The sequence below is a fragment of the Leopardus geoffroyi genome, chromosome B3, assembly GCF_018350155.1.
Source record: "Leopardus geoffroyi isolate Oge1 chromosome B3, O.geoffroyi_Oge1_pat1.0, whole genome shotgun sequence".
Lineage (NCBI taxonomy): Eukaryota > Metazoa > Chordata > Mammalia > Carnivora > Felidae > Leopardus > Leopardus geoffroyi.
This window is the reverse complement of record NC_059337.1, coordinates 36,166,356-36,454,053: the sequence shown is the minus strand read 5'-3', so window position 1 is coordinate 36,454,053 and position 287,698 is coordinate 36,166,356. Positions and strand designations below refer to the sequence as shown.

The window sequence follows — 287,698 nt, the reverse complement described above, 5'->3', positions numbered from 1 at the left end:
TTTCATTTCTCTTAGTCTTTATGCCGTTGTGATACATTTTACTTTTACATGTTATAAACCCTCAGTATACTGTTATTATTTTTATTTAAACAATTTAAAGAGATTTAAATAATAAAATATCTTACATATTTCCCCTTGAAATAATCATTTCTGCTTCATTCCTTTAGGTAGATCCATATTTGTGTCTGGATTTTCCTTTTGGCTAAAGAATTTCCTTTAACATTTAAAAAATGTAGGTCTGCTTGTGATGAATTCTTTCTACTTTTGAGTGTCTGAAAAAATCTTTATTTTGCATTCATTTTTGAAGATAATTTTGCTGGGTGTAGAATTCTGTATTGACATAATTTTCTTTCAGTGCTTTAAAGATGTTCCAATGTTTTCTCATTGGCATTGTTTCTGTGAATATGATGTTGTCCTTACCTCATTGTTCTATACATGACATGTCTGTTTTTCCTCTGGCTGCTTTTAAGATTTTCTCTTTAACATTGGTTTTGGGCAGTTTGATGATGTACCTTTGTGCAATTTTCTTAAAATTTTTTCTTTTTTTTTTTTTTGTGGTTGGATTTTGTTGAGGTTGTTTTTAAAGCTCTTTTTGGTCTTTACACTACTATTATCATGAATTTTACCTTTATATGTGTTATAAAAACCTAGCTAGGCTTATAATTTTCTTTAAGTTTGGAAGATTTCAGGCATTATTTCTGTAAAACTTTATATAAATTTTTAAAAATTTATTTATTTTGGGAGAGAGTGAGTGGGCGTGCGTGAGTGGGGGAGTAGGCAGAGAGAGAGGGGGAGAGAGAGAGAGAGAGAGAGAGAGAGAGAGAGAGAGAATGAATCCCAAGCAGGCTCTGCAACGTCAGCACCAGAGCCTGATGTGGGGCTTTAGTCCATGAACTGTGAGATCATGACCTGAGCCAAAGTCAGATCTCAATGGATTGAGCCACCCAGGTACCCCTATTTCTGTAAAATGTAAAAATATACTTTCTTCCTTTTGGGGGACTCCAGTTACCTATAGGTTCAGCTACTTATAGTTCACTTTTTTTTTTTAATTCTTTTTTCTCTCTTTTTTCCTTTTAGGTAGCTTCTCTTGCTGTGCCTTCAAGTTCACTAATCTTTTCTTCTGCATTGTCTACTCCGTGCTAATGCTAATTTCCTCTAATGTATTTCATCTTAGTCATTGTAGTTTTCATCTATAAAATTTCTGGTAAAAGGGGCACCTGGGTGGCTCAGTTGATGGAGCATCCAACTTTGCTTCAGGTCATAGTCTCGTGGTTTGTGAGTTCCAGCCCCACATCAGGCTCACTGCTGTCACACTGTCAGCACAGAGCCCGCTTCAGATCCTCTGTCCCCTTCTCTGTACCCTCCCCAGCTTGCGCTGTCCCCAAAATAAATATTGAAAAAATTTTCCATTAAAAAAAATATCTTCCATGTCCTTACTTAACTTTTTCACATGTGGAGTATGGTTATAATGACTATTTTAATGTCCTTCTATGCTAATTCTAATATTTGTGTTCTGAGTCTTTTAAGAAGTAATTGTGATAAAATTTGCATAACATAAAACTTAACCATATTTAAATGTACAAATAAGTGAAATTTAATACATTAACAATGTTGTGCAACGATTACCACTGTTTCCAGAACATTTATCACCTCAAAAGGGAGCTTTGTACCCATTAAATCATTCCCCATTTCTTCCTATTCCCTTAGCAACCATTAATCTATTTTCTTGTCTCCATGAATTTGCCAGTTCTGGATATTGCATGTAATGGGATCATGCAATATGTGCCCTTTTGTATCTTGATTCTTTTGCTTAGTGTATTGTTTTCAGGGTTTATTCATGTCATAGCATGTCTCACCCCTTCATTTCTTTTTATGGCTGAATAATACTTGTATGGATATAACACATTTTATCCATTCATTCATTGATGGGCATTTGAGTTGTCTCTACTTTTGGCTATAGTGAATACTGCTATTGCGAACTTTTGTGTAAAGTTTTTTGTTTAAATACCTGTTTTCAATTTTTGGATGTATATATGTATGAATGAAATTACTGTGTAATGTGGAAATTATATGATTAACTTTTTTTTGTAAGATTTTATTTTTAAGTAATCTCTCTACCCCACGTGGGTCTCAAACTCAGAATCCCGAGATCAAGAGCTGTCCACTTCACTGACTGAACCAGACAAGTGCCCCGTGATTGACTTCTTGAGGGATTGCTATATTGTTTTCCACAGTCACTATATAACATTTTACATTCCTACCAGCAATGTATGAAGACTCTACTTTCTCTACATCTTTGCTGTTTTTTCTTTTGTTTTTTTAAATTCTAGCACTTCGTCAATCCTAGTGGGTAGGAAGTGGCATTTCACTTTGGTTTAGATTTGCATTTTCCTAATGACTAGTGATGCAGAGCATCTTTTCATGTGCTTAATTATCATTTGTGTATCTTCTTTGGAGAAATATCTAGTCAAGTCTTTTGGCCAGTTTTTATTTTTATCTTTTTTATTTATTAAAAAAAATTTTTTTTAAAGTTTATTTATTTTTGACAGAGACAGAGTGTGAGCATGAGCTGGGGAGGGGCAGAGGGAGAGGGAGACACAGAATCCGAAGCAGGCTCCAGGCTCCTAGCTGTCAGCACAGAGCCCGATGCGGGGCTCGAACTCACAGACTGCGAGATCATGACCTGGGCCAAAGTTGGATGCCTAACCGACTGAGCCACCCAGGCGCCCCCCCCCCCCCAAAAAATTTTTTTTAACATTTATTCATTTTTGAGAGACAGAGACAGAGCATGAGCAGGGAAGGAGCAGAGAGAGAGGGACATACAGAATTCGAATCAGGGTCCAGGCTCTGAGCTGTCAGCACAGAGCCCGACGCGGGGCTCAAACTCACGAACGGCAAGATCATAACCTGAGCCGAAGTTGGACTCTCAACTGGCTGAGCCACCCAGGTGCCCCATCTTTTGGCCAGTTTTTAATTGGGTTTGTCTTTTTGTAGTTACAACATTTTTTTGTATACTCTGGATACTAGATTCTTGTCAGACATATGATTTGCAAATATTTTCTCCCATTGTGTAGGATTTCTTTTCACTTTACTGATAATAATTTTTTTTAACTTATCTTTAGAGAGAGAGAGAGAGAGCAGGGGAGGGGCAGAGAGTGAGAGAGAGAGAGAGAGAGAGGGAGGGAGAGAAAGAATCCCAAGCAGGCTCTGCACTGTCAGTGCAAGCCCTATGTGGGGCTCAATCTCATGAACCATGAGGCTATGACCTGAGCTGAAATCAAGAGCCAGAGGTTTAAATGACTCTTGATGATATTTCTTGATGCACAGGGGCACCTGGGTGGCTCAGTCAGTTACGTGCCTGGCTCTTGACTTCGACTTGGGTTATGATCTTGCAGTTCATGGGTTCGAGCCCCATATCAGGCTCTGTGCTGACAGTGCAGAGTCTGCTTAAGATTCTCTCTCTCTCTGCCCCTTCCCCACTGGTGTGCATGCTCTCTCTCTCCAAATAAATAAATAAACTTAAAAAAAATTTTTTTGATACACAAAATTTTTAATTTTGGTAGAGTTCAGTTGATCTGTTTTTTTTGTTTTGTTTTGTTTTGTTTTGTTTTTTGTGGCTCATGCTTTTGGTGTCATATCTAAGAAACCATTCCAAATCTGAGATTATGAAGATATAACTGCATATTTTCTTGGAGTTTTATGGTTTTAGCTCTTATGTTTAAGTCTTTTCTCCATTTTTAGTTAACTTTTATATGTAGTATAATACTATATAGTATTTATATATAGAATATAGTATAATTATATATTGTAGTATATTTGTACATAGAGGGTCCAAATTCTTCTTTTTATGTGGATATCCTGTTATACCAGCACCATTTGTTGAAAAGACGTTTCTTTTCCTATTGATGGTTTTGGCATCCTTGCCACCAAAATCAGTTTATCATAGCGTGAATGGGTTTATTTCTGGACTCTCAATTCTGTTATATTGATCTGTAGCTGTGTCTTTATGCCAGTACTTGATGATTACTGTAGCTTTTTGTAGTTCATTTTGAACTAGGGAAGTGTGAGTTCTCCAACTTAATTTTGCCTTTTTTAAGATTAGTTTGGTTCTTTTCAAGATTAGTTTGGTTCTTGCAATTCTGTATGAATTTTAGGATCACCTTTCTCATTTCTGCAAAAACAACTATGGAGATTTTGATAGTGATTGTACTGAGTCTGTAGATCACTTTGAGGATTGTTGCCATCTTAATTAACAATTTTAAGTCTTCCTACTTATGTACATATGACGTCTTTGCATTTATTTAGGTCTTCTTTATTTTCTTGCAGTAGTCTTTTGTCCCTTACAGTGTACATTACATGCCTTGTACTTCCTTGGTCAAATTTAATCCTAAGTGGTTTTTTTGTTTGTTTGTTTTGTTTTGTTTTGTTTTTAATTTATTTTGAGAGAAAGAGAGCATGTGTGAGTGCAAGTGGGAGGGGCAGAAAAAGAGAGAGAATCCTAAGCAGGCTCTGCACTATCTGCTGATGAGGGGCTCGAACTCATGAACTGTGAAATCATGACCTGAGCCAAAACCAAGAGTTGGATGCTTAACTGACTGAGTCACCCAGATGCCCCTATTCCTAAGTGTTTTATTCTTTTTGATGGTATTGTAAGTGAAATTATTTTCTTAATCTTCTGTTCATATTGTTCATTGCTAATGTATAGATACACAACTGATTTTTGTTTGTTGATATACTCTGTACCTTACTGAATTTGTTTATTAGCTGTAATAATTTTTCTTGTAGAGTCTTTAAGATTTTCTATGTATAAGATCATGTCATCTGCATATAGGGATAGTTTTACTTCTTTCTTTCCAGTTTGGATGCCTTCATATATTTTGCCTTGCCTAATTGCTCTGGCTAGAACTTCTCGTACAATGTTTGGTAGGGAGAAAGCTTTTTTTGTTTCTAGTTTGCTGAGTTTTTGTTTTTTTTTTAATTGTCAGAAGGTGTTAAATTTTGTCATGCCTTTTTCCATTAATTGAGATGATCATGTTTTCTTTTATTATATTAATAAGGTATGTTATATTGATTTATTTTCATATGTTATCTACCTTTGCAAGCCTGGAATAAATACTACCTGCTCAAAGTCTTTTTAATATGCTGCTGATTAAGTTTACTAGTACTTTGTTGAATACTCTTGCATCTCTGTTTAAAAGGGATATTCATCTGTTGTTTTCTTACGGTATCTTTGTCTGGCTTTGTTATCAAGACAATTTTTGTGTCTTAAAATAAGTTAGTAAGTGTTCCTTCAAATTTTTTGCAGGAGTTTGAGAAGGATTGGTGTTAATTCTTTGTTGGGAGGTTTTCGATTACTGATATAGTCTCCCATTAACAGATCTGTTAAGATTTTAATTTATTTTTGAGTCAATTTGGTAGATCATGTCTTTCTAGGAATTTGCTCGTTTCATCTAGGCTATCAAATTTGTTGGCATTTCAATTGTTCATAGTATTTTATGATCCTTTTAATTTTTTTAAGGTCAGTAGTTCTAAGAGACAACTAAAATTTTAGGTGTTTGAGTCTTCTCTCTTATTTTCTTAATCTAGCTAGAAGTTTGTCATTTTGTTTATCTTTTCAAGTACCAACTTTTGGTTTCGTTGGTTCTCTTCATTGTCTTTCTGTTCTCTATTCAATTTACCTCCAGGACTCTAATCTATTATTTTCTTTCTTTTACTAGTTTGCTCTTCTTTTTCTAGTTCCTAAAGATGTAAAGTTAGATTATTGATTTGAAAACTGGTTTTGTTTTTTTTTTTTTTACTATAGGTATTTACGATAAATGTAAATTAGTTGTTGAGTCTGTTTAATAAGAGTTTGTCTTTTAATTTCCACATATCTGTAAGTTTTCCTTCTGTTATTGAGTTCTAGTATTATGCTACTGTGTTCTGAGAATATACTTTGTATGATATCAGTCTTTTAAGTTTATTGAGACCTATTTTTGTATTTAGCCTAACATATGGGTTATCCTGAACATGTTCTGTGTGGACTTCAGGAGAATATTCCAGAATGCATTGTTTTGCTGTTGAGTGGAATGTTCTTTATATATCTGTTAGGTCTAGTTGGCTTATAGTGTTGCTTAAGTCTTCAATTTCCTTATCTGTCTGGTTTTTCTGTTGAAAGTGAGATATTGAAGTATCCAGCTATTATTATAGAATGTTTTTTTTCTGTCAGTTCCATTAGTTTTTGCTTTATATATTTTGAGGATCTTTTGTTAGGTCCATATGTTTATATTTGATATATTTTCATGCTGATTTACCTTTTGTTGGTGTATAATGTCCTTCTTTATCTCTTATAACTATTTTTTACTTAGTCTGTTTTGTCTGATATAAATATAGCCACTTTAGCTCTCTTTTGGTTGGTTAGTTTGCATAGAATGTCTTTTTTCATTTTTTTTACGTTCAACCTGTTTGTGTCTTTGGATACAAAATGAGTCTCTTGTAGATAACATATAATTCAATCATCTTTTAAAATCTATTCTACCAATTTCTGCTTTATAATAGAAGAATTAAACTATTTACATTTAAAGTAACTATTCAAAGGTCTTCTTTTTAATAAAAATATATCCCTTTGTTCCTCAGTTCCTCCATTACTGCCTTCTTTTGTGTTTATTTTTTCTAGTGTATTGTTTTGATTCTCTCTCATTTCCTTTTCCTTCTTACTCTTTTAGAGAAGGATTCTGGGAAGCAATGGTGAAGGGAGAGTCAAGTGGTGGTTAGAGCAAGAATCATCTTAACCAGTTGAGCTAGTGAAGAACATCCCAAATAGAATATCATGGAGGCATAGAAGATATGCAGTGTTGGAGAAAGCAGAAATTGCAGTGCAGTTTTGGAATTTAAGTGTATCCCTGTTTGACATTGTTAGAAATTCAGCTGAGTAAATCTGAAGATCTAATTGGCTTTGTTAAGCAATTTATGAATTGGGCAACGTCTTATCTAGCAAGTAGAGGGGATCCCTGAGGGTCTGTACAAAATGGAAGTTTTTTTGTAGGAAGGAAGGTAGGGCAAGAAAGTTACTAGCAAAAGAAAAGAAAGGATCTGTCATCCTCCCTTAGGTGGGAGGACAAGGGGTATTATTAGGTGGATTTCCTCCTCTTTCATTGGGGGAGTGAGAGTGCCCATTGACAGATGACCTCACTGGTGCTTATCAAAAACTTCCTGATTGATAGGTTAAGACTTCTGTTTCTGTGGGAGTTTGAAACTGGTTAGGTTAGGTATTAAAACCCTGGTTTGGTTACTTGCCTTGGCCCAAGTAATGCCATTTCGGGCCTATCGTTTTCTTTTTAACACTGTCTTTTTTAGACTTATTTCTTTTAGTAGCACTTAGAATTAATAAGCATTCTCTGTATTTGGCATCCAGAATTTTTTTTGTAAAAATGAATGTCAGCCCTAAGACCAACATTAGTAGGACACTGGTTAATATTTCCCAAGACTGATCCTGAACCATTAACAAAAATGATTTTTGTTGTAGCCTCCCAGTCACCTCCTCAATTTAGTTGTAGTTGTGGGGAAACTGTGCAGAATAATGACACCTCCCCACCTTGCAAACTCTGCCTCCCTCTAAGTCTTTCCGGAATATCCAAGTCAGGAAAAAATATTAATTATAAAAAATAAGCAAAGACTTCCATTTCCTTCCCATTATTCTATATATGTTTCCATTTTATATTAATGTGTCTAAATTACCTGCTAATGGAGTAAGTGTTTTTAAAATCTTTTCGAAAATCCAAGAGCTCAGTTTGGTTCGCACACAAATTTTATAATTCATCAGCTAGATGTATTATCTCAATGTCTGTTTCTGTCTGTTTCGCTCTGGCTTCTTTCAGCTTTGAGTATCAGAAGATCCATTTCAAACAGCCTTACACAATAAGGCAGTTTATTAGCTTTTAACATAACTGGAAGACTAGAGGACAGTAGTGTTCAGGACAGTGTTGGTCAGTACCTTCATGAAGACACCAAGAATTCAGATTCTTTGCATTGTTCTACTGTAGGCTCTGTAGTACTGGCTTTATGCCAAGGCAGGATTTTCTTTGTAGTTATATGATGGTTGCCAGAAAAGAACCATATGTTCTTCTACAAGGAAGAAAAGTCTGGCTTGTGTAGGGGCTGCTTTTAGGCAACAAGCTTGAGTGATGGAAACCTGAGTAATAGAAAAGGGCCCACTCTCATCACTGAGCTGAATACAAACAGGCAGTGCACATAGGCTCATGAAGTTACCCACCTCAAAATAACCATAGACCTAACTGACCAATTACAACCAGGCACAGTTCCTCACATTACCAAAAAATGGAAAATTCTGTCTGTCCCTGTATCCTTTGCTCTATAAATGTGGCCCGTCACTACTGCCTTGTCTTGGTCTCTTTTGCTCTCTGCCCTACCTGCCCTTGCAGTGTAATCTTGTATCTATTTTATTCTGCCTTGGGTGAATGAATTCTTCATCTGTGCTGCAGGCCTCCACCAGATCAGAGCACCCCACATTTGATGCCCTCTCCATCCGATTGGATACCCCACAGCTTCCTCTGAACAGAAAGGACAAACTTAACCAGAAGCTACAGAAAACCTTTTTTTATGTCTCATTGGCATGATTCCTCCTCATTTCTGATTCAATTTCTAGCAGCGAGGATAGGGATAAGCCCACCCTTGAGCTGAAGTCGGTTTTCCTGGTTGCTGCCACTTAGAAGTTGCAGAATGGAGATTGGAATAGTCAGTGTCTGCTTTGGTTGTGTCCTAGTGCTCTGAGGTTTCTTATCCATTCTTTTTCTGTTACACTTTCATAATGAGCCAAAATATGCTTAGTCATATTTTATTGATTTAATTGCCCACGTTCAGAGTTTTCTATCATATAAAACAACATAGCAATTATTAAGCATTCCTTTCTTTAAAAAGAGAATGTTGAAATAGTGAAAAGATTAGAGATAGTTGGCAATTTTGAATCTGTATCTCCTTGTAACCAATAACTTTTAACCTCTTTCACCTCCAGATAATTGACTTAGCTGCCATTTACATAGAGACTTTAGTGATTTGATTTGTATCTCCTTTCTTTCTCTCTTCAAAAATTGCCTGGAGCATTGTGATAAAGTAGAAAGTGAGTTGGGTTATGATTAGGGTTCTAATTAATTCTAGCTTCACTGCTTTCCACTTATATGTGATCATGGGCAAATCATTTCAGCTCGCAGACCTTCACCTGTCTTCTCTGTAAGCTGAAGTATCTTTTCACCAAGTTCTTATGGGAGTCAGAATGATGTGAAAGAAATGTGGGAAGTATGGAGTAACACAATTTTAAATTGTCTTAATTTTTACACTAATTAAAGAGTGGGTACATTTAAAGGGAGGAAACCTAAATAACACAGGAGATTCTGGTCCTGAAAAGTGAACAATTGATCTTAGATTTGGAGTATACAAGATCTGTCAGTAGAAGATAAGGATGTGTAGCTGTTTTGAAATTAAGATGTTCAACGAGTAAAAGATGTTTTATCAGAAAACAGCTATTTGAATGCTTGATTCGAGTAAGTATCCTAGTAGCAACTTTTCAGGTATTCTCTACAATTTTTTTCATTCAAATTTTGCCCTGGTTTTTTGGGTAAGGCTGTTTTTAAAGGTAGCAGGTGTAGAGTAAAGGTAAACGGTAGTGCCTTATGTGGCTTGCAGGGTATGATGGATACATTTATTTATTTATTTTGGTTATTGACTTTTCTCATATTCACTTTCTTTTTCTTTCTTGGAACATTATTCTTTTGAAGAAACCTAGGATTTCATACAGAAATGTGGGTGGAGTTTGATTGTTATTGCTAAAGGAGATGTTTAATTTCATTGCTGAGAACTCTGATAAGCAAAAGTTCATATTTGGAGTTAAAATTTTTTTTTTCAACGTTTATTTATTTTTGGGACAGAGAGAGACAGAGCATGAACGGGGGAGGGGCAGAGAGAGAGGGAGACACAGAATCGGAAACAGGCTCCAGGCTCTGAGCCATCAGCCCAGAGCCCGACGCGGGGCTCGAACTCCCGGACCGCGAGATCGTGACCTGGCTGAAGTCGGACGCTTAACCGACTGCGCCACCCAGGCGCCCCACATCAATTCATTTTTAATGGTTAAACCAACTTAGCTTTTCTCGTAAAAACACCACTTGGTCCTGATGCATTATACTTTTCATGTTTAGTTGGGTTTGATTTACGGAAATGTTAAGAATTCTTATGTCCATATTCATGAGAGATTTGGTCTATAGTTTTCTTAGGATGTCTTTGTCTGGTTTTGGTATCAGGATACTGCTGGCCTTGTAGAATGAACTGAGAAGTATTCTCTGCTCTTCAATTTTTTTGGATGTTTTTTAGCTTTGGTATTATTTGTTCCTTATATTCTTGGTAGAATTCACCAATGAAGCCAGTGGGCCTGGAGTTCTGTTTATGGAAAGATTTTAAACTACGGTTTCAGTTTGTTTAAAACTGATTCAGGATTTACTTATTTTTTCTTAAGTGAGCTTTGGTAGCTTGTCTTTTAAGGAATTTGTCTGTTTCATCTGAATTGTTAAATTTATTGACCTAGAATTGTTCATAACATTCCCTTATTCTCCTTTTAATGTCTATAAATTCTTTCTCATTTCTGATACTGGTGTTTTGCCTTTTTTCCTTTTTTTCCCTTGATTAGTCTGGCTAGAGATTTATCAATTTTACTTAGAGAGTCAGCTTTTGCTTTAATGGACTTAAGATTTTTTTTTTTTTTTTTTAAATAGGCTGTGTTTTAGAGCAATTTTAAGTTCCCAGCAAAGTTGAGTGGAAAGTACAGATTTCTCTATATACCCCTTGCTTCCCACACATGCAAAACCTCCCACTACCAACATTCCTCACAGGAGTGGTTTATTTCTTACAGTCAGTGAATCTATACATTGACACATCATTATCAACCAAAGTCCATAGTTTACATTAGGATTCACTCTTGGTGTTGTATGTTCTGTGGGTCTGGATAAATGTTTAATGATGTGTATTCACCATTATAGCATTATATAGAGTAGTTTCACTGCCCTAACAATTGTATGCTCCTCCTGTTCGTTCCCCCCCCTGCCCCCCCCCCCCACTCCTGGCAATCATTGATCTTTACTGACTGTACAGTTTTGTTTTTTCCAGAATGTCCTACAGTATATAGCCTTTTCACATTGGCTCCTTCACTTAGTAATATGCATTTTACGTTTCCTCCGTGTCTTTTCCTGGCTTCATTGCTCTTTTTTTTTAATCCCTGAATAATACTCCATTGATGTTCCACAGTTTATCCATTCAGCTATTAAAGGAAGTCTTGGTTGCTTTCAAGTCTTAACAATTGTAAGTAAGGTTTATATAAATATTCATGTCCAGGTTTTTGTGTAGAGATATGTTTTCAACTCATTTGGGTCAATACCAGGGAACATGATTGCTGAATTGTGTAAGAATATGTTTTGTTTTATAAGAAACTGCCAAACTGTCTTCTAGAGTGTCTTTACCATTTTGCATTTTACTAATCTGGAAAAACTAGCTTTTTTGGTCTTTATTGATTTTTTTTATCACCCCCACCCCGCACCATCCACCATCCCCATTTTCTGTTTTGTTTTCCCTATTTTCACTCCCCCACCCCGATCTTACTTTTTTTCGTTTTTAACAGAAAAGGAGAGAACACTTTATTTACTGTTTATGTTTAATTTGCCCTTCTCTTCCTAATTTCTTAAGGTGGAAGCTTAGGTCATTGATTTCAAACCTTTTTTCTTTTTTAAGATATAGAATAGCATTTAGTTTCCAGATGTTTGGGGATTTTAAAGATGTTCTGATTTTAATTTCTAATTTAATTCCACTGTGATAATAGAATGTATTTTGTATAATTTAAAATCCTTAAAATTTATTGAGAAGGTTTTATGGCTCAGAATGTAGTCTGTCTTGGGTAATGGTTCAGTGTGTTACTTGAAAAGAGTGTATATTCTGTCAGTGGTGGTTGAATGTTCTATAAATTCAGTTAGATTAAGTTGGTTGATAGTATTGTTCAAGTCTGCTCTGTCCTTACTCATTTTCTATCTGCTTGTTCTATCAGATATTGAGACAGGAATGTTGAAACCATTGATATCAATTATGGATTTGTCCTTTGTTGCAATTCTGTCAGTTTTTGCTTTATGTATTTTGAAGCTGTTTAGTTAGATTCTTCTATCTTCTTGATTAAATTGATTTCCTTTATCATTATGAAATGATCTTCTTTATCTTTGGTAATAGTCTTAGCTGTGAAATATAATTTTTCTCATATGAAGATAGATACTTCAACTCTATTAGTGGTAGCCTGGTATATTTTTATAATCCTTTAATTTTAACCTTTATGTTTTTATATTGAAAGTGGGGTTCTCTTTAGATGGCATTTTATACATGACAGTCTCTTCCTTTCAGTCAGATGTTTAGACCATTTACATATAATATTATTGGACTTATGTTTGCCATCTTGCTGTTTGTTTCCTATTTGTCCCATCTCTTCTTTGTTTTTTTAAATCTTCTTTGGAATTGAGTACATTTTAGTGTTCCATTTTCTCTCCACTACTGCCTACACTACTACTGTAACTCTTCTTTTTATCTTTTTCATTGGTTGCTGTATGGTTATAATAAACATCTTTAACTTATCACAGTCTTCCTACAAATAATAATCTATCACTTCATGTATAATGTGTGACTTTAAGCATAGTCATTTTTTCCCTTATCCCATCATTTCCCCAAATATTATCATACGTTTTATTTCTAGATATTTTACAACCTCCATAAGATTATTATTCTTTTAAAGAATCTTTAAATCTTTAATATTTCTTAAGAAAGAAAAATATTTTATATTTATTCACATATTTACCCACTTTAGTACTCTTCATTCATGTGAGATTTATGATTTATGCTTTGTTTATGGTCATTTTTTCTTCTGCAGAAATTCTTTCTCACCATTATTTTTTAATGTTTATTTATTTGTTTTATTTTATTTTTTAAAAAATGTTTTTATTTATTTTTGAAGGAGAGAGAGACCGAGCGTGAGCAGGGGAGGAGCAGAGAGAGAGAGGGAGACATAGAATTTGAAGCAGGCTCCAGGCTCCGAGCTGTCAGCCCAGAGCCCGACGCAGGGCTTGAACTCACAAACTGGGAGATCATGACCGGAGCCGAAGTCGGACGCTTAGCCGACTGAGCCACCCAGGCGCCCCTATTTATTTGTTTTAAATGCTACTTTTTTTTTAATGTTATTTATTTTTGAGAGCAAGAGAGACAGAGCATGAGTAGGGGGAGGGGCAGAGAGAGAGGGAGACACAGAATCCGAAGCAGGCTCCAGGCTCTGAGCTGTCAGCACAGAGCCCGACGCGGGGCTCGAACTCACCGACCGCGAGATCATGACCTGAGCTGAAGTCAGCCGTTTACCCGACTGAGCCACCCAGGCGCCCCTGATGTTTATTTTTGAGAGAGGGGGACAGAGAATCCAAAGCGGGCTCTATGCTGACAGCAGAGCACCTGATGTGCAGCTCGAAGTCACAAATGGTGAGATCATGATCTGAGCTGAAGTTGCATGCTCAACTGACTGAGCCACCCAAGCACCCATTTTTTTCCTCCGCATTTTTTTTTTTTTTTTTTTTTTTTATTGTGCGAGTCTGCTGGTGACAAATTCTCTCAGCTTTAATTTGTCTAAAAAAAGTACTTTATCAACATTTCGGAAAGATTTTTTTCTGGCTGCTGAATTTTAGTGTGTTGAGAGTCTCCAGGACTGCCTTCCGGTTTGGTGTTTTCTTTAGGAGAACTTTCAGGACTGGGCATGTAGTTTACTCATGATTTATTACAGTGAAAGGATGCAAAGCCAAATTAGCAAAGGGAAAAGGTGCATGACTAAAGTCTGGAGAAAACAAAACACAAGCTTCCAAGAGTCTTCTCCCAGTGGAGTCACACAGGAAATGTTTTTCTCTTAATGGTGAATTGTGACAGCACATGAGAAATGTTGTCTAACAGAGAAACCCATTAGGGACTCAGTGTCCAAGGTTTTTATTGAGAGTTTGGTCACATAAGCATCCTCTGCCTAGCATGCACCAAAATACCAGACTCCCAGAAGGAAAGCAGGCGTTTAGCATAGATCATATTGTTTGCACGAACACTGTAGGCACAGTGAACCACCTGTATTAGCTAGTGAATGTTTTCTAAGGATAACAGTCTTGAGCTTGCTGAGTTAACTCTTCTGTGTACTAGGTTGCCTTGTTTTTATCTTTTTGTTCTTTAAAGATTTTATTTTGTTGTCTTCTGGCTTGCATACCTTCTGAGTATTGTGGTGATTCTTCTCTTTGTTCCATTGTATGTAGTGTGCCTTTTATTTTCTAGCTGCTTTTAAGACTTTTTGTCACTGTTTTTAGTAATTGGCTTATGATGTGCTTTATGTGTATGTGTGAATGTGTGTTTGTGTTTATCCTATATGGGATTCCTTGGACTTCTTGGAACTGTGAGTTTGAGGTATTCAACAAACTGCAAATTTCTCAGCCATTATCTTTTCCAACATTGCTACACCTCTTTTGTTTTCAGGCTTCAGGTTAAACATATGATAGACTTGCTGATCTGTTCTTGGGGGGGGGCGGGGTGCATATCTTCATTCCCTCTTTACTTTTTTGAGCAGTTTTATTCTCTGGTCTTCAGGTTTAAATACTAATCTTTTCTTTTGCAATGGCTAATCTACTATAAATCCCTCCCAATGACATTTTTCAGACATTGTATTTTTCATCTCCAATAGTTACATTTGATTAATTTTTATAGATTTCCTTATCTCCTCATTATATTCAGATTTTCTATTATGTTGTTGAGCAAGTATATTATAGTTGCTCTAAGATCTTCATCTCCTAATTTGATCGTCTCTTTCATTTCTGATTCTGTTAATACTGACAATGGTTTTCTAGTTCATGGGTCACATTTTATTGCTTATTTATAAACCTAATTTTAATGCTGTATGTTATATAATAGGTTTTGATTGTGTGATCATCATTGTTTTGTGTTGCTTCCTGGATTTTGTTGTATTACATTAAAGAATGTTGGAATTTTTATGGTAAACTGCTAAGTTACTTGCAGGTAAGTTTGGTCTTTTCATGGCTTGTTTATAAACAGTTTCGGGGCAAACCCAGACTTGCCTTTACTGTAGGACTATTTTAACCTGACTTCTAAGGCATGGCCCTTCTAGGGTCATTGTTGACTTCTGTGTTCCACAAGATTTCTCCACTTTGCAGAGGGGGAACTTTAACTTTGTGAGTTCTGGCAATTTTTTATCTAACAGCTTCCTAGTAATTTTCTTTCCCTAGGTTGATTCTGTTTTTGCCTGACCTCTTGGGATTTCACGTTCTACATGTACAAATTGTATTCAGCCAAAGACACACTAGGTTCCCTATGCGGTTTCTTGGATCTCTTTCTTTGTGTAGATCTCTCCTTTCAGCTAGTTGGTACTGCCACACAAAATTCTAGCCGCCTTGGCCTCTTCAAACTTTGATCTGTGTCTTTTAAACTCAGCAGTAGTGCTGGATTCTTTTGGGGTTACCCTCCTCTGTACCATTGCCTGGAAATTACCTCCAAGCAGAAAGCTAGAGGTTTCTCTCATTTATTGCCCTTTTAGAGCAGTAGTCTGGGATCACAGTCTTGTGTTGCCTTGTTCAGTGCTTGAAAACAGTTGTTTTCCATATTTTGTCTAGGTTCTAGTTGTTTAGGCAGAAGAATAATCCCTGTCCTTCATGTTCAAATTGGAAATCTCTCTGTAAACACTGAACTTTTCCATTTACACTATAAACTTTTCCTTTTTCTAAGGCAATTGCATTTCAGAATATGTGCAAAATGTCAAGCCTCTCCTTTTCTTATTCTGTTCAGAAGATAGTCATGATAAATGTGATCAGGATTTCAGACTTTAAATTCTGCTGGGGTGTTTGTTAAAGCCGCAGAATATTCCACTGTGCCTTGAATGAATGAATGAGTGAATATCTCACAGTAGATACATGCGTATATATCTCACAGTATAAAGGGGCACCTTTAATACAAAATTTAAGGAGGCACTCACTCTCGGGTACCAGTACTGCACTTCCCATTGCCTCCTTAAATATTGTGCTCTAGGTACCTAGCTTGTCTTAGTCTATTTCAGGCTTTGCAAGGGATAATCCAGACCAAAGATCGTTTTCATTACTTAGGGTGTAGGTCCCAAATCACTATTAACTATATTACATATTTCTTTTAGAGTAGTTTTAACTTTTTTTTTTTTTTTTTTTAACCTACATAGTTAAATTATTTTAACTTCTCACCAGCCATTACTTTCTTGAAGGAACTGGAAATAAAGTCTGATGTGACATGTCAGTCCCTAGGTATTGGCTGAAATGGAAGAAAGGAGAGTATCTGTGGTAGCAAATATTCTTTCATAGAACCAAACCGTGTGTGGTTAATTCTTACCTATTTTTAGGTTAGTCTGTCCTGGTCGTAGAAAGGAGTGGCTCTCCCTACCTAGGCCAGGTTCTGTTAATTCCTGTGTGCTACTGCCCACTGAGCTTGCAGGCATATTTGTAGTTTGAGAGGCCCGAGTATGCCTGACTTGGCTTCAGAAATGAATCTAGATTTCTACTAGGAGAACTTTTTTTTTTTTTAATGTTTATTTATTTATTTTGAGAGAGAGCATGAACAGAGGAGTGGTACAGAGAGGGAAGGAGGGAGGGAGGGAGGGAGGGAGGAAGGAAGAGAGAGAGAGAGAGAGAGAGAGAGAGAGAGATAGAGAGAGAGAGAGAGAGAGAGAGAGAGAATATCCCAAGCAGTCTCCGTGCTTTCAGTGCAGAGCCTGATGCAAGGCTCGATTTCAAATACAGTGAGATCATGACCTGAGCCGAAATCAAGAGTCCGATGCCCAGCCGACTGAGCTACCAGGTGTTCCCTAGAAGAACTTTTAATATGGGTCAGAGACACACAGTTAGGTTCTGGTGATGGGAAGAACAAAGCTTTTAATCTCACACGGAATGTACTCTTTTTTGAGTTCTACTCTTGACCCACTTTTGAATTGCTTTAGGGTACAGCTGGAATGATAAAGGAATTCCTCTCTCTCCTCATCTTAAATATTAGAGGAAACCAGGAAGAAGTCCAGATGAAATGAGTCATGGAACCACTTGTTGATCTAAACCTGAGTTAAGCTGTAGGGGAGAAGGGCAAAAAGAATTCATTCTTCTTATTTTCATTCCAGATTTCCAGGGTTATTCAGATAGGGACCTACTATGAGTTCTAGCCGTAATAAGTGATTTTTACCTGGAATGGCCCCTGTTAAACATCTACCTCTGGCTGAGTGGTATTAAGTATCTGTTTGATAGTTGAACTGTTCGAAAACCTTGATCTTGTGTGCAGAGAATATTAATCTCATCTTACTACTGCTTTGGAGACTGAGTTTTCTTTACTTGATTTTTATTGGTTCTTGGGCTTTTTCTCCTTTTTTTTCCCTGTAGGAATGTTTGCGCATTTGTGTCATCTGCAAAGCATTTTACAATAGGTTGGAATGTGAAAATACCCAATCCTGAAGGAAGATGCTTTTACAGTCAAGTTTTGTAGACTTAGGCAGTGGTACCTTTCTTTAATCACTGGGTGAGGTAATATGTTGTGATAGAAAACAGTAGACTTGGATTTGAAAGAACTTGGTTACAGTCCAGGTTGAACCACTTAAATAGCTTTGTGCCCCTGAGCAAGTCAGTTAATCTCATTAAAACTCAAAATTTTCCATCTGTAAGGTATGTTTAAGTATGTGGGAGGTAGGGGAGAGTGAGCTAATAATCTGCTTGCTTATTGTATGTATCAGTATGAAGATCATCATAGAGGTGTGAAGGCATTTTGGAAAATATGTAAAACATTATACAAATACAAGTATAATAATATATTATTTTAGCTCAGTCAAGTCCTGTTCTTATCTTTGAGAATCTGTAAGTCTAGTTTCATCTAAATTATTTGTTTGTTTATTTATTTATTTTACCACAGATAGTTTAGAAAAAGGAAAATATAGGTTGGAGTACAGATGGAAAACATGTGGTATTATATTAGGCAAAGATTATAAATTACTTATGAAAAAATTTATAAAACCTTAAAGTAGTTTTTGTTGGTACTAGTAAAATTTGAAAAAAATTTTTTTTTTCAACGTTTATTTATTTTTGGGACAGAGAGACAGAGCATGAACGGGGGAGGGGCAGAGAGAGAGGGAGACACAGAAACGGAAACAGGCTCCAGGCTCCGAGCCATCAGCCCAGAGCCCGACGCGGGGCTCGAACTCACGGACCGTGAGATCGTGACCTGGCTGAAGTTGGACGCCTAACCGACTGCGCCACCCAGGCGCCCCTAAAATTTGAAATTTTTACCTAACGTCTCCTCTAATCCTACACTTTGCAAATTCGGAACATTTATGTTCTGTGAAATATTGTGGGAAATATTTTCCATTTTGATTATCTATGGAAAATTAGTTCTATTAAAAAATTTTTTTTAATGTTTATTTATTTTTGAGAGAGAGAGAGACAGAGAGACAGAGCATGAGTGAAGGAGGGGCAGAGAGAGACACACACACAGAATCCGAAGCAGGCTCCAGGCCCTGGGCTGTCAGCACAGAGCCCCACAGGGGGCTCGAACTCACAGACCGCGAGATCATGACCTGAGCTGAAGTCGGATGCTCAACTGATTGAGCCACCCAGGCGCCCCTGGAAAATTAGTTTTAAAAATCAATCTGGGTTCTCCTTGTTGTTGAAGATCATTCTGCACTTCTCTTCCCCACATAATTAGTATGCATCCAGGGGAATGCAAACTAATGGGAGCCCAATATGAATATAATTAGAGAGTTAAAACTGCCAGAACTTACATCACAATGATTGAAATATGAATGTAATATTTTGGTACCTTTGAAATTATTGAGATTATTTCCCTATATTAGAATGGATCTGTGAGAGAATCCCCTTGGTTGGTTCAGTCATTCATCAAACAAAAATATTAATACAGTGCCTACTATTGTCAGGCACTGTTCTAAACAGTGTACAACATTACAGAAATTCCTGTTCTTGTGGAGCTTACATTCTAGTGAAGGGAGACAGAAGATAACAGATGAAATACATAGGATGGCAGATAGCAATAAGTACTATGGAGAACAATAAAGGGTGGAAAGGGGAGGGGGAATGTTGGGAGGCATGGGGATTGGAAAGGATCACCACTGGTAGGCAAGTGGATGGCTTGAGGCAGAAATAAATCATTTAGAAGACTATTGCAATAATTTGTGTGTGCTTGGTAGCAGTGGAGATGGTGAAAAATGGTTTGTTTGTTTGTTTATTTAATTTATGATTCTATTTTAAAAGAGAAGCCAACAGTTTTTGGATAAGAACTCAGCTGATGGATAAGAACTAAAAGGGAGAGAGAAAGCAGGGCTAACAGTAGATGTTTGGCCTGAGCTAGTAAAAGCTTATAGCTATCATTTACTAAGGTGGAAGACTGTGGAAGAGGAGCAAGTTTGTGGGTTGGATGATGGTGAGGTTAATTAGGAGTTTGGTTTACTTTTTATTTTTCATTTTTTTAATTTTTATACATATTTTTTATGTTTATTCATTTTTTAAAGATAGAGACAGAGCACAAGCAGGGGAGTGGCGGAGAGAAAGGGGGACACAGAATCTGAAGCAGGCTCCAGGTTCTGAGCTGTCAGCACCAGAGCCCAGCGCGGGGCTCGAACTCACGAACCGTGAGATCATGACCTGAGCTGAAGTTGGACGCTCAACCGACTGAGCCACCCAGGCGCCCCTATTTTTTATTTTTTTATGTTTGTTTATTTTTGAGAGAGAGAGACAGAGACAGAGAGAGTGTGAGTGGGAGAGGGGCAGAGAGAGAGGGAGACACAGAATCCGAAGCAGGCTCCAGGCTCCAAGCTGTCAGCACAGAGCCCGATGTGGGGCTTGGAGATCATGACCCGAGCCAAAATTGGACACAACCTACTGAGCCACCCAGGCACCCCAGGAGTTGGTTTTGAACATACTAAGAAAGGCATATTAAATGTCCAATTAAAAATGTTGAGTAGAAAGTTTAGATGTATTAGAGGACAATTATGGAGAAAGAATAATTCTTTATCAGTAAATAATTGGGGGAGTCATCAGTTTATAGGTAGTATTTAAAGTCTTCAGACTGGAGGAGACCACTTAGGGAGTGAATGTAGGTAGAAGTACTATACTATTCTGTACTCAATTCCAGAGTGTGGGTTTTTTCCCCACACCAAGCAATTCTTGGGTGTCAGCTGGATATCCTACAAGTCAATTCTGTCTGGAGATAGCATCAGATTCCACAGGTTAAAGGCTCAGTCCTCCTTTCAGATGCCAATTCCAAGTCCAGGTTGCTAACCTGTGATTCTGACCCACCAGCTACAAATCAGATGTTCCCAGTGACCCCTCCCCAGTTCTTGAGTTTGGTTAATTTATGCTAGAGTGACTAACAGAACTTAAACACTTTACTTACAGACTACCGGTTTATTATAAAAGGATATAACTCAGGAACAGCTGGATGGAAGGAAATGCATAAGGCAAGGTATGAAGAAAGGGTACAGAGCTTCTGTGCCCTCGAGGAGCACCCCACTCTTTGCAGATGTTCATGTGTTCACCAACCTGGAAGCTCTCTTAAAACCCTTCCTATTGTATGTTTTATGCAGGCTTCATTACATAGGCACAATTGATTAAATCATTGGCTGTTAGTGATTGACTCAGCCTCCAGCCCCTTGCCCTTCTTGTTTTCCCAGATGTCAGGCGGGTGGGACTGCAGTTCCAACCCTCAGATTCCGTGGTTGGTTCTCCTGGTAACCAACTCCCTTCTTTAGTTGCTTTATAAAAGTCATCTCATTAACACAACAAAAGATATCTTTATTGTTCTTGTCTCTTAGAAAATTCCAAAATTCCAGGAGTTTTAGGAGCTTTGTGCCAGAAATGGAGCCTATACTTCTTATTATAAGTTACATAAAAGAGGTCCAAGGACAAGTCTAGAACATTATGTATTCAGAAGGTAGAGAATAGAGAAATGAGGAACTAGCAAAAGATAATGTGAAAGATGAAAACCAGGACAGTGGGGTGCCCTGGGAGCCATGTTTCTTATGGGAGGAGTTATTGTTTGTATCAGCTGTTGGCCACACATAAGAGGAAGACTGAGACTTAATCATTGTATTAGCAGTGCGGGAGTCATTATAGACTTTATTAAGGGCAAGTTCGACAAATAGGTGGAGAAAGAAGCTTGGTTGACAGGGATTCAAAAGGAGATGAGAGGGTGAGTATTGGCAACACTTTTGAATTTTATCATAAAGGGGGAGCTATGTACACATGGCATGTAGAGTTAAGGGAGCGGGTTTATTTTTGTTTTTAAATATGGGACGGGAATGATCCAGTAGAGAGGGAATATTTGACAATGCAGTAGAGAGAAGAGGCCATTGCTGGAGCAGTTTCCTTGTATAGGTGGAAGGGAATGGGGATCTAGTATACGGATGGAAGGATTGGCCCTGGCCAAGTCCTGTCTTGGAGCATGGATCATTTATTCATAATTAGTGATATTCCATAATGGTGTTCTGTAATCTAGTGGAGGTTGAGAGTTTACTAGTATAAATTTAGCATACAATACTAGAGACCTGTTTGAGTCTTATGCTACCTATAAATGCTTGCACATTTTTGAAGTTGGAGGACTAATAATCATCTCTTCCCTCTATGTTCCAGATTTAACAGATTACATGTAGTTTCTCAAACTGACCATTATATTTCATGCTTACAACTCACATTCCTGTTTTAAAGAACTTCATTGCCTGTGCCCTTCCAAAAACAAACCCTTTCTTATGTCCTTACTGTACCCTGCACATTTTTACTTCTGTCAGAGTGTTTAAAACACTTTATCACGCTTACTTACGTGTCCCTTATCCATTACTAGGTTGTTGATACCTTGGTCCTACTCATTATTCAACCCTTGGTTCCTTCAGTACAGTGTTTGTGTTCGTTGCTCTGTGCCTGTATTTTCTGTCTATTGCTGCATAATAAATTGCCTCAAAACTTAGCAGCTCACAACCACATTTACTATCTCACTGTGGGTCAAGAATATAGGAATGGCTTAGGTGGGTCTCTTAGAAGGCTACAATTGGTGTTTTGACTGGGCCTGCAGTCTCATCTAAAAGTTTACTTCCTAGCTCACTCACGTGGTTATTGGCAGGATTCATTTTCTCCTTAGGCTGTTGGTCAGAGGCCTCCCTTGGTCCCTCGTCACATGGATCTTACTGTTGAGTATCCCTAAGAGCAGGAAAGGAAGAGGGCAAGAAAGAGTGCCAGCAGAAGAGAATACTAGCAAGAAGGACATCATTTTTAACCTAATCACAGAAGTTACAGCCCATCATTTTTGCCATATTCTGTTCTTTCGAAGGAAGTCGCTAGGCCCAGACCACACTCAGAGGAACAGGTAATTATACAATTGTGTGAGTACCACGAGTGCAGGGATCGTTGGAGGTCCGTTTTAGAAGTCTGCCACCCAGTCCCCAAACCCTGGTTCTATGAAGTGCTTAACTTGTTGAGTGGATCAGTCTTTTCTCAAGCAGCCTCATCACTGGTGGCGTACATTTGTAAGAGGTCTGGCTGAAGGCGGGGACTCTGCTTGAGACTGTCCAGCAACAGCCACTCCTCAGCAGTTCTCCCAACCCATGTTTCCGGCCAGTGTCCTTGATGCTTTCCTTCTTTGAAATGAGCTAACATCAGTGAAAAGCTAAGATCCTGTTACACCTCTGTGACCTAAACAAAACCAGGAATGCTGTTTAGGAAAACCAGAATACGTGTATATAACTTAATGGGAATTCAAGAAGTAGTCTAATAACAAGTGGTGTTTTGAGGTAATTCAAGCTTCCCAGTCATTCCCAGTCCATATACTACGTTATGACCTGGATAGACATAATGGTGTATCAAAATCTGAGCAATTGAAGAGCTAAATTTGATCCCTACTCTAAAGTAATCTTTATTTACAAAAATAAGCTCTTAACAGGCTGGGAAAAGTATCAGATCATGGATTGGATTTGTTGGGGGGTGGGAGAGTTTAAAATTGAGGCAGTTTATTAATCTTTAGGAGAGACCTAAGGAATCTCATCATAGACTCATAACATGTTTGATATTAGCAATAAGTTACCCAGTCTTCCCTTTTTATAGATGAGGAAATGGCTACCCAGTCATTGATGTGCCCAAGCTTGCTCATAGCAAGGCCCACTGCCAGATCTCAGGCCTCTGATTCCGTTCAGTGTACCGTATCATGCCACGCTGCTAATCATCATACTGGAACCACTTAGGGATCTTTTAGAATACTTATGCCTGCCCCATCCCTAGATGTTCTGAGTTAATTGGTATGGGGTATAACTTGAGCATTGGGATTTTTAAAAGCTCCAAGTTTGGGAACCTGTTCCATAAGGAATTAGTGTGCTTAAGGACTTGGAACCAGAATGAAATCAATAGTACAGACTTCCGTCCATTCTGATTCCTTAATCATATATTTGGCTGGGTTTTATCTGGGCAGTAAGAAAAATCTTTACATTGAGAAATAGCCAAGAGTTCTGCTGAACAAAGGCTTTCTTAATAAAGCTGTCTTTTCACTCACTAGTGTGTGTGCTATAAATGCGATAGCCTATAACAAAATTCTTCCTGATCGTGAAATAGGAGAATGGTTCTTTGACACTGATCAGGCAAGGAGAAAGTCTTTTGCCATCTGTGTTGTGGCACGCTCTGCTGTTGTTTTAACTAGATAAAATTCTAATTACTGTTAAACAGATTGTTTATGAGGTTGGTTTTTTTTTTAATATTTTAGAGCAAGTGTATAAATATAAAGAGGCAAAGAAATGGTTCCAGATTTAAAAACAAAAGGCTTTTCCTTCGAAGGTAAGTCAGTCAGGATTTGACATACTGGTTGTTTAATAACACAGTTCGGTATATGTCCTTGGTACTGCATGTTGCAAGGAATGTGAAATTTGCAGTTTTATTATAACCATTCAGTGGGGGCAGTCATGTACTCTGGTAGGATGCTGACTGAACATTGTAACTAGAAAATAGAATTTGTGATTGGTGAACCACACATTTTGTTTCAAGGTATCCCTTCCTTCAAACAAGGTATTTCCCTTATCGTGACAAGTATGAGCAGCATGAATAAAAGTTAATAGGAGATTGTGATCAGATTGAAGCATTTAAAGATTTTAGATCTCTTACTGGAGTAGTGTCAGGGTGATGGCAAGAGGACTGGGTGCTAGAGTAGAGGTTAAAGGGGGGGGGTGTATTTTTTTATAGCTTAAAATTTTTTTATTTTAGAGAGCATGAGTGGGGAAAAGGGGCGGGGGGGGGAGAGAGAGAGAGAGAGAGAGAGAGAGAATGAATATGAATATGAATCTTAAGCAGGCTCCACACTCAGCACAGAGCCCAAAGTGGGGCTTGATCCCATGACCCTGGGATCATGACTTGAGCTGAAATCAAGAGTCAGACTCTCAGGGCACCTGGGTGGCTCAGTTGGTTGAATGTTCGACTTTGGCTCAGGTCCTGAGCTCATGTTTCGTGGGTTCAAGCTCCACGTCGGGATTTGTGATGACAGCTCAGAGCCTGGAGCTGGAGGTAGGATTCTTTTCCTTGCAGTTGTTGGGCTGACATCCCAATTGTCTTGCTGGCTGTCGGATGAGGACCCTTCTCAGCCCCTGAAGATCATCCTCATTTCTTGGCTTGTGGCATTCTTACCTCTCTTCTCAAAGCCAGCAACAATGGTCACCTCTGTTTCACACTTCCGGTATTTCCTCTTTCCTCTTCTGTCTCACCTCTCTGATGCCACCTTTTGTCTTTCTCTTCCGCTTTTAAGGACTCTTGTGATTGATTCGATTGGACCCACTTGGATAATTTAGGACAGTCTCCCCATCTTAGTATCCATAATCTTAATTATAACTGAAAGCCTTTTTTGCCATGTAAGGGAAGCTAGGCTGGGGATAGGAGAGAAAGGAGCAAGGACATCTTTGAAGGGCCATTCTGTCTGTCAAAAGGGGCTGGGTCACTAGAGTCCAGGAAACCACATGTCAGTATTGACATAACTGTTGAAAGTCTTCATTTGTCCAACAAATAATTTTTGATTTCTTACACTGTGCCAGGCATTGCAGTAGGCACTGGGGCTATTGTGGAGAAAAGACCAGACACATTCCCTGCCCTGCCTATATGTGTACAGCAGTTTACTTATAAAAAACAAGCAAAACAGATACAGCAGTGCTTTATAAAGGATTCTTCATGTATTTCGTGTTTATGTAAGTTCTTTGAAAGCAGGTCTTAATGTCCGTTGTTGTGGTCCTTTCCTCATGCCACACTAGAATAGGGTTTAACCGATACCATTCACAACAGCTTACTTCGGTTTTCCTTTGCATTGGTAGGAACCTGACTTCTCTCTCTTTTCTGATACTTTCTACTCCAGAAGCAGTGAGGAATTTTGAGTTCATCAATCCAGACTCAGATGACAATTTAAGATTTAATCAGATACCTGCTGAAGAATTTTTTAAAAGGCCTTAAGAATTATCATGTACTCCATCTTTTCTGAGTTAAAACTTCAAAGTGCTAAAGATAGCTTTATAAATGCTGTCATCATCTAAATTGGCACTTTTGCTTTTTCCCCCCCTGGTTTCAACAGCCAGAAATACTTACCCAATTAAAAAAAAAAAAATCAACTGTTGTTTTTTTAAAAAATTTTTTAATGTTTATTTTTGAGACAGAGTATGAGTGGGGGAGGGACAAAGAGAGGGAGATACAGAATCTGAAGCAGGCTCTAGGCTCTGAGCTGTCAGCACAGAGCCCAACATGGGGCTTGAACCACGAACTGTGAGACCATAACCTGAGCTGAAGTTGGACACTCAGCAGACTGAGCCACCCAGGCGCCCCTCAGCTGTTGTTTTAAGCCCTATATTCATCAATAGATAGTGAATTGCCAACCTAGAAGCACATTAAAATAAATTTGTCAATATGGCTTTTCTGGGGATGGATAGTTTTTTTTTTTAATTTTTTTTTTTTTAACGTTTATTTATTTTTGAGATAGAGAGAGACAGAGCATGAACGGGGGAGGGTCAGAGAGAGGGAGACGCAGAATCCAAAACAGGCTCCAGGCTCTGAACTGTCAGCACAGAGCCCGACGCGGGGCTTGAACTCACGGACCGCGAGATCGTGACCTGAACCGAAGTCGGCTGCTTAACCGACTGAGCCACCGAGGCGCCCCGATGGATAGCTTTTTAAAATAATGAAAGAAAAATAAATAAATGAGTAAAAATAAATTAAAATCATGAGAGAGATTGTGTACTACTCCTAGAGCTCTGTCTTCTTCATATACAACTCCCTGTTGTGCTCCCACTATGTGCCAAGTGTCAGTCTAAGTTTTGTGAAAAACCATGGGATTCTTACCAATTGTTCAAAGACTTTTAAAGCCAATTCTTAATTTTTTCAGTGATGGTCAAGGTTATTCTGTGCTATATAATATCCCAAAGCAGCAATGAGGAACTCTAGTAATGATGGATTGGAGTAAGCGTAGGTATGTAAGATTTATAGATCATATACCGGCATTAATTTTAAACTTGATCATCACAGAACTTGTTATCAGAACTGTTGGCAAGTGGTTAAATATATTTGTTACACAGGTTTGGACTACAAAGTGTAAATGTCATATGGGGTCTTAGGGCATCTTCTTCATGTCAGTACACAGCTTTCCAACTAAAATTCCTTCATGATTCTTTGGTAATTTAACATTACTTATGGATGATTTCTTATCCATATGACTCTTCATGTCTCCAAACAAGTAGCCTAAGTATATTTATACAAAATTTCATTTCTGATAAAAGAAAGTTTGGAACAGTGGCTAGAAAATTCATTTCATTTGCTTAAGTTGAGATGGCTATTGTCCTGTTAAGCTTGAGCGATATTAATGTGGGTCTAGGTAGGTGATAGCTACTTTTATTTTATAGACGTGGTTTAATGCACTGTAACCTTTTATTTTTTTAATTTTTATTTTTTATTAAAAAAATTTTTTTTTACATTTATTTATTTTTGAGAAACATAGTGAGACAAAGCGTGAACAGGGGAGAGGCAGAGAGAGAAGGAGACACAGAATCCGAAGCAGGCTCCAGGGTCTGATCTGTCCGCATAGAGTTTAACACGGGGCTTGAACTCACAAACCCTGAGATCATGACCTGAGCCGAAGTCGGCCGCTTAACGCACTGAGCCACCCAGGTGCCCCAATGCACTGTAATGTTTAAAGTATTAATAGATAATGTTGATTTCTGTGAGCCTTTTTTTTTTTTTTTTTTTGATGCTTCAGTGTCTTGGAAACTGTGGTATCCTATTGGCTTTAGTTCATATGCAAAAACTTATTAAATGGAAATTTGAAGAGGGCTGGAAGTATAAACTACAATAATGAAAATGACTGAGGTTCTGTTGATTTTTCTAAGAAGAGGGGGAAAAACCCTTCATGGTTTTGGACATTAACATATAGGAATGACTTAAATACTTGCAATGCCACAGAGATGAAATTTACTGACTTACTGAAAGCTTTTGACAGGTATATTTGCATCTTTAGAAGTCAGACCTGAATTACTGAAGCAGCCTTTGTTTAGTAAATTGAACATTTACTGAGAAGATTACATGGAGGACTAAGCAGACTGATTTGCAGTAGGCACTGTGTCAATGGGTGTTAAAACTAAACTGGCCTCAGTGAACTATTACAGTGACTGCACACAAATGGCTTCAGTTTGAAAGGATATGGTTCCAGATGTAAGTCATATATTTTTCCAAATGTGTTTCTGGGGAAAATAAACCTAAGTTCTTGAAGCAGGCCATTTCACTTCTAATTGAATGTAATATTAGGGAAACAAAAAGCCTTAAGGCAAACACTGTTCCTCACAGAAGTTTTTTGTTTTCCACTTGAAATTAGTGCAGTTGGAGATTGGCTTTTTAAAAAAAATCTCTGGTTCTTTGAAAATAAAGTATAAAGTGAAATTTATACTTTAAGATTTTATATTTTTAAAATTTTATACTTTAAGATTGTTGCTAAATTTACTAGCACAACTGAGAGCAATTGTATCCTTTAAAACAAGTAGTCAGTGAGTTTTATTTAAATAAAATAGTTGCCAAAATATGATTTTTAAAAATAACACCTGAGATAAACCTAGGAATCAAATAGATTAAATAATAATAAAGGTGTTTTCCAGAAAGGTGTACCTTTTTACTTAGATTTTTAAATTTAAACCAATTGTTGGAGTGGATGCATTTGAATGTTTTGTGCTATGTGTGTGGATGGTATAATGGAAGCTTACAGTAGTACTATATTAGTTGAGGTAAAACTCTTGCAGAAGAGTAGAATTCTGAAATATTATGTCACTTGATTTATATCTTTCACCTTCTTCTTATTCAAATAAAACAATTAATTTTCCCTGATAATAAATGCGGGAACAAATGATTATGTTTTACTCTCTCATTTTTAGAATGTTCTCAATACATTGGAAGTAGAATTAATCCCATTTTTCCCCTCCCTGGAATTCTCTGGCTATAAATCAATATTCTTTTTTTAAATTAATTAATTAACTAAATAGTTGTTTTTAGTTTTGTTTTTTTTAGAGAGAGAGAGAGAGAGAGAGACCATGAGCAGGGGAAAGAAACAGAGGGGGAAAGAGAGGCAAAGAGAGAGAGAGAGAGAGGATCGAGAGAGAGAGAGAGAGAGAGAGGATCTCAAACAGGCTCCACATACAGCGAGGAGCCTGTTGAAGGGCTCCATCTCATGACCTGAACTGAAATCAAGAGTCAGTTGCTCAACTGACTGAGGCACCCAGGGGCCCCATAAATCAGTATTCTCTTTAAAAAATTAATGAATGTTCTTTTATGATGCCATTAAGTGCACGTCAGGATTTACTCTTCAATTAGGTGAGATTGTGATTGTTGGTAGATTAGACTCCTTTGCAGGTGATGCACTGACTAGAGGAATTGTCTTCTAGGCTATTGATCCCCCAGTGATTCTACATGTTAGGACTGAGCTGAGAAATGTGTCATTTGTTCTATGTTAAAATAGCCAGAATTAATAAGAGGATTTTTACAGATAGTAAAACCCAAACTAAACATCCTAGAAAAATCTTGATGACTTAAAGATGATTTGTTTAAGTATCAGAAATTAATTTTTAAAGTGAGCATGCAGTAAAATTTACTTTGTGAACAGATGATGAATTTTATCGTGTATAAGTTAGTGTAACTGTCATCGCAGTCCGTATCCAGACAGTTCTATTAGTTCATAAACTCCCTCATGCTCTCCCTTTGTGCTTGTACCCTCCCGACTCCACCCATAACCTCTAGCAACCACTTTGTCATTTTAGTTTTGTCTTTTCAAAAATGACACTAAATGGGATCATAGAGTATTTAGCTATTTGACACTGTTACACATGCATTTACTCAGCATAGTGCCTTAAGATTTCACGTGAACTAAGTTGTTTTGTATAACATTATTTCATTCACTTTTATTGCTGAGTAGTAGTTAATTGTATGGATGTACCACTATCCCTTAATTCATTGAAGGACTTTGAATTGTTCGAGTTTGTAGCTATTTTGAATAGAGATGTTATAAACATTTGTGTACAGGCTTTTATGAATGTGAGTGTTCATTTCTCTTGGGTAAATACATAGCGGTGGGATTGTTGGTAATTGTATAATTTAACTTCGTAAGAAATTGCCAGTTTCTAAATTGGTTGCACCACTTTGTATTCCCATCAGCCATGTGTGATAGTTCTAGTTGTTCTGTTTGCTGGCACTTGGTACGGTCATTCTTTTTTGTTTGTTTAGTTTTAATTCATAATCATAAACTTGACACTGCAGTCCACCTAAACTTGGAGGGGAGTAAGGAAAAATATGGAACCTATAGAACGGCAGCAAGAGCACAGAGATTACAGGGTATTTCAAACAGGTGGGGGTGAAGGGGTCCTCTCCTGAGCTACAGAAGGAATGTCTGGTAGTTAAGATAAAACACAAGTGAGATTTATTAGATTCGTCCACAGTCAGCAGTGGTGATCTTCTCGCTGGTCTTGCCATTCCTGGACTCCAAGCCCTCTATGGCTTCCATGATATTCATGCCCTCCTTCACCTTGCCAATCACCACGTGCTTGCCATCCAACCACCCGGACTTGGCGGTGCAGATGAAAAACTGGGAACCGTTCGTTGGGTCCAGCGTTCACCATGGACAGGATGCCAGGATCTGTGTGCTTCAAGATGAAATTCTCATCATCACATTTCTCCCCATAGATGGACTTGTCGCCAGTGCCACTATGGCATGTGAAGTCATCACCCTGGCACGTAAATCCTGTGAAAGCAGAAACCTTTATAACCACATCCTTTCTCCCCAGTGCTCAGAGCACAGAAGTTTTCTCCTATCTTTAGAACTTTGCAAACAACTCAAAGGAAACACAGCTGGAGGGCTCACCATCCACAATGATAATTGAAGAACGAAGAACGTGGTGGGGTTGACCATGACTGAGCGGATGACCAGCTCTGGGGCTGCGGTGTCTGCAAGTGGTCATTCTTTTTAATTACAGCCATTCTAATGGATTTGGAACGATATCTGATAATGGTTTTAAATTGCATTTTCCTAATAGTTAATGAGGTCAAACATTTTGTTGTGTTTTTTTTTGCCATACATGTATTCTCTTTGGGTCTGTCCACGTCTTTTGTCCATTCTTTAAAATAATAGAAACTTTGTTTTGGGATAATTTTAGATTTATAGAAAAGTTGCAAAGATAATACAGAGAATCCCCGTATACCTGTCACCCACCTTCCTGTAATGATAACGTCTTACAAAACCAAAATGAAGAAGCCAATTTTGGTACCTTATGTTACCCAAATTCCAGATTCTAAACTCAGATTTCCCAGTAGTCTCCTTTTTCTGTTGCAAGGATTCCACATTGCATTTGTTGTGCCTCCTTAGTCTCCTATGCCTAGTCTCTGGCAGTTTCTCAGTCTTTCCTTGCTTTTAATGACCTTCATAGTTTTGAGTACTAATACTAGTGAGGTATTTTGGAGAATGTCCCTCAATTTGGGTTTATCTGATGTTTCCTTATGATTACACCAAGGCTAATGGTTTTAGGGAAGAATATCAAAGGTATGATAGCAAAGTGCCCTCCCTTCTCATCACATCATATCAGGGAGTATATGATAATATCACTTGGTTAAGGTAGTATTTGCTAGGTTTCTACACTGTAAAGTTATTTTTTGTCTTTCCATCATCTGTTCTTTGGAAGTGAATCACTAATTCTAGCCTGCACTCAAGGGGATGCTTTTTATCGATGAGGGTCTGTCTACATATATTATTAGGAATTCATCCATAAGGAAGTTTGTCCCTTTCATTCATTCAGTCATTCATTCAGTCATTTACATCCTTATGTACACTTATTTTATACATTGGCTTACAGTCCAAGCTGTGTTATTTATTTTGTTGCTAAAATTATTTCATCGTTGACTCCTGTGTCCCTTTGACGTATTTTGAGTACTTCCTTGATTTCTGGCACTATCAGATGCTCCAGACTCATCTTGTATTGTCTCCACCCTACTCCTAGAATCAGGCATTTCTCTGAGCTCTGGTGTAGAGCTGGTATTGGAGAATGGTGTTTAGAGACCAGTGTCGGGGTGCTTTTATTGGGGTGTCACTCTAGGCCTTTTCAGAGGACAGAGGTAGGAATTAAACACTGTATGCTAATTGATGCGTCTGTACACATCTTTAATTGTTTCTGTATTTATCCATTTGTATTATATATTAAGCAGCATATATGTTAAGTTCATACCAACGTCTGTGACTCTCATTCAGTACCATAGGGTTCATTCTAGCTTTCTCCTTTGAGCTTATCTGTAACTTCTCTGAGAACGAGAAACCTGGCCTATTTACTTACTTGTTCCACCCCAGTATACATGTAAAAAGCAAATTCAGAATTAACCAGTACTCTCATGAGAAATAAACTTACCAACTAGACTACAGTGTTTATGTATAGTCCCTTTTGTATTTAGCCTTAAAGTTTCCACTTAAGACGTGGTTTTCCAGAGTTACTTAATTCAGCTCATTTTCCTCCTAAGCTCTTCAGTGGGGTTTTGCCATTCATTTGCAGTACCATCAGATTCATTTGTCACAGACTGCATTCTATCTTAAGATTTCCCTAATATCGTAGTGGATTTTTAAAAATTCGCATACATTAAAGTTCACTTTTTGCAATGTACAGTTCTGCGGGTTTGGGCAAAGGCACAGGGTCATTATCTGCTTATCCCAGTACCATACGGTTTCATCACTCTGAATATTCTTCTGTTAAAAGGTTCTGGACCTAGTTGCAACTTGTGTATGTGTGGGTGTGGAGGGCAGAGGAGTTCCCCACACCAACAAGCAGTTCTCAGACACCAGGCTGGGTGACTTACAATTCAACTAAATTCTGACACCATCTACCCAGAGGTAGCATCAGATTCCACAGGTTGAGGGCTCAGTCCCATCTGACTGACTGCCACCCCACACCTCAGTTCACACACACACCAGTTGCAAGTCTAGGTTGACACCAGTGATTCTGAGCCTCCAGCTGTAGATCAGAGGTTCCAATGACCCCCTCCTTTGGGTTTGATTAATTTGCTAGAGCAGCTCACAGAACCCAAAGAAACATTTTACTTACTAGATTATTGGTTTATTAAAAAAGAATATACCTCTGGAACAGCCAGATGGAAGAGATGCCTAGAGCGAGATATGGGAAAAGGGTGCCAAGCCTCTATGCCCTTTAGGAGCATACCACTCTCTCCAAACGCTCTTGTACTTACCAACCTAGAAGTTCTCTGAAACCCTTCCTGGTTTTTCTTTTTTCTTCTTCTTCTTTTTTTTTTTTTTTTTTTTTAATGGAGGCTTCATTACATAGGCATGATTGATTTAGTCATTGGCCATTAGCAGTCGATTCACCTCCAGTCCCTATCCCTTCCCTGGAGGTCAGGCCGCAGGTGGGGAGTGGAACTGAAATTTCCAACCCCCTAATCACGGTGTTGGTTCTTCCAGAAATCAGCCTCCATCCTTACTTAGTTATTTTATGGAAGTCACCTCATTAACATAAACCCAGTTGTGATGGAAAAAGGGGCCTGTTATGAATAACAAAGGACCAAATATAACAAAGGATGTTCCTGTTGCTCTTATTGCTCAGGAAGTTTTGGAACAGTGAGCCAGGAACCATGAAGGCAAAATATATGTGAGAAATATACTTTGGTCATCTGAATGACCAAGTGTATGTATTTGTTATAAATCACAAAATTGCACTAAAGTTCTGACACCATTCTGCCTGGAGATAGTAGCAGATTCCACAGGTGAAGGGTTCAGTCCCATAGGGCTGCCCAACCCACGACTCACTTCACATACCTGCTTTGTAAATCAGCCATTCCCACATCCCCCCTTCCCTGACAACCACTAATCTCTTTTATTTTCATATTGTTTTGCCCTTTCCAGTGTGTCACACACATGCAGTCATATACTATGTAACTTTTTGGATCTGACTTCTTTCACTGAGCAAAGTGCGTTTAAGTTTTCTCCATGTCACATGAATCAGATGGTTCACTCCTTTTTATTCCTGCAGCGTATTCTGTTGTAGGCATTTACCACAGTTGTTTTATCCATTCATCTCGTTGAAACAACTTTCTAGGCCCAAGATAGAGCTGCTCCTGCTCTAGGTGCCACATCCGCAAACCTGTGTCCCTATGAAAGCTCCGCTTGACCAGAAACACGGTATCTCTAGTCAACCAGTCCCTGGTGTTTACCAGGCCACCTCTGGGCCTTCTCCTCCCAAATGAGGTTGACTGTGTGGCTCTCGCCAGTCAGATATTTTCTGTTTCTCTCTTCCTTGTTCTTTATTCTTTATTCTATAAAAGCTTCCTGCCTTCTGCCCCATTTTCAGTTGTTGGAAGGGCGACTGTCTACCTCATAAAGTGTTAAATAAAATTTGTTTGTATCACCTAAATTATTTCCTTTAATCATTTTCTTTTTAAACAGCCCATTGAAGGACATCTTGGTTCCTTCAGTTTTGGGTGATTTTGAGTAAAGCTTCCATTAAACAATTGTATACAGATTTTTGTGTGAATATGCTTTCAGTTGGCCTGAGTAAATATCTAGGAGTTTGATTGCTGGGTTGTGTAAGTGTAAATTTAACTTTATAAGAAACCACCAAACTGTTTTTCAAAGTGGTTTTGCCATTTTTCATTCCCACCAGCAGCGCATGTGAGTTCCTGTTGATCTCCATTTTTGGCAGCATTTTGTGTTACCGTGTTTTTTTATTTTAACCATTCTGATCAGTATGCTTTTTGTTCATATTTAAATTGGATTGTTTTCTTTCTTTCTTTTTCTTTCTTTCTTTCTTTCTTTCTTTCTTTCTTTCTTTAAAATTGGAGTGTTTTCTTACTGCTGAGTTTTGAGAGTTCTTTATTATTCTGGGTACAAATTCTTTGTTGCATATTTAATTTACAAACATTATCTCCCTGTGTATAGCTTGTCTTTATATTATGGTAAAAAAAAATTTCCAGAGCAAGATTTTTTAATTTTGATAAAATCCAATGTATCCCATCTTGTTTAATGGGTTGTATTTTGTTGTCATGTCTAACAACTCTTTACCTAGCCCTAGGTCACAAAAATTTTGTCCTATTTTGGGGAGGGGGGTAGGTAAAAAGTTTTATAGTATTATATTTTACATTTAGGTTTATGATCCATTTCAGTTAATTTTTATATGATATAAGAGGTTTAGGTAAAAATTCATTCTTTTTTTTTTTTTTTTTTTTTTTTGCATTTGGACACTCAGTTGTTCCAGCACAGTTTGTCAAAAAACTATCCTTTTCTTATTGTATTATCTTTGCACCTTTATCAAAAATCAGGTGGTTGTGTTTGTGTGGAGCTATTTGTGGACACTGTGCTGATCCATTGGATTGTATAGTTCCTCCAACTTTTTTTCTTTTTTTTAAATTTGTTTTTTGATAGTTTTGGCTATTTTAGATTTTTTGCCTTTCCATATTAGTTTGAAAATCAGCTTGTCTACAACAACAAAAAATCCTGGGATTTTTATTGGAATTGAATTAAACATGTAGACCAGTTTGGGAGAGATTTGACATCTTTACTGTTTTGAGTCTTCCAGTCTGTGAACTTGGTATATCCTTCTACTTACTTGCATCATCGTTGATGTGTTTCATCAGCATGTTGTAGTTTTTAGCATACAGATCCTGTACATGTTTTATCAGATTTATACCTAAGTATTTTGTTTCTATGGAACTATTTTAAATAACATTATTTTAAAACTTTGGGGGTTCTGAATTGTTCACTGTTTAGTATGTATAAATATAATTGATGTTTACCTTGTATATTTTGACCTTGATAACCTCATTTATTAGTTCCAAGAGGGTTTTGTTTGTTTGTTTGTATTCCTTCGAATTTTCTAAGTAGACAATAATGTTTTTTGCAAATAGGGACAGTTTTATTTCTTATTTGCTAGTCTTATCAGTCTAGAGTTAATCTGTTTTTCAAATATTTGGTAGATTTCATTAGCGAATACATCCGGGCCTGGAGAATTTCTTCTTTTGCAAGTTTTTAACTACAAATTCAATTTATCTAATAGTTACAGCCTGTGCAGCTTATCCATATTAATGTATGTGAATGTTAGTAGTTTATGGTTTCAGGGAGTTGTGTGCATAGAGACTTGCTCACAGTATTTCCTTGTTATTCTTTAAATGTTTGTACAGTCTATTGTGAAATTTCCCCATTTGTACTGGTACTGAGAATTTATGTCTTCTCCCTTTTTGTCTTATCATTCTTGCTTGTCTTGATCTTTCACAGAGCTAATTTAGGTTTTATTGGTTTTTTAAATATTAATTTCAATTTCATTGATTCCTGCTCTTTATTATCTCCTTCCTTCTACTTGTTAGTTTGCTCTTCTTTTTCCAGTCTCTTAAGCTGAAAGCGTAGATTATTAATTTTAGATTTTCTTTTTTCTAATGTATTTTAATGTCAAAACTTATCCTCTAAGGATTGCTTTAGCTGCATTCCACAAATTTTGATATAGTGTCTTATTTTTGTTGATTTCAAAATATTTTCTATTTTGCCTCTGATCCATGGATTTCTTACAAGTGTGTTTGCAATTTCCTCCTCTTGGGAGAATATCTTGTTATCTTTCTGTTACTGATAATTTAGTTTAATTTTATGGCAGATAACATCCTTTGTATGATTTTAATTTTTTTTAAGTTTGTAGAGGTTTGCTTTGTGATCCAGTGCATTACTTTTCTGTTGCTGCTTTAACAAATTACCACAAACAGTGGCTTAAACAGGACAAATTTACTGTCTCACAGTGCTGAAGCCAGTTTCACTGGGCTAAATTCCAGGTGTCAGCAAGACTTTTGTTTCTTTCTGAAAGCTCTGTGGGATAATTTGTTTCCTTGTTCTTTCCACCTTCTAAAGGTGCTCACTTTCCTTGGCTCGTCGCTCCTTTGGTGAGTGGCTCACTACTTATGACATTGTATTTAAAGAATGCTTCTTTCTACTATTCTTTTTTGATTTTCCCTTAATTGATGTGTTTGGATCTTTTACATTTAATGTAATTATTGATATGTTTGAGTTTACATTTACCATTTTCTTTTTTTTTTTTTTTTAATGTTTTTATTTATTTTTGAGACAGAGACAGAGCATGAGCAGGGGAGGGGCAGAGAGAGAGAGGGAGACACAGAATCCAAAGCAGCCTCCAGGCTCTGAGCTGTCAGCACAGAGCCTGATGGGGGCTCGAACTTGCAGACTGTGAGATCATGACCTGGGCTGAAGTTGGACGCTTAACCGACTGAGCCACCCAGGCGCCTCATACATTTACTATTTTCTTATTCTGTCTTTCCATTTGTTACCCCTGTTTTTATTTCTCAATTTTCCCTTTCCTGCCTTCTTTTAGTGTTTGGTGTGTGCGTGCGTGTGTGTGTGTTGGTGTGTGTGTTTTGGTTAGGTATTCTATGATAATTTATTGATTGTTTTTAATTATATCTTTTTACGGTTTGTTTTTTAGTGATTGCTCTGGAAGTTACAATGTGCTTAACTTTTCAGTCTACTTAGCATCAAGATTTTGCTAGAAACTGTACCATCATACAGTCAGTCCCTTTACTGTGCCCTCCACTTTATGCTGTAGTTGTGTTATATATTGTATGACATACATTGAAAGCTCCACCACAGAAGGTTATACTTCGTGCTTTCAACTATCAAACATATTTAAAGAACTCAAGAGGATAAGAATAGTCCATTATATTTAATTCGATATTTAACAGTTACATTGCTCTTCCTTACCAATGTTTCAGTTTCCTTATGGCGTTATTTACCATCTGTTGGAAGAATTTCCTTTAGCAATTCTTTTACAGCACTCCTGCTGTCAAAACATTCTCTAAGTTTTCCTTCATCTAAGAATGTCTTTATTTGACTTTCATCTCTGAAGGATATTTTTGCTGGTTATGGAATTCTGGGTGGACAGTTCTTTTCTTTCAGCACTTTAAAAATGTTCTACTTCCTTCTGGTCTGCATGATTTCTGAAAATAGATTCACAGTCATTTGAACACTTTCCCCCTCTAAGTAATGTTAAATTTTTCTGGCTGCTTTCAAGACTTTTTGTCTAAAGTTTTCTAAATGTGGCTATTCATGGATTTCTTTATATTTATTCTCTTTGGGGAGTTGGCTGGGCTGCTTGAAACTCTAAGTTTTTGTCTTTCAACAAATTGAACAAATACTGAAATCCTCCCATATTAGGATTTTTTAAAAGTTTATTTATTTTTGAGAGAGAGTGTGTGTGTAGGTGGAGGGTGGGGGGGCAGAGAGAGGGAGAAAGATAATCCCAAGCAGGCTTCGCACTGTCAGCACAGAGCCCAACACAGGGCTTGATCTCATGAACTGTGGTACCATGACCTGAGCCGAAATCAAGAGTCAGACCATTAACCGACCAAGCCACTCAGGTGCCCTTTGTTGGGATTCTGGTGTCATTAATGTGGGATCTGAGGCACTCTTCCTGTTTTGTTTTGTTTTTAATCTTTTTCTCTGTTCACAGAGGATAAATTCTGTTCCTCTGTATTTATTCATTGACTTCATCTTTTGTTATCTCTTTTCTGTTGAGTTCATCTAGTGAGCTTTTAATTTTGGTTGTTGATACTTTTTCACTTCTGAGATTTGAGTTTGGTTCTCTTTTTATATCTTCTGTTTCTTTTTTGAGACTTTCTATCTATCCGTTTGTTTCAAGAATGTTTGCTTTTACTTGGTGAAGCATTCTATGATGGATTGCTCTAATATCTTTAATATCTTCCTCAATTCTAGCAACTGTATTTCCTTGGTGTAGGCATCTTTTCCCATGCAAGTTGAGATTTTCCTGGTTGTTCATTTGCCAAGTAATTTTGGATTATATCCTGGAGAGTTTGACTAGTATGTTATGAGACTTTGGGTCTTGTTCAGTTCCTGTGCAGAATGTTGATGTATTTGTTTTAGTAGGCAAATAGCCCAGTTTGGTTAAGGATGCGAGTTCCTGTGAGTTGTGACTACAACATTAGTTGGATTTTCAGAGCCTTTGCCATGCTCTATGGATCTGTCCCACATGTGCACCACACATGGGCCATGCTGGAACTTGGGTAGTGGTCTATATCATAGTTAAGTCTCAAAGTCTGTGCTTGTCTGGGTCAGATACACACATGTGCTGCTTGAGATGACCCTGGGAGTCCATAAACAACTTTGAAGCTTTGCTTTCCGAAGCTGCTCCTTCTTTGGGATCTCCCAGTAATTTCTGATTCCTCAGGGCTCCCCTTTTCTCTGACCAGAAAGGTAGAGCTTTATTTTTTCTTCTCTAATGTGCAGTCCCTACAACTGTGCCCATATCCAGCGCCAAGTGGCAGAATAACAGAGAGAAAGCAACAGGGATTCACCACATCCTCTTTGGACCACAGCTCCTCTAATCAGAGGGAGGTTTTCCCTTCCTCAGAGTTTTAGGGTCCTAATGGGCCTCCATTGCCAAAGCTGCTGCAGGAGGCTGAGCTTGAGGGAATGGGGGAGGGATTTCCACACTTTCCTTTTAGTTGGAAGATCCCTTTCCCTCTCCTAGAGCCAGCACTAATGCCCACTTCTAGTTTTGGGGTGGTATTAGGTTCAGGCTAGAGGATACCTGAACTGGAGGTTTACATACTGGAAAATGATGTTTCAGTGGTACTTCAAGTTCTGGTCTTCTGACCCAATCTTTGTGCTCCTGTTTACTTTTCAGAGTTCTAAAGTAGCTGTTCCAAGGGGCGCCTAGGTGGTTTAGTTGGTTAAGTGTCCAACTTTGGCTCAGGTCATGATCTCACGGTTGTGGGTTTGAGCCCCGCGTCGGACTCTGTGCCGACAGCTCAGAGCCTGGAGCCTGCTCCAGATTCTGTGTCTCCCTTTCTCCCTACCCCTCCCCTGCTCACACTCTCTCTCTCAAAAAAAAATAATAATAATAATAATTATAATAAAACAAAGTAGCTATTCATGTATTCTATCCAGGTCTTGTAGCTACCTTTACTCAGAGAGACAGGTTGGAGTATGATTAACCCATTTTATCTGGAACTAGAACCTGACTCAAAAGCTTTAAATTTTATTTATCTAGGAATTTGACCAAAAAACTGAAGTTTTGATTAAATATATTTTGAGTTTGAAACCAGACCTGTAATAATAGAGTTTAAATTCTTTCATTTGATTAATGTAAGATTGCTTAGTTAAAATTAATCATATCCCCACTATACATTTTGAAACTTATATTTTAATGTGTGCTCTCTATTAGCACATTTTTTCAGTTTATCTGAGATTCTGACCTCACAGTATTTTAATGATTTCTTTATCATATAAATAACTGATGTCTCACTTCTAGATTTAAGAGGACATAATAACTTTCAGAAACAAGGGAACATGTGATCATTTGTTTACTGAGGGTATTATATATTGATAATCAGATCTGTTTGCCTGGTTGCAGGAATCAGCAAACTATGGCCCACAGGCCACTCACCTATTTTAAATAAAATTTTATTGGAACATAGTCACATCCATTCCTTATGTATTGTCTGTGGCTGTCTTAGCACTACAGTGGCAGAGTTCTCTAGTTCCAACAGTGTCTGTAGAGCCTGCAAGCCTAAAATCTAGCCCTTTAAGAAAAGTTTGTTGACCTTTGGCTTAGAAAACTGAATCGAGAGTATCTTAACCGTGCTGTGTAATTATATGCGAAGTGACAGACAACTGTATGAAAACTAATTAGAGATTATTTTTTAGAAAGAGGTGTTAATTTTCTGAAGTTATTGATTTTAAAAATAAGACAATGCTGTGAGCAGTTAAATGCCAAGTTCTTATTTCCAGTAGAAGTCTTAATTTTGCTTAGATTTAAAAAAAATTAAAGTTTATGTGATAAAGGTCAAGCTACTTCCTGCTCTAAAGAAAAAAAAATAAAAGGCACACAAATGTTTTTAATTCTGTTTTCTTTCCTAGTAAATTTAAACAGAACATTTTGGAAGTAATCATTATGTGTTTTAATATCTGTCCTAGTAACAGAAGTATTTTAGAGTACATAAATTTTTTAATGAAATAAAACTGATTCTAATATAAAACTGTGTTTTAGTGGTTAAAGTTGGAATTAGTTTCTCTGAAATTTGTATTGAATCACTTATACTTGTTTGTGATTCCTGAAATTGTGAGTATTTTAAAAATGGAAGATAGAAGGAAAAATTAAAATATGAGCCTACATAGTTAATAAAATGTTTTATAGGCTGCTCAGGAATCTCTTGGCGAAAGAAAGACATATTTTTTTTTAATGTAAATAAACATTATTATTAATAACATATAATATTATTTTTGAGAGAAAATGTGTGAGCAGGGGAGAGAGGTGTGGGGACAGAGGATCCAAAGCAGGCTCTGTGCTGACAGCCTGATGTGGGGCTTGAACTCATGAACCGTGAGATCATGACCTGAGCCTAAGTCGGACACTTAACCAACTGAGCCACCCAGGTACCACAGAAAAACATATTTCTTAAACGTGGACATATAAATTTGAATTTCCAAGCAATATCAAACAAAGGGATTTTCCTTTTTTGGAAACCAAAATCTGAAAAATAAATTCTTTTTTGCTACTTTCTAGGTAATGTTAACAAAATAAGTTTCTAAAGTCTTTATATCATAAGAACTATTTGATTTGAAAAAATAGTCTCTTTTATAACATGCATAAAGCTGAGATACATTTGACTTTTTTTTTTTAAGAAGATATCTTTTTTTTTTTTAACGTTTATTTATTTTTGAGACAGAGAGAGACAGAGCATGAACGGGGGAGGGTCAGAGAGAGAGGGAGACACAGAATCGGAAGCAGGCTCCAGGCTCTGAGCCATCAGCCCAGAGCCTGACGTGGGGCTCGAACTCACAGACCGCGAGATCGTGACCTGAGCTGAAGTCGGACGCTTAACCGACTGTGCCACCCAGGCGCCCTGATACATTTGACTTTCTGATAGACTTGTGTGAGGTGTCTTTGCTTATGTTCTTATAAAATGAATTTAAAACTTTTAAAATTAACTTTTAAAGGAGGAATCTGGAATTTTATCTGAAAGAGTGTATTTTGCATTATTTTATATCATTTTATACTTCAATCAGTATAGACTTAGAGTACTTACACATTTGAATTATGAAGGATGGATAACATTAAGCTACAGAAGAATTGATGGGACTCTTGGTAGCTTGAATATGTGAATGAGGCCATCTTAGTATTATGCGTGTTTAGCTGTGGTCTAAACTGAATTGGTTTGGGGAAGTACCTATCTGATTCATAGATTGAGACTTATGGATAAGAATTCCCTTTTAAATGATGGATGATATAAGAAGGTACTGCTAAAGCTTTTTGCCTCTATCAAAATCATATCTTAAGATGTCTTTTTTTTTTTTTAACTTCTCTGATTTATGTTTTGTCATAGTCCTTCCATACAGACTTAGATTAGTTAGATTTTTCTAGGTCAACATAAAATATTTCATTTTAAAAATCAAATACTGAGCCACTGTTAATTTGACAGTATCACTGCAATTAGATGCATGAGTTGAAGACACAGAATTTCTTCTTTAAATGGAATATGCGGCTTGTTTTTTAGAGTATATGTGTCTGGAGAAGAAAGCTTGGGTGGACAAGTTAGGAATTTTTTTCTGAATGTCAATATCAATCCATTTGGGCTGCTGTAACAAAATAACATAAACTGGGTAGCTAATAAACTATAGAAATTTATTTCTTACAGTTCTGGAGGCCGGGAAATTCAAGATCTGTGCCAGCAGATTTAGTTTCTAGTAAGGACTTGCTTTCTGATCAGTAGACATCTGTCTTTTCCCTCTGTTCTCATGTAGTGGAAGGGGCGCGGGAGCTTTCTGGAACCACTTTTATAAAGGCACTAATCTCACTCATGAGGGCTCTGCCCACATGACCTAATCACCTCCCAAAGGTCCCTCCAACCAAGTACCATCACATTGAGGGTTAGGGTTTCAACGTGAATTTCCAGGGGACAGAAACGTTCAGATTTTCAGTTTTGTAGACTCTGATAATGTCATTGTATAGCCTTTAGGGCAGTAAAGACAGTAATTTGGAAATAAACCTTTAAGGTTTATCCTTATAGGAGATAATGCAAAAATTGTTACTTTATTTGATCATTATGGGATTTTCTTCAACTTGTTATTTTATAATAATTTTAGGTGTAGAAATAAGTCTAAAGATAGTATATAGTTTTTGTATATTTTTCATGGGATGTGGTCTCACCAGTCGTGAGCTGAAATCGAGTCCAACGCTTAACTGAGCCACCAGGTGCCCCTGATTTGTTTTTAAGTAGGTGTGGAGCCCATTGTGGGGCTTGAACTCACAACTGTGAGATCAAGACCTGAGCTGAGATCAAGTGGTGAATGCTTAACTGAGGCACACAGTTGCCCCTCCTTTGATGGTTTGATGGTGATTTTCTATTCCACTTCTTTCTCTTACATTTATTAATTTTATTTCTTCTGTAAGAAAGAGTTGTCCTTCCCCACATTAACTTATTTTATTTGATCATTTGTTTATATCTATACACATTCTTGGATTTTTATTTTTTTCTCTGGATTAGAAACAGTACTAGTGTTGATTTCTTTTGTTGCTCACATTGTTTCAGTTTTGGCCCCTGGGAGCCCTTTGAAGTTTGCATCTTTGTCCTTTCAAAGCATCTTTTTTTTTCCCCCCAGCAATTTCTTACTCTGTGGCTCTACACGATGCTCTAGGCTCATCTTCTATTTTTCCTGCCCCAGGCCTGAAATCACTCACATCTCCAAGGAGCCCAGGTCCATCTGTTTGGAGAATAGTCTTTACAAACCAACATCTGGGTGCTAGGTGTGCTCATTGCTACTGAGGCATTAACTGCTTCTAGGCCTTTCAGACCTAGAAAATGTGTGCATGTATACTAACCCACACATACACACACACACACCTATGTTTATTTCTGTATGTACTATCTGTATATATATAAAACATTATTTGATACTGATACTTCCAACTCCAACCTAGCACCATAAGGATTATTCTCGCATTTCCTTTTGCTTATTTGTAACTTATTTTGCCCACAGTGAGAAACCTCTCATTATCTGCAGTTTAATTATGTATTTGCTATCCATGTATGTAGTAGTTTCAGAATTGCTCAGTCATATACTTCTGAGAGAAACACATTTACTAAATAGAATACAGTCTTTGTGTACAGTTCTTTTTATCTTTATTCTCGCAGAGTCTAGCCAAAATGCTCCAAAGCTCGCTAAGTCAGGTCTTTTCTCCCATATCCCCTTCAGTCTGCTATGTCATTCATTTGTAATACAGTTAGATCCAGTTTTTCACAGTTTGTTTCCATCGTCAGTTTCCCCGACACTCTGGTTTGTTTGTTTTTTTTAATTTATATTCAATAAAATTCACTCCTTGTGTTGTACACAAGTTCTATGGAAATGCATAGAGTCATGTATCTACCAGTAAGAGTTCCATCATCCACAATATGTCTTCTGTTGCCCTTTCATAGTCAACCCTTTTACCCAGCCCCATTCCCAAACCTAGCAAGCACTTACGTGTTTTCCATGCCTTTAGTTAGTTAGCTTTTTCCAGAATTTCATATAAATGGGATCAAAGAATATGTAGCCTCTTAGGACTGGCTTCTTTCACTTAACAAAATGCATTTAATATTCATCTATCTGTTACACAAATCACTAGTTTGTTCCTTTTTATTGCTTAGTAGCATTCCATTGTATTACCAGAGTTGTTTATCCATTTACCTGTTGAGGGACGTCTGCGTTGTTTCCACTTTTGGGGGATTGCAAATAAAGCTACGTTTACATGAAGGTGGTTTTTGTTTTTGTTTTTGTTTTCACTTGGGTAAATACCTAGGAGTGGGATCACAAACTTTATTGTAAGTACATATTCAACTTTCTAAGAAACTGCCAGACTTTTTTCCAAGTGGCTATACAATTTTGCATTCCCGCCACCAGAGTATGAGAGTTTCTCCTGCTCTGTATGTATCCTTATCAGCACATTGGTATTGTCAGTCCATTTTTGTCTTGTATCTGTTCTAATATCTGTGTGATGGTTTTAATTTGCGTTTCCCAAATGTCCAGTAATGTTAATATGCCATCCATGTTTGTAAATGGGTAGCTGGTCCCTTTTATTTCTCTTGATTTTCTCCTTTTATGATCAACCCGGTGGATAGTCTTTTCCAATATAGTTTTGATTTAACTGGTTGCTATTATCTTTGACGATTTGGCTATATTTTATAATAAGTGCACATTTCCATTATGAGTTTTGGCTTTCTGTACTAACTACAGTGGAACAAATGTGTTTATGTAGCTGAGTATTTGAATGATAATTTTATTGTTGTTTAAAGCTAGATTGTTTTATAAGAATCTACTCATAGGGGCGCCTGGGTGGCGCAGTCGGTTAAGCGTCCGACTTCAGCCAGGTCACGATCTCGCAGTCCGTGAGTTCGAGCCCCGCGTCAGGCTCTGGGCTGATGGCTCAGAGCCTGGAGCCTGTTTCCGATTCTGTCTCCCTCTCTCTCTGACCCTCCCCCGTTCATGCTCTGTCTCTCTCTGTCCCAAAAATAAATAAACGTTGAAAAAAAAAATTAAAAAAAAAAAAAAAAGAATCTACTCATAGATTACGTCTGTAACTACATAGACACGCAAGGTAAGGTAAAACATAATAAATTCTCTGCCAATGCTAAAGGTTGGCTTTGGATTGACAAATGTCACTGTAGAAAAAGAAATCTTAGGGTCTTTGGTGAGATCTTTTCCCCTTTGACTATCAAATGAACAAACAAACCTGATACTTTCTTGGGATGTCTGTCAAGATATGCAGCCTTTGTTATATTCTTATAAACTCATTAGTTAATATTAGGTGAAAGAGATTAGAAGTGAATGTTTTTAAATTTGCCCCAATTTACATAAACATTTAAATTGACAGCTTAAAAATAACATGTTGCTTCCTTGAGCTGAATTAATAAAAATGTGTGGAATACTCATCACCTACGTTCTTGCATTTCAAAGACTACTGCTGAAAAAAGCTGTAATTCAGTAACTAAGTTCTTAGTTTAAATTTAGCTTCTATCAGAATGAAGTAAAAACATATATAGTTTTATTGAGTGATTTTTACCCTATTGAAGCTTTGTATTTACTGTTTCTGTTTTGCAAAGGCCTGTATTTGATCTGTTAGACTATATGCAGGGATGCCAGATTATTTAAATAGATTTTTCTGTTTGTTTGCTGTATAAAGTCCTTTTAAGAACTTAGTATACTTCATAAAATGTATGCTTAAGTTGGGAAAATAATTATGTAAGCCTTAAAGGATAATATTGCTGTCAATCACTTGGTTAATTATGATGATTCTGTTGATATGGATTTTTAGTTAACAAAATGAATTATCCCCAGTTTCAGCAGAAAAAGCCAACTTAAGCAGTATTTTATTTACATATTCAGATTATGAAAATAATGTTATTATTAGAACTTATTACAAATGGAAAGATGCCTTTCTTGTCTGCTTTAGAATGAGGCTTTTCTTTTCTTTTTTTTTTTTAAGTTTATTTTGAGAGAGAAATAGAGCATGAGCAGGGGAGAGGCAGAGAGAGAGAGAGGGAGAAAGATTATCCCAAGCTGACAGCATGGAGCCCAGTGTGCGGCTCGATGCCACCAACTGCGAGATCATGACCTGGGCCAAAATAAAGAGTTGGATGCTCAACTCACTGAACCACCCAGGCACCACCAGAATGAGCCTGTCTCTTTAAATATCCTGTTTGATAGTGTGATTACATTACTGATGATTCTAGTAGCTGAACCTGGGTTGTTGTTGTTAGTATGATCATGGCAGTTTGAATTTAAACCAGCAAGTCTTTTAAAATTAATTTATTTTGATGGGGCGCCTGGGTGGCGCAGTCGGTTAAGCGTCCGACTTCAGCCAGGTCACGATCTCGTGGTCCATGAGTTCGAGCCCCGTGTCAGGCTCTGGGCTGATGGCTCAGAGCCTGGAGCCTGTTTCTGATTCTGTGTCTCCCTCTCTCTCTGCCCCTCTCCCGTTCATGCTCTGTCTCTCTCTGTCCCAAAAATAAATAAACGTTGAAAAAAAAAATTAAAAAAAATAAATAAATAAAATTAATTTATTTTGAGACAGCAGAGGAAGAGCAAACAGAGAGGGAGAGAGAGAGTCCCAAACAGGCTCCATGCAAAGCATGGAGCCTGATGCTCAACCCACTGAGCCACTCAGGTGCCCCTAAACTAGCAAAGTTTAAATTGGAAATTTTAACCTTTCTATAGTGGCTGCTCTGGTCACTGTATATTACTTATATTGACCTACCTTTTCAGACTTTCTTTGTAAATAAGTTCTAGATAAGAAAAAGCAGCCTTGTGTGTGTGGGGGGTGTGCTAAATATATTTATGCTATAAATATATTTTATTTCCTTCTTTCCATTTTCCTTGGAACAACAGGGGAAAAAAGAGGAAGGGGGGGGGTTGTTTTCTAATGTTTTGATGGTAGCTTCTTCCGTATTTACAGATTAGGAAGGTGAACTTTGTGACTTCGGTTGATTTTGCTTTAGATTCCAAGAAGTGGCAGCCACAAGCAGTTGTGCATGTGTGACAGTTGACAGTATCAGCTTTATCTTCCAGTATCGAAATCATGATTTCAAGTGCCTGGGTGACTCGGTTGGTTAAACCTCTGACTTTGGCTCAGTTCATGATCTTGAGATTCGTGGGTTCAAGCTTGGGATTCTTTCTCTCCCCCTCTCTCTTCCCCTTCCACTCGGTCTCTCTCTTTCAAGGTAAATAAACTTAAAAAAAAAAAAAAGAAAGAAAGAAAAGAAAGAAATCACCATTTCTGAATTTGGGGAATTGAGGAAGTATGGAGTTTCACTTTTAAAAAACAAATTGTTAATGTTTATTTTTGAGAGAGAGAGGCAGAACACAAGCAGGGGAAGAGCAGAGAGAGAGACACACAGAATCTAAAGCAGGCTCCAGCCTCCAAGCTGTCAGGACAGAGCCCGACATACTTGAACTCACAGACCATGAGATCATGACCTGAGCCAAAGTCAGACGCTTAACCAACTGAGCCACCCAGGCGGTCCCCTTCTTTTTATTTTTATTTTTTTAATGTTTATTTATTTATTTATTTTGAGAGAGAGAGAGAGAGAGAGAGAGAGAGAGAGAGAGAGAGCGCACAAACAGGGGAGGGGCAGAGAGAGAATCCCAAGCAGGGTATGTGCTTGTGGGCACAGAACTCATGAACTGTGAGACATGACCTGAAGCTGAAATCAAGTCGGGAGCTTAACCAACTAAGCCACCCAGGCGCCTCCATAGTTTAACTTCTGAGCAGCTGTTCTTTGCTTGACTCCAAATCAGGTGCTGTAATTTCCACGTTATTTAACTTAGTCCTCACAATAGCCTACATGGTATGTATAATTACCCACATTTTAACAAATAAAATGTATCTAAGGTAACAGCTAATAGTGGCAGAGTCGGATTTTGAACCTTTTGTTTTTTGAGCTAAAAGCCTATGCTTACCCATTATACTGCCTCTCCTAAAATGAAGAAAATAATGGAAATTACTAGAAAATCTCTAAACATTAAACCTCTGGGAGAGAAACTAATAATTAGGTAAGACTGAGATTACCTCAACCTTGGTAGTGTTTTCTTCAACCTTAAGGGACCTCGCTTTTGGAAGACTTATTTTATACAGGTTATATGAGGGAACTGCCAGCATAATACATGTTAATTAATAATAACACATGTTAATACATAATACATGTTAATGCATAAAACATGTTAATGCTAATGACGATTGAGTCTCCAATTTATGTCTCAAAAAGGATTCTAGTGATGTTAGTGATAATTAGCTTTCTTGATAAAAATCGTGTGTGAATCAGAAATAATACGTGTATGAATTGCTTAGTAGTAAAAAATAATTATTTCAAAACTTCACACTTCTAGTAACTAGTAACTTTTTAGTAGTCTGATTAAGTCTAGTTTAATCTTTATCTGAATGGTATTTTACCCCATAGTGATGTTATACTGTCAAAATTAACGACTATATGTAGAATTGGTGTCAGTTGTAAGAGTTTTTCCTTAACATTTTCATTGTATTAGTGATCTTATTGTACATTTAGTGTAAATCCATCTATACGCCAGTCATTAGTTATTTAGTATTTCTAGCATATTAAAATTCTCAAATCAATAAATATAGAAAATACTTCAAATATGATAAAATTGTATGGGAAATTGTTTCAGTATATATAAGCAGTCAAACTACAGACCTTTTGTTAGAAGTGCTGTTAGTTGACATCTGGTAAGAATTCATTATTCTTTTGTTAATATTTTAGGGAAAAGTATAATATTAAGTAGGATGATGTAAAAACATTACTTGTTTATTTACTTATTATTTACTTATTTGTTTTGGTGTTACACGAAGATCTATACAGGCAGTAGGTTGGAAAGGAAAGTACACCATTAGGAATCAGCACAGTTGAATTGTAATGTTGGTACAGCCAATACTAATCGTGTGACTTTGGACAGAGCATTAAACTCCTCTAGATCTTAAATTCTTTTGTCTGTAAAGTAATTAGACTGTGGGTTCTTTTTAAACATTTTTTCTCTTAATTTTTTTTTAATGTTTATTTAGTTTTGAGAGAGAGAGCGAGAGCACGAGAGAGCCTGGGAGGGGCAGAGAAGGAGGGAGACTCTGAATCTGAAGCAGGCTTCAGGCTCCGAGCTATCAGCACAGAGCCTGACGCGTGGTTTGAACTCATGAACCTTGAGATCATGACCTGAGCTGAAGTTGGATGCTTAACCAACTGAGCCACCCAGGGGCCCCTAGACTGTGGTTTCTAAGATTAATTCCACGTCTGTGATTCTTAGGCCAGAAATTATGTCTGTACTAAAACTAATGTAAATGGTATAGTTGGTCTACTTTTCTTTTCTGGTTCTAACCAATAAATAGGGATTTTTGTTTTGTTTTTTTGTTTTCAGAATGAGCAGCCCAGCACAACTGTGCTGGTGAATTTAAGTGCTGAGAGTACTCTATATACCTATAGTAATACAGTACATGTAAAAAAAAATATGCTTCTTGCCATTAGGAATAAAAGACTATAACATTAGCCAAATATTTTTAACCTTTTTTTTTTTCTTTTTTGCAGGAGGGAAATAGGGAAGGGTTAGATTATTTGGACCTCTCTATGCTTAGCATAATGTGGAGTAAGCCCTTAGTACTGGGAATGCCTGCAGTACACTAGGCACCTTTGTATCAGCTCTCATGGAATTCCCTGTCATCTTAGTCAAGATGTATGTTCTTTACCACAGAGTTCAGCATCTGATTATGTATGGTCTAATTCTCTAAATAATTTGTTAAAATGATTATAAGGTTTTGGGGCACCTGGATGGCTCAGTCGGTTGAGCATCCGACTTCAGCTCAGGTCATGATCTCACAGCTCAGGAGTCCGAACCCTGTGTCAGGCTCTGTGCTGACAGCTCGGAGCCTGGAGCCTCCTTCAGATTCTGTGTCTCCCTCTGTCTTTATCCCTAACCCACTCGCATTCTGTCTCTGTCTCTCTCAAAAATAAATAAACATTAAAAAAAAAATTTTAAATTTGATTATAAGGTTTTTAATAGCAGTTGTAATGCCTCTTGTCTTTATGTCCAAGTGCCTAGTAGGTGTTCAATAAACACTGTTGGTTGGATCGTCATGTATAAGGAATAGTAATGTTTTGGGGAATGATAAAGGTTTTGAAACTTTGGTAGACATTAGGTTGAAAGTATATGAACAACTTGCTGTGAGGTTTAAAATTTTGAACTTTGACTTTTTTAATTAAAAATTCTTTTTCTCACTTTTTTTTTTTTAAGATGGTGGATTGTGGTGGATTTATTAACATTTATTGAGTACTTTCTGTGTGCCTGGCATTGATCTAAAACCCTTTACATGCATTAACTCATTAATCCCAATCTATGAAGTAGTTTTTTTTTTTTTTAATGTTTATCTATTTTGAGAGAACATGCGAGAGTGGGGGAAGGGGCAGAGAGAGAGGAGAGAGAGAGAATACAAGCAGGCTCCATATTGTCAGTGCAGAGCCCTATGCAGGACTTGATCTCCCAATTTCACGAATCATGAGATCATGACGTAAACCGAAATCGAGAGTTGGTTGCTTAACCAACAGAGCCACCCAGGTAGGTGCCCCTGAAGTAGTTACTCTTTAAACCCATATGGTATGTGAGGAAACTGATATGTAAACAAGTTAAATCACCTTCTTAAATACAGAGTTAATAAGTGACAGGGTAAGATTCAAACCCATAAGGAGCAATTGGAAGCATACATCCTTAATTACTATGCTATACAGCTTCCCAGTGTTATATATGTGAAGTTTCAGAATTTTGTTGGACTTCGGGCTTTAAATTCATCAGACCTCACACACACCCATTTCAATTCTTTGTTATTATAGTGATTAGACAATCTTGTGGTTGTGACCGCTAAACTCCTTATCTTTAGGTGAGTTGGATAAAAATTAGCTCTTTGACACAAATAACACTTTCGTTCCAAACTATTAACACTTTAGAACTATTTCATGAGTAATAAACTTGATTTTGGCAAAGTTCCAAACACTGCTATTGTTGGAACTGTCAAGCTAGATAGAATTTTGGATACTGTACTAAGATAGACATTGAAAATAGAATATTTTTCTAAAGATCTCATAAGCCTCCTAGTCTGTATAAGCCCTGTCTGTCCCACAGATAGATGTACAATGCAGAAGATAGGAAAATCCAAGGCAATAATATAGCCAATCAGTCCCTTTAAATGTAGCGTTTTTTCCTTGTCTATAGTGTTTATTGCATAGCAGTATAGAAATAATGGGGTCTTTGGAGTAAGGCTAAATTGCCAAGCAGGAAAGTTTATACTACGAAGAATCCCAACTCCTTAATGAAAATCCAAACATGGCTGCATAGAAACTTTATAAGGACTTCATGTTCATGTATATTCCTAATCTGTAAATCAGGACTTTAAATATAGATTTCCTGTCTTCAGCCAGAGTAAGCATGCCAACTAATGAGTATATTCTTGAATGCATGTCAATAGGAAAAAAAAAAAGGCACACACACACACCTCACATATAAAATTATTGCTTACTTAAATCAATGGTGATTGATTGTTTAAATGTAATTTGAGTTAGGAGACCATGTGTGAGCAAGAAATAAATTTGTTTTGCTAAAGTCATTAAAAGTATCAAGAATATTTGTGACTTCCCCCAGGCCTTGATTATCCTGACTAGCCTAATTTGTATGTTCTACAGTAAGGGTATCCAATTAATCATTAGGGGCCCCCTATTTATATATAAGCATACTTTGGAGAGAAAATATCAGTATTAGTGAAGTGTTAGTGAAGCCCTATAACAACATAACTCACTAGTCTTAAATATTAATTGCTCGTTATAGAGCTGATACTAGAGTAGGTATTGCAGAGGAAACTTCTAAAAACACAGCCAATAGAATGAACTGTTAGATAGCTTAATCAGGGCAGCCAGCAACTTATTTTTTCTAAGACACTAAAAAAAACGGGATAACTTTTTCTTTCTTTTTTTTTTTTTTTTGAGCAAAGACTTAGGACCAAGCAAAGTCTTGTAAGAAGCAATCTATGAAGAATGTTGAATGCAGACAATAAAAGTTAGAGCCAAAATTAATAAAGTAGAAAACGAAAGTGCAAAAGGGAAAATCAACACAATCACTACTTTTAATAAAAACAGTAACTCCCCCCCCCAGAGTATTGATGAAGGAAAAAAATAAAAGCATAAACAACTACTACTACTACTACTACTACTTCTTCTTCTTCTTCTTCTTCTTCTTCTTCTTCTTCTTCTTCTTCTTCTTCTTCTTTTTAAAGAGAGACAGAGGGAGAGTGTGTGTACCCATCAGAGGAGGGATCAGAGGGTGAGAGGGAAAATCTTAAGCAGGCTCCATTCTTAGGGTGGAGACTGTTGCAGGGCGTTGCAGGGCTTGAGCCCATGACCTTGGGATCATGACCTGAGCCAAAATCAAGAGTCAGATGCTCAACTGACTGAGCCACCCAGGCACCCCTAAACTTCTAGTTTCAGGAATGAAAAAGGGACATTTTAGCAGATACTTCACATGTTAAAAAAAAGAAGAAGATTTTTAAAATAACTTTATGCCAATGGATTTGAAAATTTAGGTGAAATGGACAAATTCCTAGGAAAACAGCACTTATTAAAACTTTCAAAAAATTAGAAATCTGAATAGTTTCATATTAATTAATGAAATTGAGTCTATAATTTGGAATGTTTCCGCACATAAATTTCTAGGCTCAGATGGCTTCACAAATGAATTCTTCCAAGAATTTTCAGTAGAACTAACATCAGTATTACTAAAACTCCTTCAGAGAATAAAAAGAAAATATTTCCCAACCTGTTCTGAGGATTGTATAACCTTAGTATCAACACCTGATAAGGACATTATAAAAAATTTCAAGTCTATTTTTCTTGTAAATATAGGTGAACGAATTCCAATATATTAGTAAATCAAGTCTAAGTAGATAGATAGGTAGGTACAGAAGTAGATGTCATGACCAAGTTGAATTTAATACAGGAGCACAAATTTGATCTAACATTCGGAACTCAGTGAATATAACCAAATTAACAAAAAAGAGAGAGAATTACATCATCTCAATAGGTTTTATCAAGTGGAAGCATTTGATAAAATTTATCTGTTCATGATTTTATTAAATGCTTATAGTAAACCATCAGTAGAATGTTAATTCCTTAGTCTGATAGAGAGTTCTACCCGTGCCACCCCCAAAATCTATAGCAAGCATCACATAGTGGTAAAATGTTGAAAACATTTATCTCAAGATCAGGAATAAAACAGGGGTGACTGCTATAACCATTTGTGTCCACCATTATATTGGAGATCCTAGACCTAAGCTGTCTAATACCTTATTTCGCAATTGAAATTTCAATTAAAATTATAGGTCATCAATCAAACTGGCCGCATACCACATCTAGGCACATGTGGCCAGTGGCCACCAAACACAACAAATATAGAACATTCGCATTACCACAGAAAGTTCTGTTGGACAGTGCTGGCCTACTCAGTGCACTAAGGGAGGAAGCAGAAAACTACAGTTATTTACAGATGACATGATTGTTACAAAGAAAATTCAAGAGTCTACAAACTAATAGAATTAAAAAGTGAAATTTTTGCAGGGTTGACCAGATACATAATTGACATAATAAAAATCAGTTTTAGGCCTGAATACCAGCTATAAGCCCAAAATGAAACCCTGTCAATGTATCAAAAACACCAAATATCCAAACATCTAACAAAAGACCTCTACACTTCTCCCCAGGTAGATTCAATGCAGTCTCTAACAGAATCCCAGATTTGTTTCTTAGTTTAGTTTTTTTTGAAATGGAGAAGCTGATTCTTAAATTATGGAAATGCAAAGAGCCAAGAATAGCCAAAATCATACTGAAGAATAACAAAACTGGAGGATTTATATTACAAGATACCAAGACGTTATAAGGTGACTATAATAACGACAATGTGGTTCCGCCACAAGAAAAGAGCCCAACAGATATATGCATGTATAGTCATTTGATTTATATTAAAGATAACATTGCAGTGCAGAAGGAAAGGATATTCTTTTTAATAAATTGTAGTGGGTTTATTAGACATACACGTGGAGAAAACAAGATGAATCTTGACCTTGACTTCAAACCACACAAAAAAAATAAATATAGATGAGTTAATACATATGAAAAGTAAAACAATAAAGCTTCTAGAAGAAAACATCTTTAAAAAATTTTAATTGAAATGTAATTGATAAATATTAGCTTCATGTCTATAACATAGTGATTCAACATCTATATACATTAAGAAGTGTTCACCATGGGGGTGCCTGAGTGGCTCAGTTGGTTAAAAATGTCCTACTTTGGCTCAGGTCATGATCTCATGGTTCGTGGGTTCGAGCCCCACGTCAGGCTCTATGCTGACAGCTCAGAGTCTGAAGCCTGCTTCGGATTCTGTGTCTCCCTCTCTGTGTGCTCCTCCCCACTCACACTCTGTCTCCCCCTTTCTTTCTCTCAAAAATAAACAAACATTTAAAAAAAATGTTCACCATGGTAAGTGTAGTTACCATCTGTCACCATACAAAATTACTACAAATTATTGACTATATTTCCCATGCCTTACTTTACATTCTTGTGGCTGATTTATTTAAAACAATTTTTTTAATCGTTCATTTATTATTGAGAGACAGAGCATGAGCACGAGCATGGGAGGGGCAGAAGGAGGGGGAGACACAGAATCCCAAGCAGGCTCCAGGCTCTGAGCTCTTAGCGCAGAGTCCGGCGCGGGGCTCAGACTCACAAACTGCAAGATCATGACCTGAGCTGAAGTCGGACGCTAAACTGACTGAGCCACCCAGGTGTCCCTTGACTGATTTCTTTTATAATTGGAAGTTGGTACCTCTTAATCCCCTTCACCTATTTTGCCCACCCCCTACCTTTGTCCCCTCTGGCAACCACCCATTTTTCTCTATGTATGAGTCTGTTTTTGTTTTGTTGTTTTTGTTCATTTTTTTTTTTAGATTATACATATGAATGAAATCATATTTGTCTTTCTTTGACACGTTTCACTTAGTATGATACCTTCTAGGTCCATCCATGTTGTCACAGTGACAAGATTTAATTCTTTCTTTATGGCTGAATAATACTCCATTTTATTCGTATACCACATCTTTTTTATTCATGTTATCAGTGGACACTTACGTTGCTTCCTTTTCTTGGCTATTACAGATAATGCTGCAGTGAACATAGGACTGCATGTATTTTTTTTTTTTGAATTTTTTTTTTTGAATTTTGGGTGGGAAATACCCAGAAGTGGAATTGCTGGATCATACAGTATTTCGACGTTAAAATTTTTGAGAAACCTCCATACTAGTTTCCGTGCTGACTGTACCAGTTCACATTTCCATCAACAGGGCATGAGGGCCTCTTTTTTCTACATCCTCACCAACACTTGTTATTCTTGTTTTTGTTTGTGTTTATTTTGTTTTTTGATTTTTTTAACTAGCCATTCAGACACCTGTGAGGTAATATTTTATTGCTGTTTTGATTTGCATTTCCCTGGTGATTAGTGATGTTGAGCATTTTTTCATATGTCTGCTGGCCATGTGTGTCTTCTTTGGATATTTCGGTTCAGGTCCTCTGCCTGGTTTTTAATCCGATTGTTTGCTTTTTTCATACGAATTCTATAATTTATATATTTTGGATTTAACCCCTTATTAGAATATCCTTTGCAAATATCTTCTTCCATTTAGTAGGTTGCCTTTACAATTTGTTGATGCTTTCCATCACTGTGCAAAAGCTTTTTAGTCGGTGCTAGCCCCAGTTTATTTTTGCTTTTGTTGCCCTAGCTTGAAGAACAGATCCAAAAAAATATGAATAAGACTGATGTTCAAGAGTTTACTGTCAGTGTTTTCTTTTAGGAGTTGTATGATTTCAGGTCTTACATTCAGGTATTTAATCCATTTGAGTTGATTTCTGTATGTGGTATAAGAAAGTGGTCCAGTTTCATTCTTTTGCTTGTACCTGTCCAGTTTTCCCAATACCATTTATTGAAAAGACTGTGTTTTCCCCATTGTATAGTCTTGCCTCCTTTGTTAAAGATTAATTGACTGAATAAGCATGGGTTTGTTTCCGGGCTCTCTGTTCTGTCCCATTGATCTATGTCTCTCTTTTTGTGTCAGTACTGTACTGTTTTGATTACTGTAGTTTTTGTAGTGTAGTTTGAAATGTGGGTGTGATACCTCCAGCTTTTTTCTTTCTCAAGATTGCTTTGTTATTTGGGTTTGTTTGTTTGTTTTTATGATTCCATAACAATATTTAGTATTATTTGTTCTAGTTCGGTGAAAAATTCTATTGGAATTTGGATAGGGATTGCACTGAATTTGTAGATTGCTTTGGGTGGTATGGACATTTTAATGATACCAATTTTTCCAATCCGTGAGCATGGTTTATCTTTCCACTTGTTTGCATCATTTAAAAATTTTTTTTAAATGTTTATTTATTTTTGAGAGAGAGAGAGAGCATGAGCAGGGAAGGGGCAGAGAGAAAGAGATACAGACACAGAATCTGAAGCAGGCTCCAGGCTCCAAGCTGTCAGCACAGAGCCTGACACAGGGCTCGAACTCACAAACTGCAAGATCATGACCTGAACCAAAGTTGGATGCTTAACCTACTGAGCCACCCAGATGCCCCTGTTTGCGTCATTTTTAATTTCTTTCATCAGTGTCTGGTAGTTTTCAGAGTATAGGCCTTCTTCCTCCTTCCTCCTTGGTTAAATTTATTGCTAGGTATTGTATTCTTTTTGATGCAAGTGTAAATAGGATTATTCTGGCAATTTGTTATTAATGTCTAGAAACACACATTTCTATATATTAATTTTGTATCCTGCAACTTTTCTGAATTTACATATTAGTTCTCATGTTTTTTTTTTTTTTTTTTTTTTTTTTTTGGTGGAGTCTTTAGGGTTTTCTATATACAGTATCATGTCATCTGCAGGTAGTGACAGTTTTACTTATTTACCAATTTGGATGCCTTTTATTTCTTTTTCTTGTCTGATTGCTGTGATTAGGAATTCCATTGTTATGTTGAATAAAAGTAGCAAGAGTGGGCATTCTTGTCGTGGTTTTGATCTTAAAGGAAAAACTTTCAGTTTTTTACCATTGTGTATGATGTTAGCTGTAGGTTTGTCATATATAGCCTTTATTATGTTGAGGTATTTTTGAGAACTTTTATACCTACTTTATTGAGAATTTTTTATCATGAATGGGTGTTGAATTATGTCAAATGGGCTTTTCACATCTATTGAGATGATGATATGGTTTTTATCCTTTGTTTTGTTAACATGGTGTACCACACTGATTGATTTATAGGTACTGACCCATCTTGCATCTCTGGAATAAATCCCACTTGATGGTGGTGAATGATCTTTTTAGTGTATTGTTGAATTCAGTATGCTAATATATTTATGAGGATTTTTACATCTGTGTTTATCAGGAATATTGGCCTATAATTTTTTTTTTTTTTTAATTTTGGTAGTGTCTGGTTTTGGTGCCAGGGTAATGCTGGCCTCATAGAATGAATTTGGTAGCATTTCTTCCTCTTCCATTTTTTTTAGAATAGTTTGGAAAGGAGAGGCATTTACTCTTAAGTGTTTGGTAGAATTCACCTGTGAAGCCATCTGGTCCTAGACTTTTGTTTGTTTCAATTTCATAGCCAGTAATCTGCTCAGATTTTCTGTTTCTTCCCGATTCCGTCTGGGAAGATTATATGTTTATCGTTATGTAATGCCTTTATTTGGCTCTTGTTACAATGTTTGTTTGCAAGTCTGTTTTGTCTCATGTAAGTATTACTCCCCCAGCTTTTTCTTTTTTTTCTTTCCTTTCCTTTTCTTTCCTTTCCTTTCCTTTCCTTTCGCATGGAATATACATTAAAATTAAGAAATTCTGTTCACTGGGGCACCTGGGTGGCTCAGTTGGTTAACTGTCCCACTTTTGATTTCAGCTCATATCTTGATCTCAGGGTCATGAGTTCAAGTCCCACATTGGGCTCTATGCTGGGTGTGACGCCTACTTAAAGAAAAGAAAAGAAAAAAGAAAAGAAAAGAAAAGAAAAGAAAAGAAAAGAAATTCTGTCACTAAACTACAGTTAAGATTGAAAAGGCAGACCACAGAGTGAGAAAAAGATATTTGCATTTGGAACAAAAGGTATTTGCAGAATACTCAGCCAGAATATATTAAAAACTCCTATACAGCAATAGGAAGACAGACAACCCAATAGGAAAATGGGCAAAACACTTAAATGGTCAATTCGCAGCAGAAGGTCTTCAGAAAGCATACAGACATATTAAAAGATCCTCAATCTCATTATTCATTTGCAGTGTATAAATTAAACCCATGATGTGATATCGCTGTCTATCCTACAGAATGGCTAGAATTCAAGGACTGATGCTATCAAACGTTGATGAGGATGTATTGTATTTGCAACTCATTTTCCACAGCTGGTAGGAATATAAATTGCTTTAACCACTCTGGTTAATACTTTTTTAAATTTTTTTCTCACTAAAGCTGAACTTAATCATGCTTATACCACATGACCTTACAATTTCACTCTTAGGTATATATCCAACAGAAATGCTAACATATGTTCTCCAAAACACATGTGTAAGAGTGTTCATAGAGCAATACCCATTCAGTCAAAAACTGGAATCCATCCAAATGTTCAAAGCCAGCAAACTGGATAACTAAATACTGGTATTATTTGTACAATGGAATACCATACAGCAGTGAGGATAAATGAACTATTGTAGTACACAGCCACATGGATAAGCCTCAGGAACATAATGTTCAGGAGAAAAAGCCAGTCACAAAAGAGTACACATTGTGATTCCACTTAGTTCAAAAATAGGCAAAACTGATTTATTGTGTTAGAAGTCAGGAGAATTATTTCTTTGGGGGAAAGATGTGACAGGGAAATAACAGGGAATCTTCTGTGTATCTGGTTAAGAAAGTTCTATTCCGATAGTTTGCTCTAAGCATTTTAAATAAAATGCTGACTAAATTTTATCAAATGCTTTTATATGATAAAAGCTATTGACATGGTATGGGTTTCCTCTCTTTTTCTTTTAATTTGAATTCTGAATGTTAAACCAGACTTGTGTTCTTGTACTATATTTCTTGATCTGGGTATTGGTTTCAGAGGCACATTAACTTCATGAAAATTAAGCTATTCATTACTATATTATACTGTGATAAAAAGTGTATTTAAAATTTTTAATAAAAAAATGAAAATGATACTTGGAGAGTTAGCCAAAAATGTACATGTTCAGTTTATAAGATGAGATAAAGAAAACTTTGCATTTCCATGGAAGATTCTTTCTCAGTCATGCTTGATTTTGAATGTATTTTGTAGGAGCACCTGGGTGGCTCAGTGGGTTAAGTGTCGGACTTCAGCTCAGGTCATGATCTCACGGTTCATGGGTTCAAGCCCCATGTTGGACTCTGTGCTGACAGCTCGGAGCCTAGAATCTGCTTTGGATTCTTTGTCTCCCTCTCTCTCTGCCCCTCCCCTCTTCTTCTCCTCTCTCCCTCTTTCTCTCTCTGTCTCTCTCAAAAATGGATAAACATTTACAAAAATAGAATGTACTGGGGTGCCTGGGTGGCTCAGTTGGTTAAGCATCTGACTTCAGCTTAGGTCATGATCTCACGGTCTGTGAGTTCAAGCCCTGCGCCGGGCTCTGTGCTGACAGCTCAGAGCCTGGAGCCTGCTTCGGATTCTGTGTCTCCCTCTCTCTCTGCCTGTCCCCTGCTCTTGTTCTGTCTCTGTCTCAAAAATAATTAAAACATTAAAAAAAAATTAAAAAAAAAGAATGTACTTTGTAGAATAATAACATTTTATGAGATAGTTTAGTAATTAACACATGCCTCCATGAAGTCAGGTATAAATACAAGTGAGGCTTTTTATGTTGGAGCAAAGCAATGGCATAATTATCAAATAGAACGTATTAATGGTAAGAATTGACTTCTCAACTTCACTTCTTTCTTAGTTGTGGTTTTTCACATACTGGCTAAAAGTCAATCCAGGATAATGATCTCTGAGAGATGGGGAAATGAATGCGGGTGAGTCCACCGTGTTTCTAAGCCACAGTGCCGACAGAGGGAACCTAAACAACCCAGGAGCCTCACAGGATTGAGTTTGGGGTTCAGAGATGACAAGCTAAAAATTTAAGGCAAAATATTGGAAAGGAAAGCAGTATAGAAATGGAGAACTCCAGGGACCTGGAGAGTGCCTCTTCAAGTCTTTGGCTATCAATCTGTGTATACATGTGAAGTAACCACTCAACACTAGGAAAAGAACCACTGGAAGGAGTAGGAGGAAAAGCCCTCAGAGATCACAGAGAGTAAGTTGGCCACATTAGCCAGAGTGGAACGACCTCCTAATAGGCACTGGATAAAGTCTCAAGGACACTGCTCTAGACCAAAAGCTACAGTAGTAGCCCTTCCTTATCTGCGGTTTTACTTCTGTGGTTTCAGTTACCTATGGTCAACTGTGGTCCAAAAGCAGGTGGTTCTGCTTCTGAGGTATCCTCAGAAGGTTGGCAGTAGCCTAATGCTACATCACAGTGCCTGTGTCAGTCACCTCACTTTATCTCATCACATAGGCATTTTATTGTCTAACATCATCACAAGAAGTGTGAGTATAGTGCGATATTTTGAGAGAGGCCACATTCACATAACTTTTATTATAGTATATCGTCATAATTGTCCTATTTTTAGTCGTTGTTAATTTCTTACTGAGCCTAATTTATAGATTAAACTTTAGCAGAAGTATATGTGTTTAGGAAAAAAACACACATAGGTTTCGGGACTAAGCTCCACTTCAAACATCCCCTGGGTGTCTTAGAAAACATCTCCCACAGATGAGGGGGAACTGTTGTACTCTGGTCCCACCTAACAAAGTTTAAAAAGTCAACCTTGAAACTATCAAACTGTTTCCAGGCCATTGAACTACACCCAGAACAAAGCTCAACAACACAGGAATTCAGAAAAATCCAATACCGTATGATCCAGCGATCTCACTTCTGGGTATTTACCTAAAGTAGTTGAAATCAGGATCTTGAAGAGAGATTTGCACTTCTGTGTTCATTGAAGTATTATTCACAGATGCCAAGAGGTGGAAGCAACCCAAGTGTCTCAATAGATGAGAATGGTGATATGTATGTACAGTAGAATATTATTTGGCCTTTAAGGAGGAATTCTGTCAGGCAGCAACATAAATGAACCTTGAGGACAAATGCTGCATGATTCCTCTTACATGAGGTATCTAAAAGTAGTCAAACTCAGAAAAACAGGAAGTAGAGTAGTGATTGCCAGGGGCTGGAGCTAGGGGAAAATGGGTAGCTGCTATTTAATGGGTATAATGTTTCAGTGATGGAAGTTGAAAAAGTTCTAGAAATCTTGTGTACAACATTGTGCTTATGTTGTGCTATACACTTAAAATTTTGTCGTAGACAAAAAAGTAAATTGCACAAATTCATTTGTCAACTCATATTTTCTATAAATACCATTTTCTGCTTTAAAAAACATGCAGTAGTGAAGATAAAGCATGAAAGGTAAAAATATCCATAACAGATCTGAAAAAATTTCATTACCCAACAATTCTTAATGTCTTGCATCCTATAAAAAATTACCGGCCATGCAAAGAAGCAGAAAATGTGACCCAAAACCAGAAGAAGAATCAACCAATAGGAAGAGAGAAAGATGTCACATATGATCAAATTAGCAGACAAGGACATTAAAGCAGTGATTATAACTATACTCCGTATGTTCAAGAGAGTAAAGGAAAACAAACATGTCAATGAGAGAAGTGGGAGTTGTTTTTCAAAAGAGAGACCCAAATAGAACTTTCAGAGATGAAAAATAAAATTTCTGAAGTGGAAAATACAGCAGATGAGATTAACAGACATTGCAGGAGAAAAAGATTAGTTAAAACCTGAAGACATAGCAACTATCTAAAATGAAATACCAACAGAAAAAAATAGTTGGAAAAAACCTATCAGTGAGCTATGGAACAACATTAAGCTATTTAACACAAGTATAACAAGTTTTAGAAGGAGATCGGGAGACAAAAAAATATTTCAAAAAATAGAAGGCAAATATTTACCAAGTTTGATGAAAACTGTAAACCCACAGATTATAGAAGTTCACAAATTTCCAAGCAGAAGAACCAGGCACAAAAATTAAATTGTTGAAACCAGTGACAAAAATCTTGAAAGAAACCTTAAAAGCAGCCAGAGGAAAATATACCACTTTAAATCACAGATGAACAATAACATAAAAATCACTACAGACTTGTCAGAAGCTATGCATGCCAGAAATGACATCCGTAAAGTACCAGAAGAAGAAAAACAAAAACTCAACCTGGAACTCTATACCTGGCAAAAAGGATGTTTCCAAATTGAAGGCAAAATATAAACAAAGCTGAGAGAATTTGTTACCAGCAGGCTTATGCTATAAGATATGTTAAAAGAGTAGTTCTTCAGGCAGAAAGAAAATAATCTCAGATGGAAATTTGTATCCACAAAAGGAAATGAAGAGTATAAGAAATGGTAAATATGTGTGTGGATATAAAATTCTTTTTCCCCTCATATATTCTTAAAGACAATTGTTTAGAACAAGAATAACAACACATTATGGTGTTTATAAGTAGAAGTTAAAAGCAAAAAAAAGGAGGTAGAGCTAAAAATGGTAGAGCTAAAATGGAATCATAAAAAACACCAAAAGATGGAAAGAAAGAAAGAAAAAGAGAACAGAGATAAGACAGATATAGTAAAACAGAGTTAAATCCATCCATATTGGTGATCACATTAAATGGTCTATATGCTCCACTACCTGATTAAATGTTGTAAAATAAGACTCAATTACATACTGTCTATAAGAAAGCCACTTTGAATATAAAGATACCGGTTAAAAGTAAACAGATAGAAAAGATAACACCATGTAAACAGTAATCACAAGAAAGCTGGAGTTCCTATATTGATACTGGATAATGTAGATTTCAGAACAAAAAATAGGAAAATTATTTCATGACGTAAAAGGGGTCAGTTTGTCAAAAGGCTATAACAGTCCTAGATCTGTAGGCATCTAATGACAGGAGTTTCAAATAGATGGAGGAAAAGCAGTACAACTAAAAGGAGAAGTAGGCAAACGCACATAGTCGCAAACTTCAGCATTCTCTCAGTAATACATGTTTGACCTATAGTCTACCGTGGGAGGCATGATTTATTGCTGTTTTTTCATTTTAATGTTTTCTTTGATTTGAGACTTTCTGTCTTGTTAACCAAAAGATTATGCCTACCAAACCTGATTATCAGAGTAGTATTAAGGTGCCGATTCTGTGTAAGTATCCACAACCAGGGATCAGTAAAAATAATTATTGAGACTTACGAATTGCTAGATGTATTAGGTTTCTATTTCTGTTGTAACAAATTACCATGTAGTGGCTTTAAATAACACAAATTTATTAATTATCTTATAGTTCTGGAAGTGAGAAGTCCAAAGTGGATTTCACTGGACTAAAATCAAGGTATCGGCAGAATTGCATTCCTCTTGAGGCTTTAGGAATTGCCTGTTGCTTGCATTTCTAGCTTCTAGAGAGTGTCTATGTTCTGTGGCTCAGGACTCCCTTCTAAAGTAAAAAAGCCTGGGGCGCCTGGGTGGCGCAGTCGGTTAAGCGTCCGACTTCAGCCAGGTCACGATCTCGCGGTCCGTGAGTTCGAGCCCCGCGTCAGGCTCTGGGCTGATGGCTCAGAGCCTGGAGCCTGTTTCCGATTCTGTGTCTCCCTCTCTCTCTGCCCCTCCCCCGTTCATGCTCTGTCTCTCTCTGTCCCAAAAATAAAAATAAACGTTGAAAAAAAAAATTTTAAGTAAAAAAGCCTGTATTTCAGATGGAATACTTGATATATAGATAATTCAAACAAGACGGCGAAAATAAATATTTGAAAAAGCGAATAAATGGTCAAGAATTCAAATCCACTTTGCAGTTCTGACAAAAATCAGTTTTTCTCCTAGTGCTCTCTTTGGGTGTGGATAAGTGGACAGAGAGAGACAGATTTTATTATACTTTAGATTTTTGAAGACAAAAATATCTAAATTTTACCAAATTTTTCCAAGGAGACAGGTTTTGTTTTTGCTTCTACCATTTATTTTCCAGTCATTCCTAAAAAATCAGGTGAATTGGTGGAGTATTCGTTGAACTCTTGAAACTCACAGCAAATGCCCCCATTTCATATTTATGTTATTAGTGTTCTCTGTTATTTAGCTCTTGAAAGACCTTTTCAATATCTTTATGTATGCCTTACAAGTTTTTCTTATTTAGGGTATATAGGTGTTTCTGCCTTTCATACAAACCTTTGAATGGAATAAAACAGACTGTTGACAGAGTGATCATAGTTCCCTTTTATCTGCATAAAAATAATATTCTAATTATTTGAGCTAGAGGACAACTTCCTATATGTATCTAGTATGTTGATATGTCAAACCAATAGTATCAATCTGATAGGAGAGTATGGTTGAACAGTCATTAATGCTTTTCTAACAGTCAGTAGCTGATCCAGGTGTAATATTATATTCTGAATAATCAGTGATATTTCAGAGCACCTGGATGGCTCAGTCAAGCATCCGACTTCGGCTCAGGTCATGATCTCACTGTCCGTGATTTTGAGCCCTGCATCGGGCTCTGTGCTGACAGCTCAGAGCCTGGAGCCTGCTTCAGATTCTGTCTCCATCTGTCTGTGCCCCTCCCCTGCTGGTTCGTTCCTTCGTTCCTTCATTCCCCCTCCCTCTCCCTCTCTCTCTCCCCTTCCCCCAAATAAATAAACATTAAAAAAAGAAAGAAAATGCTAAAAATAATCAATGATATTTCTAGGCAGTAGCATCTTAGATGAGATACATAATATTGTGCTATATTACAAAATGTTTTTCCAGGTAAAGATCTTGATTTATCACTTGGTACATTGGGATTGGTGTGAGTGCATGGTGTGTGTGTGTGTGTGTGTGTGTGTGTGTGTGTGTGTGTGTGTGTAAACTCATGTGCCCATTTTCCTTCCTTCCTCTTAGGTTTATTTGTTGTGAAAGTAGAAATTGCTCAATTGTACTTTTATCTTATTCTGCCAGTTGTCTTAAAGATTTCAAAATACTTTTTTTTTTTTTAATTAACGTGTTGATTTTTTAATGTGTATTTCATTATTGCAGAGCTTAGGATCCTTTACACTTCCCAAACTGGCTACTTCTCCTTAGGTGGATATTTAGGATGAGATAGCAAAGTAGAATTTGAGGTGGGAATTACATTCATAGGAATTTATCCAAATGTATTTCAGGAATAATTAGGCTATTATGTGGAAAGAAAACTCCTAGGCACTTTGGCAGGGAGAAAAATCTGTTCACACATGATTTCTCCCCTCAAGGACTTAATTTTCTTTTTCTTTCTTTTTTCTTTCTTTCCCTTTCTTTCTTTCTTTCTTTCTTTCTTTCTTTCTTAGAACTTTATTTTCTGATATAAACGCAACAGCAAAGGTATATAAGAAATTCATCCTTGGAGAGTTACAAACTTTAGTCCAAAATCATAAGTTCAGAGTGTTTCTGTTTTGGTGGAGGATATGCTGCAGTAGACATTAAGGAATGAGGCAGAGGATATACAAATGAGAAATAATTTTCTTTTAATGTAAAGAAATAACATTTGATATTATTAAAGATTGTAGGATATCCATATTGGGGCATTTTAGGGTAATTTCTCATTTTCCTGGAAAGACTGCAGGAAGATATACTGGTTTAGAATTTTATGAATTCTCTTAAGGAGTTCTTTATAGAAAAGTATGTTCAGGTTGGACATGTTTATCTTTAGGGTGCTCCATAACCTCAGAGAGTTTAGGTCTAAAGTATATGGAAAACATGTAAAAGACTCCATATGACCCCCAGAAGTCTTGAAGCCCCCAAATTCCTATAACCCCCTTTGCTCCGTTGTGGAGCACTAGTCAACTTTGTGACTAAAGTGGAGAATGAGAAATAAAAGTTTCAATGACCTTGTTTGTTTTTAGCTTACAAACAAAGTCCCCTTGTTTCGTTTCTGCATTCAGACCATATCAATTTATACCAAGAAACTGCCAGAAGAATTTAATTTTCAGTCAAGAAATAGTTGCCAATAACAAATGTGAACACCTTCTCCCTTTCGTACCGTAGGCAGTAAATAGTAAGGGGGTAGAAAACATTGGTATTATGTCTTCAGATTCAGTATATAATATTAAGCTTTTAAAATTCACTCTGTTTCTGGGGCATCTGGGTGGCGCTCAGTCTGTTAAGCGTCCGATTGATTCCAGCTCGGCTCATGATCTCACACTTCATAGGTTTGAGCCCTGCATCAGGCTCTGTGATGTCAGCGTGGAGCCTGCTTGGGAGTCATTCTTTCTCTCTCGCTCGCTCTCTCTCTCTGTTCCTACCCTGCTCTTTCTCTCTCAAAATATACATGCCTACATAAATTCACTCTGCTTCCCAGAGATGGAGTTTAGCACTAACAAAGAATGATCTCTATCCTTATTACAAATGTGCATCATAGGACATGACAGGAAGAGATTCATATTGGGTTGTTGGAAGGCCATCTCTGCTTTATGGTTGGCTGAAGAGCAAAGGGAAAATTTGTGTATTATCTTCATTTCTTATTCTTGAATCAGTATTTGCCACACTTGGAAACCTAAAGCTCATGAGACGTTGGATAATACTTTAAATTCTGTTCGGAAGGAATGATTTTTTTTTTTAATTTTAACGTTTATTTATTTTTGAGATAGAGGGAGACAGAGCATGAACAGGGGAGGGGCAGAGAGAGAGGGAGACACAGAATCTGAAACAGGCTCCAGGCTCTGAGCGGTCAGCACAGAGCCCGACGTGGGGCTCGAACCCACGGACCGCGAGATCATGACCTGAGCCGAAGTCGGATGCTTAACCGACTGAGCCACCCAGGCGCCCCTGAAGGAATAATTTTTTAGAAACATGAAGCAGCGTGTGCTTCAGTATACAATAGGCTTTGTTGCCAGAAGAAAAAATATATGTATGTATGTGTATATGAAATATACATAATAAACATATATATGTATATGGAGAAAAGGATTTTGATTTGGGGAAAAAATCCTAGATGTAATTTTCTTTGTTAAATATTTGTAATTCAGGTTTACCATCATAAATGATCCTAGTGCCAGGATCTGAGACTTTACATAACTGTCAGTGAAAAGTTAGCTTCAACCCTTAGAAAATGTATAGAAATATATTTTTGTGCATTAAGAAATACTATTTTAGATAAGTTTCATTTCTACTCCAACCACCTTATTTATTTAGGTAAATGGATTTCTTTGTGATAATTTACATTCATCTCAGTTTTAAAAACCACCAGAAAGTATCCATACCCTTTGCTCAGCATGCAGTAAGGTCTTAAGTAGGAGTTAAATGAAAGTTCCTACAGTGCTGAAGTTAATTCAATTTGGTAACCTTCCTGTTTGCTCAGAAAATTGTACATTTGGGAAACCTTAGCTTAAATCTTACTTAATTCACATTTGTTGCTGATAAAATGTATTTTCCTTACTAATATATCATTCTGTTTGTTTCTTGATTGCTGTTCTTACCAACTTTCATGAGATAATAAAAATTATAGAAACTTAGAGAACGGTGTTCTTTTCAGGGGGAGAGACATATAATTCTCTCTTTTTTCATAATGCTTATTTGGGAAAATGGTGACTTACCATATAATAGATGTTTAACAAATAGATGCTGATTAAATGAACTGATACAGATAGATGAAACTTACTCTTTATTGACTTCAAAAAGAGGTATCGCTTCATCCATTGACATTTTCCTTTCTTTGCCTGCTACGCGGTGGGAACCAAATTAAGTGTTCATTTAGTCTTACAACTGCTTTAGAAAGTAGAAGGTATTATCTCAGCTTTACAGATGAGAGAATTGCGATTACCTGGTCCAAGATTGTCCAGATTACCACTATAGAAATCTAGGAGTATTGGGCTCAAAAGCTTGTTTGCCCCCACCCCCCAAATACAGTCTCTCCTTTTGTTTATGGCCTATTTTGTAAGTTACTTCTGTATATTCATAGCATTTATTACTCAAAAAAAATGATAGAAATGTATTAATTCTTCTTTAAAAAAATATTTTTTTAAATGTTTATTTGGGGGAGAGAGAGACGGCATGAGCAGGGGAGAGGCAGAGAGAGACAGAATCCCAAGAAGATAGTGCAGAGTCTGACATGGGGCTCAATCTCATGAACTGTGAGATATGACCTGAGCTAAAATTAAGAGTCAGATGCTTAACTGCCACCCAGACACCCTTTGAAATGCATTTATTCTTGACTAATTTTATAAATTACAAGTTTTAAAAGTCAGATTTATTGAGATATAATTTACATGCAGTAAAATGCACTCCTTTTAAGTTTTTTTTTTTTTTTTTTTAATGTTTATTTTTGTGACAGAACAAGAGTGGGGGAAGGGCAGAGAAAGAGAAGGAGACACAGAATCTGAAGCAGGCTCCAGGCTCCAAGCTGTCAGCACAGAGCCTGGTGTGGAGCTCGAACCCACGAACTGTGAGATCGTGACCTGAACTGAAGCCAGACACTTAACCGACGGAGCCACCCAGGCACCCCCAAAATGCAGTCCTTTTAAAATGTACAGTTAGATAAGTTTTGACAGATGTATACAGTCATGTAACCTGTACCAGAACAATAAAAATCTAGAACATTTCCATTAACCCTCAAAGTTCCTAGTGCCTCTTAATCCCTTGCCACCACTACTTATCTAATTTTTATCCCTGTAATTTTGCTTTTTTCCAGAATGTCATGTAAATGGGATCATATATTTAGTAACCTTTTGTGTCTGCCTTCTTTCACTTAGTAAAATGCTTTTAAAGATTCACCCATGGGGCACCTGGATGACTCCGTTGGTTAAGCGTCCAACTCTGCGTTTTGGTTCAGGTCATGATCTCATGGTTTGTAAGTTCCCTGCATCAGGCTCTGTGCTGACAGCACGGAGCCTGCTTGGGATTCTCTCTCCTCCTCCTCCTCCTCCTCCTCCTCCTCCTCCTCCTCCTCCTCCTCTTCCTCCTCCTCTTCCTCCTCTTCCTCCTTCTCCTCTTCCTCTTCCTCCTCTTCCTCCTCCTCCTCCTCCTCCCCTCACTCTGCCCCTCCCCTGCTCTCACTTTCTCTGTCTCTCTCTTTCAAAATAAATAAATAAACTTAAAAAAAAAGATTCATCCATGTCGTTGCAGATATCAGGTATTAGTTTATTACTGAGTTGTATTCCATTATATGGGTGAACCACAGTTTCTTTATGTAGTCACCTGAGCTGATGGACATTTGGGTTTTCAGTTTTAGAATATTATGAATAAATGCTGTAAACATTCATGTTAGTAACCTGTTTAGTTTTAAAATTTCTGTGTTACTATGACATCATCTTGAGTGACATGGCTTTCTCTTGATACTACTTCATAGGTTATTTAGTCATGGATAACATAAAATATGAGATACCTCATTGGAGGGCTCTGAGCCCTCTGTTAGAAATCAGGGGATGAAGAAAGTTGTTGACTGTTTTCCAAATTTGAAGGGTACGCTGATATTTGGGACATACTCTTTTTAATGTAGTATGCCGTAGTAGTATGAAGATAAAGGATATGAAATGAAATATAATGAAAATGTAGTAAAATGGCAAATTGATTACTAGTCCTTTAACCTGGTTTGTTTCCAGCTGTGTATGTCTTACTATACTTTGGACAGATTGTGACTGAACAAATTAGTAATTACTCTGCAAGAAGGAAGATGGAACTAAGGTTTCCACATCGTTTAGATGTATATGTTAGCTCATGTAGACACCCGAGGAGGTACCTATGAGGTAGATTAGTACCAGTCCTATTGCACTGATGAGGAAACTGCGAATCACAGAAATGAGGTAACTGACAGCGGGAGCAGGGCCAGTAAGGTGGGTGAGTCAACAATTGACTCCCTATCAGTTTCCTTATCTGGAAAATGAAGATAATACCCACTTTTGTAGTTGTGAGAATTAAATGTGAGCATATTAATAAGGACTCAGACTTGCCAGTCTCTTCCTCTCCTTCCCCCTTTTGTAAAAATTTTTTTAAATGTGTGGGGTTTTTTTGTTTTTGAGAGACAAGAGACAGAGACAGAGAATGAGTTGGGGAGGGACAGAAAGAGAGAAGGAGACACAGAATCTGAAGCAGGCTCCAGGTTCAAGCTGTCAGCACAGAGCCTAACGCAGGGCTTAAACCCACCAACCGTGGGATCATGATCTGAGCCAAAGTCAGACGCCTAACCAGCTGAGCCATCCAGGCGCCCCTCTCCTTCCCTTCTTATAAAGGTCCCACTTTTCCTGTCTCCTGCCCTGCACTTCTGTTAACTGTTTATTCAGAGAAATCTAAAATACGGGTGCTAAACTTACAATGTCTTTTTAATTGCAAAAGATTATATAATATCAGAAGGCCAGTATATTGGATGTTTCTTTTTATTGTAAACATTAGAAAAACACAAACTCGGCTAGCAAATAGAATTCACAGTACAGCCCAACAGCCTGGCAGATTGTTCTCACATGATCCTTTTAGCACATTCCCTTAATCATTTTTTTCCCAAAGTGATACATTCTGCATTACTTGTGAAGTAACTCAACACTGCATTCTAAGGGCACTGGGCAGCTGGCTCAGTTGAGCATCTGACTCTTGATCTCAGCCCAGGTCATGATCTCAAGATCTGGGGATTGAGGCTCCATGCTGAACATGGAGCCTGCTTAGGATTCTCTCTCTCCCTCTTCCCCTCTCCCCTGTTCGTTCATTCCCTCTCTGTCTCTGTCTGTCTCTCTCAAATTATACACACACACACACACACACACACACACACACACACACACTTGTGTATATATACTTGTATATATGTATGTATGTATATATATATAAATCATCTGGGGCCAATGTCCACATATGATTTCTTCCACATACTTTCTGCATGGCCAAAGACTCTATCTTTATACCTTTATACCTTTAAAATTGCTATAAGCAAGCAACTTGATGAACTTTTCCCCTTCTGTCATTTCTGTTTTGCAGGAGTGCGTCAACTTGATAAAAAGTTATTAGCAGCTGTTCTGTAGAACTTCTTAGGATAGTTCCACCAATCTGTACTGTAAAATCCCCGTATGCATGAACCATGCAGAGTAAACACATCATTAGGTTTTCTTTCTCTTGCTTTCCTAATGAGGGGAGAAATGTTACACAGCTGGAGAAGCCTAGGACTCCTTTCTGAACTGATTTATTTACATAACATATGCTGAGTTTGACACATTGCTCAGAAGAAGCAGATTTTTTAGTTAAATATTATACAGCACTTCAAAGAACATTTTAGCTACACTATAGCTGTTCAACTTTTCTGGATACAAAAGCTGCTGCTCTTTGCTCCTTAAAAAACACTGCTGCCCTAGTTCTTTATATTATTGCTTTCAATGTCAGGGAGAATTAAGCTGAATACATTTAGAACCTCTTTTCGGAAACAATTTTTAATTTCAAAAGTTGCTGCATAGTGTCAGTAGTTTAAGATGTCTGCACAAACTAAGGGCAAATCATTCTACTCTTCATCTAGTTGGTGAGAAAGTAAATAGTGATTTGGAAGCAGATAATAGGCTATTGTGGTATGATAAGAAGAACCTAACACCCTGAAGCCAGATAAATCTAGGTTTAAATCCCACTGTGTGCTTGCTGATAATTTGTCTTCTGTAGAGTTTCTTCAGCTATATGATGGTGATAACAAGAACTCCTGCTTAGGGTTTGATTTCAGTAACTGAAATATGTGTAGCACCTGGCATATAGTAAAACTGGTCTTTAAATGTTTCCTTTCCCTGTAGCCTTTCCCCCTACGCCCTCAAAAATCAGCAAACTTCCTTTATCATTCACATGTAATTTGGTGTTTGTTTGTTTTAAGCCTAAGTATGTCCCATGAAGGTTTGAGGATAGATGAGGTGGCATGACTGACCTACCCATCAGTGATTGCTAGTTAGTGATAATTTTTAGCACAAGCTATAGACTGTGGGAAGACTAGGTTGCCATGTAGGTTACACAAGCCAATAGATTAAATTGAAAATGTATGCAACCATGAACACTGTGACTAGATCAGTGTGACTGAATTAGGCACTTTCTGATTTAATATTAGTGGAGTACTTCCCATAAGTGGGTAAGACGTTCTACTGAGAGATACGCTCTTTTGCCCTTCTTTTGCCTTTCTCTCTTCTTTCTGGGCCACAACACAGCCATGATGCCCAATAAGACTTAAGATTTCTACTTTGTTATACTCTAACTTTTTTTTTTTTTTTAATTTTTTTTTTTAACGTTTATTTATTTCTGAGGGACAGAGAGAGAGAGAACGAGAGCAGGGGAGGGGCACAGAGAGAGAGGGAGACACAGAATCGGAAGCAGGCTCCAGGCTCTGAGCTGTCATGACACGAGGCTCAAACCCATGGACTGCGAGATCATGACCTGAGCCGAAGTCGGATGCTTAACCAACTGAGCCACCCAGGTGCCCCTGTACTCTAACATCTTATATTAATGCTAGTTACACTTCTTATATTCTGCCACCTTGGGGTTTTTACGACATTATTCTCAGAGCCTCAAACTAACGTGGACTGATAAAACTGTTACTAAGCCCCGTTCCTATCTCTAGAGAAAGGTTTTGCTTGGACAAGTTATCCCAGTACATCATAATAATTATTAGCAGAGATGAGGTATTGTAATGCATTTGTGAGCTGTTGCTAGATTTGTGGGGGCAATGGGGATCCTGTTTTCATGGGTTTAATTATTCTAATGTGGAGAGCAGATAGCTTTATTGGATGATATATACATAAATATTCATAATTCTGACTCATTTCTATTCTGATATTAATATGTCATATAATTATACTGTTAGATTTGAAGAAAATTCAAAATTATGGTAGTTTCATTCAAAAATACTAATAAACTTTTAGAATAACTTTTCCTAAAATTGTATTTTACCGATGTAAATTATTGATTGAAGATCAAAATTCAGCTCTGTCTAGAATAAGACCCATTGATGGCCGAGTTCAATTCACAATGGGGTAACCTGTTATAAATTAGAATATCTTCTGGGGAAGGATAGTATTCAGCTTCTGGAATATAATGTATAACTGCTCAAAGATACCTTATGACCTGTCAGAGCACAGGGTTGGGAGTCAGACAAACAAACTTGAGTTCACATTTCAAGTGAACCATCAAATAATCATGTAACTTAGGGTAAATTATTTAACATTACAAGGCCTGTTTGTTTCATCATCCGTAAAATAAGAAAGAACACAATGTTTAACCATGTTTAAGTTCTCATCTCTCTTGGCTTTGTTCCTGTTCTCTTTAGTGAATCTCTTGTGGGCTATGATATCCTAGTCCCTTCATCTGTAAAATGTGAATCATGTAATATAGGCAGGCATACCTCATTTTGCATTTCGCTTCATTGCGCTTCGCATATATTGCAGTTTTGGTTTTTTGTTGTTTTGTTTTTCACAAACTGTAGGTTTGTGGTAACCCTGCATCGAGCAAGTCTGTGGGTCTCAGCAGCATTCGCTCACTTCTTGTCTCTGTGTCACATTTTGGTAACTCTTGCAATATTTTAAATGTTATCTACTTAATTATGGTGATCTTTGATCTTAATATTATAATTGTTTTGGGGCTCCATGAACCCTGCCCATATAAGACAGCAACCTTAATAAATGTTGCATGTGTTCTGACTGCTCCATGGACTGGCCATTCTTTTTTCCTCTCCTTGCCTCCCTATTCCCTAAGACACAACAATATCAAAATTAGGTCAATTAAAAACTTGCAATGGCCTCCAAGTGTTCAAGGGAAAGTTAAGAGTCACACATCTCTCATTTAAATCAAAAGCTAGAAATGATTAAGCCCAGTAAGGAAGACACACTGAAGGCAAAGAGAGGCTAAAAGCTAGGCCTCTTGCGCCAAAGAGTTAGCCACATTGTGAATGCAAAGGAAAAGCTCTTAAAGGAAATTAACAGTGCTACTCCAGTGAACACAAGAGTGATAAGAAAGCGAAATAGCCTTATTGCTGATACGGAGAAAGTTTTAGTGGTCTGAAACAAAGATCACACCAGGCACAACATTTCCTTAAGCCAAAGCCTAATCCAGAGGAAGGCCCTAACCGTTCAATTCTACGTAGGCTGAGAAGTGAGGAGGCTGCAAAAGAAAAGTTGGAGCAAGCGAGTAGAGGTTGGTTCATGAGGTATAAGGAAAGGTCTCCATAACATAAAAGTGCAAGGTGAAGCAGCAGGTGCTGATACGGAAGCTGCAGCAAGTTAATCCAGAATATCAGCTAAGATAATTAAGGAAGTTGGCTATCGTAAACAATAGGTTTTCAGCGTAGATAAAACAGCCTCATATTGGAAGAAGATGCCATCTGAGACTTTCATAGCTGGAGAGAAGTCAGTGTCTGGCTTCAAAGCTTCAAAGGACAGGCTGGCTGACTGGTTAGAGGCTGACGCAGCTCATGACCTGAAGTTGAAGCCCGTGGTCATTTACCATTATGAAGGTCCTAGGGCCCTTAACAGTTATGCTAAATCTACTCTGCCTGTGGTCTATATAGAAGAGTAAAGCCTGGATGACAACACATCTATTTACAACACGATTTACTGAATTTTGTATTCAAGCCCACTGTTTAGACCTGCTGTTTGGAACAAAAAGATGCCTTTCAAAATATAACTTCATTGACGGTTGCACCTGGTCACCCGGGAGCTCTGATGGAAGTATACAATGAGATTAATGTTGTTTCATGCCTGAGAACACAACAACTATTCTACCGCCCATGGGTCAAGGGGTAATTTCAACTTGTAAGTCTTATTATTTTAAGAAATACATTTTAAAAGGCTATAGCTGCTGTAGTGATTCCTCTGATGGATCTGGACAAAGTAAATTGAAAGCCTTCTGGAAAGAATTTAGCATTCTGAATGCCATTAAGAGCATTCATGATTCTTGGGAAAAGGTCAAAATACCAACATTAACAGGAGTTTGGAAGAAGTGGATTCTAACCCTCATGGAGGACTTTGAAGGGTTCGAGGCTTGCGTGGAGGAAGTAACTAACTGCAGGTGTGGTAGAAATAGCAAGAGAACTGGAATTAGAAGTGGAGTCTGAAGATGGGGCTGAATGGCTGCAGTCTCAGGATAGAACTTAGCAACGGATGAGGAGTTGCTTCTTATGGATGAGCAAAGAAGGCGGTTTCTTGAGATGGAATCTACTTCTGGTGAAGACGGTTGAAATAACAACAAAGGATTTAGAATATGACATAAAGTAAGTTAATAAAGCAGTGTGGCAGGGTTTAAGGGAATTGACTCCCAATTTTGAAAGAAGTTCTACTGTGGGGAAAATGCTATCACACAACATCACATGCTACAGAAAAATCATTCGTGAAAGGAAGAGTCCATCAATGCGGCAGACTTCACTGTTGTCTTATTTTAAGAAATTGCCACAGCCACCCTGCCCTTCAGCACCCACCACCCTGATCAGCCATCAACATCGAGGCCAGACCCTCCACCGGTACAAAGATTATGACTGAAAGCTTATATGATTAGCACTTTTTAGCATTATTTTTTAATTAAGGTATGTGCATTGTTTTTTTAGACAATACTGTTGCACACTTAATATATTGACTGCGTTATAGTCTATTTAGCATATTAGTCTATTAAACCGTGTACTCTATTAAACTTATATGCACTAGGAAATAAAAAACTTATTTGACTTGCTGTATTTTGATACTTGCTTTATTGCAGTATTCTAGAACCTAACCCACAATATCTCCAAGGTATGCCTGTGTACTGCATACCCCCTACTCAATTTCTTGGGGATATTTGCCTAGAGGTATAATCTTACTTGAAGCATCGTGAGCCAGTTGTATCAGAGATTATTTTAACTTTGATATTTAAAAAAAGTTTTTTTTTTTATGTTTTTATTTATTTTTGAGACAGAGAGAGACAGAGCATGAGCAGGGGAGGGGCAGAGAGAGAGGGAGACACAGAATCGGAAGCAGGCTCCAGGCTCCAAGCTGTCAGCACAGAGCCCGACGCGGGGCTCAAACTCACACACCGCGAGATCATGACCTGAGCCGAAGTCGGATGCTCAACCGACTGAGCCACCCAGGCGCCCTTAACTTTGATATTTTTAAAAAATAGGATGGCAAAGTTACCTTCTCACTTTGTTCTTTATAGTGAGAATACTGTTTTACATTACTGGAAGAGTCCTGACCACGAAAAGTATTAGGCATTTCTCTTTTGTGTTAGAGCTGTCACAGAGTACTTAACCATTTGACTGTGTAATTTAAGTCTTGGTCTATCAAGCAGTAAACAGATGGAACATTTCTAACAGGAGTAATTAAGTTGTAAATCTATTTTAAAGAGTTGGCGAGTATACAGCATCACAGTCCATATTCTGTTGTCTCAGTTACATTCATTTTTATTTGGATTATGATTTCAGAATACCCAAATATGGGAAAGAAAACAAAGTTGTCTATCATTTTTTAAAATTGCATACTTAACAATATTTGTTCATTCAGCAAATCTCTATTGAATGCCTAGTGTGAAGCAGACATATTTCTAGGTACTGGGGATCCAGCAGTGACCAAGAGAAGCAAAACCCAGCCCTCATGGAACTTAGATTCCGGAGATGGATAATAAGCTTAATATGTATGATATCAAGTATGATAAATGCTATTAAGAAGAGTAAAGCTGAGTAAAGACCTAGAGAATGTTGGGGTAAGAAGTGCTGTTTTAGATAAGGTGGTCAGGGGAGCCCTCTCTGATACATTAACACTTAAGCAGTGACCTGAAGAAGTAAGGGAGCAAGCCAAATGATATCTGGGGAAACGGTGCCAGGCAGAGGGCGTGGCGAGTTCAGGTACTTGATCTGGGAGTATGCTTAGTTGTCAGTATTCTATTCATTCCACCTTAAAGCTTTCCTTAACACCTTAAAACATTAAGGGAGAATTACAGGCCTCCTCTGTGTAAGATCCTGTGTAACTTTTTTCGGTTGGTATCTCAGCATTATCGTTTTTGTGCACATATCTCCCAGTAATCTGGCTTTTAGGGACAGAAGTAGTGCCTCACCTGCTACATAGTAGGTGCTGAATAGATGCTGATTGAACAAGTCAGTTAGTTTATATATTGCACAACTACTTTTCTTCCTATTTACTTGGTACCAGAGAAATACAAATTGTTAGATATGTGAGTAAATAAGAGAAAATAATGATCAGGGAAGCCTTGGTCTGCATTATTCAGAGGAAGAAAATTTCTTTCAATGAAATCTACAAATTTATTTAAATGTTCTTATCTGAAATATGACCTTCATATTTTAAAAAACTCATGGTGATATCCATGATTTAATGTTTACTGAATGACTTGGTTACTTGAAATATTCAGTTAGAAAAATGAATTTAATTTCAGTAAAGTATCACACAAGAGTTCTTAGAACTGCAAATTGTTTTAGAAGAGAACAATTTGCTTTCCCAAAGGAAAACTAAGTCATATTTTGTGTTCCCTAATTTTTAACCATTTCTGCAGAGAAATTATTCCCGTTTCTTTATGATGCTTACTGAATGTTATTTTCTGTTTTAGATCTCCAAAGGTACTAAAACCAATTTTTATTGGATAATGTTTCTAATGAAATAAATCTTTAGGACCTGCAGTAGATGAGGTTTCAAGGTTTTGGAATATATTGATTTGTTTAAAACTTTTTTTTTCTTTTTTTAACTTGAAAGGTTAATCTGGTTTATAGATGTGGCAAAAGCTTTAAAGTAAGTAGGAAGCTTATCAACAGTCAGCAGAAAACCCTGGTTTGGGCTGTTACAAGTACCGTTGTTATTGCACTAGCAAAATGTCAGTGCAGTATACTTTCTGAAATTTTGAAGTTTCTGCTTAGTTTTCTATAATCTGAGCAACACTATAATAAAATCATCATGTTCACCTTTAGGTAAATCTATTTAGTAGTTAATAAATAGTGCATGTCGGTACTCAGGGTTTTCTTGTTTTCCATCTTCCTTCTTTTTCCCATATTTCCCCTCTCGCCTGAAGAGACGTCCGTGCCTATTTCGAAAACTATATTTATAGACATTTTTAAAGTTAAATTTTAGATTTACTTTAATATTTTAACAAAAGTGGCTTTGACCTTAATTTTCTATTTTAATGCTTTAAAAAAAACCAGTAAATATATTCATGGGAAATGAGAAAATAAAGACCTATGTATGCATTGTTTACTAAAGTGAGATCATTCTGTGTGTGCTGTTTGTAACCTCCTTTTTCCAATTTACAATCTCTGTATGTTCTTCTGTCTTCATGTCTTATCAAGTCCACAGTCTGATTTCCCAGGGAGGGACTATGTCTCACATCTGGTTGTCATATCCCAAAAAATTTGACCTAGTCCCCTTTTTCTTTTCATACCACTGGCTTATTAAAGGGACAGGGCCAGCTCTCCTGCAGGACGTCTTGCCTTCTAGATTTGTCTGGTTGCATCTGCATTTAATTTGATCCTCTGTCTCTTGTATATCCTATTAGTTACAAGTCAAATTGTAAAGCCTAGAGATCGTGTTAAACATTTTTAGCTGGGATATATAATAGGTTACTTACTTTTTCTTTTAACTTATCAAAAGCCACAGTATCTGGATGAGTCAGCATTAATGAGACTGCATTTGAGTACTGAATTAGGGTAATGAATCTGATCCCCTCATTGTAGAGTCTCAACTTTTTCCTGTTGCTACTAGAAAATAATGTATTTGGTGTTACCTTGAGTAATATGAATCACTAGGTTCCTGTCAAACATATACCTGAATATAATACTTGTCTAAATTAGTAAATTCTGTGAGGGATCACAATGTTAATTTTCTGATGTTTTAAAAAATTTTCTTCTACATCATTAGCCACCCTTTTTCTGTAACAGAATTCTTTATTATCTGGGGCTATTGACTTCTTCTCTTACAAGGCCAGATAGATAAATAAATTCTTTCATTTAGTTACCAGTTTTCACCAGCCCAGTCAGAAGATGACATTAGTGTTTTTTTCTGGCTTTCTCCTTTTTGAGTATCATTGTAGGCTCAGATTTTTCTGGTTTCAGTGTGTTTCAGTTATGATCAGTCATAATTCTCACAACTTTGACTAATGGGGAAAGGGAACTTTCAGGGTGATTCTTGTCTTGTATTTTTTGCTACGATACTATTCTTTTTCTTTAACAGAAATGTTCAAACAAACGAAAGTATAGAGAATAATGTAGTGAACCTTCAACATATCTTTCAGTTTCAACATTATCGGTGTTTCTAATCTCATTTTATCTTTCTCCTACTGCTTTTTTTTTGATGCCCTGGATTATGAACCCATTGATACTTTTAAGTTTTCTTTATTTTCTGGCATGACAAGGACCTATACCTGGAATCATCCATTTCTCTAAGAAGCCCTCACTGCTTTTGTTAAAGAATGGGATCAGATAACAAAATCTGTGCATAAAGATTATTGAAAGTTTTTTATTTTTATTTTTTCCATATTTTCCCATGATGCATCTCATTATAATGGTAGCTTACTTCCATAGGCGGGTTTACTCTCATTTGAGTCGTGAAGGAAGGGGCACTTCTCAAAGATGGGATAAAATCTGTATATTTCTATTTTAATTGGTCTAAATGTTAGGTAGAGCTGACAGGTGATTGAAATGTTGACACATAAAGTGTTTTTAACAAAGGACTTCTTTTTAAAAATAAACGCCATTTAGTGTGTTGGTTTGCTGGTACTATAATACAAGGAACTCGTTTGTAAATATATGACTTCTAAAGGTTCGTTTGTACCACGCTTTGGTTTTTTAGCATTCAGTACATTTTCTAATAGTAATAATGTGGATGATAAAGTGTTATTGGATTCTGGCTCTTAAATCTGTGTATGATTTCCAAGATGGACCAAAACCCTGTCTTTGCCTACTTTCCCTCTTGATGCCCTACTGAAATAAAATGTATAGAAATAAGAAATGAAGAAACCAATAACAATAAATAGGAAGGCTACCAAAGAGTGGTAATTGAACAGATTTCTGGGTCTCTGCTCGAGTACTAGAAGGCTCTCATTTCTCCTTACCGCTCTCCTCCCTGCACTTAGACTATTGATAGCAGGCACAAACCCCAGGCAAAACATCAAACAGATTTTGTTTAGAGAAATTGGGAAAAGCTAAGGCTTTTAAAGTACAAATTACATCTCCAGAACAAAAGGGCAAAAAGGCCATCTTTATTCTGGTATTTAGCAGGTCTGCTGGTCCCCACCCATGCATCCTAAAGGAACACTGCCAGTCAGCCTGTACCTACCCCACACAGAGCCCTCCTCAGGAGAGCAGTCCGACCAGAAATCAAACCATCTTCACAATGATAGAGGAAATCTGTGTTGGCTAAAATGAATCATTCAGATGTAAATGCGAATGAGTAACCAAAGATCCCCAGGCATGTGAGGAAAACTGGTGGCATGAAAGACTAAAATAACCAGAAAAATTGCTACTGGAGAAAATAGAGCTAATCAGAGAGAACTTAACAAGAAAGGAACTCTAATATACTCAGGGCTGTAGGAAGAGAACTTCACGCATTAAACAAAAATAAGAGAACACACGTTTTCAGATGGAAAGGGCACAACAAGTGCTGAAATAGTGAGTCAAATGTCATAATGCAATACATTCTTGGGAAGCTGCAGAATTCTAAAGATAAAAGATCCAGAGGAAACTCATGTACAAAGTGACTAGTATCAAACTGAAATCAAACCTCTCCTCAGTAATTCTTTAAAAAAAATTTTCTTTTAAGTTTATTTCTTTATTTTGAGAGAGAGTGAGCAAGGGCGGGGCAGACAGAGAGGGAGAGAGAGAATCCCACGCAGGCTCCGCGCTCCCAGTGCAGAGTCCGACACAGGGCCCAATCTCCCAAACTGCGAAATCGTGAGCCTGAGCCTAAACCATGAGTTGGACACCCAGCCAACTGGGCCACTCAGGCGCCCCTCTCATCAGTAGTTCTTAATGCTTTAACGTTTTATTTATTTTTGAGACAGAGAGAGACAGAGCATGAACGGGGGAGGATCAGAGAGAGAGGGAGACACAGAATCTGAAACAGGCCCCAGGCTCTGAGCTGTCAGCACAGAGCCCGACGCGGGGCTCGAACTCACAGACTGTGAGATCATGACCCGAGGTGAAGTCGGACGCTCAACCGACTGAGCCACCCAGGCGCCCCATCTTAATGCTTTAAGACAATGAAACATTGCCTACAACTTTTCAAAAGAAAATAATGTGTAACCAGGGATTCTATATCTTGCCAAACTATAAATCAAGGGAGAGAGCAGACTGAAGTTGATTTTAGACACATAAGAACTCAAAGGCACCTTCTTTTGGAATTAAATGAGTGAGGGTGCCTGGCTGGCACAGTTGGTAGAGCATGTGACTCTTGATCTTGGGGTCATGAATTCAAGCTGAAGATAGATAGATAGATAGATAGAGAATTACACATTCACCATCAGCTTTCTTTTTTTAAAAATTTATTTATTTTTGAGAAAGACAGCATAAACTGGGGAGGAACAGAGAGAGCGGGGGGACAGAGGATCTGAAGCAGGCTCCGTGCTGACAGCAGAGAGCCAGATGCAGAGGTTCAGACCCACAAACCTTTAAGATCATGACCTGAATCAAAGTCAGATGCTTAACTCACTGAGCCACCCAGGTGCCCCTCACCGTGTTGTGTAATTTCTCATTAAACATTTTCATTTTGGGGTTTTTTAAAAAAAATCTCATTGTGGGGCACCTGGGTGGCTCAGTCGGGTTAAGAATCCAACTTCAGCTCAGGTCATGATCTCACGGTTCATGGGTTCAAACCCCACATCAGCCTCTGTGCTGACAGCTCAGAGCCTGAAGCCTGCTGATTCTGTGTCCCCCTCTCTCTTTGCCCCACCCCTGCTTGTGCTCCGTCTCTCTCTGTCTTTCAAAAATGAATAAACATTAAAAAATAATAATAACATAAAAAATCTCATCGCTCCCAAAAGGGCTTGTGGAAAGAAAAAAAGGGGGTGAATAATTTCCAACAGTAAAATAAGTAGTTGTGGATTTACACCATAAAATGAATTCTAGAGCTACTGTAGCAAACACTAAGGAGACTAATCCCATAATTTCCCATAGTTCCCAGTGACCTCAGCAACAGGTAATTCGGGACTACTTAATTGCAGTCACACCTGGCTAGTATATGGCCAGCAGGGGCAACAGCATCAGATTCCTTTCCCGTTGTGACTAGAGTGACGTGATCTGGCTTACATTTAAAAGCATCATTCTGGGGCACCTGGGCGGCTCAGCCAGTTAAGCATCCGACTTTTGACTTCGGCTCAGGTCATGATCTCGTGGTTTGTGACTTCAAGCCCTGCATCGGGCTCTGCACTGACAGTGCGGAGCCTGCTTGGGATTCTCTCTGTCTCTGTCCCTCCCCTACTCACTTTATCTCTGTATCTCTCAAAATAAATAAACTGAAAAAAAAAAAAGCATTATTCTAATGGCTATGTTGAGAATAGACTTGGGGTAGAATAGTAGAGCAAGGATAGAAATAAGAAGAGACCAGTTTGGACATCACTGTAGTATTCTAAGTGAAAGACGGCAGTGGCTCTGATGTGGTGGTAATGGTGGAGTTGGTGAAAAGAGGTCAGATTCTGGGTATAATTTGAAGGGAGAGCCAACAGCATTTCCTGACTGATTGGATATGGGGTGAGCAAGAAAGGGGTAGAGGTTTCTGGCCTGAGCAATAGGAAAAGAGAAACAGATGGGGGGGAAAGACGAGGAGTTAAGTTTGGGGTGTTTCAAAAGTTCATTTGGTCTCCAAGTACAGATGTCAGCTACTTGGATTGGTACTGAGATGTATGTGCCTGCAGTTCTGGAGAAAGTTCTGGCTTAGAGAGGAAATTGTGAAAGTAGTTAGCATATAAAGTGTATTTAAAGCCATGGGATTGGGTGAGATCGCCGAGGAGTGAATAGAGGTCAAGAAGAGGTATTAGGCCTGAGACACTAAGGCACGCTAACACTTACGGTTCAGGGAGATGAGAAAGAATGGTCAGAGATGACTGAGGAGGAGCAGCCAGTGGTGTACAAGGAAATCCATGAGAGGATGGTGCCCCGGAAGCCATGAGAAGACAGTGTTTCCAGTAGGAAACAGTCAGTGACTATTCATGCTGCCGAGAGAGCAAGTAGGAGGGGCACCGAAAATTCACTGTTGGGTTTGGCAGCATGGATATCCGTGTTTACCTTTACAAAAGCCACTGTGTTTTTTCCGACAGCTACTAACTTGTTCAGACAAAAGTAATGTATTAAGTTATTTGGGCCCAAGGACTTAATAAATGGAACTGTCAGGTATTTCTTTTGGCCTAGGGACTTTGAAACAATTAGTAAGATACCAAGAGAGCCACAGACAGAAAGTTTGAGAATCTCTACTTTAGAGGATCATGCTAAGTATTTTAAGAGGGGGAAGCTCCTCTTGCCTTTTCTTTGTCTCTGCTGAGAAGTTTGAGTTAGTCATTTTAAATCTGATCAGATTACTGCAGTGAATAAAATTGCACTAATGTGGTTCAATATAAAAAAAATAAGGAAAACCTTATCCTATGAAATGTCTGCAGTACAGTTTTGCATGAATTTTTCTTCTTGCCTCCATAGGTATGGTCTGAAATATGCGTTGCTTGGCAGCTCGGGTCAACTATAAGACTTTGATTATCATCTGCACACTCTTCACTTTGGTCACGGTACTTTTGTGGAATAAATGTTCCAGCGATAAAGCGATCCAGTTTCCACGGCACTTGAGTAGTGGCTTCAGAGTGGATGGATTAGAAAAAAGAGCAGCAGCATCTGAGAGTAACAACTATGTGAACCACATGGCCAAGCAGTCTGAGGAGGCATTCCCTCAGGAACAGCAGAAAGCACCCCCTGTTGTTGGGAGCTTCAACAGCAATGGGGGAAGCAAGGTGTTAGGGCTCAAATACGAAGAAATTGACTGTCTCATAAATGATGAACACACAATTAAAGGGAGAAGAGAGGGGAATGAAGTCTTTCTTCCATTCACTTGGGTAGAGAAATATTTTGACGTATATGGAAAGGTGGTTCAGTATGATGGCTACGATCGGTTTGAATTCTCTCATAGCTATTCCAAAGTCTATGCACAGAGAGCCCCTTATCACCCTGATGGCGTGTTTATGTCCTTTGAAGGCTACAATGTGGAAGTCCGAGACAGAGTCAAGTGCATAAGTGGGGTTGAAGGTTGGTATCTGTCTGCTCCACTGCCTTTTTCTATCTTGATTGTGTTGAGGAATAAAAAATTGTAGGTGTTAATTATATAGCAAATACATACATAGCTTACTGTCAGGAGACCATTCATCACTCTGACTTAGCAAGGAGGACCGGGTTAAGTCTAAACCTGAGGCATCATTCTAGATGATGTGATATGGGGGCTGCAAGATGATACCTGATCAAATAGGATTATTCCACGAACCCGCCTCAGAATCTAAAATTATCACCTCTAAAGTAAAGGCACAGCATCTCCAAAAATTTTTCATTAAAATATGCAGTTAGTGCCCTATGAGAGGAGACCAATAGACCTATGTACCAATGCAGTGTTGCTACCAGATTAGCCAGGTATCATCTCTGGATGGAGGTTTAAAGTCCGCAGAACAAGACACCATTTTCTCAGAACTTTTATGCTACACTCCTATAGTCTATGGCATATTGTCTTTAAAACCTGAAGCAGTAGGAGCTCGTTATGAGTGTCATTAGTACATTTTGGAATTCGTATTTCAAACCTAAGATGGATCTGAAAGCCAAATTGAATTTGACTTTAAAATACATCATTTAACCCGAGGAAAGAACTTAGTGTGTTTTCAGATTGCTTTGCTTAGTTTTCTTTTCTTTTCTTTTCTTCATTCTATTAAAAAGTGATTTTAATACAATATTTGAAGTTTTTTATAATATCTTTACCTAATGTTCAGAAGAGGGAAGGGCCAAATTCACTTATATTCATACCACTTCAAGATAACTATTACCATTTTGTATATTCTCTGGAGGTCTTTGTACCTAGGTCTATGTTTTAACATAGTTGTAATGATACTTAACCATACAGTGTCCAGGGTGGTAATGTTTTCTTAGAGATTTCAGAGATACCCATCGTCAAACCTTTTCATGTAAATTATGTAAAATGTATAAAATTAATAGATGTTTGGATGCTAAAGAAAAAGTAAAAAGCACCCATAACCGCTGTTAATATTTTGATGTGTTTTCCCGATCTTTTTGTTGTTTTTTTAAATAAATTGAGATCATACTGTGTAGTCAATTTTATATTCTCCTTTTTTCATCTAAAATATGTTGATTATTCCCCCTTGTTATTAAATAGTTACCGAATATTTTAACAACTACTGTTCATAGTAAGAATATGCCATGATATGTGTAATGTATTCAGCCTTTCTCCTTAGTTGGCCACTTAGGTCATTTCCAGTTTTTTTTGCTTTTACACATAATGGTATAGATATTTATAGTTAATCATTTGCTGTTTTAATTATATTCTAAGAGTAGTTTCCTAGGAAATAAACTGTCATTCAAATAATAGAAGTTGATCTATTTAGTTACACTGCTTTCCAAAAAAAGTTGAACTACTCATGTTTCCAGTAGCAGAGTGTGAGTGCACACTTGTCACCCAGCTCTTGACATCGTGGAACATCGTTTTTTGTTTTTATTGTTTTTCTGTAAGGAACATTGTCTTTTTGTTTGTTTAATTTCTTAATGTTTATTTATTTGTGAGAGAGAGGGAGAGAGAGAGACAGAGTGTGAGTGGGGGAGGGGCAGAGAGAGAGAGAGAGACAGAATCTGAAGCAGGCTCTAGGCTCTGAGCCGTCAGCACAGAGCCCAGTGTGGGGCTCAAACTCACGAACCGTGAGATCATGACCCGAGCCAAAGTCAGATGCTTAACTGACTGAGCCACCCAGGGGCCTCAAGGAACATTGGTTTTTCTTTTTTTAATCTGTTGTTTACAAAGGATCTCATGATTTGCTTTCTATAACAATTAGTGAGGTCAGATATCTTTTTCATATGCTTTCAATCATTATAAAATGATCCTCATGTTGTTTCCCTCTTTCTCTAATGTAATTAAGTGGGCTTTTAAAATATTTATGTGAACTTTTATATATATAGTAAGGTTAATAATACTTTGTTACACTTATTAAAGATATTTTCTTCAATTTGGTTATCTTTCATTTTACTTTGATTTGTTAGTTTTGGAAGTTTTTAGTTTCATTTACTAAACTTACAGACTTTTTTTCTTTACTTTTATAGTTAGAAAGTCATTGCCACATTGTGGTCAGCTGTTCATCTGTATTTTCTCTTAATAGTTTTATTAGGGTTTTGGTTTTTTACATTAAGCTTTTTAGGCCAGCTTAATTGATTTATATTTTGGTAAATGGTACAAAGTCAGGGTATAATTTCAGACTCTTCCCCTCACATGTATTGAATAATCTCTTGTCCCCACCAATTCATGATGCAGTCTTTATATTAAAAGCATATCTGTAGCCTAGGTTTCTTGGCCCTTATAGTTCCTAATTCCTTAAACTGTTTTGAAACTACATCACACATACAGTTTTGTAGGTTCTTGGTTTCTGCTATGTCCATCTGATGTTGATCAAATTATTTTAGAACTACAGAAAGGAGTTTATTTCTAAACACGTAGACCATGATGCAGCAATACAATATTCTGTGCAATGTGGCATTATTGTATTCCCCATGTAGAATTACTAAAATAAACACTAATAAGCATTGCAAAGTTTTGCTTAGAACTTTACAAGAGATCATCCATTAATGAATTATGTCAGAAATCTCTAGTTAGATATACAACTTTAACTCATTTAAAAAACACGCCTCATTCTCAAGAGTCACATTTTTTTTTTCAACGTTTATTTATTTTTGGGACAGAGAGAGACAGAGCGTGAACGGGGGAGGGGCAGAGAGAGAGGGGGACACAGAATCGGAAACAGGCTCCAGGCTCTGAGCCATCAGCCCAGAGCCTGACGCGGGGCTCGAACTCATGGACCGCGAGATCGTGACCTGGCTGAAGTCGGACGCTTAACCGACTGCGCCACCCAGGCGCCCCAAGAGTCACATTTTGACATGCCGGATATGAAGAAGAATTGCAAACTGCGTTTATACTTGAAGTTGCCTGGTCATACCTGGCCCCTTAAGCAAATACTTTAACCATCAGCTGGTATAGTTAGACCACATCTTAACATTGGAGAGAGAGAGGAGTAGGTTACTAACTTGAATGTGAAGTACAAACATGTAAGAAAATTTCAGAGTTAATATTTTAGGATAAACCTGTGGTAACATTATCTACATGTATTTAAATTGTGCAAAATACGAATGTATGAAACGGGGTTTTGAAAACAGGACGTGTGTAGCTCTGTAAAACATCAGTTCTTAAAGGGTTTTCTACCACACTGCATTGCTGTCTGTCAAATACTGAACAAGAGTGAATAAGCCTCAATTTTGTTTTTCATGTCTGATTGCCTCATTACTAGTTTTTAATCATTATGAAAGTAGCGTAATACGAAAGCTTTAAAGCTGCCGATAACCCTATAACGTGCCCCAGAGGTAAAGCAGTGGAGAGCGTTGTTCAGAATACGCTTGGAAATGTCCAGATGTGGTTATTTATTTAGTTTCTCTATTTTGTAGGTGTACCTTTGTCTACACAATGGGGACCTCAAGGCTATTTCTACCCAATCCAGATTGCACAATATGGGTTGAGTCATTACAGCAAGAATCTAACTGAGAAACCCCCTCACGTAGAGGTATATGAAACAGCAGAAGACAGAGACAGAAACAGCAAGCCAAATGACTGGACTGTGCCAAAGGGCTGCTTTATGGCTAGTGTGGCTGATAAGTCTAGATTCACCAATGTTAAGCAGTTCATTACTCCAGGTAAGTGATGATTATTATATGTGTCTGCTAATTTTATGTTGATTTATGGTACCTGATAACTCCTTTAAAATTGCTTTTATGGTTTTAAAAAGCACATTAGCAGACCCTTTATATTGTATCTATATAAAGAAACATGGTGTCACCCAAGTGAAATCCCTAGAAAAAGAACAGCTAAAAATTCAAGGTTATTAAAAAAAAAAAAAAAAAAAAAAAAAAACTGCGTGGAAAACCAAGCCATAGATTGAATATTAAGATCCGGGTTACTACATGGTATGTGTCTCCTTCCAGGGATCTATGTCCCATAGGAATGACCCTCATTGGTTTATTTTAGTATTTCAGTGCGGCATTTATTCTTTAACTTTTAAACTGTTTTGCATTAAGGTAGAAATTTTTCTTTATAGAGAGCCGTCCTTTCCTTTGTCTGGTTTTTACCAGCATGGTTTTTTTTTGTTTTTTGTTTTTTGTTTTTTTCAAAATATTGTAGCATTAGCAACCAGGCCTGCTTCTCGTATTGAGTTTTGTTAAGGTACTAGATTGTCTCAAACTTCATATAAAACCATTTCATTAATAAAATCATTTATAAAATCAAATTAACTTTATGCAACATTTCCCCTTTTAGTAAGACAGTCTCATTAATTAGGATGTAATGTATTTTTCTCCTCTAATCAATATCCATGAGAATTAATGAGTCGATTACTTAAAAAGACAATGAAATAATTTCAGTTAGCACCTCAGGCTTAATTCTCTATGGGGGAAATGTTGTCAAGAACAGAACTGATTCCCCCCTCCCACCAACCTTGCAGTCGGTAAATAAAACAAGAGAAAAGGTTATAAGACCTCTTCTGTATTCTCTCCTTGTCCTTTATTGATGACTGTGTAATTCACAGACCTTGAAAGCCACAATACAAATCTACTCATTCTAGATGACCTTAAGTAATGGATTTATGAGTGCTTAATGCAGTGCAAATAATGAATGACCTTTAGTTTTTATTGTGACTAGAACTTCTTTTCTCTTATGGTATTCTGTGATATTCCAGTACACAGAGCATCTCTGCTTATTGTAAAACCACAGGCTTGACTGGTGAGAAAGTACATGGAGATGTTCAAGAGTATTTAGCTTGTGATACCAAAGAGGTTATTGTAGCAGGAAATGATTAGACTAAGCAAAAGGACATTTGTTTTTGTATGTACCCAAGGAACTTACTTTTGCACTAATTAATAATGTTGTCTGGGTTAGGGTGAGAAACAGCTCTCATCTTGATCTCAAATGTTGAGAAGTTGTCTCGAGTGGTCTTTTGAACTCTATTCTATTTACAGCAGTAGATTTCATTGCTCACTTTGGATGCCCTGGGTGATACAAAAGATAAGTCTGCTCATACTATGTGAGGGACCCTCACGTCAACTCTTCATTCTGCAGCCTGTAGCTAGAGATAGAACTGCTTCCTAAGGTGGTTTTCAGTATATGGGGGGAGAGAACTCTGGGACGGTCACTCTGTCAGTGGCACACAAGCTACTCACAGTTGGAACTCCTTGTTGGTGGAGTGTGCTAACTGGGAATGGGGCCCTTGTTTTGCTATCTTGGGCATGCGTGGAGGTGTATTTGATCTAGGTTATGAGGGCAAGTGAGTTGGGTTACATGGAAGTTGTTGCTCAGCGCGGGAGAAGGAAATCAAAGCAGCGAGACTGTTGTATTTGAAGCGCAGGATGGGGAGATGAGGCTTTTCAGAGGGTATAGACCTCCTGGGGGATAAATTCAGAGAATCCCTGTTGAGAAGAATTTGGAACTTGTGTATAGAAACATTGGCCTCAATGAGGTGAGTCTCAGAGGACCAGGGGCTGAATGCTGTTGGCCTTTTAGTTTTTCTTTTGGGGCCTCTAATTTTTTTCCTTGAAAGGAAATAAAATCCTCTAGAAGAAAGAACCAGAACATGGGTCTACATCATATTTTATTGTTTTGTTTGTTGAATAATGTTTGAGTTCCTCTTCCTAATTTTAAAATTGAATGAACTGAAACTTTATACCTGTCATACTCCATTAAACTAAATTAGCTTTCCCTTTCCTGATGTACTTTCTTCACTTCATTTGCATGACCTCACTTTCTCCCCTCTCTCTGTGCAGCCATTCTTTCTCAGACTTCTTGTGAGCTTCTCCTGTTCTGCCTGGCCCTTATCTCTCACTGTTCCTCAAGGTTCTGAGTAGGGAGGGCCTCTTCTCACTGAGCTTAGTAAGTCTGTGGATTAAAATGAATGAATGATGATGGTTTGTGTTGTATGTGAAAACATTGGACTGTTCTTAAGTGTTTATCATCCTTTTTTGGCCTAAAGGACACATACACCAAGAATAAACACTTATAGTAACTCCTAGGCTTAACTGCTCAGAGAGAGGACGAGTGTGGATTTCAAAAAATGGGAAACCCAGAACTTTCTACTAATAGATTGAAAGTAGGCATCTCTAGATACAGAATACCTTCAGTAGAGCTCAGACCTCGCCTGCTGTATTTCCAGAGTGGTTGCCGCAACCACACTCACATCCCTTTTGCTACCATTTGGATCCTTCCGAGTGGTGTTGACAGGTTATGTAACCACTCTGTATATCTATAAATTGGGAATTAAAAGACTTGGAAGATTGTTGTAAAGACTACCATTTTTTGTTTGATTGATTTGTGTTGGGAATTGGGACTTCTCTTCTTCTGTGTGGCTCAGTAGCTCCCTCTGGTGGTGATAGCGTTTTAGGAAAATAGTCTTTTTTTTTTTTTAAAGTTGATGTCCCATGACATCAACTAATCTGTTACAGTGAAACATCAGGTAATTTTGGCCATATCATTTCATTAGATTTGTATTGATAAAGTGAAAGAAGGGAATTCTGGGAGGAAAATAGATAATTCCTCAGCTTCCTCCCATTTTGGACTTTTTAAATTTTAAAAATTTTTATCTATTATTTTTGAGAAAGAGAGTGCAAGTGGGGGAGGGGCAGAGAGAGAAGGAGACACAATCAGAAACAGGCTCCAGGCTCTGAGCCGTCAGCACAGAATCCAACGCAGGGTTTGAACCCACAAATTATGAGATCATGACCCAAGCCAAAGTCAGTCACTTAACCAACTGAGCCACCCAGGAGCCCCCCATTTGGACTTCTAAAGATGGATCACTGTTATTCAGTTTCATGAGAATGAATTGGTCATACTTAATAATATTGTCTTATTAATGAGGCATTACCCTAAGAATGAAAAAATAAGCACTCAAGACAGTCTTCTCTGCTGAATATAATTTAAACTTGAGTGATTTGTCAGTCAATTCAGAATCCTGCAGTGTTTTGGGAATGTTGTATTGAGCATCAGATTCCATTTTACCATAGATGTAGGAAAACAACTAGTAAAGAGAGAGATTGCATGTTGACATTTTTCCAGATAAAATGGATCTTTATTAGAAATATGCTTCTGAAATCCCTTTTTAAAAAGTCACTCAAGACTCTTAAGAGACAAAACAGATGAACATAAAGGAAGGGAAACAAAAATAATATAAAAACTGGGAGGGGGACAAAACAGAAGAGACTCATAAATATGGAGAACAAACTGAGGGTTACTGGAGGGGTTGTGGGAGGGGGGATGGGCTAAATGGGTAAGGGCACTAAGGAATCTACTCCTGAAATCATTGTTGCACTATATGCTAACTAATTTGGATGTAAATTTTAAAAAATAAAAAATAAAGTTAAAAAAAAAGTCACTCAAAGCATCATTTGACATGTAAGTCTATCAAGATGTTCTCATTCCTTATACAATTTCCAAATGAAATAATTAAGAGCCCTGGACCAATTATGTCCACACTGGTAGAGTCCAGTGTTGGGAGAGTTTAACAGCCAGCTCCACATGCTAGGGCTCTCCAGGCTAATTACACTTGTATACACCATCATCAATCCACACTTCATCTTTGCCCCTGGTGATATACAGAAGATTTCTTCAAAGGACTCCTCAAAGCAGATCTGATTCTGTAGCTATTTTGAGAGAAATAACTCTTCCAGCGATTATGCTCATGAGGATGCCATTCCCAATACCATTTCTTTTTCATAGTCTTTGATCTTGGGTCCAGGAATCCTGGTTTCTGGTCCCTACTCTACCACAAATTGGCATTTGGCTCTGAGCAAACCTTTTAACCTTGCAAAGCCTCCATATCTTTGTTTCTGAAATGGAAGTAGTAATTCCTGCTCTACCGGCCTCAGATTATTATAAAGATCCTGTGAGATAACACATGGGAATGTAAATTCATATATAAAATATGCAGTACGTGTATTTTTGCTAGTGGTGGTGGTCGTGTTGCTGCTGCTCTTTAATATGCTCTGTTTCTTTCCTTGGTAGATCTAGACCAGCCATATTCAGAAAGGCAACTTTTTGGGAGTCAGCTGTCATTGTACTGTAGATATGCAAGAGAAATCTCTTATTTGATGATTTGCCAGATAAAACAGCTGTTACTGTTTTATCAGCCTCTGAAGGCCAGTGGCTTCAGAGTAATAATAATCATAATCACTATCAACTTTTACTTTGTTCCAAGCCACTATCTTTTTTTTTTTAAATCCTCACAATTACCTTGCAAAGTATTATTTAACATGCGAAGAAACTGAGGTTCAAAGAGTTATATCGTCTTGAACATCTCAAAGCTAGTAGGTGGTAGAGTAACAGTTCAAACAAGGTTTTGTGGGGTTTTAATTCTATGCTTCCCCCCTCGACCTCCCCCAGTTTCCCTCCCTTTTTGTGGGCTACATGAACCCATTGCTTAATTTTCAGAAATTTTATTCACAACTCCAGCAGATATCTGGAAGCAAACCTATCGTTTTCAGCATCAGTTAGCAGCAGTTAAGAGTGTATATTGTAAAGGGAAGCCTGACTGGTTCAGTTGGCAGAGTGTGCAGCTCTTGATCTCTGGGTCGTGACTTTGAGCCCCATATTGGGCATAGAGATTACTTAAAAATAAACTTTAAAAAAAAAAAATGTGTATTGTGAAGCCAAACTAGGCAACCTGAGTTTCACATTTTGTACATCAGGCAAGTTACTTAACTTCCCTGTGTCTCAGTTTGTCAACCATAAAGTAAGAGTAATAATAGCACTATTCTTGTTACAAGGATTAAGTGAGTTAAGACTAGTAAAGCACTGGGGCGCCTGGGTGGCTCAGTTGGTTAAGTGTCCAACTTGGGCTCAGGTCATGAACTCACGGTCTGTGGGTTCAAGCCCCACGTGGGGCTCTGTGCTGACAGCTCGGAGCCTGGAGCCTGCTTCCGATTCTGTGTCTCCCTCTCTCTCTGCCCCTCCCCTGCTTGTGCTCTGTCTCTCTCTCTCAAAAATAAAATAAAAACATTAAAAAAAAAAAAAGCGACTAGTAAAGCACTTAGAACATAGTAAATACTTACTAAATGTTAATTAGATAAAAAAATTTCAATTCATGTGCAGCCATTCTTCTAACGTCTCACAATATTATGTGCTAAGCCTATTTTGGCTATTTTTTTCTCTTTGTAGAATGGGTATATTAGGGCAGCCATTGATTATCGATCAGCCAGCATTCGATCTAGAAAAGGCAGTTTGATCAACACCACCTTAATCATTTGCTCTTAGCTCACTAACATAAACTAGACAGGCCTGAAACTCATGAGCCATCATGGATGGGCTCATCAATTGTATCATTTGTTTTTGGTTACTTCAGTAAAATGATGATGATGATGATGATGATGATGATGATGATGATGATGATGATATGGTTAACCAAAATATCGAAATGCTAATTTTGTATGGTTAGTGGTGATCAAGGATGAATTGCGATTTATTTTTAATACAAAGAGCTTTTATTCTAACCAGTCTTTGTTGGTATATTTTCCCCCTACAGAAACCAGTGAAGGTGTATCCTTGCAACTGGGGAACACAAAAGATTTTATTATTTCATTTGATCTCAAGTTCTTGACAAATGGAAGTGTGTCCGTGGTTCTAGAGACCACAGAAAAGAATCAGCTCTTCACTGTACATTATGTCTCAAATACCCAGCTAATTGCTTTTAAAGAAAGAGACATATACTATGGCATTGGGCCTAGAACTTCATGGAGCACGGTCACAAGGGACCTGGTCACTGACCTCAGGAAAGGAGTGGGTCTTTCCAACACAAAAGCTGTCAAGCCAACCAAAATCATGCCCAAAAAGGTGGTTAGGTTGATTGCAAAAGGGAAAGGATTCCTTGACAACATTACCATCTCTACCACAGCCCACATGGCTGCATTCTTCGCTGCCAGCGATTGGCTGGTAAGGAACCAGGATGAGAAAGGTGGCTGGCCAATTATGGTGACCCGTAAGTTAGGGGAGGGGTTCAAGTCTTTAGAGCCAGGGTGGTACTCGGCCATGGCCCAAGGGCAAGCCATTTCTACCTTAGTCAGGGCCTATCTATTAACAAAAGACCATTTATTCCTCAGTTCAGCTTTAAGGGCAACAGCCCCTTACAAGTTTCTGTCAGAACAGCATGGAGTTAGGGCTGTGTTTATGAATAAACACGATTGGTATGAAGAATATCCCACCACACCTAGCTCTTTCGTTTTAAATGGCTTTATGTATTCTTTAATTGGGCTGTATGACTTAAAAGAAACTGCAGGGGAAAAACTCGGGAAAGAAGCGAGGTCCTTGTATGAGCGTGGTATGGAATCCCTTAAAGCCATGCTCCCCTTGTATGACACCGGGTCAGGAACCATCTATGACCTCCGCCACTTCATGCTTGGCATTGCCCCCAACCTGGCCCGCTGGGACTACCACACCACCCACATCAATCAGCTGCAGCTACTCAGCACCATCGATGAGTCCCCAATCTTCAAAGAGTTTGTCAAGAGGTGGAAAAGCTACCTTAAAGGCAGCAGGGCAAAGCACAACTAGAGCTCAGAACCAAAATCGTCTTTCAGCCTCTGTCATACACAACTATGGGCTCTACGTCAGCAGAGCATAGGCACGTTTTAAAAGGTGGTATACTAGGTTTTTGTGGATTACATCAAAGTGATAAATGAAACCAGTCGTCGGAGATCATTGCATTCTGTGGGTTGGGTGTTTTGAAACCTCGGTGGCCCTTGGAGCAGAAAAGTGTTAGTCGATGGCTGAACAAAGATGTTTGTTTAACTTTGCCTTGCTTATCACCTTCTGCGGTTCCACAGATAGTCCCATCCCTCTGGGTTTGGGAAAGACACTGGTAAGTGGCTGTTAGTGGCCAGCTGTCTAGTGCTTACCTGAAAACTTAGTATGGGCCTCTCTTAAAATGTGACTATTTATGTTTATGTTGGAAGCAAACTTTAAAAAATTATGTGCTGTAATACAGTAAGTGTGTACTCGCAGCCTGAATAGTGGACTGTGTGCAACTTTTTAAAATGATGTTTCTTTTCTATAGATTAATTTCTGGGCAAATTTCGTGTTGCGTTTGTTGAATTTGTTATATATGGAGAATATTTTGAATGTATGGTTTTCTTGAAACATGTAAATTAAAAACACAACCAGTGTTCAGGCTTCACAGTTATATAATGTAAGCACAACTAAAATGAAACTTGTTGACTGCACAAGAAATCACAAAAATGTTATTCTGTTTTATGAAACTCGATCTACAATCAGTAAAGATTTGATAATCAGTCTATCCCTCCCCACTCCCCTGTGATAGTTTCTTTTTGTCACTGTCTAGAATTCTGTATTTCATTTCAGACTACACTTGAGAGTTTTATCTGTTTTGGGGGGACATTTTGGAAATTTTCTTTAAGGAGCCAGTCCCCTCCCGCTGCCCTTTCAGGGTTTTTTTCCCCTCTGTAAAGAAACGTACTCTGTCAGATATCATACACAAGAACCATAGCAGGTTTTTTCCCTTCTTTTAGGTCATTCTTGGTTGTCAACTTTCCAGACCATTGACTCTGCACATCAGTGTTTTTCTTTTGCAATTTTAATTTTAAATTATTTCAGCTATTGGGTAGATGCTACCACATTCGCTGTACGTGTGTAACCAGACCTTTCTTTTGGTTTTATATCCCACCATACCTCACATAAATAGGTTCACAGCCCTCACACCCTGGGCAGTGTCTGCTAGAGGGCTTCCGGCATTGTCAATATCAAGCGAGGTTGATTTTGCTGTTTTTGTTTTAGTGTGTGACGAACACCAAATCACTACTGTAACTTACACAGATTGAAATGCGAGACCCCACACTTTCAGGAGACTGAGTCTGACAAACACACTGCAATTTGTCTGTGACCTGTATTAAATGCACATCAAGAGCCACGAGGGCACTTGCCCACATACTGCATCTTAAATTGAACTCAGCCTACCAACACAACTTAGAAGTCAGAAAATATATACATGTGTATGAGTATAATATAAAGGCAAAGTATATATATTAGTGGCAAAGGGAGCAGGAGCCGAGAAAACAATATAGATCTACAGTGAGGACGATATTACGGAAAAGTAAGCTTCAACTTCCAAGTTATGTGGCCACAACTCTATTTTGCCCACAACAGAAGAGCTGCGGGTTATTCAGTTTCCCCCTAGCATTTGACTTTTGCAGTTCTACATCAGATGTCTCAACAAAAATACCTGGACTCCTCTTTTTTTTTTTTTTTTTTTTTATTTCAGTGCTCAAAAAATAAACTTTCTCCAATCTGGAAACCCTTTTTACTTCATCTTCTCTGTTATTATCTAGAGCGGTCCAGACTTCTGCCTTGTGTTTGCATACTGGTACTTCAGACTAAAGGAATCAGCAAAAACAGCATGGTATGCTTCCGCGACAGATACCAGTGCCTTAACGATGTGGCTGTCCTTTTCCACTGAAAAAGGAAAGACATTTTGATCTAGAAATGGCATTGCTGTTTCATTGCTGTTGGTTTCACACTGCCTTCCACGTTGCAACAGCAACTTGATTTTTCTCGTGATCCCAGAATTTTCTAAGAGGATGAGTTGAACCTGCGACAGCCCCGCCAGCATATACCGGTGGTTCTCAAACTTCAGGGTGCCTCAGCATCACCTGGGAGCTTCCTGAAATTCAGATGCCGGTTACTCACTAAATCTGCCCGTGAAGCACGAGAATCTGCATTTTTGACAAGCATTCGGATAATTCTTATGCAGGTGATCTGCGGGGCAGACGTGGAGGAACACTGCCCAAGACCATCGATTGCGTTTTTGTTCCGAAACACCTACAGAGTTTTCTAGGGTTTTAAACCATGTGAAATGTTTACTTGTTCTCAGCTTAGAAGAATGGGGAAGGTATTTTAGTTTTGTTTTTGCTTCTTTTGATTTGTCTTTGTTTCAAGATAATGGGTCTTTGTTTTTTGCATTCATCTTGAGTTAGCTCTGATGTTAAATTAAATCTATTGCCACTTCAGTTGTAAAACCAGCCAAAAGTTTCCAGATAAAGGTCAAGTTTGGCCCTTTAGGATTATTGTACATAAAGGCTTCATCCAAAAACCACCCAGTGTCTGTGAGCAAATACAGAAGTGACACACAAGCACAACTTTCCAGATGTGGCAGAGGCCTTTTCTTTGTCGGTGTGCAAACTTTCACTGAAAGCTGCTATTTTCATCCTTGTTGTAATTGTTTTTCTTGTTTCTCCTCCATTGTCCATGTGGGTTAGATGCCATGTGTTAAATATGCAATAAAGTGTTTACAGGACGCCCTTCTGAAGGGCGGTCCTTTGTAAAGCTGTACAGACTTGGCAATTTAAGCACAATGTGCACATGTTAGTTTTCTATACAGCAAAACTGGATTTTTTGCAGATGGAAAGGTATTTTGTTTCTATACAAAGTAAATGGATTGTTTGTGCTTAATGTAAAGCTGCTTTATAAAATTGTAAAATAAAGTTTTTATCTTAAAAGGAATATCTCTGGAGATTTCTTCCTTCTCTAATCTAAGATTCTTTGAGCCCAGCAAGTGGATTTCTGAGGATTTTCTGTTCAACCGGTGACAACTAGGCAGTAAATATTCATCAAAGGTGTATCGGGCCCTTTAAGACAAAGTGGGGAAGGGCCTGTCCCGTGGGTCTTACCCCTGGGAGGTTCATTGTACAGGGGGACACAGTGTCCACAGAACAGTTTCAGAAAAGTAAACTGCCAGACTCTGTGGTTGGTCAGGAAAGGTGTTGTGGAGGAGACAGTGCCTCCCTGGGGGCTTCAGTTCCCGGTGCCGAGTCGAAGAAGAGGAAAGGGCAACGAGCAAAAAATCAGGGCGCCCTTTGCCATGCTGATTCAGGCTGGTAACCAATTTCGTCTGACTTAGATTTATTTGAAAGTTTGTCCTTCCTGTATTTTCTGTCCTTGCCTCTTCTCCAGAACAATCAGCATTATTGAATCTCCGCCCCTCCCTTCTTCTCAGTAATGATATACCCTCCCAAATACATGTAAAACCAGAGACCAGTCCGGGTTTATGTTGTGTTTCCCTGCACATTATCTTTTGGGTTAGACACATTGCACACCGTTTGTGTGACGGAGTACCGGTGGATCCCCAAGCAACTTTTCTAGCTGATGGGTGCACAGGCTACTACTCAACATCCTTGGCATCTCTTTTTTCTCTCTCTCATCCTCAGTTGGGAGACAGCCACGGGTTGCAAGCAGTTCTTGGTCTGGATGAGGGCTCAGGCTGCTCTTGCTTTGATTTGCTATTTAGAGCCAAACTGTTAACCCATCGGCCATTCTGCTTTAGCACACTAAACCTCTTCTGTTCGCCTCCCCCATTGCCCTTGAGCGGGAACAGACCCTCCAAGCCCCAGAGGACTTATTCCACAGTCTGAGGAGCTCGTGTGACCTGAGAATGCCTCCTTCTCCACGGGACCCTGCCAGCCACTGTGCCACGTGACCCTGCTGCCTCGAGCCAGGACTGTGAGACCAGGGGTGAGTCCCTCAAGCTGGGCCCATGAATGTCTGCCCCAGGAATCCGAAATTGGGATGGATTAGAAAACCGAAGTAGATAAATCGTGAAACGCAGAGATGAGAACAGAATCTTGTCAGTGCTTCGGGCCCTGGATGCAGTGCGTTTCTGGGGCCCGCTGCGTTCCTCCAGTTCCGTGAGATACCACTGTCTCCTCAGGATGCATTCCTAATGTGTGCTTGCTTAGGTTGGCCAGATTTGACCTCTGTTACCTAGAATAACAAGCCCTAGTTAATAACATAGTGTCTGCATTACAGAGAAATGTATAATGTAAATTCTACATTACATACATTTCCCCCCAGTCCGGACCACTGTGTTTGCTAGATTTGCCATAACAAAATACCACAGACTTAGTGGCTTAGGCAACAGAAATTTCTTTTCTCACAACTCTGGAGGCTAAAAGTTCAAAATTAAGGTGTCGATAGGTTTGGTTTCTTCTGAGGCCTCTTTCCTTGGCTTGTAGATGGCTGCCTTGCTGTGTCCCTACCTGGTCACCCCCCTGTGTGTTGTCTGTGTCCTATTCTTATAAGGACACCAGTTGTAGTGAATTAGGGCCCCATTCATATGACCTCTTTACCTTAATTACCTTTTTTAAAGGTCTTACCTCCAAACGCAGTCACAATCTGAAGTCCTAGGCGTTCAGCGTGGATTTAGTGGGGAGAGGGGGACAAAATCAGCTCATAAAAACCACTCGTCACTCTTTAATTTTAATGTTTATTTGAGAGAGAGAGAGAGAGAGAGAGAGTGCAAGCAGAGGAGGGGCAGAGAGAGAGAGGCAGACACAGAATCTGAAGCAGGATCCAAGCTCCCAGCTGTCAATAGCCTGATGCGGGGCTCACACCCACGACCGTGAGATCATGATCTGAGTTGACGTCAGACGCTTAACTGACTGAGCCACCCAGGCTCCCCTTACTACTTTTTACTCTTCAGTGCAGAGGAACTGAACTAGCCAGGGGTGCCATTTAGTTAGTTGATAACCAGCTGAAAACCCAAAACTCTGAGATCTTTGGGGAACAGTAGGTGGGCAGACATCTACACTTGAGACTCCAGAGACAGGGCTCGTGGGCTTGGCCACTGTTAGCATAAGGAACTTGCTCTACCCCATGGACCTCAACTATTTGGTAATACAGTCTAATAAGACTAATCAATCTTGAAGTTTTTTATAAACTAGTAAACTGTCACCACTAAACTTAAGCAGTGGCATTTAAAAAAATGTACGGACCAGGGACGCCTGGGTGGCTCAGTCGGTTAAGCATCTGACTTCAGCTCAGGTCATGATCTCACGGTTCATGAGTTCGAGCCCCGTATCAGGCTCTGTGCTGACAGCTCAGAGCCTGGAGCCTGCTTCGGATTCTGTGTCTCCCTCTCTCTCTGCGCCTCCCCCATTTGCGTCTGTCTCTCTCTCAAATATAAATAAACATTAAAAAAATTAAAATATATATATATAGATATATAGATAGATAGATAGATACACAGACCCCAACATTAGCTACTAGATTTTTATTCTTCCTACCCAGTGCCATTCCTGTTAGCCTCTCTGAATACAGAACTTGGAGGGATCAAAAATAGATAAATAGATCCAGAGTGTATCAAAATTGCAAGTCGTAAGATTTGTTTAGTGACAATTTTTTTTACTCTCAAGTCTGCATTATTGTAACTTACAAATAGTTAGCAATATTGGGATAAAATATTGCTTTTCATTATACCAACCCATTAAAGATGTCAAATTGAAAATGGATGTGAATTTAAATGTTGTATTGGTGATGAATTTGAACGCTGCTCACTTTCTGGTGAAAAGAGCTACATTTGCCATCTGGTAAGCATGATGGGTAGCGTGTGTGTGCGCGCGCGCGTGCTGCATTTCCTGAATGTTAAGTAGCAGCAACACTGTGTAATTTTGCTAATCTTTTTCCAGGAGTAGAAGGATTTCTTGAAATGACAGAGCTGCAAAGCAAAGCAGAGAGGCGCAGAGGCAAAGAGAACAGCCAAAGGGGGAGAAAAAACACCTGTGAAGGATCAGAAAGCGAGCAGCCTGAGGGCAAACACACAGTTTAGATAGGATATTAGGGGGCAACCCCAAGCCCACCCCCTGGAAGAGCTCGTACCTTCCTGGGGTTCTACTCTGTTCTCATCTGCACCCCGTGAAAGCACTGAGACGAGAAGGGCCGCCCCACTCCAGTTTAGAAAATCTAGTAAAGAGCGTTCCTCTCTTTGGGGACTAGAGGAAGGAAAGAAATCCCTGGGGCGCGGTGGGGGTGGGGGTGTCTTGGCAAACACGCATGATTTTAATTTAACGCCTGTTAACTTCATCTTTCCTTTTTAACACCAGTGAAATGAAATCTCTGTAATTCAGTTGAATATAGGGTGGGAGGCCCCAAACTGATTCTCCGGTCCTGTCAATGGTATGGCAAGTTAATCAGGAGGAGAGTGTATCTTCTCAACTCCGGCAGGCAAGAGAGAGATACTATCTCCATCTGGAAACACCCACCAAAAGATACTACCTGGGCAATTGCTTGTGTGCTTGAATAAATCTGAGTTCTTACTGTCCGGGTACAACAAACTATGGTTCTGATTGGTCTTTCTTGACCATCTTTGCTTAGGGATAGGGAACAAACACTGTTGCAGGTGTTTCCCAAACTCACAGCCATGAGTGAAAGCCTGGCTCATCCCTGGCAGGAGATGAGAAAATGGAACACTGTATAACTTGGTCAAGGTCACACAGTGCCTTTCCCTGAAACGCTTGTTGACCACCTTCCCGCCAAGCCTGTGCTCCCTGCCAGAAGACAGGATGACAAGATCCCATTCCGGCCCTGAGTCACACCCTGGAATGCTCTTCGCTCTGGAAGGCCTTGGGTAGCCCTCCTTTTCCAGAATCAAAGACCAAGCGATAGTGGCAACACTAACAGCTAAAGTGGCCAAGTGTCCGCAGTCAGGCTTTTGCAGAAGGACCCCGTATACGTTCTTTAGAATTCTTTTGACTATCTTGGGAAGTGGTATCATGCGAGCTGTACGGTGGAGAAAACAAACGTGAAGCAAAGCCACTTGCCAGAGGTCATTCGGTTCTCTGACACACCAAGGTCCGGAAGCCAGGTTCCATGTTCGGAAGCGCCGTCCTCGAGGTCCTCAGGCCATCACCATCTCCACTCACTCCCGACTGCACCCCACACAGTGTGCTCGACCCGAGCTGCAGGCCTCCCGGGGACGAGAGAGCCCCAGCGCTCCCCCACAGGTGAGAGAATTAGCCCATTTCATCCGCAGACTCTGTCAGCTCTGCTGAAATTGATATGTGCTCCACGATGGTTAGAAGAGTCCAGAAACAGGAGGTTCTCTCGCCATCAAGTCTCCTTGGTATGTGCCCCCCTTTCCTCGGCATCCCCAGACTGTCTGTTTACATTAGATGTGGGGTGACCCGGCATGACGGTCCCCTCTGTGGCCTCTCTGCAACACCTTCCTGCCGTTGACTGTTTTCCCTAATGGGCTTGCAAAAGCTGTATCTGTTACAGAGTAGGATGTAATCGAGAGTGTGTGTGTGTGCACGCGCAGCTGCACGGAAGACATCTGGAAGGAGTCACAGCGAAGCTCCCAGGCACCCCGCCAGCTGCAGGGATGCGATGACGAGGAAGAAGTCCCTGCCCCTCACACGTCTGCCAAGTAACAGATTCAGCAGGTACATATTTTTTACTCTTTGCCGTGAAAACGAATCAAAACATGTTTAAAATACGACAAATTCCAAATCAGGGTTTGAATTAATGAGATTCTAAAGGACCTGCCTACATTCACACCTTTTAGAGTCCTTTCATTGTTTGAGTCGAGCCTCAGAGTGGTCCTGGGGGACCAGCCGAGTGGGGTCTCCTTCCAGCGCGGGAGCAGGGGCTCGGTGTGTGGTGGTGTCCTGGGGTCCGTGTGCTGACACCAGAGCTGGACTGAAGCCCCCACTTCGTCTCCTCATCGTGTGTTGTGCCCACAGCCTGGGTGGGAGTCTAGAAGGGGGCTCCCAGGGTCGGCACGGCCTGGCGTGAGCCAGGGTGGGGCCTTGCCTTGTCTCCTTTGGCCCTGGGCTTGGCATGAGGATGGGGGGCCCTTCTCTGTTGGTTTCTGTTTCTCTTTGGTTATCAGTCCCCTGTCTCATCACATGCAAGCTCTTACCAGATAGAATAAAGTGACCCAGAGAACCACCCAAAGGTCTGCCTACCTGTTGCCTGGCCACCTTGTTTAAAGCTGGGTTTTCATTTAAAATTTTTTAAAATGCTTATTTATTTTTGAGAGAGAGAGAGAGCATGAGCAGCAGAGGGGCAGAGAGAGAGGGAGACACAGAATCCGAAGCAGGCTCCAGGCCCCGAGCTGTCAGCACAGAGCCCGATGCAGGGATTGAACCCACGAACCGTGAGATCATGACCTAAGCTGAAGTCGGACGCTTAACCAACTGAGCCATCCAGGTGCCCCAAGCTGGGTTTTTATTTAAAGCAAATTAAATTTTAAAGGGGAAAAAAATTCTCTCTCTCTCAAGGTGCCAATTTCTTAATTGCAGTCCTCACACTGGCCCACTGCTCTCTGGGCCTCTCCCACACTTCAGTGACTCCGCCGGCTGTGTGGACCCAGGGTCGCAGGGGCAGGCGGGGAAGTGGGCAGTGGAGTAAGGGGGTCATTGCAGGAGCCTGGGTGGGATGGGGGGTGGCCAGGACTGAGGTGGTTGGATTGTGAGATGTGGTTGAACTAAGAATTGACAGGCAGTGTGGCGGGTAGGGGGTAATGGGACAGGATTGGGTGGGGGTGAGGGGCAGCTCCTAGGTGTGGGTGACAGAAGGGTCATTGGCTGAGATGAGAGGTCTAAATGTGCTCACAGGGGTCTTCTGCAGACCAGGTCCCCTCCCAGGCCAAAGAACAGTGCCTTTTCCAGGGGTGTGTGAGGGTATGAGGAGATAAAAGGATTGTGTGTGTGTGTGTGTGTGTGTGTGTGTGTGTGTGTGTGACTATGAGGCCAATTTATTCACCAGTGGGATTTCACTCCTGCCTCACTGTAATCCTGTGTCCACATAGCCAGCAGAGACATTGTCTTAGAACAAAAATCAGGTGCTCGAAACTCTCCAATGGCTTCCCATTGCTCCAAACCAGAATCCGGATTCCTCCGCAGCCTTGGGAGGTTCACCAGGAGCTGCCCCTGCCCCTGCACCCACCTCACGCCCAGTCCTAGCCTCTCCCCTGTCACTGCGCTCCACGCAGAGGCTTCTTGGACCGCCTGATCCAGCCTCAGGCATTGGCACTGTCATTCTTCCTGCCAGAACTGTTTCCCAGTTTTTCAGGGGCCGGCTTCTCATTCAGTCACCAGCTCCAATCTCAGATCCTTCCTGAAGCCTTCTCTGAGCACCCAGCGAAGCTAGCCTCCCGGACGCCCCTGTCACAGCCCCCCACTTTATATGTGCGTAGCCATTCTCACCAGCAGGAATGGACTTGCTCGCATGTTGGTTCACCTGTGCCCCGTCCCCCTGCCCCCCACTGGGATGCAGCCTCCTTGACAGCAGGAGCTTAACTCTGGTCAGTCACTACCTTATTCCTAGCACCTAGCACAGAGCCCAGCCCTGTGAGCTCAATAAATGGTGCGTGGGTGGTTGAATGAATGAATGAATGAATGAATAAATGCAAGCTTCAAAGAATTCAGGGGGGTTGGGAATTAGCTTTCTCCTTACAACACTCTGACAGAGTTCCTTATGACCTCTGGCATCATCGTAGCTCCTGGGTGATGACCTAGGAGCTTGCTGGAAATGAAGAATCTTAGGCTCCATGCAAACCTACTGAATCAGAGTCAGGGTTTTACCATTTCACCAATACCCCCAGGCAATCGGTGTGCATATTAAAGTGTAAGAAGCGCCCCCTAGTTCACTGATGGGGAGTCATACACAACACTGCTGCCTGGGCCCTCCCCTGGGGCTTCTGATCTGCTCTGCTCTTGGCTGTGGCCGAGTACCCAGCCCGTTAGACTGTGCAGCCAAGGTGGAGAACTAGCTGGTGAGAGAACGAGCTCTTGCCTGCTGGCAAGCAAAGCGCAGGGCTCAAGGAATGGTAAGGCTTGGAGACGGTGGGAGGAAGAAAGGGAAATGTGATTGCCTCCCATTTAGGTCCAGCCATCAGCAGGGTGCTTGTTATTTTCGAGCACCCTTCTCCTGGTTCCTAAGGTGCTCGGGGCCCTGTTTTATTCCTCTTCATGTTGCTCTCTGCAGGGAGACTGGGGATCAGACTAGGGACTAAACCCTGGTCAGACAGTGACCTCCCTAAGCCTTCTCATTTTCCCCATCCCCTAAAACAGACCAGGTCTCCAGAGCTCTCGGCAGGAAGTTCTCTGGTGGGTGCTCAGCAGGGAAGGTGGGCCAGGGTCAGAGTGAGCCCCAGACCTGTGTGTGTGTGTGCTTGTGCATGTGAGCACACACACACATACACACTGCCAGCCTGCCCACCCCCGTGGGAAATCCAGAGCTCCTCTCAGGCCTGGTGGGCCCAGCAGATCCTTTGGGCAAAAGCTGGAGGGAAATACAGTTAACAGAAAACCGAGAGAAATGAGGAAAAGCACACTCAGCTGCTGTCTTTTCAATGGAAATGCGTCTCACCCATGCTGGAACCACCAAGAAAAATTGCCCTAGCTGTCCTAGGGTGTCAATTCCGATTCTCAGTTGAAGAAAAGAGATTTGAATCTGAGGACAGAACCCCTACCCCTTCCCCCAGGCCCCACCCCTACAGACCCCTTCCCAGAGTTATCCTGTCCCCTTGCCTCGTCCCAACGAGCTATCGCCGAAATCAGAGACTCAGCCCTTGGGCTGAACTATGCTGCCAGTTAAAATATTAGTAAGCTGTTTTCATTGTCTCCTCCTTGGTGTGAATGGAGTGAGCAGATCCTTTGTTTGGAGTGGTTTGCTGGGAGGTAACACAGCCAGTGGGCCCTGGGACCAGGGGTGGAGGAGGGTGAGAGAGGCCTCCTGTGGGCCACACCACCCTCGAGCAGGGTCCTCCCTGGCTGGTTGCCACCTGCCACAACTCCTGTCTCCCTTTCTGGCTCTGTGTCCTCCAAAGCAGCCTCTTCCTGGGTGGAAGAAATCACCGACGGGAGGCTTTCGCTCTGGCTCACAAAGTTGTTCACTTTGCACCCCCTCCTCAGATCAGCGCACCCAGCCCTCTGGTGACAGCCACAGCATCTGCCTGTGCTATAGCAGACCCCACAGTGCATTAGTATTTTAAATTACTAACTGAATTAAAATGGCCTGCAAGGGAAAGGTGAATAGAACTCAGCCCTGGCTCTGTCTCTCCTTTCTCCAGGGACCTGCAGAGACCCCTGCCCCACCTTGCCAAACTTCTTTCTGAGGAGATGGGGGAGCCTTTGGAGAAACCTATGAAAGCCAAGGACTCTTTCACCAGAAAATATAGTGCCCAGAAAAGTATAGATGCATTCAGGGTCTCATCGTCCCTGCCTACAATTGTTGAGCCTCCAGATGCCCTGAATTTCAACCAAAGATCTGGAGAGGGTCCATGAACCCCAGGTGAAAAATCACTTTATTGCTTATGTTTTAAAATATAAACTCACAAGCCTTGAGAAACCTGGCAGGTAAAACGACTGCAAATGAATAGTTGGGTCAGTGGGTGGTAAGGAATGGTGGGGACTGTGGCTAAAATGAAGCATTTAAAATCATTTCAAAAATCAGGGGCGCCTGCTGTGGCTCAGTCAGTTGAGTGTCCGACTCTTGATGGCAGGGTCGTGTGATGGAGCCCCGAGTCAGGCTCTGTGCTGAGCATAGAACCTGCTTACGATTCTCTCTCTCTTCCTCTGCCCTTCTCCCCATCTTGTGCTCCCTTTCTCTCTCTCTAAAATAAAAATTTAAATAATGAAAAGTAAAATCATTTCAAAAATTAAATTATTACCAGGTCTTAGGATTGTCGAGGTATTTACATCTGCCCCCCCGTCTCCAACCGATAACGAGATCTACGTATTCCGTAACCCAATCATTCCTACTCGTGCATATGCCAGTTCCCCTCCATCTTCCTTGATGAGAATTCTCTCACTGCTTTTCTTTTGGGTTGCTCCCAGTTCTTCCAGGGGGCTGCTCGCTCGAGGCCCAAGTGGAACAGCACCTTCGCCATGAAGCGTCCTTGACAGCCAGACCCACGTGCCTCCGCCCTTTAGTTCCTGTGGGTGTTCTGGAGGAGCCCATGAGGAGCTACACTGTGCTCCCTGAGCCCTCTGACTCAGTTGTCAACCGGGGACAATCTGGCAATGTCTGGAAACATTTTGAAGGCCATGATTTGGAGATGGGATACAGGGATGTTGCTGAACATAGGACACAAACAAAAATTACCTGGCTCGGCTGTTAATAGTGCCAAGGTTGAGAAACCCTGTCCTGAGCTGACCCTGAATGAGCTTATTGAGGGCAGCTCTGTGTTCTGGTTAATGCTTTGCCCACAGGGCCTGTGACCTAGGGTCTGGCATGCAGGAGGTACCCCATGCCTGGAGGGTGGGCCTAACAAGAAAGAGTCAACCTGGGCCCCAGTAGTGCACAGCCGGGTCAGGAGGCCACCTCAAGCACGGCTAGCCTCCTCCATGCAGACAACTCAACTAAGGCCCGACCGCCAGGATGTGAGTTCGCTGAGACAGGCTTCATGAGTTCGGGGGGTGGGAGTGGGGGGAACATTAGAATTGTCTGTTCAGTTGGGCTGTTTAGGTTAGAAGAACAGAAATGCAGCCAGGCCTTGAGGTGGAACATTCATTCACTGCGAAGAGACGTGAATGGAAACCCAGGGTGTGGCAAAAGCGGACCGGCCGGGAAGGCGAGGCTGGGAGCCTCTGGGAGACTCTGGTGCCTTCCATTAAGAAGATTCAGAGAAAGCCCGGTCTCTTCTCTTCGTCCCGCCCCGCCCCAGGTTCATCCACACTCTCCTGCTTGACCTGGGCTCCTACCAGGCCAACTTATCCATCAGCCACAGTGCCTCGGGGACTTTTTAGTGAAAATATTTTAATTTCTTTTAAAATCAAAAGAAAGGGGCGCCTGGGTGGCTTAGTCGGTTGGGCGTCTGACTTCGGCTCAGGTCGTGATCTCGAGGTCCGTGAGTTTGAGCCCCGCGTCGGGCTTTGTGCTGACAGCTCAGAGCCTGGAGCCTGTTTCAGATTCTGTGTCTCCCTCTCTCTCTCTGACCCTCCCCTGTTCATGCTCTGTCTCTCTCTGTCTCAAAAATAAATAAATGTTAAAAAAATAAAAAAATAAATAAAATCAAAAGAAAAAAAGAATATAATAATAATGAATACAAAATAATGAATCTAGTCTAGATTATGCCCTTTCCTCTATGCCAATGCAGTCTATATAGTTTTTAATGTATTTTTACAAAGAGAGGGGCCTGCCCACTGAGGCACTGCCCATCACACTTCCTGGTCTCTCCACGCTGTGACCTCACAGGCGCAACTTTCCCCACAGGCCAGCTCTCCTTTGCTTCTTAAGGAAAATTCCAGAAAATCCATGGGAGACATTCTGAATTCAAACATGTAACTAGGAAGGCTGCTGACTTTGACGAATTTTCCTTGGGAAAGGGTTTTCCGGAATAGACCCCAAGAAGTCAATTTAATTCCTTGATCAATTTTCCTTAAAGCTCCATTAAGCTATTTCCAGTTTTTTCACTTTTTTCATTTTGAGTTGATTGAAACTATTTTCACTGGGACCAATTCTTTTGCACTTAAGTTTTATATCAGAAATTTGGTCCATAGATCAAATTTTTGTCAATATTACATTTCACTGATGACAGCTTCTGTGGTGGTGAGTTTCTCCTTTTGTGAACTTTATTTCTACCAAGTCCGTTTTCCAGGGTCCAATTTTGTTCCGAGTTTTGTCAAGAACATTGGATTCTTTCATGAGTTCTAGTAGATTACAAATTATTGAATTTAGCTATCTTAGTTTTTCTATGCATTGGATAAAAACTTCAGAATGTATAACTTATGGGGTGCCTGGGTGGATCAGTCAGTTAATCGTCTGACTCTTGATCTCAGCTCGGGTCTTGATCTCAGGGTTGTGAGTTTGAGCCCTGCATTAGGCTCCATGCTGGGCATGAAGCCTATTTAAAAAAAAAAAAAGAATTTATAACTACTTCTAAGCTTAAACCCCATACACACACACACACACACACACACACACACACACACACATAAATTGTGACTACATTTAGGAGCTGGACAGGCAGGATGGTGAATAAGAGGCAGATTGGAGAAGAGAAAAGTTTGGCAAAAATCCTAAGGATGTCCTGGGGAGGGCAGGGAAATCAATAGGCGGTTCAAAGTGTTCTACTGTGCCAGCTTCTCTTTGTCTACTCCTGCCCCACATCATAGGTTGACTACCCCGGGGCAAGAGGAAGCCCATCGTATAAAATATGACGGCCTAGACCTGCCATTGAGTCAAGTGTTGGGGCAAGCCAGTGTTCCTTAGGAAGGAGGTAAGACATGACCCCAGGGGTCCTGGGGCATGGCAAGAATAGTTTCCATCTGGACAGTCCTCCCTGTGTCGTGAAACACTCCCACATATACCATATCACATGATTTCTGAACAGTGCTGGGAGGCAGGCGTATCACCTTTGCTCCATGGATGATGAAGGAAATAAGGCAAGTGACGTGGGTCCTCATGTTTCATACTCAGTAGTTTCCCCATTATGCCTCAGAGCCTTTCAGAAGAAGGGGAGTGAGGCGTCTGCCTAACACTATCATTGGTGAAGGTTCAGGCTGGTTCCTGACACTTCTGGGCCTGAAAGAACACCAATGGAGGCCCACCTACTATATGTCTCAATATTTAAGTTACTAATCAGGCTCACGGTCCATAAAAGGAAAATATTTTCTCCTCCTACCTTAACAAATATACCTTAATAGTGACAGAATTGAACAGTGTGTTTTCAAGGGACTGAAAACTGGTTTTTAATATGGCTGAAAATTAGTCAAATATCAAGGAGGATTGCATTTAATCATGGCTGGGTATATCAGGGTTCTGTTGGTGGGCTAGTGATGTTTGAAAGGATAGTAGAATAAAAACACACATGTTACGCACCGATTGATTTTGTAAGTTATCTCCCTTTATTTCAACAAAATTACTAATTGTGCTGTGACATAGTGAATAACCAAATTTTGTTCTATTGACTGAAATGCCACATGAGACCATCTTTCTTGAATTCTTAGACAATTTTCCTTTAAATTCTACATGGAGACACTTCAAGCTTCTTTTTGTTCTTTTTGAACGTTTATTTATTTTTGAGAGAGAGAGAGAGCACGCATGCACACACGGGTGCCCACTTGAGCTGGGGAGGGGCAGAGAGAGGGGGAGACAGAAGATTGAAAGTGAGCTCTGGGCTGAGGGCAGAGAGCCCAATGCGGGCCTCAAACTCATGCTCCATGGAATCATGACCTAAGCTGAAGTCGGACGCTTAACCGACTGAGCCGCCCAGGTGCCCCAACATTTCTTAAATTCTTTTACATTTCTCAATACTGGCATATTATAAAGAAAACCCAAAACACTAATATTTGGCTCATTTGTTCAAATCTCTTCAATTGAGACTCTGCCTTAATGTAGAGTGACCTGAATATAGTTTATAGAGATATAAACTGGACTATTTGAATATGAATCTTCTCATTTATAGTCATATGAGCATTTTCCTTCTGTTTTTTAATGTTCTTATATTTTACTGGAATATCACTTTTATTGCATATTTTCTATGAAGGCTCCTTCTGTGTATTAAAAAAAGAAAACGTTTTCTCTAAACGTTGAAAATATTTTCAGTCCCTTAAAAAATGACATGGCTGAGGCGCCTGGGTGGGTCAGTTGGTTGAACGTCCAACTCTTGATTTCAACTCAGGTCATGATCCCAGGGTCATGGGATAGAGCCCGGTGTCTGGGTCCATGCCTAGCATGGAGACTGCTTAGGATTTTTTCTCTCTCTCTCTCTCAAATATTAAAAGTAAAAAATGACACAGCCAATTTAGATGTTTGTTTTTGAAAATAACCTTTGGCTAACATTGTTAATGGCTCAGAAAATATCACATAGGATCGTTGAATTGTCCAAAGAATGCCATTGCATGGACATAAGTGAAGCCACGCCTCCTGCTATGAATTGGAGCCATGAGCTGTGCACAGCACAGAGAATGCTTCTGCCTTTTTAGTCAAAATTCTGGCTTATACACTTTTTTCCTTTTTTAATTTTTTTTTCAACGTTTATTTATTTTTGGGACAGAGAGAGACAGAGCATGAACAGGGGAGGGGCAGAGAGAGAGGGAGACACAGAATCGGAAACAGGCTCCAGGCTCTGAGCCATCAGCCCAGAGCCTGACACGGGGCTCGAACTCACGGACCGCGAGATCGTGACCTGGCTGAAGTCGGACGCTTAACCGACTGCGCCACCCAGGCGCCCCTCCTTTTTTTTACAGTTGTGTTGCTGACATCATCATAGGTTTACCCTTGACAGTTCATTGCCTATAACTGAAAACTGTTTATTCAGTTCATCATATTAATCAAAACCTTTACTTTCTGTAAAAGGCATAAAACCAGTGAAATGCTCCGTGACTCTATTTTCTTTTTCTGTAGTTCAAAATGTGGACAATAAACATTAATCATTCATTGTGGCTTTTGACCCGGATACAGTCTAATCGATCTGAGTAATAGTTACTTAAAAATATTTGTTATGTTCAATTTCTTCTCCCATTTCTTATCCCCCAAACTAATAAAGTCATTGTCTATCTCCTAGGTAATTATTTGTTTCACTTTTTACAAATCCATCCTGCGTGGTTGGCTATTTGGACATTAAAATTTGAAGTCATTTCAACAAGGAAAAAAAGAGATAAATACAATACCAGACTCTTAAATAACAGAAAACAAACTGGTGTTTGCAAGAGTGGGGGGGAGGGGTGAAATAGGAAAAACAAATTGAAGTCATTTCTACTAAACCTAGGCTTTATTATTTTGTTTCCTGTATATTTTACGCCATTATTGCCTCACCCCACCCCAAATAAAATATTACGTTCGGCTGAACATAGGGCACATAATTTTATTCTTTTAGGAACATCCTACGGATGTTTCCTATTGCTGTTCCCTTGTCTTTATTGAAGACTGACCATGGATTACTGTCTATGCCTTTTTCCCATCTCTAGTAATCATATAAATGCTTTTGGGGGGGTACAAGTGAAATATGCTCACTTTGCTGTTGGGAATTTTAAAAATTTTAAGCAGATGGTCTCCTTCAAGGTTTTTCATTTTCTTTTTTCCTTTTTTTGCCTGCACCCTAGTATCATGATTGTGCCTTCTCCTGTGATTTCTATTTGCGCTCAGTCTGGATGATCCAAGGGATTCGAGGCGAAATGAGTTACACCCAGGGTATACAATTTGAATGTACTTTCATCATAGGAATATAAATTACATCAGTTGTAAAAATTAACTTCAAAAAATGTATGTGAAAAATAATCTCTTTTTTTTTCCCCGAAAATATTCAAAAGTTAACTGTTAAACTTTAGAGGCCAAATGCAAATGCTAGGTAATGAATATCAAAACTTGAAACCAAAATTACTTGATTTGGAATTCTTGATGTTTTGAAATCGTAACTAAACCTTGTTAAATATTTTATAAAAATAAAAACCGCTGTGGTTCTGGCATTCAACCCAGTCCACCCAGCTGGCAATGTAGCCTTTCCTGAGTCTTTGACACATCGTGTTTGCTGAATAACAATAATTGCTCACATGTATTAGGTGTTCATTATGTGTTCTGGCGGTCCTATGTGGTGGGAGGGAGTACTCATCAGGGAAAACAGAGAAACCAAGGACTTGTCCTGATGGCCTCAGGCAGTGAGGACCACAACCGGACCCGATTCAGGTTTTTCTGACTTACCACACAGCTGAGTACCCATCGGGCAGAGATCTGAACTGTTGTGGGCAGGTGGGTGTTCTCGTCTTCACACTGATGCGCGAAGCTAGCTCTGGCTCCTTCAGGCCTCAGGCTCGGGGGGTCCTGCAACCCTAGCCTGAGGCTGTGCGGGGTCCAGGGTGGGGACCAGTCCCTGGCCGCGGTCACCGCGGAGGTAGAGCAGGACCGAGGCCGCACCGCCCCCTGCGCCGGCACGAGGGCGCCGCCTGCAGGGCAGCGGGGGCCCTTCCCGAGCAAGCCCGTTCGCACGCATCGCCCGGAGAACCGCACCCGACCCGAGGCTGCTCAGGCCCGTGCGGGGCCCGCGGGAAAGAAGAAGGTCTGCACATGCGCAATCAGGAAAGACGCCCCTCCCCAATGTACTCAGTTATCCCTTTTTACTTCTTCCTCCGGCAGAGGGAAAGTTCTTCCCAATGCCTAACCTCAATCGCTCCATCTGCAAAGGAAGCCTTTCTCACTGCAGAGAACCGGCAACCCCAGCCTTTGTAGCTGCTTCCTAGGGCTTCCAGAGATACAGCTCCCTGCAAATGCGTGGGTTGTTCCCGTCCCATTCCTGCGAACCCGATCTCTCCAGCCGCAGCTCGCGCTCACACCCATCTCCTTGCCTCGGGAAAGCTCTTCGCGGTTTGTAACCGTGTGTCCAGAATTTTGCTACCAGATTAACACCACAGCCCTCACAACAACCCGCTGAGGTCAGGACTGCTGCTGCCGGTTTTCAAACGGAGACTTAGGGAGATGGTGTGACTTGTTCCACAAATAAGGGGTGGGCTGGAGCCGGTGGAGGTCTGATCGCAAGACCCCAGCACTTCGTGCCAGGCGCTGTCTCTCCTTGTGGGCAAGGAGTGTAGAGCGATGGCGAATTCCTGTGTCTTCTATGTGTAAGCGGGGATGTGCAAAGCCAGGGTGCACACTCACATCCTTTGGACAAGTGTATGAATGACTGGGATAACTGGGCATCTATTTGCAAGACCGAAAAGGGGGAAAAAAAAAAAAAAGAAGAAAAAGACCTCACACACCCCACATCTTATTAAAAAACAAACAAACAACAACACAACAACAAAAACCCTCATTCCAAAATGGATCATAGTCCTAAATATAAAATGCAAACCTGTGAACTTCTAGAAGACACGAGAAAATACATTTGTGACTTTGGGTTAAGTGAAGAGTGTTCGGATATCAAAAACATAATCTAAAAGAAAAAAATTTATAATAAAGTAGACTTTATCACAATGAAAAACTTTTGCTCTGCCCAAGACATGGACAATGTAAACACAGACTGAGAGAAAATACAAATCCTATCCCTGAAAAAGGACTTATATTCAGAATATGTAAAGGACTCAACAATAAGAAAAGAAGTAACCCGGTTAAAAAATAGGCAAAACATCTCAGTAGCTATTTCACTAAAGAAGAGATAAGGATGGAAAATAAACACATAAAAGATGCCGAACATCATTAGTCTTAGGGTGATGTAAATTAAAACCAAATGAAACAAAGACTAAAAAAAATAAGAGTAGAGCTAAATTATGGTGCATTTGTGAGAAAGCGTATTATCCTCCTTCAGAAATTCTATTTTGCTCTTCAAAATAACATAAAAAAATATTTATGGGACACTGTATTAAGTAAAAGAAACGATTTAAAGATACAAACAGTACTATCCCAATTTGAAGGAAAATAGTGTGTGTGTGACATACACGTATTAAATAAAAACAGAAATACATAAAAACATAAATAAGGCTCATTTCTGGGTATGGCAGTTACTGGAGATTTCCGTTTTTTCTGTATACTTCTCAGAATTCTCCAAAATATTTCCCAGCATACACATCTTGCTTTTATAAATTGTCTAATAAGTCAAGAGAGAAAAAAATGGATGCCTATCTGAGCCCCTAAGCCCTCCCTTCACACAGAAGATGCCACCCCAGTTCCTAACAGTGGGAGTTTTGTGCTTGAGTTCTCCCTCCCTGGAGCCTTATCCGGAAGCCCCTCTTGGCTGGCTGCTGTAGGAGCTGCTGACTTCCCTTCCCTCTTGGGAATACCCTCCTTCCTGGCCCGGTCCTGGCTCTCCCCACTCCGCCCCCCCCAACTGCTCCTCCTCCCTCGGGGATACTCATGCTGCCTCTCTCCTATGATGGAGGGCCCCTGGGGACCCTTCCACCCCCCCTTTTGCCTCCTAATCTTCATTTTGTCCCTGTGGGGTCTCATTCACTCCGTGCCATCAGCAAGGGCACCCAGGACACCCATATCACCGTGTCTGACCTAAAACGGTGCCAGCGAGCTCCAAAGCCTCGCTCATCCACCCAGCCAGTCACCAGATGTTTATTGCATGTCCATTGCGAGGCACTGCTCTGGCAGCAGCCGCAAAGGAGCTGTTTTCCCATACCTGACATTCTAGCGGAGGGTGCAGGCAATACGCATGGCAACAAATAAATGAACGCATTTATCTTCAGAAACTGCATGTTGCAAGATCCCCCGGGACGGCTGAATGCACAGTAAAACTCCAGAACCGCGCCTCTAGGCAAGCGATTCTCAAAGTGTGGTCCTCAGCCTATGGCCTCAGCATCTCCTGGGAGCTTGTTAGAAAGCAAATTCTCAGCCCCCGCCCAGACCCACTGTAGCAGAAACTCTGTGGGCGGGGCCCAGCATTTGTGTTTGACAAGCCCTCCAGGGGATTCTTCATGGTCCCATAAAGGGCTCCTCAATGTTAGGGACCACACCTCATTTATCTTGGTATCTGTATTAGTTTCCTATTGGAGCTATAACAAATGACCGCAAACGCAGTGGCTTAAAACATCCCAAACTTATTATCTCATGGTTCTGGAGAGCAGACGTTCAAAATCAGTTTTACTGGGGGTAAAATCAAGGTGTTGGTATGGATATGTTCCTTCCGGACACTCCAGGGGAGAATCCATTTCTTTGCCTTTTCCTGCTTATAGAGGCTGCCCGTCTTCCTCGGCTCACCTCTGCGTCTCTCCGACCTCCGCTACCATTGTCACACTTTGACCGCTGACCCTCCTGCCTTCCGCTTATAAGAACCTTTGTGATTACAAGGGACCCACTCTAAAAATCCAGGACGATCCACCCATCTCAAGATCCTTAACTTCATCACATCTGCAAAATTCTTTTCACCACATAAGTTACCATAGTCACAGGATCTGGGAGCATCTCTGACGGACCGTTATGCAGCCTACCACAGCATCCGTCCCACGGCACGTGCTCAGCAAGGATCTGTAGTAAGAATGTGAATGAGTGAATGAAGAAAGAAATCAGAGTCCAGAGGAAACCTGCTTCTGCCGCATCCTGTGAGCATCTGACCTGGTTCCTAGGTGATGAGACCTGTCCATAGTCCTGAGCACATTGCTTCTTGGATACAAGTGCATGTGCGTTGGGCAGGTGAGACTCAGAAGTGAGGCTCCACCAGCCAGGACGGAGCCAGGGACGCCACTCCGCGAACATCAGGACCGGTGGGCCAGCAATCCAAAGGTGGGCCGTGAAGGGAATGTGGGACACCTGCTGGTAGGTTTGGTGGCCGAGGTCACCAAGAGTACGTACATTCTCGAGTCCCGACTCAGCCATTTGCCACTTACGTACACCCTCTGTGCCTCCTCGGTTACTTCCTGTGCAATGTGGGATGATACCAACAGCTTCACCAGGTTGTCGTGAGAACTGAAGAGAAGGCATGAGGTTTCCAGCCCTGGTGTGGTCAATGAGGGTGGGGTTGCCCTGCTGGTGAAGGGGTTTGACGTGTGCCTGAGAAAGGGCTCTTCGTCCTCAGATTCAGGAATATTACGCTAAAGGCATTAGTGTGCTGTAATTGAGGTTACCAGCTTGGAGCTAAATTAAATATTTACACAGCCCTCAATAATCTTCTCCCTCTCTTTAGCAGCTTCCTCCCCATGCTAAAATATTTAGCAGGGATTTCGGGAGTATTCGCAAACCCAACTATGGCTCAGAGTGACAAAGATGTCACCGGGGGCCTCGGCACATTCTCAGCGCCGGCTGCTTTCGTCAGAGGCCAGGACCATCCCCTTGGCTCTTCCAGACCTGGGCATCGGAAGAAAGACATTGCACTTGGATCTTTAAAAGGCAAAGCAGACCGTGTTGGCTAGGTATGACACGGGCTGGAGCCAAAGAGACTTTCTAGAAAACGGGTCAGAAACCATCCCGGAAAAGAGTTGCACAACAATTTTTGAGGAGGAAGAAATCCTAGCAGGCCCGATGGCTGTGCGATACAAATTCGGCGTCTAGCTCATGGAGCCATCCAGGCAAGTCGTTTGCTCTTTTAGTATCTTACTGTTGCTAGGATGGCTAATAGATGGCTATGGTCCCTGTATTCTAATGCATGAAACTGATCGCAGGTGCTCCGTATTTCCCATAAGCGGACTGTTTCTCAAAGGCTTGGACCTGTGAAAGCCTGGGGAGCAGCTGGCTGATGCGAATAGGAGTCCTATTTTGAACGTTAGCTGTTAGGATGTACGTTGTGGTGAACTTCAGAGCAGACGTGTTCCAGGAGAAGTCGTATATATATTTAAGTTTCGGAAATCAAAATGTAGCCTCTGGTTATTAAGGCAGAATGGCACCGCGGTTGAGAGCACAAACTTTGCGCCAGTCCCGAGTCCCTGCTGCGTGACCTCATCCAAGTCACTGCCTCCACTTTCCCAACTCTGAAACGGGGACAATGGTATGGGGCTCAGTGAGCATTAAATGAGATACGGGGTCTATAGAGGTTACACCAGCAGTAGTAAGAGCTTGGTAAACACTGGTGGGGACTGTCGCCTTCAATCCTCTGGTCAGAAAGAAGCTTTCCTGCTTGTTTGTGTAAATCTGGACTTCCACGCCCGTGAGCAGACTGGGTATATACCACAGGGCTCACTGGCTCTCTGGAGCTGCCCTGCCTAGCCAGCCAGGCCCCAGGAGATCAGCAGGGGATCACTTCCCCCTCCCACCTCTGACAGCTCCGGAGCTGGGTGGGGACAGAGAACACAGCAAGCTTCCTGCGCCTTTCCTGAGCACACAACTTCAAAAGGTCCACACCCAGATTTTTAAGAAAGCCTCAGACCCAGCGCCAGCCTGTCCTTCTTTCTCCCTGGGGTCCTCCAGCACCCTGTCCCACTCCTATGACTAGAACTGTCCTTGTGCATCCAGGCTGTCACTGAGAGGCTCTGGATAGCACCTGTCACTTTTTCATCTCCGAGGAAAGACCCAAGGCCAGAGGGGAGAAGCCCCTTTCCCCTTAGCTAAACCCCACCAGGGTTCAGATCTCAGCCCCTGCCTTTTCCTGGCTGTGAACCCCTGGCACCTTTCCTGCCCAGTCAGAGTGTCGCTGTCTGATGCCACAGATATCCTTATTATTGAATAAAATAATGTGCAGTGTAGGGCGAGGCTCAGAGGCTGAGGTACCTGTGCGCTGTCCCTTCCCCTGTGGCCCCACAAAGTGGGCACATTGAGCTAAGAAATGTGTGGAGAAGGGGGCTCCTCTACGGCTGGGGACTTCAAGGCCTTCACCTGCTTATAAAATAGCTCTGCGACCCGGACCTGAATGCCAGGGTTCATCGGAAACTTTAGCTTCTTTCAAATGCAAATGTTCCACCCAGGCAGCCCGCACGGGGGACCTGTGCTCATTTATACCTGAGCTTGAATAGGTGTATTCAAGAGCCTTCCCCTAGAGACTAATAATAATTACTATTATTTTATATTCATTCAGCTATTTATTGCACAAACAATATTACAACACTATCAGAAATCAGAAAAAGAATCACCCACAATTGCCGGCCTTTTAAAAAGCGGGCACTGGAGGTCCTCCCCACCCCACCCCCCCGCCGCCCCGCCCCCAGTTCCCCTCCAGCCCTTGTACATGCACATATGCAACTTTTCACAGCTGGGCTCCTGCCCAGTGCAATTTTGCACTCAACACTGTATCATTAGCCATCTCCGATGTTGCAACCGTCCTCACAATTAGCTTTTACAGTGGGTGTGCTGTTCCTTCCCAGGCACCCTGGAACTGGACACTTAGGTTGCTTCCAGCTCCCTGCTTTTGGATACAATGCCGAAACTTTGTTCAAAGAGCTTTTTCATTTCTTCAGGATTATTCCCTTAGGATACGCTCTCAGGGGTGGGACTGCTGTGTTAAAGGTGACGCGTGTGCCTTTGGCTCTGGAGAGAGAGCGGGAGTCCGGTTTTTGCCGGGAGCTTGCCGACACCTGGTACCTGGGGGCGGAGAGAGAGCTGGGGGTCCGGGAGGGAGTCTCTGGGTTCACGGGGCAGTCAACGTTTGCTGCGGTGGGGGAGGGCACCTGGAGCCTGGAGGAGAGGCAGCGGCCTCCGGCTGAGAGAAGAGAACCAGAGGCGGCACCCCTCGTCCCCCTCCCTACCTCCCTCCTCCCCCGCCTGGAGAGCTTGACTCACCTCCAGCATGTCCACACCCGGTCTGCGCCGTCCACACCCGGTGCGTGGGGCCCAGGGGGACAGGAGCAGGAGAAACCCAGGGAAGCGCTGAGCCACGTGCAATGGATGGCCCAGAATCCAGGCAGGAAGTGTTGCTACAATGGCTGTTGGGGCGCGTAGGCCACCATCGTGGGTGCTGGAGCCGTCGGGGCGGGCTCCTGTATTTGTATGTATATTTGCTGTGACCTGGGTCCCACCCACGGCACTGGGGGCGGGATGATGAGGACACAGACCAAGAGCCAGACAGCCCAGGGCGTCGGACTACCCCAGCGGATCCCCACGCTGGCTGCCCGCCAGAATCACCTGGGGAACTTCAGGAAAGACCCAGGCCCCACCTCCAGAGATTTGGATTGAACCGGTGGCTCGTGCTGACGTCCAGCCGGGATTGAGAACCGCTGGATTAGATATTATATTTTCACGCTAGGGCATTTTTGGCTGCAGGGACAGAGGCCCTCCGAGGCTGACAGGAGAAAACAGAGGTTGCGGTGGGGTTATGATGGAGTTTGCCAGGGGGTGGGGCGGGAGCTAAATCTCCTTCATAACGTCCATGTGTGCCCTCCCCCAGGCCACCTGTTAGAAACCCTCCACCCAATAGACCCCGTGCACCTCTCTGCTACTGTGGCCTCAAGACCAGTCCTGTAGCTCTCCCCTTGCAAACAGGGGCTGCCCAAGCCCCTTGCCTAGAGGACTGTGGGCTGCTGTACGGACCTGCCTTGGCCTAGGAAGCTGGCACGCTGAGACACCATCAGCCTACTGATCCCCTTCATGGCATCTCTGCTCCTCCCTGAGCACCGTTACCCCTTAGGTCAAATGACCCTGAAGGCCCTTCCAGATTCTCTGGTTCTTGGTGGAGAAAAACCCACCGGGCACAGGCCCTCGTGGTATTTCCCTCGGGAGGCGGGTGTCCGGGCCCTAAGCCTGGCCCTGTGGCTCAGCCCCGGCCGAGGTGAGTCCCAGACAAGGGGGCGGGGGGTCACCCTCCTCCCCTCTCAGCGTCTTCCCACTCCACACACACCCTTCGGGGGCTTCTCATGCTTTACCTCCCTCAACTCCGCTCTAAGGACCGGATCCACACCTGGGGAGAGACTGTGCACCCCCCCCCGGGGCTGGGGGGTTCCCCTGGGGGTCTGTGATTTCTGTGGGGAATGCAAAACTTTGTCGTTTCTTTATTTTTTTTTAATTTTTTTTTTCAACGTTTATTTATTTTTGGGACAGAGAGAGACAGAGCATGAACGGGGGAGGGGCAGAGAGAGAGGGAGACACAGAATCGGAAACAGGCTCCAGGCTCTGAGCCATCAGCCCAGAGCCTGATGCGGGGCTCGAACTCACGGGCCGCGAGATCGTGACCTGGCTGAAGTCGGACGCTTAACCGACTGCGCCACCCAGGCGCCCCAACTTTGTCGTTTCTTGTAGCTCCCCGATAAAGGGCTGTCAAGCCCTGGGCATCAGTAGAGGGGCTGGGGCACGGAAGGCGGGGAGAACATCCCCCTTGAAGGGAGTCTTTCCCATAAGTACCCCATGATGGAAAGGTGTTAGAGAAAAGGACACAAAGGGTGCTACTGAAACAGCCATGGTCAGACTGGGAGGTGCTGGGACAGGAAGTCAGAGGAAGGGGAGTCCCCCAACTCACTGCCCCAGCAAGACCCCCAAGTGGCCTTAGCCTGTCTCCTCCCTAAACAACCAGGTAGGGGAGGAGGCTGAGGGAGGCCTCTCCCAGGCAGCTGAGATGAGGTACGACACTGGGGGACCACGAGGTGCTACCCTTAGGAGGAAAAACACTGAACTGGGCTGAATGGTGTCCCCTAAAAAGATAATGCCATGTCCTAACCTCCAGTCCCTGGGACTGTGAAGGTATTTGGGAACAAGGGCCTTTGTAGTTGTAATTAAGGATCTTTAGACGAGATCGTCCTGGACCCAGGGACTGGAGTCCTCATACAAACAGGAGAGGACCCAGAGAGACACGGAGGAGAAGGGAGTGTGACTGGAGTCACGCCCCCGCAAGCCGAGCACCGCCCGGAGCCCACAGAAGCTGGAAGAGATCAGGACTCCCTCTCCTACTGAAATTTCGAAGGGCGTGGCCCTGCTGACATAGCGATTGGATACTTCTAGCCCCCAGGATAGTGAGAGAAGGCCTTTCTGTCAACCATGTACTCCCCCTGAGCGACGACTTCTCCTGTGAAATGAGGCTAATACTTCCAGCCCCAATGCAGCAAGGGAAGAGCCTCGCCAGAGGCACTGTCGGGCAAGCTCTGGCCCCTCTCCCGGCCTCCGTTTTCTCATCTGCAAAGTGGAGCAGGAAGCCCGGCCTGAAGACTCCATCGCAGGGGAGGTAAGAGGAGGGAGAGAACTTGGGGGCTAAGTGAGCGTTGGGTGCAAGAGAGCTAAGGATGCATGAGGCTCCCGAGTCCTGCTATGTTTGGGGTGCACAGTTCTTGCTGTCAGATAAAGCTTTCTGGACAAAGGGGACAGACCGTCTGGGGCCACCCAGGAGGAGCTGGTGAGCCCCCGAGGAGTGGGCCCCTGGCTGGGAAAAGTACTTCTGACACCTGGCACCCTGCACGCCCAGGGGGCAGTGAGGGCAAGAGGGAGAAATGGTAGATTCTGCGTCATATGGATGGGGGTGGGGGCTCTGCCCAAAAAGGATATTTGCATTGGGTTATAAAGGTGTCCCCAAAGAGAACTGACGTTTCTGAGTGATGCTCTCCATTTCCCCCACCCCTCCTCGGTCCCTCGGACCACTGCAGACATCCCCCCACACCCTTCCGTGGTCCACCTCCCATGGCCACGAGGACACGTAGTGCCTGCCCCCCCGCTGGGCCGGTCCCACAAATGTTTGCTGAGGCCCTTGAAAAGAAACTACAAAGCCTGAATGTTGAATTCACGCAGCACTCCTGCGCCCAAAGCACTTCCAAATGCATTCTGCGGTCACCACGCTAACCCTACGAGGAACAGGATTCCGATCCCCGCTCGCAGATAAAGAAACAGCTGCTCAAGGCCGTTTGCATCCAGGCTGCCTGACTCCTGGTGCTCTTTCCATGTCACCTCGCTGCCTCTCCTGACATATCATCGGCTGCCTCATTGGGTAATTTGGGGTCCGGGTCTCTCCAGAAATGTCCCGTGCCCCTATCTCCCAACCAGGGTGGCCTCAAAATCCCCCAAGGTCGACTGATCCCAGCCCAGCTTTCCAGACCCTCCCTGGGACTCCAGCACCCTCTCCTCTGCTCCCCACTTCTCCCCAGCAGCCTCTTCTTGCTTCACAGCCCTCTCCAGAGGGTTCCTGTTTAACCACTCAGCTAGGCTTTCGTCTCCCAGCAGCACAGGTGGGGGCTGTGGCCCCTGGTGACCAGGTGTTTGGCCAAGATCCACCGACCACACTCCTTTAGGTTCCGGGAGCCACTTAGTCGTCCCTCTTCAGTCCCCAAGGTGCACACAAAGAGGCCTGCGGTGGGCAGGAGTCCAGTGGGGCACTGGCTGTCTCTGCTCAGCGGTGGGCTGTGTGCCTGTCTTGTGCGTGCCAACAGCTTCTGCAAGCTGGGGGCCAGGCCAGCATTTGGCTTTAAACACCTCACGCCCTATTCTGCCTCCAAAGCCCATCACTGTCCCGGGCATCTGAAGATGATGTTACGGGGTGCCTGGGTGGCTCAGTGGGTTAAGCGTCCGATTTCAGCTCAGGTCATGATCTCACAGATCATGGGTTCGGGCCCCGCGTCAGGCTCTGTGCTGACAGCTTGCTCGGAGCCTGGAGCCTGCTTCTGATTCTGTGTCTCCCTCTCTCTCTGCCCCTCCCCTGCTTGTGCTCTGTCTCTCTCAAAAATAAACATTAAAAAATAAAGATGACATCAGAAAGGACACCACCTGTGGCCTTGCCTCCCCCGCAAAGGGCTCCACGTCTCAAATCTCAGTCCCCCAAACCCTCGTGAAGGCAAAGCAGGGATTACGAGGCCACTCTGAGTTCAGCATAAGCTGGGACTGGGATCCACTCCATGCCCCCCACTCCTGTCAAGCTCTGGTTTGCACAGCACGGCTGCCTGTTTGTATGGCCTCGTCCCTTCCCTCCAAGAACTTACATCTGAAAGGACAAGCGAGACACACGCACGTGCACACGCTTCTTTATGTGATGCACAGCTGCAGGCCAACCTAAGCAAGATGCCCAATAGCACCATTGAGGATCCATAAAAAGGGCCTGAGAGATCATTAACTCACGGCAAATGGGGAAACTGAGGCTCAGGAAGAGCTAGAGACCTGCCCAAGGCCACAGAGCTAAATGGAGGCCTCTGGACTCCTGGTCCTGTGCTCCTTCCACTGTGTCTGCACATGTAACAAACAAGGCAAGGCAGGCAGAAAAAAGAGCTCAGACAACCTGGGCAGGCAAGGAAGGTCGACCCCACCCCCCATTTCATTCTGGAAGTTTTGTCCAAAGGGTGCATTTTCCAGAATTCCTCTAGGAGAGTTGGGGGGGGGGGCAGGCAGGAACAACCTACAACTTGTTCCTTCAGCACCTGGGAGTAGCCACACAGTCTGGGCGGCTGTTTCTTCTTTGTCCCCTGTGTCCCTGTGACTCTTTCTGCTGTGTCCACTGAGTGGCAGAAGTCCAGGCCCAGCACCTTCCAGGCCTGGGAAGTGGAGTCCTGGGGAATGGGAGAGGGTGGCAAAGCTCCCTTGGGCAGGGGCATTCCGGAGAGAGCCGGTGGAGCTTGGCCAAGGCCAAGAACAGCCAGGGGTGGGGAGAGATCATGGTGGGGTGGGGCTGCGGGTACCCGGTTGTTTTTTTCCTTCTCTGTGCTCCACCCCGTGCATTCTTCTGAAGGGCAGGCTCCCAGCCCTCGGCCCCCGGGAGTGGGGGTGCGCGCGGTGGAGCGTGCGGAGGGGTCCGGCGGGCGACGGGGGCCTACACGCGACTCCACCTGGCGCACGGCTTCGGTGGCATCTCAGGCGGGGCGAGCGGTGGGCGCCGCTCCGGAGGTCACCGAGTCCGGCGTCGGTGGCACGTGGTTCTGTGAGGGCCGCGCGGGGAGGGGTGCCCCCGCGGTGCCCCCTGCCCTCCCCCCTGCCCTCGGCTCCTCCCCGGGGCCTGCGCGCCCCGCCCCGGGCGGGAGGGGACCGGGGGCGGGACCCACGGGGTAGGCGCGCCGACCGGCCGGGCCAGGTGCAGCGCCCGCGTGTCTGGGGGCCGCAGCGGCCCCGGAGGAGCGTCCCGGTGTCCGGCCTGCCGGTGCCGCGTCCCTGCGCCCCCTTCGCCGGACGCCGGCGCCCCTCGGAACCCAGGTAACCGAGGGCGGGACCCCGCGCCTGGGGTCCACGCGCACCCCGCCGTCGCCCCCGCGCTGCCCGCGGCCCGCCGAGGTCGCCGAGGGCCGCTCTCGGAAGGAAAGTTTGCGCCGGGACGGCCGCGCCCCGGGCGGCGGCGACAGGCATCCGCGGCCCCGCACGTCCCCGCGCGGGGAGCCCGAGCGGAGCTGGGGCGGGCGCGCCGGGTCTCCGCGGACACCTGGGGACGCCGGCCCTCTCGCGCGTCCCATCTCTCACTCCCCTGGGCGTTTGCGCCCCTCCCCGCCCGTCCCCGAGCCCCTGAGCAGAGTCCTCGGATGGGGACTGCGGAGTTGGCGAATTCTGGAGGGATGTTTACATTCGCGCTTCCCGCCGCCCGGGGGCCAGACCCACGACGGGAGAGCCGGCCGCGCCAGGCGGGGTGCGGGTGAGAGGGCGTCCCCTGCCCGGGGTGGGGGGCGGCTGGGCCCTGCTGAGGTGGGTGCCCAGCCACCGGGGCATCCCGGCTTCTGTCCTGTCTTCCGGCAGGCCGCCGCCCGGCTGGGCATCCTTTGCTTCCCCCAAGCACTCCCCAAGCCCCAGTCGGATGAGTTGAGAGCAGGAGGGAGGGTGGCATCCCCAACCCCCCCCCTCCCCCACCAGCCGGGCAGGGGCCTAGCTAGGTCTAGAGCTCTGTGACCCTTGCGGACCTGAGCAGAATGGGCTTCGTGCAGCCCAGGCGGCGAGGACGCCCAGCTCAGTGTGAGGACGGGGGTGAAAGATGCCCTTTTCCACGCAGAACCCGAGAGAGCAGATGAGGGAGGTGCGTAAGAGTTAACATCACTAGCATGGACGCGTGCCTGATTTCATCCCCCCCCCCCCCCACAATAAACCAGCGAGGTAGCAGGTCTTATCCCATTAGCAAGGTTGGGGGGGCGAGGGGGGGGGAGGAGTCTCAAACAGGTTAAGTCATTTGGGGGGGGGGGGGATATGGTAGACCTGAACTTCAAACCCGTCTCCTAGAGCCAGGTGGTTGGTGCTCCGGGCCTCTGACTCAGCAGAGGTTCCTTTCTTCTCCCCCTCCTCCCTTCTTCCCTGGAGGTTCTTCTGGAAGGGGTAGGTCAGGAAAGGGCACCTCCAAGAAGAAGTAAAATCCGGTCAGGCGGCTCCTCAAGAGAGAGCCAGCTCCTTGCTAAGCTCCAGGACTGCGGGAGGCAGGCACCTGTTTTGTTCACTGCCGTAGCCATAGTTTCCCAGCTCACGGAGGCTGCCCAACAGGAACGGACTGAATCAACCTCGAAGGGCAGAGATTCTTTCCTTTGGACTGGAAAGGTGCCTCCTGCCACCGAGGGTCCTTGACACCCACTTGGGGCGGTTCGATGCTTTATAAACCAGCGAGCGCATCCATAATCCCCTGTGCTTTTCCAGACAGGTAGGCTTTGCCTTTACCCTGGATCCACTTGTCAGGCCCAAGGGAGGTGGGTTATGTGCCCGGCTTCGCCCTGCCCTAGGAGACTGAGGCCTCTGTCCCATTTGCACTGGAGTCGTACCCAGCCTTCCAGGAAATCTCATTGGAAACTTGACCCTTTACCTCCTCCTTCTCCTTACCCATTCATGGGGCAACCATCGATGGAGGGCAGAGACGGTGCATGCCTCGGTTTCCTCATTTGTAACACGGGGACAATAGAGTCTGCGTGGTTTTATGAGTGAGCGGTCCAGAGGGCTCTGTAAGCTTCCCAGCAAACTGTAAGAGATGATGGTGATTTCCTCCTGTGTATGTGTGTTAGCCTGAGCTCCCCACGTGGCCTATGAATACGTCTGGGAAGCGATCACACATCTTTGGTCTCCCTCAGAGAGCTGGTCTTATCCTGAGCATACAGTAGTATTCACCGATCAAAAACAGTCTCTACAGGAAGAGAAGGTGCTAAGATTGGATTTTTAAAATCGTTCCCCCCATCCTTATGTAAGCAGAGAGAACATTCTACCATACAGGGAGGCTGCAGGAGGAGGGACCGGAGGGGTCTGAGAGCCCCTAGAGGAGGAGGTGGTCAGTGTCTGGCTCATTCTATGCCACGGTCAAGTGGGGAAGCATGGCAGGGGGTGTAGGCCTTTCCATGGCAGGGCCCTGAAGACTTTTGAGGCCCTGCCAGGAGCCCTGTAGCCCTGGACTCCTCAGCCGGCCCAGATGTCCCCTTTGCCCTCAGGACAGGCCCGCACAGCCAGAGTTGGTCAGTTCTCTTCCCTGGAGGAGGCTTCTGCCAGTTCCTGGGTCTTAACCAGAACCCAGTAGGGGAAGAGGTTTAGACCCGGAATTTCTCAGCTGGAATGGTGTTAGAGGCCGTATCCCTTCTACCCCCTCCGTGCTGTATTTTCCATATCAGCGAACATCCTGTCTCGTTTCCTTTTCTATCTCGTTTATCATCTGTCTTCCCGGTTAGAATATCAGGGCCGTGAAGGCAGGGCTTTCTGTCGGTTTTAGTCACGGCTCTGCCGCCAGGGATCGGCGCCGTGGCTTGTGTGTAATGGGTGCTTAGTTAATGTGTGTTGAATAAATGAACACATTCAGCCCCACCCCTCCTCTCCTCACGGGCAGACTGAGGCCCAGAGTGACCTGTTGGAGGCAGAGCTGGAGTTCTTCTTGATGGAAGTCAAGTTCGTTCAAAGCTGGGTCTCTGTCCCCTGCACCTGGTTGCTCGCGGTGCTTGAGAGCTGCCTTGGCAAGAACCTTCAGGTCACCCAGAGAGGCAGCTCCCAGGCAGAACGCATGGCCACCCCGCGAACTGAGAGAGCCAGGGAGGAGTGCTCCCCTTTAGACTCCCATCCCCCAAAGAAAACTCCCAGTGCTGCTCTCCAGAGATGTGGAAGTTCCTCAGTTAGTGGTGAAAACAGTGGCCTTTCCAGGCAGTCTTTTAAAATTCCCCAGGACCCTGGGGAACCAAGGAGGAGGACCAGAGCCAGGTCCCCAGGCAGCCCTGGGGGGAAGGATGGAGCTTCAGATCATGGGCCAAGGTTAACAAACCAGTCTGAGAAGGTGTGACCAGATGTGTGGGCTGGGAAGAGTGAGGACATTATTCTGCCCACGGCCCTGGGGAAGGCTTGGGGCTCTTAGACCTCACTTAGGAATCTGATCAGAGTGGTTTCCTTGGAGGACCCAAGAACTACCCCAGTGCAGGGACAAGCGGGATGGAGAAGCTCGAGGGTGGGGGGTGGGGTGGAGGTCCAAGAATTATCTACAGTAGAAGCCGGAACTTTCTATCAATAGAAAATATGGAACATACCTACACACACACACCAAGTGGCTTCGGCCCCGCCCCCATCGTTCTTTCAGCCGCTGTCTTCAGCAAAGGAATTTTATCTGTGTCTCAAGGCAAAACTCTGGGCCCCTGTGGAGTCGACTGGAGGAGAAGAGACGGAACAAAGATGACTTCCAGAGGAAGCTAGTAGGGCCATAGGTGGGAGGTGAGGTCCCTGGAGGCATTTCCTCTTCACACTCACAGGAAATGTGGCTCCTGCCTTCTTCCCCGATGGCTTGGAGGGGTGATCGTTGCATTTTAATACCAGTCATAAGCATTCAGTAATTGTTAGCTGTTTGCCAGGCCGTGTTCTAACCTCTCTGCACGAATCGGTTAATCTTTACAATAACTCCATGACGTTGAAACCCGTGTCGTCTGCATTTGACAGATGTGGAGACCGAGGCCCAGAGCGGTGGTGTAACTTTGCCCAAGATAACACTTGGGCAGAGGGAGAGGGGGGCCAGAGGTACCCTGGACGGCCGTAGCCTCTCGGCCGTGCTGCCTCTGTATGACCCAGCGGGCCACACAGATGGGACAGAGAGCCTGGACGCGAGGGTGGCCAGCACCCGCCTTGGGGAGCTTTGGCTGTTTCCCCTGAGCCCTGCTCTTGACCCCCAGATCCTTTTCCGTTCTCATTGTGGTTTGCCAGATGCAGAGCAGAAATGCCCCTGTGCCTTGGTGTTGGGGGAGACACCCAGAAGTTGTGCCTCTAGGGATGTACGTGTTTATGAGTTTATCAGCTGTTTGGAAAAAATTGGGGAGGAAGGGGACTGGGAGATGGGGGGGTGGCGGACAAAGAAAATGCTTTGCCTGAAGAAGTGAATCCATAATGGTGACTCCTTCTGTGTCCCAGGCCACTGTGGTCCCCCCCTCCTTGCTCCCCAACTGCTCCCTACGGGCTCCCTTCCCCTGGAGCAGGCGAGACCCTGACCCGAGACATAGCTTATGCATTCCTGACCCCTGGCCTTCTCTTTATCGCCCCCATCACTACAAGTTCGGTGGCTTCCAGCAACAGCGAATGGAAAAGTTCGCCTATTGTGACATAGCGTGAGTCAGCCCTTCTTCAACGATGGGGTTGCACAGTCAGCTCTGAGGCCTTGGCCTGCACCCCGGTACCTGGAGACCTGGGGCTGGTTGCTTGGGGAAAAGGACAGGGTGACTCTAGACATTATTTTGAAATTATGCAGGTGGCAGCGAGGGGCCAACAGGTGCAAGAGACACAGCCGTTTTTAGTGTCTGGGAGAAAAGGCAGCGTGTCCCAGAGCAGTGACCCAAGCTGTAACTCCTGCCCTTGCCGTGTCCTCTAAGGCAGGGTTTGTTTCACAGGATTGGCCTCACTTGTGGCCCTGACCACCCCCAGCGTGCTCTGCGGGGTGTGAGTGGTGAATTTTGCCTAGGCCTCAAGCCCGCATTTTGCCTGAGCACACCATCACCCATGAGACGTTTTTTCCCCTTCAGTTATTCGGGAGCCCCCTGGCCAGGCTGACCGCGGTAGAAGTGATTGGGAGCCTGTCAAAGGCCCAGAGCCCAGCCACCCTAGATTGCGTGGTCCTAAATTGGGCCACTCTGCCAGCCCACTACCAATCTTTGAGTTGGTCACTGCACTCTTGGGAGCTCAAGGCTGCTGTGGCTGGTGGGGAACCATGGGTGCTGATTCTGATACTATATCACGGTGTGACTTTGGCCCTGTGCCTTCCTGGGTGGGCCTCATCGGTAAAAAACAGCTTGGCTTAGATCAGGTTTCTCACCTCAGCGCTCGTGACGTCTGGGAGCAGGACAGGTCTTTGTTGTGGGGGTGGGGGCCGCCCTGTGCGTCTCGGGATGCTTAGCAGCAACCTTGGCTTCTACCCCTCGGATGCCAGGTGCCGGGGCCACCTGTCACTTCCGTCTTGACGACCAACGATGTCTCCAGATGTTGCTAAATGTCCCGGAGGCAAAATCATCTTCGGTGGAGAACCCCAGGGGGTCTCTGGTTGAAGACACCTTGATGACTAGGGACACATTTGTCTTTTCCAGCCCCTATTTTATAAATATGGACAGTGCATGAACGGGGGGCCTGGGGATAGGGGCTCCAAGGGCTTGTAGGGTGCGACGTGAGCTATGAGGAAAAGGGAGGCTCTGGGCCACTGCCTCTTGCTGAGCCCCAAGGCCAAGTTCACTCTGCCTTCAGACCTTGGCTTACATAAGAAGGTGATGGGAGGGGGCAGGCCTGTGGTCCCCATGAGCACTAAGGTCAGAAGCCCTCCAGCCAGTGACTAATAGTCTCTACGTGCCCTAAGGGTTCAGCTTCTCCTCCACAGTCCCCTGTCCCCTCTCTGGCTGCCTGCTCCTGAGAGGACACAGGAAGTGAATCAGCCCAGCCAGTGGGCAGCTGGGGGGTGGGGGTGGGGGGCGGGGATGCAACCCAGTGGTGTCAGACGCAAGGGCCACACATGCCTGCACTGACCCAGCCCTGGCTTATTTTGTTTATTCCTCCCAAGTTAGCTGTTTATTAACTTTGTCCACAGAAGCCCCTTCTGACCTCATTGCCTGACGGAAGGGCGAAAATGTGTCTCCTCCAGGGGTGGAAGGGGTTTGTCAGTGAACCCTGGAAGTAAGTCATTGTTCTGGGTACAGCAGGCTGTGAGATTTGGGATAACATTAACCCAGATGATTGGTTTGGGTTATTCATTCTTTTTCTTTAATTTTTTTTTATTGAGGTATAACTGATGTTTAACATGTTGATTTCAGGTTTACGACATAATGATTTGATATTAGCATACACTGCGAGGGGATCACCATCGGTCCCCATACAAAGTTGACTTAAAACATTTTTTTTTTCCTTAATGTTTAATACTTTTGAGAGAGAGAGAGAGAGGAGACACAGAATCCGAAGCGAGCTCCAGGCTCCGAGCCGTCGGCACAGAGCCCGACGCGGGGCTCGAACTCACAAACCGCGATGCCCCCAAGGTTGACTTTTATGAGCTGCTCTTGACAGCTTTCAAGTGTGCATAACAATGTTATTACTATTTTTATTTAAAAGCTTATTTAGTTTGAGAGAGAGAAAGGGAGTGAGAGTGGGGGGGAGGGGTGGAGATAGAGAGAGGAAAAGAGAGAATCCCAATCTCCCGCTGTCGGCAGGGAGCCGGACATGGGGCTCAACCTCAGGAACCCCCACCATCGGTCCGAGAGGACAAAGATTCAGTACGTAATTGCAGAGCCACAGGTGTGCCCTATAAACTCTGTACCCACCAAATACTAACTGAAAGTCTAAACCCGTTAAACACTAACTCCCCGTCTCCTCCATCCGGCAGCTCCTGGTTGCCACTGTTCTTTCTGCCTCTGTGAATCGGACCGTTCTAGGTCCCACGTGTAAGCAGGATCACACGCCATGTGAGTCCCCCATCTGGGCTCTTCACTTAGCATCATGTTTTAAAGTTCATTAGGTGCATCAGAATTTCCTTCCCTATAAAGGCCAAATAGCAGGGCGCCTGGGTGGCTCAGTAGGTTAAGCACCAGACTTCAGCTCCGGTCGCGATCCCACGGTTCGCGGGTTCGAGCCCCACGTCGGGCTCTGTGCTGACAGCTCAGAGCCCGGAACCTGCTTCAGCTTCTGTGTCTCCCTCTTTCTCTGCCCCTCCCCTGCTCATGCTCCGTCTCTCTCTCTCTCTCTCTCTCTCTCAAAAATAAATAAACATTAAAGACAATTAAAAAAAAATAAAGGCTGAATAGCATTCCACCGTTAAGTATATACCACATTTTCTTCCTCCATTCACCTGTTGATGGACATTTGGGTTGCTGCTGCCTTTTGACCGTTGCCAGTAGTATAGCCATGAACGTGGGTGTGCAGATAATCCATTTGGGTCCTCGCTCCCAGTTCTTCTGTATATATTCCCAGCAGCAGACTTGCCGGGTCAGATGGAAATTCTGCGGTTAACCTTTTGAGGCGTCGCCGTACTGGTGAGGAAGAGGTGTCAGAAGTGGATGTTAACGGTGAACACGAGATATCCAAGCATCCAGGTAGAGGAGAGGCGGGGGAGCGCAGGGCAGGGGAAGGGCCGACCCGTGCTGTGAAACACAGTGGTGCGTGTGCTTGCTGAAGCCGGGTGTGGCTGGCAAGGGGGCCGTGGAGAGGGTTGTGGACCGCGAAAGGTGGGTGGACGAGGCTGGCGAACTTGGGCTCCTGGCTACGGGCCGTAAGAAGCGCTGAAGGGGTTTTTAATCGGGAAGTGATACCAGCCAGAAGGATGTCCGTGCGGGTGGTGTCACGGGCGGACTGGGAGGGAAAGACGCTTAAGGCGAGGGCCAGGTGGGTCAAAACTGGGTACCGCTGAAGCCGCCTGAAGACATTCAGGAGCATCCCTGGCCTCTGCCCATTGGGTGCCAGTAGCCACACACACTCCCGGCCCATTTGCGACACCCAAAAATGTCTCCCAGACGTTGCCCGATGTCCCCTGGTGGGACAGAAACCACCTTCAGTTGGGATCCGTCGGTCCGGAGGCCGGGAGACGCTTCTTGCAGGAATGATGTTAATCCACGCTCTAGAAGATATGTAAGAATTAATCAAGATGAAACAGACGTGGGGAGCGGGGGAGAGCACTCTGGGCTTAGGTGACAGTGTGTGCTCAGGCCCTGACGTGGGGAAGAGCGTGAAGGGAGACCAGCCAGGGGAGGCATGGTGGAGGTGGGGAGAGGGGCCAGACGCTTGGGGTGCTTGGGAGGGAGCACAGGCCAGGGAGCCTCCCGGGCGCGCGGGATGGAACTGTTGGAGGCTGGCGAGTGACGTTTGGGCATTTTGGGTTGGAGCCCCCTGGGAGGCTTCCAGGTGGGGCCCTGAGCGCAGAAGAGAGGTCTGGCCAGAGGTACACGTCTGGGAGTTACATGCACACCCATGATGAGCGAAGCCCTGGGGTGGACGAGGCAGCCCAGGGAGAGCGAACGGACCTGGAAGCGAGCTCCACCATGTAGAGACTGGGGAGGAGCTCCCGGAGAGGGAGCAGAGAAAAACCGTGGTGCCTGGTGCGGGGGAGAGTCAGGGAGGAGGGCGAGGCCGCTGTGAGGTCGGTGGGGCCGGAGTGGCCACTGGAGTCGGAGACCAGAAATCAAGGAGCCCGGTGCCCTGGGGCAGGTCGGGCCGAGGCAGCAGGGCAGGAGGGAACAGAGACAGCCGGCGTGTCTGGAGAAACTGAGGTACAGACACCTCTGTGGAGGTGAGAGGAAGCCAGAAAGGGAGGCGGGTCAGGGAAGGTTTTGTTCTGTTTATTTCATCCGCTTGTTGCCCACCCTCCCCCCGCCCCGCCTTCTTTTCTTAGAAAGTAAACGTACGTGGTGCCGAAAAAATTTTAAATTGCAGAGACTTCCCTGTGAAAAGTCTCTGTCTCCCGTCTCCCTTGGCCTCCTAGCGCTCTCCCCTTCCTGGAAGCAGCTTCACCAGCTTCCTACGTACCCTTCCAGAGACGGTTCTGGCACGAATCAGTAAAAACGTGTATCGATTCATTCTCCCCCAAAGGGTGGCCCATGGGTGCCCTTCATTTGTTGTTTCCCCACTTAGCTCTCTTGGGATGCTTCCAGATTGGTCCCTCGAGTGTTCACGGCTGTAGAATGTGCCACTGCGTGGATGTCGCACGTTTATTTGATGAATCTCCTGGTTTTGGGGTGTCACAAACAACGTCCCACTGAATCGCCTTGTCATCTAGTCATTTTGCAGTGTAGGTGGTTCATGTGGGATAAAGTCTCGGGAGAGGACTTGAAGGGCCGGAAGGGTGTGTGTGTGGATTTTGAAAGATATCAGCAGACCGCTCTCCATAAAATTTAGAAAGATACACTCCAGCGGTGGATGAGGGAGCTCTGGTCCCATGACCTCTTACATGAAGTGTTACCAAACTTGCTGACATTTGCCACCCTGGAAGGTAAAAATAGTTTCTCAATAGAGTTTTAATTTGCAATTCTTGGCTGTGTTCACCGACCTGAGAGCCACTTGTGTTTTCTTTACCGTGAACTGTCTTTTCATATATTTTGCCTCCTTTCTCTCAGGTGGTTGGTCTTTTTCTTATTGAATTGGAGGCGATCTTTATATATGAAGGAAACTAGTGTTTTGTCTAGAAGATCAATTACAAGTGTTTCCCCCACAGTTGATCAAGAAGTTTTTGGCTGTCGCTGCATTTTATTTTATTTTATTTTATTTTATTTTATTTTATTTTATTTTATTTATTTTTTTAACAATTATGAATGCCAAGGGAGAGAGTCAACTGAGTGGCGGGTCCCTGGTGAGGAGGTCCCTGAGGAAGCATTGGGGTGAGTTCCCGGTTGGGAAACTCCTCTCTGTTGTGTAACAGGCAGAGGGAGGGAGGAGTCTGCAGTTAGTCCAGGGATGGGGACTGGACTGATTCCGAGGAATCAGAAAGCTAGCGGGGCAGGAGACTGATGGTGTTAGCCAGAGAGCAGTTGATTAAAAAGCACTGGAAACTCAGCTAGATGCCGGGAGGCAAGTGGATGCATCATGTGCTTTCTTAGACTAACGGTCCCAGTTGTTTATATCTTGCCTGTGATCTGGAGCCTTCCTTATCTCACTCTTACACGCCACATAACGTCCCCTGCCCTGAACCACCCCGGGCCAGGGACCAGACAACTGGGGACAGCCCCTGTGCCCCAGAGCCCGCCTGAACTGCTCAAACTAGCCAACCCTAAGCTAGTCACCCTGCCCTGCCTTGCCTTCCCCATGGAAACCCTGATAAAGGCAGTGGCCTGTGTCTTCCCCTCATCCTTTCTGCCCCCTGACCAACACGGGTGCTTTTCCATGTGGCCCTGGGAGGTGTAACACGCTCCCTCTCGGGAAATGTAAGTAATAAAAATCTTCTTTCAAGGGAATTAGCTTCTCTGCGTGTCCCTTGGTCACTTCCATACATTAAAACCCTATGCATACAGTTGAGACAACAGTGCCCCTGGACAGGGACAGAGTATGAGGGTTTGTCGACTGCCGGTCCCAGTGAGGCTCCAAAACTGTCACAGTGTGGGTGGTTAAATAAGCAGGCTGTCCGGGGGGAGGGGGAGGCTTCCTGGAGGAGGTGGCCTGGAGATGAGGAGAGGCCTCGGTGGTGGGGATGGCAGGAACTCAGATGAGGAGGCACAGGGCCGTGGAGGTGGAGGAGGGTGGGCAGAGGTCCAAAGAGAGGCTGGAGAAGAAGATAGGAGAGGGGGGCAGGTCTGATCACGGAAGGGGGAGAAGAGGTAGGTGATAGGGTCCAAGATGTAGGGTGGGTCCTGTGGATACTTGTTGAAAGCGGGTTTTTTTTTTTTAAATTCCCAAGAGTACTTTGACTTTGTGTGAGCTCCCTGTGGGGGCTCAGGGTGGGGCTGCTTCTGATGGTGAGTCTAAACAGTGACAGGTGGTCTAACCCCACATTAGGACCAACCCAACTCCCAGGAAGACAGCGGCCTCCCTGCACCTTACCCTTTTTTTTTTTTTTTTTAACGTTTATTTATTTTTAAGAGACAGAGAGACAGAGTGTAAGCAGGGGAGGGGCAGAAAGAGAGAAGGAGACACAGAGTCTGCAGCAGGCTCCAGGCTCCGAGCTGTCAGCACAGAGCCTGACGCGGGGCTCGAACTCACGAACCGTGAGATCGTGACCTGAGCCGAAGTCGGATGCCCAACCGACTGAGCCACCCAGGCGCCCCCTTACCTTTTTGATGGCATGTTAACACCACCCATCCGTGGATGAATTCGCCTCCCCGCCTTCACTCCCCCAGCTTGCAACCACCAGCCCCACACGGGCACCCTGCTCCCACCCTTCAGCTGCTTACACAGCGGCCCTGTTTCCCCTCCTGTCTCAAGAGAGCCTCCACCAGCGTGGTGTTTTCTGTCTCCCCCGTGAACACCCCCTCCTCTCTTCCAGAGCCTCCCTCGGGCTCAGATGCCAGCGGGTTTTGAGCCGCAGAGTGGCATCTGAATTGGGAGAAGCATTCTTAAAGACCAAATAGCCTTCGAACCATGGCGAGCGGGGTGTTAGTGGCGGAACGTTTGGTGATGGCATTGCTGTGCTGGAGCTGGGGGGGCCCTCGCCGATCCACGCTGCGGCACACCACGCGGAGTCTTTTCGGGGAGGGTGGCAGGGAGGGTTTGCCTGTTCCGATCACGTGGGCCTAGGTACTGGGCCTGTGCGCTCCGGGTGAGCGAGTCCAAAGGGAGTTCATACACAAACACACGCACACAGCCGGCGATTACTCATGCTACCTTGCGATTTCTTTATTGTTGCCCAGGGAATTATTTACTTTTTTGAGAGAGTGGAATTTGTGGGGAAATAATGTCGTATTCACCGAGTGCTTATCTAGCTCTTATGAACCCTGAACTGGGCCGTGTGCTGTGGGTCTTAGAATGCTGCCGTGTTTGCTTTGCCTCCCCAGGAAAGACACCGTGTAATGATTCACCAACATGCTGTGCAGGCCCAGCCACCAGCGCCAGCGCGGAGGATAAAGGGAAGCCAGCTGGGCTGTGGTTGGCAGAGCAGACTTCTTGAAAGAGGAAGAGCTCAAGCAGACAGTGGGTGTGGAAAAGGTGTGGAGAGGAAAGGAGGGGAAAGGAGGTCTGGGGAGGAGGCCCCTGGGTCTCGCAGTCCGCGGGCCAGCTGTCCATGGGGGAGGTCGAGGGGCAGGAGGATGGCAGGAGGATGGTGATGGCTTCCCTGGGGGCAACAGGTGAGCCGCTGGGATGGGAGGGGATGGGAGGCAGCAGAGTCCCCATGGGCTCTGTCAACAGCGGTGGGGGCGGTGCTGGGTCCCCGCTGCTTGCAGGGGAGCCCTGGGGCGCCCTCAAGCTAGATCGGGCGGGGATGGACTCAGTGACCTTGCCCTTCCGTGAGGCTGAAGTGTCCTTGGGATGCCCCCAGGGCAGGGAGCAAGTGTGTCCCCAGATCGGGGCTCCCTGATGCCTTGTGTGTGGGGGGGGGGGAGATCCTTTTGAAAGTAGGGGTGGGGAGCTGCAGCTGAAATGTGGGATGTTAGTAGTTCGTTTCTCGGATGTTTTAGGGACACATCCTCTCTAGAACCTGACCGATGGTTTACAAACCAAAAAAAATGGCAGTGATAAAAAAAAAAGAAAAGAAAAAAGGAAATTGTGTGAAGGAGAATGAAACATTTGGCTTAACCATGAAGCTGGGGAGAGGATGTGGGAGGGAGAAAGTGACAGCCCTGCTGCCCTCCCCCCTCCTCCCTCCTCCCTCCTCCCTGCAGTCAGGCTTGGCTTAATCACTGTCCTCCTGAGTCCAGCTGATGCTTGAGCGTTGGAATGTTGCTCAGCAAGCCTGGGGGCTTCGGGACTTACCCTAGGACCACTGTGCTGTGTGATCCCGGGTAAGCGGCTGACATCTCTGGGTCCGGGTTTCACACCGGCCATCTCTTCTAGAGAAATTTTGCCCTTTGGATGCCTTTGCTTGCCGTCCTCAGGGCTTCCTTAAGACTCAAAAGAGCAGAAGAGGGGTCTGAGGAAGTGAATTCCCCGGGGCGGGGGACCGGGGGGGGGGGGGCCAGCCGGGACGGGTTGGGGGGGCTCTTGGGCCAGGCTGGGCCAGATGGGCCTCCACCCCGCCTGCCTGGGTGTGCTGTGTGGGAACACCCACGCTTCATTGTCCCAAGGCCTCAGATTTGACTTTCAAAGGAAAAGCACCCCTCCTGATAAGGTGGGCCTCGTTCCATTACAGCCGGCTTTGTTTGGGCTCCAGGGCGTAAGGAGGACAGGCGTCTGTGGGTGACATTGTCCCTGCAGTGGGTGAGCAAAATCGCTTTGTGCCTTCAGCACCGCAAACCAGGCACCTGCTGCTGCGGGCAGGTAGGTTGCCTCCCGTTTTCTCATGCTGGGATGAGGAAACTGAGGCACAGGCAGGACACGTGGCCTGTGCAGGGTCCCTTGGGCCTCCCAGGGACAGCTCAGTCAGACGTGCACCAGGTCTTTGGACTCCTTGCCCTTGTCGTCTTCCCGCAAACCGTTTAAGATGGGCCCTAACGCGCCCGGGTTCTCTGCCCTGATTTCTCCCCCATGAGCGCCAGCTGCTGCCCAGTGCCCGAGGAAGCGGACTCACTTTGCTCCGGGAGGAGGATCTGGGCCTCTGTGTGGAAAGTGAGGGGACGGAAATTTCCTCCCATAATTTCAACTAATCCCGGCGCCACCCCCCCCTCTCCCCGGTGTCCTGGAATGTACCTTTGGCCCTTCCTTCAAAGCCCAAACAAATGAATCTGTAATGGTGAAATTCACCGTGTTGAGGCGACCACTTTTCTACCTCCTCACGCAGATGCAGCCCAGTGTGACATCCCTGGGCCAAGAAGCAAGAGAGACCTTTTGACGGGGTTTGCTGCTTCACGGTGCTCTGTGGGACGCCGTGGGGACATGTGCAGGGGAGACGTGTTTGAAGCACGAAAATGATCGTTTTCTTCTCACTGTTCCTGTAGAGGCCTGGTGTCCCCCCCCCCCCCACCGCACTCCCCCCGGGCAAAGTGAATCATTTTCAACACCAACCAGTGGCTGCAGGGGCTTTTGGGAGCAGGGAGGGATGGCCGGGGTCAGGGACGGACGCAGCCAGAATCCCCCCCTTCCCACCGTCACCTGCTCGCCGGTTCCTCGCCGCGGACTCTCGTGGCCCAGTTGGGTTCTGGGCAGACCTGAGGGCAGGGGCGCAGGCCAGCTGGGGCCTCAGACGCGGTCCAGCAGCGGAAGTCCAGAGAAGGTGGGGGGTTGCCGTTTCCACCGTCCTGAGCGCTGACTGCACAGTTGTGGGGGCTGATCTGGAAGGACCTCTTATTCCCATTTTCAGGGGCTTTTGACGAATGCATTTTGCCTCAGCCCTTGAAAAAAGCCTGTGCTTGACAGTGCTAGAATAAGGACCTGTGGCACAGGTCAGCCCGTGGGGCTCTGAATCCACCGTATTCAAATATTGTGAAATGTATTGGCTAGGATGTGGGGTTAGCAGGAAAAATAACGTTCCAGTGAGGAGGAAGGAAGGTCAGCTTTGCAATCTACCTTGTAGCCCACGGCAGGCCGGGGGAGGAACGTCCTCCGTCGGGTCGGCACAAATTCGGGGGCACCACTGATCCCCTGCTGTGCACCAAGGCCAAACCGGGCCGGAGAGGTAGCCACTCTGGGGGTTGTGAAAGTGCCCCCGCCCCCAGGGGCATAAGGTCAAAGCCCAGTGGAGCATACACTGCCCATAAGGGCTTGGAATAGACCAAGGGACTTCGAATCAACATCATCCCCATTTTACAGAGGAGGAGCGTGAGGCCCCGAGAGGCTCCGGGGCTCAAAGCCAGGTGAGTCTGACTCCCACATCACCGATGGGAACGACTGCGTGTGACGGAGGCTCCTGCCTATCTGAGCTCCTCAGTGGCTATGGGGCCACGTAGAAGCCATACCCTTGGGCCCTCTGTCCTTCTCTGACCCTCAGCGTCGTCTGGTCTCAGCTGAGGGTTTGGGCACGCGCCAGCCACCTCCCCATCGCCCTGCCCAGTCCCTGCGACCCTCTTCCTTCTGCCAGGTCACACTTCCCTGGCTCCTTGCTGCCCCTGACCGTTTGCCTGGCACCCGGGGGCTGTGTTCCCTGGGTAGTAATTCCATGGACTCGTTTTCGCACCAGTTCAATCAGTCAACAGCTCCCCCCACCGCCCCAGGCCCAGTGGGGGAAGATCACGATTGCTAAGGAAGGCAGCTCACGAATTCTGAGCAGCTGAGGAAGGAGTCGGGGAGGGAGGTGGCTTTGAGCTACCTGGCGCAAAGTGGGGCTGCAGCCAGCGGTGCGGGGTCTGGGCCTCCTCCCCGTGCCCCCCCTGCCACCCTCGTTCCTTCCCCTCCTGCAGCTCTTGTCTCTCTGAACCCTGCACTGCCAGGATGCCGGCCCACATTCCTGCCCTGGGCCTTTGCTTTATAGTCGCCGTCCCTGGGGGCACTCTCCTCTGCCAGGCCACCCTTCCCCTCTCAAGCTCGGCTTCCTCTGGGAACCTTCCCTCACCACCCGACACCCTTGCTCTGGGCCCCTTCTCTGAACTCCCCTACCGCACTGGGCAGATCTTTTCTGAGCTCTCCCTAGCAGGTCAGGCGCTGGTTTCTGGGACTCGCCGTCCAGGAGGGAGGCGGATGTGCTGTCCCCGGAGCACCCGTGCAGCAGGACTGGCAGAGGAGGCCCAGGGCAGATGGGAGGTGAGGGGCTGGCGTCTGAGGGGCTCAGGTGGACGCTGAAGGGGAGATAGAATTTTCCAGGCCATCTGCCTGCGGAGGGAGCCACGCGCACAGAGAGGCGTGGCGGGGTGGTCAGATGACGATTCGAGTGTGGATGTGTGGCCTTCGAGGTAGCTGTGAATCCTCAGGGGGGTGTATCCGGGAGGCGGGTGGCCCCTCAGAGAAGTCTGTCTCCTTCCTTCCTATCGATCCCTCAAAATATTATGAAACGTGTCCTCAGAAAGAAGGGGTCTCTTTGAGGGCAGCCGTAATTTCTCCTACTCTGCCCAGCAGGGGCTGGGTCATGGGCACCTGCTCACTGAGCACGCACTTTCCACCCTCACACTTTCCACCTTCTCCTGCGGACACTGGTCCCCAGCTCCCTGTACTTCTGCTCACTTTGGGCTCCGACTGGATCTAGGCCGCGTGGAGGTGGACAGTTGTCCCAGGATGGGGCCATGCCTGGGAGTCGGCACTGGAGCTTAATAGCCCGGCAGGTCTCCGGGCTGCCCCTCCCCCCGCCCCCCCACCCCCACCCCGAGGATTCTGACTCCAAAAGCCTGAGATGGGCTCAGCCTAGTCTGTTCTGTATTTCCAGCAACAACCCCTGGGTTATTTGGATGCACGGCTGAGTTTGGGACTTAATGTGAAAGAGGTTTGCCAGGCCCCTGTCCGGACCCCTGACTTCACCCTCCTCCCCAGGGTAGGTGCCTCAGACCGCATCTGGACACTTCCAAGGTGGGGGGCTCAGTGCCCACGGAGCAGGCCTTCCTCACTGGGGGACAGTGCCTCTGCGGCTTGAGCTGAAGCCCGCCTCCCAGGAGAACCCCCCCGGGGGTCTTGGTTCTGACCTTAGGGGCTGCATGACCTCCTTCGGTTTTCCACACCTGCTTCCCCAGGATGTGGGAAGGCGCTGCGTGCCCCGTCCTCGTCTCCCTCCTCTCCTTCCTCCTGTGGTCTGGGCTCCCTTGCAGGCTGACAGCCTTATCTCAGACTTTAAGTTTCTCATCAGGTTAGAGGCTTGGGAAGGCGGTAGAGATCGGATCGTGCGTTCTCCAGCAGCCCCACACTTCCCCCATTGGGGTGAAGGGGTCCCCCAACAGTCAGGGCCTGCATTCACCTTCCATCAACCTGGCAGGGACTCACCCTTTCCCAGCCCGGGGGGAGGAACCTGCCCACACGCGCACCCCGGATGGAGGCCAGTGAGCTGCGAGATATGGACGCCCTGGTGCTCGCTCCGCAGAGCTCAGTGGTAGGTAGGCCAGCTCTGGGTGGGTCAGAATCTCAGCTGTCTCGTCTCTGGCTGTGCCTGTCGTCACCGGGCTTCACCTTCCCAACCTGACTTTTGGAGAGCTTATCCTAACTGAGCTGTGGTGGGCTGGGGGGAAGCAGTATGTTTTAAAGCTTTCTAGGTGGAGGGCCGCCTGGGGGTGGCTTAGTCGGTCAAGGCTCTGACTCTTAATCTCACTCAGCTCAGGTCATGATCTCCGTTCGGTTCATGGGATCGAGCTCCGTGTCAGGCTCTGTGGGCTCTACGTTGATAGCGAGGAGCCTGCTTGAGATTCTCTCCTCTCTCCCTCTGCCCCTTGCCCTCCTCCTCTGTCTCTCTCCCCAAATAAATAAACATTAAAAAAAAAATAAAAACTTTCTAGGTGGTTCTGAGTTGAGGATCACCGGGCTACATGCCCAGCACCCGTAGGTCTAGCTCCGACTACCCGTGGGAAGAGTTTACCCTGGAGTAAAAGAGCCAAGGCCCTCTTGCTCTGTGTGTCCCAGAATATGGAAATGTTTTAATATATTACATGTATTTCACAAAGCTCATAAGAAGGCATTTAAAAATTTAAATCAAATATTCAATAATTAAAAAGGACAAAACTGTATTAACATCTTAGAACATCAAGTAACTGTAAAATTTATAAAGACAGACATAGGTCTAGTCTACGTTGAGAGCTAAACACAGATGAAGCATCCAACACATTAAAAGCCACACGCTTCAAAAGCACCACATCCAATGGTGAAACATTGGAAGTTGCAATATTATCTGATTCCCCCTTTTAAAGCAGAATCTTTAAAAAGCACGCTGGTGGTATCGCTGTGTCTCGAATATGTTTTTCTCTGTAAGATTTTCCAGCAGAAGCTGTTCCTGGCTCTAACCCTAGCCGGGGAATGGTGAGAAGATATATTTGTGAGATATCTTCGAGTATTTTCCGCTGACAAGGCCTTCTGGCTTTTTCTCAGGACTGCAGTCGTTTATTTATAAGGAGCCCTTGTTTTTGTTTTTAAAGCATTTCCAGCTTATCCTCCAGTTCTTTGGTTTTATCTTGTTCTGATGGAGATTCTGAGGCAACGTTTCTGGTGTCAGTTTCACAACCGTCATGTTGATATTCCAAATGTTCGGAGAGTCTCCAAATAGAGTAGTAATTATTCTTGCTACAGAGTTTCACATTGTCTCCTGCCAGGTAATGCCTGAGCAGGACTTGAGACCTCTGTCACATCTCAGGGTCTTTTGTCCTTTTTTTTTTTTTTTTTTTACATTGTGCTTGTCTCCTTTTTATTTATTTATTTAAAAAAAAATTTTTTTTTTTTAACATTTATTTATTTTTGGGACAGAGACAGAGCATGAACGGGGGAGGGGCAGAGAGAGAGGGAGACACAGAATCGGAACCAGGCTCCAAGCCATCAGCCCAGGGCCCGACGCGGGGCTCGAACTCACGAACCGCGAGGTCGTGACCTGAGCTGAAGTCGGACGCTTAACCGACTGAGCCACCCAGGCGCCCCGCTTGTCTCCTTTTTAAAACACGTACACAAATCGAGACGTAAGTATGATGGACTCCCACGACTGGCCTCAACAGTGACCAGCTCATCGCCAATCTTCCTTCACCTCTACCCTTACCCACCACCCCCTGCGCCCAGCTGGAGTCTGTCGAAGCCGGTCTAAGACATTATCTCATTTCACCTGTAATCCCTTCACTAAACCTCTCGGAAGGAGAAGGGCCCTGTAAGACACCCAGCCGTGGTTCTATTATCGCACCCTAGGAATTGATCGTTTCTCACCATCATAAAATACCCGGCATTCAGAGTCCCCCAGTTGTCTCATACATTTTTTTTTTTTTTTTTACAATTGGCTTGAGATTTCAGATGTTAAAAATACTGAAATAAAAAAATCGGGGAGCAAGCAAAAATAACACCCTTTTGGCACTGACATACAGGATTTATGAGCAGAGCATGGCAACCACCAGGCAGAAGGTTCTACACGGATGGGTCAGACCCTGCCTTTGGGGTTCAGAGGGCAGTGGGCAGCAGAAATCATTTGGTGGTGGTTCAGCAACCAAATTGATGCATTCAATCAGTAGTAATACCGTGCCCAGTCCCGGGCAGGGCACCGTGGACATAGCCGTGAACCAGGCAGACTCGAACCAGGCAGTCTTGACTGAGGGGGGCCAGGGTCCTGGCATTTCACTGTGAAGCTTGCGCGTGGGATGATAGAGACTTTTGCAAGTGATCCTTGAGTTTAGCCTTGAGGAATGGGTAGAATTCCATCAAGAAGAGAAAGTGGAAGAGGAGGTGCCCCACTCCTAGTAAACAGGAAGTGCAAAAGCATGGAACGTTCAAGGACAGAGAAGAGAGATGGGTGTGATGGGGTGTGGGGCGTGTGGCGAGGCGGGCGGTAGCTGAGGCTGGGGCTGTCGGTGGGGGGTGGCTGTGGAGGCCTTGAGGTTATGCTAAGGAGCGGAATCTTCTGGGCCCTTTGAGAGGAGACCCCATGCCTTGGTCTGTAGGAGCATCGTTGGACCATGAGTCAGGAGAGCAGAGCCTTGGAGGAACCACGAAGAGTTATTTGGATTTCCAGGCCCTTCCTGGAGCCCTCCATCCGCTAGACCAGGAGTCCTGCATGCGGTGGTGGGGGCAGGCCTGTGTCTGTCTTGAACTCCATGGATCTCCAGGGCGGGCACGGGGCCTGGCACGCAGAAAGTACTCACTCCGTGTCCGTTGACTGATGACCTCCTCCCGGTGCTCCCAGTGCAGGGCACTTCCGCCCTCACCGTGGTCATGACAGAGGGAGCCCCCTTTAGCTTCGCCTGGGGGAAATATGGTGGCTCTTCCAAAATGGGAAGGCTTTAGGCTTTAGGTGCCCCCAGGTACCCTGAATGGGGCACTTCAGGACCAGGGCTGCCCCGGGGTCAGCAGGCAGGACAGGGCACATGGAGGAAGGCTCAGATACGAGCTTCTTGGCGGGTGTGTGTGGGGAAAGGCTGGTCTTTGCAACCCATGGATTGGCTCACATGGCTGATTTCTCAAGACTCGCCAAGGGCTGGAGGACTAACTCATTCACCTATTTCTTTTTAATAGCGTTGTTGCTTTAGTGAAAAAAAAAAAAAAAACAACAACAACCACGTAATAATACACATGCTCATTGTGGGCAAACGCTAGTGTTCTAGAAAAGGAGGAGGAAGAGAGTAAAGCAGATACCTAGGGCTCACCACTACCGTCTAGAGGGAACCGCTGTGAACACGCTTCGGGGAACATCCTTGCAAACACTTTTCTGTCCATAAATACAAGCAGTTAACGGTAACACGGTTTGATGTGGATGGTGTTACAAGATTTATGCTGCCCCATAACCCGGTTTTTTTTTTTTTGTTTTTTTTTTGTTTTTTTTTTTACGTTTAACAGCATCTCACGACACCGTTTCCTGTCAGTAACCACACAGATCTGTAACATTTTTAATCGCTGCACAGTGCCGTTCTGCATGGGTGTACCATAACTTACCCAGCCAGCTCTGTGTTGCCAGCAATTTGGATTGTTTCCAGTTTTTCACAATGTGCTAAAGAATATCATTCAGCTTCTTCAGATGTGCGGTAATGGCCTAGCAGTAACTAGCTGGAAGAGCCGGGATCGCTGGAATAAAAGGAAAGGTTTGGTTCATTCACCGGGTCCTAAAGCCACGTTGGGAGGTCGCCATGGCAACCCCTCCCCCCGCTCGTGGAGTGCCCATGAGCTACACCTCCAGCGGGGGAGGTGGGTCAGAGCTGAAAAGGAAACAGTCTATTTTTCAAGCAAAATTATACCCCCAGGGCAGAGGGGGCATGAGTGTTAGTGCAGAGCCGAGATGGTCTAGGGCACCGTGGTGATAAGAGCCACTTTTTATCGAGTGCCTGTTATCTGGTAGATACCATGGTTTTTTATCCCTGCAAGAGCCATTGATACCTGTATTATCCTCATTTAGCTGATAAGAAAATTCAAGTGGCAGAGGTTAGGTGATCGCAAAGAGGCACACGGTAAACGATGGAGTCAGGATTTGGAATTGTCCTGAAGCCACCGCTCAGGACCATACCAGCCTCTCCCCGGCCGCCATCCCTGAGACTCCCAGTCCCGACTCCCCACCACCTGGTGCGTTCATTCCCACGGCATTCAGATGGCGCGCGCTGAGACTTCCTCTGGGCTCTTCTGCGGGCTCCGTCCTGGGCGCTTCCTTCCTGGTACTCCCCACCACCTCCATGCTGAACTGTGGACAGCTCCCCGCATGTGCACTCCGCCTGGGCCCCTGCTGCACCCTCAGTGTATTTGCTTAATTGTTTTAATATTTATTTTATTTATTTTATTTTTTTTTGAGAGAGAGAGAGAGAGAGAGACAGAGTGCAAGAGGGGGAGGGGCAGAGAGAGAGGGAGACAAAGAATCCGAAGCAGGCTCCAGGCTCTGAGTGGTCAGCCCAGAGCCCGAGGCGGGGCTCAAACTCCCAAACCGAAGTGGGACCGAGCCACCCAGGCGCCCCTGCACCCGCGGTGTAGAGCGGTCTCTGTCCTCCGTGGCGGTGGCACTCCTGTTCATTCTTCGAGACTTGGCTCAGACCTCGTGTCTTCAGGAAGTCTTTCCTGACTCCCTGGTGTGGCGCCCCTCCTCCGTGCTCCCCAGAAGCATCTGCTGTGTTTGTGTCACTTGTCAGTGCTGATCTCCTGCACTGAGAATGTGAGCTAAGGGATGGGAGGGTTCCCCCCCCTTCCCCCCCCCCCCGTTTCCTACAGTAGCCTCGGACACATAGTGGGTGTTCAGTAATGGGTGCTGAATGAATGAGTCAAGGACCAAGCGTCTTCCTGTCCACTCTCCATTTCTGCCCCCTGCCCTGGGCAGCTGTCCCCAGGGAGAACACAGGGATGATTTTAACCCGGCGTCTTGGATGAACACGCTGTCTACCAGCAGCTGCTCTGGGCTGCCCCACCTCTCACCTGGCTGGTTCCCCCACATTGCCCCGCAGCACTGGCCCCCAGCCTTTGCCCTCCTCCAGACCGGCTCGCCCCTTTTCTTTCACAGTTCTTGCCTTGCCCTGCCAGAGACACCGAGGTACTGGGAGAATCTTCTGGATCACGGCTCCTGCCCTCCCAACTGTGTCAGCTTTGCTTTATCAGTGCCTGACTTTTTCTCTCCCTTGGGTCTTCTGTCTGCTCTTCTCCCTCGAGGGGACCTTTGAAGGTCACTTCTCTCTGCCTCCTAAATCTATCTGTAGCCTTGATTTCTCCTCCAGGACATGGTCACATACTTTTAAAACTACAGGGGCGCCTGGGTGGCTCAGTCGGTTAGGCATCTGACTTCAGCTCAGGTCATGGTCTTGCGGTTGGTGAGTTTGAGGCCCACGTCATACTCTGTGCTGACAGCTCAGAGCCTGGAGCCTGCCTAGGATTCTGTGTCTCCCTCCCTCTCTCTCTGCCCCTCCCCTGCTCTCCCTCTCTCCCTCTCAAAAACAAATAAACATTAAAAAAAACTTAAACATTTTTAAACCGCAAATCTGTGCAAGTCAGACTCAACTTGACTGAAATCTGTCCTGGTCTTTCTCCCCTTCTTCATGGGTGTCACTATTTCCCAGCCCTTAGGAGATGCGCTTTGAGACCCGGGCTCGCTGTGATCAGACACCTGACCTTGATCCCCAGAACCCAAACTGCACATCTCTGGCCAGGCCTGGCAGGGGTGAGCCGGCTGCTGTGAGCCTGACAGTGCTTACCTCCATTTACCCAGAGGAAAGGAACAGCCAGTTGTAGCCATGGGTGAACTTGACCTTCAGATTTGCCAAGAGGAACTGGAGTCCAGGTTTCTATATGACATCCCTTGATTTTTTTTTTTTTAAATTTTTTTTTTCAACGTTTATTTATTTTTGGGACAGAGAGAGACAGAGCATGAATGGGGGAGGGGCAGAGAGAGAGGGAGACACAGAATCGGAAACAGGCTCCAGGCTCTGAGCCATCAGCCCAGAGCCCGACGCGGGGCTCGAACTCACGGACCGCGAGATCGTGACCTGGCTGAAGTCGGACGCTTAACCGACTGCGCCACCCAGGCGCCCCGACATCCCTTGATTTTTTAAATGTTGGCCTATGTTTGTTTTTCTTGATAGACCCGATTCTTTTTTACAGCAGTGTTAGGTTTTTGGAAAAATTATGTAGGATGTAGAAAGCGTTCCCGATGCCCCCTTCCGTCCTACCCCTTTCCCCTATTATGAATAGCTTGCGTTGGTGTGGTACATTTGTTACAACTGATGACCCAACACTGATACGTCATTAACTAATGCCCGTAGTTACATCAGGGTTCACTCTGGTACATTCTTTGTGCTTCGGCGAGGACATACGAGGATATAATGTTGATGTATCCACCATGGCAGGATCATGGCAGTTTTTTTTTTTTTTTTTTTCCATGCTTCTTGTTTTTGAAACACTTTGGAAGCCCAGACCCTCTACTTTCCACACTTTCCTCCCGCGACACGCCTCCTGTTCATTTTCTCCTCCCCACCCTGCAGGCAGCTCTTACCTCTCTGAGCTCTGGAGCTGCCTATCCCTGCATAGGGACAGTGTGCTGTCACACTTCTCTCCTATCAGACGATGAAGTCCTTGAGGCACTCAGAGAAGTCTGAAAGCCTAGAAGTCTGCATCCTCAAGGACAGGCCTGGAGTGCTTTGGAATTGGCTGCTTGGATGTGTGCTGGGTCCGGGGCTTTCAGGGAACAGGCTTTGGGTGCAGTTGATAACGGGGAGAGCAAGCATATGGCAAGTGACAGAGACCTGGGCAAATCTCAAGTTTCAGTGGCTGCAGGGAGGGGAGAGGAGGTGTCTCAGCAAGGAGGAGAGTTGAGGGCAAACTGTCTGGATGCTCGAATCCTTAGTAGGAGCGAGCGGAAGTCTCCGGAGGGAAGGGAAGGAGGCTTGGAGCCATCGCGAATGCGATTAGTGGCCTTATGAAAGCGGCCTGAGATGGCTTCCTTGCCCCTCCCCCCATGTGAGGACACAGCAAGAACTCTGCACCCAGAAGAGGGCCTTCACCATGACCCCGAAATGCTGGCACCCTGATCTTGGACTTCCGGCCTCCAGAACTGTGGGCGATAAATGTTTGTGGTTTATAAACCCTCTACTGTGTGGGATTTTGTTAGAGCAGCCTGAATGGGCTAAGCCAAAGTGTGTATATTTGTGATTTATATTTTTCTGGAAGATTTGGAGAAAATAAAATGTTATATTAATACAAACATAGTAAAGTGATTCTCACGTTTTCTTTTATCTATTTAAAAAAGGTTTTTTTTTTTAAATGTTTGTTTATTTTTGAGAGAGAGGGAGACAGAGCATGGGCAGGGGAGGGGCAGAGACAGAGGGAGACACAGAATCCGAAACAGGCTCCAGGCTCTGAGCTGTCAGCACAGAGCCCAACGCGGGGCTCGAACCCACGAAATGTGAGATCGTGACCTGAGCTGAAGGCGGACACCCAACCAACTGAGCCACCCAGGAGCCCCCACACATGTTTTTTTATAGATACTTTTTTTCTTGAGGTAAAATATGCACGACATAAAATTTACCATTTTAACCATTTTTAAGCGTAAAGTTCAGTAACATTATTTATATTCACGATGTTGTGCACGCATCATCACTATCCATTTCCAGAACGTTCTCAACATCCCAAACAGAAACTCTGTACCCATTAAACAACAACTGCCCATTTACTTCTCTCTCCAGCTCCTGGCAACCTCGATTTTATCTTCTGCCTCTATAAATTTGCCTATTCTAGGTACCGTGTCTAAGTGGAATCATATGGTATTTGCCCTTTTTTAATCTAGCTTATTCACTTAGCATAGTGTTTGCAGGGTTCCTCCACGTGGTAGCATGTGCCAGAATTTTATTCCTTTTCAAGGCTGAGTAATAATCCTGTTGCACGCATGTCCCACACTGGGTTCATTCATTTGCTGACGGACGCTCGGGTTCCTTCCACCTTTCGGGTATTGTGAATCCTGCTGTTTGGAACGGGGTGGGGGTACAGCTATCTGTTTGGTCCCTGCTTTTAACTCCTTTGGGTATATACCCAACAGTGGGATTTCTGGATCATCTAGTAATTCTCTGGTTAATTTTCTGAGGAGCCGCCATATTGTTTTCCATAGTGGTTGCCCCGTCTTACATTCCCCGCCAGCAATGTGCCCAGGTTCCAGTTTCTCTACATCCTTGTCAACACTCGTTGTTTTTGATCATGGTCACGCTAGTGGTATGAAATGGTATCGTACTGTAGTTTTGATTTACATTTCCCTAAGGACTAGTGATGCCGAACTTTTCATGTGCTTATTGGCCGTGTGTGTGTGTGTGTGTGTGTGTGTGTGTGTATTTTTTTTTTTTTTTTTGAGAAATGTCTATTCAAGTCCTTTGCCCATTTTTGACTTGGGTTATTTTTGTTGTTACTGACTTGTAGGAGTTCTTTATGTATTCTGGATATTAATCTCATCAGATATGTGGTTTATATATTTCCCCCCATTCTGTTTTTCACTCTGTTGAAAGTAGCCTTTGATGCACACTGAAAAAAGCTAATTTTCACATGCATTTTTAAAGGTAAAAATGCCTGTCCTGTCTCCAGTTTCCCCCACTGGCTTCTCATGAAACCTGAACTCCTTCTGTTAACGTTGCTTCTTTGGGTCAAGTGTGGGACCTCTTGTCCAAAATCCCATTGATGAAATTCATGCATCCAGTGGCAACTTGGATTAGAGACGTCTCAGGAGCTTCCTGATCTCATGTTTCTAGTTTTCTAAAGCAAGCATGGGAAAAATTCCCCACCAAACAGCCTTCTTTGTTTTTGCTACATATGCCCAACTATGAGTTTTTTGTTTTCCAGCATAATTTTTTTTTTTTTTTTCAGAAAAGAGGAAGTGGCCTAACAGTTGGGTCCATCCAGAGTTTTTCATATTCGGGGCCACTGCATTCCCTTAGTTTTGAACAATGGCCTGGCTATATGGGCTGTTTGGGAAAGACACTGTAACCTGAAACTCTCCCCATCCATGCTTGTTTGGGATCCTTCCAGAAGGCACCTGACACACACAATCAAAGAGACAGAGAAAGAGAGGCAGAAGAAAAACAATGTAATACAGATTGAGATTTATTCCCAGGTACATGGTCTCCCACTTGGAAGAACTGGTTTTTTTTTATAAAGGAGACTTTAATTTTTTAAGTCTATTTACTTATTTTTGAGGGAGACGGAGATGAGCAGGGTAGGGGCAGAGAGAGAGAGAGAATCCCCAGCAGGCTCCGCACTATCACTGCAGAGCCTGACGTGGGGCTCGAACTCATGAAACTGTGAGCTCATGACCTGAGCTGAAACTGAGAGTCTGACGCTTAACCGAGCGAGCCACCCAGGTGCCCCTTGTTATAAAGGAGACTTTAATGATGCTTTTAAAGAGCAGAGTAGGAAGATGGAGAGAGTAGCCACTGCAAACTTAGCCAATCCAATTGCTCATTTATAATTTCTGTATTTCATCAATTCCTACGTATTGTTGTAAATGTTTACTTTTGCAAGAGAGAGAGTGGGGGAGAGCGGGCTCCTCACTGACCGAAGAGAGCCCCATACGGGGCTTGAGCTCATGAATCCTGAGATCATGGCCTGATCTGAAATCCGTTGCTCAACCGATTGAGCCACCCAGGCGCCCCTTGTTTTCTTTACAAGCTCTGAAATCGGGAATCCTTTCCAATCAGTGACGTCATCCCCTGATTGTGATTGGCAGCATTTTTTTCCCCGTCTTACTAGTACCCAAAACAGTCGTGTGACTGCCAGCGGAGAGCGTCTGAGTGTGTTGAGATACGGTCTTGGGCTCTATCAGTATTTAGAAGTACCTGAGAGCCAGGGGATCCCCCCCCCAACCTCATGGCCAGGTGGCCTGGCTCAGTGAGAGTCTGTGGCTGAGTTCTGCCGCCATCCGCATATTTTTCAGCGGGTGCAAAGCAGTAGGATGGCCTGTTTCTGCAGGCAGGTGAAGTCCCAGCAATCTGCCCTTTTAGGAACGCTTCTGCGCACCTTTTCTGAACGTGTGAGCCAAGTTCGTGCAAATGTGTCTGGGGCCTGCGTCAGCCGGACTTCTTGCCGGTTTTTTGGCCCCCAAATCCTCCCTACTGGGCTCACCTGTCGCTGTCTTTGCTCGTGCAAGAGGGGGGGCACCTGGGCAGTGCCTCTCATCAGCTCCCAGGTCTCTATTCCATTCGTTTCTCCAATTAAACAGCACCCCTTAGCGCTAAGTCGCAAACCCTCTTAGGTGGATCGGAAAAAGCCCCAGTTGCACCAAAGGTGTGGCCTCTGAAGTGTGAGTGTTTCAAGATGCTAATTAATCGCCACCCCAGGGGTGTGGGTTAAAACTAACATTTCCATATCACACTGTCTGTGCGAAGCGTTTGAAAGCCAATCACAGGCAGCATAATACCAGCAAATGAATACTTCCGATTTAGGATACATTTTGTAGCAGCGGCATGAAACGCAGCTTCTCAGCGCACAGACTTCCAGTCACCCAGAGGGAAATGAGAAGGTTTTGCACGTCAGCTGTGTTAGTCATTCCAAAACGTGGCTGTAGTTACGAGGATACTGTCGTTGAAGATGCATATGAAGACTTTGAATGTGCGTACTTCCGTGAAATGTGAGTGGAAAAGCAATATTTTAAAATTATTACGTTGGGGGGTGCCTGGGTGGCTCAGTCGGTGGAGTGTCTGACTCATGACTTCGGCTCAGGTCGTGATCTCGAGGTTCCAGAGACGAGCCCCAAGTGGGGCTCTGTACTGATGGTGTGGAGCCTGCTTGGGATTCTCTCTCCCTCTCTCTCTGACCCTCCCCACCCCCCGTCTCTCTCAAACTAAATAAGCATTTAAAAAAAAAAATAATATAATTTCCAGTATTTCAAACAGCAGCTTGGTTCGTTGTCTCTTTCTTCAGAGACCTAAAACCAAGATTGAAGAAAACCAAAAGGCTTCGGATCGTTCTGAAATCGAGGCACAATGTCAAGTTTTGCCGATACGTCGACAGTATATTGGTGTTCTATGTGAGATTTCATTTACGTGAGGGTTCCACAGCTAAAAGATAGGTTTTAAAACAACTAAAAAAGGGGGGACGGGCTATAACACACTCTCAAAGATCTGCCGACTTTTCCTGAAACAGCCCTAAAAAAATGGTTGTTTTTTAAAAATATTTTTATGTTTTTATTTTATTTTTGAGAGAGAGAGACAGAGTGTGAGCGGGGGAGGGGCAGAGAGAGAGGGAGACACAGAATCCGAAGCGGGCTCCAGGCTCCGAGCTGTCAGCACAGAGCCCGACGCGGGGCTCGAACTCACAGACTGTGAGATCATGACCTGAGCTGAATGAAGTCGGACGTTTAACCGACTGAGCCACCCAGGTGCCCCTGGTTGTTTTTTGTTTGTTCTGTTTGTTTTAAAAAGGCAAATCATAACGAGATCACCATCAGATTTCAGGCTAGTCCGCTCAGGTCAAGAGCAAACAAAATGCGAGGTGAAATTTGAACCTGACCGCCTCATCTCTATCAGGCTAGCGCTCCGTCCATATTCCTGAAGGTCCTTCCCCCCTGGAAACTTTATGCTACATACTGTGCATCCTACACAGGCCTTGAGGACTCAGCCAGCAAACCTGTAACCTCCCAAATATGTCTACGTGTAAGATGGCTGAATATAAGTCGATGGACTGTTTTCCCTCTAAGAGGGTCCAAAAAGTGTGTAACTTCTGGGGATATCAATGAACTTCTGGGGATATCAATGAACTAGTACACAATCGGTCTCTAACATTAATCTATTAATGTGGTCAGGCGTATTAGAGTCCCTTCCAATATATTAATTTTTTTAATTTAAAAAAGTTTTTTAGAGCGAGTGTGAGTGGGGGAGAGGGGCAGAGGGAGACAGAGAATCGTAATCAGTCTCCATGCTGAGCACGGACACGAGGCTCCATCCAGGAACTGTGAGATCATGACCTGAGCCGAAGTCAAGAGTCTCAACTGACAGAGCCACCCAAGCGCCCCTACGTTCTGGTTTTTATGGTGTTGGTGAAATTGGGAGCTTGGCTTATGATGGAAAGTGGCTCCAGAGACCAGTGAGTTCATTTTCTGTTCAATTGCATCTGCAATAATTAACAACGGCCACAACATTTGAAGCATCAGCCATGCTTTAGGACTTCCCGTGACCATCCAGGGATGTTTCGCCATTTCGACAAACATAAAAGTTTACGTTTCAGGTGCAACATGGCAATGTTTTACCGGAAGAGTTCTTATTTCCTTGCCAGAAAAACATGACATGAGAAATCTCCTGCTTTTGAAAGAGCAAGGTCAAGTCTTACCTGAGAGATTGTCTCAACCTGATCAACAGACAGGAATGGCCATCGTCCAGCCTCTAGGTCATCAACATCATCATAAACACTCTGTATTTTCCATCGTCTCTCAGTAGCAAAGGGAAATTAAGTCCTAGGGCTTCGAATAACCTTGATTCAAATCCAAGTTCTACCAGCTACCAGCTGTGTGATCTTGGGAAAGCCCCATAGCTATTCTACCCTTCCATTTTCCTGCCTATAAAATAAAAAATGAGGGGCGCCTGGGTGGCTCAGTCGGTTAAACGTCCGACTTCGGCTCAGGTCACGATCTCACGGTTCGTGAGTTCGAGCTCCATGTCGGGCTCTGTGCTGACAGCTCAGAGCCTGGAGCCTGTTTCCGATTCTGTGTCTCCCTCTCTCTCTGCCCCTCCCCTGTTCATGCTCTGTCTCTCTCTGTCCCAAAAATAAATAAAAACGTTGAAGAAAAAAAAATTTTTTTTAAATAAAAAATAAATAAGTAAATAAAAAATTATTTTCTCAAAAAAGCATTTTCTTTATTATTCGGTAATGTAGAAACATTACGTAAGTTTTTACTGTGGTAAACTATGCACAACATGAAACTGACCGTTCTGTCCATTTTTAAGTGCATATTTCAGTGACATTACATTCAGAATGTTGTGCAACCATCACCACTACCCATTTCCAGAACTTTCTATCATCCCAAACGGAAACTCAGTACCCATTAAACAATACCCCATTCCTCCCCCCACACGGCCTCTAATCTACATTTTGTCTGTGTGAGTTGGCTCACTCTAGGTGCCTTGCGTGAGGGGAACTGTACAGTATCTGTCTTTTTGTGAGTGGCTTATTTACTTTGGTGTGATGTTTTCAAGTTTCACTCATATTGACACATGGAGCAGAATGGCATTTCTTTCTTTTTTAAAAAATTTTTTAACGTTTATTCTTTTTTTTAATTTTTTTTTAATATTTATTTTTGATAGAGAGAGAGAGAGAGACAGAGCATGAGTCGGGGAGGGGCAGAGACAGGAAGACACAGAATCCGAAGCAGGCTCCACGCTCTGAGCTGTCAGCACAGAGCCCGACGCGGGGCTCGAACCCACAGACTGCGAGATCATGACCTGAGCCGAAGTCAGACGCTCAACCGACTGAGCCACCCAGGTGCCCCTAATGTTTATTCTTGAGAGACAGAGCACGAGTGGGGGAGGGACAAAGAGAGGGAGACACAGAAACCAAAGCAGGCTCCAGGCTCTTAGCTGTCAGCACAGAGCCCGACGCGGGGCTCGAACCCACGGACTGTGAGATCATGACCCGAGCTGAAGGTGGGTGCTTAACAGACTGAGCCACCCAGGCGCCCCTTACATCAGTGTTTTTGAAAAAGAAGCAACTTTATGACGATGAAACATACATTGTATGTTGCACCATAGTCCCAGATAAGAACACATAGAACGTAAAGGACTACACAGTAGGGAGCAAAAGTATAAGCTACAGAAACCAAAATACACTTCCGTCCCGAGCGCGAGTGGCACTGCTGGGATGAATGGTGTAAAAGAAGCATTTGCTGAAGGCCCAGGACGACCTGGCAGTACCTGCTGAGTTGCCAACCACCCCGGGAGGGTCCTCCCCAGACACCTGGGCAGGTGGCTTTGCTTGCAGGCGGACGAGGTTGGTGCCACACGAGGGAGGTTTAGGAGAGGTCTCTGGACCTTCATTCAGGGGGAAGGACAGAATTCCTCTGGGGGAGCTTTAAGGAGGTGGCAGATTTCCACCCAGCGATAATGGGGGCAGGAGAGGCGTTAACTAAACTCCTAGCGCCGCCCTTTCTTGGCCAAGCCCAGCTTGGATGCTTCTGTTTCTTAGGCCTGGATTCCTCTTGCAGCTGTTAAGCAGCCTTCATCCTGCATTTGAACGGCCTTGTTACTGGGACTTGCTCTGTCTCCCACAAGTGCCTCCGATTAGCCTGTCTGGTTCTTTTATGTGTCATGGGGCAGCCACGCTCCCGGGAGCCTTCTGGAAGAGCTGCTTCTCTTTGGGTGACCCGGGGCCCGACTCCTGCCTTCCTCTGCCCACTGGGGGGACCCAGACTTGGGATCACGCTGTCCGTCCAAGGGCAGCACCCGACGCAGTGGAGAGTCAGCCTTTCCAGCTCTCCCCTTGCTGTGCAGCCTTGGGAAAGTCATCCCACCCCTCTGACCCTGATGTGCAACACAAGGGGACCGGGTGGCCTCCACGGCCCTTCCAGCTCTACAATGTTATGATTGCCCATATTATGATTTAATGACCTTCCTCCAGCGCTCTTGGGATAAATGACTCAGCGGTCTGATATTTTTGCGGCTGGTTTTAAGGAAGCCTGATGATTTTGCCATGACAGGCAAGTTTTTGTTCCGTGGTTCAAAGCCTGACGGTCTTGATCCAGCTGGAGTTAGGCGGGGGCTGACCGGATTTCTTCACGCTGGCCTCTTTCAGGGGACCATCCTGGGCACCGGCTGCTGGCCAGAGGCACCCCGGGCCATGTCAGAACTTTGAGCAGGTGACAGAGAGCAGTTGTCACAGCCTCAAGATGCTGAGCCTGAAGCTCCCCCGGCTGTTTCGCATCGACCAGGTGCCCCAGGTATGTGCTCTGGTTCCAGTGAGTTCCAGGCGGAGGCCAGGCATGGTGTCTGCACCGGAATGACTATTCTGTCTTCAGCCAGCCTGTTCTGTGTAGGCCTATTCTCTTTTTATTTTCATTAAAACATTTTTGTTTAGGTTGATCTATTTATCCTGAGGGTGAGAGCAAGCAGGGGCGGGGCGGAGAGAGAGGGAGGTGGAGAATCCCCAGTGCAGAGCCTGATGTGGGGCTCGATCTCGTGAACCGTTGAGATCAGGACCTGAGCTGAAATCGAGAGTCGGGGGTTCAACCGACTGCCCCCGCCCGTTCTCTTCGAGAAGGCCCTCCCCGACTCCCTCGGGGAACTAGAGCTTCCTGTTTCCCCACCTCCGTGGCACCTGGAAACAGAAGCGGTCCTGAAACTGTCTGGGTTGTAACCCCTCCCTGTGACATCTGTATTGTATTGGGAAGTCATTATTGAGATTACACTTTCTAGCTGAAGAGAAGAAGCCAGTGGCATCTGACCGGGTAGAAGGTGTCTTTGGGACCCTCCCTTGGGTGCTTGAGAGCAGGCCAGGGGCGGAGTCACCTCGCGGGTGGCCTTGCCGTCGTCCTTATCACTTGTGGGAGGCTCAGGCCAGGCCTGGCCGGGTGGGTGGGGGGTGGGGGGGGAATGAGGAGGGTTGTCAAGAGGGCCTTACCCCCTCCTGTCGTGGGCTCCCGGGGCCGGGAACTCACACGGGGCCACCCCGAAAAGCCTGGTACACGTCGATACGATAACCTGCATTTGTAATAGGCCTTAGGCGAGGCCACCGCTTGTGAGCCACGGCAAGCTGAGTGGAAAGGAGGTGTCCCTTCTGTCTGTGACATCCTCCAGATGAAACGTCCCACCCTGAGATAACACTTGTTCATCTTCGGTCAAAAAGGAAGGAAAGTTGACACTGAGCTCAGGGTGCGACCAGATGATGTTTTCTTTCCAGGGCAGGAGGGGCGCACCAGCTTGCCGTGGCTCAGCACCCGGCGTGGAAGCTTAGGAGCAGACCCACGGCCACACTTTGTCCCGAAAGCCCGTGAAACTAGGTGACTGCAGCAAGGTGGCACAGGGGTGGCACGATCGGACACGAGGCAGAGGACGGACAAATGAAAAATGAGGCTGGCCTCGCAGGACGCTGCCGATCAGGGCGCCCCCTCTGTGCTCCCAAGGCTGTGTCTCCTCCTCTGTGATTCACCACTCAGTTCTGCCCCCAGAGCACTCGTGGCTGTGGTTAGTGGGAGCACGGGGTGATTCTTTGATTCGTTCACTCTTGAAATGTTTATTGCCTGCCTGCTGCGTGCCAGGTGTTGCTCTGTGCGGGGGACTCAGAACAATCGGGTACGAATCCCGCCCCTGAGGACTTCAAAATATGCAGGAGTGCTTCTGTTGCAAAGTGGGTCGGGGTGTGTCCCAAAAGACCCGGAGGAGGGTTGGTCCCTTCCGTCGTGGGAGAGGAAAGGCTCAGGGAAGGCCGCATGAGGAGGGAGATCTTTAAGATGAGCTTGAGGGTAGGTAGGATGTGGCAGGCGGGGAAAGCATGCCAGGTGGAGGGACTGGTGTGGGCAGAGGCCTGGATACGGGAAACCACCGGGCAGGTGTGGGGACTCTGGCAGGAGGGATTATGGGTTCTGCTGAGATGTCCCCCTGGGCGTTTTGGTCAAGGTTGGGTTCAGAGTATGTGCCCAGGAAAGACATGAAGGAGAAGTGAAAGTCTCAGTGGGCGCTTTGGGGAGCGATGTGGGATTCGGAAGTATGGGGACCAGAAACCCCCCGAGGGCTAAAGATGAACGCGCCTTCTCTGTCCAGTTCTTCATAGACAGTGGAGGTGACAGTATCCTTTTTTTTTTTCAATGTTTTTGTTTATTTTTGAGACAGAGAGAGACAGAGCATGAGCAGGGGAGGGCAGAGAGAGAGAGGGAGACACAGAATCCAAAGCAGGCTCCAGGCTCCGAGCTGTCAGCACAGAGCCCGACGCGGGGCTCGAACTCACGGACCGTGAGATCGTGACCTGAGCCAAAGTCGGACGCCTAACCGACTGAGCCACCCAGGCGCCCCCCTTTTTTTTTTAATAACAGCTCTGTTGAAAAATAATTCACAGGCCTCTCAAGTCCTCCTTTAAAAGTAGTTCCGTGGGTTATAGTACGGCGGCACACAAGACGTATGTTGCACAAAACTATCACCACGGTCAATTTTAGAACATTGTCATTACCTAGAAAGAAACTGTGCCAATTAGCAGTCGTTTCCCACTTGCCAAGGCAACCACCGATCTCTGTGGATTTGCCTGATCTTGGTATTTCATATAAATGGGACCACACAACAGGTGGCCTTTGGCAAATGGCTTCTTTCCTTTGGCACAATGCTTCCAAGGTTTGTCGATGCTGTACCCTGTAGGGCTTCCTTTGTTTTTATGGCCGAGTGATATTCCCTTGCGTGGATGTGCCCGTTTGTCTATTCATTCATTAGGTGGTGGACACTTGAGTTTCTGTTGTTGCCCGTTATGAATCATGCTACTGGGGACATTTGTGGACAGGTTTCTGTGTGGACATGTTTCCGGTTCTCTTAGGCACCCACTCAGGAGTGGGATGTTGGATCACGTGGTGACTCTGTACTTAACTTTTTTTTTTTTTTTTTATTGTAGTACAATATAGTTAACCTAAAGTTCACCGTCTTAACCAATTTTAGGTGCAGGGTTCAGCGGTGTTAAATATATGCAAATTGTTATGCAACTGTCCCTGCCGTGCATTTTCCATAATTCTTTTTATCTGGTAAAACGGAAACTCTCTACCTATTAAACAATAACTCCCCACTTGCCCTGTCCCCCTAGCTTCTGAAAACCATCGTTCTACTTCCTGGCTTTATGATTTCGACTCTTGCAGTGCCTTATAGAAGTGGAATCATGTGGTGTTTGTTTTTTTTTTTTTGTGACTGCTTTATTCATTTCACTCGGCGTGGTGTCCTCAAGGTTCATCCCTGTTGTATATGTCAGAATTTCCTTCATTTTTAAGGCCGGATCATATTCCATTGTATCGACACACCACATTTTGATTGTTCATTCTTCCATCAGTGGATACCGGATGACTTCTGTGTTGTAGCTGTTGTGAGAAATGCTGCTATGAACCGAGGTGTAGAAACATCGCTTTGAGATCTTGCTTTCAATTTTTTGGGGTATACACCCAGAAGTGGAACATCTCATTTCTGCAAAACAAACGAACAGGCAGCTGGGATTTATTTTAGGGATTGCATTGAATCTATGCATTAATTTGGGGAGCATTACCATCTTAACAATAGTAAGTCTTTTAATCCATGAACATGGGATGTCTTTGCATTATATTTAGGTTTTTAATTTCTTTCGGTGATATTTTGTAGTTTTCAATGTACAGGTCTAACACCATTAAAAGTATTTATTAGGGGCACCTGGGTGGCTCAGTCAGTTACACGTCCAACTCTTGGTTTCGGCTCAGGTCATGATCTCATGGTTCATGGGTTCGAGCCCCACGTTGAGCCCTGGGCTGGCAGCACTGAGGCTGCTTGGGATTTTGGCTCCCCCTCTTTCTAGCCCTCCCCCCCGCTTGCACACGCTCCCTCTCTCTCTCAAAAATAAATAAACATTAAAAAAATCATAAAAACAAAACCAGAATTTGTTAACTTTATTCCAAAGCATTTTATCGTTTTTGATATTGTTGCACATGGAATTATTCCCTTAAATTCTCTTTCAGATTGTTCATTGCTAGTATATAAAAATAAAACTGAGTTTGGTATATCGATAGATCCTTCAGCCTCGCTGAACTCATGTATTAGTTCTAATAGTCTTTTAGTGGATCCTTTCGGATTTCCTGTATGTAAGATTATATCATCTGCAAATATAGTTTTGCATCTTCCTTTCCTATTTAGATGCCTTTTTTTTTCTTTTCCTTGTCCAGTTGACCTAGCTAGAACCTCCACTATGATTGACATTGCATAGGAGGGATGAGAGCAAACGTCCTTATCTTGCTCCCAATTGTAAGGGGAAAGTATTTAATTTCCTACCGCGAGGTACGTTAGCTGTGAGTTTCTCATAGGTGGCCTTTGCTGAGTTGAAGAAGTTTTATCCCTATTTTGTTGAGTGTCTTCTTATCATGAAAGGATATTGGATCTCATGAAATGCCTTTTCTGTGTTTTTTGACACAGTTGTGGTTTTGTTTCTTTTTTTTCTCCTCTGAATGAATCTGGTCAGTTTGTCCCTTTTCTTTCTGGTTTTCAATAATTGAGAATATTAAATTCTACCTGAAAAAAAGGTGGATCGGTGGCTCAGTGGAGCCGCTCTGTTATGTATTTTATATCTCTAATGTCCATTATTTTTTACGATTTTCTTTCTGTTTTGGGTTCCTTTTGTTGTGCCTGCTCTAACTTTTTAAGTGAATCACTCTGCCTTCTAATGTAAACAACTGAGTACGTATTATTTCCTTTAAGTATTGCTTTAACTGCAGCCCACCCGTGCTGTTTGAATTCCTTTCCTCTTTTTTTTTTTAAGATTTTTTTTTAATGTTTATTTATTTTTGAGAGAGAGCAAGCAAGGGTAGGGTCAGAGAAAGGGGGACAGAAAGTCCAAAGCAGGCTCTGTCTGCACTGACAGGCTGACAGCCCCCGATGTGGGGTTCGAACTCACGAACCGTGAGATCACAACCTGAGCTGAAGTCGAACACTCAACCGACTGAGCCGCTCAGGTGCCCCTGTTTGAATTCATTTCTAATTTCTGTTTTGATTTCTTATGTAATGTGTAATTGCTTAGAAGTCTATGTGTATTTTTTTTTTAATTCCCCGAAGTTGGGAGTTTTTGTTATCGATTTAATTTAATTGATTGTGGCCTGAGAATGTCCTCTGTATCATTCCCATTTTTGAAATTTGTTCAGAATAGCATTATGGCTTGGCACATGATCAATTTTCATAAATCTTCGAAATGTACTTGAAAATAATGCATAATCTTCAGTTGTTGGGGGCAGTATTGCATATATGTCCTGTAATATCCAATATTTTTATATTATTACTAATTTTGTTCTGCTTGATCTAGTCATAGTTGAGATATGTTAAAATCTTCCACCGTGGTGGCAGATTTGTGAATTACTCCTGTGGACAAGTCATTTTTTTTTTTTTTTTTAAGTAGGGTTCACACCCAGTGTGGAGCCCAAGGCAGGACTCGAACTCATGACCCTGAGATGAAGACCTGAGCCGAAATCAAGAGTTGAACACTTAACTAGCTGACCACCTACGCATCCCCAGTCAATGTTTGCTTTATAGATTTTGAGCCTATGTTTTTCAACGTTTATTTATTTTTGGGACAGAGAGAGACAGAGCATGAACGGGGGAAGGGCAGAGAGAGAGGGAGACACAGAATCAGAAACAGGCTCCAGGCTCTGAGCCATCAGCCCAGAGCCCGACGCGGGGCTCGAACTCACGGACCGCGAGATCGTGACCTGGCTGAAGTCGGACGCCCAACCGACTGCGCCACCCAGGCGCCCCTGAGCCTATGTTTTTTAGGTACATCCAAATTTATATAATATCATCCTGGTGAAGTAAATTTCTTATTTTGTAGTGATTCTCTTTCTGTCTAGTTCTGTTTTCTGTCTTAGAATCTCTCATAGTCAAATAACGACCCAGCTTTGTTGTTTTTGTTATTTGTCTGGTTTATTTCTTTCCTTCCTTTGACTTTTAATCCCTCTCTGCCCTTATATTTTAACCGTATCTTGTGTAAATGGCACATAGTTGGATTTTACCAAGTTTGAGAATATTTGTCATTTCACTGGATAGTTTAGTCTGTTTATATTTATAAGGATTATTGATGTATTTCCATTCATTTTGATCATCTTATGTGGTTTCTAGTTATTGTCTCTATTTCCTCTCTTGCTTTCTTTGCATTGAGTTTTACATCCTTATTTCTTCCTTCCTTTTAACATTTGATTTTCTCCTCCACTTGTTTCACAGTTAATACCTAGAAATATGCTCTATAGTGATTCGTTTAATGGCTACTATAGCTATGGTAATATGAAACGTTGTGCTAGGCAGGAAGGGCTAGGCGTCAGTTGATCACACAGAATGTTCTGGAATGGGGTTGGTCCTTCAGACTTGTCCCAAATGAGAAAAGGAGGCTAGGATTTCGTGTCATCATCAGTGGATGCGCGCTGCCTCTGGGCAGGGAGTATAACGTGGTCACTGGGGTGGCCTTTGACCAATAGCAGTTCCCATAGAGGGACAAGTGGCTCAGCTCTGAAGGAGGGAAGGGTTCCCTCCTAAGTGCATCATAGTATCTACCACCTCTCTGCCATCCCTAACTTCTTGGATCTCAGGACCGGCAACATCAAAAACATTCTAGAAGCTTATCAGTTTGTCTTCACAGATCACAACAAAACCGTTGTATTTTTCTCCTTTTGGAGAAACATACCCTGTCTCTTATTTGGTTTAAAAAAAAAATTAATGTTTATTCACTTTTTGAGAAAGAGAGAGAGAGAGAGAGACAGAGCATGAGTGGGGGAGGGGCAGAGAGAGAAGGAGACACAGAATCTGAAGCAGGCTCCAGGCTCTGAGCTGTCAGCTGTCAGAGCCCGATGCGGGGCTTGAACTTGGGACAGCACGATCATGACCTGAGCTGAAGTTGGACACTTAACTAACTGAGCCACTCAGGTGCCCCAGTTTTTCATAGTTTCTACCCCTTAATCTCTCTGGACTGCTTTCTTGGAATCTGTTTTCAGTTGACTAATTTTCTCTTCGGCTGGATCTAGTCTGCTATTTATCCCTTCAATGACTTTTTACTCCAGTGTTTCTAGTGTGGTTTGCTTGTGCATGCTTGCATTGAAGCAGAAATTCCCCAGAGAGGATTTACATTTGCTTTTGTCACTTATGGGAGGGAGCCGCAAACCTTCCACCTCTATTTATTTGTAACCACTTTAATTTCTCCACTTGAGATTTCTTGGACCATAGATGTAAGTGTGGATTTGGATCAGAAGCCTGTATGCAATCTAGCTGGTGGTTCTAAATTCTGGGGAGAGATTGTTTCAGGGAGACAGCTTCCTTATTATTTTTTTCTGCCTGGTGGGGTTTATTTCACATTCCCTTGCCTTTAGAGTCCTAGCCTTCCTGGCAAGTCTGCCTTTGATGGGCCTTAGGGTTCATCTCTTATTTGCAGGGTCTGGCAGCAGAAACTCTGATGCTGAAGACAGCTTACCGCACGGGGCTCCTGGGGGCTTTGTGATGCTCTTTCTTTTGTGCCATTTTGCTGATACGCTTATCCGGCTTTCGATGCAGACTTCATCCAGCACTTTAATTGTTCTAGTCAGAAGGATCTTTCGTGACATCTAACTGACCATCATTCGTCCCAAACCAGAGGGTCTCCAACCATTCTTCCAGGTGCTTCCTCCGTTACTCTGGGCCCAGTGACCTCTTGCTTCTGAAAACTTTGATAACACTTAGCATTTCCACCGACTATAGCAATCGCTAGTTTCACTAGGGTGGATGCAGCGAAGTGTGATGGGCTTTGCGAGCGAACAAACTAGCGGTTGCCTCTTGGTTCTGCTATGAATTATGGCCTTGGAAACTCCTCTCGTTGAACTTCAGTTTCCTCCTCTGTGAAACGGGGTTGACAGTCTGTATCTTACAGTCTCCTCATGATGATCCAATAAAACAGGGTCTGCTCCTAACGTGCGCTGGGTCTGAATCAGGAGAACCATAGCGACCACAGACCGTATGTCTGAATGTAAAAGTTACATATGGAGCTGGCAAACAGGTGGAATGGTTCTGTTCTCTCTTGACAAATATCCCGTCATAATCCCAAAAGAGTATATGTAAAGTTCTAATTTTTATACAGCGAAAGCAAAATATCAAAGACAACTAAACTTAATTATTGTTGTACATATCTGGATATTACGTTGATGCATTAGTGATGTTTGGATGAGTAATAAAATAAAAACATGTACAATTTGGTTATACAAGTCGGTTAAGCGTCTGACTTCGGCTCAGGTCATGATTTCATGGTTCATAAGTTCGAACCTCTCGTCAGGCTCTGTGCTGATGGCTCAGAGCCTGGAGCCTGCTGCGGATTCTGTGTCTCCCTCTCTCTCTGCCCCTCCCGACCTCACGCTCTGTCTCTCTCTCTCTCAAAAATAAATAAACATTAAAAAAATGTTTAAAAACCATATGCAATTTATAAATTAGTACGCTTAGTCCATCAGATTTATTTTTTGCCTTTATTTCGGCAAAATTATGGGTTATCTTGCTATAATCAACATTATCATATAATTAGTGCTCTATTAACAATGATTCCAAATTACACCATTGTTCTTGAGTCACTGAGTCTTTGTGTTTTTTCTTTCTTTTTAATTAATTTCATGTGGGAGAAGATTCTGGTGAGTTTCTGCTCAGTTCTGCTCAAGTATAGTAACTGGAATTATCAAAAAATGTTCTTGGGGTGCCTGGGTGGCTCAGTCAGTTAAATGTTAGACTCTTGATCTCAGCTCAGGTTGTGATCTCAGGGTCATGGGTTTAAGTCCCGCGTTGGGCTCTGCACTGGGTATGAAGCCTACTTAAAAAAAAAAAAAAAAAAGAAAAATATATATGTACATATATATATTGCATATATATGCATATGTATGCATTCTTAAAGCCTTATTTAGAATCAGAAGTGAACTATAAATTCTACATATCAAGTTCAAGCATAATGAAATTGCATATAATAATTAAAGTTAAGAAGAAAAATTATTAAATATTTAAATTTAATATACACTACCATTGTTATATGGCTCTCTTTACTCTCTTTTAAAACAATATATAGACCCATACAGCACTTAAATTTGATTTTTTTTCAAGAAAAAAGTTATCATAAAGAAAACTTCAAATAGCAATATTTTGCTTAGTCAAAATTATACTGTATAATGTTCAGAAAAGTAATCTGCATGGAAGTTAATTTCCTGCTTATTTGTATGCGAATCTTCTCTTTCATTGTCCACGGACGTTTTGTTTCTTTTTTTGAGTTTTGTTGTATTTAAATGTCATTTTTGTTACATATTTCACATGTGGCTCCTTTGGCTTAGAAAAATCCTATACGTATCTATGATAAATATGTACTTTGAATCCCGTTAGAAGTGAAATAGCCAAACCTTGATTTTCTTTTTTAATTTTTTTAACATTTATTCATTTTTGAAAGGCAGAGAGAGACAGAGCACAAACGGGGGAGGGCCAGAGGGAGAGGAAGACACAGAATCCGAAGCAGGCTCCAGGCTCCGAGCTGTCAGCACAGAGCCCGACGTGGGGCTCGAACTCACGGACCACGAGATCACGACCTGAGCCGAAGTCGGCCGCTTAACCGACTGAGCCACCCAGGCGCCCCTATTTTTTTTTTGTCTTTTTTTTTTTTTTTTAATTTTTTTTTTTTTAACGTTTATTTTTGGGACAGAGAGAGACAGAGCATGAACGGGGGAGGGGCAGAGAGAGAGGGAGACACAGAATCGGAAACAGGCTCCAGGCTCTGAGCCATCAGCCCAGAGCCCGACGCGGGGCTCGAACTCACGGACCGCGAGATCGTGACCTGGCTGAAGTCGGACGCTTAACCGACTGCGCCACCCAGGCGCCCCTTTTTTGTCTTTTTAAGTAGGCCTCACACCCAGTGTAGAGCCCAACGTGGGCCTTGAACTCACCACCCTGAGATCAAGACCTGAGTTGAGATCAAGAGTCGGATGCTTAACCGACTGAGCCACCCAGGCGCCCCAAACCCCAATATTTTTGTAGGCTTTTGCTAACAACATCCCGTAATGAATACCTGTGGAGAGCTCAGACTCTCATTAATGTCATTTCGTCCCAAAGATGGGGCTTGCTCTGTATTTGAGGACCCTCTGTTTCATTGATTTCTTTCCATCACCTTGCATCTTGCCTAGATTAAATCTAGGAGTTTAATGGCATTTATTTGGCATTCTCATTGTGTGAATCAGAGTAGTTTATGGTCACCTTTGATGAGTGTTTCCGCAAGATGTCCCATGCTGGAGAAGATTCAGAGAACGCCACTCATCATCTTTGAACTGTTCCAAAGGAAGTCCTCAGTCCCCCTAGGAAGAAACCGAGACCGTGGGTTGCCATTTATTTCCAGCTCTAGGATTGCTTTTGGAGTTTTGGTCAAATTCTGACCTTGCATTCGTTTCCTCTTGTTGCCACAACATATTACCACAGATTGGGTGGCTTTCAAAAAGAGGATGAATTTATTGTCTTACAGTTGTGGAGGTTAGAAGTCTGACATGGGTCTCACTAGGCTAAACTCATGGTGTTGGTAGAGGCTCTAGGGGAGAGTCTGTTTTCTTGCCTGTTCCAGCTTCTGGAGACCACGTGTGTCCTTGGCTCCTGGCCCCTTCCTGCACCTTCAGAGCAGGCAGGTAGCATCTCTGACCATTCTTCCATGGCCACATCTCCCTTTCTTCTGCCGCCTCCTCCTTCCTTCCTTTAAGGACCCTGTGATCACACAGGGCTCACCCGGATAATCCAGACAATCTCCCTATTTTAAGGCTAGCTGATTTGCAACTTTAATCCCATCTGTGACCTTAATTTCCCTTTTGCCGTGTCACCTTACGTAGGCACAGTTTCTGGGATTAGGGTGTGGACATCTTTGGGGGGGGGGGGCGCATTATTCTGCCTGCCGTAGACTTTCCAGTCATGTTACCACACCAAGCCCATGGCAGGTTTTTCAGTCAGTGCCTAAAATTGAAAATTGTTTTCCTAGTTCTTAAATCAAAGACTGACTTTTTACAACAAATGTGAAACCAGTGGAATGTTCCATTGTCTCAACTTCCTTGCTTCTTCCGTAGGTCAGTGCTGTGTATGGTGCTGGCCATTCAAGGGGACCTTTCACCCCGGTACGCCCAACCTGCATTGAGCGATATTTATTTTTTTAAGACATCGTATGTGTCCTTTTTCACGTTCCTGTCCGTTAAATCACTAATATCCTTGGGAGCCTCTGTCCTAGATGGTGATAGGTAATTTGTTGACTTTTTATACATCTTTTGTGTTCAGCCAAAAGAAATTTAGCTTCATTTTCTTTTTTTTTTTTTATATAATGTTTATTTATTTTGAGAGAGAGAGAGAAAGAGAGAGAGGGAGGGGGGCAGAGAGAGAGAGAGAGAGAGAATCCCAAGCAGGCTCCACGCTGTCAGCACAGAGCCCAACACGGGGCTCGATCCCATGACCATGAGATCACGACCTGAGCCAAAATCAAGAGTCGGATGCTTAACCAACTGAGCCACCCAGGCGCCCCGGCTTCATTGTCTATGAATATTGTGGTGCATCTACAAAAAGCATCCTTCGACTGGACTGAACATTGGACACTTCTGTTTTCAAAAACGCGACCCCAGTGTCCCAAATTACATTCACCTGTAATTGTAATCGCTTAATGCCAACAACGGTTGGCTGTCACTTCAATGTATTTGTGGTTCTCGTAATTGCATGTGACTTGTGTATAAGCGGTTTTATGGTATTTTAATTGAGATCCTAAGTGCTGTCTCTTGCCAGGACTCAGCACGGCCCGTCCTGCATGAGCCAGTGGCTTAGCGTCCAGCTCAGTCCTGCAGGTGCTCACTAAATGGCAGGTTATAACCGATGCATCGGCTAGTGGCCTTCCCTTTTCCTTCTCCATAATCTCCGCGCCTTCCGCCCACAAACACCTCACTGAACTCCTCACTGGTCTCTCTCTCCTGCTCTGGCTTTTAATGCCCATGTCTTCAGGCGCATCTTGTCCCCCTTTTGCAATGAATTGGATTCTGGGCAGGGAGGTGACCGTCGGATGCGGAGGGGGGGGGACGGGCTGTGACCAGAGGCAGCGTCACCAGCGGCATGCCCTGGGACCTTGCGAAAAGTGCACATTCTCCCCCAGTCCCACCGAATTCGCCGTAAGAACTCCAGGCGATCTGCCGACACCCGCGTAAGAGCGTTTGAGGGGCACCGACTTAGGGACACTGTCACCCGGTGTCCCTGACGGTCTTGGCCAGCTCGGGCTGCCATGGCAAAGTGCCACAGACTGGCTGGACAAACAGAAGTTCACAGTTCTGGAGGCTGGAAGTCCAAGGTCAAGGTGCTGGCGGGGCTGGTTCTCTTGGGGCCTCTCTCCTTGGTTTGCAGATGCCCCTTCACGTGGTGGTCCGTCTGCACACGCCCCTACCGTCTCCCCTTCTTCTGAGGGACGCCAGTCAGATTGGATCAGGACCACCCTAATAGCCTCATTTGAATTATCCCTGTCTCCAGGGGCAACTGGGTGGCTCAGTCGGTTGAGTGTCTGACTCTTGGTTTTGGCCCAGGCCATGATCTCACGGTCTCGTGGGTTCGTGCTGACAGCTCGGAGCCTGGAGCCTGCTGCGGATTCTGTGTCTCCCTCTCTCTCTGCCCCTCGCCTGCTCACGCTCAGTCTCTCTCTCCGAATAAAAAAATCCTGTCTCCAAATACGGTCACATCTGAGTTACTGGGGGGTGAGGGCCTCCACATGTGAGTTTTGTGGGGGACACGATTCAGCCTATAACCCCGAAGAAGAAGAAACAGGCTCAGAGAAGCACCTGACAGTCCGAATCACAACGCAGGCCTAAAGATGAGCACTTCTTCTCCTACAAGAGCCCTTCTGAGCAGCAGCAATGAAAGGGTAAGAGGCCAAGGAAGTGAAGTCTGAGGTCTGCTTGCAGCTTTCAGATTTGCTCCCCCTACTCCTGGGAGCCTGGGACAATGTCTTAAGCTCCCCGGGCCTTAGTTTCCTTCTCTGTGAAATGGGGACAATGAAAGGCTCTCCCTCCCAAGGTCATGAGGACCCCCTGAGATTTGGACGGGAAATGTAGATTGCCGCACCGACAGCGCCTGACCCTCTTGGCCGGCTGTCAGAATCCACCCTTATTTACCGCTAGCCGGAATGTTCGATTATTTTCCCCAGGTGATTTGCAGTTTAATAGCTAGAAAAACCAAGGGTTTAAAAGCATCGCAGTGGAATTTCGGGCCCAACTGGCAGGTGCACAGGGTCTTTCCTGGAAGCCAAGCCTTGGCAGGCACTAAGAGGAAAACCCGCTGATTTGTCCTTCCACCCCGGGTACCTAGGGGCTCTCACTTCTAAATAATAGGCTGCACACACAATTTGATTTCATTTCACATGAAATTGCCTAGCCTACAACTAGGGATGTGGGGTGGATTCCTACAAATCAATCCTGCTGTGCAAATTAGCCAGCACCTGCTAACCTAGGGCTGTTTGGAAATGAGACCCAGCTCTGGAGCACTAAGGCAATGATTGCAATTTGCCCTGTGGGGTTAGACTGGGTGTGAATACAAAATTGTTTTCAAATGTCCCATTGGTTGTTTAGATTTATGTAGCGTGTCTTCTTTTAAGATCTACTCTGTGCAGAGCACTTTGCTAAGGCCAGGGCTGGAAGATGGAGAGAATGCCGCTCCTTTCCCGTGTTCAGAGGGCCTCGGGGCAAGAGTGCGTCTAGCATTTTGGCCTAATAAACTGAGGTTCAAGTTGAGGAGGGTAGGGGCAGGTCAGAACATCGCTGTTCTAGGGCTGAGGGACTCCCTTTCTTTTTTCCAGTCTTTATTTTATTTTATTTTATTTTATTTTATTTTATTTTTTTGGAGGGGCTGCTTTAAATCCTGCCCCTATAGGGGCGCCTGGGTGGCTCAGTGGATTAAGCATCTGACTTCAGCTCAGGTCATGGTCCCACAGTTCGTGGGTTCGGACCCCGCGTCGGGCTCTGTGCCGACAGCTCGGAGCCTGGAGCCCGCTTCGGATTCTGTGTCTCCCTCTCTCTCTGCCCCTCCCCTGCTCACGCTCTGTCTCTGTCTCTCTCTCTCAAGAATAAGCATTTAAAACAATTAAAAAAAAAATAAATCCTGCCCCTAGAGCATGGTTAGTGGGCTTCCCATCCCTATCTGGGGTCAGGATAGCAGGTCAGAGGAGATTCTTTAAATATGGGCCCAATCCTGGCGTTGGTGGTAAAGTACCCGCGCCAGGTCTGGGGCAAGATTCCTAAGTGTGGTCCGGTTGTCCAGAATGTGAATTTCCCAGCCCGTCTGTTTCCCTCTGGCTTTTGACTATGTCAGCGTCTTCTGATCCAAAGAGAGAACAGTAGTCACGTCCCGAATCACCCAGGGCAAGATGTAGGTGGTCTCCCCCTCCCCTCCTGTCCGTCCACTGCCCACCTGTGGGCCCTGTGTCCAGACTGTCCTCCAACCCCGCCCTGTGTGCCACCACCCCACCCCTCACATGCCCAGCGCTCTGCGAGCCCCTTGTCATGAGATCTCCTCCTGCACAGATCTGCTAAACTCATTCATGTGAAGCAGTGAATCATCAATAACAATGGCTCCTTTCTGGAATTTTTACATTTTCATAAGAGGCCAATGCCTTAAAAAAAAAAAAAAAAACTTGAAAAAAAATTTTTTAATGTTTTATGTTATATTTGAGAGGACGAGACAGAGCAGGAGCAGGGGAGGGGCAGAGAGAGGGGGAGACAACAGAATCCGAAGCAGGCTCCAGGATCCGAGCTGTCCACACGGAGCCCGACACGGGGCTCGAACTCACGAACTGTGAGATCATGACCTGAGCCAAAGTCAGATACTTAACCGACTGAGCCACCCAGGCGCCCTCCAAGAAAAAATTTTTTTAAGGGAAGACTGTAATGTGAGACGGACAATAGACCCCCCAGTTTCTGCTGCAGGGCTGTCGTATGCCCACCGGGCACGGCCACCCTCCTCTCACGGGTACAGAGCTGAAATCCATGGGCTCACCTGCCTCCTTGTCAGCAGCCCTGGGGGTGGGGGGTGGGTAGCTGTGAGCCAGGGTTTCTGCTGCCCGGGACTGATGCCTGTCCACTGCAAACCGGGGACGTCAGCAGAATTGAACGGTGAATCAGAAACCGGAACAAATCGCTTTAATCAGCTAAGACCCAAACCTAATTCAAATAGTATTTTTCCACTGGACCATGAACCAACTTCACGGGTCCCCCTCCCCCTGGTTGACCAGTTTAACCCAGAACTGAACTAGGAAGGGAATGTACTCCCTGTTTTATAGGTGAGGACGCTGAAGCCCTGAGAGTCGTGGCTGGCTCAAGGTCATGGGGCCCAGGTTTGACTCTTTATCCTAATAACCCCTGACTTTCTCCACTTGACTCAGAACCTCAAGATATAGTACATGTTACCTATTTTGTACTTAAAAAAAATTTTTTTTTTTTAGTGTTCATTTTTGAGGGGGAGTGAGAGAGTGAGTGAGCGTGAGCGGGGTTGGGGCAGAGAGAGGGAGACACAGAATCCGAAGCAGGCTCCAGGCTCCGAGCTGTCAGCACAGAGCCCGACGGCGGGGCTCGAACCCACGAACCGCAAGATCATGACCTGAGCCGAAGTCGGCTGCTCAACCGACGGAGCCACCCAGGTGCCCCGTACAATTACCCTTTTTAATGGCTCTAACGGAGCTCTCCGGGCGGGTTGACATCCATATGTGAGCTGACCAGCCCAACTCTCTCCCCTGGGGGGTGGTGACCAAGAGACTTGCCAGGTGGGCCACATGGGGGAGGGGGCTTGCGCAGGCCCAGCTGTGGCAGCCTCCGCTCTGCCCGCATCCCAGGCTAATGCCATCACCGTCTTCATCATCAAAAGGCCTTTATGAAGCGCCTTGGTGAATATATCCTGGCACTGAGCGGGGATCTTCTGCAGAGATCTTCCCAGCAGCCCCTGACATCCAGGGCATGTCGGCTCGGACAGACAGCATATACGTCCTCCGACCGGGAAGGCACCCAAAGACCGGGCTGTAGGCCCCAGGCAGAGGGCGCAAAACCAGCCAATATTCATGACCAGAGTAAGTGTGCCTGGGAATGCAGAGACGGGCTGGGCTCCCAAAGGGAGTCGGGGTCTTAACTTCTCTCCTCCAGCCGCTGCGGGCTTCTGGAAATCTGGAAGGATTTTAGAACTTACGGGAAGGAGGAGAGGAGCGGGGAGAGGGAAGCAGCTTGACAGCTCAAGGACTTGGGGTCGAAGGGTCCAGGCTTCAGGGTTCAAGCGCGCAGCCCGAGAGGACACTAGGTGCTACCAAAGCTGCTCCTCCTGAGACTTTCTCGCCGCCCTCTCACCTCACCTCGGTGCCCCTCTCTCTCCGCCCCCTGCAGGTGTTCCATGAGCAGGGCATCCTCTTTGGCTACCGGCATCCGCAGAGTTCCGCCACGGCCTGCGTCCTCAGCCTTTTCCAAATGACCAATGAGACCCTCAACATCTGGACTCACTTGCTGCCCTTCTGGTACCTTCCAGCCCCCTTGACCGGCCGTCTCATATGGGAGCCCCGGGGACTGGGGCTTCGTTAAAGCCCAGGGTGGGTTGGGAAGGCTGAGATTCCATGCTGGGATGTTGGGGGACGCCCCCATGGCGCATGGGCATGGAGCTGGGAGTTGCTGGGGCCTACAGATGGGCGAGCTTTAGCACACGGACTCTGGTAGGATTCAGGGGGCTCCTGGTGGCTCCCCAGTCTTCCCCTGCTCCAGCGCCTGGTTAAAATGTCACGAGCTCCAGGGTCGCCCGGGGGGCTCAGTCGGTTGAGCGGCTGACTTCGGCTCAGGTCATGATCTCGCGGTTCGTGGGTTCGAGCCCCGCCGTCGGACTCTGTGCTGACAGCTCGGAGCCTGGAGCCTGCTTCGGATTCTGTGTCTCCCTCTCTCTCTGCCCCTCCCTCGCTCACCCTCTGTCTCTCTCTCAAAAAATAACTAAACATTTAAAACATTAAAAAAAATACTTTAAATGCTAATAAATTAGAATTTGCAGACGGGGATGGCGGTGGTCTCTTCCCCCGGCCCCTGTTCTCCCTGGAGGTGCCGGGTCACCTGCTTCTTGTGGGTCCTCTTAGAGCCCCCCCGCCCCGGTGATGTGAGCACCCCCAGCCCCCAGGCTTTCCCTGCTGCTGCTCTGCCCTGGCTTTCTTCCCTCCAATCCCCATCTGGCCACAAACCTCTCGGGCTGCGTGGAGGGACCACGGGTGATTTCGGCTGTTTTAAAGTTTGTGCTGCCAGGGGCGCTGGCCTGACCATCCTTGTTTGTGTGTCTTAAGCTCCGGTGCTCAGATCCCTGTGGGGCGACTTCTTGGCGGTCCTAAAGCTGAGCCACTCTGGCTGAGGCCCCCCGCTGCATAAGACATCCTGCCACTGCCAGGCCCCCGAGAGAGGTGGTCACCATTGAGTGACGCGGAGCGGGGAGGGTTTGAGAGACCCCTGGGCAAGTGGGGCCGGGGAGTCATCTTGAGGAGATAAGACAGGTTTTGAGACCAGCACATGGCTGAAGGCCTGTGTTTGCTGGACAGGAGGAGAAAGATGGCCAGTGTAGCCAGAAGATGCTTTGTAGTCTCCCTCTGTGGGAGAGCCAGTGGGCAGAGGGGCCGGCTTTCTAGAAGGAGTGGTTTGTGGCGGAGGGCAACTCTGCAGGCAGGGCCCCCCTTGCCTGGGTCGCGGGTGAGACAGACGGGAGGCGGAGTTGTGCCGTGTCTCTGTGTACAGGTGGGGCCCAGAGACCCAGGCTCAGCTGAGCCTCAGCATGGGACCAGGCCACTCAGGATGGGGGCTGCAGTGGCAGTGAGGGAATAGCATGGAGAGGAGGGAGAAAAAAGTCCTGGCATCTTCTAGACTTTCAAGCACCCCGCCCCCCACCCCCGCCACCCCGGGAGGATGCTTCTCTTTGAAGAGCCTTCCTGCAAAGGGACATAGACAAACCACAGGGATGGTGACAAGGCCGACCACTCCTATGGGCAGTGGCTGAGTGTCATGAGGTTATTTAATGTGACGTTCAAAGAGGTGGGGGAGGGTTACGAAGACTGCCTTGGGTATGGGATAGGCTGTTCTCCCGAGGTCCCGTTGAGGGGGAACCAGGGCTGACCAAATGGAGAGATTCTGGGGAGACAGGTGTCACAGCTCAATGAAGGACTCAGGCAAGATGCTGTAAGAGAGATTCTGTGGTTACAAGGCGGGGCGAAGACCGGACTAGACGAACCTAAATGCTCTCCTCTTGCCCCTCCTGCCCACTTCCAACCCCAAAAGGATCCCACTCACCCTCCGTCACGCCTGGTGTTTCACCGAGGTGAGAACACACGGGGTTCAGTTGTCCCAGGGCAATGGAGGGCAACGGAGAGTCCGGGGAGGGGTGGGGGTGGGGTGCGAGGGGAGCCCCCCGCCGCAGAGGTCGAGTGGGCCGTGCTGTGTTCCAGGTTCTTCACGTGGAGGTTTGTGACCGCCTTGTACGTGACAGACATCTGGAATGACAGCTACTCCTGGCCTCTGTTTGTGTACATGGGCACCAGCTGCGTGTACCCGCTTGCGTCCAGCTGTGCGCATACCTTCAACTCCATGTCCAAGAACGCCCGGCACATCTGCTACTTCCTGGACTACGGTGCCGTCAACCTCTTCAGCCTGGGTATGTGGGGGGCCGCGCTCTCCTCCCCTGCCCGGGGCCGAGCGCCTCGCCCCTTCCCCTGGGAGCTGGGGCCACCGGAAGGCGTTGCCGGGCTTGCGGAAGAGTCACGGGGACGCCAGGGCCCCATCCGGGTTCCCGGTGAGTGTCCGGTAAGCAGCCGGGCCAAGGGTGTGCTGGCAAATGCTAACGACCGATCGTCTGGGGACAAGGGCCCTGCTCTGTGGTGTTGGCCGACTCGGGTGGCGTAAACGACTCCCATCGCGGCTAACTTGGAGCCAGACGTCCCTGCACGCGGGTGGGGAGAGACACACGGTCGTGTACCATCAGGCAGTAAGTTCGTCTGTGCAGAGACGGTAGATGCACTAACTGGAAGTCGTTACTTCTGCGAACGTGCTTGTTTAATTGCACGCTTGTGTAGCTGGCCGTGTTTTAGCAGTCGGCCTGCAAGATCTGGGCAAGCCTAGCAATCTGCTGTCCTAGGCCAGGGTGCCGCCTCCTCCCGGCTGCCGGGTCCCCGCGGCCTCGTGGGCCACTCTTCCAAGAGCTCTCCCAGCCTCTGATGGGCACTCCCAGTGCCCCGCGCCCGCGACTGTCCTCATCCTCCCCCCCCCCCCCCCCCCCCCCCCCCCCGCCAACACCCTCTGGGCACACCTGCTCCCCTCCTGCAGTGACTCACCTGGCCAGTGGTCGCACCCCCACCCGGTCTTCCAAGTCCAAATCCGTACGCAGCCCTCGAGTCCCCTCCCTCTCAGGCCCCTGCCCGTGCAACTCCAGCATCCTGTCCACGCTGTTCAGTGAGTCTCTACCCCACGTTCTTCAAATTGCTCCCCGGCGTGGGCTTCACTCAGACCCCCCTGCCTGCCTCTCCCCCTGCACCATGACAACAGCCTCCCCTCCACTTCCTGCTTCTCCCCCACTCCAGCCAGCTTCCTTCCTGGGAGGCTTCTCTAACACCTTCCAATACGGCACCCCGCCCACTTAAGAGCTTTCAGGATTCCCAGTGACCCCGGAGGAAGTTCACACTCCTTAGTCTAGAGGCTTCCGGAGCCCTTGATCACCCGCCCCAGACCCATGATAAGAGCAGGCATTTTGGAGAAATCACGACACAGCAGGCTGCGTGCTGAGCCCCTGACACACATCACGAGGGGGGGGCAGCACAAGGCAGAGCTTGTGGCCTGGCCGCCCCCACCCCTTAATTATTATATGCTCGCGGGCACGTTTCTGAACCTCACTAAGCCTCAGTCCTCTGGGCCACAAAATGGGCATCATATCTCCCTCATAGGGTGGGATGAAGGTGAAACGAGTTTGGCCAAGGGGAGCACCCCGCACAGTGCCTGGCACTGAGCAAGCATCGGAGGGTAGCCATTACCATGATTATGTCCTTAACCCTGACGTCGGTCCCCGGGGATGGGGGCCATCGCTGTACCCACCCTGTAGGTAAGAATGATGAGGCGCCGTGAAGTGAGTTACTCAGGTCGCACAGCTTGCAAATGGCAGAGCCAGGGTTAGAACCCAAGCCCCAGGGGTCAGCCGCCCCCCCGAACTGCCTCCCTTCCCGTCACTGGCTTTCTGTCTTTGTAAGAGTTCCTGGGCGTCTGGTGCCCCCACACAGGACCTTACCAGAGAACTTCCTCTTTCCCTCCCTGCAGGGCCTTCAAGGCTCGGCCCCGGCAGCCTCAGCGGCCCCTACCCACGGCCCCCTCCAAGCCCCGGACCGGGAGCCCCTCCATGTGGCTCTGGGCCTGAGCCTGGTCAGTGATGTCTTCATTGCTGCTCCTTGCTCAGAATGGCTCCCTGAGGATGGGACATTGTTCCTTCGCATTTGGCTTTCCAGCCTGTGGCCCAGTGCCTGATGTGGGAGCGGTTCAGGGAACACGGAAGGGAGGTCTAGTCCGTGGAGAGAGCCTACGGATTCCACCTCGGCCTCCCCGCCCCTTTGCAGCCGCCTCTCCTGCCCGTGTGGAAACCCTCAGTACCCACCCCCCCGGATGGCATTCGCTCCCACTTCCTCCCTGGTTTCCAGCTGTTCCTCCCTCTAGGTCATCCTGTGCACTTTCACTAGGTTTTGGCCATCTCAATCCCTCGCTCGGAAACCTTCCGTGGCTCCCTATTGCCTCAAAGAGGATGTTTCCTTTCCTTAGCCTGGAATCCAAAGCTGCCTCTACTCCTGCTCCCTGGAAAGCCCTCTAAAGGGGTCTGAGCACCATTTACAATGCGTGTACGCGTGGAGGGGTGCGGTTCCCCACGGCACCAAGCAATCCTCAGCAGCTGGGCGTCCTATAGTTCAACTCATTTCTGATACCGTTCCCACAGGTTAAGGGCTCAGTCCCATAAGACTGACCACCCCCTCCCCCTGCCCCCTTCAGACACCTGTCTCAAGCCCAGGTTGTTACCTGTGCCTTTGACAGACTGGCTATAGACCCAAGGCTTCAGTGACCCCGGCTCACAGAACTCAGAGAAACACTTTACGCACTGGATTACCGGTCTGTTATAAAAGACTATAACTCAGGGACAGCCGCATAGAAGAGACGCCCAGGGTAGGGCCTGGAGCTTCTACGCCCACCGAGCATGCCCCTCTCCCTGAATCTCCACGTGTTCACCCACCCAGAAGCTCGCCGTACCTCTCCCTTTGGGTTTTTATGGAGACTTCATTAGTTACCGTTGATTTCGCCTCCAGCCCCTCTCCCCTCCTGGGCGTCGGGGGTGCGGGACTGAGGCTTCCAACCCTCTGGCGACAGGGTTGGTCTCCAGAAATCCAGGCCCCATCCTGAAGGGGCTTTCCAAAGTCATCTCATTAACAGAACGAGAGACACCTTTGTGGCGGTCCTCGCTTAGGAAATTCCAGGGGTTTTAGGAGCTCTGTGCCAGGAACAGTGGAGGAGACCAAACGTGTATTTCTTATTGGAAGGCATTTCGTTTGCCCCCCCGCGGTTGGGGGCAGGGTCTGAGGTCCCCCTGCTCTTGTCCCACCCACGGAGCTTGCATAAACCTTGGCCCACTGCCAAGCAAGTGCATCCTGGTCCAGATGGAGCCCCCGGGTGTATCAGGCCGAGGAAGAGTTTGTGCCCCGGGAGTCAGTTCCCAGCTGAAATCCCATCTCGGCTCTTTTCCCCCGAGTGGGAACACCCCTTGGCTTTATCAGACTCCCATCTGTTAAATGGGGTCAGAGGCAGAGGTGAACCTGTGTGGCCCAGGCCTGCTTCAGCCTTGAGCCGGGATTTCACCGTTCTCTAGATCTTTGGAATAACAGGTGAGCTTAGCGCTGACCCCTGAGGCCCTGGGCTGACAGGTCCGTGACTGTCTTCTCCCCTCCCAGAGGAGACCTGGTAAGGGTGGCTGGAGAGGGCTTCTGGGCCAGGCCCATGGACACACCTGGCCCCTTTGAAAAGGACAGCGATCTCCCCTGTTCTTTCAAGTAAAGGCTGCAGCAGACAGGTCTCTCAAGGGCCCTTGGTAACCCCTCTGTCACAGACTCCCAGACCTAAGGCAACAGAACACCAAGCCTAGCCTCTCACACCTGCCCGTGAGCTGGCCAGTCCCCCAGCGCACTGGCGCGATATGCCTCGCCTCGGCAAGGGCCCTCCCTCCCTGCCACATCCACCCTCCCACGGGGGCACCCCGCGTCATCGGCAGGGGAGATGTGCACACTCAGAGCAAATCTGAGCACGTGGAGGGGTCCTCGTGGGCCACGGCATGCGGTTAACAGTGGGGGCTTTCACTGAGCTGCCTCAGGCTGAAGCTTGGCTTTGCCGCTTTCTAGCTGGGTGCCCCCCAGGTGGGTTGCTAGACCTCTCTGTGCCTCCGTCTCATCATCTGTACATGAGGATGAGTGCAGGATTTATGTCACAGGGTGATGGTAAACGTTCTGCGAGTCAACGTGTGGAAAGCCCTGGGGGGGCCAGGCTGGGCTCATCGTAAGTTCTCAGGGTAGGATTGGGGTAGGCAGGGAGGAGAGGGAGGACGTTCGGGGAGGGGCAGTGGCGCAGGCAAGCTATGGCGGCAGGACGCTCATGGTCCCTGGGGAGAATGAGGGCTCAGCCAGATGCTGGGGTTGGTCTTCCCGAGGAGTGCAGACCGTGCTGCGTCCTGGCTTCCCGCCCAAAGCTGGTTTTTCTTCCCCAGGCTCAGCCATCGCTTACTCTGCCTATTCGATCCCCAACGTGATGGTGAACACCACCTTCCATGACTACTACGTGCCCCTGGCCGTGCTGAACACCATCATCAGCACCGGCCTCTCCTGCTACTCCAGGTACCCGGCCTCTGCACCTCAGAGGGTGGGGGAGGCTCAGTGGAAGGGCTCTCGGGTCCACACAGACGTCCCGCGGCTGGCAGGACCCGCTTCATGGGCACGAAGCCTGGGTGTTCAAGGGGACTCCACACTTGGCTTCATGCTGGCCCTATTGCGGGGCAGGCTGCGTAGCCTCCTTGGGCCTCAGTTTGCTCATCTGTAAAACGGGGCCAACCCAACTACTCTCCTTGTGAGATGGAGGTAAGGGTTACAGGCAATGTGGTGGGAACAGCTGGCCCAGAGGCGGTGCCCCATCAGTGGGCCGTCTGCGAACAGTGACTGAGCGGGCCCGTCTCTAGACATATGTGCCAGCTGTCAAGCTGTCAGATGGCACCCAAGTGTCCCCGGCGTCCCTGGAGAAACCCTATGGCTGTGAGCCACACCCAGATCACTGGCTCTGATTCTCTCTAGTTTCTCCCTTTCACTCAAGAAAGCTCACTGGAGTGTGAATGCAGGAGACACTGTTTTGGGGCTAAAAGCTCTGGTTTATGCAGCCCTTTGTGAAAAGGAACCGCCTCAATTTCCTCTTGCTTAAATTATTTGGGACACCTCTCAGATGGCGGTGTTGGGGTGTTAGCCCTGTCTGGATGCCGCCAGGGTGCTGGGTGGGGGGGCGGTGGGGGCTCTCGTGGGAGGCTGGCAGGTTGTACCCCATCTTCCGTCCCCCGGTCTCGATTCCGGGGCACCGGTTGGGGTCTCCCCATTGGACCAGCTCAGAGAATTGTAGCCATCCGCTCGCCCCTCCCCAGGAGGAGAGGGACGGGGGCAGAGGGAGGGGCGCTTCTCTGCGATGATTGTGGCTACACCTTTCCTTGGGTGACACTTGGGTTTCGTGGGACAGAAGGTAGGCCCGTTTCCCCAAGCTTGACAGGCTGGTTTTCTGTAAAAATGGAAGGATAGATTCTTAAAGAGCATGCAGACCCACTTGCCCCAACCTGCCTTCTACTTGCCTGTCCTGAGACGGGTGGGAAGTGTGGAGGTGCTTTGAGTCAGAGGGAGTCTCATTTCTAGGCTCCGTCTCAACATTAGGGCTGCTCATCCCATGACAGAAGCCTGGGGGTGGGAGTGGGGGATAAAGTCTCTTCCCTCCTGTAAAGCTGTGAGGAGATCGGGTCTGCCCGTGGGGGTAAGAAACCGAATCCGATGTCACGGGCTTATCCTCGCCTCCTCCCCACTTCCTCGAGGACTCCGTTGCCAGGGACGCAGAAGCCTCTTTCTGGAGTGCAGCCTCTGTGCCAGACTGGCGCTGTGAGGGTTGCATGGGTGACAGAGACGAGTGGGTGGGTCCCTGCCTCGGGTGAGACAAGGCTTAACACTCACAGAAAAGCAACAAGGATGCCAGCCACCGCCCACGAGACGTGAAGCATGACCTTGAGGCACGGGGCTGGGGATGCGCACACACACACACACCTAGCTCTGGTCCTTGGATGAGTCACAGCCCTGTCTGGTTAGCTCCTGCTGGGCTGTGTAGTTAGGATTGGAGGGAGGTGAGCACTGTGGGCTGAGGGTGCAAGGAAGTTTCCATGAGTGTCAAACAAATTGTCCCAGAGTTCATGATCCAGGACTGCTTTCCTAGGAACTCCCAGTGCAAATTCTCGAAACATTTGCTCCCCCACCCCCCCCCTTTTTTTTTTTTTTAAAGCTTTCTGACTCGCCTGTAAGCCACCAGGGTAGGTTGTTTCCTTCTAACCAGGGGTCCACCCGGGTTGTTTATAATAAATGGGTCTTCTGGATGTGGTATACCTGTTACCTTTGGACAAACTCATTTGGCAGGGCAGGCTGGCTAGGAATCTCTTGATGCTTGTGCTTGGAGGCTTCTCCCTTGTCAATGAAATGGATTATCTCTGTTTACTTCTGGGGCACATCTGTCGCTATTTCATCTATCCGTCTATCCATTCATCCATCCATCCACCTTCCTATCCACCATTCCCCCTACCCAACCACCACCTACCCATCCATCTGCCCACCCATTCACCCATCCACCTACCCAACCATCCATCCATCCATCCACCCATCCACTCACTCAACCATCCATCCGCTACCCATCTACCTCCTACTTGTCCGTCCATCCATGCATCTATCCATCCACTCACCCATCCATCCACTACCCATCTACCCCCTACTTGTCCATCCGTCCATGCATCTATCCATCCATTCACCCATCCATCCACTACCCATCTACCTCCTACTTGTCCGTCCATCCATGCATCTATCCATCCACTCACCCATCCATCCACTACCCATCTACCCCCTACTTGTCCATCCGTCCATGCATCTATCCATCCATTCACCCATCCATCCACTACCCATCTACCTCCTACTTGTCCATCCGTCCATGTATCTATCTATCCATCCATCCATTCACCCATTCATCCAGCCAGCCAGCCGGCCAACCAACCAACCACCCAACATTCCTTAAATGCTTGCCCTACTCCAGGCATCATGTTAAGATCTGGGAATACCAGGAGGAGAAAGGCACAGTCCTTACGCTCAGAGAGCACCCAGTGCAGTGGTTGAAGCAGACTGCAGACCCCCGCAAAGGCCAGGCGGTCTCATCATTTCCTCTAACGGCCAGAGGAAATGGAATTTAGAGTACAGCATTACAGAAGGCAACATAAACAATGAGAATATAAGATGACACCTGCTTGGATACACAAAGTTCTGCAAAATGGTACTAGGACTGAGTATTAGCTGGAGACGGGGGATGGGCCTCTTGGACAGAGTGAACGGCCTGGATAGGGTGAGGGGGCCAGAGAGGATAGTACTGGGAGGCAGCAAGGAGTCGCCGGAAGTTGCCTGCACGGCTGGAAGGAGGAGAGTGGCTGGAGAGGGTCTCAGCAGCTGCCAGGATCTGAGGTGCCTCACGTGTCCTTCTGAGGACTGGCCCTGTGCTCGTGAAGGACAGTGATCTTTGTAGGAGGGCAGTTCCATGGACTCCGCTTTGGAGCTGAGGGGCTTCCTGGTGTGGTAGCAGCTGCTGCCGTGGGGATGGGAGGAAGGTGGTGCTGGAAGAGAAACAGAGAAGGGGGCCCACAGACAGGGTGGGATGCCCCATCTGAGGGCCCTTTGGGCTCCCTTCTCACCTGGTCCTCTTTCCTTTCATGTTTTCATTTCCTTCTTGGTCTTCGGTGTCTGAGAAGCAAGAAAGAGGACTTGTGCCCAGGGCGGGGGGGGGGGGGGAGGGTGAGGGGTGACTCAGCCCCTATTAACTTCAGGAGAAGCAGGTGGAGAGGAGGGCCAGAGCCCCCCGGAGGCCCCGATTTCACAGACTTGCCGTGTGGCCTCTGGCTCCAGTGTCCATACAAGCAAGGGCATCTGAGAGGATGTTTCTGGGTCCTGTCTGGTTTGGATGTTCTATAATGCCGGAGCTTCGGAGTCTTTTCCAAGATTTCTCTCCGTGCCTTCCCCCTCCCCCAAGCCCACCCGACCTTGGCCTCCTGCGCCATCAGTCCACGGCGTGGCCAGGAGTGGCAGAGAACCACCGTCGTCTTCCCTGGGCAGGAAGTAGACCGTGAACCTCGCGAGTAGTTTTTAGTTATTTCCGTGCTTACCGGAGTATCACGGTCTAAGTGGCATTCATTCCATTACAGTGCATGTCTTTAAGGTAAATCTCCACGTAGAGAATCGGGGGCTCCCCTGACTGGGTTTCTGGTCCCTATGATCATGGCCTCTTGTTCAAATGAATATTCCAGAAAACTGCTTTCTTCCTCGGTAGCACTTGAGAAAGGAGATGGGAGAATGCGTGATCTCTATGTGGCTCTTGGAGCAAAGTGGGGTGACGGAGAGCTCGCTTGCTCATCCTGCTGACCATCCAGAAGCCCAGAAAGGTGTCCTCACTCCCTTAAGGCACGTTGGTCCCACAGAGTTTGCTGTATGTTACAAGTCCCTGTAGGTACTTTTTATCCACGCATCCAAGGCACCCAGCAGTTGGCTTTTTGGACAGATACTTGCTCAGTGAAATGCCCTATGGGCAGTGCTGTGAGGGAGAGGGGTGACTTTTCATCCCGGACGGAAAGTGAGCTGCACCGGGAGAGCCATCCTGTGGCTTTGCTACTGTGGCAGCCAAGAGCGGCACAGAGAAGGCCCAGGAGAGGGTTTGGAGGTCAGAGCTGGAGGCAGGAGGCTCAGCAGTGAGTGGTTCTCAGACGCCTCTGGAGGTCGGAGGGCTCAGCCAGATGACAGTGCTACCGGGGCCAGGGGCCGGCATGCGGAAACGTCCACATTCCTGTGATGTCACTCCCACAACAGAACAGCTGTAACCACAACGCACACACACACACGCACACGACCTCTGCGATAGAACGTTTCCAAAAGCCCACCCGTTTCAAGCACCCGTTCCAGAACTTGCTTGCGAATCCTGCTGGCTTTGTTGCAACAAGATTTATCAGGTTTTAGAACAGACTGGTATCGTATCGACCCTCTCCTGATAAAGGCTTCTGCCAAAAAAATCCAGTGTTGCCTGCCAACCTGGTTCTAGGCAGCCGAGGCCTGACTCCCTGTGAACTGGCCTCTCAACTCTGTGGTGTAGGGACTGTCTGACCAGGTGGGGCTTTGGAGACCAGGTGGGGCATCCGGTGCTCTCGGAGGATTCTCTGGCTCCCACCCCTCCTTCTGGGAATCTCTGGATGGAGCGACACCCTGTGGCTAAATGTGGAACTGCACCTTAGTAGTGGGAGGCCCCTGTCTGTGGCTGCTGGCCCTTCTGCCTTTTATTCTCTGTTGCTGTCTCTCTTCTGCTCTGCCTTTTCTCCCTTTTTTTTCTCCCTGTAGACTCGGCTTTGCAGCTGGAGAGGCTGGTTCGTTTGCCCCCGGGAAAGCACTTTGTCAGGCCGGGCGAAATGTTGTCTCAAGTCACGGGAAGTCCATGGTTTGGGGGATGGCCCTCGCCGGCCACAGCCAGCTTTCCTCCTGTGTAAGTGGTCACAGAAAGAGCGTGCTTTATGGTGAGCCATAAAGAGCGTTTAATGGCGAGCCTCTCCTAACTCAGGAAGGATAGGCCGTGCCGTGCACGGGGCAGGAGGGGGCGGGCGTGTGGTCGGGTTTGCCAGGAGACCGCGAATGCTATTGAGATGGACTCTGGCTGTGGGGGCAGTGGGCGTGTGTCCCAGCTGCTCCCTGGGGCAGAGGGTACAGGCGAGGATGAAGGCTGGGTTGTGGTCTGAGGCCTGCTCAGCCTGCCGGAGGGGCGGCGGTGTGAAACGTGGAAGCCAGACGGCCCAGGGTTTCAGTGCTAGCTTTGCCTCTTTGCAGCTCCTCTGACTTTAGGCAAATCACCCAGAACCTGCCTGTGCCCATTTTCCTTATGGCGTAGCTATAAGATGGGGATGGGGAGAGAATGAATCCCACGACACACTTTTTAGTAAAAGCTTCCATTTCGTGAGTGTTCCTCTGTGATGTGAATAAGCTCCCTCGTAAGTATCATCTCATCAGATGCTTGCAACAAGCCCGTGAGGGGGTAGGGTTGTCGGCCCTGTGTCACACTCGAGGATTCAGAGGGGCGCAGAGGTTACCTCACCTGCCGGGTCACATGATCATGAAGCGCAGAGGCAGGATTCGAACCCAGGGTGTCCAGGTCAGAAACTGCATGTGAAATCCCCTCTCCCAGGGTTGGCGGTTTACTCCCAAGGCTGGGGTTCCTGTTTGCGGGGGGGACGTAAGTTGCTGTCCCTTGTTTCTTTCCCTCCTTTTCCTGGAGCTTGTCTTCCTTCTCTACCCAGCGCCCGCCATGCCCTTGTCTGATGTAGGACAGGGTCAGGAAAGGGGACACGTGCTGCCGTGGGCTTGAGAGCAGTCGGAGCCTATCGCTGGAGGCTGTGGGGCTTCTCTGCCTCTTATTCTGGAGCAGGGATCCTCATGCTTGGCATCCCTGAGGGCTAGACACGATACAGCGGCCAGGGGGACAGCAGGTGACAGGTGATGGCACCAGCCTGTGGCGACAGGAAGAACCTGGCTGGGTGGGGAGATGCGCGCGGGCTGAGCAGAGAGGCAGATTGTGTTTGGTGGAGGAAAGGGCAGGCTTGTGGGCTGGGACTGGGGAGTCTGGGGACCATGGGTGGGGAGCAGACTCCATTCTCGCCAGAGAGCGTGAAGAGGGGCAGGGCCGTCAGGAAGGGCTGAGAGGGGCCAAATGCCTCCACTGCCTTACTGGCTGCACCGGGACGGCCACTCCACCAGCCCTGGCGCCCTGACTCTGCACCCCACCTTTGTGGGGACCTCCAGCCTCACCCTGCAGCCCTGGGGGCACAGAGGGAGGGCCCCGCCCCCCCAATGATACCCAGTGGTACCAAGCGGGGTCCTGCCCTGCCACCCTGCCTCGACAGCCCCCTGGCCCGGGGCGTGAGCCCTCCCTCGCCTGAGCCCCAGTTCAGGGCTCTGGTTTTGTGTGGACATTCTCCTCGCTCCTCTCACGTCCTCCCAGCGTCCAGCCTGCTATCTGTGTGTGCTGCCAGAGTCCCCACACCCTGGGCTGCTGGCCCCGAGCCAGCAGAGGCCCCATCGCGTTCTGTCCAGGAGGACCTACCTGTCTTTGCCACGGTCAGCACCACTCATTTTAACGTTGGCTTCCTCTTGGGACCGGAGGCGGGTCAGGGTGTTGCTGAACGAGGGGGAAAGGCCACGTTTACTCAGTTTCCCCAGGCCAGCGTCCCTGCGTGTGGTACCAAGTATTCCGGAAGTCTCTCAAAGTCATTAAAGACTTCACCGAACCAAGGGCTTTGGCACAGCACGCACCCGGGGCAGCTGACATCGGCTCCTTCACAGCCGTGCTCGCCCCTGGAGCCCGGGCTGGGGGCCCCCCACATCCCCCACGTCTGCCCACCCTGGTTGCTGCTGGACTTCTAAAAGGCCCTTTGGCAGTTCGACAACTTGCCTCCCAGAGGGCCTTCCCAGCCCAATACCTCCTCCCGGCTTCTTTGGACACCGTTGCCTCTCACGATGTGGCCCCAGGAGATGGTTTCCCCGGAGACCCTTTCTCCTCGAAGGCAGAGTCACTCCCGTCGGGCTGGGAGAAGTGGAAGAGGCCCGTCGGGGGGGAGCCACTGGCCTCCGGAGGTTGTACAAAAAGACTTCTCTTCTGCGGACGACCTGCCCTCAGTAATTTGTCATGTGCGTGCACGTGTGTCATTCACGGAAACCGTTTTCGGTCCAACGTCTTCCCCCTTTCCTTCCCCGCTTTAGGTTTCTTGAAATCCAGAAGCCCGGGCTCTGCAAGATGCTTCGCGTCCTTGCCTTTGCTTATCCCTACACCTGGGACTCCCTTCCCATCTTCTACAGGGTAAGGGCCTGGCTCCGTCTTTTCTCTGCCTGTTGGCAACACCAGGGAATCTACTGCTTCCTGAGCTCCTGGGGCTCAGAGCGCCATGCTGGTCACTGCGAGGGACGGACGTGGGAGGCACGACCCAGGGGCTCCCTTAGTAGTTAGGACACAGCAGGAGAATGAAGGCCCTGGCAAACCACAGGGGATGCATCAATGGCCAGCACTGACTGGGGGCTCAGACGCAGTCGTGGAGGGCTGGGAAGGGGAGGCAGCCTGGGGTTTAGTGCGGTGACCAGGAAAGCAGGCTCTGGAGGCAAATCTCTAATACGTACTCGCTGTAAGACTTTGGGCCAGTTATGTACCATCTCTGTGCCTTGATGTCCCCCTCTGTAAAATGGGCATGGTAATAACACCTGCTTTCATCAGACTGCGGGGAAGATTACATGAGATCGCTGGCTCGTGGCAAGTGGCCAATAAATGCATTTATTCTGTATTATTATCAACTAACATACTAGCAGCGAAGGAAAAAGGATAAATGAAGGTCGTAAGATAGATGGGAATTGGAGAACATGAAGCAAGGGGGTGTAGGAGGGACACAAGAAAGGGGAGAGGCACTCACAAATCGGATGGACCTGAGTTCAAATCCCAGCGCGCACTGGCTCTGTGACCTTAGGGAATGCACCTGATCTCTCTGAGCCTCAGTTTCTTCATCTGTTAATGAGGCTGACATCCTCTCCCGCACAGAGGGGTAGAGGGGCTTAATCAAATCAGCAGATCGGAGGGCTCAGCAATGCCCGGCAGAGGGCCTGCACCTAGTGAGTGGAGTTTCCCTCCCAGGGGCAGCTTGAAGTTTGATGCGCAAGTCAGGGTACCGAAGGGGAGGGCCAGAGCCGGCGCCACCTGTGTGAGCCTGGGATTGGGGGGAGACCCAGAGGCGTGGGTGCGGCCCATTCCCCTGACTCCTTCCTCAACGACACAGAACACCCATAGGAAACCAGAGCAGAGAGCAAGCCGTTCCCACATGCCACCAAATCGCATAGCACAGGTCTGCGTTATTAGGAGCACCAGCTGAGTCAGACAGGGGGCGGAGAAGGGGCCAGGAGGTCTGATCGTGAGCGGGGAAGTTGACGAGAGCATCGGTTCTGGAATCAGCCTGCCTGGATCCACATCCTGACTTCACTGCTGATTAGTGGTTTGCAAGTCACCCTCTGGCCCAGCTTCCTCATCGGCAAAGTGGGATGTTTTGGTAGTTGTTGAGGCTGTGATGAAATTGTGCAAATAAAAGGCTGGCTTAGTGCCCTAGGTAAGTGATGGCTGCTGTCATTATAACGGTAATACAAAAACTATACTTAGCTCTCAAACAGGATAATGGCTGTAATTAACACGTTTTGATGACTCAGAAAGGCCTTCCAGGGATTTCTAGGCTTTAAAGCCTTAATTAGGAGCTTGAAATCAGGGGATGCGCTGGTGAGAAGTGAGTTCAAGGGTGACTAGACCACTTTTTACTATACTTACATTTTACCCCCAGACAAAAGAGTAGCAAATAGATCTAGTAGGATTTTTCTTTTCCTTTTCCTTGATTTCTTTCCTTTTCTTTCGTAATTAAACAACCCAAAAGGCTTTATGGACATTTAGAGGATTAAAATACAGCTGCCCTGCGGGGAGAAAAAGTAAAATAAAATACAGTTGCCTTGGGTCTCTCAAAAGATCACAGTCAGAATTATGGGGGAGCCTGGGTGGCTCAGTTGGTTAAGCATCTGACTTCGGCTCAGGTCATAATCTCATGGTTTGTGAGTTCGAGCCCCGGTTCGGGCTCTGTGCTGACAGCTCAGAGCCTGGGAGCCTGCTTCGGATTCTGGGTCTCTTTCTCTCTCTGCCCCTCCCCTATTTGCGCTCTGTCTCTCTCTCACACAAAAATGAATAAACATTAAAAAAAATATTAAGAGGCACCTAGGTGCCACAGTCGGTTAAGTGTCCGTCCGACTCTTGATTTCGGCCCAGGTCATAATCTCGCAGTTTGTGACTTTGAGCCCCGCATTGGGCTCTGTGCTAACAGTGCGGAGCCTGCTTGGGATTCTCTTTCTCCCTTTCTCTCTGCCCCTCCCCTGCACTCTCTCTCTCTCTCTCTCTAAATAAACCTAAAAAAAAATTTTTTTAATATTAAAAAAAGAAAAGGAATAGGAATTCTGCTCCCACGGTCCCTGAGAGTTCCCCTTCCGAGCCACAGACCAAGGAGGTGAGGGCCTTGGCCCGTGGTGCCCGCACGCGTGTGCAGAGATGGCTTCGGGTGATGAGAAGGAAGGGGGCCTCCTCTCGAGACCTGATGTTCCTCTGAATCCCTGCAGCTGTTCCTGCTTTCGGGGGATGGTGCGCAGAATGAAGCCGCCTTGTACCACCAGAAGCACACGGCCATGACCCTCCTGGCCTCTTTCTTCTACTCCGCACACCTGCCAGAGCGCCTGGCGCCTGGACGCTTCGACTACATCGGTGAGTGCGCGGCGGCCCCGTTGTCTCCCTGCCACCAGGACGCCAGTGCATGCGGTCTCAAAGGGGAAGCAGGGGCATGGAGAGACGCAGTTCCCCAGGGGCTTCTCTCGGAGCAGGCCAAGGGAAGTGAAACTGTAAGGCAATGGAGGCCAGGATGTACGTAGCCAGCAAATGGCCAGGTAGGATGGGAGGATGGAGAACAGGTGCATCTAGGATTCTAAGGCATTCCTATGGGCTATGGGGCCTAGGGAGTCCCGTTATTACCCCGAAGATGAAATCCCAGGATTAAATGGACATCGAGGGCAGCCCTGGAGAGGATCAAGACAGACCGAGTGCAGATGGCCCCGAGGCTGACAGATGGCAGGGGCTGTGCCAAGGAGGGGAGCGTGTCTTCGTCTCGTTCAGGCGGCTGCAGTGGGGCCAGGAGTCTTGGTTCTCAGGTGTGGCCCCTGGAGCATCAGCATTTAGCATTATCTGGGAATTCTCAGATTCTCAGGCCCCCGGACATCCCGAACCAGAAGCTCGGGGTGTCTCACTCAGAGGCTGGGTGACTCTCCAGGGGAACCTGAGCTCACCGCCGTTAGAGAAGTGATGTGCTGGAGAGGAGCTGTCAGAGCCAGAGGACTTCTACCTGCTGGGAGAGCGCCTTCCCTCTCTGTCTAGGGAAGCAGGTCGGGCACTGGCTGGAGGAGGGACCCTTGGGCCACTTCTGGTGAGGCTGAGGAGTCCTTGAGATGAGAGCTCCCTAGATACGCTGTCATGGGGGTTCAAGGGTCAGCCCTTATCCTTAAATGGTGGGCAGGGACCCTGGTTCTCCCCAAGCCCATTTCTCCAGTGATATTTTTCATCTCCTCCCACCTAAGACATGTGGCCAGATTTGCTTTATTGGCTCTGAAAAGAGCTTCATCTCCTTTGCTTCGATTCTGTCCTATCAGAAGGGACACCAAGGACCAAAATGCTTGGAGGGTAAATTTCAAACAAAAAGGTGAGGGGTTGGGGGAGACGAGAGGGCCATGGAGTTGGAACTTGTCTACAGGAGCCCTGTCCACCTCTCGAGCCCCACCTAGACAAAGTATCGGTGGTTGTAAATGAAGTCCGGGGACTGCAGGAAAAAATAGCCCTGGCCTTGTTTTACCCACTCCCAGGTGTCTTAATAACATTTCATTTATTCACTTTTAATCCCACTCTCTTGGGCCTAGGGGAACAGAACCCAGAGACACCCCTCCATTGGCCAGACATTTGCCAGACAACTGTTAATGACAGGTCATTAACAACGGGTTTGGAAAATGATCCGTCCCACAATAATGGGGTCTGCCAGATGTGGGATTGCCTCTCCGACGTGGGGCAGAGTGCTAACTGGTTAGCGCTGGCCCTGCCTGTAGGAAGTTCCTCCATATTCCTGTCCAGCCAGATTGCAGGAATCTCTCTCTCTCTCTCTCTCTCTCTCTCTCTCTTTTAATGAAAGAGAATCCTTAACTCTTGTGTTGTGTCTGTTTGCTAGGACTGCCATAACAAAGAATCACAGACTGAGTGGCTTAAACAACAGAAACGCATTTTCTCATAATTTTGGAGGCTGAGACCAAGGTGGGGGCTGGGTCCGTCTCTCTCCTGGCTCTCTCCCTGGCTTGCAGACGGCCGTCTTCTCTGTCTCTCCTCACGTGGTCTTTCCTCTGTGTACATTCATGCCCAGGTCCTAACTTCCTCCTCTTAGAAGTGTACCAGTCACAGGGCACCTGGGTGGCTCGGTCAGTTGAGTGTCAGGTCATGATCTTGTGGTTCGTGAGTTCAAGCCCCACATCAGGCTCACTGCTGTCAACAGCACGGAGCCTGCTTGGGATTTTCTCTCTCTCCCTCTCTCTCTCTCTCTCTGCCCCTCCCTCTGCCTCTCTCCCTCTCTCTCTCAAAATAAATATATAAACTTAAAATAATAAAAGATCCTGTCTCCAGATACGGTCACATTCTGAGGTACTGGGCATTGGGACTTCAACATTTGGAACTGGGGGAAGGGAGACACAACTCAGCCCATGACACATGCTGTCTTTGTTCTCTTTTCATCTTCTGATTTCTGAGGGTTGTCCCCAAACAGTCCTCGGCCCTGGGCAATGGACTCTTTTTCTCATCACTACCAACTCAGCATGTTCCCGCCCACTACCACCCCCCTCTGCTGGGTCCTCCCCTCTGTGGACACATAGCTGGTGAGCCAAGGTCCTGAAGGTCATCAGGGAGGAAGAGCCCCTGGTCATGTCTGGGATTAACCAGCAGTAAGGAGAGGGCTACCTTGTAACTGGCCAATAGAAAGTCTGGTTGGCTTCTCCGTTGGCCTCAGAATTGGAGCTGATGAGTGCTGGTTCTGAAGAGGTGAACTTTGGGAGAACATGATGCCAGACTTCATGCGAAAACAGGACTGGTGGACAAGTTGAAAAAATGTACTCGGGCCTTTTAATTTTTCTCACACTGCATTAAAAAAAAATGTTGGGGCGCCTGGGTGGCTCAGTTGGTTGAGCATCAGAATCTTGGTTTCGGCTCAGGTCACGATTTCATGGTTGGCGATTTCAGGCCCCTTGTAGGGCTCTGTGCTGTCAGTGCGGAACCTGCTTGGGATTCTCTGTCTTCCTCTCTCTCTGCCCTTCCCCTGCTTATGCTGTCTGTCTCAAAAATAAATGAACAAACATTTAAAAAACAAATAAATGTTTGGAGGCATATTTTACGTATCACATGGTTCCCTGATTTCAAGGATACAATTCAGTGATATTTTTAGTTAACCCCCCAAATTGAATCCCCATCATCGCAAATGAGTTTTAGAACATGATCATCACCCCGGTAAGATCCCTCCTGCCCATGTCTTATTAATCCTGATTCCTACCCCCTGCCTGAAGAAACCACTAACCTACTTTGCATCTGTGGATTTGCCTTTCCTGGACATTTGATATAAATGGATTCTGACAATATGTGGTCCCTTGTGTCTAGCTTCTTTACCCAGCATAATGTTTTTAGCCTATACACCATGGAACAGTATCAGCAGTCTATTCCTTTAAAAAAAAAAAAAAGTTTAGTTATTTATTTTGAGAGAGAGAGAGAGAGAGAGAGATACAGGAGGGGCAGAGAGAGAGGGAGAGAGAGAGAATCCCCAGCAGGCTCTGCTCTGTCAGCGCAGAACCCAATGCGGGGCTCGAACTCACAAACTGTGAGATCGTGACCTGAGCCGAAATCAAGAGTTGGAAGCTTAACCAACTGCGCCACCCAGGGGCCCCTGTTCGTTTTTTGTTGCTGATCCTGGCAGCCTTTTCTGTGTTCGCCGTAGGTCACAGTCACCAGCTGTTCCACGTGTGTGTGATCCTGGCCACACACCTGCAGATGGAAGCCATTGTTCTGGATAAGACTCTGAGGAGGGAATGGCTCCTGGCCAACTCGAGGCCCCTGTCTTTCCCTCAGATAGCTGGAGCTGTACTTCTGTGCCTCATCTTCAGCCTCAGCAACATAATTTATTTCTCAGCTGCTCTGTATCGGATTCCTGAGCCAGAATTACATAAAAAAGAAACATGATTCAGACCATAAGCTTTTCATGCCAGATGTCAACATTAAGCTACAACCTCCTAAGCACCATAAGTGCCTAGTGGTACCTGTTCACCAAGGTCTAAAATATTCACGGTGGTTGATGTCTTGGCATTTTTGAGTGCGTTCATGTCAATAAGGTATTTAACTGGGGAAATGTCTCTCAATGTGCACTTATTCTATAACTGTGATTTTAAAAGGGGAAGATGGGTTCAAGTAAGTCCTTGTTCAGGCGAATCCTTAATAGTTCATTAAGTCTTAAATTTATTTAAAATAAGGCAGTTAGAAGCCTTCCTATTAAGTGGCCGGATGAAGCTTTACTACTCTTGTAGTGTTACCCTTTGAAAACGGACCCTGCTTCATTTGTTGAGTCCCACATGGCACAGCTCCTGCCAAGACCTCCACGGTGGGAGGAGAATGAGCCAGAAAGATCAGCGGGGGGTGGGGGGGGGTGGAGGGGGCGGAGTAAGAGGAAGCTGGGTCTGTGGGAACCCTGGGGACTGGGGAGACACTTCAGGATGAAGAGACCTGGTTTGGGGAGGGGGCTTCTTCCTTTCCCCACCTAGTGAAGGGAATGAATGAATGAATAGAAGAGTCCTCTTTCCCACAAGTCTGTTGTGCCTTAAAGTGCCAATTCCCATGTCACGTGGATTTGGATTTTCTCTAAAGGCCACATGGCTGGGTGTCTGTGTTCTGTTTTGTTCTGTTTTCTCGTTGCCAATTCGATGCTGCAAAGTATTATGCAGTGCAGATCAAATGTGTGAGGCATGGGAGCCGGCTGAGTTAATTCCAGTTGGCTGTGCTCATCTGTCACTGTGTAAACCAATGGCATGGCTCTATTTGGGGATGCTATCCATTTAATATTGCTTCAGCATTTCAAAGGTGCTGCAAAGTTTAGTGTTCCTGGGCAGAGGATGTCAAAGACCTTGTAAAGGGTTGGTCAACTACAGTGATCCTCAAGCTTTGCTGCGAATCAGACACATTTGGTGAGTTGGCGACCAGTGCGGATTCCCAGGCCAAATCAGGGGATTCTGTGTTAGTAGTTTAAGATGTAGGTCTTTTGGAGGAGATTTGCCCTGAATCTGAGGAAGTCCCCAGGTGATCCTAATGCAGAAGGGCCACAGGCCAAATGGGAAAAATGCTGGCGTCATGAGTTCCAGAAGGCACCGGGCCTCTCAGCTTTGTTGCAGTTGACCTAATTTTCAGCAACTCGCCACCTAAGGATGTATCCCCTGCTGTCTACTCTGCACAAGAGTAGCACACTGAGCATTTTCTCATCTGTTGCCTTAGGAGTTAAAGTTTAGTATTTCGTGCTGTTTTCAGAGAGTTCAGAAATGCTGATGCAAAACTGTAGCAGACGCCCATCAACCCCTGATCTGCACTTGCTACTGACTTGAGGGGCTGTCCATCACAAAGCAGGATCCTCTTTGCTGACTCAGGAACACCCTCAAAACTTAGAATACTGCCTCTGTGGTTAACTGGCCCAGAAACTTGAATGGCCTCACGAATAGCTCATCGTCCAACCCTCTGAGGACAAGTAAAAATTTATATTGGCTGAGAGTGGTCAAGAAATATGATTTCATTAGTTTTACTGTTTATTTACTTCCTCTGGGGAAAGGTAGACTGATAAAATTATATGGGCTGGTAAATTTTTGGTACATTAATTGCCCGCTGCATGACAAAATTTGGTTTGGGGCGATAATCTGACACTCCTAGTGGAATTTTACTCCAGCAGGGTCTGTGGGCACCCGTTTCGCCTTGCTGTAACTTCAATTTTATGCTGCAAAAAGGCACAGAGTTTAAATACCCTATTCTAGCAGGTGCCAAAGACATGAAGCTCTTTAACATCTCTTTTGTTTAAGGAGAGGAAAATGTTTGTTTAGTTCAGACATAGTTGAAAGTTATAGGCGATTAATTTGAAGGACCTTCAGATTATTTAATTTTGGGTGATGTGACTCTTTCGCCATCCTTAATGATGGGAAAGAAAATGTTACATCAACAAAAGAAGACCAGCGTTTCATAATGTTTTTATACGTTTGGCAAACTCAGTCCCACCGTATACTTTTGGACAGCGTTACAAATTAAAATTGGATGGCAGTTTGCAATGTGCTGATTTGGAAGCTTCTAGATACAGACAGTGGGTTCAAAAATATTAATTACCATTAGGTATTAAGTGTAATGTGGGTTTGCCTCAGCCAAAGTCAAAAAGGAAAGGCAAAAAGGTTGGCAGAGGGTGAGCTGGAGAGCTCACTGGGAAGGTGTCTTTTCATGTAGCGGCCCTCAGGTTTTTATTGTCTCAATACACCTTGGAAATGTGCCATACTCCCATTGGTAGCAATGCTCGCCACCGCACGATCTCAAAGAGGATTTTGCGGGGGGTGACAAACTCGTAATGGGATGACCCTCTTCTTCCTCCCCCTGCATGAGAAACACCGCCCCCCAAATTTCCCAGATGCCACGGTGGTGATAAAACTTGAATGTATTCGAATGAGGCCGTTTAGCTAACCGCATTGTCCTTCGCTCATCATAGCTCTGCTTTCCATTGCTCGGTTTCTAGAGAGCAACGAATCTGTCACCGATTGGAATGAGAAGTGGGAGGTTTTAGGAAACCATTTGAGTACAAAGTGACCTGTTTGACCTGCTGCCGTCTTAAAAGTGTTTGTTGTGGAACTCAGCTCACGTGAGAAGTTCTAAGGAAGGCAAGGGGCAGTGGATCAGTGTGATCAGATGTGTTGGAGAGACCCTTCATTTGGCTCTGCTGTGTCCCAAATTTGTTTGGCCATGGTACTATATGAAACACCTATTCACACTGTATAACAACTCTTTATCACGTATTAGTTGAATGCCGGCCTCTGATTTTCTGGTCAACAATCCATTGTGGAGGAAAAGGCAAAGACCCATTTCTGAACACAGCTGTTCCTCCAACTTACACTGATGTCTGGTTTTCTTAAACTGTATGGGAGGAAAAAAATAAACTTTATTATAACAAAGGCCTGTTTCCCACTTGATTTGGTTATGTTTCACCTACCACACTGTAAACATGTTCGTTCATCATAAGAAATTGATTCCTGGGGCGCCTGGGGAGTGCAGTTGGCTGAGCGTCTGATTCTGGATCTCGGCTCAGGTCATGATCTCATGATTTGTGAGTTCAAGCCCTGCATCGGGCTCTGCGCTGATGGTGTGGAGCTGCTTGGGATTCTCTCTCTCTCTCTCTCTCTCTCTCTGTCTCTCTGCCCCTCCCCTGCTTGTGCACTCGCTGTCTCTCTCTCTCAAAATAAATGAACAAACTTAAAAAATTTAATAGATTCCTGTACATGTGTACATTGCTAAATCATTCAATGAATGTTTATTTTGTGCCTGGTGTATATGGAATGAACACGCCTGCGTGGAGTGAGTCTTGTGACTGTCAGTAGGGAAAGATAGGTAAATTCAGATAACGGTAAGTGCTATAAAGAAGAGAAGCCTGGTGAAGATATAGAGATGGGTGGGATAGGGCAGGTGAGACTGGATGGCCATTCTGAGAAGCTGACGTTTGACGAGAGCCTTGGTGGGCAGGAGGGGGCCAGCCCTGCCAGTGTGTGGTGGGGTAGGTGTTTCAGGTCAGATGGTGTATGGGCAAAGGCCCCCAGACCAGTAGGCACTTGGTCCTATCGGAAGGATGGAAATCAAGCCACTTATTCCTGAAATGTGTAACTCTAGACAATGTATGGATCACTTGGCTTTCAAAGAATTCTGGGATTTCTCCTGCATGTTCTTCCCAGGAGATTGTCCAAGGGGCTTTCCTCTGGGCTCTTGGTACTTGTATGAATGCTTCAACTCTGTAATAAATATATTTCAGGCAAATAGAGAGTCGTTACCCCCATTCTCTTCACTCTGGGCAACAAATTTCTAAAATTGGCTTAATTCATGCCTCCTGTAGAGCATGGAACAACGTACCTCAAAGATAATTTAATCCAGCGTTTCAAAAATGTGTTTGATGATGGGGGCACCTGGGTGGATCAGTTGGCTAAGCCTCCGACTCTTGATTTTGCCTGTCATGATCTCATGGTTCTTGAGTTTCAGCCCTGAGTTGGGCTCTACCCTGACAGGGTGGAGCTTGCTTGGGATTCTCTCTCTCTCTCTCTCTCTCTCTCTCTGCTCCTCCCCATTTGCACTTGCTTGCTCACTCTCTCAAAATAAATAAATAAATAAATAAATAAATAAATTTTTAAATGTTTGATGATGCAAAATGCACATTGTCAGGCCAAAATGGACAGATGCAACATACCTTGGGAGGGAAAAGTAGTCTTAGAGTTCTACATTTTTATCAAAAGCCCCAAGTAATTAAAAAAATTTTTTAATGTTTATTTATTGAGACAGTGTGAGTGGGGGAGGGGCAGAGAGAGAGAGAGAGAGAGAGAGAGAGACTCCAAAGCAGGTTCCAGGCTCTGAGCTGTCAGCACAGAGCCTGACACGGGGCTCGAACTCATGAACTGGGAGATCATAACCTGAGCTGAAGTTGGAAGCTAACCAACTGAACCACCCAGGTGCCCCCCAATTGCTTTTTAATATAAAGCAGTTTAAGAAAACACTAGTCCAACCATTCTTTTTTTTTTTTTTTTCAGATTTGGAAAAACATTGAGTAGTATGAAGAATCCCCAGGCACTGGGGTATCTGGCTGGCTTAGTTGGTAGAGCATGTGACTATCCATCTCGGGATGGTAGTTTCAAGCCCCATGTTGGGTGTAGATATTACTTAAAAATAAAATCTTAAAAAACAATTCCCAGGTACTTTTCATCCTTCCCCCTTTTGATATGTATATAACTCTCATCTCTAACAGAGAGAAACTTGGCTCCCATTATCCACAATATATTATTTGCTCAATCTTAGAACGTACAGAATGTCATTTCAAAATTACTAACCCACGTCGGCAAAAAGGCTTGCTAATTAAAATCCAATATATGTTTCAAGTTCTTTTTGTCTGGAGCCTGAGGGCATATAGTCTCAATAGTCTAAATTACTTGGCTTAGTTATGGCCCCTTTATGTGTATGTTACTCATTTGAAATATGGTTCAGATCATTTGTTTCTTTTTGTATCAATTCTACAACAACCCCCGCCCCCCCAGCTTGCTGATTTTATTGTCTTTTGAGTATGTAAAACATTAACATCCATTCATTTTCAAATGGCCTGGGGAGAGTCACGTGGCCTGTGGATGTGAGATGATGCAGCCTAAGCTCTTGAGTGTGAACAGCAGGGAGGGTCAGGGAGACAGCTCCTCGCATTGAGTGTTGGGTGTATCACAGTCATCCTGTCCTCATTTTTACCACCTTCCCTCAAACACGCTAGACCTCAGCCGTTTCCGGTCACTGGCTGTTACAAGGTTCCCACAGCTGTTCGTGTGGGTGTTTGGGTTAATCATGTTGGTTTCCATCCGTGTAGGGTCAGCCTCTCTCCAGTGATTTGCATAGGACCCTCCAGTCCAGTTTGGCAGTGTCTTATAAAGTTATACTTACCGTCAGACCAGCAATCCCACCCAAGGGAAATGAAGATCCCTATCTGCATAAAGACCTTTATGCAAATAATTATACCAGTTTCATTCATAATTGCCTAAAGGTGAAAACGACCTGAACGTCCAAGGGGCTAGCGGATGGATGCGCTGTCCTGCATTCCTACAGGGAATTTACTACTTAGCAGTAAAAAGGAAACATGGTATCGATACGTGCAACTCAAAGCGTTGAATCTCCAGAGCATTTTGCCCAGCTAAAGAAGAGACATTCTGGAACAGATAAGACTCTAAGGGAGGAAGTCAGAAAAGCGCTCGCTGAGGGCTGGGGGTAGAGGAAGGTGATGGACTACAAAAATGCAGCACAAAGAAAGTTTTGCAGTGATGGTGGCGGTGGTTACAGGATGGTGTGTTTGTTAAATCCATGCACACGGTACAACCAAGAAGGGTGGATTTTGCTGGATACAGAATGTACCTCCATAACCCTGACTTTGGTAGAAGCCTCCGGGTTCTACTCCCTCCCCATCTCTTACCCTTCCCCCTGGTCTGGATCTCTAATTCTAGGGGAAAATGCAAATCTTTGACTGCCTATGGGGAGCCCGTTGGAGGGGAGGGGGGGGGAGAGGGGAGAGGAAGGCAGGGGAGAGAGAAGAACGTGTTAGGTGTGAGGTGACGGTTTTTATTCTATTTTCTATTTTAAAGCAAACAAGCTAGAGAGCTTTAGTACAGATAGAGGCGAGGGAGAAAGAAGAAAGTGGCCTGAAGAAAAGCTGGGGTTGGGCTTGATGGAACTGGGTCCTCCACTGGGATGGATTCATCCATTCCTCCCAGACAGTTACCAGGGGGCCTCCATGGCGCGGCACTAAGGGTGCAACAGTGCCACCTAGTGAGCCTGTGGGGATAAGCTAGTAGAGGAACAGTGAGCAAACCGGGACGGGCGCTCTGGAGCAAACCAACAGCTTGCTGGCAGGGTGGAGGGGACTGGGGGTACACAGTAGGGATCTAGCATCCGGGGGCAAGTCGTTGGCAGAAGGTCTGCTGAGAACTGAGAATAAGGAGGCATAATAAGGCAGGGAGGAGAGCTTGTCAGCGGAGGGAGTGTGTGCAGGGGGTCATGATATGGGATGGGCTTGGAGAGGAAGAGCCTCAGGGCCCTGTGAGGGTGTCTGGCCCTGGGGAGCTCCTGCAGTGTGACGAGCATTACACAGGGGAGTGACATGACTAGATCTGTGGTTTAGAGGTGAACGGGCTGCAGATTTGGAAGGCAGCAGCAGGAAAGCCTGTTAGGGTACTGTTGCAGTCATCCAGACAAATGATAGGAGTAGCCAAGGGGATAGAGAACAGCGTTTGAGAGGTGTGAAGGCTCTTTGGTAGGTAGAACTGTCAAGATGTGGTGAGTGGATGTTGGAACAGAAGGAGAGGCAAAAGTCCAAGATGGTACCTGGGACTCTGGCTTGTGTGGCTGGGTAGATGGTGTATCACCCATCCACTGAGGGGGAGCAGGCTCGGGGTAAGAGATTAGGGCGCCTTAGGTATGAGGTGCCTGTGGGACACCCAAGCGGAGAATGTCTGGAGCTCAGAAGAACAAATGTGATTGGTGTGTGAAGCCGCAGGAGTGGTTGGGAGTGCCTGAGGAGAGTCCTCAGCTAGTGGTAACCAGGTCAAAACCCTAAGCTACGACATTTAAGCACACACAAAAAAGGAACTCACAAATGAGTTCCGCGAAAGAGGGACGCTTAGAGAGCTCGGAGAGGAAAAGAAAGACATAGTAGGAGAGGAATGAGAAATATTTTCGGTGCTGTTGAGAGGCCAAGAGAAGGGCATGGAAGGGTCAATTAGATTTAGCATCAAGGAGGTGGTGGTCTCAGTGAGAAGAGTTCTAATGGAGAGACTGAGGCCAACGCCAGATTGCAGGGTAACTAAGAAGTAGTCAAATGGCCACGCCTAATTCCTAAATAATACAGGTCCCAACCTGTCCTCTAACAACAAACAAAGCAATAAAAACATTAGGAAAAACCATCTTTATGTCACATAATATGGGCCAAGGATGTTAAATTTTGTCCATTTAACTGGTGTCTGGTTGAGGAGCTGGGACTAGAGTCCCATGAGAGCACAGATGTAGATGCAGATTTGACAGTCATGAGGTTAGTGACAAATGTTGAAATGGGATAGAATTAGTTCATCTTAGAAAAGAGGGGATGGACATTGCTCCTCAAGAGTGAGGACCAAACTTTATTCATCTCTATAGGCTGGTAAAAATTCACCCGATGAATCTAAAAGATCAAGTTTGTTTTATTAAGCGATTCATGAATGGGGCAGTATCCCATCTAGCAAGCAGAGACATGCTCCCAGGAGCCGTACAAAATGTAAGGCTTCCATAGGAAGGAGGGTAGGGTAAGGAAGTTACTGGTAAAAGAAAAGTCAGGATTGTTTCAGGCCAGGTCACCATCCCTAAGCGGGGAGGGCAGGGGTCTTATTTGGAAGGTCATCTCATCTTCCTTTGGTAGGGGGCAGGGGGAGAGGGGAGATGGAGAGGGCCCCTGCGACAGATTACCTCATTGGTGCGGACCAGAAAGTTCCTGACTGACCGGTTCAGAGTACGTTTATGGGAGGGGTAGAAACTACACTTAGGTGATATTAAGATATTAAGATATTATGCCCTGGTTTGGTGACCTGGCATAGCATAAGGGACTCCATCTTGGGCCAGTGGTTTTCTTTTTAGCAATGCTCAGGATCAAACATTGTTAAGAATTTGACAAAAGAGAAAATAATTTGATAAGAGAATGTATATATAAGATAGAGCTGGAGGAACCAGGGAGGGAGAACCCAGGAAACGTGAAGGGGGGAGAGGACGCCAACATGACGTGGTGATATGGAGGCCAGACGCGGAGTCTGGCTGTGCAGGGCACCGCACAACAGGACACTCCTGGGCGGGAGCCCCGCTGACCTCTGAATGCACGCTGGACTGGCCCTTCCGTTGGACTTCTTGTACTGTAGTAAAACAAGCCCTCAGTTTCCTCATGGGAAAATGGAAGGGGATGGACTTCATTACATCGGAGCGCAGCCCAGAGACTCAGACAACTCGCGCCTCACTCCCGCGGTCGCCTAGGAGACGAGCGCCACTTCCGGCAGAGCAGTCACTTCCTCTGAGGCCCCGCCCCTTCCCCGCAGGCGGGCGCTGATTGGCCCGTTTGAAATGCGCCGGGCGCGAGCTCACCTGGGCTCGCGGCGGCGTCGACCGGCTTCTCGGAGCGCCGCGCCTGAGCCGTGGAGTCCCGCTTCCCGTGGCCCGTCCCTGCGGCCTGCCGCCCTCGCCAGCCCGCCAGATCGAGCCCGGCGTCCCGCGCGCGCCTCCGGGCAGCACGGAGCCCGCTGCCATGAAGCCAGCGTGAGTACCGGGCCGGGCCGGGGCCGGCGTCTCCCGTCGCAGCCGGCCGCGCGGTCTGCACGGAGCCCTGCGCGGCCCGGGCCGCTGCCCCCCAAAGTGGGAGCCCCCGCGTGGGCCGCTTAGGGGGAGCCCGGGCGCGGAGACTCGGCCGCGGCGCGCCCTCCAGCCTCCACCCCGCCCTCTGCCGCCCGGAGCCCGGCGTCCCGCCCCGGCCTCCCGGGGGCAGGAAAGGTCGGCCCACGGGGGGAGCGGGGAGGTCTGTGCCGCGACCCGAGTCCCCGTTAGCCGGGGTGCCATCCACCTGGTTCCGGGACCGCCGCCCCCAGCCCTTTCCCTCCTGTCCGCCCGCTCGTCCGGGTTGCACTCTGCCGCGGTGGTGCGGGCCGGGGGTCTCCCCGCGCGCGGGCTGTGCCCCGGGGTTGAGAGCGCCAGGAGGCCTCGGTCTTTGGAGGGCCCTGGCACCCGGGAGCGCGGCGTGCTTTTCTGAGCCTAGCCGGTGGCCTTGAGACGGAGACCAGTTTCTGGGGCCGCTGACAGCCCCGCTCCGCCCACGGGCGCCCACGCCCACATTCCAACCCTCCCCCCCCCTCCCCGCAGCCGGTCCGCGTTGCTGCCCTTCTCCGAGCACTCACCGCTCTGGGTACAGCAATCCCTGCGCGGAGGGGAGGGCTGTCATTTGCAAAAAGCAGCTTGTTCTCTTGAGGCCAAAGTCAAAATCTTTATCTTAAAAAAAAAAAAAAAAAAAAAAAAAGGTTGAGTTTAAGTAAACCTACCGTAATAGTTTGTACTTAAAACACTAATTTGCTTGTTTCATCTTGGAACATGTTGAGAAAATATTTTAATAATCCGTAGCCCATGCCAGTAATTTCACTTAATTTTGATGTTAAGTGTTCATCTACACGACAGATAAATGTGGGGGTTGGTGGAGGAAAGGGGCATGCTGGAGAAATTGGTGAACTGAAGTCAAAATATCTTTTTCCTTTGTTTCTAAGAGAGCAAGAGAAATTGCAGTTTGGAGACTAAATTTTGGGGACAAAGGATGATAGCGTGGAGAACTCAATAAACAGTTGTTCCTTAAAAGTATAGACCTTGATCTTGATGAAAAAATGGATCCGTCCATCTGCATTTTTATTTTTATTTAAAAAAATTTTTAATGTTAATTTTTGAGAGAGAGGGCACGAGTTGGGCAGGAGCAGAGAGAGAGGGAGACACAGAATCTGAAGCAGGCTCCAGGCTCTGAGCTGTCAGCACAGAGCCCAACGCGGGGCTCGAACCCACAAGCTGTGAGATCATGACCTGAGCCACCCAGGCGCCCCTCCATCTGCATTTTTATAATTTGGTGAAGTCAATAGCTTGTCAGTCTGCCTTGGCAAGGGTCGTCAGAGCGGTGTGTGTGCTTGTGCGCATAGATAAGTGCCTTCAAGATGAGTGTGGTCAATTATCTGTAGATTTTTCAACTTTGTCATGCTTCTGTAAAATTGTTCAAGAAAATATGCAAACTACTTAAAATATAGAACTATTCAAACAGTAAGTAGGCACATCTAGAACCAAAAATGTCTCCTAAACCCAGTTTTACTTCTGCATTATGTGTGTCACATTCTTCTAATGCAGCATATTCTTATGTTATTTGGGGGGTGAGGTTTTGGAACTGCTAAAGGATAACTTTATAAGCTCTAGGAAGGTTGTCTCCCTATGAATTATAGGTGAGGTTTTTGTACGTTGGTTTGAACGGAATTTTTTTTTAACCCATGACCAGGAGGACTAAGACGCCCAGGAAACTTCTAGTGAAGAAAGGCTCCCAAACGAGTCTTAAAGACCCAGTTGGGGTAAGGTCTCTCTGTGAATTTGTTTGTGTGTTTTTTCTTCAGTCCTTTTCCGTCTTCTGTGTGTGCTTGGAGGGGATGGAGATCTCAGCTTTGAGATTTTGTCTCCGTGTAGGATTCTTTAGTCCAGCAAAATGAAGTTTTCGGTTGTCAATTGCATAACTCCTGTAACTAATTATGATTTGAACAATTAGATGATGAAAAATGTTCTTCAGCTGTCCCAGAGAATTCTTCCTACTCTCGGCTGGAGGTAGGAATTTCTGCTCCAGTGAGCGTCTTCCCCATTTCACCACCATTAAATAGTAATTGATGGCATGCTTCATGAAGACTCTGCTGTAGAATAGCTAAATTCAGTCTAGTAAACTTCTCAAAATTGCACATACTTCACTAGTTTCAGACCTGGGACCTTGCTTTTAAAGTCAAATGCAAAAAATAGTAGTTTGATTTGCTCTGAGGTATTTTCTGTCTGTCCTTCAGTGGCACAGGAATGTGTCTCTTGTTCTAAGTTGAGGGAACTAGATGCTTTTTGCAAGCTGAATAGTTTTTCCTCAACCCTATCACTGATTGAGAAGATGTGTTTAGGATGTTGCACTTTATACTTTATTTGTATATTTATTGTTAAGCTGTCAAGTTTTGCTTGACATTCAGTTTCAAACAATTCTAACAGCTTTTCAAATTCTCACTGTGTAATGTTGGTTTTAGAGATTTTTTAAATTAGTAATAGTATAACTTTATTAAATTTGTGCCTGTACGACAGTGAAGAGAAGCTGTGTGACTTTGATGCTTTTGTTATCCAAATTTACTTCAACTGCAGGTGCATTTAAAAATCTCTCTAATGTCTAATATATCTGTGTGCATCTGACCATTTCTGGTAGCAAGTTTTGGTTTTCATGGCTCTAAGTTTATATGAATCTCTAATATCGAGAGACCAAATGTTGAACGAACAAATGGGAAGCTTAAATGAAAAGTCAGGTAAAAAGTCGACCTTTGTTCTTAAAGTCCCTTCCTGTATTTTCAGGTATACTGTAGGGTGCGCCCACTGAGCCTTCCTGATCAAGAGTGTTGCATTGAAGTGATCAATAATACAACTGTTCAGCTTCATACTCCTGAGGGTTACAGACTCAACCGAAATGGAGACTATAAGGAGGTAACTGCCATTGGACCCAAGCTATTTTTACTTGATATGATTTACTTGATTTTTCCTGAAGGGCTTTTTCATTTTTTTCCATTTAACAAAATTCACGTTTCTACTTTTTTGAAAAACTTGTTTACTTCCCTGTAACCACCATATATAAAGTGTGGCTAGGCATACGTTTGGTATCCTTGAGGTAGAGGATTGCCTTTATAATGTAATTTCTTGTACTGGATATTGTTTTTTAGAGCATGTCAGGGATTGTTTAATGCAGAATGATTGTGCTAGGTGGCTATACACACACACACATTCAATTTCATAAGCAGATTAAAGTAGCAATGGCCGGGGGCACCTGGATAGCTCAGTGGTTAAGCGTCTGACTTTTGGTTTTGGCTCAGGTCATGATCTCACAGTTTATCGGTTCAAGCCCTGCATCAGGTTCCATGCTGATAGTTCAGACCCTGCTTGGGATTCTCTGCTCCTCCCCTGTTCGTTCTCTCTCTCTCTCTCTCTCAAAATAAATAAAATAAACATTTAAAAATAAAATAGCAATAGGCATCGTGTTTTTGTTTCGACCTCTTGTGAAGTGTTATTTTTAGTAAAACCTTGAGCAAAGTGAGTTGAATGCAGTTCAAGCATCTTGCAGTAAAGCTGCAGGGCAGAAGATTTTATGGGTGAGACGCAATCTTTGCCTTTATGGAGCTTACAACTTAACTGGGGGCATGGATGGAAAACAGGTAACTTTCGTATCGATAGGACACAGACAGGTGTGCTGAAAGAGATGGACTGTGGGAATGCAGAAGAAAACGTTTATTTGGGCCGTTGTCTCTACTGTCGAGCTGTCTCACTTGTGTGTGTGCACACTGCTCTTGTGAAACCATCAAGCCCACCAGTGGTCTCCGGGCCGCTAACATTTTGACGGACGCCTCTTGTCCTCATAATGTATTTCTCAGCAGTCCCCTCCTTCCTGAAGCCCTCTGCCGTCTCCCCGTCCAAGTCTCTGTGTTCTCGGCTCTCGCTGGCCACTCTGCAGGTTCCTCTTCCTTTTCCAACCTCTCAATACTGAGGTGCCCTCACCCAGGACTCTCTTCTCTACCCTTTCTCATGGCTTTAAATGTTGGTTATGTGACAATAATTCTGGAGTTGATCTCCAGTCGAAACCTGTCCTCAGCTCTAAAGTCAAATGTCCACTGTCTGGATGTCACGGAGGCACCTGAAATTTTACACGTTCCCTCTAAATCACTTCCTCCCTGGTCTTCTCTCCCAAATAAATGGTACCGCTGTCTCTTCCCCTTGTATCTCATGTATCACTAGATTCTATCCCTTCTCCAATGTGAAACTGTCCTTTTGTTTCTATCTCCACTGCCACCACCCTTGTCTCAGCCCTGTTATGAATCACCAAGACTAGTACTTCTCAAATGATCGGTGCTGAAGGAACAGCTTTTTAAAATCTTCAGTGCATCGTGACTGATCCTTTTGTGCAGCTTTGCCATCTGAGTGAGACCATCGAGAACTGAGCTTACAATCTGTTCAACGAGATGAGCCTCCTGATCACGTGTGGGGATGCTGCAGCCGTGTTAGGTGGCTACAGAAGTTTCTAAACTTACTCTCCATTTCTGTAATTATCTCCTCCTAGATAGGAAACAAGCAGTTCTCAGAGGTCCATTGGTTTGCTGACCCTACTTTGAAATCTAACCGGACTGCTCGCTTCCACGCTGAATCTTATTCTCCAGTCCATTTTCTAAAAGCCTCCAGAGAGATCTTTTAAAGCATAAATCTGATCTGACCTTTTTCCTGTTTAAAATCTTTCAAGGCAGAATGTCTTTAAATGGGCAAAACCCTGCTTAATTTGCCTCCTGTTTCTCCACCCTCCTCTCTTAGTACTCATCCGATCCTCTGAGTTCCTTGGATAAGCCCAGATCCTGCTTCAGGCTTGTTCTCTTCGCCTGGACTTTTCTTTCTCTTGGCTCTTAGCATGGATGGCTCCTCATCTTTGGATTTCAGCTTAAAAATCGCCGCCTCAGAGAGACCGTCCAGACGACCTTATCGGAAGTAGCACCCTTACACCTTAGCCCCTTCTCTCCTGCTCTGCCCTTTACGTGCTTCCTTGGTAGCACTTACCGCATCTAGAGGTTTGTTTTTTGTCTCTTTCCCCTGCTATCGTGTAAGCTTCAAGGATATGCACCTTCTCTGTCCTGTGCCCCATTCAGTGAATATGGATGAAGCACGAATGGTCTGGAAAGGCTTCATGGAGGACTGGGTTTTCGAAGATGTCAGATAGTTGAGAGTTGACTTACTATGAGGAACTTCACTTCTTTAATTGGACTTACTTTCAAGCATGTATAAGTAGACAAAAAGTTTGGTGGGGATTAGTATCTCTCATTGCCTGTGACAAGGCAGGGCCGAAAATTGGAAAGGGTGCTGGACTGAAAATGGCTGCAACCAGTCAGCACTGTAGGCTTGGGCAGGTGCCTGCCCTGGGCCTTGCTTTTCTTTACTGGAAAGGAGGGGTTTGTTCACAGGGACTTGGAGGTCATCTGACTAACCTGCTGGGACTATCTGAGGTGTGTCCTTCCTGGTCTGATTCTTTATACTTCTTATGAACTCTACAGCTGATCTACAGGATTAGAATAAAAACTTCTGCAAAGTGAAGAGTTAGCCTAGCTGAAGTAGGCCGTGTGTGTGATCTATAACGAGCTGTAAAGTGAACATAATTCACAGTATGTAATCACAGTTGAGAGTGAGACGAGTCACTGCCACGCGAAGGCAGTGCCTGGCCACTGCTCAGGGTCAGCTGCTGTCTTATTATATATTTGAGTACTAATCGGTACGTGTCTCCTCTTGGGGGCACGAAACTGCTACTTTAAAAAACGTAAGGGTTGTGATAGTGATATCTGTGCAGGCTGAATTTAAGGAAAAGGGTACGAAACAGGAAAGGCGGTCCCGCTTGACAAAGGCTATACTCCGTAATAAATTCCAGCAAATACTTATACAACAAATAACCTAGCACTGACGTTCATGAAGTAAAACTTGTAAGAAGGTCACAGACAAAACCGCAAGGTCTGTAATACAAAAAAACGAAAAAATAACAAAAATGGAAATAATAGAACTCCAGCCCCTGCCCAGTTAGGACAATTTAATTGACATTAAAATATACTTATAACCCCCAACCTAATTTTCCAGGTAGGAGTTTGGTAATATTTTTTGGTACTATGATTATAACTTTGTAATAATCCTATTTTGATAGAGATTTGATAATTGAAGTGATTTTTTTCAAGGTCACGATTTATTTAAAATTTCATAGAAGAACTCAGGAAATTAAATTTATAGTTCATTTCTGGTTTTAAAACAGTACAATAAGACACTTGGTTTTATGCTGCTGTGCCATTTAAAAATTTTTTTCTTAATGTTTTTAAATTTATTTTTGAGAGAGAGAGAGAGAGAGAGAGTGTGAGCAGGGGAGGGGCAGAGAGACACAATATCTGAAGCAGGCTCCAGGCTCCAAGCTGTCATCATAGAGTCCGATGTGGGGCTCGAACCGGTGAATGGTGAGATCATGACCTGAGCTGAAGTTGGCTGCTTAACCGACTGAGCCACCCAGGCGCCCTGACTGCTGTGTCATTTTAAAAGAGCAAACTAGTGTATGGAGTAATAATGCCCGATGATTTTCACAAGTTCGTAACTGAGTCATGGTCATTTTTGCTCTTTGTCCTCTAAAATCTGCCGTGGTCTGTGACGTGTTAGTGGGCTTAAGACTTCTACATTCTCTTCAGTAGTTGTAACTGTAAATCTTTATCATTTATAAGTGGTATAATTGAGGTACATCATGACTTTTTTAAGGGTTCCAAATTTAAAGACTTCATGGTTTTTCTTTGTGTCTACACCTTAAAGCAACATCTGAATACATTAAAACAGATGTATTTCTAGCTTAGACAGAGTGAAATGCCATTCATATGCTTTTTATTTCTCCCTTCTCCACAGACTCAGTATTCATTTAAACAAGTATTTGGCACTCATACCACCCAGAAGGAGCTCTTTGATGTTGTGGCTAATCCCTTGGTAGATGACCTCATTCATGGCAAAAATGGTATGGGTACTGGAGTTTTCACTGCGTTTTCCTTTCTGTCTGCCTCATAAAACTCTTTTGATACTCATGTATTTGATTATGGTTGGTCTTGAACTCACATTTAATTTGTTAAATGTGGTATAAAACATTAAGGGTGGTATAAACCCTGTTTTTTTGAGCTGGTTAATTTTACGTGTTTTTTAATGCTATGAAAGAAGGAAAAAGAGCGGAGGACTTAATCTATAACTCGATGTGACTTGCTACATTGTAGGTCTCCTTTTTACATATGGTGTGACAGGAAGTGGAAAAACTCACACAATGACTGGTTCTCCAGGGGAAGGAGGTCTGCTTCCTCGTTGTTTGGACATGATCTTTAACAGTATAGGCACATTTCAAGCTAAACGATATGTAAGTGTAATTCTTTTGTGCTGTGACTAGTTCACCTGAGGGCATAGAGACGGAGGTACCTGTGGATATAGGGTTAAGGGAGAACTCCTAATAAACTGGGTACATTCTGAAACCTTACATAGTAAATGTTTCTTATTTCTGAACTAGGTCTCTTACTATTTAAGTCAAATCTAAAAATCATGGTCTGATTTTACCCTCCACTTCAGGTTTTTAAATCTAATGACCGGAATAGCATGGATATACAGTGTGAAGTTGACGCCTTGTTAGAACGGCAGAAAAGGGAAGCCATGCCCAATCCAAAGACCCCCTCTGGCAAGTAAGTAATTACATTTGTATGTGACACTGGCCTGAGGGGAACCCTGTCTGGTGGTTTCCTCAGGCACCCGGGATGGTGAAAGTGAAGGGTGGTTGGTCTGACGGTTGACTGCAGTGAGATCAAAGTTGAGGAATGTTCTTCATTAAGTTTATTTGCTCAGATGTCCTCTTTGGTTTTGAGCACAGTGTTCTTGAATTACTGTTTAGAGAAGGTGCCGCTCTTGGTGGAGAGGGTATAAAAGCGGGTGCCGTGTGTCTGCGGGAGGACACAGCGGTGCTGTCGGCTGACGAGGAGCATGGACAGACTGCTTTACGCACCGCCGTTTGCGGTGACAGGCCGCTTACGTTCTCTCTCTCAGTTTCCTCTTGGGATCTTTACTTTTGATTCTGACTCACAATGAGTAAGCAGATTTTTTGGCCCTTTTCTTTTTTCAGACGACAAGTAGACCCAGAGTTTGCAGATATGATAAACGTACAAGAATTTTGCAAAGCAGAAGAGGTCGATGAAGACAGTGTCTATGGTGTATTTGTCTCGTATATTGAAATATATAACAATTACATATATGATCTGTTGGAAGAGGTGCCGTTTGATCCCATAAAGCCTAAGTAAGTAGTGGAGAGCGTCCCATCTTAGCTGCTTAACCTTGGGGAAGCCATTCGACCTCAGTGAGCTTTAGTTTCCTCAGTGATAAATGGTAATCGTGCTTTTGTTTTCAAAATGAAAGGTAACTTGTGTATCGTACGGTTGGTGTTCGGTGCATAGTTTTATTCTTGACCAGATCTGCAGCTGTGTCAGGGCACCAGGGGGTTAAGGTGTCTAAGGAGAAGAGAGACCTGAATACTCACCTTAGACATTACTTTTGAAAACTCTTGGCCTCGGGGCTATTATCTTGAGAAGGATTGTGATCACATAAGGAAGTGTCCTAAGGGTGAGGGTTACCTGCGGTTACCTTTCAAGAACCGAATACTTAGTGTCGGGAGTTTGTAGCCACATTAACCATCTGTGGTCGGTGACCTCTACAGGGAGGAGCCCAAAGCTATTGTCTGTACAACTAATACAGGTCTTCTATCACTGATTCATACATAGGAAGTGATCTGTAGCATCACTCTGCCAGAGTTAAAAGACAACTCCTTAGATTTCCTTGGGTCTTGGCCTGCTCAGACAAGAACAACTCCAGCCTGGCATCCCAATCCGCGCCTGTGCCAGAGCAGACTCTGGAGTCTCATTTAACATTAGTATCTTGCTCTTGAGTTGATGGTTTTGTTCTCAAGCTAAATGTTTATCTTCAATGCTGTCTTTGTTAGAGCCTCTCAGAACATAAATACTATGTAGACGTGTGTGTGTGTGTCTAATTGAACATCATTGGAGAAACAGCTGGATATTTGGAAAACCATCAGACTGAAAGAGTTTAATAAATTACATTAAACAACGTACAGATTACTTACTTTCCCATTTGTTTCAGAGTATCGGTCACGTGTACCCATTTTCCTAAACTTTTGTGATGTCATTCGTTGCTACCGATCCCTTGCCTTTTTGCTCACGTGCCAAGGTTCTTTTTTGGTGGGTTCTAAATGCGATCATTTTCAAAGAAGCCTATTTTGGTTTTATTTAGTTTTACGAAAGGAAGGCTGACAAATGTGCCTTGCACGCCTTGTAACAACCATTCTGGTAACTCCTTGAATGAACCCACCGGGTGCGTATTTGGCCCTAAATTCGGATTTAATTTGCGAGGGTGGTGTTTAGCCCGCTCTTCCAAGCTGGTTAACTTTTAAGTGTTTTTACATACGATGAAGAAACATTACAAGTGGAGGGTTTTGAGGAGCCAATCCTGTGACTGTCACGTAGCTCACACCCTCTTCCTTCGGTAGGTGGAACAGCTGCAGCACGCCCATGAGGAGCACAGAGTTTGTGTATGTGACCATGCTGACTCTTTTCTTAAGGAGAAGGGTGTGGTTGTACTAGCGGCTGGCATCTGTGGCGAGTCTGCACGGAGCTGGTGTGTCCTTGGCACTGGGCTGCCTGCTGCCTCTAAGCCCCTCCCTGCTTCCCAGCAGACCTGCCATTCACTGAGCAGTGGTGGCCGGCACTCGCTTGTGCCCCCACCGTGCATGAGGCAGGCCGAGCAGGTGGCACCCTTCCTATCCTTATCCTACCGTACAGACCGGAACTCGAGCAGCCACTCTGAAAGGACTGCCACTCCTGGTATAAACCAAACTCTTCCTGAATCTGTCTTCTGCGGACTCTGATGTCGGGACCGGCTCTCTCTTTTACAATTAGGGAAATGCCCGCTAGATTCTGATGCTTAACCTGTGCATGTGATGTTGCCATCTTACTATTTTGATCTCTACTCGTTTAGAAGGTGTTTTGTGTGCTTTATTAGAACAAATTATAGCAAAGCTTCTAAAACAGTGTAGGTTCCTGTTCTCCTGTTATGTAACTAATCTTGACTATACATCCTTACGCTTACCCAAGTTTAATGTTTTCCGGAGCTCTTGCCTAGGCTTATTCCCTTATAAGAATCGATGTCATGTTGCCTGGCATTTTAGTCCTAGTCTTAAACTGAGATATTAGTATCCCATAATTTAGGAGACTAATGTTTTCTTCTTTCTCATAGACCACCACAATCCAAATTGCTTCGTGAAGATAAGAACCATAACATGTATGTTGCAGGATGTACAGAAGTAGAAGTGAAATCTACTGAGGAGGCTTTTGAAGTTTTCTGGAGAGGTTAGAAACCACGCTAACATTCAGAAAATCTGAAACAATAAGTATACTCCTGAGAGTTGCTACTATAATTTAACAGCAGTTAAATTTTTAGTACTGTAGTGATCGAATTGAGGTTTAATCAGTGATGTCTCTGTCATCACAGGCCAGAAAAAGAGACGTATTGCTAACACACATTTGAATCGTGAGTCCAGCCGTTCCCATAGCGTGTTCAACATTAAATTAGTGCAGGCTCCCTTGGATGCAGATGGAGACAATGTCTTACAGGTAAATGTGTAGTGTGTGGAGTTTTTCTTGTTTTAACTGAAGCTTTAGTTTTTGGAACTAGGGTTAAAACAGGGAAGTTTTGCCGCAATGAAGACTGCTCTAGAATTATTATAGTAGGTGATGACGTTTAAAAATTGTTGCACTAGATAGTGTAGTTCTGGGAAACTGGCTATTGAATCTGAGAACCTGGAATTCTGCTGTGAAAAAGGTTTACAAATCTTTATAAATCTCTTTAATAGAGGAGATAAAGTAAGAAGTAGGTACGGATCATTATTTTATCTCTGAGGACTCATTTTGTATGTGGGAATTCAGTTAATGGTTTCGAAATGTCAGCAGTTAACTTCCCAGGGTAGGTACGGTTCAGGAGATGACAATTCTAAATTGTTCTTCTCTTGGCTGATAGGCCAGAAGGGCTCCTGTCTGCTGATCACTCGTTACTACTGGGCCTGTCATGCTACAAGGCTTACATCAATTAGTAAAAGCATTTGGGCCTGAGTAGAAATCATTTAATAACTTTAAGCTATTAAAGTGTAATTCCATTTGAAACCGAGAAGGTCTCCTCATGGCCTGACTACAGCAGGGTATTGCAGACCACCAGGATTCGAATTTTGATTCCTGTTAATTTACTAGCTGTCTGACTGGTTATAAACTCTTTCTAGTGTTGTGAGGATTAGAGCAGGGAGTGCATGTACAGTTCTTAGGCCAGTGCCTAAGAACTGACTGACAGCACTTGTAAATGTTAGTTAGAAAATGCTTGTAAGTCAAGCCTTCAAATACACTTGCTTTCCTTTGAATCACATCTAGTAATATCAGTTATGTACCTCTTTTCATTTCTTATTCTACAATTAGAGTATTATGAAATTGTTTGATTATAAAATTGTCAAATATCCGGTTATAGAAAAATCAGGATAGGTCTTTTCTAGACTTAGCAGATGTGGACTGAGCTCCTGCTGCATGCTAGGTGCTAGGTGAGATGCCGGAGGGAACAACACTAGTTGAGAGGCAGTCCTGCTTTCGTGAAGCTCATGGTATAATGCAGACACCAGACAATGGGCAAGTCCTTGTCCCCTTCACCAGTGTATTCATTTAGCCCATATGCTTTTAGCGGACTCTTCCCCCAGAACATGTATCCTTTGGCCCTACCATTTGTATTGTGCAAATGTTATATTGGTAAGACTTAATAATTTGTTGACAGGAATGTAATTATAGAACACCGTAAACCAGTTATACCTTGTGTTATTGGCGTTATGATCTTCCCTTCAGGAAAAGGAACAAATCACGATAAGCCAGTTGTCCCTGGTAGATCTTGCCGGAAGTGAAAGAACTAATCGGACGAAGGCAGAAGGGAACAGATTACGGGAAGCTGGTGAGCAGAGCACAGTACTCCTGTGATTGCTACGACTTTCCAGAACTTGCAGTGTCAGTCTGTCATCTGCTTATTGATAGGTGGTAATTTGATAGTTTAGAGACTAAAGTTAGGGGTCAGTGCCGTTTCTTTAGTTATGCTGGTTTGGTGTCAATATATGACCATACACTGACTTGTTTTAAGAATGAAGATAAGCGGGGTGCTGGGGTGGCTCAGTGGGTCAAGCATCCAACTCTTGATCTCGGCTCAGCTTGTGATCCTATGGTTCGTGAGATTGAGCCCCACGTCGGTTTATGTGCTGACAGTGTGGAGCCTGCTTGGGTTTCTGTGCCTCTCTGTCCCTCCCCACCTGGTTCGCTCACTTGCTCTCTCTCTCTCTCAAGGTAAATAAATAATCTTAAAAAAAAAAAATGAACGAAGAAAAAGTGATTAAAATGAATATAAAACAAGTTACATTCATATTGTATCTATTGCCAGTAATGTAAGTACTAGACCCTTAAACTTAAGTGATTTAACAGTTATTCCAACATTCATTCTGGTGAAAATTGGCTTCTGGAGATGGGAAAAATCTTTGAACACAAAAACAAATTGAAAGGGAATCTGTGTTTTGTTGTTGGTGTTTTAGTCTCTCATTAGTGTAGCTATTCATGTTACGTTTTACACATAATAGCATTTATGGAGTACCTACTGCGTGCTGGTATCTGAACACTCATCCAATCTGGGTGTGTGTGTGAGGGCAAGTTTAGGGGGGAAATGGCAGTCAAGGTCACTGAAATGGTGTGGGCTGATGACCTATGACAACTGGGGTGGCAGAGCAAGGCGAGGTCACGAGGACCCTTGTCTGTCATACTAAAAAGTCTGAATTTTGTCCTGAAGGAATAATGGTGGTTACCTATTATTAAAGGACTAGTGTGTATCATAGTATCTACTATGCATGGGCTTGATTTCTTGATTCTGACTTTTCAGGACTGTATCATACCCATTTTTCAGATGAGGAAGTGGGCTGGGAGAGACGAATTTTCCCAACACTGGAGCCCGGGTGAATTCTCAAAGCTTGTGTCTTTCTGCTGTTATACAGGGTCCTTAAAGTCAATGAGGAATTAGTCTTTTAGAAAGATTGTTTTCCTATGTAGGGAATTAATGTACCGAGGCAGGTCTAGAGGGAAGAACAGCAGTTGGGAGCCTTTTGCAGTAATTCACACAAGCCATCATGTGACCTAGAGGCAAGGGTTGGACAAAAGTGAGCTAGTTAGGAAGGCCACCTGGATGTGGAGAGGCAGGGAGAGGCAAGGGCAGATCCAAGATCTTGACTGAGGAAAAAGCAGTCTGAGGTGCAGGTGTGGGCGGTTCGAGTTTGTGCTGGACACGGGTAGCTTATTCCGGTGAAGTGCCTAGTAACTGGATGTAGAGGTGCACACATTCGGAAGGAGAGCTGACTGGAGGTTTAACAGCTTTAGGTTTTGCCAATATGACGGAAGCAATAGGGGAGATGAGATTATTCTTGGAGGACAGAAGGGAACAGGCTGAGGGCAGAGCCTTGAGGAACAAACACTTGAGGTAAATGATTTAAAGAGCCTGGAAGGAGAGAGAAGGTGGTAGGCAGGTGAGATGACAAAAAAATCCACATTATGTATATGTAGATAGAGAATCTGGGATCCAGGGTATGACAAAGGATTAACCTTGATGGGAAAAGAGGTTTGTCTCAACGGAAGAAAGCAGAAACTGGAGGGTTCTGATGCTTTGGGGAAAAAGCCAGACAGGACTACCAGAGTTACTAGGATGAGGAACAGGTGTGACTAAAATTAGGCCGTGAGCATGAGAAGAACGGGAGATGGTGGTTGGGGCCCAGGTTTCAAGAGGTGGTGCGGTTCTGAATGACAAGGTTTCAGGGTCCATCATAGCTGCGCGGCTCCCGTGCTAAAGAGAGAACAATGTGCTGAGGGAGTTGGGGCCTCTGGCAGCTTGTCAGAAATGACCCGGGCGTGTAGGGGGAACACTGAAGGCAAGGCAGCTAGGGACTAGGAAAAATCTTGCTGGCCTCCCTCTGCTCACCGTCCTTATAAAATGTCAGGCTTTAGAAAACAAGCAACTTTTACTTAGGCTGCGGGGGGAAGCGGCACTGCCCTTCTGTAGTTAAAGCGCGGCAGGGCTTTGCGCCGTGGCTGCAGGGTGAAGCCCGTGGACGCTTCACAGAAGATTTCTGAATGAATAATATAAAATACATAGGATCACAAAGGAAACCCATTAGATTAAAATGTGTTTTTAACAGTATTCTTGAAGCATTTGTCGTTACAGCAATTTACATGCTCCCTTATTAATGCCTAAATTAAAGATCCACCAGGAGGTCTTAAAACTACATAATTTCAAAGCAGTAATGAACATAAATATCTTGAGATCAGCAATAAACTGTGATGTGATATAAAATTACCTGTGATTTCTACTGATAAAAATCACAGGTATCACTAATACTACTTTTTGGCCTATGCTCGTAATTGAAAGGAACTGCTAAATTTCAGAAGTCAGTACAAAATAAAGGTGTAATTTATTTCCCATCCAAGTTTGCAGACTCCCCCAAATGTGCCCATGGATAACATGGACCCTGAGTTCAGAACCCCTGGCAATTAGGGAGAGATGGATGGAGCCCTCTGTGAGAGGTGTGAGGAGGTGGGGAAGTCTAGTAACAGGAATTTGGGTTCCAGAGAACACAATGGAAGCAGGAAGGACACTGGGAGTTGGGGTCAAGGAAGAGGAATCATGAACCATGGGACATTATGGAGGCACAGACGAGCTCTGTTTTGAGAGGTGGCCAAGGATGAGAGCATGGTGGGAGTTAGCTGACCTTAATCAAGGTTCTAAAATGAACAAATTGCTACGTATGTGGGAAGGGGGAGTCTCTGCAAATGGGATCTCCTGCATTATGGGAGGCTTAATTAATCTGTCAGACTCGCCTTGGCTCAGAAATCCAAACAGAGTGGTCAGAAGTAACAATTATGCTGCCCAAGGAATCCTTGTCTGGATGTGGAAGGGACGCAGTTAGCTGGACCCTAAGACCCATGATTGTTAGAAACATGAGGCCCTCCGGGTGCAGGGGACACTTCAGTGCTGATGGAGCCAACTACAGCCTGAAATTGTCATGCTGTAGAGAATATGTTAATAGAGGATATTAAACATCTGCATCTAATACACTCTCTCACAGAATTTAAGATTTGGAAGAAACTTTATGGGCCAGGAAGTGTAACGTTGCATTCCTTTAACTAGAATTCTTGAGGGATGGGATTTAACCTCTCCCGAAAAACTGCTATTATGGAATGTTCCTGCCAGGCCATATGGGAGTGATCTTTAAATTAGCCACTATAACCTGTTATTTGTAATTTCCTATAGTATTTCTGGGTTTTTTTTTAGTGTTTTTTATTTTTTTATAAAATGTTTATTCTTGAGAGAGCGAGAGCGGGGGAGGGGCAGAGAGAGACAGGGAGACACAGAATCTGAAGCAGACTCCAGGCTCTGAGCTGTCAGCACAGAGACTGATGTGGGGCTCAAACTCAGGGACTGCGAGATCATGACCTGAGCCGAAGTCTGATGCTCAACCAACTGAGCCACCCATGCGCACCCGTGTTTATTTTGGCAGGGGGAGGGGGGGGTGGCGCAGAGAGAGGGAGACAGGGAATCTGAAGCAGGCTCCCGGCTCTGAGCTCTGTCAGCACAGAGCCGGATGATGGGCTCGAACCCCCGAACCATGAGATCATGACCTAAGCCGAACTCGGATGCTCAGCCAACTGAGCCACCCAGGCACCCCTCCATACATTTCTATGAAGTAGGGATTTTATAGGCAAACAGACCACACTCTAGCTACTTCACTGTTTTCAAATGTCTTCTGTCTCTATTTTTCTGTCAGGAAACATTAACCAGTCATTAATGACACTAAGAACATGTATGGAAGTCTTGAGAGAAAATCAAATGTATGGAACTAACAAAGTAAGCAACAGCCTTTCATCATTTCTGTAGCTTTGTTTGTACGCACTGTTTGGCCTTATATATTTGGATTTGAATTTATTTACAGATGGTTCCATACCGAGATTCAAAGTTAACCCATCTGTTCAAGAACTACTTTGATGGGGAAGGTAAAGTACGCATGATCGTGTGTGTGAATCCAAAGGCTGAAGATTATGAAGAAAGCTTGGTAATTTTAACGTATTTATCCTATAAAGTCTCAGAGTTTCTATGGAGAAAACAACTATTTGGATGTGAAGAATGACATTCTAAATATTTTTAAAATTGATACAGAACCATTAGTTACGGAACTAATGACCAATCTATTATTTCATTAAGTAATTTCTGAAGAAAGGCTTGGATATGTTTATTTAAAAAAAAAATTTAAAAACCTCCCATTTGTCTTGTATCTTAGCAAGTCATGAGATTTGCAGAAGTGACCCAAGAGGTTGAAGTGGCAAGACCAGTAGACAGGGCAATCTGTGGTTTAACTCCTGGAAGGAGATACAGAAACCAGGCTCGGGGAGGTCCAGTCGGAGACGGTATGATTTGGTGTTACATCATGTGCACGTTTGTCAGTCTCTCTTCAGATCTATTTTACATGAGACAACAGTTTACTTCCCTTCCTCCCAAGAACGAAGGAGGGGAAAATTTCTGAACCAGAGTATAAATGAGATTTCTTTTGTTACATACTGTAACTTCCCCCCCCCACTCTTCCTTTTTTTGTAATTCATTTTAAAGGAAGTATGATTGTGACAACTCTAAGTGCATGGTTAATTGAACCGGGGGTTGGGGGTTCTAATCACAGTGTTAAACTTGTTTAAATAAGCTCTTTCTCTCCTGTGTAACTTCTTGTAATTTTTTTATAATTCAACACAGAACCACTGGTTACAGAAGTAGTTTTACAGAGTTTTCCACCTTTGCCATCCTGTGAACTTTTGGATATCAACGATGAGCAGACTCTTCCCAGGCTGATTGAAGCATTAGAGAAACGACATCACCTACGGCAGATGATGATCGAGGAGTTTCACAAACAATGTAAGGGCCAAAAGCGGTCGGCGATCATTTCAACTCCAGAAATAGGCAGTGAATCGAGTTCTTTGGTGGGGCAGATCTTTAAGGAAGGGTTATCTCTGCACTTAGTACTCAAGGCATTGTTTAATTAGACTGACACGGAACCTTCCCATAGATCATAAAACAAAAGAAAGAGGTGGGTGGGTGTGTATACGGTCCCTTTTTAAAATTTACACTGATGGACACAAAAGAGTGGAGTAATAGCTACTTTGTTTTTAGTTCTTACTAGTCACTTACTTGCAAGGCACTTCACATATATTACATCTTTTTTTTATATAAAATTTTTTAGTTTTATTTTTTTAGTGAGAGAGAGAGAGAGAGAGAGAGAGCGCGCAAACAGGGGAGGGGCAAAGAAAGAGTGGGATCTGAAGCAGGCTCCAGGCTCTGAGCTGTCAGCACAGAGCCTGACGCGGGGCTTGAACTCATGAACCGTGAGATCATGATCATGACCTGAGCCGGAGTCGGATGCTCAACTGACTGAGCCACCCAGGCGCCCCACATGTATTACATCTTAATAACTGTCTTTGGGCGAATTACTTCATCATGTATTTCTTACTCTCCATGTCTGCACAATGGAGATGTTAGTTGTTTTATCTAGGAGGGTGTCGTGGGGATGAGATGATTTATGAAAATCATGTAGAACAGCGACAGCCTGGTATGTAGTTAAGTGCTCGGAAACAGATCAACAATTTTTATCATCGTCGGTTCATTTAAATCTTCGTAAGAAAGGTGTGAGATGAGTGGTATTTATATCCCTGTCTTGAAATGAGGAAATGTGCTCAGAAAAATTAAGTAACTTGTCAAGTCCCACAACTGATCCTAAATCCAGTTTTCGCACTTGTTTTGAAGCAAATGACTTAACCTATAAGGGTTGACAAGGGAATGTCATAGTGCAAAATGAAAGGCCCAGTGTTTTCCAGTGAAAAACAGCCTTTAGGAATGTCTTATAGATTTCTTTTTTTTTTTTTTTTTAATTTAGAGAGAGGGGGGGGGGCTGGTGGGGAGAGGAGAGAGTCTTAAGCAGGCTCCATGCTCAGTGTGGAACCTGCCTCAGGGCTCGTTCCCACAACCCTGGGATCATGACTTGAGTGGAAATCAAGAGTTGGATGCTTAAAGCAACTGAGCCACCCAGGTGGCCCTCACACTCTTTATGGACTAACCCGCATGATTTGCTGACTAGCTACATTTTACAAAGTACCGACTAGTAAAAGTTGATTCCACCGGTCATCTTGGAGTAAACTTGGCCTGCATGCTTTTGTTTCAGCTATTACTTTCAAAGCCCTGTTGCAAGAATTTGACAATGCTGTTTTAAATAAAGAAAACTACATTCAAGGAAAACTAAATGAAAAAGAAAAGGTGATCTCAGGACAGAAGTTGGAAATAGAACGGCTGGAGAAGAAAAACAAAACTTTAGAATACAAGGTTTGTACCGGCATCATTTATGGGCATACGTGCTGGCCGTTGAGCACCGCTCTCTCTGCCTTAGCTATTCTGCTGTAGAGCCTCTCACCACTGCGTTCTTACTCGTCCTCGCCTCACCCCAAAGACAGGAAATGGGAATGAAAAGCATTCAAGGGGTAATAATGCTCTTTAATTTTATGAGTTAGACTTTAGCGATCGATGGGAATGTTCTTGGACCAAACAGGTGAGTTTTCCAGAGGGCTCTCTAGAGTTCAGCTCTGCTCGTAGCTTGCTTTTTGACTTCTGGTGAAGCATGTTTGCTCTCATTAACTGAGTGTCATTTAGGGGGTGCCCATTCATTCCAGAGAAGCCCATCTCAACCAACACAGTGTTCTCTGGTCTGAGAACAGCCTAAAATAGAGAATTCAGGTCTTACTCTCAGGGGAAACTTATTTTCACACAAAGTCGGTTAAAACATCTTTTCTGTGAGAAACTCGTTTAAAAGTTCTCGCTTCTAGGAATGGAGGTAGGAATTCAGGTGAGAGTTTAAAGGAAACTGCTTTCTCCCTGATTTTTCCTCCCACAACTGTGCCCGCATAAGCAAATTCTGCAAGCTTATTTCACAGCTACGTGCAGTGTTTATGTGCCACACGCTGAACAGAATGGCCTGCTTCCCCAGATTGAGATTTTAGAGAAAACGACTACCATCTATGAGGAAGACAAGCGCACCCTGCAGCAGGAACTCGAAGCTCAGAACCAGAAGCTGCAGCGGCAGTTTTCTGACAAACGCAGACTGGAAGCCAGGCTGCAAGGCATGGTGACAGAAACGACAATGAAGTGGGAGAAGGAATGCGTGAGTGTCGCTCCTAGCGTTCCGCACTCGCGTCCCCGGGGGAGGGTGTCCGTGGTGGTGACGGCGGCTCCAGCAGCCGCTGCCCGCCCTTCCAGCTCCTGACCAGTGACCTGGCCTGGCGAGCGCGGGAGGGACGGGAGGACTGTTGTTCTTGGCAAACGATGCGTCCGGGTGACGCGCTGCGCCCGTCTGGTGTAACTGAATTAGATGTGTGTCGCTGTCGCCAACCTAGGAGCGTCGGGTGGCAGCCAAGCAGCTGGAGATGCAAAATAAACTCTGGGTCAAAGATGAAAAACTGAAACAACTGAAGGCTATTGTTACTGAGCCCAAAGCTGAAAAGCCAGAGAGACCTTCGCGGGAGCGGGACCGGGAGAAAGTGACCCAAAGAGCCATCTCTCCATCACCAGTACCTGTAAGTTATGTGGTTGTGGAGTAACCCGCACCGGAGAAAATCTGTTCAGATTAGGTGACTTTCTATGATGAGCGCTTGTCGTTTATATTACTTACTGTGTTTTGCCAACTTCTCTGCATAAATATATCTAAATTTAGCCATCAACGCCAATTTAGTGCATTCGGTATAAAAATTTTTTAACTCAGTAAAACTAAGTCTAGAGTTGTCTTCGTGTGCTAAAATTATAGAAAAGCAGTGAACTGTTTCTCTCAGTGTTTGTCTCGCTCATTAACTTCTCTTCCATTTTTTTAGCTTTCTAGTAACTGTATCGCTCAGATTTCCAACGGCCAACAACTCCTGAGCCAGCCGCAGCTCCATAGGCGCTCTAACTCTTGCAGCAGCATTTCTGTAGCTTCCTGTATTTCGGAGTGGGAGCAGAAAATTCCTCCGTACAACACACCTCTCAATGTCACATCTATTGCAAGGCGTAGGCAGCAGGAGCCAGGACAAAGTAAAACTTGTGTCGTGTCAGACAGAAGGCGAGGGCTGTACTGGACCGAAGGCAGGGAGGTGGTTCCCACATTCAGAAATGAGGTAGAAACAGAAGAGGACCGCTGCTGCAGGGTTAGTGCCAGCATTCTCTTCAAGTATTGTAGCCACAGAGCGTCATCTTGGCGGCTTTTGTGTGGCGGTTGCGTTTTTTGTTTTTTGTTTTTTGCCGTTTTGTTTTTTAATTATTTTATTTTATTATTATTTTTGTGTGTGACTTGATTCAGAAAGCTCAACGGAAGACGGGTGAGCTCCAGTATAAATAAGGTCTAGTTTTTCTGTTAATTACTTGGAGAAATCACCCTGAAATTGAGGCCTAGCTCTTCAATCTGAAAAAGCTGTAACGTATCTGGTAACAGCAGCCATGCCAAGGAACACAGGTCAACTGGGCTGGCCCGGAGTAATCGTGTTTTCCTCCGCAGTTGCTCCTAAGCACTCCAGACCGGGGTGCGAGTGCTGAGGGTGGTTTCCATTGGTTTTTCCTTTTGGTTTCCTTTCCTCAAAATTTTTTGCCACTTTTGACCTTTTGTTTTTAAAAATGTTTTCTCAAAATGTTTTCTATTTTGAAAAATCTCAAACTCAAAAGCTGAAAGAATGGCACAGTGGCTTCCTTCCCCCTTACCTGGATTTACCAATTATTATCTATATAGATATGCAATCTTGTTTTCCTCCAACTTTTGAAAGTCAGTCATACGCTTTGTGGTGCTTCATCCCTAATGAGGACTGTCCTGTATAAACAGTCTTTACCAAACCCAAAAAAGTTCACATTAATTGAATAAATATCCTCTATTTTTAATCCATGAGCCTAACAAAGTGAATGCCCTGCAAGTGCTTATTATATATTTTTTGATTTTCATGACATTCAATGTTTTTGAATACTCCAGGTCTGTTGTGTAACTACTGAAGATTTGCATGTCCAGTAGTTGCTTTTAATCTGAAGAGCTTTATCTCAATTTACAAGGGCTTGGCCTCAGTCAAGGGTGTTTAAAGTCATTCCTGTTTAAGTTTTCTTAAGGATTAAGATAAACTTTTTACTTTGAATCTGAATAAATGGGCCAAGCTAATATTGTGAATTTATATTTAGTAAAATTTTAATATGGCTTTTAGAATTTTTCTTTTAACAAGTTAATAGTATTTGCTTTAGCTTTTCTTGTACAATTTAGGTACAGATAAGCTTCATTTAGATCACCTGTACTCCTGATTATTCAGGAATAGTGATGAATTAATTGCAAGGTATTTACCAAGACCCTGCATAGATGTGTTCTAAAGTCAGAGTTTTTTACTTTGCAGATTTTGCTTTAAACCTTTTTAGGGAGAAAATTATGGTGATAGAGTTTCTGATCAAGTCTAATAAATCCCCTTTATTTTTCATGAAAGTTTATAGACTGAACACTATTCAAGGCCTGCTTGTGCCTGGTCAGCATTAACGTGTTATCCAATTTGGCTCTGAGATACTTAAGAGGATTTACTAGCGATCCTTTAACTTCTCACTTGAAATCAAATCTCTTTAGAAGTGCAGCAAAGTTTAGGCTAGTATCTACACATCCAGGTTTATTGGTCAAAAATTAAGTCAGATGGACTGAATTTACACTACTAAAGTGTAAATTTGAGGAAGAGATTTTAAATATCTTCGAGTAGGTAAATGATAGTAGATTGTAAGAACTATCTTTCTGAAGCTTGTTTCATAATATATTTACTGCCAAATGTGTTCAGGAAAACTATCACCTTTGCTAAATGGTAACGACGTGCAAACTGAAACAGATTGTGAGAGAGCCTGAGGCCACTTTAAGAATGGAAAGCTTCCTAGTTGCTTTGAGGCTTGGGCATCTTGCATGGCAAACTGACTGCCCACGTTCTGTAGCAGCATCATTTCTCACCAGTGCTTCTGCTGTTGCTTGTGCTTATTAGGGGAAACGCTGCAGTTCTCCAGACAGGCATTTTATTTTTTTTAATGTTTATTTGCGTGTGTGTGTGAGAGAGAGGAAGGGAGGGGAAGAGAGAGAGAGAGACAGAGAGAGAGAGAGAGAGAATATCCCAAGCAGTCTCCGTGCTTTCAGTGCAGAGCCCGACATGGGGCTCGATCTCACAAACTATGAGATCATGACCTGAGCCAAAATCAAGTCAACCCCAGACAGGCATTTTCAACTTGGGATCTTCATAGGTGACCAGCTTTGAAGGATTTGGCCTGTAACTGTTTCATTTGCTTTTAGTTATACAAAAAGGAGATGTTTGAAGCAGTGGGTATCTTTGGAACTAGGTCCTGTGTGTGAGACACCTTTTCGTAGACTGAATGTGCTAAATTTAACTTCCCCAAATTTACATGATAGTTGACTGGAAGCAACTAGTTTTTTATTGTGTGACTGATGGAGACTAATTTGATACTGTATTTTTAGTTTGGTTCTTAGAACCTTCATGAAATGTTTGAGGAAAAATAGTTGGTATGTTTTAGCCATCACTGTGTTTGAACTTTTCATGAAGTTCTATTTGAACTTTTAAAGTCTCAGAAAGTACTCAGAAGTAGTTCTTTTACGTTCTCTTGATCATTTTATACACAGAATTCTTATTATACCTTATGTTCTTTAGCATTTTGTACATACAGGCCATTAGCTTTCATTTTTTGTCCGTCTTTGTAGAAGGAGTGTTTTCTCTTTTGTTTAGAGGCCTGTGACATGTTTAAGGCTTTTACTGACCTTATTTGGAGCCGTTAGCACAGTTGTGGACCTAACAGATTACCTCACAACGACAGGCACAGATAACAGTTTTGATCAAGAATGTAAAATGAATGGTTTTGAATATACCACCTACACAGGAAAGTCTAGTAGCATTATCAGAATTTTTCCTTCCATTTTGTTTTGTTGAAACAGAAGCTCCCTGGCAGAACGTAGAACATACAAGATGGTTTTAAGAGATGTTTGTGGGTTTTGTGTTTAAATACAAAGAGAACATTTAAATCATTTGAGTAACATATTTAGCTTTTGAAAATGTTTGTGCATTTGTTTTGATATGATCATCAGCTAATGTAGCCAAACCTGCTGCACTTCTAATAATACCCTTAAATTAATTCTGGGTTATGCTTGTTTCTTGATTCCTCTTTCAACCTGATCAGAACGCACCACCAATTCGTCTCCGACACAGACGATCACGCTCTGCAGGAGACAGATGGGTAGATCATAAGCCTGCCTCTAATGTGCAAACTGAAACAGTCATGCAGCCACATGTCCCTCATGCCATCACAGTATCTGTTGCAAATGAAAAGGCACTAGCTAAGTGTGAGAAGTATATGCTGACCCACCAGGAACTAGCCTCCGATGGGGAGATTGAAACTAAACTAATCAAGGTAAAAACAAATTTACACAGGACAAAAAACATACAAAATGTCAACTTCACAAAAAACCACTTAATCTTCTATTCCTTTGATGACACACAGGCGGTGTCAACGAAGATAAATGGGTGTTGATAGGACCTTTTTGACCTTTGTGTTTGTTCGTTAGAAAACTAACTGCTCAGGCTATGAATCTGCTAAACTACAATTAAATCGGCTGCTCTGTACTGAATGAGGTTCAGATTCTCCGGATCCTCTGTTAGAGGATCCTATTATATACTGTAATTAATATAGTTTTAACCACTACTTTAAAAGTAAGCCCAAAGAACTTGTACCATTTGTCAGTTCTAGATAAAAAGCCCACATTAAAATGTGACCTATCAAAATTTCTTATTATTGAGCTACCCAGAGCCCTTTCCCTTCCCTTCCTGTAGAAAAATTTTCCTTTGATTGCAGAGTCAACGAATAATTGGGGAGTAAAAGGCAACTGGGAAAAAACGTTTTTCATATCAAATTTAATTTAGATGATGATTCTTAGTATAACCAGAGTTACAAACACGACTGTACTGTCATTTGAAAATGAGGGGTGGGGTATACCCAGAGGAAAGTATAAATGCCTTTGAACATTTAGAAATTTCTGGTAGATCTCTTGATCCTTGGTGTGGTTTTTATAGAACAAAAAGGAATATTCTGAAGAATGTTACTGATGATACTGCATTGGACTTTTGTTTAGTGAGAGATAATTTCTGAAGTATTTTAATAGTACAGACCCAGCAGTTAGAAACACCATCTGGTTTTGTGGATGGGACTCTATTGGTTTAAGTTCAGTTTGAAACATTTATCACTTGGGATATCAAAGTGTAATGGTGACCTTTTCTCTTGACTTCAGGGTGATGTTTATAAAACAAGAGGTGGTGGACAATCTGTTCAGTTTACCGATATTGAGACTTTAAAACAAGAATCGCCAACTGGGTGAGTGACCATCAAGGGCTATTGTTTTCTTAGCTTGCTTATTCTTGCAGAACACAACATCCTATGAAATGTATCATTAATTATCTGAAGGAGTGTAGTGATATTTCCCTATTTTTAACATTGTTCCTGTTCCTGGACGCAAAATAATTGTTGCATATTGTTTCCCCATTTTTCTGCAGGCGAAAACGAAGATCTTCCTCAGCAGCACCTGCCCAACCAGATGGTACGGAGTCTGAATGGACCGATGTAGAAACAAGGGTAGGGGTAAATATTTGCTTAATAAAAGTAAGGGGTAACCTATTTTTAACGCCCCTGCTTATTGTTTTTCTGGCTCTTGGAAGCAGCTGAGGTCGGATCTCACACTGCCAGTGCAGCCTGTAGTTCTGTTCCTAGCAAACCTGCCAAGGGACTCATGCTTGTTTGGATCGGCTCTCATTGGAGCTCTTTGGTTCAGAATCCTTGTTTTCAGTGTAGAGGAACAGGGCCCGAGAATCAGGTCAGAGAGCGTCACTGCAGAGTGACAAGAATTCACATCAAATTGGTGGGAATCTTCACACAGGCACAACTTCCCTGTGGAACTGTTACTCCTGATGAGAGGCTCCCCTGGAAAGAGCATGGGAAGGGCAGGTGGTGTTAGGAGGCCATTTCTTCCTCATCTAAACCGAGGAAATTACCCAGATGATGTCTATGGACACTTCGGGCTCACCATCTTTGTGGCTTAAGTCAAATAAACTGCAGATACCTGGTATTTTAACACAGCTGTCTGTGCTGCACTAGAAAGCAATGTGGGGTGTCACCTTGGCTGAACCCATCTGAGCAGAACTGTTTTATAGACTGCACAGAGGAGCTGATCTTTTCCTCTTCTGTAATTTTCCTATCAGTGTTCTGTGGCTGTGGAGATGAGAGCAGGATCTCAGCTGGGACCCGGATATCAGCATCACGCACAACCCAAGTGAGTCCTGACTAACTGGGCCTTCTGTGTGGCTTCTCCCTTCTCCCTACCGTCCACTTTAAGAGGACATTATGTGGTTTCTGTTTACCCCTTGGAATATCTGGGTGCTTTGGCAGACTGCCGCAGTTGGTGCTGAGAACCTCAGAAGGCTTGGAAAGAGCAGTAACAGGAGGTGATGGAAAATTGCTCACTCTTATTCGTACTTTGCTAATGCTCATAAAGCTCTCGGAGGCTGAACTGAGATCGCCCATAAGGAGGGGAGGCTGGAGGCTTTAGTCAGGGATGACAGCAATTTCTGTAATTCATTCTTTCTGAACATGCCTCTTGGTCTCATTATAGTGGTTAAGTGTTCAGTAAAATAAAACGGGGTGGCCGAATTTACGGTAGGGGAAGGAATCCCACATTTCCTTCTGTTAAATGCATACCCCATTCTTTTTCCATGTTAGTAAAACCCTTTCTTTTCATATGTCTACCTATACATGTCTGTGTGTCCATTTTTAACACAGGTATTCCTCAGGCAAGTTGGAAAAGTACCGCAGTAGGATAAAGGCGGGAAGTCCTGCTTTTTAAACTTAATATTGGAGACTCATGGTTTATAACTGTTACTTGCTATCTCAGGATCTGAACTTTCCCACAATAAAAGAGTTCTTGTAAACTTCCTAGGAGATCTAATTGCTATGGATGTATCACTGATCGCAAAAGTCAATACTAAATGCTGGTTTTCACATTTTAGGCGCAAGAAACCTTGACCTACCGGTTTCAGTAACGAGAGAACATTTTCATTTGTGTTGGTGATGTCTCCAAGCAGAGCCAGCAGTCTTCAGAGTCACCCTGTAGAACTGCAGCTTTGTTGAATACCACAGACCTCAGATACATCAGACGCTGGTGCAGATCAGAGATTCCCCCGAAGGTTCCAAAGATATCTAGGATTCAGCACACTTTTTATATTATATGCCTTGCCATATGAACTTTTTAATAATGCTATTATTTTGTATATTTCTTGTATACTTATAAACTAATTCACACAAGTGTTTTGTCCTAGGTGATTAAGGAAAAATATATTTAGATCACACTTTTTTATTGTGACTTTTCCAGCTCTTGTCTGAATACTTCTTAAGGGTTTATAAACAAATGCTGCTATAGCTTAGCTGCAAGAATGCACTTTAGACATATTTGGGAATTCAAACTTTCAAAATAAAGATGTCAGTGACTGGCCAATACTAAAACCATTTTAGGAAGTTGTTTTGAATTTTGTATGTATATATCCACTTTCTGACATTTAGATATGCCAAAAGAATTGAAATAAAAAACTGAGAAACAGAAACAAAGCTGTGGGACATTTACCACATACTCCCAAGCACTAGAAGTTTCTAATGTTTATCCATTCTGAGAGAGACTGCATGAACAGAGGTGGGGAGGGGGGATTCCAAACAGGCTCTGAGTTGTAAGCCAGACCTGTGGCTCAATCCTGCTAAACAATGAGACCATGACCTGAGCCAAAATCTCAAGTCAGACCCTTGGTTAGCTGCCTGCCTCACCCAGGCACCCTGGTGCTACCTGTTTTAAAGCATACAAAGGAACAGCTTCAAAGCGGGGAGGGGGGGGGGGGGATGTATTTCTCCTGCTCAAGGACCCATTTCTCTCTTTGAAGAGGGAACTCCCTGACTGGGGAGAGGGAAAAGGGAACAGACAGACAAAAATATCAAAGGACACTGAAGGAACATTCCTTGCTGTCTGCTTTGGGATTTCAGCAGGAGGTTCTCACATGGACCTCTGGGAGTACCCTCATTCCAGGATCTCCCTACCCATCTGTAGGCAATCACAAAATCCAGTGCTAAGCCTATATATACTTCCCCTCATCCCCTACCAGCTTCTACACTGGCTTTTTTTACATGCACTCCTGAGTGCAGCCCCAGAACCAGCTCAGGTTAAGAAGAAACCAAAAACTTGAGCTATTGCACCACCTTCTGGGAAACAAAAGAAAGGTCTGTAATTGCCAATCTTACAACTGTAACAAAACAGCAAAGAAAAGTGTGTGCAATTTCAAATGCAATACTATGGTACTGCACACACACAAAATTCTCCAGCAACACCAAGGTGCAAAATGTTGTGATTTAACAAATAATTCAAAATAGTTGTTACAAAGATTTGATGAGCTTACAAGAAAATGCGAATATGCTTCAATTTAGGAATAAAATTATTAAACGGAAGATGTGTTTTTTACAAAGGAGTTTGAAATTTTTAAAAAGTCCCACACAATTTCTGGAGCTGACAAATTCAATGAATAAGATGAAAAAATGCATTAGACAGCTTAGGGAACAGGGCAGATCAGGTGGAAGAAAGAATTACTGACCTGAAAGAAATTTAGAAATGACTCAGGAGAACTAAGATTTTAAAAATGAAGAAACCCTACAAGAACTATCATATATGATGAGAAAAACAAATGTAAGAATAACTGGTCCACCAGGAGGAGTAGAAAGGGAAAAGGGAGCAGAGAGTATATTTAGAGAAATAGTAACAGGGGCGCCTGGGTGGCGCAGTCGGTTAAGCGTCCGACTTCAGCCAGGTCACGATCTCGCGGTCCGTGAGTTCGAGCCCCACGTCAGGCTCTGGGCTGATGGCTCAGAGCCTGGAGCCTGTTTCCAATTCTGTGTCTCCCTCTCTCTCTGCCCCTCCCCCGTTCATGCTCTGTCTCTCTCTGTCCCAAAAATAAATAAACGTTGAAAAAAAATTAAAAAAAAAAAAAAAAAAGAAATGAAAAAGGACACATTACAACTGATACTACACATAGGACCAGAAGAGACTACAATGAACAACTGTTATGTCAATTACCCTAGAAGAAATGGATAAATTTCAAGAAACACACAATCCACCACCCCTGAGTCAGAAAGAAATAGACTATCTTAAAGGATGAATAATGGGCAAAGAGATTGAATCAGTAACCAAAACTTCACAACATAGAAAACCCCAGGACCAGATGGTTTCACAGGCAAGTTCTACCAAACCTTCAAAGAATAATTAACAGCAATCTTTTTCTTTTCTTTTTTTTTTTTAATTTTTTTTTCAAAGTTTATTTTTTTTGGGACAGAGACAGAGCATGAACGGGGGAGGGGCAGAGAGAGAGGGAGACACAGAACCGGAAACAGGCTCCAGGCTCTGAGCCATCAGCCCAGAGCCCGACACGGGGCTCGAACTCACGGACCGCGAGATCGTGACCTGAGCTGAAGTCTGATGCTTAACCGACTGCGCCACCCAGGCGCCCCAACAGCAATCTTTTTCAAACTCTTGCAAACAATTGAGGAGGCAGAGATACTTCCAGACTCATTCAACAAGGCCAGATACCGAAGTGAGACAAGGACACCACAAGAAAACTGAACATCGGTATCCCTGATGAATATAAATGCAAACATTCTCAACAAAATATTAGCAAATTGAATTCAAGAACACATAAAAAGAGTTATACACCATGACCAAGCGCGATTTATCTCTGTGATGCAATACACACCAATCACTACACATGGTTTATCACATTAACACAATGAAAGATAAAAATCACGTGATCATCTTAATAGATGCAGAAAAACCATTTGACAAAATACAACATTTTTATGATAAAAACCCTTGGTACATGGGATATAGAAGGAACATACTAAGGGCTATATACATCAAACCTACAGATAACACACTCAACACAGAAAGAAAAATAATGAAAGCTTTTCCTCTCAGATCAGAAACAAGACTAGAATCTCTACTCTCAACACTCTTTTATTTTAAAAAATTTTTAAAAACATTTTTACTAATTTTTGAGAGGCAGAGACAGAGCACAAGCAAGGGAGGGGCAGAGAGAGAGGGAACCACAGAATCTGAAGCGGGTTCCAGGCTCTGAGCGGTCAGCACAGAGCCGGAGCAGAGCCGGGGGCAAGGGTCGAACCCATCAACTGTGAGATCATGACCTGAGCCGAAGTCAGACGCTCAACTGAGCCACCCAGGCGCCCCTAGAATGTGTACTCTCAACACTCTTTTCTAATGCAGTACTGGAAGTCCTAGCAATTAGGCTAGAAAAAGAACTAATATCCATCCAAATTGAGAAGAAAGAAGTAAAACTGTCACTATTTTTATTTTTTTATTTTTTATTATTTATTTTGGAGAGAGACAGAGCGTGAGTGGGGGAGGAGCGGAGGGGGAGACACAGAACCTGAAACAGGCTCCAGGCTCTGAGCTGTCAGCACAGAGCCCAACGTGGGGCTCAAACTCAAGATGGCGAGATCATGACCTGGGCCGAAGTCGGACACTTAACCGACTGAGCCACCCAGTCACTATTTTTAAATGATATGATTCTGTATATTTAAAATCCCAAGACTCAACCAAAAAACTGTTGGAGCTAATCAATTATTTCAATAACGTTGCAGAATACAAAACTAACAGACCAAAATCAGTTTCATTTCTATACACTATGTGGGAAACATCTGGACAAAAAAATAAACTTCCTGAGAGAATTTTGGGAAGGTGGCAGAGTGGGAGGATCCTGAGCTCACCCTGTCCCACGGACACACTGAAACAACAGCTGCATCTATACGACCAATTCTGAAAATGACCTGAAGACTGACAGAACAGACCTTCCACAGCTAATCATAAACAAGTGCAGGGGGTGGAGACATGGCTGGGAATCAGCCTCCTGGTGTAACTAGACACAAAGAGGAGGGACATCACAAGCATGGAGAAGAGGATCCCACACCAGGCACCCCTGGCACTGGGGACCCAGAATGGGGAAGAGGAGTCCTTATGACCTCTGATTTTGGAAACCAATGGGCCTTCCTCCCAGGAGCTTTAAAATTCAGGAGACAGGTGACAGGAAACAGTCACAGCCCTTAAAGTGCCAATACACTAAATAACTCGGCTAGAGACACAGCACAAAACCAGCAGTCTGAAAAGCCCCTGGGGTTTACACGAAGGAGATAAACTGACTAAATTTAGAAGGTGTGTTGAAGAGGCAGGGATCTGCAGGAAGGAGAGTTCTCCAGGGACAAAAGTGCTGGTGGCCACCATTTCTCTTCTTCTTCAGCTTAGATAGCTGATACTTGCAGAAGCCAGCGCTAAACTCTCCACCTACTTTGCCAGCATTGCAATGCCCCACCCTGGTGTTCTCCTGCAGACCTGCCCAAATGCAACTGCCTGCCTCACAGGAGTCACTCTAAAGTGACTCCTGCCCTGAGGCATGGTGGGAATAAGCTCACACACCAACGTGCCCACAGTTCCTGCAGCTGAGCCTCTTAGCTGACTGTGGACGGAGCAAGCCCTACAGCTGTGGCAGAGGCTAAGTCCAGACAGCTGGACCGACTGCCGGCCCTGTCCACTAATGAAACCCATTGCTGCTGCAGAGGCCTGTCAACAGTGGGGGAGTAAACTCCCAGGATGCCCACAGCAGGCAAAGCAGGTAAGTGCAACTAGCGGGGCTGAGGGCGATCACAGCTTAGCCCCAACAAGAAGGCACACACAGCCCACAAAGACATATCCTCTTTGGTTCTGGTGACCAGGGGTGTCTGCACTACAGGGCACCACAGGACCGCTTCTACACAAGGCCACTATTTTCAAGCCAGGAGATATTCCTGACCGACCAATACATAAAAAAAAAAAAACAGCTAGGCAAAATGAGAAGACAGGGGAATACATACCAAAGAGTAAGACAAACCACAGAAGAAGAGCTAAATGAAATACACATAATACACTTTATAAAAAAATCAAAATAATGGTCATAAAGATGCTCACTGGACCTGACAAAAGGCATCTGTGACATCGTCAAGTATAATAGCATTCACATTACAGACTGCCAGAAGGAGAAGAGAGAGAGTGAAGGCAGAAAACTCATTTGAAGAAACAACAGCTGAAAACTTCCCCGCTCTGGGGAAGGAAACAAACATCTAGGTCCAGGAAGCAAAAGAGAGTCCCTAACAAGGTGAACCCCAATACGCAGCCAAGAATACTTTACCAGCAAGGATGTCATTCAGAATAAGAGAGATAAAGAGTTTCTCAAAGAAAAACTAAAGGAGTTCATGACTACTAAACCAGCCCTGCAAGAAATATTAAGGGGGACTCTGTGAGTGGGGGAAAAAACCCAAAAGGAACAAAGACTAGAACAGAGAACATTACCAGAAACACCGACTTTATAGGTAACACAATGGCACTAACCTCGTATCTTTCAATAATCACCCTGAATGTAAATGGACTAAATGCTCCAATCAAAAGACAAGACATAGGGTATCAGAATGGATAACGAAACAAGACCCATCTATATGCTATCTACAGGAGACTCATTTTAGACCTAAAGACATAGGCAGATTGAAAGTGAAGGGATGGAGAACCATCTATCATGCTAATGGATGCCAAAAGAAAGTTGGAGCAGCCATACTTATGTTAGACAAACTAGATTTTAAACCAAAGACTGAAACAAGAGATAAAGAAGGGCACTGCATCATAATTAAAGAGCCTATCCATCAAGAAGATCTAACAATCGTAAATATTTATGCCCCCAACTTGAAAGCATCCAAATATATAAATCAATCACAAACATAAAGAAACTCATTGACAATAATACAGTAGTATTACAGACACTCATACAGTACTAACACAGAATGTTAACACACTCACAGAAATGGACAGATCATCTAAGCAGAAAGTCAACAAGGAAACAATGGCTTTGAATGACACACTGGACCAGATGGGGACTTAACAGATATATTCAGAACAATGCATCCTAAAGCATCAGAATACACATTCTTTTTGAGTGCACATGGAGCATTCTCCAGAACAGATCACATACTGGGTCACAAATCAGCCCTCAACAAGTACAAAAAGACTGAGATTATATCATGCTTATTTTCAGATCACAACGCTATGAAACTTGAAGTGAACTCCAAGGGAAGATTTGGAAAGACCACAAATACTTGGAGATTAAAGAACATCCTAATAACCAGAAAATTAATGAGGAAATAAAAAAGTGCATGGAAGCAAATGAAAATGAAAACTTAATAGTCCAAAACCTTTGGGACACAGCAAAGGCAGTCCTAAGAGGGAAGTATATTGCAACACAGGCCTACCTCAAAAAGCAAGGAAGGTCTCAAATATACAACCTAACCTTACATCTAAAGGAGCTAGAAAAGGAACAGCAAATAAAGCCTAAAGCCAGCAGAAGAAGGGAAATAACAGAGATTAGAGCAGAAATAAATGATACAGAAACAAACAAAAATCCCCAGTGGAACAGATCAACAAAACTATGAGCTGGTTCTTTGAAAGGATAAAATTGATAAGCCCCTAGCTAGACCTATCCAAAGGAAAAGAGAAAGGACCCAAATAAAATCATGAATGAAAGAGATCACAACCAACACCACAGAAATACAGGCAATTATAAGAGAATATTATGAAAAATTATATGCCAACAAACTGCAATCTTGAAGAAATGAATAAATTCCTAGAAACATACAAACTATGAAACTGAAACAGGAAGAAACAGAAAATTTGGACAGACCCATAACCAACAAAGAAATTCAAACAGTAATCAAAAATCTCCCAACAAACAAAAGTCCAGGACCAGATGGCTTCCAGGAGAATTCTACCAGACATTTAAATAAGAGTTAACACCTATTCTTCTCAAACTGTCCCACAAAACAAAAATGGAAGGAAAACTTCCAAACTCATTCTATGAGGCCAGCATTACCTTGATTCCAAAACCAAAGACCCCACTAAAAAGGAGAATTACAGGCCAATATCCCCGATGAACACGGATACAAACATTCTCATCAAGATACTATGAAATCGAATTCAACAGTACATTAAAAGAATTATTCACCACAATCAAGCAGGATTTATTTGTGGGCTGCAGGGTTGGTTCCATATTTGAAAATCAATTAATGTGATACACCACATTAATAAATGAAAGGATTAAAAACCATATGATCCTTGCAATAGATGCAGAAAAAGCAATTGACAAAATACAGTATCCATTCTTGACAAAAACCCTAACAAAGCAGGGATAGATAGAACATACCCCAACACCTAAAAGGCCATATATGAAAGACTCACAGTTAATATCATCCTCAATAAGGAAAAACAGAGAGCCTTTCCCCCATGGTCAAGAACAAGACAAGGATGTCCACTCTTACCATTACTATTTAACATAGTATTGGAAGTCTTAGCCTCAGCAATCACACAACAAAAAGAAATAAAAGGCATCCAAATCAGCAAGGAAGAAGTCAAACTTTCACTATCTGCAGATGACATGATACTCTATGTAGAAAGCCTGAAAGACTCCAGCAAAAAATTGCTAGAACTAATACAGGAATTTAGCACAGTTGCAGGATATAAAATCAATGTACAGAAATCTGTTGCATTTCTATACACCAATAATGAAACAGCAGAAAAAGAAATCAAGGAATTGATCCCATTTGTAATTGCACCAAAAACAATTGGATACCCAGGAATAAATCTAATGAAAGAGGTAAAAGATCTATACCCTAAAAGTTATATAATACTTATGAAAGCAATTAAAGAGGACACCAATAAACGGAAAAGCATTCCATGCTCATGAATTAGAAGAACAAACATTATTAAAATGTCTATACTACCCAAAGCAATCTAAACATTTAATGTAATCCCCATCAAAATACCACTAGCATTTTTCACAGAGCTAGAACAAATGATCCTAAAATTTGTATGAAAACACAAAAGACTCCAAATAGCCAAAGCAATCCTGAAAAAGAAAAACAAACCAGGAGGCATCATGATTCCAGATTTCAGGCTCTTATAAAGCTGTACTCATTAAAACAGTATGGTACTGGGGCGCTTGGGTGGCGCAGTCGGTTAAGCGTCCGACCTCAGCCAGGTCACGATCTCGCGGTCAGTGAGTTCGAGCCCCGCGTCAGGCTCTGGGCTGATGGCTCAGAGCCTGGAGCCTGTTTCCGATTCTGTGTCTCCCTCTCTCTCTGCCCCTCCCCCGTTCATGCTCTATCTTTCTCTGTCTCAAAAATAAATAAATGTTGGAAAAAAAAAAAAAACAGTATGGTACTGGCACAAAAACAGACAAGTAGATCAATGGAACAGAACACAAAACCCAGAAATGGACCCACACCTGTAGGGTCAACTAATCTTTAACAAAACAGAAAAAATATCCAGTGGAAAAAAAGACGGTCTCTTCAACAAATGGTCTTCGGGAAACTGGACAGCAACATGCAGAAGAATGAAACTGGACCACTTTCTTACACCACACACAAAAATAAGTTCAAAATGGATGAAAGACCTAAATGTGAAACAGCAAACCATCTCTTAGAGAACACAGGCAGTAACTCCTCTGACTTTGGCTGCAACTTTTTACAAGACATGTCGCCAGAGGCAAGGGAAACAAGAACAAAAATGAACTAACTGAGATTTCATCAAGATAAAAAGCTTCTGCACAGCAAAGGAAACAATCAATGAAACTAAAAGGCAGCCTACAGAATGGGAGAAGATATTTGCAAATGACATATGTGATAAAGGGTTAGTATCCAAAACTTATAAAGAACTTAATAAAACTCAACACCCAAAAAACAAATAATCCAGTTAAGAAGTGGATAGAAGACATGAATACACACTTTTACAAAGAAGACATCCAGATGGCTAACAGACACATGAAAAGATGCTCAACATCACTCACCATCAGGGAAATACAAATCAAAACCACAATGAGTTACCACCTCACGCCTCTCAGAATAGCTAACATTAACAACACAAGAAACAACAGGTGTTGGTGAGGATGCTAAGAATGGGGAACCCTCTTGCACTCTGGTGGGAATGCAAACTGGTGCAGCCACTCTGGAAAACAATATGGAGGTTCCTCTAAAAGTTAAAAATAGAACTATCCTACAACCCAGCAATTACACTATTAGGTATTTACCCAAAGGATACAAAGGTACAGATTTGAAGGGTTTCATGCACCTCAATGCTTACAGCAGCATTATCAACAATAGCCAAACTATGGAGACAGCCCTAATGTCCAACGACTGATGAATGGATAAAGATGTAGCATACACACACACACACACACACACACAGAAGAGTATTACTCAGCCATCAAAAAGAAAGAAATCTTGCCATCTGCAACAACCTGGATGGAGCTAGAGTGTGTTATGCTAAGCAAAGTCAGTCAGTCAGAGAAAGACAAATACCATATGATTTCACCCATATGTGGAATTTAAGAAACAAAACAGATAAATATATAGGAGGGGGGAAAAAGAGGGAATGAAGCAAACCAGAGACTCTTAAGGATAGAGAACAACCTGAGGATTCAGGGAGGGAGATAGCCAGGGTATGGACTAGATGGGTGACAGGTATTAAGGAGGGCACTTGTTATGATGAGCACTGGGTGTTGTATGTAAGTGATGAATCACTTAATTCTACTCCTGAAACCAATATTGCACTTTATGTTAACTAACTACAATTTAAATAAAAATCTGAGAAGAAAAAATAACAGGGGCGCCTGGGTCGCCCAGTTGGTTGTGATCCCAGGGTTGTGGGATTGAGCCCCACGTCGGGCTCTGTGCTGAGTGTGGAGCCTGCTTGAGATATTCACTCATTCATTCTCTCTCTCTTTCTTCCTTTCCTCCCTCTCCCTCCCCCCCCCCACCTCTTTCTCCCTGCTCACGCTCTCTAATAAAAGAATTTAAAAATCTCAAATATTCACAGAAAAAAGAAAGCAATGACTATAGCAAGCAACAAAGAACACTACATAATAATAAAAGGATCAATCCTATGCACCCAACACAGGAACAATTAATAGACACAAGGGGAGAAATTAACAGTAATATAATAATAATAGGGGACTTTGACACCCCACTTACATCAATGGCTAGATCACCCAGGCAGAAAATCAATGAGGAAACAGTACCTTGAACAATAAATTATTAGGAAAAAGCTTCATCAATGAGGTGAAGAACTTGTCCTTCAAAACCTATAAAACACTGATGAAAGAAATTGAAGACGACACAAATGGAAAGATATACCATGTTCATGGATTAGAAAAATGAATGTTGTTAAATGTCCATACTACCTAAAGCAAACTACAGATTCAGTGCTATCCCTGTCAAAATACTAATAGCATTTTCCACAGAACCAAAACAAATAATCCTAAAATTTGCATGGAATCACAAAAGACCTCAAATAGCCAAAGCAATCTTGAGAAAGAAGAACAAAGCTGGAGGTATCACAATTCCAAATTTTAAGATATACTACAAAGCTGTAGTGATCAAAACAATATAGTACTGACATAAATACAGACACATAGTTCAGTGGAACAGGACAGAGAGCCCAGAAATAAATCCCCACTTAAACAGTCATTTTATCTATGACAAAAGAGGCAAGAATATAAAATGAGGAAAAGACAGTTGTTTCAAGAAATGGTATTGGGAAAACTGGACAGCTATATGCAAAAGAATGAAACTGGACCACTTTATTACATCATACAGGAAAATAAACAGAATGGATTAAAGACCTAAATGTGAGACCTGAAGCCATAAAAATCTAAAAGAAAACATAAGGAGTAATGTCATGGAATGTGGCTTCAGCACCATATATATGGATCTGTTTTCTCAGGCAGGGGAAACAAAAGGAAAAATAAACTCTTGGGACTACATCAAAATAAAAAGCTTTTGCACAGTGAAAGAAACCCGTCAACAAAACAAGGTTTTCTCCCTAGTGAATGGGAGAAGATATTTGCAAATGATACCTCCAATAAGGGGTTAATACGTAAAGAACTCATACAGCTCAACACCAAAAAAATGCAAATAATCCAATTAAAAATGAGCAGACCACCTAAGTAGACATTTTTCTAAAGAAGACATACAGATCACTGACAGACACATGAAAAGATATTCAACATCACTAACCATCAGGGAGATACAAATCAAAACCACAATGATACATCACCTCACACTTGTTACAATGTCCAGTACCCAAAAGACAAGAAATAACAAGCGTCGGTGAGGGTTCTGTGGTGAAAACAGAACATTGTGCACTGTTGGTGAGAACGTAAATTGGTGCAGCTACTGTGGAAAACAATATGGCAGTTCCTCAAGAAATTAAAAACAGAGGGGCGCCTGGGTGGCGCAGTCGGTTGAGCGTCCGACTTCAGCCAGGTCACGATCTCGCGGTCCGTGAGTTCGAGCCCCGCGTCGGGCTCTGGGCGGATGGCTCAGAGCCTGGAGCCTGTTTCCGATTCTGTGTCTCCCTCTCTCTCTGCCCCTCCCCCGTTCATGCTCTGTCTCTCTCTGTCCCAAAAATAAATAATAAACGTTGAAAAAAAAAATTAAAAAAAAAAAAAAAAAAGAAATTAAAAACAGAAATACCAAATGATCCAGGAATTCCACTACTGGGTATTTACCCACCAAAATGAAAACACTAATTCAAAAGATATATGCCCTTCTATGTTCCTTACAGCATTATGTACAATAGCCAAGATATGGAAGCAACTGAAGTGTCCATCAGTGGATGAATAAAGAAGATGTGGCGCGCGCGCACACACACACACACACACACACACACACACACACACACACACAGAATGTTACTTGGCCATAAAAAAGAATCAGATATTGCCGTCTGCAAAAACCTGGATGGACCTAGAGGATATTATGCTAAGTGAAATAAGTCAGACAGAGAAAGACAAATACCACATGGTTTCACTTTTATTTGGAATCTAAAAAACAAAACAAACAGACTCTTAAGTACAGAGAACAAACTGGCCATTGCTAGAAGGGAGGCGAGTAGAGGGATGGACAAAATAAAGAGGACTGAAAGTACAAACTTCCACTTGTAAGATAAGTAAGCCATAGAAATGAAAAGTGCAGCAAAGGGAATATCATCAATGATACTGTAATAATGTTGTGTGGTTATTACACTTATCATGATGAGCAATGAGAAATGCACAGAATTGTGGAATCAATATGTTGTACACTTGAAACTAATTGTATGCCAATTATGTTTCAATAAAACGATTAAGTCTTAAAAGAAAAGTATAATCGGGGCGCCTGGGTGACTCAGTCGGTTAAGTGGGCGACTTCGGCTCGGGTCATGATCTCATGGTTCGTGAGTTCAAGCCCCATGTCAGGCTCTGTGCTGACAGCTCAGAGCCCAGAGCCTGCTTCGGATTCTGTGTGCCCCTCCTCTCTCTGCCCCTTCCCTGCTCGTGCTCCGTGTCTTTCTCTCTCTCTCAAAAATAAACATAAAAATTTTAAAAGAAAATAAAGTATAATAAAGATCACAAAAAAAGAAATCTTTCCTATTCACAATAGCATCATAAACAATAAAATACTTAGGAATAAATTTAACCTAGGAGGTGAGAAGTTTTGTACAACAAAAACTATAAGACTTCTGAAAAAAAAATCTAAAAAGACACAAACAAATGGAAAGACAGCCCGTGTTCATGTATTGGAAGAATTAATATTGTTAAAAAGTCTATACAACTCAGAACAATCTGCAGATTCCACAGAATCCCCATCAAACACTAATGGCATTCTTCACAGAAACAGGAAAAAAAAAAAAAAAAAAACAACTGTAAAGTTTGTACAGAACCACAAAAGACTCCAAATAGCTAATGAACAAAACTAGAGGTATTGCACTTCCTGATTTCAACTATACTACCAAACTACAGTATTAAAAACAGTATGGTACTGGCACAAAACAGATACACTGACAAACAGAATGGAGAGCCCAAAATTAACCTTTGCTTATACCTTTAACACTATACATTTAACACTATACATTTAAACTAACATTTGACAAGGTGGCTAATAGCACCAAATGGGGAAGAGACAGTCTTTTCAACAAATGTTGAGAAAACTGGATAAACAGATGCAGGACAATGAAACTGGACACCTATCTTACACCACTCACAAAAATTCACGCAAAATAGAATTACAGACTTGACCTTAAGAACTGACACTATAAAACTCCTCCTAGGGAAGAAGCTCCTTGAGACTGGTTTTGGCAATGATTTTTGGATATGACACCAAACAACAAAAGCAAAAATCAACAGAAGGGATTACATCAAACGTAACGAATAACATGGGTGTCTGGGTGGCTGAGTCAGTTAAACGTCTAACTCTTGATATTGGCTCAGGTCACAATCTCACAGTTCATGAGTTTGAGCCCTGCATCAGGCTCTGCACTGACAGTGTGGAGCCTGCTTGGGATTCTGTCTCCCTTTCTCTCTGCCCCTCCTTTGCTTGCTCTCAATCTTTCTCTCAAAATAAGTAAAAAAAACTTTTGAACAACAACAACAACATAACAATACAAAAGGCAACCATTTCCCAAAAAATGGAAGAAAATTTTTGCAAACCGTACATCAGATGAAGGGTTAATATCCAAAATATATAGAGAATTCATACAACTCAATAGGAGAAAAACAACCTGATTTAAAACTGGGAAGAGGGGCGCCTAGGTGGCGCAGTCGGTTAAGCGTCCGACTTCAGCCAGGTCACGATCTCGCGGTCCGGGAGTTCGAGCCCCGCGTCGGGCTCTGGGCTGATGGCTCGGAGCCTGGAGCCTGTTTCCGATTCTGTGTCTCCCTCTCTCTCTGCCCCTCCCCCGTTCATGCTCTGTCTCTCTCTGTACCAAAAATAAATAAAAACGTTGAAAAAAAAAAATTTAAAACTGGGAAGAATAATTAAATGGACATTTTTCCAAAGGAGACATACAGATTGCCACCAGGTATACGAAAAGATGCTCAACACCACTAACCATCAGGGAAATGCAAAAGAAACAGCAGTGAGCTATCGCCTCAGCTGTTGGAACAGCCATCGTCAAGAAGACACGAGTAACAAGCGCTAGCAAGGATGTGGAAAGAAGGGAAGCCTTGCGCACCGGTGGTAGGAGTGGAAAGCGGTCCAGGCACTACGGACACAGATGGAGGTTCCCCCCAAAATTAAAATTAGAACTACCATAGGATTCAGACTTCTATGTATTTACCTGAAGAAAATCAAACACTAACTTGAAAAGACATCTGCACCCCTATGTTCGCTGCAGCACTATTTACAACAGCCAAGATAGGGACATAACTGAGGTGCCCTTCAGTAGAGGAATGGATTAAAAAATGTGGGGTATACAGACACACGCTGGAGTATTAGCCACGAGAAAGGAGGACATCCTGCCATTTGCCACATGGGTGGACCTTGAACACATTATACTAAGTGAGGCAAGCCGAAGGCAAACACTGTATGATACCACTCATACGTGGAATTTTAAAAAGCCAAACTTGTAAAAATAGAGAATAAAATGGTGGCCATCAACGGATGGGGTTGGGGACACAAGACAGACGCTCTGAAGGGTACACACTTAAGACATTGTAGTAAGTAAGTCCTAGGGATCTAACACACAGTACACTGACTACAGACAATAATATTGTATTACAAACATCAGACACCCTAAGACACTAGAGTTTAATTATTCTAAGTACTATAAAGAAAGGATAATTATGTAATATGACAGAGATGCTAATTATTGCCATAATGGTAATCATATTCCAATATACAAATGCATCAAATTATACACACGGTGTTATACGCTCTAAGTTTACATAATATTATACGTCAAATACATTTCAATAGAAAAAAAATGAACAGAATTCTGGGAATTGTAAAAATGAAACAACAGTAGAAAATGTAAAGTAATTTGATATTAAATTGATAATGTCTTTTTTGTGTGACAACTGTAATATCCACGTATTAAATATGTTCTTCTAGACACTTAACTAAAAAACATGGCTTGGATACAACATAAATTAGAAAAAGTAATACTGAAAAACATGGTGAAATCGACATTCTTACCTAGGCAAACATACATTTTTCCCTGATTAAATTAGGATTTCTTTGGAGGTTGTTTTTTTTTTTTTTTACCACAATGCTAGTTTAATCTATTTTTTTAATTAACAGTGAAAGTGTAATATTAACCCACAAAACCCACTTATTTGTCACTAATAGTGGTGAGCAATGTCATAGCTGTGTTTCTAGAATGCTCCAGAGCACTAAAGTTTAATCGTATTTCAGTAGATGTTACTGGATTTAACCTTTCCATTTCTTATTTTTATTTTTTTAAATTGGCATACTGCTTAGCCTTTTTTTTTTTTTTTAATGTTTATTTATTTATTTTGAGAGAGAGGGAGAGAGAGAATCCCAAGCAGGCTCCATGCTGCCAAGCGCAGAGCCTGAGGCAGGGCTCCAACTCATGAACCCTGCAATCATGACCTGAGCTGAAACCAAGAGTGGACGTGTAACCAACTGAGTCACTCAGGTGCCCCCCCGCTTAGTCTTTTGAAAATACATCTTAACAGGATGTTTGTACTATGATAGGGGGATGAGGGATAGTAGAATTTGTTTAAAGTAAAAGTATGATGTTGAATCCACAACTACACATAATAAAGGGAAATGTATGGGCAATTGATGTCTTGCTCTCCTTAACCTTTATGAAGACTAACTGGTTAACTGGGTGCTCAGTAGCTGACACCCTGACCAGGTGTTATCGATATTGCACAGGTGAAGAAACAGATCAAGAGGATTAATGACTTGCTCAAGGACCCCAACAGCATAAATGGTGGAGATCATATTTAAACCCAAGCCTGAGCCTGGCATCAAAGCACTTAACCAGTTTGTTAATGACTGTGTCTCATCTTTAAAGTTTAAATAAAAATTCCTTAGCCCTAGATACTTTTAGATGAAAATTTTATTTTGTTTGAAGTTCTATGCCCATTGTGGAGTCTGAACTCAGGACCCCAAGATCAAGAGTTGCATGCTCTACCAACTAAGCCAGGTACCCCTTAGTTGATAATTTTTGATGTTTCGCAAAACAGGAAAGTTTTGTACTTTCTTACTGATTTCTATGACTTTAAATATAGTCTTTGGGTACTTTGGGCCTCATATCTTCTCCTAATCTGACATTTTTTCCATTTTGGTTATGGTGATTTTATTTTTATTTGAATCCAAATTAGTTACCATATAGTGTAGTATTGGTTTCAGGAATATAATTTAGTGATTCATCACTTATGTACAACAACCAGTGCCCATCATAAGGGCCCTCCTTAATGCCCATCATCCATTTAGCCCATCCATCCCCACCTTCCTTCCAGCAACCCTCAGTTTTTTCTCTATAGTTAAGAGTCTCTTATGGTTTGCCTCCCTCTCTGTTTTTATCTTTTCCTTCCCTTACCCTATGTTCTTCTGTTTTGTTCCTTAAATTCCACATGAGTGAAATCATACAATATTTGTCTTTCTCTGTTTGACTTATTTCACTTAGCATAATACATTCTAGTTCCATCCATGTTGTTGCATATAGCAAGATTTCATTCTTTTTGATCGCCAAGTAATATTCCAGTGTGTGTGTGTGTGTGTGTGTGTGTGTGTGTGTGTGTGTGTGTGTATCTTCTATATACCATATCTTCTTTATCCATTCATCAGTTGATGGACATTTAGGTTCTTTCCATAATCTGGCTATTCTTGATGATAGTGCTACTGGAAACATTGGGAGGCATGTGCCCCTTCAAATCAATTCAGCAGAGCCACAGTATATAAAATCAACACACAGAAATCTGTTGCATTTCTATGCATCAATAATGAAGCAGCAGAAAGAGAAATCAAGGAATCAGTCCCATTTACAACTGTAACAAAAACCTTAAGATACCCAGGAATAAACCTAACCAAAGAGGTAAAAAAAAAAAAAAAAATCTGTACACTGAAAACTATAGAATGCTTATGAAAGAAACTGAAGAGGACACAAAGACATGAAAAAGCATTGCATGTTCATGGACTGGAAGAATATTGTTAAAATGTGTATACTACCCAAAACAATCTACACATTCAGTGCAACCCATATCAAAATAACACCAGCATTTTTCAGAGCGCTAGAACAAACAATTCTAAAACTTGTATGGAACCAGAAAAGACCCCGATTAGCCAAAGTAATGTTGCAAAACAAAACCAAAGCTGGAGGCATTATAAATCTGAACTTCAAGCTGTATTACAAAGCTGTAGTCATCAAGACAGTGTGGTACTGTCACAAAAACAGACACACAGATCAACGGAACAGAATAGAGAACACGAAATGGACCCACAAATATGTGGCCAACTTATCTTCAACAAAGCAGGGAAGAATATCTAATGGAAAAAAGACAAGCTCTTCAGCAAATGGTGTTAGGAAAACTGGACAGTGACATGCAATATGATGAAACTGGACAACTCTCTTACACCATACACAAAAATAAGTTCAAAATAGGTAACGTGAGACAGGAAACCATCAAAATCCTAGAGGAGAAAACAGGCAGCAACCTCTTTAACCTCAGCCGCAGCAACTTCTAAACAGTCATGTCTCCAAAGTCAAGGGAAACAAAAGCAAAAATGAACTACTGGGACCTCATCAAGGTGTTTTTAAAAATAAAGTTAATTTTTGGGAATGCAAGCTGGTGCAGCCACTCTGGAAAACGGTACGGAGGTTCCTCAAAAAACTAAAAATAGAACTACCCTACGACCCAGCAACTGCACTACTAAGCATTTATCCAAGGGATACAGATGTGCTGTTTCGAAGGGACACGTGCACCCCCATGTTTATAGCAGCACTATCAACAATAGCCAAAGTATGGAAAGAGTGCAAATGTCCATCGATGGATGAATGGATAAAGAAGATGTGGTGTATACATATGATGGAGTATCACTCGGCAATCAAAAAGAATGAAATCTTGCCATTTGCAACTACATGGATGGAACTAGAGAGTATCATACTAAGCAAAATTAGAGAAAGACAAATATATGACTTCACTCATATCAGGACCTTAAGAGACAAAACAGATGAACATAAGGGAAGGGAAACAAAAATAATATAAAAACAGGGAGGAGGACAAAACAAGAGACTCATAAATATGGAGAACAAACTGAGGGTTGCTGGAGGGGTTGTGGGAGGGGGGATGGGCTAAATGGGTAAGGGCACTAAGGAATCTACTCCTGAAATCATTGTTGCACTATATGCTAACTAATTTGGATGTAAATTTAAAACAATAAAAATAAAAAATAAAGTTAATTTTTAGAATTATTTTAGTTTTATCAAAATATTTTGAGCATAGAGAGTTCCATATACCTCAGGCCAGTTTCTCCTACTTTTAACATATCAATATATTTGTTACAATTAGTAAACCAATACTGATATACTGTTATTAACTAAAATCCATATTTTATTTAGAATTCTTTAGTTTTTATCTAATGACTTTTGTCTTTCCCAGGATCCCATCTAGGAAACCGTATCACATTTAGTCATTGTGTTCCCTCAGGCTCTTAAGTATGATAGTTTTTCAGACGTTTGGTTAAGGTTTCTTTGGCTTATAGTTTTCAATTTTAATGTAATCAAATATATGAATCTTTTCCTTTATGTTCTGTGCCTTAAGAAACCTTTCGTATACACTTAATAATAATAAACTCCCATTTTCCTCTAAAATTTTAGACTTTTCCTTTTCATATTATGTATGATAAGGACAAAATTAAAAACATTGTTTCCCCATTTCCATGTGGATAGAAAACCAATTGTCCCAGTACTATGTTTTTTGAAAAGGTACTCTTCCCTCTGTCCACCCCCTCCCTATCTATAAAGCCATACCTCTGACTTACCAAGGTCCCATACATATGAGAGTAGATTTTTGGATTCTCTGTTATATTGGTCTATTTATCTATTTGTTATGTCAGTAACACAGTTTTATTTCATCCAGCATGTATTTATTGGAGTGTCTCCTATGTGCCAGACATTGTTTTAGGCATAAGAAATGCAGTGGCAAACCAAAGTCTGTGTCCTGCATGGAATTTACATGTAAGTAAAGCCTGTTATATTTTAGAAAACTGTCTTCATTATTATTGGTCCTTGATCCTTCCATGAAAATTTAAGGTCAACTTGTCAAATTTCACCAAAACCCCTAATGGAATATTGATTGAAATTATACAATTTGGAGAGAATTACCCATTTTAAAATCTTTCCATCTGTGAATATGGTATATCACTCCATTTAGGTTGCCTTTGATGTTCCATAAAGTTTTGTAATTTTTAAGGGGTGCCTGAGTGGCTCAGTCAGTGGGCATCCGACTCTTGACTTTGGCTCAGGTCAGGATCTCATGGTTTGTGAGACTGAGCTCAGCACTGGGCTCTGTGCTGAGGGTGCAGAGCCTAGTTGGGATTCTCTCTCTCTCTCTCTCTCTCTCTCTCTCTGACCCTTCCCCGCTCTCACTCGGTCTCTCTCAAAATAAATAAATAAACTTAAGAAAATTTTAAATAATGGTCATGCATATCTTATTAGATTTACTCCTAGAAACAAAATGATTTTTGTTGCTATTGCATAAGGTGTATTTTTTTAATACTACATTTTGTAACTGACTTTGGCAGATCACAGAAATGCTGCTATCTTTTGTGTATTAATCTTGAATCTAGCTACCTTACTGAACTACTTATTACATTGTTTTGCCTATGGATAAATAAATGGATAAATAATCATATTACCTATGAATAAAGAGAGTTTATAACTCTCCAATTTAATAATCTTTTCCTTTCTTGTCTTATGGAGATAGTTGAACTCTAAAATAGTAATTGAAGCAGAAGTAGAGAAAGGAGATACCCTTATTTGTGCCTGATTTTAAAGAGTAGGTTTTAAAGTTTCACCATTAGGTATGATGTTTGTGGGGCATCTTGGTGCTCAGTTGGTTGAGCATCCGACTTCAGCTCAGGTCATGATCTCACAGTTTAGGAGTTTGAGCCCTGCGTCAGGCTCTCTGCTGTCAGCACAGAGCCCGCTTCAGATCCTCTGTCTCCTTCTCTCTGCTCCTCCCCCACTTGTGCTCTCTCTCTTGGTCTCTCAAAGGAAAAAAAAGCAAAAAAAAGTATGATGTTTGTCATAGATTTTTAGTAGATACCGTATCAGGCTAAGGAAGTTACCTTCTCCTCCCATTTTCTAAGAGTCAACGTGAATAGTTACTTAATTTTATCAAGTGGTTTTTTGAATCTATAAGAATTTCATATAGATCTTCCTCTTTAACTCATTAATGAATTATTTTTAATAGATTTTATGTTGAGCTATCCTGTTTAGTCACAATACACCATATTTTCATACACAGTACTGCACTCAGTTCATTAATCCTTAATTTTTTTCCAGCTTTACTGACATAATTGACATTCACATTTTATTTTGGATTTTTGTGTTTACATTTACAAGAAGAACTTATAATTTATCTTTTTTATACTCTAACATTCAGGTTTTGCTGCTACAATTATAAGACAATTAGGGGATACAAAATATTGATTTAAAAGGTTTCTAATTAATATAGTTCAACAGAGTGATATTTTGTTTTACTTTGTGTTGATGTATCATATTTACCAGATCAGTTTTTTTTTTTTTGTTTTTGTTTTTTTTTTTTTTTGAAGTACACTGGAGATGGGGTGGAGGGGTGGGGTGTGACTGTGTTTTGGACTGATCCATTCTGACTTTGGAAAGGTCTGAATTTTTCTTTTTTGTTTGAATTTTTCAATAGCTTTAAAATGTATTCCTTTTCCACCCAAATTCCACTATAAGTGCTTCTCAGATTTGGATGAAAACTCATCATAACTTTTATTTTCAGAAAGCTTGACATTTTTTAAGCTCTTTTAAAAGTTTGGGATGTTAAGATATGTTCATATTTGTGACTAAGAGTGATCCAAGTGGGTCCCTAAACTGAGGGATTCCCTTTAAAAAAATTTTTTTTAATATTTATTTTTGAGAGAGAGAGACATCACAAGCAGGGAAGGGCTGAGAGTGAGGGAGGGAGACACAGAATCCAAAGCAAGCTCCAGGCTCTGAGCTGTCAGCACTGAACCCAACATGGGGCTCAAATTCAGGAACCGCGAAATCATGATCTGAGCCGAAGTTGCAGGCTTAACTGAGCCACCCAGGTGCCCTCTAAACTGGGGGATTCCAATGGAGATGTTTGGTCAGGGATGATTATGAAATAATGACATTGACTACACCACCTTTCTAGGAAACTACGTGAATTCCGAGAGGGAAATAGTTGATGGAAAATGTAAAGATGATCTTTTTTTTTTTTTTCAACGTTTATTTATTTTTGGGACAGAGAGAGACAGAGCATGAACAGGGGAGGGGCAGAGAGAGAGGGAGACACAGAATCGGAAACAGGCTCCAGGCCCTGAGCCATCAGCCCAGAGCCTGACGCGGGGCTCGAACTCACGGACCCCGAGATCGTGACCTGGCTGAAGTCGGACGCTTAACCGACTGCGCCACCCAGGCACCCCAAGATGATCATTTCTGATAGGAGGAATTACATTTAGGTTTCATATCATGTAGTAAAACAATATGTACACGTTTTAGACAATTCAAAATATCGAAAATTTAAAAAATATCAAAAATAAAGAAGTTAAGATCCTGATGAAAAGAAATGAAAGATGGCACAAATAAATAGTATTTTGGGGGCACTTGGGTGGCTCAGTAGATTGAGTGCCTGATTCTTGATTTCAGCTTGGGTCATGGTCCCAGGGTCACGGATCGAGCCCATCAGGCTCCGTGCTGAGCATGGAGCCTGCTTGGGTCGGTCTCTCTCTCTCTCTCTCTCTCTCTCTCAAAATAAAAAAAGAAAAGAAGGATATTTTGTGGTCATGAATCAGAAGAATTGTTAAACTGTTAAATTCATATTATCAAAATGTGCATACTACTCAAAGCAATCTACAGATTCAAAGCAATCTCCATTGAAATTCCAATGGCATTTTTCAGAGATAGAACAATCCCCAAATTCGTATGGAACTACAACAGACCCTGAATCGCCAAAGCAATCTTGAGAAAGAATAAAGCTGGAGACTTCATGCTCCCTGATTTCAAACCATAAAACTACAGTTACCAAACAGACGTTGACATTAAAACAGGCACACAGATCAATGGTACAGAAATAAAGCCATTCATATATACTCAATTTATGACAAAAGAATATACACTCAGGAAAGGACAGTCTCCTTAATGAATGGTGTTGGGAAAACTGGACAGCCACATGCAAAAGAATGAAAATGGACCACTACCTTAAACTTTACACAAAAATTAATTCAAAATGAGTTAAAGACTTGCCTGCAACATAAAACTCCTAGAAGAAAACATAGGCAGTAAACTACCTGACACTGATCTTGACAATGATTTTTTTTGCATCTGACTCCAAAAGCCAAGGCAAAAAAGCTAAAGTAAACAAGTGGGACTACATCAAACTAAAAACTTCTGTACAGCAAAGGAAATCATCAACAAACTGAAAAGGCAACCTACTGAATAGGAGAAAAATTTATAGTGATGCCTGGATGGCTCGGTCAGTTAAGCGTCCAACTTCAGCTCAAGTCATGATCTCGTGGTGAGTTCTAGCCCTGCGTCGGGCTCTGTGCTGACAGCTCAGAGCCTGGAGCCTGCTTCGGATGCTGTGTCTCCCTCTCTCTCTGCCCCTGCCCCGCTCGTACTCTGGTTCTCTCTTTCTCAAAAACAAATAAACATTGAACTCATACAACTCCGTATAAAGAAAAATCCCATTAAAAATAGGCAAAAGATCTGAATAGACATTTTTCAAAGGCATGTGATGGCCAAAAAAGCACATGAAAAGATACTCAACAATACCAATTATCGGGGAAATGCAAATTAAAACCACAGTAAGATATCGCCTCACACCTGTTAGAATGGCTGTCATCAAGAAGACAAGAACACTAAGTGGTCATAAGGATGTGAAGAAAAGGGAACATCTGTGCACAATCGGTGGGACTATAAATTGGTGCAAGCACCTTGGAAAACAGCATAGAGGTCCCCCCCCCCCCCCAGATTAAAAGTATTACTACCATAGGATCCAGCAATTCCACTCTTGGGTACTTATCAGAAGACAACAAAAACACTAATTCCAAAAGATATATTCATCCCCGTGTTCGTAGCAGCATTATTTACAATAGCCGAGACATGGAAACAACCAAAGTGAACGGATAAAGTAAATGTCACCCACAGGGGAATATTACCTGTAAAAAAGTATAACATCTTGCCATCTGAGACAAATGGGTGGGCCTTGAGGGCATTATACTGTGTAAAATAAGTCAGAGAAAGACTACTGTATGATCTCACTTATATGTGGGATCCCACAACAAACAAAAATAAACAAACCAAACTCCTATATCCAGAGAACAGATTGATGGTTGCCAGAGGGAGGCATGGAATGGGTGAAAGGGGTCAAAAGTTACAAACCTTCAGTTGTAAGTCACTAGATGTAATGTACAACGTGGTGACTATCGTTATTAATATATTATTTCCTCCTTAAAAGTTGCTAAGAGTAGACCTTAAAAGTGGTAACTGTATGGTGATGGATGTTAAACTATTAACTAGACTTGTTGTTACCACCTTGCAACATATACAAATATCAATTATGGTATACACCTGAAATAAAAATGTTATGTCAATTATACCTCAAAAATTTTTTAAACTAAATATAGAATCCAATACCAATTTTATTAAGCTTCAAAAGATACACGATGGCAATTCAGCACCCACACAGGCAGCAGGTGCATCAAGATGTCTTGAACATTTTAAGGGCAAATTTTAGACAATTTCCACCCTAACACAGGATGCCTAAGTTATAAAAAAAAAAAAAAAAAAAAGGGAAAGAAAAAGAAATTGAAGTGGAAAGTTTCCCTAAATTCTTAACAGATCTTCTGTACTTAAAATAATAGTTGCTTACCTCTTAGGCTGTGTCGGGATTAAATGAATCCTTGTAGAGTGTGGCTCAATTCCTGGGATATAGGTGCTCAAATGCTACTGCTCTCCGAACACGCTTCTCGCTTCCTCTTAAATCACTTATTTTATCCGAGACGCTGCGCTAAGCAAGCGAGCCCTCCGGGCTGAAATTTAGCTCCTGCGCTCCAAGTGGTCACAGCCAGCTGGGGGAGGCTGCCGACGTCATTAAATGCCTAAATACTGTTACATGGGATACAGTACGTGCGAGTGACGTCCATTTACCTAGATAACTTTTTCCTAAAAATATTTTTACTGTTCATGAGCCCTGCGTTTCAGCTGAACCAAGAGAAGACGCCACTGCAAGCGCGGACCCACCAACTTTCTGAACTCGCTAACAAGCCAGTCACGCTTTGTGCGCAGGCGCCCTGGTGGTCCTCGCAGGAGCTTCTCGCTCCGCCTCTTCCGCCAGGCGCGGGCGCCGATTGGTCCGCGTGACCAGTATAAGACACCGTGCGCAGGCGCGGGGCTCCCTTTCCTCAGCTGCCGCTAAGGTGCTCGGTTCTTCCGAGGAAGCTAAGGCCGCGTTGGGGTGAGCCTCTCACTTCACCCGGCGACTAGCACCGCGCTCGGCAGCGTCCGCTCAGCACTCGCCCGCATCATGGCCTCCGTCTCGGAGCTCGCCTGCATCTACTCGGCCCTCATCCTGCACGACGACGAGGTGACGGTCACGGTGAGTGCGGGCTTGGGCCGGCGGCGGGGTGTGCTTGCGGGCAGCCTTTTCCCCTCTACGTGCCAGGCGTCCCTGCCAAGCCCTTCCGGCCGGAGCCGCGGCCGTCAGCACCCCGGCGGCGGGGCGGACGCTCGGTAGCGGGCGGGCCCGCGTGCCCGGCCGCCGGGGACCTTGGCCACGTGCTGGCCCCCGAGGGACTGGATTTCACTTGGGCTGCGCGCTCCGGCCTTGGGAAGCTTTCTTTAGCGAAGCCTTCTCGGCGTGGGGGCATCCTCACCCGCACCGAGGGCACTTTATCCCTGTTTGGTGGGATGGCCTTGAATTCCTGCGGTCCTCTTAGTAGGCCTTGTTGGGCCAGCACATAAGCTTGCTCCACCCCGCGGCCTGACTCGTAACTTAAAATAGCTGCGTGACTTAGGCAGGTCCCGGCCTGTGAAATGGCAGCCAGGTGCCTGGCACACGGGAGCAGGATGCATTTCTTTTGCTCGTGATAATCTTAAGAGTGTAAGACTTGTGTTAGACATGATGGGTTTAGATAAGCATACATGAAATACGGATGGAATATTTAAAGTGGTTACGCACGGTTTTGTACTCACGTTTTGAGTGATTTACTTTCAATCGCAGTATTTTGGAGACATTTAGGAAAGTTACGCTTCCTGATGGATTTTTCTGTTTTACCTTTTTTAGGAGGATAAGATCAACGCCCTCATTAAAGCAGCGGGTGTAAATGTTGAGCCTTTCTGGCCGGGCTTGTTTGCAAAGGTAAGGTGGTGGCCTCAAAGTGACTTCGAGAAGCAGACTTGTGGAAGGTGAACTGATTACCTTCCACAACTCACGTATTCCTAGGACATGAAAAATGCTGGAAGATGCCGTGTTCCACTGGATCTTTTTGAAGTGACAACTTCTTTGTAGTTCCACATCTAGTGTCTAATTAAAGTTTGTCTTGCCTTTTCTTTTTTTTTTTTTTTTTAATTTTTTTTTTTTTTCAACGTTTATTTATTTTTGGGACAGAGAGAGACAGAGCATGAACGGGGGAGGGGCAGAGAGAGAGGGAGACACAGAATCGGAAACAGGCTCCAGGCTCTGAGCCATCAGCCCAGAGCCCGACGCGGGGCTCGAACTCACGGACCGCGAGATTGTGACCTGGCTGAAGTCGGACGCTTAACCGACTGCGCCACCCAGGCGCCCCCTGTCTTGCCTTTTCTTTCTTGATCTCAGTCTGGTTTCTCTTTCCTTGTGTTCTGAAACCATGACCAAAAACTACACGAGATACCAGCCAGATGACTGCCTAAAAGGGTCACTCAGGAGATAATACCACCCACACTGCTTCAAGCAAATCCTTCCAGCAAGATCTGGTTTCGTGGAAATTGGGCTTGGTGGCCTTTCATTGACCATTTACTGTTTGTTAGGATATTAAAAGACTGATGAAGACAGGATTCCTACCCCCAGGAACTTGGCACTGGCTACCTTCCATTGTATATGTTACTTAATCTCTGGCAAGAGGCTATTAGCTTCTATCTCTTCAGGTTATGTCCTCCAAAGAGTTTTGAAGGATTGAAAGCATTAGGCTTTTAAGAAAGGTACTCCTCTTTAATAAAAAGTCCCTGGACTAGCAGTCTGAAAAATTGAAATCAGTGTTGAGAGGAGACCTGGAACTATGGAAAGAATCCTGCTTTGAGTGTTTAAGGAAGCTTGCGTTTTTTGCCAACAACTTAAGCCAGCATTTTGGGACCGGTTTTCTCATCTATTGAAGGGATTCAGTTATTCTATCTTGCTACTTAAGGTACTGCATTGCAATTGTAACATTCAAAGCTTGAGTCATTTTTTTTGTGACTAATTTTTAATATGCATGGCCCTATCTAAAGTAAGTCTTAGGGAATCTCAGTGGCAGACAAAATGTCACTGTCAGACTGCAGCAAAGGAGAAAGGAAGAGCAATGTAGTGTTGGGAAATTATTGCTGTAAGTTGAAATGGGGTACCTTTTGTGGGGTAGGTGCTATAACAAAAGGACAGAACTGAGTGTCACCTGTATGTGTACTGTGTTACAGGCCCTGGCCAACGTCAACATCGGGAGCCTCATCTGCAATGTAGGAGCTGGTGGACCCGCTCCAGCAGCTGGTGCTGCACCAGCAGGCGGTCCTGCTCCTTCCACCGCTGCTGCCCCAGGTAGAAAACTTTTTTTTTGGGGGGGGGGGGTATGGGAGGGAGGAGTGTGGAGATGAAGAGCTATCTTGCCTACAATACTTAAAAAAAAAAATTTTTTTTTTTTTGAGCTGAAGTCAGGCTCAACCACAACTGAGTCACCCATGTGCCCCACCTATAATACTTTTTAGTTTGCTAAGAGTCGATGATGTATAGAAATTCTAAACCCAGGGGAATAGTTGGACATCTAGGGTATTTTTGACCATGTATGCTGAAGGGCCTGGGGTCTTTGGAGTGTAAAATACTGAGGTGTGTGATCGACTGTTTTTGTTTTTTAGCTGAGGAGAAGAAAGTGGAAGCAAAGAAAGAAGAATCAGAGGAGTCTGATGATGACATGGGCTTTGGTCTTTTTGACTAAATCTCTTCTGTAATCTGTTCAATAAAAAGCTGAACTATTTGTTGCTGTTGGTTCTGCCGGTTGTTTGGGGATGTGCTTTGTCAGGATGATCAGCCTTCTGGTATGACACCAGCTGGGTGTTTACCCCTGCTAGCATCTCGTGGTGGGAAATAGCACACAAGCTGGATGCTGTACCAAAAATGCATCTAGTATTGTTGCACCGAGAACTGTGTGGGGAGGTGGGAGAAGACAACATCAGAGCAGATGCCTTGTCGGGGCCACGTGTGTTAGTTCATGATTACAGGGTTTGTCCCCTTGATGGGAAGAAGAGTCACTGATGGTGTAATCAAGACCTCTTGAAAATCCCAAATATATTCCTGGCTACAAATATTTGTGCTGTGCTGAGCCAGAGTACTATTAAAACTTTGGGTTTAGTTCCGTAGTACTGAAAGAGTGGGAAGAATTCAGGTTTGAGTCCCCACGTATTTCCACAAAGAGGCTAAAACCAAAATTCAAACCAGTGTTTGACTAACAGGTTTGGGGGACCTCCAAGGGTGGCTGAACACTGGTGTGGAGACTGGTTCACTTCAAAATACCAGGGGACCCGAAGACTTGGGTTTATGAAACCTGATTTTGTCTTCAGAGCATCTATTAAGTGCCAGGCACATGGAACATTGTGGCCCTTTTTTGTCTCCATTTAACACCTGATGAGATCAGGAGTTGATGAAAAGCTGGACTTAAATCCCTGGCTGTCCTCACTCCATCGTATGAGACCACGTGTGTCAGTTTTACAACCACTTGGGTAAATGGCTGGTGTGCCTTGTAAAATACCACCTACAACCCACAACTCCGCTTCCAGGTATTACCTGAGAGAAAATATGCAATGGGAATCAGAGCAGTACTTTAAAGTGTTCAAAGCAGTACTTTAAAATGGCAACACTCCTTCAAAAGGTCCTTCAACTAGAAAATAAATGATCCTAAGTTAGCTTTGAAAATGAACTATGGGTATAGAGAAATCCTTAATGGTATAAGGTTGGGTTGAAAACAAATCCCAGCAAACTGCGTATAACACCCCACCCTTTTCCTAAAGGTCCAAAATAAAAGCTGGGACATCTACAAAAGATCAGGCAGGGACGCTCACTTGTGGACCGTCAGAACAGTAGCACATAGATGTCATTCGACTTTTGGGAGTTTTCATGTATTAGAAATGAGTCATTTGCAGACCAGTGAGGAATAAGTCGTAAAACAAAAATGACGGTGGGGCTCCTGCCAGCTCAGGTGGAGCGTGCAACTCTTGTTTTGGGGGTCATGAGTTCAAACCCCCCCTTGGGCATAGAGCTTAAATGAAACCTGATCGACATCTACGTTCGGTGCCTAGTTCTCCCCCCTAGCCTCATCTGTCAGCCAACAGCCAAGGCCGCACTGATCTCAGGCACGTCATCACGTCCTGGCATTCTGCACAACGATCCCAAGGGAAAGCCCCAAGTCACAGATGGGTCAAGTGGAAGCCAGAGGTTAGCGGGAGGTAAAGACTAGTAAGTGGGTGGAAGGATTCAAACCAGGCCCCGACTGCAAAGCCTACTCTTTGCATCTCTCCCCAGGCTGTCACTCCTTTCTCCCCTCCTGCACCAGTTTCCTCATCTGTAATGATAGTGTCTACTTCACTGGGTTCTGGAGAGTTCTGAGAGAATAGGAATTCCTTGCCTTTGGTGAGCACTCGGGTGTCAGGAGGGAATACCGACACTTCATGTAGCCAAGGAAATATTTTCAATGGGTTAAAGAGAACACTTAAGAAGATAAAGGAGGGGCACCTGGGTGGCGCAGTTGGTTAAGCGTCCGACTTCAGCCAGGTCACGATCTCGCGGTCCGGGAGTTCGAGCCCCACGTCGGGCTCTGGGCTGATGGCTCAGAGCCTGGAGCCTGTTTCCGATTCTGTGTCTCCCTCTCTCTGTCCCTCCCCCGTTCATGCTCTGTCTCTCTCTGTCCCAAAAATAAATAAACGTTGAAAAAAAAAAAAAAAAAGAAGAAGATAAAGGAAAACAGCACCTAGAACACAAAAGTGGTAAATCGTGATATTATAAACATCAAGTTCAGTTATCTGAACCAAACAGTACAATCACAAATGTTCACTATAGTAATACTCAAGTGTTTTGTTTTGTTTTGTTTTGTTTTAACGTTTATTTATTTGAGAGAGAGAGACAGAGAATCCCAAGCAGGCTCCACAGTCAGCACAGAGCCTGACTCGGCCTGAGCCAAAACCAAGAGCTGGACGCCTAACCGACTGAGCCACCCAGGCACCCCCAAGACTCAAGTGTTAACATGGCCTCATGGGTGGGCCCAGCTTTTGAAAAGAAATCCTTTAAGGTAGTAAAAATCTAAATAGAGCTAAAACCTTTCCCAAAGATGATCAAACTAGGAGACTCACATAGCCCTGTAGAAATGCTATCTTTTTATTCACTTGATATTGAATTAAAAAGTCGGCCTAATTCCACTCCCCTTTTAGTTCCCCTGACCCTGAATTTCTTCTTGGCAAAATGGGAACAGTCTCTAGTTTATATTGGGGAATGAACAGAGTAAGGGAACATGCCCATCAATGCTTGCCCGTATGCTGACACTATTTCCCTTCTGCATAAGGTACAAAGAACACAGCTGGCAACCCTGGGTCTCAGAATCCCCAGGTTCAGCAAGCCTAAGCCTTGCGCTCTTCAAACCCCCTCCTGCCAGTCCTTTGCAATCAGGCAGCAGCTTTGGTTTCTCATAACTGCTTTCCCACTTCTGATTGTTCACCAAGCATACTCGCTACTTTGTTTAAAAAGCTCCATGGTTGGGGCGCCTGGGTGACTCAGTCGGTTAACCGGCGGACTTCGGCTCAGGTCGTGATTTCGCGGTCAGTGAGTTCGAGCCCCGCATCGGGTTCTGTGCTGACAGCTCAGAGCCTGGAGCCTGTTTCAGATTCTGTGTCTCCCTCTCTCTGACCCTCCCCCGTTCATGCTCTGTCTCTCTCTGTCTCAAAAATAAATAAATGTTAAAAATTTAAAAAAAAGCTCCACTGTTTCTCAGGTTCTGTTCACATCTCTCCTGTGACCACTGAAAGCACACCCAGGTCCGTGGCTGGGATTAGCAAGGGGGCCAGGATTAGGGGTAAGAGAATTTTAGGAACAGACTTGCTTCCCGACAAACCATCTAAGAACAACAGTTTTTACAAAAATCCATATTGTCACTGGATGTGTTACACAATGGCATAAAACAAAAAAAAATCCAAACCTCCTGTCAACTGTTTTACCCTGTTTTGTTTTGTTTTGTTTTTTCTTCTTTCTTCTAAAAATGATGAGAGAACCACACATGAAATTCTAAAACCACCTTTTGGAAAAGAGAAACGCTCTAATTAAAATGAAAGAATTCAAAATACGTATGCAACAGAACAACTTGGTATATCGCTACAAATGCAAATAAAAGCTGCCAAATCCTTTCTCCCCATAATTTGAAGGAGGATCTACAGTAAAATTCTGCGGGAACAACGCGAGCCAGGCGGTTCCTGGTTTGGTTGGGTTGAGCTTTGTAGTTTAGAAATAACTTTCACCTGTTTTCCCATTCTGAACTTGACCTCATCAGGAGAACTTCATTCGCCCTGTTCGTCTATCAGACTGTTGGCTCAGAGAGTTTGAGTGCCTGCCAGGTTCGCGCAGCTAAGGTTAAGACAAAGCCAGGCTCACCACCTCAGGGGTCTCCGGTATGTCTTCTACTGTGACAGTGTCCCCTCCACACATGTGCTTTTATAAGGTACAGTGATGAGCCCTTGATTTTTTTTTTTTTCTTCTGTCACTGTACAAGCCACCTCTCCATCTTCTTATCTGTGCAAACCAGCCTGGATAATTCAGCTTGAGGTAGACGTGGGCTGCTTTCAAGAGAGCGTTGTTGTTGTTTTCGTTCTTCTGAAGCAGCCCGATGTCTCTCGAAGTCAAAGAACAGATTCTACACAGCACCATGAAACCTGGACTGTTCAGGTCTGATTCAACAACCTTCCGGAACACTCCTATGAGGACACAGGGTCAGGGGCCATCCCTTATTTTCACAAGATTGCTCAAAATAGTTATGGGCTTCCAAAGAACCCTCCAACTTCTACTCAATTTAACTCACCAAAGCTTCCACTCCTCTGGCTTGTATACTTTGAGGGTTATTATCACAGCCAATTAAAAGGGGGAAAAAGTGTGTGTTTCACCTTCTATATCTTTGTATTTGCTATTCCCCGCTCTCGCCAGGGCCAGTGACTACCTACCCCAGTTAATTCTGTCAAGCCTTCCATCAAGGAAGCCCACCCAGGCTGTATAAAATCCTCTTCTGAAAGTTCTCTGTCTTACCGTCTCTTAATAGTAGATGTGTAATTACGCGTTTATGACAGGTTGTTCAGTATCATCCTCCCCCATACAGTAAGCTTGGGGAGCAGGGCTGTGGCTCACCTGTATCCCCCATACTTATCACAACGTCTGGCTCATCGTTGGTGTTCAATATGCATTCATCACACTGTCCCACCCTTTCCTTTTACACGGGAGGAAATCGGGGCCCAGAGGGTGGGAGGAACTTGCTCAGCGGCAGCGAATGGGACAGCCAGAGCTGGAATCCAAGGCTCTGGGCCAGTAAATGCTCTTTCCAATGCAGCAGGCCGTGCAAGGGCACAAAACCAGGCCTGCCCCCCCCCCCCCCCCATCGCAAGTTTCATTCATTCATTCATTCATTCATTCATTCATTCATTCATTCAATTCCCACTTGGGCGCACCTTCCAGGTTACCAGGTACAGGTGAGGGTATTCAGGCCCTAAGGTGGGAACCTTCTGAAGGCCGAGACGCTCAACCAGGTCTGGCCTCATGCATTCCTTAATCCTAAACCCACGGGACCGGCTCCGCCAACAGAAGGCAGGGGCGTCCGGAGGTCCCCCCAGGTGAGGCCCCAGCCAGTGCTGAGCCGGGAATTCTCAGCCGGTGGGGCAGCAGACGCAAAGGTGTGGCTCCCTCGAGCCCGCAAACTGCCTTCTGGACAAAGTGACATGTTACCTTCCCTGTCACGTCCACGTCGCCTAGGATGAAAGCAATGATGCAGGAGGTTGGAAAAGGAGGGCAGGCGGCTGGATGAAGGCGTCTCTGCTCGCCTCTGCTTCACCCGCAAGATCCTCAACCCGCGCAGGTGCCTGAGACTCCTCCCCGCCCTCCCTTCAAGCTTTTATAGCCTGCCGCTCGCCAATCAACGTCGGTGCTGGGAGCAAGGGCGGGACGAGAGGCGGGACTAAAGACCGAGTGTGGCCGAGGGAAGCCGAACTTTTCAATTGCACTGAGGACTATTGACCGCCAGGGGGCACGCGCGGAGCCTCCGAGCCTTTTGCGCATGCCCATTATTATTAGTCCCGCAGGCACTAGCTTTTAAGCCTGGTTTAGTGGCGATGTCGCTGTCTGGGGCGCTCGTTAGTAAATTAAAGCAACTAGTCTGTTGTGAAACTTCTCTGTCGGGAGATTGCAGCACTTTCGTTAACCAGCAGGAATGGGATGGGGCATATTTGTAAACTGGGAATAATGACCCCCAGGACTGGCTTTTTGGGGCGTGGGGCGCGACAACAGGGGTCTGCGTTTGGGCACCCCTAGTTAATTATCACCTCAGTTACTTCCCTGTTCTACTTTAGGGAAGTGGGTGCTGACTCTTCCCAGCATCTTCATTTCCAGAAAGCGTTTGCGCCCAGAGAAAGAAGTGAGAAGATTTGCTCTGCACTTGGCTGCTTATCATCCCGCTGAGTCACCTGGGAAGCTGTTAAACAAAACAGAACAAAACACAACATCCGAATGAAACAGAGAGCAACAACTTACCCAGCTTTCTGGGCCCTTCCGCAGGCCAAGAACCGAGACCTCCGGGGATGCGGGGGGGGGGGGGGGGGGGGGGTTCTGATTAGCGTTGGGAATGCCTGGTTTAGGGCAAACACAGCTCCTCCCGCGGTGCCTGACAAGTACAAGGTGCATAATAAGCACTGTCTGAAAGAGTGACTGAATTAATAACTTTTCAAATATTGAAGGAAGGTTTAAAGTTGGATAATAAACCACGTTGACGACACGTGGAAAACGGACTGTTGGTTGGAGTGTAAATTATCACAACTTTTTAAGGAGTGTGGTTGGGCTCTATGTCTCAGAATTAAAAGTGCTCTTGCCTTTTATCCAGGAATATCACTTGTAGAAATCCATCCAAAAATATATGTGCAATTTCAATGAAGCATTTTTGTAAGAGAAGACAATTGCATGAGAGGAGGCTTTCATGTGGCAATTAACAGGAATGCTGTTATTGAAAGATACCCAGAATAGCTTGTTAAGTGAAAAAAGCAAGGCATGCCTGGGTGGCTCAGTCAGTTAAGCATCAAATTCTTGATTTCTGCCCAGGTCATGATCTCACAGTCATGGGATCAAGCGTCGAATCAGGCTCCACACTCACAGCTCGGAGCCTGCTTGGGATTCTCTAACTTTCTCTCTGCACCCCGCCCCACTCAAATAAATAAACTTTAAAAAAAGAAAAAGTTGAAGACCAGTATACATAGCATGATCCTAAAAGATTCACATGCATGTGTTTATATATGTAAGGAAAATTTCTGGAAGTGTTCAAAAGAAACAAGCAAAAGGTGGGGGTGCCTGAGGCTCAGTCATTGAGTGTCTGACTTCAGTTCAAGTCACGATCTTGTGATTTGTAAGTTCAAGCCCCGAATCGGGCTCTGTGCTGTCAGTGCAAAGCCTGCTTTGGATCCTCTCTCTCTCTCTCTCTCTCTCTCTCTCTCTCTTTCTCCCCGCATCTCCTTTGTGCAACTGTTTTCTTTCTCTCAAAAGGAAATAAACATTAATTAAAAAAAAAAAAAGAAACAGGTAAAAAGGTAAATGATTACCTCTGAGGAGAAGGGTTGGAGAGGATGGGAGTAAGATTTTTCCATGTCAGTTTATCCATTCCATATCGCTTAGATTATTATTATTTTTTTAACGTTGATTTTATTTTTGAGAGAGGCAGAGACAGAATGTGAGTGGGTTAGGGGCAGAGAGAGAGGGGGGCACAGAATCTGAAGCAGGCTCCAGGCTCTGAGCTGTCAGCACACAGCCCGATGCGGGGCTCAAACTCAAAAGCCATGAGATCATGACCCAAGCTGAAGTCAGATGCTCAACCAACTGAGCTACCCAGGCGCCCCTCATGTCGCTTGGATTTTTAAAAGCCACAACCATGTATTACTTTTAGTAGGTTTTAGTTAGTTAGTCCATTAAAGCAACTCCTCTCTTGTGAAACTTGTGTCAAGAGATTCTAGCACTTGCTATTAACCAGCAGGAAAAGGATGGTATCCATTTGTAAATTGGGAGTAACGACCTGTTCCTGCCACAGGGCTGTTGTTTTGAGAAGGAGGGTGGTGGTTGGGGAGCCACAATGAAGGGACTTCAAGATAGAGAAAAAGCGAACTTATCTAGGTCTGGAGGGAAGAAGTCTGACCAATCGTGAGACAGTTTTATCTCAAAATAAGGAAAATGAGGAAAAGCTTTGCTGGCCTTTAGACTGAGGCTGGGGTGGGGAATACAATGTCTGCTTCCGTGAGGAGTGTGCTTTAAATACCTCTTGTAGCTAAACACCCCAGGTCTTTAAGGCGGTAGGGCTAAATGCTCTTATGTCACCCTACCTGGATTAACTCAAATCCCATTCTGCCACTGAATAGGGCTGTGTGACTTTAGGCGCATTGTCTGAACTCTGGTTGCCTCAGTTTCTGCATTTACGTGAGAGGGAAAATGATGACCCCTACCTCACAGAGTTCTCGTAGAATTACATGATCTGGTACAAGTAAAACACTCAGCACAGTTCCTGTTCAAAAAAATGTTAGCATCTCTTTGCTGTTCCACGCGATGGATCGACCCTTAAACAGTTAAAAAGAGAATCGCAGAAAACATTTCTACTATTGGAGGGGCTGTTTTTATACCCTTAAACATTTATGGAAACAGCCAATATGGAATTTTCAGGATTAACGGATTTAGTGGATTGGTAGAATTATTGCATATACGCTGGACGCCTCCGCTTTCAAAAGGGAATTGATGGAAGGTTGTTTTCCGGATACTGGCTCAGTGCTGCCCCACAGTGGCCAATCGTAGGATTGGCTCCTTACGTAAGTTGGCCTTTGCTTACCAGAGCTCACCTGGGCTGGGTGGGGGGGTGTGAATCAGGCAGGCTGGGGTGGCCAGCTGTTGGCCCAGGGGTTGAATGAGTTGGTCTACACCTTGGGAAGGAAAGGCATGTTTGCCTGCCCGCCCGTGACTCAGCCAAGAGAAGAACCAAGCACACTTTATTTAATACGGTGGTGCCTCCTGTGTAACTGACTTAGTACATTTGACTTTTCCTCTTAGCAGGCTCAAGTTCATTTCTCGTCTAAAAACAAGAAGGTCGTTACTAGGCGGCCGGGCTATCTGGTGTGCTCTTGGCTTCCCACCAAGGTTGTTGGAAGAAACAGCCGCATCAAAACCACTTCTGCTTTTGCCAGAAGACTTGTGGAGGCTGTGTTGTTGTTATAAGGTCTCGTGTGAAAATTCTTTTAAAATTTAGGGGCGAGAGAAAGTTTGTATCCTCTGAGGAATCAGTAGCCCTGCCTCTTCTGCAATAAGCAGAGCTCAGGGCTTAACTACACTTGCCTCCCCTGCTGAGAAACAGTGTCAGTTGGGTGTCTAATCTCAGCAAGTGAAATTGCCCCCAGATGGGTAATGTTTTCTCGATACTGATTAAAAAAAAATTTTTTTTTGTGGCTCCTTTAATGATTCACTGCATATTTGTACTTTGATCTATGCTCTCATATCCTTCTCAAGAAAGAACCAAGAATCCACAAATTAAACGAAAAGTGGAATATTTCAGGGTTTTTTTTTTTTTTTTAAATGGCCCAAAGATATTAGAGATGGTTTTAAGTCAGTGGCTGCACTTGGGTTTTTGAGACGAACAAGTTTATGGGTCAAAGACTTCAGACCGTAATGAGCCTTTACTTGGGAAAATGAGAAGCTCATGTAAATAAGGCCCTCAAGGAAGTGGTAAGTTGTGGGCAAAGATCAGAAGCTATTAAGGTTCATTTCCTTGTCCACTGCCACTAAGGGTAATATCGAATCAGTGTTGACTAAATTAGAGACAGAAGGTTGGTAGCCTATTTGGATCCCAAACCTTTTTCGCACGGCTGTCTGACGTCCCAACAGTCAGAGCCTCATTCCCTTGCGGTCATGTTGAAGTATAAAAACGGTCCTGGGAAGGTTAAGACATTAGTTCTCTGACACCTCAGAGGAAATGAGATCCAACCCTAGGTTCTTCTTTCAGAGTCTTGGTTTCCGCCTCCCCACCAAGAGATGTGGCTCCTGGCGAGATCAGAGACTGTTGGGTAGAGAGCCCTGTGCTGCCTGAACTGGCTGTGTGACGATAGACAAGCCCCATGACCTCCCGCCCTGAGAGGAAGTGTCTACAGCCTGGGCCTGTGGATTCACCTCCCGGCCCTCCGGGCGCGCCCAGCTCCTTGCTCTGTTTACTCCCAAGGAAAGCCTTCCTTCTGTTTACTCAGCAAAGATTCTTTTAAGACAGGCTAAGCACACGGTTTACTCTGCTAACAAGCTTTGGCATTTATTGTGAGGACCCGTGTTGACTTATTCTTGAGTCTTCATTGACATTCACTGGGAAATGTCAACGCAAACACAGGGAACCATCCTGGGAGCTACAGGCCTGACAAAGTGCTCCAGAAAGGGCCATCCTTCCCGTTTTGGTTAGAATCACCTTGAGAGTTAAAAATAACAGTAACACACGCCCCATAAGAGGTTCTAATGATCTCCTTTTAGTTTTTAGATTCAATACCTCAAGGCTTTTGCTAAAGGTCTCTAGAAAGCTTCCTGATCGCTTCTCGGCCTTTTGGCTAAGATCAAGTGTAGAAAGCTTCCTGTGTTGATGCCGGATGAAGCTTCGTGCCAGCCACTTGGGCCTCCTTCCGAGTGCCCGGCCCTGGGCATGCTGGGGACCACGGCACGGCTGTAGAGACCGTCAGCTGTGGGTTCAAGTACAGCTTGGCCTCTAGCTGGTTGTGTGATCCCGGGGCAGCCATTGCCTCTCTCTGGCTCTCGGTTTTCTCATCCGTAAGGTGAGAGCGAGTGGTCTACACACACATCTCTGCAGCGAGACTGGGCCCCCGGCCAGAGCACAGGCCGTAAGAATGCTCAAAAATGTTTCTTTTGCATAAAGGGATGAATCAACTACGCCAGCTGATCTCTTGGGTCTTGCTCTGACATCTCGTGCCTGAATTCCTCCAAAAGGCAGCCTCAGCCTTGAGTCATAGTCTGACAAGATCTGCTAATAGGGTCACTGTAGACAGCCGCAAGCCCCCAACGTCTGGATCAGTCCTTGTGGCTGCCAAGTGATCTCACCTGCCTTTGCCTCTCGCCGTCCCCCGCTCCCCATCCGAGCCGACTGCTTGTGAAGGAAACATCTTTTTAGACGAGGGGACTGTGTATTTGGTTTGTCTTTGTTGCCTGGAAACTGTTGGCATCCTGAGACATTCTGTGGCCTTCACTGGGTAATGAAAAATTGATGACTTTTTTCTCTGTCAACAAACTCGCAGCCTGTTCACCTTGGCTGGGAATGGGTGGGAAGCTCGCTCCTTGCTCCGCAGCTGTTTGCTTTCGTTCAAGGGCTCGGGGTTGCTTTACTTAGAGGCTGGAGACCACCACCCCCCCCCCCCCGCCCACCCCCCACCTCCTGCCCAAGACGGTGGGACCAGAGGAGTGTGGCCGTGTGGGTGGCCGCTAACGTGGAAAGAGCTGTTTACACTTCCCTCAAGTCCTCCTTCAGTTCCGGCAAATGCCTCTGCCCAGCTGACCGGTCACACCTCTGCCCTCTAAGGTACCCCTGTGCGCGCCCTGGCCCGGAAGCCTTGTCTGGTCTCCCAGGCCCTGGATTCTCCTTGTCCTCAAGAAGCCCCCGGGGGGTGACGCGGAGGGGGGGGGATGGGGGTGGGTGCAGCAGCCTGCAGTGCAAAACTAATGCCTGTTTCCATTCCACGGGGTCTGGGGTCTCCTCCTGGCTGTGCGTTCGCTTTGCGGCCCCCTCCCCCCGCCCCCGCTGAGGGCAGGCAGTAAGTAGATCTCCCAGGATACACACAACATGTTAGATTTACAAGGGACCTCAGCGACGATCCGATCCCCCCCCCCTTTTTTTTTTTAATATTTGTGGAAGAGGAAGCTCAGAATGGTGAGGTGATATGCCCATCCAGTTTGGACTAGAAACCAGGGCATCCACCACCCTGGTCTCACATCGGGTTAAGACGTCCCCCAACCTCCCAGCTTGTTGGAGGATAGGGTTGTTTCCAGAGACCTCCGTGGAAGCCTCCTTGCCTTCCTGCTCATCTGTCTTACAGATGGGGAGGGCAGAGCCCAGGGCCTGGCTTCTGGAACCCGTCTTTGGGGCACTGTCCCTGGGGTTCTCTCAGGCTTAAGTTCTTCTTCTTTTCCAACGGCAGGTGCAGAGCTGTCCCCCGAACTAGCCACAGGCCCTGAGTCTCAGAATGGCGCAGGAATCCTTGCTGTCTGCTGAGGCAGTGCCTCGGGGAATGGATTCCTCTTTGCTTGCCATTGATCTTGGGCCAGCCTTTGGGTCGGTGGCCCTGTGGACGGGTGCTACTCGAACTGTAGCCCTGGACCCATGCTGGCTCACAGACCCTTGTTACCTGAAGACAGGCACAGGAAATTCTTGCTGAGAATTTGACAGGAACACTCGGAAACTTTTTAGAGCAATTCGACATCGCCGCGTTGTTTAAGCAGCATTTCGTTTTTTTTTCCCCCGGATTCATTTTTTATTGCAGTTTACAAAAAGTATTGGTCCATGACAGATTGGAAGGTAAAAAAAAAATAAGTAAATAAAACCTGGTCCTTCTTCAAAGATGGCTTGGGAAGCGCTGCTCCTGACCCCCTTTTGCAGCCTGCACGGGGTGTGCTCCCCAATGGCTGCAGTCCCGTGAAGTTCTCCTTTAGGGCAGGAGGGGGCGCCAGAGACATAGATAATCTGTCCTTCCCTAAGCAAGAGCCATTTATTCTGGGAGCATCCTCCAACCGACACTTTCTGGATGCTGGGACACGGGGAGAAGGGAAGGCTTTCTTCTTCTTGTTTTGCCTCAGCAGAGAGCAAAGTCACCAGGAGGAGTATCTAGGAAGACGGTCCATGAGGAGACAGCAGGAAAATGAGGATTGCTGCTAGGGGCTTTCTTCCCCAGGAAGCGGAGCTCTGTGGCTTAGGCGTGTAGCACAGGGCTCTGAGTCAGGCTGCCTGGGTTCGAATCCTGCCTTCTCCTCGAAGTTGTTGTGAGGCCTTGGGAAAGCCACTCCATCTCTCTGAAAGCCCAATTTCTTTAAATGTAAAGGGGCCATGTTAATGGTTCCTACCCCCCAGGGCTCTTGGAGGGTTAAAAAAACATAAAACACTTAGTACTATGCCTGGTCCATATAGACACCCAGTATAGGCACCCAGTAAATGTGTTCATTAATGTGACAGTCCCTTCATGCCTGTTCTCTCAAAGTTCCTGTGAAGTTGGGAAATCCTCCTTTCCAGATGGGCAGATGGAGGACAGCCAGGTCCTTTTCCACCAGTCATTCTGACCGCTGGACCCTGTAGTATTGTGAGATTTGGCTCGGCCCCCATCTCCTCCAGGAAGTCGGCCAAGATGGATGCAAGCCCAGAAGTCTTCCCACTGTGGCATTATTCTTCTAATTACCGATTGTTCTGATTCTTTCCTCTACCACATCTCCCCAGCCCTGTGCAAACTCTGCACATTTCATAGTGTATAGGGCATCTGGCACTGGAAGGCTGTGTGACTTTGGGCAACTTGCTTGACTCCTCTGAGCCTCGATTGCCTTATTCCAACCCGTGTATTATCGTGATGAGTGAGTGAGGTAATGCGGGGTGAAGGCCAGGTGCCCAAGAAACATCAGCAGACGAGGAAACAGAGGCCCAGGAAGGGAAGGAGCTCAGTTTGGGGTACTGGCCATACGCTGGACCCTAGGCGTATCCCAACAGGAAGGTAGGCACTTTTGTCACCTGTTGGCAGGTGAGGGAACTGAGACTCGGTTTACACACGTCTGCAGGACTGTGAAGAGCTGGAGTGGGGTCGTTGACCTCCAGTGTGTGATATAAAGTCCCAGAGTTCCTCTTGCCTGCAGAAGAGTGGCAAGATACAAGGATTTGGGGCCCCTGGGCTGACCTCAGCGCCCAGAAATAAACACGCTTACTTTTTCCTCTTTGCTTTTGCTCCAGACCCCAGGAGGACCTTTAAGAGGACAGGGTGTTAGTGAGTGGGGCTCCCATTTGGAGAACCCCCAGAGTCTCTGTTCACCGGCAGCCCTTTGGCAGTAAATGATCTTGCAGAAGAGAGTGGGTGAGCAGCAGGGGGCGCTGTGACACCGGAGGAGAACTCGGCTCCCCTTGGGAAACAGATCCAGGTTCTGAAGGCTCCACAGAGAAACTCAGCCTGATGAGGCTGGCTGAGGCCAGGAGTCCGCCATCCCCTCAGGCCGGGATCCACCAGAGAGCTGAGAACCACAGCGGCTTCCAGAAACCAGGAAGTATGGCCATTAGGAGCACTAACTTTGGAGTTGGTGCCCTTGGGTTTGAAAGCCTGCTCCGCTCTTACATAGCTCGTGATCATGGGCCAGTCACTTAACCTCTTGCAACCTCAGTGTCCTCATGGAAGAGAAATTCAACAGCTTCATGACTCGCTGTCAGTGTGGAGCCTGAGGCGGGGCTCCATCCCACGAATCAGGAGAGCCTGACCTGAGCTGAAATCAAGAGCCGGCCTGGCTTAACAGAGCCACCCCGACGCCACAAATCGGTAGGTCTTTTTTTTTTTTTTTTAATTTTCTTTTTTTAACGTTTATTCATTTTTGAGACAGAGAGAGACAGAGCATGAACGGGGGAGGGGCAGAGAGAGAGGGAGACACAGAGTCGGAAGCAGGCTCCAGGCTCTGGGCCATCAGCCCAGAGCCCGACGCGGGGCTCGAACTCACGGACCACGAGATCGTGACCTGAGCTGAAGTCGGACGCCCAACCGACTGCGCCACCCAGGCGCCCCAAATCGATAGGTCTTAATAACAGTAACGGATGCCTTTCCTTGAGTGTTTCTTCGAGTGCCAGATACCCTGCTAAGAAATGTGCACGTGGGGGCGCCTCGGTGGCTCAGCCAGTTAAGCATGGGACTCATGATTTCAGCTCAGGTCATGATCTCACGGTTTGTGAGGTGGAGCCCTGCACGGGGCTCGGTGCTGACAGTGTGGAGTCAGCGTTGGATTCTTTCTCTCTCCCTCTCTCTGCCCCTTCCCTGCACGTGCTCTCTCTCTCTCTCTCTCTCTCTCTCGAAATAAATAAACGTTAAAAAAAACCAAAAAACAAAAAACAACTTTCTAAAAAAAAAGACCTGTTGATTGGTGGGGTAGTCCCAAAGAGGTGAGGCCCCTACCCTCCCAGGCGTGGTGTCCTTGCCCTGCTCTGGCTCCCCTCCTTCAAAGGGCTCACCTTCTGGGACATTGACCTATCTGTGCCTCTTCTGCCAGAGCAAACTGTTTGTGTCCCACGGGCCCCGCTTGTTGCCAGAGGCCTGTGAATCTCCTTCAGGCCAACGTGCTCACTGTTGGTCGGCGGGGAGCAGGGGGATGGTGAGGCCCTCAGCGGGCCTCGATTTCTCCAACTGGAGGGGCTGCAGGAGAGAGGCGTGGGGGCTTTCTCAGTCTGCCATCAGCCATCCGGGAATGTGTTCCCATCCTGCAGGCATGTGTACATTTTAGCAGGGCCCTTTGCTGTGAAACCCAAGTGCGGCCTCAGGTAGGAAATGGGTAGGCTCCCGGCTAAGGCCCATGGAGGACACGGCTTGAGGTGACTTCCCTCTGCAAAGAGGTGACCTTGGCCTTCCTCACCGTCCAGCTTGCCTCTTGGTGTCCCTTTACCCACGTGGCCCCTCCCAGGGTTCAGGGTCCCCACACCCCACACCCCCAGCCGGGTTTGCTCTTAGACCAAGGGCTGGTAGGGTAGTTTCCTCTAAGGTGTGAATGACTGCTCGGGTTGGTGGTGCCCGTTCTGAGGACATTTTACTTGGGCAGGGACAGAGTTTATCTAGAGAAATTAAACCGTTTATGGAATCTCGGCAAGAGGCTTTGAAGCGGGAAGGACGTTGCCCCCATTCAAATCATAGCAGCCTTCATTCTTGGGCCTTGCTCTCAGGTGGGGCTACTGGTGTAGCTGGTTCGAGGCCCATGGCATACAGCAACTGAAGAAAAACTGATACTTTGGATTTCATCAATAATTAAAACCCCTGGCACTTCAAAAGGCATCATCAAGAAAACTCCAAGGCAACCCACAGACTGGGAGAGAGATCTGCAAATCATACTTCTGATAAGGGGCCTGTGTCTGGAATATGTAAAGAGCTCTTACAATTCAACAACAAGAAGGCAAGTGACCCAATTACAAATGAGCAAAAGACTTCAATAGACATTTCCCAAATAACATATACAAGTCGCCAATAAGCACATGGGAAGATGTCTTACATCATTCGTCACTGGGGAAATGTAAACAAAACCCCCAAGGAGATACAGCCTCCCACTTACTAGGGCAGCTATTATCAAAAAGACTGATGATAGGTGTTGGGAAGGATGTGGAGAAACTGGAACCCTCATATGTTGCTGGTGGATTTTAAAAGAGTGTAATCACTTAAAAAAACAACAACAACAACAACTGAGACAGTTCCTGAAAAATTTAAGCATAGAGTTACCATATGACCCAGCCACAACTTGGTATATACTCAAGGAAATTGGAAACATATGTCCACACAAAAAATGATGCACAAATATTCATAGCAGCAGTATTCATAGTAGTCCGAAATAGCCATTATTCAACTCTCCCATCAACTGATGAATCAACCAATAGATATATCCATAGTATGAGGTCCACGGTAGATGAGTATCTATGGTATATCCATAGAATGAGATATTAGTCAGCCATTCAATGGAATCACATGCTACAATATAGGGGAACCTTGAAAACATTGTTTTAAGTGAAAAAGCCAGACACAAGAGGCCATAAGGTGTACGATTCCATTTAAATGGAATGTCCAGAATAGGCAGTTCCATAGAGGGGGAAGGGGGATTAGTGCCTTCCAGGGCTTGGGGGGAGGGGCAAATGGGAGGGAGTGACTGTTAATGGGTACAAGGCTTCTTTTCGGAGTGACAAAGATGTTCTGGAATTAGTGGAGATGTCTGCACAACTTCGTGAATATACTAATAACCACTGTATTATATTATATACTTTACAAGGGTGAATGTTATGGTATGCGAATGGTGGGGTCCTTGAAACCTTTGATGGATAATAGATGCCCATCCCCAAGCACCTTTCCTCACCCACCCTAGTGCATGTGGTGACTGTATCTTTTCAGATCATTTCACTGTGAAGGTAGGAAAGTCCCAGAGGACACTTAAATGTTGCGGGGGTGGGGGGAAGGGAAGGGGCGCCTGGGTGGCTCAGTCAGTTGAGCATCTGACTTCGGCTCAGGTCAGGATCTCGCAGTTTGTGAGTTCAAGCCCCGCGTTGGGCTCTGTGCTGACAGCTCGGAGCCTGGAGCCTGTTTCCGATTCTGTGTCTCCCTCTGTCTCTGCCCCTCCCCTGTTCACGCTCTGTCTCTCTCTGTCTCTCAAAAATGAATAAACGTTAAATAAAAATTAAAAAAAAAACGTTGGGGGGCACCTGGGTGGCGCAGTCGGTTAAGCGTCCGACTTCAGCCAGGTCACGATCTCGCGGTCCGTGAGTTCGAGCCCCGCGTCAGGCTCTGGGCTGATGGCTCAGAGCCTGGAGCCTGTTTCCAATTCTGTGTCTCCCTCTCTCTCTGCCCTTCCCCCATTCATGCTCTGTCTCTCTCTGTCCCAAAAATAAATAAACGTTGAAAAAAAAAATTAAAAAAAAAATGTTGGTGGCGGGGGGGGGGGTGTATTTCTGGCAGTCACAGTTGACAGGGGTGCTGCTGGCATTGAGGAGCCTGTGAGGACCCAGAGCTGATAGGCATTTTGCAATGCCCGGGGCCATCTCACAATGGAGAATGGTTTTGCAAATCCGCAGGACTTGAGAAGGTCTCTCAAGACAAAAAAAAAAAAAAAAAAATGAAAGAAAAAAAAAAAGAATGTCTGTCAAGACACTGATGTAGATGATTATGTGAGCTAAACACTAACCTCCGATTTGCGTAATAAACACCAAATATATTTGCAAGGCTTTAACATACACTGCATTTCCCCCGGAATGCCTACTACCATGCAAATTGGGAAGATCTCACAATATCTCCTGCTCAATGTCCGTAATTTCTCTCTCAAAATGAGCTGTTCTGTGCAAACGCTTCTGGGAACATCTTTCCTCCTTTCCTTTCCTTTTGTTTATGTTCTTTCCATCTCTTTAAAGCGGGGGGGGGGGGGGGGGGAGGGGATTTTATTTTTACCTGTCATCCCCAATCCCAACCGATTTCCTAGAATCTAACTATAAAATACAGTAAAATGCTTCTATAGGTCAGAAACAATCATGGTGGGTGCAAGACGTTCAAGCTTTGCTTCCTGGTCGCCCCAGAATTGATACAGACAGTAAGTAGCAAGCAGTTGCCCCAGCATTAGGAATCTGGTCTCTCTCAGTGCCAGTGACAGACGAGAGGATCCATGTACGTCACTGCTGCTTCCAGGTCGTTCAAAACACAACTTTGATGTGGACCTTCTACTAATTGTACTTGGAAGGTGTCTTGATTCTTTTCCCATAGCCTGTTTGGTTAAGAAACGTGCTGTATCGCATTCTGGAGACCCACCCCCACCCCTCGGTAAATCCCAGTCAAAAAGCATGGCCGGAAAGGAGGGAACATGATCCTCTGACCTGAGCTCGAAGGACCTTGGAGAATGTCCATCCTTCCTTAGTTCACAGGGAAGAGACAAAGAGGCCTGGGACTTGTGTAGGGTCACGTAGTACCCTGTGGCACGATTCGGTTGGGAGTCCAGGCTCTTAGCATCTAAGCCTCGAGGTTCTGGGCTCTACCAGGCCCTCGAGCTGCCTTGGAGTGGCTCGATGGCTTTGGTGGACCGTTCCCTTAACCTTTGAGTAAGCAACAGATCACGTTGTCCCTGCCATTGGAAAGTGAAGGTCAACACATTCTCCGTAAACATGCCGACCGGCTATTTATAGAATTCGACCAGACTGAGTGTTCAAAACGTGGTCGAGTCAGGGATGTGGCCGCTGAGATGAGGGCGGGGGTGGGTCTGAGACCCAGCCGTCTGCAAAGCCCAGTCTGTGCACGTGTGGTTGCATGCAAAGCGGCGTTGCCTCCGTGTGTCCCATGAGTTGAATCTCAGAACGGCGTGCTGGCGAAGAAACTTCTCCCCCTTTGGCCCAGGGTTGCCCACCGGGTGTTCCTGTCGTGCCGCATTAGTGTTGTACCAAGGGGGTTCCTGTGGGCATCTCGCCTTCTAGGCAGGAAGGGCTGGGACAAGACGTGGAAGGGAAAAAGGGAGGAGGACGCAGGCAGGGATGCACCTTCACAAAACAGCTCAGCTGGTGTGGAGCGGGGGAGGGGGACCGTGGGGCCAGCTGGGCTGACAAATGCGACTGAGGTGATCTGAAATGGTGCCCCGAGGTGAGCAGTAGAAGTTGCCGGAAGGGATGAGCTGGGGAGCAAATTAGCAGTCAGGGGAGTCTGTGACTTCCGGAACACACACACACACACACACACACACACACACACACAGAGCCTGCCCCCTGCCGGTGCACAGTGGAGTCGGGGAGGTGCAGGGAGGAACTCCGTTCGATTCCGATCCGATTCCCGGCAGGAGCCCCGCTCTGTCCTGCCTGGAGGCGTGCTCACAGGCTGTTCCTTCTGCTCTGCGTCTCTCCGCCCCCCGCGTCCACATACTTTGGCTCAGCATTCTGCTCTGATCCCAGACGTCCCTGCCCTGACTAAGCTAGCTTGGAAAGATCGTCATTGGCTTGGAAAAAGCGTTATTTACATGGTATCTTTGTAACGCTATCATTACTTAAAACGCTGTATCTATTTGTGTGATTGTTTAATAGGTGTTTTCTTTCCTAGACTGTAAGCCTCAAGCCAAGGTCCTGCCACGGCCAGCAGGGTGAGGGTTGACACTTCGGCCAACCTGCTCCCCCAGGGGTCCCCCTTCATGCTTCCACTGCCCCATCCTCTTGGTGCTCCGTGCCTTCGCCCCTCTGTGCTCAGGCCAGTTTCCCTACTGGGCCCTCTCCACATATCCCCGGGGGCATGTGTCTCCTTCAGAGGGCTTCCTTACGTTAGGGTCTCCAGGTTGGGGGGGAGAAAAGTCCACCTCCCTCTCTCCCTCTGTCCCTCCCTCTTCTTTGCTCTTGCTCTAGGCCCGCCCTGCCCCCATCGTGCTCTCTCTGACCGCACCCCCCAGAGCTTGCTGGGAGCTGGTCTTACCTGCTGAATGACACCAAGTGCCCTTTGAGGGCAGGAGACATGCCACATCTCCCCCCCCCCCCCCCCTTACTGTATCTGGCCTGAACATATGTAACTCAGATGGCAGCCAGAGTCCCCAGCCCCTGAAAACCTGAATGACACAGACGGAAATTCTTATTTCAGTCCCCAGGGAACCCAAAGCCTCTGAGATGCAAATTCCTGCAAATCACCCAGTTTGTCACCACCCAGTTTGACTCCAGACTTTGGCCTCTGGGACATCTACTTTTCCTTTTAGCTGTTTCCCTTATCTCTTCCCTGGAACCCACCCAAACCCCAGGCTAGGTCTTTCCCTTTGGTCTTCGTGGCCAAAGTGGCTCAGGCAGCAGGAACCTTACTGAAGGGTCTTGGTTGTAGACAGTGAGAACCTCAGTAAGGTTTCATGTCATACGTTTTTGACAGAGAGAGAGAGAGAGAGAGAGAGAGAGAGAATACCAAGCAGGCTCTGCACTGTCAGCGCAGAGCCCAACGTGGGGCTCGAACTCACAAACTGAGATCATGACCTGAGCCAAGATCAAGAGTCGGACGCTTAACCGACTGAGCCACCCAGACACCAGAGGGTTCATGCTATTGGCCACTCCCCTCCTGTCCCCTACCCTCTGGGTCCACTCTGGAGCAAACAAACCGGGTTCCTCCCATCCCCGGCTGGCTGTGCGGGGTGAAGGCCAGCGGGGTTCTCAGCAAACCAGGGCCCTGTCTATAATGCAGCCCAGCCTCGGCTGAAATGGAGGTTTACGAGGGACCCCAGAGGCCCCGCCATGGTCCTTGCAGGATTCAGAAAGCCCCAGTCTTGTTAGGTCTGGCCTCCCTCCCTCTCCCTGCCTGAGGGGCCATCTCTCTCCTCCTGTCAGCTCCAGCAGGACCTGGCATGGCTTCATCCCGTGGCTTGGAGTCAGATCCCAAACAAACCGCCTTTCTCAGGGAGACAAATACCCTGGAACCCACTAATCTCCTGCTTCAGCGGCATCATGTTGCTCCCTGCGATCTTAATCTCCCCTGGCAGGCCGTGCTGGAAAAAGCATCCAGGGGAAACCAGATCTTTCTGAGCGAAGCCAGGGCTGTCTCCCCACCTGCCCCCCTTGCCCCACCTGTATGCCCTGCCAGGGAGGAAAGCGCTTCCCAGTGGCTGCGCCCACGATGAAATGTCCCAGGAGCCCCACGCCATCCTTTCCTCCAGCTCCAGGCCCTGGGGTTCTGGAAGGGTCTCCAGCAGGGTGTGTGGGGAGGAGGGAAAGACTGGGTTTTGAGAGCAAAGCACCTGGGTTTGCACTCCCACTCTGTCGATGGGGTTGGTCATCGTGAAGCTGGCTGGGTGACCTCGGGTGAGCCTTCCAAGCATTCTGGGCCTCAGTGTCCTGATGTGTAACGTGAAGGGGGGGGATGGGGTGGTTGAGCTCAAGGAGGCTCTTGCCCTTGGACAACACGGTGTGATGTAACTTTCATTTCAACTTTATTAGGCTCTAACTTAACGAGGCTGTAACATATATAATAAAATGTGCCCATTGTAATGAGTAATTCATATGCAATTAAGTGAGTTTTGACTGTGTATCCGTCACAATCAGGATTCATGTCAGGCTCCCCAGAAAGTTCTCTCACGCCCCTTCGTAGTCATATGCCCTCAGTTCCTAGAGCTAGAATGTCATATGGGGCGTCTGGGTGGCTCCGTCAGTTAAGCGTCTGCCTTCAGCTCAGGTCATGATCTCGGGTCCGTGGGTTCGAGCCCCGTGTTGGGCTCTGTGCTGACAGCTCAGAGCCTGGAGCCTGCTTCCGATTCTGTGTCTCCCTCTCTCTCTGCCCCTCCCCCACTTGTACTCGGTCTCTCTCTCTCTCAAACATAAATTTAAAAAAACATTAAAAAATTTTTTAAGAATGTCACATCACAGAATCCTGCAGATGAACGCTGTGGTGTCTGGTTTCTTCCAGAAGTTAGCGTAATGCCTGTGAGATTCATGCGCGCTGTTGGGTGTATCCGTCCTTTGTGTCTTTGTAATGCCAAGGAGTAATCCACCGCAGGGACAGACCCCACGCTGTCCATCCGTTCCCCTGTTGTTGGACATGGGGGCTGCGGTTGGCTTTTTTCCAGTTTTGGGCTATTATGAATAAAGCTCCTATGAACATCCGTGTACAGGTTTTTGTTTGAACGTAAGGTTTCATTTCCCGAGAGTAAATACCAGGGAGGGTGATTGCTGAGTCCTGCGTTAAGTATGTGTTTAGCTTTGTAAGAAACTGCTTCTCTCTCTGGAGTGGCTGCGCCCGGATGCATTCCCACCAGAAGTGCACGAGGATTCAAGGTGCTTCTCGTCGGCACTTGACATTGTCTGTCAGGGTTCCTTCCTCCTACCGGCCTCCAGGTCCTCCAGCTCCCCAGGGCCCGGGGCCGAGCCGGGCCTCCTTTTTGCCCTGGGCTCTCCCACCGGCTCTAACTCACACTCACGCCTGGCTTAGGCCAACAGCCTGCGGGGAGGGAGGGTCCAGGGAGACAGAAACTCTCAAGGCTCCACTTGTGTTGGAGAGCAGGCTTGAGATGGAATTTCAAATGCAGCCTTTCAACTCTGCAAAGCAGACAGACCCGGGCCTTCTAGAATCGCTGGCTTCCGCGGGGCCAAGAATTTTGTTTTGCTCACTTTAATGGTCACTTTCTATTTCTTCAGGTCTATGCTCAAATATCACCTTCTTGGAGAGGCCCTTCCTGGTCACCAGGCCCGGAACCAGACTTTGTGGGGCCTGAAGCTCCTTTAATTTTTTTTTTTTAATTTTTTTTCAACGTTTATTTATTTTTGGGACAGAGAGAGACAGAGCATGAACGGGGGAGGGCAGAGAGAGAGGGAGACACAGAATCGGAAGCAGGCTCCAGGCTCTGAGCCATCAGCCCAGAGCCCGACGCGGGGCTCGAACTCGCGGACCGCGAGATCATGACCTGGCTGAAGTCGGACGCTTAACCGACTGCGCCACCCAGGCGCCCCGAAGCTTCTTTAATTTTTGAGAGCGCTCTTTAGGGAAGAAGAATCCCTGAGTGTGGATACAAAAGCTCGTAGGGAAGAATTTCAAAAGGGAACAAGAAGGGACTTGGCCACGAAGAAAGCCTTGAAGCTTAAGCTTCGTGACTTTGGGGGTGAGTTCCCTTCTACTGTTCCCACTAAGTGCGACAGGCACCCCGTGTCTCTAGTCTACCCCATGCCTTGGCTTCTTTTTCTTGACGATGTGCAATGATATCACACTCTATCTCTTATTCAGGGTCTGTTTCCCCCACCGGAATGTTCTCCGTGAGGGTGAGGGCTTGTTGGCTCACTGCTGTAAAGCCAGCACTCACAACAGTACCTGGTACACGGGGAACACTCGATAACTATTGACTGAACAAAGAAATAGAAGCTTTCCACGCGCTGCCGGCTTTCTACGTGTGTGAGGTTGAGTGTGAAAAGCGGACCAACACACAGAAGAGGGCGAGGCTCATACTGGTGGCGCACAGCAATGGCAAAGGCCCTTGCTCCGGGTGGACAGATAGGGCGCTGACATTCACTGAGCTCTCGCTATTGGCCAGGCACTTTCCGCACATTGTCATCCTGTAGACTCTCGTGGCAATCAGGGAGGATTGAGGTGGACGCCGTTATCCCCATTTTGCAGGAAACTGAGGCACAGTGGGGTGAAGCCATTGGGCCCAGCCACACACTGCCCGTGAATAGGCAGCTGGGATGTCCACCCGGGTATGTCCTTTCTCCTGCTTCAGGGTCGCTCTTGGCAAGGTCCCTCTCTCCAACATCGGAGCCCCTCAAAGTTGTTCATTCCATGTGCTGTGGGGAGGGAGGGGTCACCAAGGGTCAAGGACTCCAAGGTGACCCCAGGGTGAGCAAGGTTCCAGGCCTGGAGGAGAGACAGGGTCACGTTCTTTGGGAGGTGAGGAGGCCCGCTTGCCGAGCAACCGCCCTGCCCTCGTCAGCTTGAACGAGGCCAGCCTGGAATGGAACCAGCCGTGTTTGCTGTTAAACAAACGCACGGGGACTGGGCCCCAAAGAGGGTGAGTTCTGAGCTGCTTCCGGGACCTGATTTGCTTTTTTTTTTTTTTTTTTTTTTCAACGTTTATTTATTTTTGGGACAGAGAGAGACAGAGCATGAACGGGGGAGGGGCAGAGAGAGAGGGAGACACAGAATCGGAAACAGGCTCCAGGCTCTGAGCCATCAGCCCAGAGCCCGACGCGGGGCTCGAACTCACGGACCGCGAGATCGTGACCTGGCTGAAGTCGGACGCTTAACCGACTGCGCCACCCAGGCGCCCCCAGGACTTGATTTGCTTTAAAGAGACTAAGGAGAGTACTGGGAGCCCAGAAATACTTCCTGCCCCAGGTTCCAGCAATTCCCCCAGTCCCCGCCCCTGAGAGCTTGGGTGAGCTGTCCACACCAACGTTTCCTCCTTCCCTCCTATAGACCTGGGCACAAAGCACTCACTGCCCACGTTGGCATGACAATTGATTACAGTCAAGGCATATGAAAGCATTAAATGCCTGTGAAGTCTCTCCACTCCCTGACTTTCATGAAAAGATCTTGAACTTTTGGCTCATGTCCGTCTGGTAACCCTTTGTTGGCCCTGCTCGGAACACTCGCCTTTGGCCCAAGCTCTACATCAAATGTCATCTTTGTGCTGGGGTCATCATTTTAGTCACAAGCAGACTTTTAAGTTTTTTCATTTCATTTCATTTCATTTCATCTCATAGCGGGGTTGGGGTAGAGGGGCAGAGGGAGAGAGAGAGAGAGAGAGAGAGAGAGAATCCCAAGCAGAGACTGATGTGGGGCTCGATCTCACGACGGGGAGATCACGACCTGAATCAAACTCCAAGAGTTGGATGCTCAAGCCACTGAGACACTCAGGCGCCCCACGGCAGCCTTTTGTTTAGCACCTACTATGTGCCAGGCAGTGCACTCTTCTTCCCCACAACCCTGCAAAGTCAAGTTTCTTATTCCCTGATGGAGAGACAGACGCCCCACAAATAACAAACAGTGCCTCTGAGGAGAGGAGCACGGGTCTTGCTTTATTCCCCAGGTCCCTTCTCTCCTGTCTTTCTCTCCACTCTTCACTCCAACGCCACAACGCTACGCGATTTGGCTTTAAAATCATCTAAATATTTATTTATAGAGCCTGCTCTGTGTGGGGTGGGGTCCAGCCCAGATCCCAGAGACGGGACCGCCTCGTCCTTGCCTTCAGGGAGCCCAGAGCATAGCTGAGGAGACAGATGGGAAGGGAGAGATTCTAAGATAATGTGGCCAGTGCGGATTAGTGGGACGGATTCAGGGCTGTGGGGGCACCTGCGCCTGCTGGGGAGGCAGGGGTGAGTGATCGACGCAGGACCCAGCAACACGCTGCCAGTGTTTTGTGGGTGTGTGTGGGTGTGTGCACGCAACTGCGACATGATTGAGACAAAGAGTAATGAGATACAGTTGCTGCCTCAATTTATGGTGTGGGTTATGCAGTGCCCCTGACTGTACTGAGTCTGTTTCCACTCAAAATGAAGCACTTTATTTTTGAAAGTTTATTTATTTATTTTGGAGAGAGAGAGAGAGAGAGAGAGAGTGAGCGTGTATGTGAGGGAGGGGCAGAGAGAGAGGAAAAGAGAGAGAGGGAATCCCAAGCAGGCTCTGCATCATCACCACGGAGCCTGACGTGGGGCTCGAACCCACCGATGAGATCATGAGGACGCTTAACCGACTGAGCCACCCAGTGCCCCTAAATGAAGCTCTTTTAATTTCGTCTTTCAAATTAGAGCTTTTTTTTTTTTTTTAATTGAGGTGTAATTGACATACATTATATTCGTTTCCGGTGTGTAATGTGATTTACTCTTTGTATATGTTACAAAATGATCACAGTAAGTCTGGTGAACATCCGTCACCATACATAGTTATAGAATTTCTTTTTTTTTGTGATGAAAACTTTTAAGATTTACTCTCTTAGCAACTTCCAAATATGCAATCCAGTGTTATCAACTATGGTCACCATGTTGCATGTGACATCCCCAGGACTTATTTATTTTCTAGCAGGAAGTTTGAACCTTCGACTCTCCTTACCCACTTTGCTCCCTGCCTCCTGTGTCCTGCCTCTAGTAACCACCAATCCGTTCTCTGTATCTATGAGCTTTTTGTTTACTTATTAATTTCTTTTAAAACGTGAGAGCTTTGATACAAGCACAGATCTATAGGCTGGAGCTTATTGATAGCAATTTGGCTTTTTTTTTTTTTTTTTAAACCAAAGGCAAAATGTTTACAATGGAAGCCTTTTTTGATATTTATTTAAGAAGATATTTATTTAAGATATTTATTCAAGAAACAGGCATATAGTTTTAACTTCTTATGATGGAATTTGAAAACCATACATTAAAAATAGAAGAGTATAATGAATCCCCTATGCATCCAGAACCCAACTTCAATGGTTATTAACACTTGGTCATTTCTTGAAGAAGTGGGTTTATTTTATTTTATTTTATTTTATTTTATTTTATTTTATTATTTTTTTAATGTTTATTTGTTTTTGAGAAAGAGAGACACAGAGTGTAAGCAGGGGAGGGGCAGAGAGAGAGGGAGACATAGAATCCAAAGCAGGCTCCAGGCTCTGAGCTGTCAGCACAGAGCCCGATGTGAGGCTTGAGCCCACGAACCATGAGATCATGACCTGAGCGGAAGTCAAGAGTTGGACGCTTAACTAACTGAGCCACCCAGGAGCCCCGAGAAGTGGATTCTGGATGGGTTAAAATAAACTAGAATTTTGCAAAACATTTACTGCCTACTGTTGTTTTTCTCTGACGAAAGAAGTAAGCACAATTTAAAAATACATACCATGTTTATCGAAAAAGTTATAAAGATACACGTCTTCCCTGCCTATGGAGCTCCAAAGGTACCTGGTAGAGAATTCAGATTCCTAGGCTGTAGAAAGCCTGGGCAGGGAAACATCTCACTAGCCCGTCTCTTGCAGACCCGACGTCCTGTGGTTCTCTTATCTGTAGAGAGAAAAAGCCCGTTTATAACTTTTGTATTCGGGTCTTAAATGGGGTGGTAAACATTCAGGCATGTGTTTGCTTGGAGCTCATAGCCCTAGGAGAGTCACCTAGAGAACAAGGCCTCCTTGACTCCTGTTCTGACTCCCAGGACATGTTTTAATGAATTGCCCTCAAACCCAAATTGACTCCAGCCTAACTCGCAAGGAAAAAGCTGAAACCTGAGGGTGGAAAAAGTAAACCTTGGCTCTGCACCCATTAGCTGTGTGGTCTTGAGAAAGTTGCTTTCCCTCTCTGGGCCTTCACAGCCCCATCTGTAAATGGACTTTTTCCTGGGTTACCTCTGTGGCCTCTGTAACTGACTGTGGTCCGTGGCCAGGTGTAATGAAGGGGTGTTAAATACCACACCGTGTTGCTATTGAAAAATATCCAGAATACTTGTTAAGTGAGAAAAGCAGGGGGCGCCCGGTGGCTCAGTAGGTTGAGCGCCCGAGTCTTGGTTTTGGCTCGGGGCGTGATCTCATGGTTAGGAGATCGAGCCCCAAGTCGCGCTCTGCACTGTGGGGGACGTGCACGCTTAATCCATTTGTGTTGGAGGGCTTGGGTGTACTTTGAAAAGGTGAGCAGGTTTTGTTTGTTTTGGTGTATTGGATGCCATGCAGTTAACAAGAGTGATCCAGATGTCAGCTGAAGGGGCTCAAGTTCTAGATGAGAACACCTTAAATCCCTCTTTGGAAGTCCCTCCCCCTCTCCGAAGAACGCCACTGATCCCCGAGGGATCCCACGCTCTCAAGGTGCAAATCCAGGGACCCTCGCATTCTTTTACCCCACGTGACCCCATGGCTCCATTTCCACTCCCGAGAGAGAGCCACGCACAAGAAGATCCGGGATCGGGGTGGGCTCTCCCATCCACGCAGAGAGGGGCCACCCTGAGCGTCGCCCGGCCAGGGTTCAGAATCACATGGGTTCAGAATCACAGAAAGACAGGCGGTCTTTCCTATTTTTAAACTCTGACTTGCCTCCTCGCCCAACCTTCCCACGCTTACTGCTTTCTCCCTCTCCTTTCCGTTTCTGCTTCTCTCCCCCTCCGTCCCCTGGATGCCCAAATGCCTTTCCTTCTGTTTCGCAGCGCAGTTCCGGCACCCAGCTGCCCCGGCGGCGCAGATACACACACGCCCAAACCCGTCAGGGTGCTAACCGGGTGGAGAGACTTCCACTTCATAGGCTCGGCCTTCCGTAAAAAGGTGTCATCGTAGAGATTTGTAGAACGATTTACAAGGCCACAGCCCTGACACCACTTGGGCAGGGGCGGGGTGACAATGCTACTTCCCACGCATTGTCTCCGAGGCTGGGCCCTGCGCTTTCAGACAAACCTGCCTACGAGAACATTCGGTAGTATTTGACGCTCCTCCTTCCTCCCTGGCTGCATCCAACCTTGCTCTCCCGGCTGTCCTTCCTCTGCAACCCAGCCTCCTTCTCCTCCTTCTGGGCTGATTCTCTGGGCCCCGTGCATGGCAAAGTGGAGGAAGACATGGGACTTGGGCTTTGAGCATCTGTGGGGCGGGATCCTCCTGGGGTGGGGTCAGGTGGGGTTCTCCCCTGCTGAAGTTCTCCCATGATGATCCCCGCGAGCCCTTGGATGTTTGGGCTCAACTGGTGAGGCTTCCGTGCTGGTCCCAGAATGTGAACTCGGTGCAGGGATGCAGAGGAAGGAAATAGGGAAACGGCCATGGCCGACATCCAGGTGGGAGGCTGGCCCCTCACATCCTTCCAGGGCTTTCCACGTGCACCAGCCTACATGGGAAGCTGGAAGGAAGATCAGTGATGTTGCTCAGGGGTGGGCTTTGGCTCTGAGTGGGAGATTACTCGTCTTGGTTCTCACAGAGGAGGGAACCCGGTCTTGTGCCCGAGGGGTGGCCAGAGGGATTTTTTTTACAGAGGACAAAGCAGTGCGTAATGGGGATCGTGGGTGTGTGGGGCACTTGGGAAACTCTTCACAGAGATTCTTGAGCAGGGCTTGGAGCATGGACACTTGCACGCTGATCCACTTTGCCAGGTGGATCGATGTGGGTGAGACGGGACTGAGTGAAAGAAAGCTCACACCAGACAGAGGGAGCAAGTCCTGTGACCAAGGCATGGCGGCTGAAAAACTGCTACGTCTGATGAGCCCTGAACAATCTGGTGAGCCTACATTGGAAGGATTGACGGGATGAAATCTGAATCTTTGGTGAGCTCAGCTAAGGCATTTGGGTTTTATAGGCCACAGTCATTGCACTTGATCTTAGCCGAAAGGCCCAGAAGCGATTGTAGGCCACAGTCGTTGGAACATGTCAGCAGTCAAGTGACAATTTCAGGTTTGCCTCTCAGAAATATGCCTTTGGCTTCTGGATGGCTCCTGGGGGGGCAGTGTGGAGAAGGAAGGCCACTTAGGTGTCTACTGCCTCATCTGGGCAAACACGATGGCAGGGAATTGTCAAGGCAGATGGAAAGGAATGAATAAATACTATATACATCAAGGAGGTGGGATGTATAAAGCATAGTAAACAAATGTGAGATAGCATATATATATCTGGTACGTTTGAGCTGCTGTATGATATTTCACTGGCTGAATAAACCCCAGCTTTAGATCTCTGTTCTCCCAACTATTTTTATTTCCACTTTTTCCCTATCACAAATAGGACTGCAATGGACATTTTTGTACCTGTCTCCCTGTGCACCTGACACTCTTTTCAGAGTGGGCTCCTTCGAACTGAACTGGTTTTGCTATATTGTGAGATTTGGCCATCTTCAAATCTACTAGATAGTCTTGAATTCTTCCTCAAAGAGATTGTACCAACAATGCCCTCTCCTCTCAAAAAGCAAAGAAGTTCCCTTTGTTTATGAGTATTTTCAGACTTGCAAGATTGTGCCAATCTGATCAGTATGAAATGGAATCCTCGTTGTTTCCATTTGTTTTCCTGAGTGCTAGTGAGATTAAGCTTTTTTTTTTTAATTTTTTTTTTTACTGTTTATTTTTTATTTTTGAGACAGAGACAGAGCATGAACAGGGGAGGGGCAGAGAGAGAGAGGAGACACAGAATCTGAAACGGGCTCCAGGCTCTGAGCTGTCAGAACAGAGCCTGACGTGGGGCTCGAACCCACGAACTGTGAGATCATGACCTGAGCCGAAGTTGGACGCTTAACCGACTGAGCCACCCAGGCGCCCCGAGATTAAGCTTTTTTAATGTGGTTATTCACCACCCTGTTTTCTTCTGTGAATTGTCTGTTCATATGCTTTGCCCAATTCCATTGGGTTGTCTTTTTCTTACTGATTTGTTGAAGTTCTTTATATATTATGGATACTGATCCTTTGTTGTTTAAAATATCTTTTTTTCAATCTGTAACTTGTCTTTTCCATTCCATTTTTAAAAACCGTTGTCAGAGAGAAGTTTTAAATTTTAATATATTGCAACATTTAAAAAAATTTTTTCTTTAAAGAAAACACATCTGATGTTTTATCACTGAGAACATCTGCTGCTTATCTTTCAAGAACACACTTTATTAAGTTAAGGAAGGTCCTACTCTCCCTAATCTCTTAGAGCTTTTGTTCGTTTTTAAGTTGAAACTTTGAATTAAAATAGAAATAGGTTTAGGGGCACCTGGGTGGTTCAGTCAGTTGAGTGTCTCTTGATTTTGGCTCAAGCCATGATCCCAGGGTTGTGGGATCGAGCCCTGCATCAGGCTCCAAGCTAGGCATGGAGCCTGCTTGGGATTCTCCATCTCTCTCTCCCTCTGACCCTCTCCCCGGCTTGCATTCTCTCTCTCTAAAATAAATAAAATGGAAAAAAAAATGGGAATAGGTTTGAGTGTTATCAACTTTTTTGTTCATACAGTTTTTCTTCATTTTACCCGTTAACGTGACGAATCACATGGGTCACTTTTTGGAAATTAAGTCTTCCTTGCATTTCCAGGATAAGCATCGTGTGGCCAGGATGGAGAGATAGACAGGTAGACAGGTAACCATGTTCAATACACAGGACTGTCTGGGGCAGGGGTCGTAAGGGACAGGGCACGGTCTCGAAAGACAGATGCACTCAGGAGGGGGTCGGTGCTCTCTAGGGTTGTGGAAGCCTACAGCTGGCTCTTTCTCTGCCTGTAATTTTGTGGATTTCTCCGAGGCCCATCCACTGCACTGGAACCTCCATTTGTTAAGCCTGGGGTGTGGTGATGTCTTGATTCCTGGCCATCTGGTGCTCCCTGACAGACCCTCTCTGTCTGGTCCTGTCCGCCAGATGTTAGACTCCTTTCTCCCTCATCCCCTTCCCCCCTTGCCTTTGGCGAGTGCGTGCTTTCTTGTCCACTGTCAGTAGAGTGCCACTCCCTAAGACACGCCCCCCCTTCCCCCCCATATGCTCCCTCTGCTGCAAGGCAGCTGGCTGTGAACATCCCAAGCCCCCTGGGTGGTCCTCCTCAAGCCCCTCCCATTTGGTTTGAGGTGAAGAGGGAGCACCTGCCTGCACAGTCCCCTCCGGTGGCATCCTTCTTTCTTCTAGGCCTCTCCAATCTGTACTCTTTTAGCAGCCAGACTTGGGTGGAGGCCAGTGCTGGCAGAACTGGTTTTACAAAACCTTAGCCTGCCCTGTGCAGGCCAGGTGGTTTGGCATCTTGTTTCGGAATCGGGAAGTGTTTGGCAACTGTGTCTTGCTCTCAGTTTCTGGAGCTTCAGCTGAAGAGGAGATGGAGAAAGTCCCATTTCAACATCCCGGTACACGTTTTTCTAGAGCTTTACTTATTTTGTCTTGTCTTTTCTTTTTTTTTTTTTTTTAAGTTTTTAATGGTTATTTATTTTTGAGAGAGAAAGAGACAGAGCGTGAGCAGGGGAGGGGCAGAGAGAGAGAGAGAGAGAGAGGAAAACCCAGAATCTGAGAAGCAGGCTCCAGGCTCTGAGCTGTCAGCACAGAGCCCGACGCGGGGCTCGAACCCCCGAACCGTGAGATCGTGACCTGAACCCAAGTGAGACGCTTAACCGACTGAGCCACCCAGGCGCCCCTATTTTGTCTATTTTAAAAATTACTGGAATAGACGTGGTCAGGGTATTCTCTTAAGAGTTTAAAAATCTCTACTGTATCAGGGGCGCCTGGGTGGCGCAGTCGGTTAAGCGTCCGACTTCAGCCAGGTCACGATCTCGCGGTCCGTGAGTTCGAGCCCCGCGTCGGGCTCTGGGCTGATGGCTCGGAGCCTGGAGCCTGTTTCCGATTCTGTGTCTCCCTCTCTCTTTGCCCCTCCCCCGTTCATGCTCTGTCTCTCTCTGTCCCAAAAATAAATAAACGTTGAAAAAAAAATTAAAAAAAAAATCTCTACTGTATCTATAGGAATATCCTCTTTTGCATCCTGGGTACGTGTGCCTTCTCTATTTTTTAAATCAATCTTTCCAGAGCTTTGATTATTTATTAGTGTTTTTAGAGAACTAGAAATTCTTTCTATTGTTCCTTTGTCTTCCATTTCATTAATGTATGCTCCCTTTCTTCTTCACTTTTTAATTGTGAAGTAAATCACACATACAAAAGAGTGTATATAAACTATCTGTATGCTTTAGGAATAATAATAAAATGAACAATCGTGTATTCTTGACTGAGTTGAAAATGTCGAGTGCCAGGATCAGGGAGGGAAGTTCAAGCATATCCCCCTCCGCACCCCAGAGCGACTACTATCCTAAATGTTGTGTTAATCATACATTTGTTTTTTACAAGTGGTTATTGACGTGTCAGTCCATCGGTAAAAAATTTTATTGTTCAGTTTAGAACTTTTTTTTTTTTTAATTTTTGAGAAAGTGAGAGAGAGAGAGAGAGAGAGAGAGGGAGTCCGATGCTCAACTGCACAAACTACGAGATCATGACCTGAGCCAAAGTCAGACGCTCAACCAACTGAGCCACCCAGGTGGTTCCAGTTCAGCACTTTTAAAAGGATCCCAGGTGACCAGAATTGGATTAATTAAAATCCTTGCTTCATGACATACTTTCACCATAGATACATACACGACCCCCTATTTTCCCCCTTTATTTCTCCTCCATCCATCCCTCTCCTCCTCCAACTCCCTTGCCTTGCCTTGCCTTGCCTTGCCTTGCCTTGCCTTGCCTTCCCTTCCCTTCCCTTCCCTTCCCTCCCTTCTTTCCCTTCCTTCCTTCCCTTCCCTCCTTCCTTCCATTTTATTTTTTTGAATGTTTATTTATTTTTGAGAGAGAGGGAGAGAGAGCATGGGCAGGGGAGGGGCAGAGAGAGAGAGAGAGAGAGAGAGAGAGAGAGAGAGATGTAGAAGCC

At 44.6% G+C, this 287,698-nt stretch overlaps 4 protein-coding genes, 2 long non-coding RNA genes and 1 pseudogene across 27 annotated transcripts in view; 4 read left to right on the top strand and 3 right to left on the bottom strand.

Moving 5' to 3' along the window:
- Window positions 1–98,085, top strand: part of GLCE (glucuronic acid epimerase) — a 116,127-nt gene extending 18,042 nt beyond the window's left edge. Inside the window, exons 2-5 of one of the 3 annotated variants that reach the window (XM_045449279.1) lie at window positions 63,708–63,755; window positions 83,943–84,539; window positions 87,990–88,235; window positions 94,100–98,085. In XM_045449279.1, coding sequence (XP_045305235.1) covers window positions 83,957–84,539; window positions 87,990–88,235; window positions 94,100–95,124 — 1,854 coding nt within the window. In that variant the 5' untranslated portion in view covers window positions 63,708–63,755; window positions 83,943–83,956 and the 3' untranslated portion in view covers window positions 95,125–98,085. Of the gene's footprint in view, window positions 1–20,498; window positions 20,566–63,707; window positions 63,756–83,942; window positions 84,540–87,989; window positions 88,236–94,099 lie in introns of all 3 variants that reach the window. The other 2 variants (XM_045449280.1, XM_045449278.1) reach the window with 2 other exon arrangements.
- LOC123582804 lies at window positions 29,824–30,537 on the bottom strand (annotated as a pseudogene).
- Window positions 98,086–124,594: 26,509 nt separating the features above from the next.
- On the top strand, window positions 124,595–192,391 carry PAQR5 (progestin and adipoQ receptor family member 5). 8 transcript variants are annotated; one of them, XM_045449269.1, is made up of 11 exons: window positions 136,131–136,548; window positions 156,241–156,385; window positions 172,526–172,653; window positions 174,601–174,806; window positions 178,929–179,055; window positions 183,865–184,006; window positions 184,700–184,747; window positions 185,513–185,628; window positions 186,271–186,367; window positions 188,695–188,836; window positions 192,138–192,391. In XM_045449269.1, the coding sequence occupies exons 2-11, from the start codon at window positions 156,335–156,337 to the stop codon at window positions 192,377–192,379; spliced, it is 1,299 nt and encodes a 432-aa protein (XP_045305225.1). In that variant the 5' UTR covers window positions 136,131–136,548; window positions 156,241–156,334; the 3' UTR covers window positions 192,380–192,391. The 8 variants fall into 8 exon arrangements, with proteins under 8 accessions (XP_045305227.1, XP_045305225.1, XP_045305229.1 ...); XM_045449272.1 differs by lacking the exon at window positions 136,131–136,548 and adding an exon at window positions 157,345–157,444 and having other exon boundaries at window positions 156,260–156,385; XM_045449271.1 differs by lacking the exons at window positions 136,131–136,548; window positions 156,241–156,385 and adding an exon at window positions 124,595–124,743.
- Window positions 180,734–181,299, bottom strand: LOC123582802. Its single transcript, XR_006704573.1, has 2 exons — window positions 181,211–181,299; window positions 180,734–181,144 (listed from the first exon to the last, which is right to left on the bottom strand). It is a non-coding gene; the product is annotated as an uncharacterized LOC123582802 (long non-coding RNA).
- On the bottom strand, window positions 186,799–252,137 carry LOC123582801. 4 transcript variants are annotated; one of them, XR_006704571.1, is made up of 7 exons: window positions 251,629–252,137; window positions 250,916–250,976; window positions 227,620–227,788; window positions 201,892–201,982; window positions 201,089–201,243; window positions 200,819–200,976; window positions 195,199–195,340 (listed from the first exon to the last, which is right to left on the bottom strand). It is a non-coding gene; the product is annotated as an uncharacterized LOC123582801 (long non-coding RNA). The 4 variants fall into 4 exon arrangements; XR_006704572.1 differs by lacking the exon at window positions 200,819–200,976; XR_006704570.1 differs by lacking the exons at window positions 200,819–200,976; window positions 201,089–201,243.
- On the top strand, window positions 201,087–228,094 carry KIF23 (kinesin family member 23). 10 transcript variants are annotated; one of them, XM_045449260.1, is made up of 24 exons: window positions 201,114–201,259; window positions 203,016–203,085; window positions 204,101–204,229; window positions 208,196–208,301; window positions 208,552–208,688; window positions 208,895–209,004; window positions 209,439–209,609; window positions 210,873–210,914; window positions 211,619–211,731; window positions 211,874–211,995; window positions 213,259–213,361; window positions 217,257–217,336; window positions 217,422–217,541; window positions 217,767–217,893; window positions 218,231–218,389; window positions 219,690–219,847; window positions 220,506–220,679; window positions 220,912–221,091; window positions 221,383–221,694; window positions 224,726–224,956; window positions 225,831–225,913; window positions 226,093–226,171; window positions 226,795–226,865; window positions 227,599–228,094. In XM_045449260.1, exons 1-24 carry the CDS (start codon window positions 201,249–201,251, stop codon window positions 227,612–227,614), a joined length of 2,904 nt encoding a protein of 967 aa, XP_045305216.1. In that variant the 5' UTR covers window positions 201,114–201,248; the 3' UTR covers window positions 227,615–228,094. The 10 variants fall into 10 exon arrangements, with proteins under 10 accessions (XP_045305222.1, XP_045305221.1, XP_045305216.1 ...); XM_045449259.1 differs by having other exon boundaries at window positions 201,119–201,259; window positions 226,093–226,177; XM_045449266.1 differs by lacking the exon at window positions 221,383–221,694 and having other exon boundaries at window positions 201,087–201,259.
- Window positions 252,138–252,156: 19 nt separating the features above from the next.
- On the top strand, window positions 252,157–254,953 carry RPLP1 (ribosomal protein lateral stalk subunit P1). The gene is made up of 4 exons (XM_045449277.1): window positions 252,157–252,354; window positions 253,042–253,116; window positions 254,403–254,520; window positions 254,835–254,953. The coding sequence occupies exons 1-4, from the start codon at window positions 252,283–252,285 to the stop codon at window positions 254,912–254,914; spliced, it is 345 nt and encodes a 114-aa protein (XP_045305233.1). The 5' UTR covers window positions 252,157–252,282; the 3' UTR covers window positions 254,915–254,953.
- Window positions 254,954–287,698: the final 32,745 nt, after the last annotated feature.

What these genes read in the sequence shown, in the direction of transcription:
- PAQR5 (XM_045449269.1), top strand. Translation starts at nt 156,335, where the DNA reads ATGCTGAGCCTGAAGCTCCCCCGGCTGTTTCGCATCGACCAGGTGCCC. An exon ending in ACCTACCTGTCTTTGCCACG is followed by an intron (nt 185,629 to 186,270) that starts GTCAGCACCACT and finishes TCCCCGCTTTAG; the next exon opens with GTTTCTTGAAATCCAGAAGC. An exon ending in CCCTTCCCATCTTCTACAGG is followed by an intron (nt 186,368 to 188,694) that starts GTAAGGGCCTGG and finishes GAATCCCTGCAG; the next exon opens with CTGTTCCTGCTTTCGGGGGA.
- KIF23 (XM_045449259.1), top strand. An exon ending in GTCTTAAAGACCCAGTTGGG is followed by an intron (nt 203,086 to 204,100) that starts GTAAGGTCTCTC and finishes CTGTATTTTCAG; the next exon opens with GTATACTGTAGGGTGCGCCC. An exon ending in ATGTAGAAACAAGGGTAGGG is followed by an intron (nt 226,178 to 226,794) that starts GTAAATATTTGC and finishes TTTTCCTATCAG; the next exon opens with TGTTCTGTGGCTGTGGAGAT.
- RPLP1 (XM_045449277.1), top strand. Translation starts at nt 252,283, where the DNA reads ATGGCCTCCGTCTCGGAGCTCGCCTGCATCTACTCGGCCCTCATCCTG. An exon ending in GGCCGGGCTTGTTTGCAAAG is followed by an intron (nt 253,117 to 254,402) that starts GTAAGGTGGTGG and finishes ACTGTGTTACAG; the next exon opens with GCCCTGGCCAACGTCAACAT. An exon ending in TTCCACCGCTGCTGCCCCAG is followed by an intron (nt 254,521 to 254,834) that starts GTAGAAAACTTT and finishes TTTGTTTTTTAG; the next exon opens with CTGAGGAGAAGAAAGTGGAA.